This window comes from Schistocerca serialis, chromosome 3, assembly GCF_023864345.2.
Source record: "Schistocerca serialis cubense isolate TAMUIC-IGC-003099 chromosome 3, iqSchSeri2.2, whole genome shotgun sequence".
In the NCBI taxonomy this organism is placed as follows: domain Eukaryota; kingdom Metazoa; phylum Arthropoda; class Insecta; order Orthoptera; family Acrididae; genus Schistocerca; species Schistocerca serialis.
The window spans coordinates 1,009,564,738-1,009,853,095 of NC_064640.1; the positions used below are offsets into that span (position 1 = coordinate 1,009,564,738).

The window sequence follows — 288,358 nt, forward strand, 5'->3', positions numbered from 1 at the left end:
GGCCTTTTAGTCAGCTTCTTTGTTTGTTTGTTTATAAGTAGTCCTGTTTTCGAAAATATTGTTTCACTGGGAACAGAAGTTGCAGGTATTGCAAGATTTTTTTTTTTTTTTTTGCCACGACAGCTAGACCTGGGTAACTGTTTTCACTTTTTTTCCAGTAGTGTAAAGGATTATCCGTGCGTTGTAGGTACGGTTCTTTCAAATATCGTTGTACTTCCAGGTCTATGCTATCACAACAGCTTTTCATTAGATTTGTATTGGAAACCTCTTCATCGAAAGAAGCCCATAAGGAATTACTGGCGTTTTGTACGAGATGGTACTTGTGGTTAGTGTCGTTAATAGCCGAATGAGTAGATCGTACGGTCTCACCACGTTTGTGCACTCTGCAATTAGGCTTGCAACGGCATGTTTTGAATGAATGGGATTCGTAAATGGCAACGTTTTGAATCTTGGGTCGATAACTGGCCAAAGAAATTCTCCAGGTGATAAAGACAGCAGGAGTGGATGCCTATGTAAAAATAGCACTACCTGCAACAGGTTTTCTGCCAATGACAACAGGAAAGAAAAGTGCAGCAACAGCATATGAGGAAGAAACATCTGCAGATACACTCTACGATGAAAAAATTACAACTGTGCAAACATGTAAAGCATCACAGTCACCAGTGGCATTATTAGTAGCAGCAGTGGAAAAGGAAGTAACAGTAGCAGTACAGCAGAAGTTTCACCAGCAACAGTAACTACAGTGCCTCTAAAAGGAGAAATGAGAATTGCAGCAGGAGAAGCAAGTGTTACGGGTAGACGGAAAACAGCACCACCTGTCCATCTAAATGATTTTTTAGTGGAAGGCAGCAAGATGAAGAAGCCCACGAGGTAAGTGGTGTAACAAATTTCATAACACCTCACCAAAATGTTCAGTCTAAAATAAACAACAATTATGATCTTAAAATTTGCTATCTGAATGTTCAAGGACTAATAGATAAAGAATTTATTGTAAACAGTTTTGGACTAGATAACAAATTTGATATTTTCTCTCTGAGTGAACATTGGGTTACTGAGAGTGTACGTCCAGTTGTCAAACTTGATAACTATAACGTAGCAAATAGTTACTGTAGAAAATTGCATATAAGAGGTGCTGTGGCAATATATATTAATCAGTCATTCAGCTGCTCCATTGTTAAGTTGGACCTAGATTATTTATGTGAGGAACAGAACTTTGAAGCCACTGGTATAGTTATGGACAGTCTTAAGTTAGTAATAGTATCCCTTTACAGGTCACCTGAGGGTATCATCAATGTATTTCTAGAAAAATTGGACATGCTGTTAGATGTACTAAGAGGGACCAGATGGTTGCATTATGACATAGTAATTGGTGGAGATCTGAATGCAGAGTTTGGTCTAACAACACACAAACATACCGTGACCGAGTTGAAAAACCTTCTAAGACAGTGCGATTTGCAGTCAATTAATAACAGGACCACAAGAGATAAAGCATGTCTTGACAATATTTTTGTCAACTTTAAAACTACAGAAGAATCATGTGATGTTACAGCGTTTCCATTTTCATATCATGACTCTGTATCTTTAAACTATACAAGTAGGTTCTGTATTGATAATAGTAATATTCCTAAGCCTGTCCCAAAAGTTATAATCACCAGACCTGTCACAGATGACAAAATTGTTGAGCTCTGTAAGTCCCTCGCTGAGAGAGACTGGTTCAGCCAACGTCATGGTGACACAAGTTATAGTCTTAGTGCTGATTCGTCAGGGAAACTATTATTTCAGAGATTTTTTAAAACATTTCTGACACAATTTAATGACAATATCCCCATAAAGAAATGCAAATTAACTGACAAAGGCTTTACAGACAGGGCTACAGACAGACAAAATTCATGGTTCACTAAACAATTATTAAATATGAAAAACCAAGTTATGGTGTTGCACAATATATGTAGCAATCAGAAAACAGAACATACCAGATTAGCCTATATAAAATGCAGGAATGAGTATAAAAAAGCCATAGTGGAAGCCAAAAAAGCACATAATTTCAATACCATTGATAATTCCACAAATAAGTGCAAAGCTGCATGGAAATTAATAAATGGTGTTGCTAAAGATGTAAGAAGCAAAAAAATTAATATAAGTCCCCGAAAGCTCAATGATTTCTTTATTAAATCTGTTGAAGATGTAGGAAATACTATAATCAAACCTGATATCAATTCATCAGAGTTACTTTCTAAAAATGTTTGCAGAACACCAACAGACACAGGTACGTTTATGTTCTCCGAGGTCTCACCTAGTCATGTCCTAAGCATTGTAAAATGGATGAAATCTTCAGACAGTGTAGATATATATATGACATATCCTGTAATTTACTAAAGAAAGTAATAGACTATATTATGTACCCCTTAACATTCTGTATAAATAAATGCATATCTGATGGATATTTTCCCGAAGAACTCAAAGTGGCTAGGGTAGTTCCAATATATAAAAAGGGAGATATGGACTCACCTTCCAGTTACAGACCAATCTCCATAGTTCCAGTTGTTTTCTAAAATACTGGAATGCGTAACTTACCAACAGCTATCTGTCTATTTTAAAAAATTAGGAATAATTAGTGAATCTCAGTATGATTTTAGGAAAAAGTTGTCTACTGTGGATGCTATAGACTTTGTATTCAAATATTTACATTAAGTGTTTGAGGATAAGGGCTATGCTTAACTCACATTTTGTGATCCAAGCAAAGCTTTTGACTGTGCAAAGCATAAGCCACTCCTAGGAATTCTATGGAATTAGACATAAGAGCCTTAAATTAATAAAATCATATCTTCAGAATCGTAAGCAAGTTGTTTGTGTAGGGAGAGAAATGTCGAGTATAGAACAAGTCAAGGTAGGTGTTCCGCAGAGATCTTGTGCTGGGCCCCTTTTTGTTCCTGATAATGATAAATGATCTGCCGTCATTTATCAAGTCCACCACTGTGTTGTATGCAGATGATACAACATTTCTTCATGCTAGTGATTTCAATAGCCTTAAAACTTGTGCAGCAAAGACAATTGACCAACCATCCTATTGGTTCAAGGCAAATGGATTCCTGCTGAATGAAAACAAAATACAGCAGATGGTCTGTAGTCTTACAGACAAGCTTCTGTCAGATGATCCAAGTTATGTCAAATTTTTGGGGGTATACATTGATGATAAATTATCTTGGGTCAACATGTACAATATATTAGTGGTAAATTGTTAAGAGTTATTTACCTGTTAAGGCGACTTATGGATTGTGTTCCTGAAAAATATGTTAGAACATCCTATTTTTCATTCTTTCAAAGTAATAACATATGGAATTATTTTGTGGGGGAACTCTAGCTGTGTACATGACATATTAATACTGCAAAAAAAAAAAAAAAAAAAAAAAAAAAAAAAAAAAAAAAAAAAAAAAAAAAAAAGCTATTAGGATAATTACTGGTTCTGCATATAAGGCACACTGCAAACCATTGTTCTGTGAACAGAAAATTGTGACTGTTATAAACTTGTACATATACTATGTTCTAATTTATACGAAGAAGAAATTACCAGAAACAAAAACCAGAGAAAATCTACATAGCCACAATACAAGAAGGAATAGGTGCCTCTATGTTCCTTACCACAGATTGTCAAAGTCACTCAACAGCTACGAAATCATGGGGTACAAATTATTTAATAATCTTCCTCAATCTGTTCAAGAATTACCTGAACAATTATTCAAACAAACAATTCATGACTGGCTAGTCCTCCACCCATTCTATGATATAAGAGAATTTACAACTGTAATATAATACTATAATGTTAACAACAAACCTGTTGTTTCTTTCAAACTATTAATTGTATTTTAGTATGTATATGACGTTGTCTATTGCTGTAATGGCCGAACGACAATAAAATTATTATTATTATTATTATTATTAATATTATTATTATTGTGGCAATGGTATGTACTTTGTTTCTATTAATCCCAGCCAGGCTATTAGTGAGTTGTGCACATGTTGCTGTAGCTCTTGCGCTGTCGTGGTAGTCCACTTCCCATTGCATATGGTTACGATTAGCTGTCTGATTATCGGAATAGCTTTCGAAAGAGAGGTATAGTTTTCAGTTGAGATTTGACTTGTTACCACTTCAAATCGCTCCAGTACACATAAACATTCGCTCAAAATACGCCACTCGTCAGCTGTGAGGTTCTCTACACCTGGATACAAAGATGATAAACAGGCTGCAATGCATTCCTTTTGCTCCACTAGACGTTGTAGCATATAAAACGTACTGTTCCATCGGGTTATGGTTTCCTGAATCAATTTATGAACAGGTTTTTTCATTAGAACCTGGATCCCATGGAGTTTTTCATTAGCATTGCAACTTTTTTAAAATAGCTAACAATTTTTCTGGCCTTTTCCCGCATTATGCAGAGCTCACCATTGCTCTTCAAAGAATTTTTCACAACTAAATTGATGGTGTGTGCTAAACAAGGCACATGTTGCATTTCTATGTTGCCACTGTGAATAAGTTGTACGGCTGCCGTCATGTTAATGGCGTTGTCAGTTGTGATGCTTACAACATTGTTTTCAATGTTCCATTTTGAAATCACGTTATCTAACGCCTCACTAATATTTAGCGCTGTATGCCTCTCCGGGAAACGGAATGTCTCGAGAGCTAAAGCTTTCAGGCACCAATTAGTGTTAATGAAATGACCAGTTACAGCAATATATGCGTCACTATTGAGGTCCAAATATCGGTCGCTAGAGAAACACAAGTAGAGTCGACCACTGCCAAGTTTACAGCCTCTTTCTGTTTATGGTAATCGTCCTCAATCATGAGGTGCAACTTTTTTCGATTTGGTTTCGAGTATTGTGGGTCCAACAGTGAAACAAAATGTCGAAAACCAGTGTCCTCGACGGTCGAAAATCGTCCGTTATCATGGGCACTAGTGCTTGATCTAGCTGTTGTTGCCGTTTACTTCCCTCTATGAAAAACGTAAGATTTAGATCAGAGCTCCAGCAAGGGGATACATTATGCTCGACAACTAGTCCAATAAAATTTCATATCGTATCGTGCTAAAGCTAGGATAGTATAGATTTGATTTTGGGGTATGTTGTATGTTATCGGAGTACGATTAAAATAAATCAATGTTTTTTTAAGCGTGCCGGACCGCTTCGGACACTATCCGAACTTTTGCACGGAATTCACCTTTTGTACCATACATACGTGGGTATTTTGTCTGCCTCGCACTATTGGAAGAATGAGCCTCTGTATCCACGGACGTCGCTGTTTTATTGCTCGGTAAATTGTGCAGTTTAAGATGTGTAATCATGCCCGTTGTATTTTTTGATACATTGCGGACATTTCTACGACAAATGTTGCAAGTAACGTTATCTCCATCCTCTGTAAAGTATTGCCAGCACCATGATGTTCGTTTTCGAGTGTCCATATTGATTTGAATAACAACTTTACTCGAATGAAACCTGAAACATACTAGTTACGAGCACAGCGAGCAGCGAGCGTGTTTGTCTAGCGGCGGCATTCAATTCATAAAACAACAGCGGCGCGGCGTATGTTGTCGCAGCCAACTGGCGTGCAGCGGCACACGCCGCCGAGCCGTTTCTCGTGAGCTTCTCGAGAATTGCTTGATAACTAGAGCAGGGCTTTTTTTCTTTATTGTTATTTTAAAACCTGCACAACAGGCAGGCTGTCAGCAGCATTCTACACTGCTCTTCAGCCATAGAATAGACAATGAGAAAACAACAGAAAGAATACACATAACGGTGGGTAATAAAACAGTAGACACATAAAGACAAACACGGAGCCGTTCACACTCGACGATAATCCACACTACAAACTGTTGTCACGACGCACTAACACTGAAGATGGTGATGGCACAGGTGAACGATGGAGTGTGACGGTGAACACTGAACGCTAAACACAACGGCACACACGAGACACTGATGGCGATGATCTCCGGCGCGCGAATGTCCACTTAGCGTGTGCGAGTCCGGGGACCTGCCAAGAGCGGAAGAAGGGGGAGGTGGGGGAGAGGGGAGAACAAAGATGCCAATTGCTGAGGAGATGGGGCCAGGAGGAGAGGGACAGGGAGGGGAAGCCCGGGGGAGGAGTGGGGAGAAAAGGGGGGAGGGAAGAGGGAGAGAAGGGTGGGAGGGTGCCCAAAGGAGCAAAAACAGGAAGAGGGAGGGAGGATCAAAGTTGGTAGGAGGGGTAGAGGGAGGGGAGAAGGGCATCATCAGGGAGAGGGAGCTGGCGGAAGCCACCTTGGGAGAGGGTAAGCAGGGCTTAACAACTGTCCGGTTTTGAGCGCAAGTACTCGCGTCTGCTCAGGCACCTCCTCGCGAGCAGGTGCAAGGTCGCGGAGTAGGGACGGAGGGGAAATGCGCACGCACGTTTGAATAGGGCCGCAGCTTGCCTATTGAAATCGCGACGACTGTGTAACGTTTAAACTAGTACTACGATCAGCTCTAACAGTCACTTCGCTGGTTAAGAATCATGTCAAGTCGCCGTTGTGTAACCCCAACCATGCTTTTGCAGTTGGGAGGAATTGTCTCTGTTTACAGAAAAAGATGGTGTTGCAAAATGTTTAGTTATGTCACTAAACGCTGAATTCTTTTAGGAAATTTAATTTGCAGCGACATTATATGTCGTACCACGCGAAAGACTACGGAAGTGGAAAATATGATGGACCACATCGTGCACAGGAAGTTATTAAACTTAAAAGAAAGCTATCCGAAGAAGATCTGGACGACGAAGAAAAATAAACTGAGGCAGCTCTCAGAGTGAGTTACAAAATTGCTTTGCTTTTAGCAAAATCCCTGCGCCCCTTCACTGATGGCGATTTAATAAAAGGATGTTTGGTAGTTGCAGCGGAACATTTGTGTCCATCTCAAGTTGAACAGTTTCGAATTGTGCCATTATCTAACACGACCATTATGCGTCGCATACAGAACATGGCAGACGACGTCCAGAGCAAGCTTGCAAGTGTCTGTAAAGATTTTATGACTTATTCTCTAGCTCTGGACGAAAGTGTTGATATCACTGGAACAGCGCAGCTTGCCATATTTATTAGAGGTGTTAAAAGAGATCTTCTGGTGAGGGAGGAGCTCCTCGATGTAGTAGCCATGAAGAACACTACAACCGGAGGTGATATTTTATGTAGTGTTCAAGAAAGTGTTGAAAACATAGGATTGTTGTGGAATTCTTTAGTTTCAGTGTCTACAGACGGTGCACCAGCGATGACAGGGAAATAATCAGGTTTCGTTGCGCTGTTGAAGGAGAAAATACAAAAACTGACCGTGCCGAATGAAATATGGGGCGTTTACTGTGTGATCCACCAGGAAAACTTATGTGCAAAGAGTATCACTCTAAAAAATGTAATGAGTGTTGTTGTTCGTGTGGTGTCACCGCCAGACACCACACTTGCTAGGTGGTAGCTTAAATCGGCCGCGGTCCATTTAGTACATGTCGGACCCGCGTGTCGCCACTGTGTAATCGCAGACCTAGCGCCACCACCAAGGCAGGTCTCGTGATACGAGAGAGCACTCGCCCCAGTTGTACGAGAACCTAGCTACCGACCAGATGTACGAAGCCTTTTCTCTCTCATTAGCCGAGAGACAGAATAGCCATCAGCTAAGTTAATGGCTACGAACTAGCAAGGCGCCATTTGTATCAGTGCCTATAGCTTACGAGTATTCAAGAGAGATGTATTCCAAGGACTAATAAAAAGATAAGTAATAAGCATCTACATACTTTTCTTCTTATTCATTTATAAGTTCTCATGTTCCAGACTTCACGCCCGTCTGCGTTAGCCTTGCGTGCCCTATCGGCTACAGCGTTAGTCTAGCTTGCCTTTTCAGCCATCTCAACTTCACGGTGTCGGCCCAGATACCGACACAACATTGGCGACGAATTAAAGTTTTCTTTCTGATTGCTTACATTTAATTGTGTCATGGCTTCGCCACATTCTCCAGATGTACTGTCCGAATTTTATCGCTTGCAGAATCAGCAGACGCAGGCGTTACTGGATGCCCTTGGACAGCTCGTCCAGGGTCAACGTACCATTCAAACCGATGCGGCCGCCGCCGCTTCTTCACTACCGCTGCCGCTAAACGCTGTTGCACCTCCCTTTCGACCATACGTGGCAGCCGATGAGACCTGGCACGAGTGGTCTCGCCAGTTCAACTTTCATCTAGCAGCCTACAGAATTCAAGGTAAAGAGCGGCAGCCGTTTTTGCTTTTTTGTGTCGGTGTGTCCACATACCGTGTGATAGTGAAATTGTTTCCCCGACGCGACGTAGCAACTCTGTCCTACGAGGAAATTTTGTCTGCTTTAGATGCCTATTTCAAAGAAACAGTTAATGTTGTTGCAAAACGGTATACGTTCTTTCGTACAAAACGTACGGCCGGTCAAACTAATAGGGAGTGGTTAGCAACATTGCAAGGACTTACTAGGGACTGTGCCTTTGAATGTGACTGTGGTCTTTCTTATTCCGATACAATGGTGCGTGATGCAATTGCACAGAACGTTTCTGATGTTCGCATACGGGAGCAAATTTTGAAATTAGTTAATCCCTCCCTTCATCAAGTGATAGACATATTGGATAGACAGGACACACTTGACTGTGCTCAGGAATCTTTTGAAACTTCGCCAGCCGTGTGTAACATTAACCGGCCCGCTGGACGCGCTGCGCGGCCCGGTAACCGGGCCTCGCGCACGTCCGCACAACTGCCATCGCACAAACAAAACGCAGCTGCCGCCGCGCGCTAAGCCACGTGTGCCGCGCCAGCCCACAAATGTAGTGAAATCATGCCCGCGGTGTGCTACTAGACATTCGCGTGAACATTGCCCGTCACGCCAAGCTATTTGCTTTTTCTGCAATAAGAAAGGACATGTTCAAAGTGTTTGCCAGAAAAAGCTCAGATCAGACAATCACAATCATTCCAGGCCCTCTGCTTCGCGCCGGAATCGAACCAAGGACACTCAGGCTCGTGGACCTTCGCCTATGGACATTCATGTCGTTAATTCCGCTTCGTCCAGTGACACTTTCACTAACAGTAACTGTGTTCGTCCCACAAAAACTGTGCGTCGACGTCGCCGGAAATCACGTCAATTAGCAAGTGATTCTGTACCAGTGTCTGTTCCAATTGCACAAAACAGTCGCTCTTGTCGTCAGCAGGACAATAAACTTTTTGTGGACTTAGACTTTGCAGGCAAAGTGATACCATTCCAGCTCGATACCGGAGCTGCAGTTTCATTGCTCAATCACGACACGTACAAACAACTGGGCAAACCTCCGTTGCGTTCCGCAAATGTTAAGCTAACTACATATTCCGGACAGACAATTCCTGTGTTAGGACAGTGCAGCCTTCTTGCAACATACAAGGGACAAACAAAACTTGTGTCATTTTACGTTCTTCGTTCTTCTTCTGCAGTGAACTTGTTTGGTCTAGATTTATTGCAGTTGTTTAACATGTCTATTGTAAATCAGGTCCTATCAGTGAATCAGACTGTGCCTCCAGACAGTGTTTCTCGGCTGTGTGACGAATTTGCAGACAATTTTGCACCGGGCTTAGGTTGCGCTAAAAACTATGAAGCACATTTGGAACTGGAAGGAAACGCGCAACCGAAATTTTTCAGAGGGCGCAATGTTCCCCACGCATTGCGTCAGGAGGTCGCAAGAACATTGAACAATGTAGAATCACAAGGTGTGAGTGCATGTGCGCAATGCCTCTTCTCTTTCAGCTCCGCTTCATCGCTTGCGCCGTACAGGTGTTCCGTTTCTCTGGACGACGGAATGCGAACGCGCCTTTCGCCAGTTGAAATCGGCGTTGCTTTCTAATACTTGCCTTACGCCATTCGATCCCCAGAAACCCCTTTTGTTGATGGTAGATGCCTCGGATTTCGGGATCGGTGCTGTGCTTGCGCACAAAGTTGGCTCCCATGATCGCCCTATTGCCTTTGCGTCCAAATTGCTCTCGTCTGCGCAAAGAAATTATTCACAGATAGAGAAAGAAGCTTTGGCTCTCGTGTTTGGTGTTACTAAGTTCCATGATTTCTTGTATGGTCGTCACTTTACCATCTTCACAGACCACAAACCTTTGACATCGCTTTTTCATCCGACCAAGCCTGTACCTCCACGTACAGCGCAGAAATTCATTCGCTGGTCTATTTTCCTCTCGCAGTACCGCTACGATATCTTGTATCGGTCCACTGCTAAGCACGGAAACGCCGATGCGTTGTCCCGTTTGCCTGTTGCTGAGGATAAAGCATTCGATTCTTCCGAACTTGCTTGCATGTTCATTGATTCGGAAACCGATGAAGTGGTCGAATCGTTTCCGATTGATTTTCGTCGTGTCGCTACAGCCACAGCTGCTGACCCTGTCCTTGCTACTGTTTTACGTTTTGTTGCTACGCAATGGCCTTTGTCAAAGTCTCGGATCGAGGATCCGTTGGTTCGCCGATTTTTCGCTCACAAGGAGAGACTTTTTGTTCGACGTGGTGTTTTGTTGTTGCGTTCTGATAATGATCAGTCCAGAGTCGTGGTCCCACGTTCGTTACAGTCCTCTGTTTTACGGCTTCTTCACCAAGGACATTGGGGTATAGTGCGAACGAAACAACTTGCTCGTCAGCACTGTACTTGGTTCGGAATCGATGCTGCGATTACGAATATGTGTTCTTCGTGCCCGGCGTGTGCCGAACAACAGTCCGCACCGCCGCGGAAAGTCTTTGCATGGCCAAAAGCCACTTCCCCTTGGCAACGCTTGCACATTGATTTTGCTGGTCCATTCTGGAATGCTCGATGGTTGGTTCTGGTCGACGCCTTCAGTAATTTTCCTTTTGTTGTCCGGATGTCTTCCACGACGTCCTCTGCCACCATCCAAGCGTTGTCTGCTATCTTTTGCATTGAAGGTCTTCCGCAGACTATTGTTTCCGACAATGGCCCACAATTCATGTCCGCAGAATTTCAGTCATTCTGCCAGGCCAATGGTATTCAACATCTGACATCCGCGCCGTTTTCGCCTCAGTCCAACGGTGCCGCTGAACGATTGGTCCGGACTTTCAAGTCACAGATGTTGAAATTGAAAGAGTCGCATTCTCGGGAGGACGCATTGTTGCTCTTTTTGTCTTCGTATCGCTCTCAGCCCCGAGATGGTCGCTCGCCGGCTGAGTTGCTCCACGGTCGTCCTCATCGCACCTTGATGTCTTTGCTGCATCCGCCGCATCAGGTTCCTGTGCAGCGACAGACTCCTGCTTTTGCTCCAGGCGACGGTGTATTTTATCGCAACTATCGAGGTTCACGGCGTTGGCTCGCAGGGCGCATTCTTCGCTGCCTCGGCCGCGCGATGTATTTGGTTTTGGGGGCCTCTGGTGAGGTGCGTCGGCATCTCAATCAGCTGCGCCTCTGTCGTCGCTCGGGTTCTGCCGCTCCCCGTCTGCTTTCAGCGACGGTGCCGTCCGGTCAGCGCCCTGGGGACCCATCTACTGGCTCGCCTCATCCCCAGGTGTTACCGACGATGCCTTCCATTTTGCCCCATGGCGACGCGCCGCCGCCGCAGCAGCAGCAGCCGCCGCCGCCGCCGCCCGCATTCGACGCTTCGTTGCAGCCGCCAAGCGCCTCCCAGGGTCACGCGCCGCCGATCGCTTCCCGTGACCAGCTGTCCTCCGCCATGGAACTCCCGCCCGCTCCGGACCACATGACGTCATCGCGCGTCGGCTACCCCGACGCAATGGAGGTTGATCCTTCGGTCACTCCTGTCTCTTTACGGGCGCATACACCGCATGTTGACGTGCACCCTGGACTAGTTTTTCAGGCGTTTCCTAGCTCCCCTCGGACCGAATGGCCGGGTGCGGGTGGCACAGCCTCGCCTGTTGTTAGGCTCCCCACCTCATCGCATACGTCAACATGTGGTCCTCCCCACGGCGGGCGGAAGCCTTATCACACGACCGTTCGCCGATTTGCGGGGGAGGAATGTGGTGTCACCGCCAGACACCACACTTGCTAGGTGGTAGCTTAAATCGGCCGCGGTCCATTTAGTACATGTCGGACCCGCGTGTCGCCACTGTGTAATCGCAGACCTAGCGCCACCACCAAGGCAGGTCTCGTGATACGAGAGAGCACTCGCCCCAGTTGTACGAGAACCTAGCTACCGACCAGATGTACGAAGCCTTTTCTCTCTCATTAGCCGAGAGACAGAATAGCCATCAGCTAAGTTAATGGCTACGAACTAGCAAGGCGCCATTTGTATCAGTGCCTATAGCTTACGAGTATTCAAGAGAGATGTATTCCAAGGACTAATAAAAAGATAAGTAATAAGCATCTACATACTTTTCTTCTTATTCATTTATAAGTTCTCATGTTCCAGACTTCACGCCCGTCTGCGTTAGCCTTGCGTGCCCTATCGGCTACAGCGTTAGTCTAGCTTGCCTTTTCAGCCATCTCAACTTCACGGTGTCGGCCCAGATACCGACACAACAGTTCGTACAACCAATTATATAAGGAAGCATGGGCTACAACACAGGCAATTTAAAAGCTTTCTTGAGGATGTAGAAAGCCAGTGTGGCAGCCTGCCTTATTACAGCGAGGTCCGCTGGCTTAGTCGTGGCGAATTATTAAATCGATTTTTTTGCCTATTAGTTGAGATAAATATGTTCATGGAAATAAATAACATGTGTGTTCCTGAATTGAAAGAGCCTTCATGGAAATGTGATCTCGCGTTCTTAGCAGATTTAACTAGCCATCTGAATGCTTTGAACATTTCACTACAAGGTAATGATCTGCTAATTACTCATTTCATAGATCGAATACAAGCTTTTAAAAGTAATTTGACACTTTGGGTGAGTCAGCTGGAAACAGGAAATCCAGCTCATTTTCCTAAATTATCATCCATGCAAGATGTTCACAAAGACTGAACGTTATTCCCATAGTTTAGTTGCCCTTAAGGAAGAATTTGATCAACGCTTTCAAGATCTGACAGCACTAGACAGTGATTTTGATCTATTCTACTCTCCATATTCAGTGAATATTGAAGAGATTTGTCCTGAGCTGCAACTAGAAATTATTGACCTGCAGTGTGACAGAGAATACAGAAATTTCAGAACAAGAAAAACATTTTGGAATTCTACAGACACTTTCCTTAGGATAGATTTCCTCGTTTGCACAAACTGGCGGCTATAATAATATCAATGTTCGGTTCCACGTGTTTGTGAACAACTGTTCTCTGCAATGAAATGTAACAAGACGCGCCTGAGAAACGCATTGCCTGATCAAAATTTAAACTGCACGCTGCGCCTACGATGCACAAGAACAATTACTCCGAACATAGATGCAATTGTAAAGGGCAAAAAGTACAAGATAACAGAGAATCCCACACTTTAGTGACACCTTTTATTGTGTAATAGTTCACAAATTAATACGAATGTAGAAGCACACACTAAGCTAATAAAATTATGTGGCACGTGTACATTCTCGTTTATTTGTTTCAATCGTCGCAGTAATAATTCGTGAGTGATATCCCTGCAGGTGGCTGCGGATTTACATTGACTGGCGACTAGTGATGGGGAGCTCGTGAATGAGTCATTCAAATGAACGCTTCACTCCAGTGAAGTGTGAACTAACCACTCAATTTCAATGAACTGGTACTTCAAACTCTTCACAGATAGCACACTCCACACTTTTTTCTAGTTCACTCACTCTCTTCCCCTCTCCCACTACATCGGCGCTACGTTAATCATCCTCCCTTCACTTGAGTCCTCCCTCTACTGCCTGTCGACGAATCGCGCGGTGTTTGTGGTGAGCGATAGGTTTAGGAGGGGTTGGGGAGGTGAGGGGTGAGGGGTGAGGGGAAGGCAGCGTCAGCTGCTTCCTGCAGTGCTGGCATCATTACCCGTGACTGTTTGTGCAGTTAAAATTCGCGTCCACGGGTAGCTTGCCGTTGGCAGCGCTTGCAGACAAATGAATATTAAAGATACAAACGAAGAGGCTGGCTGTATGAGCACGCACAGTTAACATGAAAATAAAAGGTTTGTTAATAACACTGAAAGGGGGATTTTACTTGAAATCGTACCAATGACTACAGGTGACAGTTTACGTTTTGAATGTGGAGGGTTATTATTCTCAACAAAAATAAAATGTACAGGAAAACTTCTGAACAATTACTTAACGTAGGTGTATAGACTTTGTGACAGTGGTAAACATACTCATTCTATTTTGGATTAAATTTTAAAAGGAAAATAAAATTGGACTGCATTTCGTTGGAAGCCCTAGTTCTCAGTCCATGAATACAACAAATAATGTTTCACTTGGCAGATAAAGATTTTTTTGGGCGCTTCATGAAAAAATGTCGAGCAAGATTCAATGTATCACCTTCTTTATATGTGACAGGCTTCTCTGTTTATCTTTCCTTTGTCCCCTTCGACCATGTTCTATTTAACTCAGACGCTGTAAGAGCGTAAAACGTTGCGTGCACGTTACTGCATAGTTCGGCCATCTGTTGGTAAAATTATGAAGTATTACGAAGCTTTATTGTACGAGCGAGGCGAAGCGAGCGTAGCCGCGGCTGAGCGGAGAACTGGGCAACTTCGCCAGGCTTCCGTACTTCATGAATGAACTACTTCATTTGAACGCTTCGCGGCAAAGAGTGAAACGAATGAAGTAGTTCACGGGAATGAACGAGTTCGACCCATCTCTACTGGCGACAGCTGTTGTGTGCCCCACGTGACTCTCCCCACTCTCAGCTCTGGTCCAGTAGTGGGGGTAGCGTGCTCGCGCCTTGCTGCTCACAGCTTGCTCCGCGAGCACATATGTTGTGAAGCCCTGGTTTACTGCTTCACATCTAGTCCCAGAATCAATTATGTATCTGTAAAAACCTGAAGGCACACAATCTCTCTAGTTAGTATCTTAATACTTCTTAAAAAGTGGAATAAACATGCACTCTCTTCTTTTCTTAACAGAAATTCCTTCCACTATGTTATCTGAATGCATGTGACTGATATTTAACATTTTACTATACTCTTCAATGTATTATTTTCCACTATGTAGAATGATTCTCCTTGAACTAGAACTTTCATCCCAACTTGTTCCAGATAAATTGTTCTACTAATTTTCAGCATATGAAATTCCAGTTATTGAATGCCTCTCTCAGATTTTCTCTAGATCTTCACATCCTTCATGTTCCTCTTTTCACCTTAACGTGTTTACTGATGAAGTATGGTCGCAGGTTCGAATCCTGCCTCGGGCATAGATGTGTGTGATGTCCTTAGGTTAGTCAGGTTTAATTAGTTCTAAGTTCTAGGCGACTGATGACCTCATAAGTTAAGTCGCATAGTGCTCAGAGCCATTTGAACCATTTTTGAACTGATGAAGCAAATAATGTGCAGATTGATTATAAAATAATCTTTCCTCATTGGTTTCACTCAAGATTGTGCTCAGTAACTGAAGAGATTAGCTGCACATCTTTTTACTTTATTTGGAGCCTCTTCTGAGATATATATAACACAAATGAGATGTTTATTTAGAATTGTTTCTGGAATATATGTATTTTTAAGGAATGAGGTATGCAAGAAACTAACTTTATTTAGCCTCTCGAGTTTTAAGGTTGTGCAATTGTAAGATACTGTACTCATACTGAGGTAGGCGGTGGTTCAAATCCTCACGTGATCAATCCTTGTTTGTCTAACATAGGATATTACATAAAGAAGTTGATGGTTTTAAAACAGTGTCACTTTTAATTATTTCGATGGAATCTAGAAACATTAAGGTTTAACTTGCAGTAGACCATGTCATAAGTATCTGAGCACAAACTCTGATTTGCGAAGCATAAGCAAAGGAATAGGCTTTCTCTCGTTCAAGAAAAAAAACTCAGTATTTTTTGCCTCACGTGATCTAAGGAAACAGTTCTTCCAAATGTGAGTGTATTAACCACTGTGCCACCTTGCTCAGTTTAAATTACTTGGGATAATAAGTAGGCAGACTTCATAAACATTAAGTGCTCAATACAGTATTATCCATTTTGGAGTAGGAACTTGCACTTAACTCTTCACTTTTGCAGAACTGAATTCATGCTATTTTTGCCTTTCCACTTATCTGAAAAAAGAAGGGCACTAGTGCAGAAGTATTCCTCATTTTAAATGATTTTCAGCATACAAATACATACCTGAGAGATTCATGTGTAATGCCTGTTGGTTTGTCTCAGGATCTTTGGCCAACATTTGTTTACTGATTTTTATGATGATTCGCCACCATTCTCAGGTTTACCCTCCATTGCTAGTGGCAGACCAGAGAGAATTTTTGCGAATGTCAGTCACGTGTGTTTACAAAATATCCAGAAATCGAAGCCAACAGGCTATACATCAAGTGGCCACAAAAACTTCAACAACACTGTAAAGACGTAAAAGTCCAGTTTTTGCAATTTCAGCATAAGACCATATTTGTAATCTTCACACACAGCTTCACTTATCAAAGAAAGGCAGCAGTCATTCCCCTGCTCATGCAGTGTTAAAAGGATGCATATTCATATGACACAGCCTAGATCAGGCATGGGCTGGAGCAAGACTGGAACCTTCTTCCACAAATGAAGCAATGTCTGGCAATCATAAATCTAGTCTTAGGTCAACATTTCAGAAATTCAAGTTAAACTCAGTTATCTCTGAGGGATGTAAATACTAGTCCCCCTTAAACATCCCAACAACCCCCCCCCCCCCCCCCCCCACCACCCAATGTAAATACCATATACTTTTGCGTTTTAGTGATTTAAATAACTAAGATAACACTTCCATGCCTGAAATTACAGAGTAGAAAATTGAAAATAGTTAATTATACAATGGAAGGCAAAAATAATAATAAAAAAATGTATATCCAACAAAAGTATTGTCAAACTGTTGTGAGTTACAAAGGTTCTCCAGTTGCAGAGTTTAGAAAGCTCAGGCAAACAATCTGTTCAATATATTTTATTTATTGCATATCGTTCTACTTATAAAATGGATTTTACTGTTCTTCAGCAGGCTACATACTCTTAGATGCCATTCTCCTTCAATTGAACTATTTCTCTATGTGTAATGACCTTGCCAATATATTTAACCACATAATGTATTCAAATCCAATATCCCCCCCCCCCCCTCCCCCACTATCTCTCTCTCTCTCTCTCTCTCACACACACACACACACACACACACACACACACACACACACACACACACACACACACACACACACACACAATACAAGCAAGACTACAGTAATGTTCAGAACATTTTTATTAAAATGTGGGTAAATTTGTTCACATACAACAAAATATATACAACATATTACTCTACAACAAATATAATTCACAATATAATTTCTGTACAGTATGTTTAAAATAACAAAAGTAAGATCACATTTAAAATGCAAATCATTCTAATGAAGATTACATAAGGAACTGAATTACTGCTAGAATAAGTTAATTTGTCAGAACAAACAATATACAATTTCTACGGAAAATACTGATGTTAATAAATATTGCTCCAAGGCAGTATTTTTTGTGTTTGCAAGAAAGAAGAAATATTTAATTGACTTGGCATCCATAATTTTTGTTTAGGGAAGAGGAGGGAATGAATACTAACAGCATTTAATTCTTTAATTAATTAATCAGATCTCCAACCCATGGTAGCTACTATGCATCACAAGGATTCTCAAGTGACCTATAAATGTCTAGGTAGCAAAATCATAATGCAATTTTTAAAAGCACTGCATGTGCTGCAAATGCAGCCTATAAGAGACTGGAGATGATGGTATAACAAACCCAGCTGCCTTGCACCAGAAACTTTAATATAAAATTTCTGAGAGGTGCAAATTCATTTCCTCAGTGTTGTGAAATGAAACAAAATATGGCGCTAATCCACTGAAATACAACAACAAAGGTCTTTATTATATATTTTGAAAGTTAATATTTGTTACATGTCCAAATATGTTATTGAATCAACTTATTTGACTGTTAGCAAGGTACTTTGTATTTTCTGTTCTCATTTCAAAAGTACAAGAACTGTCATTCATTGGATATAACCACTTTCCAAAACACTCCAGGTCAGACTAAAACTTTGGTCATTTTGTAATTCAGTGCCACCACCACCCATCCTGAAAAATACAAAGGCCTGGATGACATATAACTTCAAAAATAATTTATCTTTTGCCCTTTTAAGTTGCTCAAATTCAGTACCTTAGAGTTACTGCTGACTCACATGTTGGGACCAGCTGGTCTTCATCTCAGCCAGAAGTGTTCCAATTTGTCAGTAAACATTCCTGTGCAGGTATCAGATTGGCATTTGAAATTTTATCACGAACTGATCAAAAATGAACATTGCATCATCATCAGCAGCAGCTCCCCTTCTCAAGTTCTCTACTTGGGCAGCAGGGAATGCTACTCTCTTGTGTTACATAATTAAAGCTGTGAAGATCAGAAATGATTCATTCTTGGATGGATGGCTGCGTGTAAGAGCATCACCCTTGAAAAGCAATGGTCTGGGTTTAAGTCCCACAACACACAATATTTCTCTCTTGGGAAATTTGTAATCTTGATAGTCTGTTCCTTTTCTGCACCAATTTGTTCATATTTCCTTGTATTATGTTGCCACTGCTATATAATTATGGTATTCTCGGTCACATATGTTTCCCCTAGAGTGTCTATCAGCAGATTACACAAGGATCTGAGGCCCAAAAACAGTTCTTTTTCCGTTACTGAGTCTTATTGGTGAGTGGGCCTTTTTCCCACTTCTTTTCCAGACATTGCACACACTAGTATTCTTACCACTTACAAAAATATTAAGCTGCCATCAGTACAGGAACAAATATTTCATATCTTACACTTGTAAAGTCTGGCAAAACATCAATGTAATGGCATGCATTCATATTCTCTCTCTCTCTCTCTCTCTCTCTCTCTCTCTCTATGCACTTTATACAGATGAATGATTAACAGCTTTATTGGCAGACGTACAGCCCAGAAAATCTTGTGACTCTTGAATGGAAACATTTTCCTTTCACTCTTAGTTAGCACCAAACTACATAGCAGGCAGAATATCACAGATACGGCTTCATTTGTATGGGAGAAAACAACTAAGAGTTTATAGCATATGCCCAAACAGATGCTATTCAAATAAAGTAAAATAATTAGGTTTTGCTCCAAAAAACATTACATGCATTCAGCGCATTAAAATACAACATTATTACAAAAGCAGAGAATTGTGATATAGCTGAAACCACAGAAGCACACAAAATGAGCAGTTAAAATTATTAATAACTGAATATTCTGGTCAGTTAAATGCATACAATAATGAAATGATATGTGGTTCTTAGCTGCACATAGTCTGTTTGGCTTTGGCACTTACAAAAACAGTTGCAGTGTTTCACACAGACTACAGTCTGCACATAATTAACAAAATGAATACAGTATACAGAAAGAAACTGACTGCTGTCATCATACAAAATTTAATTACTGTAATCATCGTATTTAGCAAGGTAATTTGCTGGTACATATCCCTTGTTCCCAAACCTGTCAACTACTAGCCACCATTCGGAATTTCCTTGGGCATCTTCATGTTGGAGAACACTAACAACTTGCCCAGCCTTTATAGCCAATGTAGTAGGTCCCTGGCCTTCAAAGCTGTAGACAGCATAGTAGAACTGCAAGTAAACAAACACTATCAATTACAGAATGTGATGGCATAAAGGAACAGCAACTATATATATTTTTTATTGATTCAATTTCTTACCCCATTAGCATACATATTACTTAATGATGGCTAGTTTTGAATGAGTCCACTCATTTTCAAACCATTGCTCGTATCTTCATCATTTGATTGTAAAATAATTCCAGTGTTTCATGTAAAAGTGTTGGTCGGTTCTTAAAGTATGTATACCTTTGAACTGTCTGTCCTTGGCACAACTAACTTCCATATACTACATTTTTGCTAAGCTGACCTAACGTTAGGAAGTCAATTTGCCAATGACAGACTAAAACTTTTATAAATTTCACTGGAATTATTTTACAATCACATAATAAAGACACAAGCAATGGTTTGAAAATCAAAGAACTTGTCCAAAACTAGTCTCTAGTAAGGAATATGTATGCAACTGTGGCAGGAAACATAAATTAATAACTGTTATGTTTTTCACATTAATAACACTGCTAATTTTTGTGTGTGTAAAGGTATACAACACTTCATACAATGATTTAGGTAAATCATGGATGGGAGGGAGAGGAGACAAAACATTTGGAATGTGGTACACTTCAAAAATATTGTTAAAATTAAACACAGACATAACATATGAAATGAAGAGATATAATAAGGAATACACAAGGGGGAAAAGTCAATAACAAAACCTGTAGACTGGATAGCTTAATTATACATTTTCGAAGACGTTGGCATAGTTAATATGCCATTGGAAAGCAACTATGGAGGTGAGTTTAATACAGCTGCTTAGATGGCAATATTAGTTTATTTCTATTCTCAGCCTAATATAACTTAAAATGTGCGTAGAGTTTCAGAATTTTAAATTGATAGAATAGAGTTTAATAATAATAAATGATAATTTCTACTGATAACATTTCCATAGAAAACATAGATGGTGTTGCTGCATTGTGTCTGCAGAGTGATGGTGAGGGAAGGGGTGGACAAAATAGGTGGTATGGAGTGATGTTGGAGCTGGAACAGAGAGGAGTTGGAATGTAAAGAGAGAGAGTAGAGGCTCTTGGGTCTATAGCTGGTAGGATGGGAAGAAGTCAGCATGGAGTTCTGGATCAGGAAGGGGGAGCAGGTTATAATTTACTTTGGAGGTACTCTCTAACCTATACAGTTCTTTCTAATTTGGTTCAAATGAATAATCAGCCTCAAGTGACATATCCAGCACCATTAAGGCGGGTAGGACGTCAAACGGGCCGTCTTGGAGCAGGAGAGACACCACAGGACATTTCAATTTCCACTGTCTATATTTTTATGAATAAATTCATAAAACTTTGTCAGCATGACCAGGAAGGATTCAGGATTCACAATTATAGCAGTGGAAGTTCAAAAAAAATAACAAAATAATTTTTTTGTACATGTGAAAGGTCATCATTTTTTCACTTCTATTGGCTGCGTTTGTTGCTATAGGTACACGTTTCTTCATAAGTAAGAGAGATTCCTCGATGAATTTTGCACAGCATACAAACCATACTTACAGGTGTATGAAACTCTAGAAATTATTTAATTTATGAAAAAATAAATGTGCTGTTACATTTTAAACTTTATGTTTAGAAAAAACTCAAATATTATAGTTAATTATCTCAATTTTTACCACAGTTTTTAATATATTTGGAAAATTCTTGAGTTTCATACAACTGTAAGTATGGTTTGTATGCTGTGCAAAATTAATCTAAGAATCTCCCTTACTTATGAAGAAAAGTGTACCTATAGCAATAAATGCAGCCAATGGTTTGTGAAAAAAAGGTGAAATACAAATGTAAAAAAATAAATTATTTTCTTATATTTTTGAGCTTCCACCACTATAAGTGCAAATCCTGAATACTTTCTGGTCATTCTGACAAAGTTTTATGAATTTATTTGTAAAAGTATAGGCAGTGGATGTTAAAAATTCTTGTGGTGTCTCTCCTGCTTTAAGTCGTCCCGTTTGACGTCCTACCCCCCCTTAATTAATTAGGAATGTAGTACCAGATTTCAGGATCGCCATAAGTTTCCCTAGGTGAAATTCCCTGATTTCAGACAAGTTTTAACATTTTTCCCTGACAAAATTTGAGATCTCAAGGGTAAGTAAAGACATAAGTTGACAAAAAGAAGTAAGGACTTCTGTATTTCTCCCCTGTGTGAGCGAAATCTTAAGTACTATCATCATCTTTTGTAATGAACTGTTTTTAGATGGAGAAAGCAAGCCAAATGGTATGTGTTTCATTAGGATCACTTGTTGTTTTATTTCAATAAAACAAAACACATTTGGTGACAAAAATACCCATTTCTGTGGAGTCGCAAGACAGATTTAAAATACCTTCACTGATTTCAGAAATAACCCTAGAAAAAAGTAGGCCTTTTGAAAGAAGTGTATAAGGCAGGGAAGAGTTGTGTAAACCAACACTGTAGGTGACCACCAATAAAATGTTGGTTCTACAATGTTCGTTATTGATGACTACCTTATGTCTATTATTTAACAGGTATTGTGTGATTTTTATTTCAGGAAATACACGAGTACATAATATACGAACTGCCAGTGACTGCCACAATTTTCTTCTTCTTATTGTCAATACTTTCTAATATATAAATTATTTTTGAAGTGTGAAAATGTACTAGAATAAATAAAATGTCCATAAAATGCCGCGCTGTACAACGTACTTGCAGTGAGGCAGTCACAGTTCACGAACTCCATCACTCGTGGCCTCTGGCCTGCCAAGGAGCACTGCAGTCCTGAGTCCGTGTACGAACCGTGAAAATCCACCGCATTATGCCACACACACAAACAGAGCCGACCTGCAGGCAGATCGGTGAGACTAAATCCGATGGGATAGAGCTTGCACGTCAGTGGGAAACAACGGGCTTCAGATCGGCAGGCCCGATCCGTCAGAAATACCTGCAGAAATGGCCTCCGGCTTTGGCCCTTTGTGGAAGTCCACTCGTGTGGCCAGCTTCCGCATCTCACAGACACCGTGTTGGTGAAATGAGACCGTGGTGATCAAAATAGATAACTTGCGCAAATACTCTGAGAATCCAATACTAATGAGGAAAGGTAGCAACTCACTGTAAAGATGATCGCTGAGCTAAAGACAGGCACGTAGAAAAGACAATCGCACTCTCACAACAATTTTCGGCCATAGCTTTTGTCAGAAAATAAGAGCATACACACATTCACACAGTTACTCAGACACAACTTATGCACACATGACCACAGCCTCTGGCTGCCGAGTCAACAATCTCTGAGAATCAGATCCAAACAAACCACTCCTCGTGCCTCCCTGCCTCTCATCGGCCGCTGCTAGCTAGTGGCAGCACTGATGGCAAACCGAGGGGAATGGTAGGAAGGGGAGAAGCAGTAAGATGAGGGAGTAGGAAAGTGGCACACATACTCAGCTGTAACCAGCCAGTGACGAAGCATTACATCTCAGTAAACAAACCATTTCATCTAATGAGAAAAAAAAACGAGATTTTTCTATAGGATTTTTTTTTTTTTTTTTTTTTTCCCTTCAAATTTCCCTTATATGTTTGAAATTCCCTGATTTCCAGCTCTGGTGGTAACCCTGGATTTTTATGACTGCATAATTTGCTCCTTTCTTTGCCAGAGGCAAGCTGTCAACCTCATTATTCATGTTGTTTTCAAATCCTAAACGGTTGGTAATAACAAACCTCAAAATCTACTAATGTACTTTGTTTGTTGAACCCTCTGCCAGGCACTTAAATGTGATTTTCAGATTAGCTGCCACGTAACCAGGAGATCCCGGGTTCGAGTCCCGTTCGGGGCACACATTTTCAGCTGTCTACATCGAGGTATATCAACAACACCTGTCGGCAGCTGAGGGTTTCAGTTAGTCATCATTTATTCCAGGGAAAAGCTGCACGGTCATCAACAGTATTCTGTTCTTTCGATAACAGTTACTGTCTTCATATATACAATATGTGTTAGATGACTATGTACCAAGCAAGATTGTAAGAGATGTAAAAGAGTCACCGTGGTACAACAACTGAGTTAGAAAACTACTGCGGAAGCAAAGGGAACTTCACAGCAAACATAAACATAGCCAAAGCCTTGCAGACAAACAAAAATTACGCAAAGCAAAATGTAGTGTGAGGAGGGCTATGCGAGAGGCGTTCAATGAGTTAGAAAGTGAAGTTCTATGTACTGACTTGGCAGAAAATCCTAAGAAATTTTGGTCTTATGTCGAAGTGGTAGGTGGATCAAAACAAAATGTCCAGACACTCTGTGACCAAAATGGTACTGAAACAGAGGATGACAGACTAAAGGCCGAAATACTAAATGTCTTTTTCCAAAGCTGTTTCACAGAGGAAGACTGCACTGTAGTTCCTTCTCTAGATTGTCGCACAGATGACAAAATGGTAGATATCGAAATAGATGACAGAGGGATAGAGAAACAATTAAAATCGCTCAAAAGAGGAAAGGCCGCTGGACCTGATGGGATACCAGTTCAATTTTACACAGAGTACGGGAAGGAACTTGCCCCCCTTCTTGCAGCGGTGTACTGTAGGTCTCTAGAAGAGTGTAGTGTTCCAAAGGATTGGAAAAGGGCACAGGTCATCCCCGTTTTCAAGAAGGGACGTCGTACAGATGTGCAGAACTATAGACCTATATCTCTAACGGCGATCAGTTGTAGAATTTTGGAACACGTATTATGTTCGAGTATAATGACTTTTCTGGAGACTAGAAATCTACTCTGTAGGAATCAGCATGGGTTTCAAAAAAGACGATCGTGTGAAACCCAGCTCGCGCTATATGTCCACGAGACTCAGAGGGCCATACACACGGGTTCCCAGGTAGATGCCGTCTTTCTTGACTTCCGCAAGGCGTTCGATACAGTTCCCCACAGTCGTTTAATGAACAAAGTAAGAGCATATGGACTATCACACCAATTGTGTGACTGGATTGAAGAGTTCCTAGATAACAGAATGCAGCATGTCATTCTCAATGGAAAGAAGTCTTCCAAAGTAAGAGTGATTTCGGGTGTGCCGCAGGGGAGTGTCGTGAGACCATTGCTATTCACAATATACATAAATGACCTTGTGGATGACATCGGAAGTTCACTGAGGCTTTTTGCGGATGATGCTGTGGTATATCGAGAGGTTGTAACAATGGAAAATTGTACTGAAATGCAGGAGGATCTGCAGCGAATTGACGCATGGTGCAGGGAATGGCAATTGAATCTCAATGTAGACAAGTGTAATGTGCTGTGAATACGCAGAAAGAAAGATCCCTTATCATTTAGCTACAATATAGCAGGTCAGTAACTGGAAGCATTTAATTCCATAAATTATTTGGGAGTACGCATTAGGAGTGATTTAAAATGGAATGATCATATAAAGTTGATCGTCGGTAAAGCAGATGCCAGACTGAGATTCATTGGAAGAATCCTAAGGAAATGCAATCCGAAATCAAAGGAAGTAGGTTACAGTACGCTTGTTCGCCCAGTGCTTGAATACTACTCAGCAGTGTGGGATGCGTACCAGATAGGGTTGATAGAAGAGATAAAGAAGATCCAACAGAGAGCAGCGCGCTTCGTTACAGGATCATTTAGTAATCGCAAAAGCATTACGGAGATGATAGATAAACTCCAGTGGAAGACTCTGCAGGAGAGACGCTCAGTAGCTCGGTACGGGCTTTTGTTAAAGTTTCGAGAACATATCTTCACCGAAGAATCAAGCAGTATATTGCTCTCTCCTACGTATATCTCGCGAAGAGACCATGAGAATAAAATCAGAGAGATTAGAGCCCACACAGAGGCATACCGACAATCCTTCTTTCCATGAACATTACGAGACTGGAATAGAAGGGAGAACCGATAGAGGTACTCAAGGTACCCTCCGCCACACACAGTCAGGTGGCTTGCGGAGTATGGATGTAGATGTAGATGTAGAACTGCCCAAAAACCACATCCAGGCTGGTCGGCACACCAATCCTCAACGTTAATCCACCATGTAGGTTCAATCTGGAGCTGGCACAACTCCCTGTCCCAGAAGTGGCACAAACACATGCAGCTATCCAGGTGGGCGACTCAAGATGGTGTAATGTAACACCGAAATCAATTTTAAATGCAATACGATCTACAAATACAGCTGAAGGTGACATGATTACTACACAAAGATATAGCAACAGCTGTCATCCCACAATCCATTGGAAGATGGATGGATGGAAATCCTGCACTTGGAAAGAGAACTTGATGCCACTGATCCAGGGTACACTCCAAGTGTTCCCTTGCCCACCTCCTGCATACACCATGGTGCTATGGGGTGTGTAATGGAAGCCTAGAGGCCAAACTGATTGTGTGAAGACAGTTACTACTGTCTGCATTGACAGAGCCTTCCCAATTGCCTCCTTGAAAGCATTATGCATTTCTTTTGCATTCTTCTCAGGGTACCTACAAGCCATAATTTTGTATGTATTGTTCATCAGCTGGTGCTGTTAAGTGACCACTCTGAGGCATATCGTCACCATTATGTTTCTCACAATAGTGGCTATTTGTTCAAATGATATCACTGTGGTGTATGTCAGTTCCCAGGCAACTTCCCATGTTGATGACCCTTCTTGCCTTAGTCACAATAAAAGCAAGCTTGAAATGACTCTGATCACTGTCCTATTCTGGAGACAAGGCAAACATTACTAAACTGCACTGATAATGATGGTTTCCTTACACCTCTATTATACCAGAAGCTATTCACAGCAATTTCCTGTGGTCAAAAATGTTTGAGAAAGAGGTTTCCATTACATAACACAAACTATGCAAATCATGAGAGCGGGCCAAAACTTTTTTTATGCAGTGAACATGTTTCAACAATTTCCTTATTTGTCCACACAAAGCCACCTACCTCGATAGATTCAGTATTTTTGAGGTGGAAACTTGATCACCAGCAAATGCTCTTCACCTCGTGTTTCCCTTCACTTGCTCTTAATTTACACTGCACTTTCACCGATTATTCAACACTGTATGTATCCACCGCCCACAAATTCTCATTTCAATACCTAATGCTATGTCCCATTTTTATTCATTCTTGTAAATAATGGGACCAATCACGGTGTAGAAATAGTAAGACACTGGACTTCGATTGAAGAGGATGGCGATGCAAACACTCTTCTGACCATCCAGATATAGGTTTTCAATGGTTTCTTTAAATAAGTCAAATAAGAGGAGGGTTTCTCTAAAACTGACACAGCTAATTTCCTTACCCCGTCAAAGCTCATTTTCCATCTCATGACCTTGTACACACCAGAACAGTGAAGCCTACTCTTCCAGCCTTCTCCCCCTTTTTTGATATGATATGATTTTTGATCCTCTGATCACTTCCAGATATTTTCCTTATCTTCATTCAGGACTTTCATACAATTTGATCAAATGATATTTACATCTATAACTTTTGCTCTAGCCACCAAAGTATGTCTCACTTGTGATTTGAGTACTCTTGTTGTTAAGTGTTATCCTGCTCGTACGAGATTTCAGTCTCCTCTGTCTGTATTTCATAAATTATGTCTAGCTCTTTTCTTATTCCTTCGTCTTATGACTGTAATTCTCACTTCATCTCTGGTCTTCCTTATATTTCAATTTGGTTCCCAAAGACACAAACTATGGTTGAGTATTATGGTATCCTTGTCAGTGAAATGATGATGCTCTCATTATATTGAAAGAAAAGCACTGTTGTGTACATATTGAAGCTGTCCTCAAGAGCAACGTTTACTCATCAGAAGCCTCCACAGTTAGTGTATTTGATTTATATTCATTAATTCTGCACAGTTTTTGGAAGTAATCATTTTTACAAATGGCTATATTAACTACACTGAGTTTTCTGGTACTATTAGTAATTTAGCACTCACTCTATTTCAAAGGAAAGATCAATTGTACTTGTGTGCCTAGGCGAGGTTTCCCGAAACCTCATGGAATATTCAGTACTCCGGGAAAACTTCAAGAATCACATCAGATACCTCCTTGTGGAGGCGATGGCATTACAAATCCAGAGGTTGGACAAGCTATGCACTAAGTGAGTGAAATTGTTAAGCTGTCTGTGTTTTTCACTGAAGTATCAGGACAATGGCCTTATTCCGAAGTTTTCCAGAGTGAGACATTTCATCCAGAGGGCTGCTGCAAAATTCATTACATGAAAGGCAAGCCTAGCACTAGAGGAGGAGAGGATCCATTTTACTGCCCATGAACTGGATGCTATATTAAAACAGCTGTTTCATCTGCATATGGAGATTGCATTCAGCCTGTCATCACTTTCATGGGCATGGGTTGACAGCACGACCTGGGCAAAATCGGACTGGGTCCATAAGGAGTCTACAACTAGACAGTTTTCAAAGTTCGCCGGCTGTCTGCAACATTACTGCATGAAGATACTTTTCGACGCTCCATGGTCAATTTAACGGATAAGCTTTTGGACAACATAACACTGTCTGTGCTTGGGAAAGGGTTGAACTTCGCCCCTAAGCTGAGAACCCTGCCTTTGACTGATTTTATTAGCACTGTTAACGAAGCTGTTAGGCCTCTTCCTAGTGATGCTGCAGAAGAAATAAGACGTGAAACATGTCATGCACTCACGAAAGCTCCACCTCGGAATAGCAACATTTCTGCAATGGAAAGGGCCGCACTCCGAAAGCTATGAGAAGATCCTCCCACGGTGGTCTTACCAGTGGACAAGGGAAACACCACCATGCTGTTGCCACTTGAGGTTTATGAACAGAAGATTTATAAATTGCTGAGTGAACCAATGTATTGGAAGATTGACAAATACCCCAAAGGGAAAGTGGATAGGAAAACATCAGCACTGCTGAATTCTTCTTCTATTCTGCAAGAAGTGGTCAAAAAACTGAGACCTCATAGGTCTGTGCCACCCACCAGGTTATATGGTCTTCTGAAGATTCATAAAAAGGAGGTTCTGTTATGAATGATCGTCAGTAATATAGATGCCCTTCATGTACTGAGACCTTTTGTGGGGAAGTGCACACATCATGTTTGCAACTCAGCTGACTTTATCAATAGACTGAAGTCACTTTAACTCAGTGAAACTGACTTACTAGGGAACTTCGATGTCATCTCACTTTTCACTAAGGTTCCTCCTATGGACACATTTTGTCACTCATCAGCAACAAGTTCACGGCCGATATAACATCACTTTTTCATCATGTCCTTTCCCCAATATAATTTTTATTTAACAACAAATATTTTGAGCAGACTGATGGTGTTGCCTTGGGCAGTCCTCTCTACCCATTGGCAACAAACTTTTAATGGAAGGCTTTGAAGAAAGGGCTCTTGATTCAGCAGAACTCAAACCAAGAGTCCTCTGGTGATATGTCGATGACACTTTTGTAGTGTTGCCCCATGGCAAAGGAGAACTGTCAGGCTTCTTGCAACATCTGAACTCAGTCCGCAAGAATATCCAATTTACGACAAATACAGAAGGATGGTTACTTCCGTTTTTGGACATCTTGGTTACTAGGAAAGTGGATGGGTCATTAGAGCACTCTGTCTACCATAAGCCCACACATATTGACCCTTATCTCCAAGTGTCGAGCTGCCATCACCCTTCACAAACTGCTGGCATCCTTAGAATGTTGGTTCTACATCTACATCTACATTTATACTCCGCAAGCCACCCAACGGTGTGTGGCGGAGGGCACTTTACGTGCCACTGTCATTACCTCCCTTTCCTGTTCCAGTCGCGTATGGTTCGCGGGAAGAACGACTGTCTGAAAGCCTCCGTGCGCGCTCTAATCTCTCTAATTTTACATTCGTGATCTCCTCGGCAGGTATAAGTAGGGGGAAGCAATATATTTGATACCTCATCCAGAAACGCACCCTCTCGAAACCTGGCGAGCAAGCTACACCGCGATGCAGAGCGCCTCTCTTGCAGAGTCTGCCACTTCAGTTTGTTAAACATCTCCGTAACGCTATCACGGTTACCAAATAACCCTGTGACGAAACGCGCCACTCTTCTTTGGATCTTCTCTATCTCCTCCGTCAACCCGATCTGGTACGGATCCCACAATGATGAGCAATACTCAAGTATAGGTCGAACGAGTGTTTTGTAAGCCACCTCCTTTGTTGATGGACTACATTTTCTAAGCACTCTCCCAATGAATCTCAACCTGGTACCCGCCTTACCAACAATTAATTTTATATGATCATTCCACTTCAAATCGTTCCGCACGCATACTCCCAGATATTTTACAGAAGTAACTGCTACCAGTGCTTGTTCCGCTATCATATAATCATACAATAAAGGATCCTTCTTTCTATGTATTCGCAATACATTACATTTGTCTATGTTAAGGGTCAGTTGCCACTCCCTGCACCAAGTGCCTATCCGCTGCAGATCTTCCTGCATTTCGCTACAATTTTCTAATGCTGCAACTTCTCTGTATACTACAGCATCATCCGCGAAAAGCCGCATGGGACTTCCGACACTATCTACTAGGTCATTTATATATATTGTGAAAAGTAATGGTCCCATAACACTCCCCTGTGGCACGCCAGAGGTTACTTTAACGTCTGTAGACGTCTCTCCATTGATAACAACATGCTGTGTTCTATTTGCTAAAAACTCTTCAATCCAGCCACACAGCTGGTCTGATATTCCGTAGGCTCTTACTTTGTTTATCAGGCGATAGTGCGGAACTGTATTGAACGCCTTCCGGAAGTCAAGAAAAATAGCATCTACCTGGGAGCCTGCATCTAATATTTTCTGGGTCTCATGAACAAATAAAGCGAGTTGGGTCTCACACGATCGCTGTTTCCGGAATCCATGTTGATTCCTACATAGTAGATTCTGGGTTTCCAAAAACGACATGATACTCGAGCAAAAAACATGTTCTAAAATTCTACAACAGATCAACGTCAGAGATATAGGTCTATAGTTTTGCGCATCTGCTCGATGACCCTTCTTGAAGACTGGGACTACCTGTGCTCTTTTCCAATCATTTGGAACCTTCCATTCCTCTAGAGACTTGCGGTACACAGCTGTTAGAAGGGGGGCAAGTTCTTTCGCGTACTCTGTGTAGAATCGAATCGGTATCCCGTCAGGTCCAGTGGACTTTCCTCTGTTGAGTGATTCCAGTTGCTTTTCTATTCCTTGGGCACTTACTTCGATGTCAGCCATTTTTTCGTTTGTGCGAGGATTTAGAGAAGGAACTGCAGTGCGGTCTTCCTCTGTGAAACAGCTTTGGAAAAAGGTGTTTATTATTTCAGCTTTATGCGTGTCATCCTCTGTTTCAATGCCATCATCATTCCGGAGTGTCTGGATATGCTGTTTCGAGCCACTTACTGATTTAACGTAAGACCAGAACTTCCTAGGATTTTCTGTTTTTCCCGTCCCTCACAGTTTTACTCGGCATGTACCTGTCTAAAACGCATTTTACAATTGCCTTGAACTTTTTCCATAAACACTCAACATTGTCAGTGTCGGAACAGAAATTTTCGTTTTGATCTATTAGGTAGTCTGAAATCTGCCTTCTATTACTCTTGCTAAACAGATAAACCTTCCTCCCTTTTTTTTTTCCTACTAACTTCCATATTCAGGGATGCTGCAACGGCCTTATGATCACTAATTCCCTGTTCTGTACATACAGAGTCGAAAAGTTCGGGTCTGTTTGTTATCAGTAGGTCCAAGATGTTATCTCCACGAGTCGGTTCTCTGTTTAATTGCTCGAGGTAATTTTCGGATAGTGCACTCAGTATAATGTCACTCGATGCTCCGTCCCTACCACTCGTCCTAAACATCTGAGTGTCCCAGTCAATATCTGGTAAATTGAAATCTCCACCTAAGACTATAACATGCTGAGAAAATTTATGTGAAATGTATTCCAAATTTTCTCTCAGTTGTTCTGCCACTAATGCTGCTGAGTCGGGAGGTCGGTAAAAGGAGCCAATTATTAACCTAGCTCAGTTGTTGAGTGTAACCTCCACCCATAATAATTCACAGGAACTATCCACTTCTATTTCACTACAGGATAAACTACTACTAACAGCGACGAACACTCCACCACCGGTTGCTTGCAATCTATCCTTTCTAAACACCATCTGTACCTTTGTAAAAATTTCGGCGGAATTTATCTCTGGCTTCAACCAGCTTTCTGTACCTATAACGATTTCAGCTTCGGTGCTTTCTATCAGCGCTTGAAGTTCTGGTACTTTACCAACGCAGCTTCGACAGTTTACAATTACAATACTGATTGCTGCTTGGTCCTCGCATGTCCTGACTTTGCCCTGCACCCGTTGAGGCTGTTGCCCTTTCTGTACTTGCCCAAGGCCATCTAACCTAAAAAAAAAAAAAAAAAAAAAACGCCCAGCCCACGCCACACAACCCCTGCTACCCGTGTAGCCGCTTGTTGCGTGTAGTGGACTCCTGACCTACCCTGCGGATCCCGAAACCCCACCACCCTATGGCGCAAGTCGAGGAATCTGCAACCCACACGGTCGCAGAACCGTCTCAGCCTCTGATTCAGACCCTCCACTCGGCTCTGTAAAAAAGGTCCGCAGTCAGTCCTATTGACGATGCTGCAGATGGTGAGCTCTGCTTTCATCCCGCTAGCGAGACTGGCAGTCTTCACCAAATCAGATAGCCGCCGGAAGCCAGAGAGGATTTCCTCCGATCCATAGCGACACACTTCATTGGTGCCGACATGAGCGACCACCTGCAGATGGGTGCACCCTGCACCCTGCACCAGGCTCATGTTGTTTCTGATGGAGACAGTCTTACAAAGGAGCTAGAACATCATCAACAGTCAGTGTTCAAATATAATGGTTACTCTCCACATCAGATTAGTACAGTGCTAAGGCAGAAGAAACATGACCAGCCACCACATCAAGAAGATAAGGAGCTGTTCAAGTCCAGGGTGTTCCTTCCGTACGTTGGCAACCTTTCGTCTAAAGTAGGCAGGATTCTAAGGAAACATCAAGTTAAAGTAATCTTCCAGCTACTGGCGAAGATTAGTGCCCTTCTCAGTTCGGTAAAAGACGATCTGGGTCTGCGGGAGGCCAGGATTTACAAAATTCCTTTCCAGTGTGGCAAAGCTTACATAGGTCAGACGATACACACAGTACACAAAAGATGTATACAACATGAGCACCACACTTGCCTTTCACAGCCCAGTAAGTTGTCCATAGCTGAGCACTGTATTTCCACAGGACACCCTATGGATTATTCTGCCACAAAAATCTTGGCTCCAGTGAGAACTTTTTGGGATTCAGTAATTAAAGAATCTGTGGAAATATGTCTAGCACAAAATATTATAAATTCTGATGGGGCTTTCAACTGGTCAAGGCTTGGGACCCGGTGATTTTTCTAATTTCTTCTGAGAGAAAACAGTTTATTCATAATGACACGTCTGGCGACATCTGACATCTGGGTTTGGTGACACGAGCATGCATTCCGACAGAGGGCGGACATGTAGTTACATCTTTACACATGTGTCTGCACTCAGCAGATATAACAGTATTTGCAGAGGGCACGGATTTCGATAGAGGATGCTCCTATGATGGCTGCCAATGTGCATGCTTGCATTTCCTTGCCAATTTTTGCTATAAATCCAACGCCAGGAACTTGTAGTCTCCAGTGGTGGACACTCATCTGAAGATGGCTGGATAGTTGCCAGCCAAAATATTTTGGCAAAAAGTCAACATGATCTCGCTGCAATTCCAAAACCTCATAGAATATTCAGTACACTGGAAAAACTTCAAGAATCACATCAAGTCAGATGATGGAATATTCAATATGTCAGAAAAAGTTACAGAACCACATAGAGAAGGATATGATCTATTTTAAATGAATAATTAAGAATATGAAAGCAAGTACAGCATTTCTTGATTGCTGACAAAGTCAAAAGTGAAAATTAATTTAAGAGCGATCTTGGGATTGCTTTAACAGAATTCAGTTGGTTGGTTCATTTGGGGGAGGGGACCAAACAGCGAGATCATCGGTCCCATTGGTTTAGGGAAGGAAGTCGGCCATGCCCTTTCAAAGCAACCATCCTGGCATTTGCCTGAAGTGATTTAGGGAAATCGCAGTAAACCTAAATCAGGACGGCCAGACGTGGGTTTGGACTGTTGTCTTCCTGAATGTGTGTCCAGTGTGCTAACTACTGCACCATCTCACTCAGTTTTAACAGACTTCAACTGATTTTGTGTGTCAGTTTGTAACTATGCACGATATGAGGAGCGATCAAAAATTTCTGAGAATTTCAATATTGTACCCAAACAAACTTCTGCCACTAGGTACCTCCAGTTGTGTGTTTCAACTGTCAGTCTGCCATGTGTAAACACTGTTGTTGATTTCTTCACATTGTGTTCTACTGTGTCTGCGAATTTTGAAATGGCTGACTTGAAGCACAATGGATCTGCTGTAAGTTTTAAGCTCCATGAAATGACACCTGAAACCCACCACTTAACGACCAAGCTTTTGGTAAGCATGCTTTGAGCCAAGCATAAAATATTTGACTGGTTTAAGCAACTGAAAGATGACCAGGAGTCTGTGGAGGGTGAAAAATGCTCAAGCTGAGGATCAACATGCACAACTACAGAAACAATTGTGAAGGTGCATGAAGTGATCCCCAAGGACAAAAGGCAGACAATCTTTGATGTTTGTGAAATTGTTGGAATTTTGTGAAAATGCATTCTAGTCGATGAACTGAATGAGAGAAATTGCAGCACGGTTTGTTCCTTGTCTTTTTAATGCCGGCCAGAGACAGGTTAAGGTGGGCACTGCACCTCAAACAACAGTTAAAGATGACCCAAATTTTCTGTCCAAGGTCATAACTGCCTATGAATCATGGATGTACGATTATGGAATGGAAACAAGACAGCAGTACTAAAAATGGAAGACTCCAACAACTCCACAGCTCAAAAAAGCAAGTTCACACAAGCAAGTCAATGCTATTACTACTACTACTACTACTACTACTACTACTACTACAACATTCATGGAATTGTCCATAAGGAATTTCTTCCATATGGTCAGACAGTCACAGGGCAGTTCTACTGCACTGTTTTAAAAAGACTGGGAGAAGGTAATGGGTACAAAAAGCTCAAGAGATGGAGGAACAAAGGCTGGAAAAACATGCACATCCAAAACAAAACAGCAATCAGAGCAGTGGGATAGAGTTGATGCCATTTGCCAGAAATGTTATGGTCAATATTTCCTGGGATGCAGTGGTTCTTCTTCTTGATTAAAGTTACATACATGGTTAATACTATGCAAATCTACTGAATCAATTGCCTAACAAAAGTAAAAATCAAGTTCCATGAAGAAAATTTACATGCTTGCAAAGGTGCTTTGACAGTGTGAAGACTAGGGCTTTTGTGTGTGACTTGTTGGAGCATCCATCTGCTTCATTAGTGGTTTTTTTTTTTTTTTTTTTTTTTTTTTTGAAAGTAGACTAATGTGTGGTCATATAAAAAATTCAAAGAAGTGATTGCATGTGTGACAAAAAATATGCGATAAATGACTCGGACAAAAGTTGGTGAAAATGTCAACTACAGTGAGTCATGGCCACCAGTACAGTGCTAAGAATGAATTGACTGGTTTATTACTTCACTAGTATAGTTGAAAACTTGCTCATGACTCCCCAAATGAAACTATGAGTTCCTATCTTATTATGAAAACATTGGTTCCCATCAAATATGAAATAGCATTCCCTTTCACACAAATGTATACAAAACCATTTTTATTAAAAATCTGTACCACTTTTAAAAGATCACAGAAAGCTATCAGTATTTTGTGGCTCCACTGAACAGTCTGTAGCTGCAAGAAGACTAATGCAGTACTGTTCAAAGAAAAAGAACCATGAAGATAAGATCAGAGAGACTAAGCCTCTTAATAAGGCATATAGAAAGTCATTTTTCCCTCGCTCTTTTTTTGGCGAGTAGAACAGAAAAGGAAATGACTAGTAGTGGTACACAGTACCCTCCACCATGCACCATAATGGTAGCTTGTGGAGTACATATGTAGATGTAGATGCAGACGCAAGGCTCTAAACTACAGCCCCTGAAAGTGATTTTTTGAATTTGTAAATGTTATAAGAAGAGCAACAGGAATAATGTCAGAGAGATTAAAACTGGAAATAGAAGACAATGTTTACTAATGTTACACCTGATTACTAAGAATTTTGACAATGAATAATTACCTAAAAGAGATAACACAATTTAGTTATAGAAAAATATGTAGTATTTAAAGAAACCAAAACATTTTCAGAGAAAGAGAGAAGAAGAGGAGAAGGAGAGCACATAATTTCAACAAGCACACCTATTTGAAGATGATAAACATAAATAAAATTAATGCTACACAAATAAACAGCAGAAAATCATAAACTGGTTGAGTCGAATTTCACAGCAGGTATGTAACATGGCTGTCTCTGGATGTATAACTGACAATTTCACGAGTCACACAGTTTGGAAGAATGACTTGCAAACTGTACTTATCGAAGTAAAAATACCAGCTCAATGGAGACTGTACAAGTAATAAGTGGTGAGCCATCATGTTGCAAGAACAGGAATTAGCCACCCCATGAGTCACAAAGACAGAAACTGCATTACCCATGGAAGATTGTTGGGACACAACAAACTGGTTTTAGTTATCACCAGATAGCCACACATATGGGTCTATTTATCAATACCTTAATGCAGATACTGCTAAGTTAAGGATTATACCATAAACAATGTAAATATGGTAATGAAAAATCACACTTGTCAAATAGCTGATATGTCTAATGGTTGATATGTGCATAAACAAGACTGAAAACATAACTGAGCCTTTGGACGAGTTGTCCTCCATAGCTAACACATTACACATACGCAAGCATAGTTCCATTGTCCCACTTGACTCTGCTGTACTGGCACTATAGCTAGACTTGGGAGACGAATTGTACTGGGTGCAGTAGGTGAGGGTAGAAAGGAGACACACAGCAGGAGGGAGCATTGGATAGGTGAGACGGTGAGGCAACAAGCACACAGGATACGACTGTGCACTGGTTAGCTTACTCATTCAGCCACAAGCAAGAGGTGTCGTTTGTGGTGCACAGTGTCATGGAGGAAGTAAGAGGGATACTGTAAAGAAAAGGGCATGAGTTTAAAATGAGTGAAGTGGGGGCCATGGGGACAGAGGCTAGCAGGCATTGAGGCCTGAAGGACTGACATCTAAGGACAAGTTGTCACGCCAATTTTCATTTGTATAGTTCAGGGAAGAGAGGGGTTCCAGATGGCATGGATTGTGAAGCAACCATTGAAGTTGAGCATTTTGTGCTTGGCACCAAGTGTGACCAGTGGTTAGTCAACCCTGATATTGGTCACAATTTTACGACGGCCTTTCATTCGGGTAGTCACATTGTTAGTCGTTGTTCCCATACAAAAGACTGTGTGTAAGTTAAAGCAGAGCTGGAACAAGATATAACTGCTTTCACAGGTAGCCCTGCCTCTGATAGCACAGGATAAGAACAGGATATGATACAATAGATATGGCTGTGACAGGACTGTAACAGAATGTGCTGTGGATGAGTCTATAGGACATGTCTTGTAGTTGGGTCTACAACAGTGATACAACACAGGGAGAGATTTTGGTGAGGATGGGATAACAACTACCAAGATGGAGGCACTGTTGGTGGTTAGTGGATTTCACATATGCATATGTTTTTGTGGACCCATCAGAGACGTGGAGATCAAAGTGCAGGAAGGTGGCACACTGGGCTAAGGAGTACTAGCTGAAGTAGATGGGACAGAAGTTGTTGATAATGTGGAGGGATAAGGGTAGTGTTTTGGTTGTGGGTCCAGATCATTAAGGTACCATCATTGAACCTGAACCAGACATGGTTTGAGACTGTAAGTGGCTAGGAAGGTTTCTCTTGGATGGCCCATAAACAGGTTGACACAGGAGAGTGCAATTCAGGTTCACCTCTATCTCTCCAATGGATCCAAAAAAAACCCTCACTTCATATCTGGCTCCTCCATTTCCCTCATGGGATAATGCCTTGAAGTCATTTCAGTTCATAGTGGGGGGCTGGGGGGGCTTGTGTGCTCCAAAGAAGCTGGGGACAATGCCTGCAGTAGAGTAGCTGATTACTAGGTCACACTGCCTTCAGTGTGGCCCACAATACAGACTTTGTCATCAACTCACGGGTGCAGCTAACCCTGAATGGAAGCCTTGTCTTGCAGGTTGGGAGTTCAGCACATTGTTAATATCCCTGGCTTGTAAAAGCCTGTCATCACAAACAGCCCTTAAGAAGAGAAACTATGCCAAGAAACATGGATGTGAATATAACCATACCTAAATTTGGAATATGTGGATGGTTATTGCAGATAGGAGTCACAGACAGTGTTGCTGAAGAGACACTTGGGTATGGAATGGGAGTTGTTGCACTTTGAGAATTTAGTTGGAAAGGAAGTACAGAGATACATACATAGAAATTCTCTCTGTATTACCCAGGAAAAGAGAGTTTGGGATTGGGTTTATAGTGTACAAAGACAGTTATAGATCTGTTGTAGCTTTTACTCCATGTAATGGAGAATGATGTATTGTATGTATCAAAGGGAAACTTCATAATGTGACCTTCATGGATACATATGCCTCAACAGAAGATTCATATGATGATGTGGAAGATTGTTTTCATGATTGACAGCAGGACATTTGTGATAAAATACCTAGATATGACCTCAAAGCACTCTTTGGTGTCTGTAATACCAAACTGAGGAAGGAAGAGGCGTTTAGAAGTGTGTTCTGAGAGGAAAGTCTGCACAATTAAACCAGTAATAATGCTCTGAGGGTTTCCCAGTACATGAATTAAACAAACCAAATAGATCATGTGTTGGAATCAAAAAGATGGGCACCTAGTATGGAAAATGTGCGCACTTTCAGGGGAGTGTAACGCCGCTACCCTTTGGACGCAAAAATGAAAACTATAAATCTACTCCTCACACCCCAATACAAGCCCCAAGCCCAAGATCCAAATTTCATAAAAAGAAAAACAAAGTCCCTCTGTACTAACACTGCATGACTAGTAGCAAGTAGACTGAAAAGAAAGTAATATAAAAAGAAATAGAAAGAAACCTTGGTAGCAAATTAACTTAATGTTTTGAAAAAGAATAAAAAAGAAACAGAATCCATTCGTTTCAAGAAAAAATAATAGTAGATCACAAAGTAGCAGAATTTTAGATCATGGAGTATAACCAGTGACCTCAAAGAATACTCCTTGTGAGTGCTCTTTGAGGACACTGCAAAATATAGAAGCTAAAGTTGTAAAGGCGCTTGCCTTGTCGTGTCGTAACTGAACTTGTGCATTCAGACGTAATACTGGTAGACGATACGAGATGGTTTGTTACATTTTGAAGATTTGCAATCTGCTAGAAGTGATTAAAAACTGAAAGAGATAAATCAGCAACTTTGAAAATATCTTTGAAGTAATTCAAGCTAGGAAAATAACTGAATATATTGTCTTCATTTGATTTTTATCAACAAAAGACTGAACACAACAATGCAATAGACAATTAACAGTTCAACTGATAGGAAGTTATGAACAGTGCAAACTGTGAGGAATATACCTAAACTGCGTTAAAGTAAATAGTGTGATCTGGATATTGCTGTAAACTCTTTGGCTGAATTCACATAACTAATTCCACCCATCAGAAAGAAAGGTTACTTCTTTAAGACAATTACAGGGTGTGCACAGACTAGAATAAACCAACATAAAGTGAATTTACAGTGTTTGACATTTCTTTCAACCCATTTAATATTACGTGCTCATGAAACATTTATCTGTGCGACAACATAGATTATCAACAGAGCGCAGCATTCATAGATATCCTTTGGCGCTCTAGAAAGTTATCGTACTGATTCAGACTATTTAGCTCATGCGAATTGTAAACTTTCACAGATAAAGTGTGGGTGTATATAGGTTGTAATCATGATTAGGACAATAATCTCAGTTTGTATGCATTTGTGTGTAACTAGGCTCGTACACGTTGGGGAGCAAAAATTCATCTGAGTAAGCCGGTAAACCAACACACACTCGGTGTAAATACAGTGCAGCAAGACAATTATTTTTGTGACTTTCCTCACAAACATTCTACCGCGAGCTAACTGGAGCCTAGATTGATTAACAATCAATCAATATAAAAGGGGAAGTTACAGGAGCTAATAATGATTATTATGTATTTTTGGGAAAAGGGAAGGGCTTGCAATCATGAGGAAGAAACTTACCGTGACCACCAAAGGAAATAATCCTAGAGGAAAGAAATGTAACATAACACACCTGAAAGCCAGATCTATAGTCCGAGAGCATCGGAGCAGACTGAGACACAGACTACATAGACAGAAAATATTACTTCATTAAAAATGCTGTTCTAATAATGGCACATGAAATAATGGTGGAATTGAAAAGACATAAATGAAGAATGGTAGAATGACCAATAAAGACAGACACTTAAACAGAAAAAGGAAGAAAACTGAAATGCTTGCAACAAACAAGATTTTATCACACAACATACAATAAAAAGTTAAAGGTATCATGAGTGTGCAGGGGGGGGAAAAAAAAAAAAAAAAAGAGAGAGAGAGAGAGAGAGAGAGAGAGAGAGGCTATGAGGAGAAAGATACAGGAGGTGGAAAAACATTATGATACAAATGGAAGCAGGTAATTTTATGACAAAATCAAAGAAGGAACTCTGGAATACAGACCTACATAACATTGTATATGGATAAAGAGGGAGATGTTCTTGACAGAGGGAGATTATTTTAATGGAATTTTGGAAGACAGTCATACTACAAGTGAGCAGCTACCATACTATGAGACATATCTCAGCTTTGATTCTCATTTAGGAAAAATAAAGTTAAGTAATAACTATTTTGCTTGTTTGCAGGAATGTGTCTGCAGTGCTGGTAACATCCTCACACCACAATCCAATAGTGACAGTGGAAAAAGTGAAAATTAGTCACAGATCAGGTTTCAATATCTTGTAGGACATCCTGAAGACTGAAAAGGTTGCTGGCCACTGGATTCTGTTAGTGCTCACGTCCACTCAAAAAGCCTACCAAAGCGATAGAGTAGTTGAAATGTTGCAGTTGTGTCAAACCAATCCAGATAACTTCTTTAGCCATCTTGTCACCATGGATGAGTGCTGTGTGCATCACTGTGACACCGACACAAAGGAACAAATTGAGCAGTGGAAAAGTGAGTTTCACGACCACTAGGCAAGATGGTGCTGGTGTGGTGCCAACAGATTATGGTCATAATGGGCAAACTACCACAGGATCATGCAACTGAACTCTCTTGACAAAGCAACGGGAGGCATTGCAAACAAAGTGTTACAGGAAGTTGCCCAAGGGGGATGGTCCATATTATTCATCACAGGGCTCAATCACACATGTTACTTCTTTGGGTTATCAAAATTTTGCCTCTCCACATTTATTCTTCTGACATAGCACCCAATGATTCTTCCTCTTTCCTCAGACACAAAAACCACTGCATAACAGGCATTTACAGCATGACAATGAAGAGACTTTTGAAGTGGAACATTTCATGAACAGTCACAATGCATATGTTTCCAAATGAGGTCTCGGCCAGGTCATATATAATTGGAAAATGTGTCTAACTGAAGGATGATTATGTAGAGAAGGACCCAACACCATCACAAAGTTTCATGGTCACTGCTAGATATATTCAAGGTGATAATTAAAACTTTGACTATGCCCTGTATCCTGCAAACCCGAAGATAGAAGAGCCCATCTTAGCAGCAGTACTGAAATTAGAGAATGGCCTAAAAAGCACCAGGAACTGATAGAACAACTGCAGAATTGTATTTTTTAAAAGGGGGGGGGGGGGGGCAGTCAATCTTGTTAAGCGAATCCATTAATTTATCAAGTTGACATGGAAGCGAAGAAAGAATCCCACAAGAATGTATACTAGGCATGATTTAATCAATACATAACGAAGTGGGCAAGCCTTGCTGTTCTTATTACTGAGGACTTACCCTGTTCAATGTACCCCATAACACTTTGTCTAATATTATCTACAATAGGCCACTCTATATGCAAAATAGATTTTGAGAGAATGGCTCCTTGCCTAATAGGTCACCAACAGATCGGATATTCCCCTGAGGCAAATACATGAAATGGCATATGAATATAATAATGAACTTCATAACCTTTATGTAGACTGTAAGTAAACTTTTGATGGTCTTAGCCTGACAAAAATGCCAAATGATATGTTATTACTGAGTACATAGCATTTAAGTATGTCTCACTCATTCAAGCAACCCTGGCTGGTTCCAGGGTGGCAGTGCAACTGGATGCTGAATGAAGTACTTGGTTTGACATCAGTACCAGAATAAGGCTGGAGGACACCATTTCTACCACTATTTTCAACCTGACACTGGAGGCAGCTATTTGGGAACTCCAAATATCTAATTATATAGTTACAAAGCCTACTCAGATATTTCCATGCACCTGTGATGTGGCGATTATTATAGAAGAGGCTCATCAGAGAGAACAATGGATGAGCTGAAGGGATCCTTACAACTATGAGGCTTTGTAGTCATGAAATGCAGACCAAGTACATAATGTTCACCGTGAAGGAAAATGACAATCTGAATAAGTTATCAGCAGCACGCTTCAGGATTGAACATGTACAGAACTTTGAATGTCTGGGATCTAATATTAATAGGATTAATTCCATGTCAACTGAAATAAAATCTTGCATCTTAAGTAGTAATCGAAGTTTCCACATGTTTAAGAAGTTATTGGCCTCCAGGATATTACATAGACAGATTAAACGACAAGTATACAAGGTCATGATCAAGTCAGTCAGAACCTATAAATGTGAAATATGTACACAAAAAAGTCACAGTGGAATTAATGACATGAGCTGATAGTGGGCACTGATTTAAATTAGTTGACACTGATTTAAAGCAACGAGGAAAGTTGAAAATTTGTGCTGGCCCGGGCTTCAAACCCTGGTCTCCTGCTGAATATGCAGATGCGCTGACCACTCTGACATCTGGACACAGTGGTCATTGCAAATGCAAAGACTACCCTAGCACACATCCCGTCAGACCCAAATTATCAACTTATCCATGTACTATAGATGTAGTGCTCCTTGCCCATTATCCTCATTAATTATGACATTTTGCCGTTTCCCACAAGAGTTCAAGAGATGTGTACATCTGCACTGAAGTGATCAATTGGTGATCCTCACCTTAATTAAACACAATGTGATCAAAAGTATCTGGACACCCCAAAAACATAAGTTTTTCATATTATGTGTACTGTGCTGCTACTACTGCCAGATACTCCATATCAGTGACCTCAGTTGTCATTAGACATCATGAGAGAGCAGAATGGGGCACTCGACGGAATTCACAGACTTAGAACATGGCCAGGTGATAGGGTGTTCTTGTGCCATATGTCTGTACGCGAGATTTCTACACTCCTAAACATCCCTAGGTCCACTGTTTCTAATGTGATAGTGAAGTGGAAACATGAAGGGACATGTACAGCACAAAAGCATACAGGCCAACCTCGTCTCTTGACTGACACACATTGCTGACAGTTGAAGAGGGTCGTAATGTGTAATAGGCAGACATCTACCCAGATCATCACACAGGAATTCCAAACTGCATCAGGATCCACTGCAAGTACTATGACAGTTAGGTGGGCGGTCAGAAAACTTGGATTTCATAGTTGAGCGGCTGCTCATAAGCCACACGTCACACTGGTAAATGCCAAACGACACCTATCTAGGTGTAAGGAGTGTAAAGATTGGACAATTGAACAGTGGTAAAACGTTGTGTGGAGTGACGAATCATGGTACACAATGTGGCGATCCGATGGCAGACTGTGGGTTTGGCGAATGCCTGGTGAACATCATCTGCCAGTGTGTTTAATGCCAACAGTAAAATTCAGAGGTGGTGGTGTTAGGTGTGGCCGTGTTTTTCACGGAGGGGGCTAGCACCCCTTGTTGTTTTGCGTGGCACTATCACAGCATATGCCTACATTGATGTTTTAAGCACCAATGCTTCCCACTGTTGAAGAGCAATTCGGAGATGGCAATTTTATCTTTCAAGGCAATCGAGCACCATTTCATAATGCACGACCTGTGGCGGAGTGGTGACATGACAATAACATCCCTGTAATGGACTGACCTGACATGAATCCTATAGAACACCTTTGGGACGTTTTGGAACACAGACTTCATGCCAGGCCTCACCGACTGATATTGATACCTCTCCTCAGTGCAGCACTCCGTGAAGAATGGGCTGCCATTCCCCAGGAAACCTTCCAGCACCTGATTGAACATATGCCTGCAAGAGTGGAAGCTGTCATCAAGTTTAAGGGTGGTGCAACACCATATTGAATTCCAGCATTACCGACGGAGGGTGCCACGAACTTATAAGTCATTTTCAGCCAAGTGTCCGGATACTTTTGATCACATAGTGTATATGTGGTATCAGCCCTTTTGGACATATATGATAGAACAGACAAATTTTGATACTGCAGCCATTGTGAATCCAGACACAAAGGAATTCACGATGTTAGCTGCATGTGGGCACTGATTTAAATAAGTGGGGAAATCTGAAAATTTGTGCGGGATAGGGATTCGAACCCAGGTCTCCTGCTGACTAGGCTGATGCACTGAGCCTTCTGGATACAGTGGTCATCGCAACTGCACGGACTACCATAGCATGCTGTGAGTAATGAGGATAATGCATAAGGGGCACTACATCTGAAGTATGTGGATAAGCAGAGAATTTGGGTCTGATGGGAGGTGTGCTAGGTAGTCTTTGCAGCTGCAATGACCACCATGTCCCGGTGGTGCAGTGATCAGTGCATCATCTAATAAGCAGGAAACCCGGGTTCGAATCCTGGTCCGGGACAAATTTTCAACTTTCCTCATTGATTTAAATCAATGCCCACCAGCAGCTAATGTTAATAATTCCTTTCTGTGTTGATTCACAATTACCATAGAATCAAAATGTATCTGTTCTTTTGGACATGACTGAAAAACAGACACAACACACAAAAAAGTACTGATGAGCAGCAGCTCAGAATATTTGAACACAAGGTGCCATGCAAGATCCATGGAGCAGTTCAGATCAATAACAGTACATCCACGTCTTGAACAAATGTTAATACAAGAAGCTGACACTATAAAACACAGGAAAATGGCCTGGCTTGGACATTTTCTTGGGAAGAATGCTGAAAGAACAACAAATTTTTTTTATGAATGGAGGCCAGCTGAGACAAAACAATGAGGAAGCCCCAGAAAATGGTGGACAAATAATGTGAAAGAGGATATAAAATCTCTCAGAGGATGTTGCAGAGTTGCACTGGTGGAGGGGGGGTCAGAATGGAGGAAATTTTTTTGAAGAAGCTAAGACCCATGCAGGATTTTCCTGAGGACGAGGATGAGGATGAGGATGAGGAGGAGGAGGAGGAGGAGAAAAAAAATGAAGCCCAGTAATTACCAACCGTACATTCATGCCACACCAATAAGTCTCTCCCATACAATCTGGCAACCTGTGTATGGTACGTCTACAGGAATGAGGAATCCTTTGCTCTGTATGCTGAAGAGTTAACTACCACATTCACCGACAGGCTTAACCCTCAAAATCTAGTCTGGAAACAGAATTCATGTGCCATATCCTCATACACACCCCTAATCCTCCAACCACCCTCAGGAATGAGCTGCAAAGGAGCACCCTCCTCATCACGCAATACCATCCTGAACAGAAATAAATCAAGTGTATCCTTCAACAGTGCTTTGACTATTTATTATTGCACTTAGAAATGAGAAACATCCTTCCCACCTCACTCCAGTGCCCATCCAATATATGAAATATAGTGTTCCATCCTTACGTCACATCTATTTCCAATCCTCTTGTCACATGGGTCATGTCCCTGTGGAAGACCAAGATGCAAGACATGTCTATGTAGCCACCCAGCATATCCTATTGCAGTCACTTTCCTATCCTGTGCACTTGCTGCCTCAAAATTTGCTTATCTGTCAGTAAATGCCAATGACAATTGACTGCTGAACCACATATTCACAACTGAATCACAAACTCAAAGAGTACTTAAATAGTTGGAAATAAATCAAACTTTAGTTTGTGTACAGCATGTTTGATGACATCCTTGTGAATGAACCTGATGCACGCGTGCAGAGAGGCTAGTCAGTCTGAGAATATTTGGGAACTCAGTGAAAAAAAAATTTATTTCAAAGGCCTCAACCAAGTCTTTACAAATACTCTCCCAATACAGCCTCAGTCAGTCCCTGCCTGCCTTTCAGGAAAGGACTGATTGAATCCAGAATAAGTTGTTGAACTGGACATCACATCACTTTTCCGGCATCTCCGCTGAATGAACTGGAGATTCCGTGCCACCATTTAGCCAACACGGACCGTGGGAGATGGATCACTTGTGTGGTTGCTAGAGGGTCCCGCAGCACAGAGGACAGTTGTGACTTACTCTTCAGTTCCTGTGGTTGAACAGAGCAAACTCTCTTCTGCTCAAGTCTCTGTACAGGGCAGATGGCTCCTGCCGTCTACCCCTGGCTCTGTTCACCAGGACCAGCAACCAACCTCATGAATGTGAATCAACACCTCTTTTGCTCCCTTTCTCCAAGTAGTTAGGCCAAACTCATAAACTGGCAATCACCCTCTGATCTCTGCCCCCACAGCAACCCCTTTCTGTATACTGTCACTGACCATATATTCATAGTTTTCTTTAAGTAACTCTTAATTTGCCAAATCTCTCAACACCCACCTATTCCACTCTGTACCTTGTACAAATTGGTGTCAGAAGTGGCATCCTAACCCACATTTTGGTCTGAAAGGAGGTTGTAAAATTTCCAGTTCATGTTAAATGTTGTGTGGTGGGGTGGGTGGTGTGATTTAGGGGAGGGGACCAAACAGCGAGGTCATCAGCCCCATCAGGTTAGGGAAGGATGGGGAAGGAAGTCAACTGTGTCCTTTCAAAGGGATCATTCCAGCATTTGCCTGAAGCAATTTAGGGAAATCACGCAAAAACTAAATCAGGATGGCAGGATGCAGGGTTGAACTGTCGTCCTCACGAATGTGAGTCCAATGTGCTAAACACTGCGCCACCTCACTTGGTTGTTGTGTGGCCCATCAGAAATATCCACCATTGTTATTTCATCATGACCCAAGGCACTGCAGAGTAATCCAAAGTGAGTCACATCAGCACATTCCCACCATTCCTGGAGCAAAGTGTAGCATGCTGCCCACAGCCTTTTTGCCAGCCAGTGCAGCCACATGCAGGTGTTCCAGCTTGCACCATGTCAGGTGCATTTGACTGCTGCAAAACTGTGCACTGTGCTGTCACCAAACCATCCACATGCATGGGACGTGCAAAACCACACAGTGCATTTGTGCCACTCCTGAGGCCTCGCCAAGCACACAGACGCTATCTACGGTTGGTGCGGCTCACCTGCCGCTGCTGCTGCCACTGCTGCCCAAAGGCATTGCCCATCAGTGGAGTGGCACATCGCTGACCACACTGCCTTCCCACTGTGCTTCCTGCCAGCCCTGACTGAGAGCATCGCTGGAGCCACATCGCGCCACAGCTGGGTCTGTCAGCCAAGCTGCGAGACTGTGTGCCAGGCTGTTCACCGTTGGTTATGCCGTGGCACCCATAAAGATCAGCATTGTGTCGCCATCACATCAGCAGCACTGTTCTGCTGCTTTCTGTGTCCACATGGCCTGCCTGCTACCCATTCATCGAAGCAGCCCATCTGCACAGCCTGAGGTCTATCTCAGACACCGGTGGCTCCATCTTTGTCATCGTGCAGCCAGCCGTCCCCACCGCCTGTGCAGCTACCACACGAGTACCGTGTGTGTATGGCCCACAGCCACACCCACCTACCACTGCCCTCTTCGCATCAGAGGTATGGTAAGTATTGCTATGTACTAGGGCACTGTAATGTTGAGAGTGAACAGGGACTCTCAGACCCTGAAATTATAGTTTTAAATGGACAATCATATTGTATAGTGTTAAATTTTGCATGTTACTCGGTTATTACATTTGTGTTTGGAGGTGTTTTTACTTAGTGGAACGATTTGAAATTTAAACTTTTGTTTCAGTGTAGTTACAATGAGGTATGATGAATGCATATTTGTTTCCAGATAAGCACTTCAGATGTATATTGGTGTGACGATTAATGCCTGTGTAATTTATGCAAATACTTCCATTTAAACAGTGTGCTGCAGTCAGTTTCTTATCGCAGTTTTAAGCATCATTGTTGTTGGAGTATTACATTTATGTTGATTTCTGATGTCCACTTTTCATGTTTAGTTGATGGTTGAGATATGGAAATACGATGAGAAGTTTGTAGATGCATATTTTTGAATGTTATGTGCTAAGATAACTCCAGGGTAGAGTTTTCTGCTCATAGCTCTTCATGACATTTCTTTCTGTTTCATTTTTGTGTCGCGATACATGCTACTTCTTTCCTCTTTCCTATCAACACTCCCTACAGTCGATGGAACTAGTGTGCTGTGTTGTGGGCACCTTGATGTTACCAGGCGTAAGAGCTTTAGAGACCGTGCAAACCTCTTTTACGCAAAAAAACTGCATCTACATTGGTGCACCACAGAAAGAGATAAACCATAAGGCTTGATGGTAGAAAGTTGTTACTGCACAACCAGACACAGATTCAAAACCCAACTCGATTCTGACAATCTTGGTAGTGTTTATCACGTTACTTGTGGGACTAGGCAACTTTAGGCCACAATTACATACAGAGTTGTATTTACACTATAATCACTTGTGTTGCTGAAACCACTAGGATGCTGTGCATTATGCTGGATAGCAGAACAAAAGAACTTGCTTTTTTCCCACTCCACTTTCCTTGATTTTCCTCATACCTTCCTTTTCATTATGAGGATTATTGTAACTGGTGAACTGAATGCTTGCAGTTATACTGTATCTTATAGAAGATTAATTATTGATGTGTACTGAGATTGCTGTAGGTAAGAGTCGAAGTTGCCACATGATGAGTCAGAGTACTGCTTGTATGGCAGAAAACGTTGTGCTGATTGCTACCTGAGCCACATCAGAAGCTAATTCTGAGCCTCCAAAGCAAGAAGCAGCTCTGAACATTATACAGAAATATATGTTTAGTTGGAATACAGTATTTGCTGAGGACCATGCCTCCATTACCATATGTTAAGGTGATGTGTAATTATGTAGTCTATGAGAGATGTAAATGCTCTTGTGCTGAATATTATTAAGTGAATTGTTTTCTACTGTTATTGACAAAAAACAGTCAAGGTTAGATGAGTAACTTGTTAATTCTGCATTAGCAAGACTCCAGCCTAACAATAAGAATTTATTTTTGATGTTAACTAAAACAATTACTTACTTTGTAAATTTGATTACTGATTACATACTGGAACTTCTACCTCGTATTCCATTACGTTTGAGGCGTTTGAGGCATTTTTTGGTGTGTGCGTGTGTGTGTGTGTGTGGGGGGGGGGGGGGGGGGGGAGCAGGACTAGATCAATCAGAAATAGGTCCTCTGGGAAAATTTCAAAAAAAGATTTCTTGTTTAAAATGTTCTCTGGGATGTCTACTTCATTGTGGTATTCATCTCAAGTTTGCCAGAAACTCCTTTATCAAGTTACTAGATGATTTGTGAAAAAGTGTCTCCAAAAACTATTCACAGTGGGGAAAAAAAGAGTGTCAACATAATGGCCAATGTGGCACCATGCAATTTCAATGATGGCCTAAAATACATTGCGGAAATTTTGAAAGTGCATCAATTTGAGATTGGACCAACCTGTCACAACTTCTGCACAAAAGCACGCAAAAAGTGTGCAAAGCGAGCAGAGCAATGGATGACAAACTACTACAGTGGCCCACAGGACCACCATGGCCAAGAAGAAGATGGAGGAGGACCACCACCTTTTGAATCTGAAGGATTGCTGTATGGTCCAGGAATCGAAATGTGTTTTTCTTGAAACAATATTTTTCAAATTGGTGTGAAACATAACTTTAGGATGGTAAATATGATTTTATTGGAATTTGATGTCTGCATTTTAACTGAATTCTCTATCCGCATGTGGCCACTTTGTGATATCCTCAAAAGTATATTTTCAGTGCACATTTTTGTTTCAACTTTTTTGGCAAAAACAAAGTCTTTTTTAAACACATTATCATTTTGTTAGAACACAATATTTTCAAATTACCTTATATGTGCTGACAGAAAATATATTTACAATGTGTTATGCCAAATTACTTTGTTACAGGTCCAATAGGAGGGCTTTGTGAATTCTGACAGATGGCTGGTGTACCGGCTGCATGAGGTCATTCCACCTGGTGCAGCGGTTACAGGGAGCATCCAATGTGAACAAAAAGACGATTCCTTAAAGACAAAAATGTAAGGAATAAAACTATATAATCAGATTTAGCAATAATTCTTATTTTACTTGGGGAAAAATTATGAAAAGCACCTATTCTTTTGATTCTGAATCAATATTGTCACATGAACAAGTAAAACTATTATATACATGGCAAAATATGTTTACAGCTTCTCTTAAGCACAAGGCACCATAAACTGCTTCTAATTGTATGGGACCATTTAAAAATTTGCTGTCCTATTTATTAGCTTACAAGAAAGAAGTACTAGAATATTTACAATATAAAAATTTCTGACATCTTTCAGTGATTTCAGCGACTGCTAAAAGCATGAATTTCTATGGAGTAATGAATGAAAGTACACTGCCATACCAAAAAATGGAAGCACCCAAGAGATATTATCAGATGTTAATGTAACTTTGTACATGTACACACAATTGGTGGGTCTCTAAATGATCATAAAGAGTAGCAATTCTCTGTGCAAGGTACAATGATCATCAGAGTGTATTAGGGCTGCTCATGTTTCACATTGTTATCAGGCCTAGTAGGGTATAAAACAGGCATGGACAGCATCAGATATTGAGTGATCACTGGGAAGGTCACAGAGGTGCTGCGTACTCATGTGAGACATCTTTATCAGCGCAAGACAGACTTTGAAAGGGGCTTTATTACAGGTCTGCATTTGGCCAGCTGGTCAAACTGTGTAATATCCACATTTGTAAGGCATTCAGATGCGACAGTGGCCCAATGTCGAACTGGGTGTGAACATGAAGGCAGACATACTCGCCGTCAAGTTTCCGGTTGAGCACATCGTAACGCATTTGCAATGTTGCGTGTCGTCCGAGAACAAGTAGTGGACACTCCGCAACATTCTATGATACCTTACACCCTTACTTGGAGACTAGCTGTAGCTGGACTATGAAATTACCGTCCCCTGATAGGCTGCTGTTAACAACAGAAACATCTGTGTTTGGTATGGTGCTGTGTTCATTGAATGAATCACAGTTCTGTATTGCCCCAGATGACCACCATTGATGAGTACGGTGGTGGTTTGGGAAGAGATGACATTCTTCTGATGTTTCAGAGAGGCAACAGTGGTGTTACTGCTAGTTCATGGTGTGGGGAGCCATTGGGTATGACTTCAAGACACGGTTGGTAGTGACGGCAGGAACTATGATGGCACAATGATATGTCACACATGTTTTGCATCCTCTTGCATTACTTCATGTGACAGTACCATGGTGTCACTTTTCAACAGTATAATACTTGTCCATGCACAGCATGTGTGTCTATGAACTGTCTGCATCTTGCTGATGTACACCCATGGCCAGCAAGCTCTGCAGATATATTCCTGATAGAACATATATGGGAACTACCCAGATGTCAACCCTGTTCCAGTGTCAGTGTCCATGATATCAAGGACCAGTCCCAACAGTTGCGAGCCAATTTACCTCAGGAGAGGACACAACGGCTTTATGACATTTTGTTACTACATCTACATTTTGGTTTCCAGCTTGGTAAAATGTTTCTCCTTAACCTTTTTACTAGATGTGACAATACTAATTCTTATTGTTTATGGTACCACAAAGTTCTTAAAGTCCACCACGATGCCCACTAGTCTCACGACTCGGAGCATCCACAGAAGAGTAATTCTTAAATTTCAAATGCTTTTCACACATGTTAAAATTTACAGTTCTTCAGATGATGCCATAGTCAACATAATGCCATAACTTTTGCACAAAAAATAAAGGAGAGTTTAATAGAAGCATAATAATCGTGAAACACACACACACACACACACACACACACACACACACACTAAATATGTCACTGGTTTGTTTGTATTCCCCCCCCCCCCCCCCTAAAGTGTGTTCTTACCTCTCTTGTTCTCTGGTCTGGCTCAAATACAAGCTCTGAATACAGATGCTGCTGCTGTGAAAAACAAAATAGCTTTATTACAACTGGACAAAATTATTAAAAGGAATTTAAATTATTAAAGAAGAAAACTATGTATTCATGCAGCATTCTTAAATCAACTATACTCCAGAGGAATTCTAAATACACTTAATCTGAAGACTGAATCACGTTGCTGACACATTCTGGTCAGATGCTATCCCTTGAGTATACACCTTGCTTTACTGGATAAAAGGATTTTCATACTGTATCATAGGATGTCCCCGATTTCAAGCCATATGATAGGTAATGAAAGACCTGATGAAGGATGTGGTTCACTTGTTCCAGTATGGGGCAGTGAGAGGACTGGGGCATGTGGGGAAATGGAAAAGAAGACCTGTTTGGGGACTAGGTTGGGGAATAGTGTCTGGCTGTGAACACGATGGTGAGACAACCTTGAGCATACTGGGCAAGGCACTACAGACACACCATCCCTGGGTGGCCACACTGTATGGAAGGGATTTTTTTGGATGGAAGGAATGGTAGCTGTCGAAATGCAGGTACTGTTGGTGGCTGATGAGTTTAATGTGGTCAGAGGTGTCATTGGAGCCTTCAGAAAAGAGGGGGTCAACATCCAGGATGGTGGCTTGCTTGATTGAGAAGGACCAGGTGAAGCAGATGGGAGAGAAGGTGTCAAGATTGTGATGGAATGGTGAGAGGGAGTCTTGGCCTGAGTCCAGATCATGAAGATATTATCAATGAACCTGAATCATATCAGGGGTTTGAGGTTTTGGGCTACAAGGAATGTTTCCTCTAGATGGCCCATAAACAGTTTGGCATAAGAGGGTTCCATGTAAGTGCCTATGACTGTGCTGCGGCTTCGTTTGTATACCTTTCCTTCAAAGAAGAAGTAGTTGTATGTTAGAATAAAGTTAGTGAGTTGGAAAAGACCATGGGCATGAGGGATGTTGATGTATAAGCACGTGGCAGCAACAGCGATGAGTAGGGATCCAGGACGTAAAGGGGTGGAGATGGCGGAGAGTCAGTAAAAGAAGTAGTTGATATCATTGACATGGGAGGCTAGATTCTGGCAATTGGTTAGAGGTATTGGTAAATGAGAGCTGAAATTCTACCAGTGGTGGCCCAATAAACAGCTTCAATGAGATGTCCAGTTTCTGTGGATTTTGGAGAGCATGTAGAAGGTGGGTGTGCAAGGTGTCATAGGACTGAGGAGGTAAATGGATTCAGGTGAGAAGTTCTGGGAAGGGCCTGAGGTTTTAAGCAGTGATTCGAGGTTATGTTGGAATTCTGGGATGGGATCACTCTGGCAGAGTTTCTAGGTGGAGGAGTCACATAATTGGCAGAAGCCTTCTGCTCGGTAGTCACTGCAATTCATAACAAAGTGGTGAAACCTTTGTCGCAGGTAGGATAATCAGGTCAGGATTTGTTTTGAGGTGGTTTATGGCTGTCCTTATCTACTGAAAAGTTGATGTTCTTAGGAAGGTACACAGGGAGGATGATGAGGCCAAGTTGGACTTAAGGAATCCTGGAAGGTAACCAGGTGGTGATTAGATGGGAGAAGGGTGAGGATCACTGTTGGATGGTGGTATGAACTGAACTGGGAGAGGCAGCATTCAATGTTGGGATTAGGTTCGCTTTGGTTGGAGGGATCGATAGCACAGAAGTGTTTTCATTGCAGGAATCAGAGCAAGGGGAGTTGGTGGATGGAATAAGTTGGATAATGGTTCCCCAAGGGAGCAGTAGGATATCAGCACATAGGATAACTTCTGTAGCTGGTCGCTGGAATACTCCTCCAGGTGCTAGAGAGGAAGGGATTCAATTTCAGAGATGTGTTGTAAGTAGTAGGGGTTGTACAGTAGCAGTATCTTGTGGAAGGAGCAGAGGTTGCAGTACCAGGTTTCTAAGGGCCAGGGACTTGTGGAATCTGTAAAGGTGAAGGTCATTGTGAAAGGAGAGATGTGACTCAGAGAAAGGAATTTTTATGGTTAGACTGTTTCTTTTCTTTGGGGGGGGGGGGGGGGGAGGGGATTTAATGGTTCAGATAATATTTAAGAACAGGAAGTAGGACTGAGTTTTAACCAGGGAAAGGGATACTGAACCGGTGCAGAAAGATGGAGCAGGAGTCCACTGTGACAGGGATGGCGTTTGGAAAACAGAAATGATTTGGAAATAGGCAAATGACGGTGTTAGATGGTTATTCCAGACACCATATCCATACGTTATCCAACCTGCTGATGTCAACCTCATACCATCAAGACCCTGCCTACCTGACCTTTTCAGCCTACCACATTCCCAAAAGTTACCAGAGCCGAAAGATTCCCAGAACACTGTTGTTAACCTCTCCACCAAAACCAAAGGCCTCATCTTTAGCCATACACCCAAATTTAACTATGTTTAACTTGGCAAAGATCTACTCTCCTTCCCCCAATTCCTGCAATGGAAACATTTCTTTGCCACCAATCCCTCCAACCAAAGCTAACCTAATCCAAAAATTGAGAGCTCCCTCTCCCAGTTCACACCATCATCTAACCATGTGCCCCCCCCCCCTTCCTCCCCCCAGTTACCTTCCAGGAATCCCTTACCTCCATTTGGCCACACCATCCTTCCCCAGGTCTCTTACTAATACCATCAACCTTTCAGTATAAGGAAGAACAGCCATAGACAACATCAAAACAAATTCTGACCTGATAATTCTACCTGCAGATAAAAATTCCACCACTTATTTTATGAATTGCAGTGACTGCCTGGCAAAAGGCCTCTGCCAATTATCTGACTCCTCCACCTATGAACTCAGCCATAGTGATCCCATTCCAGAAGCCCAACATAACCTCCAATCCCAGCTTAAAGCCTTTGGCCCTTCCCAGAACGTCCCCCCTGAAAATATTTCCTTTCTCACCCCTATGACACACCATACCCTACCTGCTACATGCTCCCCAAAATCTACAAACCCAGCAATCCTGGAGACACCATTGAAGCTGGTTATTGTGCCACCACTGAAAGAATTTCAGCTGCCAGTGGCCAACATCTCCAACCAATTGCCCAAAACCTAACTTCCCACGATGATACCAACCACACCCTACATCGAATCTCCATCATCCCCACTCCTTTACCTCGTGAACCCTACTCATCACTGTTGATGCCAGATCATTGAAACACCAACATCCCTCATGCCCATGGTCTTGCTGCTATTGAACATTATCTTTCCCAACGTCCTTCACACTTTAAACCCACTACCTCATTCATCATACACTTCACTAACTTTATCCTGACATGCAACTACTTCTCCTTTGAAGGGAAGGTATACAAACAAATCCAGGGCACAGCCATGGGCACTGGCACAGCACTCTCCTATGCCAAACTGTTTATGAGCCATCTAGAGAAACATTTATAGCCTTCCAAAACCCCAAACCCCTAATCTGGTTTAGATTTGTTGATATCTCCATGAGGTGGACTCAGGGCAAAGACAGTCTATCCTAGTTCATTTACAACATCAAACCTTCTCTCCCACCCACTTCACCTGGTTCTCCTCAACCCAGCAGGCTGCCTTCCTGGATGTTGACCTCCTAGTACCTGATACCTCCATCTTTACCTCTGTCCACATTAAAACCACCAACAGTACCTACATTTCGACGGCTGTCAGTCCTTTCACACCAAAAAATCCCTCCATACGGATTGGCCATCTGGGTATGGCATATCTGCAGTGACAAGAACCCCCTTGTCCAATATGCTGAAGGTCTCACCAAGGCCTTCACACACAGGCACTATTCCGCAGACCTACATCACAAACACATCTCTTACACCATTTCCCCCACACATCCCAATCCTCCCGCCACCCCCAAAAATCAGCTACAAAAGAGTGCCCCTTCATCAACCGAAACTGCCCTCGACTGGAACAATCGAACACATCCTTCGTCAGGACTTTGATTACCCATCATCATGTCTTGAAATGAGGGACATACTTCCCAAGACCCTTCCCACACCTCCTAATTCGGTGTTCTGTTGCCTAGTCAACTTCCACAACATCCTAGTCCACCCTCATGCCACTCCCAATCCCAACCCCAACACCTTTCAACAGGGACCATATCTCTGTGGAAGACCCAGTTGCAAGGCCTGCCCAATCCACCCACAGCTTATCCTACCCCATCAAAGTGTCATATACCAACTCCGTGGCAAACATTGCACAAACTTTTATGTTGGTATGACTACCAACCTGCTGTTGTCAAGAACAAAGTTAACCATCCAGTGGCACAACATGCGGCTGAGCATAACATGCTCAATTTCAATGGCTGCTTCATGAACTGAGTCATCTGGATCCTTCCCTCCACCACCAACTTCTCTGAACTACACAGATAGGCGTTATCCTTACGAGACATCTTCCTCTCCCATAATTGTCCTGGCCTCAACATCAGGAAACCACTGTCTCTTCATTCTCCACCCAAATGGTTTCATATTCCTCTGCCCTGTCACCACCTGCCAATTCATGTCTCCATGTCACCTTCAGTGTGTGCCAGTTCCCACCAGCTGCTACAAATATATCTGCCAATTCATGTCTCCATGTCACCTTCAGTATGTGCCAGTTCCCACCAGCTGCTACAAATATATCTTGGCATTTAAGAGCATCCTAGATGACTAACTGTAAAGATGATTTGCTTTTTTAGTACTGTCCTCAGCCAGACCACATGTGAGATGTATGCCTGCAGAGTTCTCAATTGATAATTGTTTTATAATATGCATATCTTGCATTCTGTAAGAAACAACAGTGATGTCCTTCTCACAGTGTTTTCCCGCGAACTGACATGTGGTGCTACTGCTGAATGGCAGGCACAAGGTGATGGTATGGGTGGTGTTTCTGTCATTCAACAGCAGCACTGTGCATGTCAATTTCTTGGAAAATATTGTAAACAAAGTTATGACACACCACTGCATCTTTCACAACTGAAACTTACTTGCATTTTGTGACCAACATTCTTCATTTGAGATTTTAACAAAACACTCCCTTTACTCAGTTATAATGTCATCACTTTTCATACAAATATACTATTTTTATCTTTTTTTCAAATTGTGGTTTGTTGGATTTGGGCATGTCAGTAAGTAAGTGAAAAATGGGTCACATCTTTTTAATTTCTGTTAGTGTTATGTTATACATGATCTTACTTTCTGTATATGTTGCAATGGCACATTGTACAGACAGTAAGTTTTTATTGATGGTTTCATCATGGTAAAACCATGATAGCCATAAAGCAAATCTTATACATCAAAGGATGGATCAAACATGAACCCACTTTAACATTTACTACATACAGTGGATTAGAATGAGTGTTCAGCTTCTTGGGTAGATATAACAACCATTCAACACTTAATAGCACTGTGGGAGTAAACGTATGACAATTGTTTGAGTATAGTATGTTCTCTTTGGTCGATAAAGCAGATTGCTGTTTAGTTCCTCTCTGGTACTACTTGAATCACTCATGTTATATAGGCACATCAATGCTGTGTAATTATTTGGAAGATGTAAATAAATTGAGTCTTTACTTAGCAATTGTGAGTTAACACTATTTATTGTGGTTAACTTCAAGACACAATGATGACACTGAGAATAAAAATGGATACTAAAGAACAAGAAATTAAAAGTGAACCAACAATGCCTCCAATGACTGACGCAGGCAACATTTAAAGTAACACCGCTTCAGGTAACATTTAAAGTAACTTCTAATGGTGAAGGCCCAATTTCTGCAAAGTTTTGGATTTCCCATAGCATTCTACCTATCGCTGCAATGTTCCAACAATGCTGTGAAGTGAAAAGGAAATTCCATGATATTTACCACAGCAACCATAATTATTGTTTTGTATGCTGGAGATTTTATGTGCTGCATATGGTGTTTAAAGTGATGAATTGCAATTTATACTGACAGTCTTCAACTCTCAGAAATTGCTTCTAGTGTCAGATGTTATTAAAACCATGTCATAGCAAAACAAATGATGCTCAGCTTTCCAACACATCCTGGACACACTCAAATAACAGATTGCTGAGAAGCAAGATGAGACAACTCTGTACTAAACAAGCAGACATTACCATTCTACAATTCCACTGCTCCATACCTTGCAATGATAAAAAAAAAAGAACGGTAAGTGAAGCAATGCTCACCCGAATGATGGTTTCACACCACTTCACGTGCACAGGATGCGAAGTACATTGCACCTTGCATTTATCCAAAAGCAAACAATGACCTATTATTAGGTGCATCAGGCTGCAAGAATATTTATAAGCACCTGTCTGTCAATGACCACAACACTGCCAAATTCGCCACACACCAACATACCTCTGCACCAGCTGCCAAAACAAAGTGGCACCCACATGACAGTTTCTTGACAAGTGGCTGCTATCAAACAACTAGAAACAATGGCATTGTGGCCATGAACCCATACAGACCAGGCAAATGTTTTTAATGAATACTAATGAATGTACATAACAGACAAGCAACAGTCTCATACATACCTGGTGGACTCTGGGTCTGACATGAGCACCTTAATGGCAATGCTGCATCTAAAGAGAAAGTCTCACACACGTGTACAGCTTACTGAAGCTAATAGTTAACCTGTTTTGACTTAAAATGAATTCAAAACTATGGTGGAATGGAATTCTGTGCTGGCTGATGTATCTGAGTTTATGTTAAGTGCCAGTTTCCTACACTGTTACAGGTTGGAAATCACCCTATGCGCAACATGGCTTCAAATGGTGACAGAAATGGTTACACAGAAATTAGGCAAGGCTTCCAGAAATAGTAGCATTTTCCACACAAACTCACACTCTAGACTGAGCACACATTTGCAAGATATTGCACCACACTGGGATCACACCTTGTCTACCAATTGGCCAGAAACTTTGATGATTAGCTCCAGTAAAATATGCCACAACAAAAACAGCAATCAAAGAACTGCTTCAAGCAGGAATAATCTGCAGATCGAACAGATCCTGGACGTTTCTACTGCATCTCAATAAAAGGAAAGATGTAACATGGAGGCTGTGCACGATTACCATGCACTAAATGTTTGCACCTTACCAGACTGCTACCCTGTTCCCCATATTAAAAACTTTAAAAGTGCACTACCTGGAGCAACCATATTCAGTGTTATAGACTTCAGAAATGCTTACAACCAAATTCTGGTGGCATGACAGGATGTTCTGAAGACAGCAATAAAGTCTTTCAGTCTGTTTGAATATTTACAAGTGCCTTTTTGGCTGAAACATGCTGCACAGTCCTGGAGACAATTTGCAGACAAAGTGTTGCATGAACTACTTTTCTGTATCATCTACCTTAACGATGTACTACACGTACGAACATCAGCTGAACATGATAACCATTTACAAATTGTATTTAATAGGCTAGCAGACAACGGTTTGATATTGAATGACAACAACAAGTTTGTGCTCTGGAAATAACATGTGCAATTCTTAGGTCACAGTTTCTGCAGTAGGCATCTGTTCCCTTAAGGAGAAAATCGATGTCATACAATACATGCCCTGTCTCAGAGACTTCCAACAGCTGCAAATATTTTTAGGAATGGTCAGTTTTTATCGATGACACATGCCAAGAACAGCTGCAATGCAGGCACCCCTGACAGTAGCTTTGATGGGCCACAACACCACTGGTTGCCACCCACTGATTTGGACCATGGAAATGCAATGCACCTTCAAACAGGTAAAGGTCAGCCTTGCTGTAAGTGTGGATGCTAGTCAGCTGGCAATTAGCATGGCACTCCAGCAATAAGTTAATGGAGTATGGCACCCCTGGATTTTTTTTTCTGGCTTACGCTTCAGACCAGGTGGAGTGCTTATGATCATAAGTTGCTTGCAATATATGAGGCTATTCGGCACTTCCACTTGTACATGGAAGCACGGGGGTGTTTGCAATAGACACGGACCACAAACTCATCACTTTTGCCTTAAAAAAATTTAAGTAAATGTTTCCCCACAGCAAATAGATTTTATCACTTACTTTACTACAGATCTAAGACATGTAAAAGGGGCAGGTAATACTGTTTCAGACTATTTTCTGAGGCTAAACACAATTTCACATACTACTGATTTTGATAAATTAACTGCAACACAAGTAGCTGATACACAGCTACAAAAACTTGTGCAAGACAAGGATATGCAGCTTAAAAAAGTGCCTCTTGTGGGATTTTAAAAAAAAAATCCCCTGTTGCACTATGTCTCTAAGCATGCTCTTAAGCCATTCATATCTGCTGTTTTTCACAAGCAAGTGTCTGACCCAGTAACCAAAAGGCCAGTTTTTTAAAATAACACACCAATTTTCTGAAATGACACATTATTTCTCACACATCCACAATGACCTGGTAGGTCCATTGCCTCCATCTGAAGGACTGAAATATAATCTTACAGCACTGAGAAGTACACTAGAAGCTAGTCCTATCATAGACTTTTCTGCAGAAACAACAAACAGGACATTCCTCACAGCAAGAACTGACTAGTTTGGCTGCTCAGTACATGTCGCAACATACTGAAGGCACCAGTTCCAATTTGCCCTACTTCTTGAACTCACTAAACACTACTAGTTACCACCCACATAGCAATGGGATGGTAGAGTGCTGGCACATGACACTCAAAGCCGTACCTATTTTCTGTGATATGGCCTGGACAGCAGCATTACTGCTAGTGCTACTGGGCCTCTACACTGCTATCAAGCAAGACATCAGCATGTCAGTAGCTGAAATCCTCTATGGAGAGACACTGCAATTTCCATCAGGGTTTTCCATATCACAACAGTCCCTCTCCACACACAAATCACCATTCCTACTGTAACAACAGACAAATTTAAATGCTTTTCCCTACACCAGCATCCCACCATGGAAACACAAACATTTTCATTCTTAAGGATTTGAAGAAGTGTGTGTACATTATGTTGAGAACAGAAGTTGCCCACTTGCCAGTACAACCTCCTTATTCTGGGCCTTACAAAGTTCTGAAGTGTAACAAAAATACTATGCAAATAAACTGCATTCTTGCTCAGTTATTAGAGCTCTTATTATTTACTGTGATTAACTAACTCACAACACTAAAACAACACCACCAGATAATCTGCAAAGTCAAACTAGAGTGTATTCTTAAGTAAAAAATCTAAGTCTACATTATCCCCTTTTTACACCTCTCTCAAAAATAAAATCATCACATGACAGCATAAATGTCTCTGTAACTATAAAAAGCCTGCTACTTGGCTCATTATAAACAGGACTGATTTATGCATTTATTAAATTATCAGTCATATAAAAGTTATTTAAAATTAAGCTGCTCTTACACTCTGATCAGAAATTTCTTCATAGTTCTCTTCTTTGAGATCTTCAGCTTCTAGGACAGGAGTCTGACTGTTTGTAATATCAGACTGCTTAGGGATCTGTATGGATGTAGCCAAGGCATCATTATATGATGGTGGAGACGGAAACTGTTTAGTTGAATCAGTGATGTCTTGTTGCTGACTTCGTTTTGATTTTGTACCTGGTTCTGTATCCATAACTGGCGATTCACCTCTGTTTGGAATTAAGATGCTACTTGGAAGAAAACCTTGATTGGCTGCAACAGAATGCAAAGTTGTTAAATAATGGAAATATGAACTTTTTAAATGGTCTTAAAACATTACTACCTGATGACAGGCAACTCTAATTTTTTATTCTGTCGCTTTACCTACTATCCTTCAAAAATGGTTAGCCAAATTTATACAATTTCTATACAAATTTCTTTATTGTAATTTAAAATAAGACTTTTACAAATGCGAAAAAATGTAACTTACCTCCATCATCTACAAACCACACTGAACTATCTCCCATGGGATTTTGTTTCTTTATAACTGCTACTAAATGCCCAGTGGAAACTGACAATTCTAATGGCTGTATACTTGTGTATGATTTGGTTGTATAAAATAGTGTATCAACTCCATAACGATTTTTCAGATATGTCTTCTGACTGTCACTCTGAGTCAAAGCAACCTGAAAGCACGGGAACAAAATCAAATATACATACATATATTTGCAAATATTTTTAAAATTCTTACATATAGAGCTTAAGCTTATTCAAAATAGAAAATACACAACAATCCCAACCAACCAAAAAAAAAAAACTATTAGGAGACTCTTATGATACACATGACAAACTATTAAACATGTGATTTTGAGTGAAAAAATAAAGCTGTAATTGCTATGAAACTAACTGTCAAAATGAGCTAATTATTTTCTATGTCTTTAGTAAATACAATTATTACAATACAATAATTTTGAAATTTTGTAACTTCACTCGATGCCCTGAAGAGTCCTTGTAGAATTTCTCAGTATCGCTTGGTGTTACAACTGTTTGAGTACCTGAGGAACATGATCATCCCCAGTATATTTTATCACAAAAGTACTTTAAGAAAGGCAGGTCTACAAGCCTCCACCATGCTTTCTAAAGGATGTTCGACAATGAATTGAAGAACATAGGATCTGTTATCTCTGAAGTCATCATCTTTTATTACACCAGTGTTCACAGAGATCAGGAGAGGGGCTTGCAGAGTTTCACTAGACCTCTATGAGACTGACACTTGGAGTGCACGTTCAAAAACAGCACTTGCTAATAACATCTACATCTACATCTACATTTATACTCCGCAAGCCACCCAACGGTGTGTGGCGGAGGGCACTTTACGTGCCACTGTCATTACCTCCCTTTCCTGTTCCAGTCGCGTATGGTTCGCGGGAAGAACGACTGTCTGAAAGCGTCCGTGCGCGCTCTAATCTCTCTAATTTTACATTCGTGATCTCCTCGGCAGGTATAAGTAGGGAGAAGCAATATATTCGATACCTCATCCAGAAACGCACCCTCTCGAAACCTGGTGAGCAAGCTACACCGCGATGCAGAGCGCCTCTCTTGCAGAGTCTGCCACTTGAGTTTATTAAACATCTCCGTAATGCTATCACGGTTACCAAATAACCCTGTGACGAAACGCACCGCTCTTCTTTGGATCTTCTCTTTCTCCTCCGTCAGACCAATCTGGTACGGATCCCACACTGATGAGCAATACTCAAGTATAGGTCGAACGAGTGTTTTGTAAGCCACCTCCTTTGTTGATGGACTACATTTTCTAAGCACTCTCCCAAGGAATCTCAACCTGGTACCCGCCTTACCAACAATTAATTTTATATGATCATTCCACTTCAAATCGTTCCGCACGCATACTCCCAGATATTTTACAGAAGTAACTGCTACCAGTGTTTGTTCCGCTATCATATAATCATACAATAAAGGATCCTTCTTTCTATGTATCCGCAATACATTACATTTGTCTATGTTAAGGGTCAGTTGCCACTCCCTGCACCAAGTGCCCATCCGCTGCAATTCTCCTTCATGCATTTCGCTACAATTTTCTAATGCTGCAACTTCTCTGTATACTACAGCATCATCCGCGAAAAGCCGCATGGAACTTCCGACACTATCTACCAGGTTACTCAGCACCAAATAAGCAATAAAAAAGAAAATAACAGTGATATTTTCTTTACAAATCACTTACAGAGTGAAATGTAATGGGATATAGTCCAGCAAGCGTAGTGACTATGTCACAGATCCACTCACTCAATCTAACAATCAGGAAATGTCTCATCACAAAAGGTGTGCACTATGCTGGTGTAATGTGCAAGGACACATCCTGCAAAAGGATAGTTGTCAATAGAGACTGTGGAATCACAAAGGGCATTATCTTCCAGCATATCTGGTTAAGAGGTACAGGTCATAGAAATCTGATGATGATGAAAAGTGCAATGACATCAGATTTCATGGAGTAGTATTACACATTCAACACCTCACTAACTGAAATCCTGGCCTGCAACATCTATAAGAGCAATCCAGGCACCACCTCCATAAATTATTATCTGACTTATTAATATTCTACTCCCACCTCATCACACTACTATCCATTTACACTATCTTCTCCCAGCAAACCCCCTCATCAATCCACCATAGCACCCAGACCCTGCCACGCTGATCTTTTTTGTTTGCCACTGCCTCTAAAACTTCCTCCCAACATTCATGAAACCCAGAACATTAACAAACCCAAAACACTGTTGTCAGCCCATCCACCAAAAAACACAATTTTATAGAAGTTTCAGTCCCATCGTAAGGTCTCACCTACAGCACCACATTCGAGGTCAACCACGATGGGCTTGTCAGAGATCTACTCTTTCTCTTGGGAGCCTTACAGAGGGAACACTTCTTTCCTACCAATCCCTCCAACTAAAGTCAACTTAATCCCAACAGTGAACCTTGCCCATCCCAGTTTAAACCAATATCCAACAGGAATCCTCCTCCCCCTCCCACCTAACTACCAACTGGTTGCCTTCCACAGGAATTCCTTAACCGCCAATTGGCCTCATCATCCTTGCCCACGTGCCTTCCCAAGCACAAAAATCTCTAAACAGAAGAAAGAACAGCCATTCACAACCTCCAGACAGACCCTGATTTAATCATCCTCTCTCCAGACAAAGGGTCCACCACTGCCTTGATGAACTGCTCTATCTAAAAGAATGCTTCTGCCAACTGTTTTCACCCCCCCCCCCCCCCCCCCCTACAAGCTCTACCATAGTGATCCAATCCCAGAAATCCAACACAACTTCCAGTCACTACTCACATATTTAGGCCTATCCTAGAATCTATCTCCCTCCTCACACCAATGTACCATCAATCATTCACCTTCTACATGTTTCCCATAATCCATGAACCCAACACTCCTGGATCCTCCATTGTGGCTGGTTACCATGCTTCAACTGAAAGAATCTCAGCTCTTGTCGACCAATACCTGCAACCAGTTGCCCACAGCTTAGTCTGTCATATGAAAAACACAAATCACTTCGTTTTCCGAATTGTGATCATCCCCACCCCATTACCACCTGAATCCCTATGCATTACTGTTGATAGCACCTCCCTTACACCAACATCCCTCATGCCCATGGCCTTGATACTACGTAAGACTACCTTCCCCAATGTTGTTCTGACTCCAAACCCACAACTTCATGACTTATACTGCTTACCAATGGCAGCCTCGCACACAAATACTACTTCTTTGAGGGGAAGACACATAAACAAACCTACGGCACAGTCATGGGCACCCGTATGGCACCCTCCTAAGCCAACCTGTTTATGGATCATATACAGGAAACCTTTCTAGCCTCCCAAACACCTTACCTGGTTCATATTCATAGACGATATCTTCATTATCTGGACCCAGGGCCAATACTTGAGCTTTCTAATGGTTCCATCCATATCAAACCCACTAACCACCAACACTACCTTCATTTAGGCAGATGTTATATCTTCTACACCAGAAAAATCATTCCCATTAACCTGACCATCTATGGACTGTGTGTCTGCAGTGACACTGCGAGTTAATGTGGGCAGAGGTTATACTCAACAAAGTGAATAAATTAATAACTGGCTCCTTTTATCAACACTCCCATTCAGATGATATAGTTGCTGCGGGTTCAAGGAAAAACTGAGTCATTTCCAATAGGTACTTGACTCACGCAATTCTAGTTATAGGTAACTTCACTCTGCCTTTGACATGTTTAAAGTCAGTGGTAGGCATAAAACACCATTTGAAACTGTACTAAATGCACTCCCTGAAAATTATTACCGGAGCCCACACAAATTGTAAATGGTTGCGATGACATACTACACCTCTTACAACAAACCATCCTGAGCAAATAGAGAGCATCGTGATGGATACCATCATGAAATGGTTGTGATAACATACTACACCTCTCACAACAAACGATCCTGAGCAAAAAGAGAGCATCATGATGGATACCATGAGGTGATTGTAGCGAGACTGAATACCATAACACCCAAAGCCACCAAAAATAAATGCAGAATATATCTACTTACAAAAGCAGATAAAAATTCACTTCATGATTTCCTGAGAGACAATCACCATTTCTTCCAAACTAACTATGTATGTGAAAACCAAATGTAGCTTCAATTCGTAGAAATAGTATTGTGGGCAACAGAGAGGTAAACCAAAATGGAACACATCCCTCATCATACACAAAACAGGTCAGGATACTACTGCAAATATAACAAAAGAAGTGTGCCAGATTTTAAAAAAATACACCACCTCCAAGATTGGCAATGTTTTAAAGAAACTTGAAATTTAGCATGGACTTTAATGTGAGATGTTTTTAACAGTTTCTACAGTGATACTCTGACTGAAAATCCAGAGATAGCCAACATGAGTAACTTAGAAGTAGATACCTTCGGTGAATCAAAGCAACTTGTTACTTGATAGAGCCAAGTCTTCTGGTCCAGATTGTATACCAATTAGATTCCTTTCAGAGTATGTTGATGTAATAACTCCATATTTAAAGATCATATATAATTACTCGCTTGACAAAATATCCATACCTAAGGACTGGAAAGTTGCACAGTCACACTAATACACAAGGAAGTTAATCGAAGTAATCCATGGAATTACAGACCAATATCACTGACATGAATTTTCAGTATGATTTTGGAGCATATACTGCATTTGAATGTTATGAAACACTGAAGAAAATGATCTATTGACACACTGTCAGAATGGATTCAGAAAATATCGCTCTTGCGAAACGCAACTGACACTTTGTTCACTCAAAGTAATGAGTGGTATAGACAGGGGATCTCAAGCTGATTCCATATTTCTGGATTTCCAGATGGCTCTTGACACTATTCCTCACAACCAGTTACTAATCAAATTGTGTGTCTATGGAGTAACATCTCAGTTGTGTAATTGGATTCATGATTTCCTGTCAGAAAGGACACAATTCTTAGTAACTGATGGGAAGTCATCAAGCAAAACTGAAATGATGTCTGACATTTCCCAAGGAAGTGTTACAGGTTCTCCGCTGTTTCTAATCTATATAAACCATTTGGACGACAATGTGAACAGCCCTCTTAGCTTGCTTGCTGATACCATATAGTAAAGTCATCATCAGGAGATCAATATGTTAGAAAAATATCTGTGTGGTGCAAAAAGTGGCAACTGACCCTGAACAGTAAAAAGTGTAAGGTCCTCCATATGAGTACTAAAAAGACTCCTTTAAACAACAAAAAGGTGGTGAGGGTAGGAGCAAAGGAAGGACATCTGAGGGGAGTGTTTGCATTAAGAACAGAGCTCTGTTAAATAAAATCTCAACTATATTTCAAGTTCAGGTTACACAGGGTGAACATGGGGAAACTTCCAATTGATTGAAGGGGCCATTATGTCTACGTTATGGAGTGGAACAGGAGAGTGCAGGGAGAAGGTGTATTGTCAGTTTGGGAGAATGTCACAAAGAGCAAGTCTCTTCTGGACCCACCATTCTGCTCTCATCTACTGTGACCCCATGTAACCATTTTCCCACATTTTCTAATTACCAAGGGCTGTAGGTGATGTTCGCAAGGCGTCTCTCATCAAGAGTCCTCAATGGTGTGAACTATGCTTGCCCATAAACATGGGCCGGTTATGGAGAGAGAGCCACGAAAGCAGTTCATTCGCAACAACAACAACTCTTGGCTGGAGAGAGAAAAATTTCCAGCCCAAAATTTGCAATAAAATATTTCTGAATTCCTTCAAGCACGTGGCCATCTCCACAATAATACAAATTTAAAGATCATGTTACGCAACTTTTCAGTCTCCCCAAGTCTTCTACTATGCTTGCTCATTTTTACCATATATATGATACATGGCTATGTCGGAAAAGGTTATAATACACAAGTAATTTTTGGAACATAGCAGCAACCTTTTTGCATTCGGGGATCATCTGATAGAAAACCACAAAACAGCCACTTGATCAGTTTTAGGGCATCCAACACTGTGGTTATCATCATTCTGCTTATTCCACAAGCAAACTTAGAATTTATACAAAGAATTGCATTGAAACTGATGAAATCATAGTGATAATCACTTAAAAATTTTTTATCAAATAAATATGCAAAAATAACTTAACAACAGTTCATCAGATTCATATGGCTGCACAATTACTGTTATAAAAAAGGGAGAAGAACTAGCCAGTCATTTAGAAGTTACATTACACTAATTTAATTGTCACCTACAATAGAGATTGCATCTAGCCAAGCCACTCAATGCCACATACAAACAACATTCTGATAAAATATGGTGCTTTGTTATGGTAATACCACGTGTGTCACACGCTAGATGTGAATAATGCAGTAGGGAAACACTGGTTTAAGAGCGATTTCCTAGACAAAGACAAGCTAGAATAACCTCATTGTGTTTCACATGACTACAAATGGTCAGTTGAATCATTCAGAGTTTATTCTCATTCTTATCCAGCCAATCCCTTCCCCATGTAACTGTAACTGTCTTTCTCACCAATTACATCACTGACTCCATGGAATTGTTGCACAATGTCACTGTGCTTTCTTCAGAAAACTTGTTTGGCTACTCCTATAGTTTTTGATATGGGTTCTGATATGCCTCAGTATGCAACAGAATTTCATTACTTCACTCTGTATTTGAAGACAGAGGAGGATGTCCTGGACATGCATCTCTACTGGACACATTCTCCTGATCATCTGCAGAGCAATCTATGAGTTGTAGCAGCTGAGGAAAGTAACTGCATTGATGTATCTCATCTGGTTTAGAGACGTTAGGATAGGAAAAAAACCAAAGATGTTTACTTCAGCCGTAGGTGGATTATCAGCATACTGTATCTGAAAACAAGAGAATAGTCAACTAAATCTGCTAGCTTGGAACCATAAGTGTACACTATACTGTCTACGTAGTGTTTGTTTGTAATGCATTGTAATGTATGCTTATTGTAATAGCCTAAGCCACAGCCACCAGCAATACCATATCTGGACTGCCAGAAGCCACAGTCAACATCCAATTGACAAAAGCATCTCTCCCCGTGTGCCTACTTCCATACCACCACATGTGCCTGCTTCCATACCCCAACTTTCACATGTCAATGAACAGGAACATCAGGAAGCTTCTGCAGGTTGGTACAATGCTGCCTGACAACAGACAGATGCCATTCACCGATCCAACTCCAGGCCTTTTCACGGTGACATACAAACACCACATTTGTGTGAAGTCAGTGTCAAGTGGCTGCATTTAAACCTGTGTGTAGGCAGCCCAATATGTGTGACCCGCTGGGCAATGTAGCTGCACCCAAACTATGTCAGCCACAGGCTTGGAGTCTTTGCCGTAACCATGTCGCTCTCTGCCACTGCCGGGCCATGGTGCTTGACTGCCTTGGATTGGCACCCAATACCTTACCACAACCACTACAGAGCCTCTCGCCATCTCCAGAGTCCCCCAGCCAGCCACCCACTGCCAGCCAATTGTTCAGAGTTTGACTCTGGGCAGCAATGAAACCTACCACAACGGCAGAAGGTGCTGCTGGATGCCCCATGCTGCGCTGCACCACAGTCGTGTGCAGTACTATGGATGCCGCTGTCAACTCAACTCCAGGCTGCCCATGACACCAAGTTATACGCCACCACCCAAGCAGCGCAGAATGTCCATGTACCGTGTCTTCCTTGCCTGCTGCTACCACTCCGAAATATTATGAGAGAATTCCATACTGCACCGAAGAGGAGGGCACACTCCAAAGACTGTGTAAGTCGAATAAATTCATAAATAATTGTTTTATGATCACTGCTGGTTTATCTGAAACTTCCCCACATGTCACAACTGTCTCCCAAACTATCTACGATCCCTACAACACCCAAGGTGGATTCGAGCACGTCCTGACGAGCAAGAACTGGTCTACGTGTCACTCTTGTTTCTCCACAGCCACCTGAAAATCTTGCTTCTTCTGCACAATCAAATTTTGCTGACAGGGACAGGATGGTTTGAGACTGATGGATCAATGACAGCAAAGAAGGTACACAGTTCTGATGACAGAAGACTGCAAGTGGTGATTCAACTGGGACGGCAACATATGAGAGTAGTGGCACAGACTTTTATTTTTACTCATGGGATCTGTATATTCTGTTATCTTTGTATCCTTGAAGCCCTGTATCTCATTTCTGTGTTATTCAGTATGAACAGCATAACTTGAGTCACATTTGGCAAAGGCCTGAGGGTCGAATCCCTAATGTCAGTGATGTGAACACAACATAATTTACAAAGGCATTCAGCCCTATGCACCAAGTCAGATGAACAGGTTTGTTATGTTTGCCAGAGGATCATTACACAAGCCACTGTTGTGAGTGCACCTAGCTTAAAAATGGGAAATCGTGGGTGCTGAGAGGATTCAGAAAAAGGCCAAAGCAGCCATAAGTTTTTCTTGAAAATACAAATTTTGTACAGCAGAATGAGAAGTGTAAATAGTTAAAGGTTAGGTGACAGGTTAGAGGAGCTTTTAGGTTAGACTTATATTATGTGGAATATTCGAATTTGGAACCTAGCATGTTTAATGATAAGAGACATAACCAGAGGTAGATCAGCACTGACCAACTAGAGCATGATCCAATAGCCACACTGGAATCACACGGTTCAGATTTCATGTCTTTACATTGTACATGAATAGCACAAAGCAGCAATATGCTGAGACATCACATAGATGCAAAATGATTGTTAGACATCAGAACATCACATAAACCACAGAAGTAAATTTGCCAATGGTGTCTGTATAATTCATTATTATGGGAGAACACGACGAGAAAGTTTTATGTACTTTTTATGAGGTTTATTATGGTCAGGAGGGTAGCCCAGGAAATAGTCTCTCTGGGAAAAGAGGTAAGAAAGAATTAGATGATCGTAGGGCAGCTGGTAAGCGACTGTGACACAGGAAGTAGATCTGGTGGTATCGGAGAGCTCAAAGTGGGGACCAGTGAACTACTTGTACTCTCTTGGAATGAGAGAGATCTGTGTGTCGAGATATGCGGTTCATTATGAAGACACACGAGGAATATGACGAGAAAGTGTTACACGTGTATTGTGAGGATGAAATCCGTGAATTGTGTTCATCGTAAAGAGTCCTTCTTGGTCAATACAATTAATAACGTGATAATGTAAATGTTACCCACGAGTCCTTCCCTTTGTAAATAGTTTTCACTATTTGTTTAGATCATAGTGATAAGGCAACAGGATAGTATAAATATGCATCAATGTAAACGAGTTATACAGATCGAGGGATTGCTCCCCTTTTTTTTGTATCAGCACCAGAATGAGAAAGGTATTGTTTGTGTTGACACGGGACATATCTTAATGTGACATATGACAATCTTCGAAGTTTTTCTTGTAGTTACTAGACATATTTGGTGCATGTAATGGGATGATGTGGGAGATGCACATTTTAGCACGTAAATATTAAATGGGAAGACTAGCCGATAGGGTACCTGCCTGCACACCAGTCCTTCCCCACAAAATGAAATGCTGTAGCAGCTAGCAGGGCTAAAAGCGATTTGAAGAGAAGAGAGAGTAAATGAGAACATACTCACTAGTGAGATAAAGGCTAGTGTGGTTGAAAGGGAAAGAAGTGTAAATAATGTAAAGGACCAAGTGTTAGCATGACTGAAGCCAAAAAGATACAGAATAAATACCTGTAAATAAATTAGTGTCTATGTCACAACAAAATTTTCAACTGAAATCTGAGGGCGGATTTTTTTAGGAGAGAGGAGTTGAAACACAGCCAGTGCCAGTGCTGTATCTGGAGCACCAACAGCCGCAGTCAACATTCTGCTGACAGAGGCACCTATCGCCGTGTCACTGCTTCTGTTCTACCACTTCTGCATGTCAATGATTTGGGGATCAAGAAACTTCTGTAGTTTGAGACACTGCTGCTTGACAACAGATGGATGCTTGTTGCCAACCCTGTTCCAGAACTTTCAGTAGTGACATACAAATACCGCACTTCTGCAAAGTCAGTGTAGAGTGGCTCCATTTAAACCTGTACGTAGCCAACCCCCTGTGTGTTACCGGCTGGGCAACATAGCTGTGCCCAGCCTGTGTCAGCCACAGACTCGGAGTTTTCACTGTAACTACGTCACTGTCGTCACTGGTACTGTGGGGCTGCAATATAAGATCCAGTGCCCGACTGCCCGGAACCTGGTGCCCAACACACTGCTGCCGCTTCTACGTGGCTGTCTGCCATTGCCGGAATGCACCAGCCACCGAGTCCCACTATCCAGACATTGTTCAGAGTTAAGACTCTGGGCAGTATCGAGATCGGCTGCGGCCAGAAGATGCTGCTGGCTGCCCGTGCCATGCTGTGGCACAGTTGAGCCGAGTGCAGTGCTAGAGTCGGCATGGCCCCACATCCCTGTCGGTACCATCCAGAAACTCACCGACTCTCTTCCTGCACGTCCACACTGCAAATGGTGCTTATTCACAGTAATCTGACTTGACTGTGTACAATATTCACATTGAAAAAGTGGTAGTTATATTTTTTCTACACTGTTTCAACTAAAATCCAACAGTCTCATTTGTAAAACCTCTTTCCAACCTACACACATATGGTTGTAGCTGCCATTTGATATTATTTTATTAAAATTACAGTCACTGTTTGTCCTTTGCCAGGTGGAGGAAGAAGAAGAAGAAGAAGAAGAAAGGAGAGAGAGAGAGAGAGAGAGAGAGAGAGAGAGAGAGAGAGAGAGAAAGGGTCCCGTTTTTCATTATAACATGGATAAGTGCTCATTTGTTCTCACCTGAGATCTCTCTGATTGACTCAGAATTTTTGTGGTTGATGTGGAATAATTGGCAGAATTCAAACATACATGCCACACCCTCCTTTTGCCATCACAATCCAAAAGACTTCTATATTCTCCTCCAATGGTCTGGACTTGCACACTTGCCATGATCTCCCACTGTCCCTGATTGCATAGACCCATTTAGTTTTACACAAGGGAGCAAGCATCAACTTAAGATATTCCAAATTCTTTAGCAGCACAGTGAATTATGCTTGTAATTTGATTTACCAAGTCCCTGATGCTGTCTTGATATTCAAATCAAGGTTTCTGGCTCTAAAATGTCTCTTTGCTTATCATCCATTAAGCTGGTTTTCTTTTCATGTCTCTTCTATCAGGAAAGTGCACCCAGATAGTGCATCATAGCCACTTTCCACCAGCAATATATGAGAATAGACAAACAGACAGAAAAGTCAATGGTTGAGAACAAACTCATGGCTTGAAATATGATCAGAAAATATACATCTTTCATCACAACAACTAGCATCACTGTACCTTAGCAAAAGGTCTGGCCAAGATCCCATGAAAATTCTGGTCCTACGTAAAATTGCTAAGTGGGTCTAAGGCCTTCACCCAGTCACTTTTTGACCAGTCTGGTGTGGCATTATAAGATAGCAAAACAAAAGCTGAGGTTTTAAATTTTGTGTTTAAGAAATGGGTCATGGAGGAGAATCAAACAATCATATTGTCATTGGACCATCACATAGAGTCCCATAAGGATGACATAGTAACAAGCATCCCTGGCACAGAGAAACAACTGAAAGAAATAAAAACATGTAAGTCTGCACATTTGGATGGAATCCCAATTCAGTTTTACAAAGAGAACTCTACAGCACTGGCCCCTTACTTAGCTTGCATATATCACAAATCTCTAACCCAGCACCAAGTCCCAAGTGACTGGAAAAAACACAAGTGACTTCTGTATCTGAGAAAGGTTAAAGAATGGACTTGCAAATTTACAGACCAATATATCGATTTGCTCCAGAGTTCCTGAAGATATTCTGACTTCGAATAAAATAAACTTCCTCACGGCCAAAAAGCTTAAGTCCATGAATCAGCACAGTTTTAAAAAGCATTGCTCATTTGAAACTCTGCTTGCCTTTCCTCCCTTGATATACTGTGAACTATAAACGAAGGGTGACAGGCAGGTTCCATATTTCTAGATTTCCAAAAAGCATTTGACATGGTGCCATACTGCACACTGTTAATTAAGATCTGAGCACATGGTATAGGTTCCAGGCTATGTCAGCGGCTCTAAGACTTCTTAATTAATAGAATCCAGTACGCTGTCCCCAATAGTGAGACTTCAGCAAGGGTATCATCAGGAGTGCCCCAGGGAAGTTTGATAGGACAGCTGTCATTTTCTATATACATAAATGATCAGGCAGACAGAGAGGCAGCAATCTGTGGTTATTTGCTGATGATGCTATGGTGTACAGGAAGGTGTCAAAGTTGAGTGACTGTACGAGGATACAAATTTCTAGTTGGTGTGAGGAATGACATCTAGCTCTAAATGTTAAAAAAATGTAAGTTAATGTGGATGACAAGGAACAACAAACCTGTAATGTTCATATACAGCATTAGTAGTGTCCTACTTGACATGATCACCTCGTTTAAGTATCTCGAACACTGCAAAGCAATATGAAATGGAATGAGCCGTGAGGACAGTAGTCAAGAAGGTGAATGGCCAACTTCAATCTATTGGCAGACATTTGGGAAACTGGTTCACCTGTAAAGGAGACCACATACAGGACACTAGTGTGACCTATTCTTGAGTACTGCTCTAGTGTTTGGGATCCGCACCAGGTGGATTAAAGGAAGACACTGAAGCATTTCAGAAGCAGGCTGCTTGATTTGTTACAGGTAGGTTCAAACAACATGCAATTATTTTGATGATGCTTTGGGAACTCAAATGGGAATCCCTGGAAGGAAAGTGACATTCTTTTCCAGGAACAGTACTGAGAAAATTTAGGGAACTGGTATTTGAAGCAGACTGTGGAACGATTCTATTGCCACAAACATAAAATATCGTAAGGGTCACACCACGCATCATCCCCCCCACCCCCCCCCCACCCCCCACCTCCCTGCCTCTTTTCCCCTCCACACGAAACAGTTGTTCTTTGTACCCCCATAGAACCACACATTTTGTACAACTGCATGAATGGTAGATTTTGGCATATTCAGTTGAACAGTAACTTAATTTTGGCAAGTCACGATATCCACAAAACTTGTGTTTGGTGGAAAATATTTTTGCTCTCCATCTGCTCCTACTCAGCTAGAAATAACTGCTATCTTTCTTGTTATTCTTTCACAAATATGAGTACACTGTATCAATGCAATCCGATACCAAAACTTTAATGTTCCTCTTTTCAATTACCGTATTTACTTGAATCTAAGCCACACTCGAATCTAAGGTGCGCCTGAAAAATGAGACTCGAAATCAAGGAAAAAAATTTTCCCGAATCTAAGCCGCACCTGAAATTTGAGACTCGAAATTCAAGGGGAGAGAAAAGTTTTAGGCCGCACCTCCAAATCGAAACAAAGTTGGTCCATTGTAATATGAGACACAATTTAGGCCGAATGAATGACGATACAGCTACAGTAGTTTGGTTCGAGACGTAAGCTTAGCAGTTAAGCTTTACCAGGTAGCCATTGCTATGTGTCCATCCATATTTATATGGGTACCCTTCCTTTTTCACGTGCTTTGTCTGGTTTGAATTGATTGCTTATTTTTCTTTGATCTGATAAGTGTTGTTCTCTTTGTTATAGGTATTTACGTCACTCTAACGTCTCATAAGCGAAACAATGGCAAGAGACTGCTATTTGTTGTTACTTACACTGCTGCTTTCTTTGATAATGATCAACAAGAACCAAATAATAGACTGTGTATGATAGAAGATGTTCTGAACGAGAGTTTCGCGAAAATTTTTCTCCATTTGAAGATCTTTGCAGACGCCTCTTTAGTACATTACATTCTGCACAGAAATTAGAGTCATCGTAGATTTAAAAATCTAGTCAATTGCCGTGCTTCATTTATGACTGTATCACTATTACGCATAAGAATAATACGAATATAAACATGACACGATATGTATATTCTTCCGCGTTTGCTGTTAGTCACTCTAGTTTCGTAGTTTATTAGGCAGACAGAATTTAAATGAGATAGCAGCAAACACGAAAGAATACGTGACAAAATGTTTATATTCATATTATTCTTATGGTGAAGAGAATACTGCATGTGATTCACAATTCATAAAAGTTCCTATTAGCAACCATCTCTTCTCACAGGTAGGAAAAAATTCAGAACGTAGAGTTGGCCATATTGACAAATATCCCTAACAGTCTTGCCAGTCGGATTTTCGTAGTACATTGAAACGCTGCAACATTCGAAGATGAATAATATGGAATTTGTATTTACTTCGATGGATAACGTATGAAAATGCAGTGATCGAAACTCGTGGCGGAGGGAAAAAAAGCTCGTCTTCCACCCTTTGTTTGTTTGTTTGTTTTTTTTTTTAATTTATTTTAAATTTATTTACCACAGAGGTTTTGGTGCCAGTATTTATCTTTGTGCCTGCAAAGCATGCCTGTGTAGCGCTACATATATTCGACGGCAGAAGTTAGTTGTGGCGCCACCTACCAACATTTTTCAGAACTTCCGCTTACTTTGCACTCGATTCTAAGCCGCAGGTGGTTTTTTGCATTACAAAAACCGGAAAAAAAGTGCGGCTTAGATTTGAGTAAATACGGTACGTAAATTCCAATACCATTTCACAGATCTTGTGGAATCAGAATGCAGAGGAAGAAGAGCTATCAGGGTTCAGAGTTAGTAGAACTTGTACTGACAATGTGTTTTATTAGAAAGAAGTAATAGAAAAAAGGTCAAACACCAACCAAGAAATCCATCTTATGTTTGTAGATCTTCATGAGGCATACGATACTGTACGGAGGTTGTGGAAAGTATTGTAGGATTCAAACATCAATTGAACTTTAACAATGACTCTCCAAAATTTGTATAATGGTCCAACATCAAGAATAAAACTTGGTAATAGACTATCTCAAAGGTTTTCTGTCAAAAAGGATTTCCATCAAGACTGGTATATATCACCTACCCTGTTTAAAACATACATAGCAAAAGCTGTAAATCAATGAAAACAGAAATGCAGAGGAATGGGTGTAGACGTGGGTTAGGCCTACTCATATACACTGCAACATGTACACAATTAGGTCCTACTTGCCAAGAAAAAAGATGATCTGGAATGTACGAGGTGTCATCAAAAAGTAATAGGAATTTTTTAATTTTGCAGGCTTTATATATCCAATTTTCAATTCTTTTATCTTGTTGGTATGCATGTTCCTGATGTATGTTTGCATTTTCAGCTGTTTTGAATGTTTAGTTTATTACTGAGAGTTGAAAAGGTTGTGTTTGTTTCTGAGCAGTTGGCAAATTTTTATTTTTGGAAAAGATAGACCAAAGAATTTGCATTAAATTTTGGTTGAAAATGGAATTAAGTGCAGCACCGCATTCAAAATATTGACTGTGGCTTCTGGATAATCTATAATGAGTAAGATATGAGTTTATGAGTGGTATAAACATTTCAAAGAGTGTTGAGAAGATGAAGAAGGCGACAGCCACACTGGATGTCCTAGCACATCAATTACTGATGATAATGTGGAAGAAGTAAAGAACATGGTTCTGGAAAATCACTGAATTACCATCAGAAAGGTTGCTAATGATGTCGGCATATCATGTGGCTCACGCCAAGCAATTTTTTCAGATGTGTTGGCAGGAACATGTAGCAGCAAAGTTTGTTCCAAAAGTGTTTGATTTTTATCAAAAACGAGATCGTGTAGGCATCACTGAAGAACTTCTAAAGAAGGTTATAATTGGTGACAAAACGTGGGTATATGGGTATGACATCACAACCAAGGCCCGATAATCCCAATGCAAACTGCCTAAAGAGCCAAGACAAAAAAATTGACACGTTCAATCACACATGAAGGTTCTTCTCTGTTTTCTTGATTACAATGTGATAATACACCACAAGTTCCTGACTTATGGTCATATACTGTCAATATGGAAACTATCTGGAAGTTATGTCCTGTTTGCCTGAAGCAATTGGAAGAAAACAATCAGAACTGTGGCAAAACAACTCATGGAAACTGCATCATGATAATGCTCCCGCTCACACCTCAACGGTTGTTGATGATTGTTTAGGCAAAAAACAAAACTGTGATGTTGACTCAGCCACCATATTCACTTGACATGGCCCCCTACACCAACTTTCCACTCCTGAAGCTGAAGATAACCGTGACAGGATGATGTTCTGTCACCAGTGAGGAGATAAAACAGAATTGTTGAAGGAGCTGAACACCATAATGAAAAATGAGTTCCAGAAGAGCTTCCACGACTGGAAAAAGTGCTGGCACAGGTGCATTATATCTGAGGGGATTACTATGCAGGGGAAAAAGTTGATGTTGAGGAATAAAGAAACAGTCTTTAAGAAAAACAAAAATTGCCATTACTTTTTTATCACACCTCTTATGGCACTACTACAAGAAGAGTATAAATGGTGAGATTTAGAACTTAACACCCAGAAAACAAAATATCTTACAACAGGAACAGAACTATCAAGCATCCATCATGATATGGAGGAAATTGCAGCTTGCAGTAGTTACACATATCTAGGAATAAAATCATATAAAGATGATCAAGAAATTACAAAACAAGTACCTCAGACTAGAAGATCGACTTCTTTTTTTTTAAATGGAATCCCTTGGGGTAGCAAAATAGAAAGGAAACTGAAATACATTATCTATGAAATTAATTAAAGGTTCTTTGTTGTATATGGTGGAGACACGGAGAGTTACAGAGAACAAAAAGAGAAAGTTCGACACCACTGAAACAGATATGTTCGGACAGTCATTGGGAATAAGCAGAAGATAGAAAACACGTAATGAAGAGGTTCAATTACAAATGGGTGCAACAACTGATATCAAATGGAAACAGTTAATATGGCATGGTAATGCCCAATGGACAGATGAATCCAGGTTACCCAAGGAGACTATGCTGTGGATACATTTGTATGACAGAAAATGTGGAAGACTAAGGAAGATTTGGAAAGAGGGAATTGTAAAAGTAATGAGATCAAGAGATTTAAGAAAAGATCATTGAGACAGCAGAGTGTCAGAGAGATTGGTCATCGGACAATGTTAGAAGGTGTTTTAGAACCGACATTAGGAAAAAAGAAAATCCGACACAGCAACAAAGCTGTGTCAAATGTATGAGTCCTTGTTTTGCATGTTTTGATTCCTGAACATTCTGTATATTGCTAGGAAATGCTGTTGTTAATAAAAGGTTTGATCAAAGCACGCTCATTAATAACAAGGAAAAAGTCATATCAAAGAGCTCATGAAATATTCATGAATACTTGCCACAATAGCTATCTCTTATGCAGTACTTAACAATGCAGATGTACTACTGTTTCTGTACTTTACTCTTCGATCCTTTCCTTGTGAGGTTTACAATGATAGTACTATATATGTTGTGAACATAAAGGGCTACAGGAAATGATCTAACAGGTTCAATGGCGCATATGAACAACTTGTGAAATTACATACATCATTCTGTAATTGGCAAAGCATCAGTAAAATAGAAGAGAGCATTATTCAGTGATATACATTTTTTTATCATTTGAGTTATGGTAAGAACTATCCAAAGCAAAAAATTCCTCGCTAACTTCTGAATGAGTTCAGTCTTCAATGCAGTGCTCATTATTTTGCCTTTTTTAAGGTTTCCTTGGTGTAACTGACAGTTGATATTTGGAAATTAGAATTTTTATCTGTCTAGCGTAAGAGGTTTGACATTCTAAATCACTCCGGTTTGTTTGACATAAACTGCAGAAACTTTAATGTTCTTGTCCTCAGCTTCACCCTTTTGATACGAGAAGTATTTTGTTGTAGCTACAAATACTCAAAGATATTGCAGAGAATACAGAAATTTCAGTCAAAGAATTAAATTCATGTGTGCTTTGTGTCCATGATAGTAGACAGCAGTTGTTAAAAGGATAGTGCAAAATCAACATCAGTGTATACCATTATCTGGAATGTTTCATTCATAGAATTTTTGGTTACCTTCTCATATCAGATTCCTCTGCTGTGCTTAGTGTCATTATGTTCATATTGTATATATTTTTCTATTTATTTAGTCTATCAAAATATACACTCTCAAGTCAGATCATTATGATACCTGTACTATGTTCTGTATATCACAGAATATGCCATATGATGTGCTCTAACAAAGTACGTACATAAGGAGACGGGGTGCCTGTTGCATTTCTTTCCCCGATTCATGGGTAAATGAAGCAAGTTTTCAATTTTGCTAAATGGGATGAACACTGACATTCAAATCAACTGAGTAATTCCCATTTTTTTACACTGCTGAAGTGAAATTGGATAGACCAGACAAACATGTGGTTCCTGAAGGTGGTCCGCAGCCTTTCCACTAGTTGCACAGGCAACAGTATGGATGATTGACGATCTGGCCTTATAAAATCAGCCAAGTACTTGCTGTACTGGTTTTGCAAACAGCTGAAGCCAAGGGGAAACTACAGCAATTACTTTTCTCAAGGACATGCAACTCTACTGTATGGTTAAATAATGATGGCATCTTCTTGGGTATAATATTCTCGAGGTAAAATAGAGTCCCATGCAAGGTCTCTGGGTGGTGACTACTCAGGAGGATGTTATCAGGAAAACAAAATTGGCATTCTGTGATCATGCATTGAATGTAAGATCCCTTAATTCGGTGGGTAGATTAGAAAATTTGAAAAGGGAAATGGATCGGTTGAAGTCAGATTTAGTGGGAATGAGTGAAGTTTGATAGCAGGGTGAGCAGAATTTCGGGCCAGGTGAGTACATGGTTATAAATATAAAATCAAATATAGGTACTACAGGAGTAGGTCTAATAATGAATACGAAACTAGGAATGCAAGTAAGCTACTATGGGTAACATAGTGAATGCATTACCATAGCCAAGATAGACACAAACGCAACACCCACTGCAATAGTACAAGTTTATATGCCAACTAGCTCTGCAGATGAAGAGATTGAAAGAATGTATGATGAGATAAAAGAAATTATTCAGATAGCTAAGGGAGAGGAAAACTTTACTATGATGGGTGACTGGAATTCATTAGTAGGAAGAGGAAAAGAAGGAAAAAATGGTAGGAGGACATGGATTGGGGGAAATAAATAAAAGAGGAAGCCACTTGGTAGAATTTTGCACAGTGCATAACTTAAATCGTCACTAACACTCTGTTTAAGAATCTTGAAAGAAGGTTGTATATGTGGAAGAAACCTGGAGACAATGAAAGGTTTCAGACTGTTATATAATGGTAATGCAGAGATTCAGGAACAAGATTTTACACTTTAAGACATTTCTAGGACAGGATCATAATTTATTAGTTATGAGGTGTAGATTAAAACTAAAAAAATTGCAAAAGATAAGAAATTATGGAGATGGGACCTGGCTAAGTTGAAAGGACCAGAGCTGGTTGCATGTTTCAATGGGAGCATTAGGCAATGATTCATGGAATCTTGGGGAAGGAATAGAGTTGAAGACGAATGGGTAGCTTTGAGAGATGAGACAGTGAAGGCAGCAGATGATCAAATAGGTCAAAAGACAAGGCCTAGCAGAAATCCTTGGATATCACAAGAGATACTGAACTTAATTGACGAAAGGAGAAAATATAAAAGAGTAGCACACGAAGCAGGTGCATGGGAATGCAGATGTCTAAAAAATGAGATTGACACGAAGTGCAAAAAGGCTAAGCATGAGCAGCTTGAGGACAAACGCAGGTCTCTAGAAGTGCGTATAATTAGGGGACAGGTAGAAACTGCATACAGGAATGTTAGAGATGCCTTTGGAGAAAAGTGAACCAGCTGTATGATTATCAGGAGTGCAGATGGAAAACCAGTTTTAAGCAAAGAAGGGAAAGGTGAGGTGGAAGGAATGTACAGAGGGGCTATACAAGGGAAACGAACTTGAAGGCAATATTACAAACAGGGAAGGGAAAATATGAAGTCATGGTGAAAAGTAATGCCTACAAATTTTTTACGTGAAAACTCAAAGCTTTTTAAATAAAACAAATGCCATTAACATTCTGCATCTTTATTCTTCATGTCTACATATTTGCAGCCCTCTGCCACCCAAGGCTCCGAATGGTGTGGAACACAGCACTGTGAATTATAACTATGTCAGTACATAATAAACAGTGTGCTGTAACTGAGTTTCAAATTCGAAGAGTTTGTACATACATGGAGCACCCCTCCTTCAGCACAACAATGCCAGAACACATGAGTTCTGCAACCTCTGCAACTATCCAATGTCTTGGGTTCACTGTCATCAATCATGCTCCATACAGTCCAAGCTTGGCCCCATACGAGTTTCACCTGTTGCCAAAACTTTTCACGCAGAGATGAGGTTGTGGCTCCATCAATAAAGTCAAACACTCTGGAGTGACAGTATCAACAATTTGGTCTCTTGGGAGAAATATGTTTGTTGTCAGGGTGGCTACATTGAGAAATAATTGAGAAACAAGTATGTAGAAATGAAGAATAAAGATGTAGAATGCAAATAACATTTGTTTTACTTAAAAAGCTTTAAGCCTTTTCACATTAAAAATTCAGAAGCATTACACTCTCACAAATGAAGACAAGAATGGAAATTGATACTGTGAGAAGAATTTGACAGAGCACTGAAATGGCTAACCGAAAGAAGGCCCCTGGAGTAGACGACATCCCCTCAGGACTGCTAATATCCTTGGGAGAGCCAGCCATGTGTAAGCTATTTCACCTGGTGTGGTAGATGCATGAGATGTGGGAAATATCTCAGACTTTAAGAAGAATGTTGTAATTCCAATCCCAAAGAAGGCAGGTGATGATAGGTGTAAATAGTACTGAATTATCAGTTTAATAAATCTTGGTTGGTGAATACTGACAAATTATTTACAGGAGAATGGAAAAACTGGTAGAAGCCAACCTTGGGAAGGATCAGCTTGCATTCTGGAGAAAGATTGGAACACACAAGGCAATACTAACACTATGCAGGGTTTATACATGGACGAGGAAAAAAAAAAATCCCGGATTTCCCGGTTAAAAATACACTTTCTCCCAGATGAAAATACACTTCTTCTGTGTTAAGTAAGAGTATACTTTTCCTCGAAACTGTAAAACTTATCAATCCTTTCTCCCAGATGAAAATACACTTTTTCCGTGTTAAGTAACAGTATATTTTTCCTCGGAACTGTAAAACTTATCAATCATTTCATGGTTGTGGTTTTATACACCGGCGTAGAATTTCCCAGCACTTTAGAAAACGAAACTCAGGGGAAAAAACATGTTTTGGAAAGATGTCTGATGTGCAGCAACATGTACACTGGATATTTTCATATTATGAAAATATAAATTTGAATTCCACCAAACACCGCATGCTACTTTCTGACAGATTGAAATCGAGATTGCGATGCGCTTTAGTAAGCCAGTCGTAGCTCATGTCAAGCAATCTCGCCAGCTCATGCCAGCAGATATTCAGATCATAGGACACGTGATGTAGTCAGCCAATAGCAACATCACTGTCATGTAGCACGAACACACACATAGGGAAAGATAATGGTTTAAATTAATATACATAGTGTTGCTACAAGAAAAGAAAAGAAAAGCTTTCACGTATATTATTGGTCTCTAAGATTAATAAGCTGCAAGACAAGCTAAGCTTCCACATATAGTGTTGATTTTTTTGCACGTGTTACACTTTAAGATACATCACACAAATGTGCCAGTAAAATTTTTAACAACGACATAAATGTCTGATCTTCTGGGCTCGAAAATATTCTAAATGGTAGTCCTCAAAGATTTGATTTTTGAATGAGAGTCAAACACTCTGTGATTTAAGTAATTCATCAGACATTCACGCACAGAGTTCATCTTGTGTAAAAGGAAATTTACTTTGAAAGTAACGCTTTTCAAACAACCATTTGGAACATTTTCCCGCGACCTGTTAGAAATAGATTTGTTTCAGCAGTTGCTAGAGAGCGCCAGAGAACAGGCGTCGCCATGCTTGTGCAGCTACAATCATGCAGGAACCCCGTATGTTCGTACGTGTAAAACATTAAAAGAACTTACATTATGTCATAAAAGGAACAAGACATTAGAGGATACTCCAAGAGCATGGGAATTTTGTGAAACATACTAAAATGCATAATTCGGCTTAAAGTGCACATTCTATGTCCAGATTAAGATGTAAATTTTCTTGGAGTACCAGTACTGTATTATCTCCATGTTTGGTTCTTTATTCTGGAATAATGCCAGACAGATGATAACGTGAACTTGAAATACATCGGACAGTCGACACTAGCCAATAGTGCGGAATTAAACACTTTTTTCAAATAAATTGACTGCCTCAGCATAAAAGATTAATAAAAGTCAAATTTCTTTAAAAAACTGACAAAAATAACTTCATTGTTCTGCAAGGTGATTAATGCTTGAGTGTCAGAAAGATGGAAACAAAATAAAATCTGAAACTAACATATTTTGATGATGATGATGATGAGGTCCCATACTTCGAGGAGAGTAGAGGACGATGCGGGAGAGCCTTCCGTAATTATGTGAATGTATTTTAATTCACTTGGTAGCTCCCAGCCACAGAAATCAGTTTTGTTTTCATTTGACGTGAGAGCAACAAATAAAGAGGAAACAGCAAAATCACTTAATGTAAACTACAACTCAGAATGCTCTGCGCTTCAGGTCTGGATCTACGATATTTCCGAACTGCAGCAATATTAGATAGTGGCACTCCCCCTCCCTTGAGCGTTTGAGGTAGGATGCCAAAAATAAAAAAAAAAATGACGTTTCAAAAATATATTCATTTTTTAGTGCACATCTTTCTTAAGAGTCTGATACATAAAAGATATATGTTCGAGGCAATGAAAGACATGTTATTTGGTCTTAAGTGTGCCAAAGTGCAATGCCACACCTCTTCACACACCATTCTTCCACCGCACGTCTCTGTATTTCGCTCTGTGGAACTCAAACGTGTAATTGTAATGGGTGCCATCAAACTATATTCAGGCCAGTGGAAATTAAAATCTCCTGTAGTGCCTCTCCTGCTCCCAATCGGGTGGTTTGACATCCTGTCCCTCTTTAAAAAAATCTCGCAACTAATACTGGATGGGATTATTTGTATCCGGCAGAACAAGAAGTCTTCAGAAAATTTACAGTATTTACTGCCTATTAGCTAATAACTTGCTGTTTTGTGTGACATAAAATTAAACAAGGGATACATAAAATGAGTAAAGACAAGAGACAAGCAAGACAGTACTTGTTTCTTCAATCCGTAAGTCCTATCTTTTTTTTCCTCTCTAATCTTGCCACAAGCTTTATATGGCATACTTTCCTTTCTGGGAAAGAATCTATTACCTCATCAAAGTTCATCAACGTTTTGCTACATGAAAAAACGAAATGTCGTTGTCTAATACTAGAAAAGCTGTTAATACAAACAGTACCCAAGACTGGTGTGGTTTCTTGATCTGATTACGTGTATTTTGTCACTGTCTGCAAGATAAAACAAAATAGGCCTGCCTAATATTGCAGCAATTGTTACACACACCAAATAAACGAGACTGTTTTGGCACAAATGGTCATTTTTATAACACGGCAGAATATATTTCACGAAGTACCAGTATCAAATGCCTAATAGGCCTACTAAAAGCAAAAAGTTTTATGTTAGGAAATAGTTTCACGTTTCATTCATACTCTGTAGCTTCTGAAGCATGAGATCAAAAAGTAGTAGTACAAAATTTTTATACAAATTTGGAATCATCATATTCTTCCGTAATTTGTGAGAGTCCGCATTTCTTCTCCATTCTCGTTCTAACAAACAATCTTGTCATCACTAATTCTGTAACTATTCCTGCCAGTGTCAAAACTTATTCTCTGGTTAACTTAACTAACCCTGCCACAATCCCGCATTTATTCACTGGTTAGGCGTTATTACCTGTTCGTACAACACGTTTTCTGCACTACTCCCAGAATAGAACTTTAGTGGCTGCTAGCTGGGGGCTGTGTAACTGGCCCTTAGTAGTGTAGCGGTCTGGCCAAAAATTTTCTGTCAAAATTTCATTTTCTTGGATACACGGAGAAGACAATACGTACTCTTTGTTGCCTGTTATTCCCGTTAGTCGTTTATTTCCACTCTGGTAGTCTAAATCTGTGGAATTCGCTAGTAATTATAGCAATGCTGATCATTTGCAAACCCAGTCAACCACATAAACAATGATTGGCATTCAACCGTTCAGCTTTATTCTGCTCAGCTCATATAGACCCGTCCCCTTTTGTCTGGAGGTCTGCAGGAAAGTTTATTTCTAGATGCGACGGGGATTCCCCTGGCAGAGACATCACATACACTATGCATGTATTCAAAAATCAACTTAGAATTTGTTAAAGAGTGTTCAAAAACCAACAGGGATGCATTCAAAATCATACGAGTAATCGATAGACCAACGTGTGCTGGATGCTAGGTGATTTGTAAAAAAAGGTCTTTTCCTCAATAATATGAATGAATTTACATCATTACACTCTACAAACATTCAACAAAATCATTGCCTATGAAAAGTTACACTCCAGAGACAATACTCAAACTATCCATCAACAGACGGCAATTTTGAGGACAAAAAGCCATTCAATTTGTGTAGATGTGTTCTACTCAAGATCTCTCACACAATAAGTCAGACCTTGTGTAACAGTATAATGAGCAGCAAGCTTGTCAAAATACATCACTTTGTATTTCACTGCAGTCCATACCTGATCAGATGCTTCCACATGGGACACTCTTGGTGATGGTGTAGGAGATGATTTTGCAGGCTTTTTCACAGTTACATCCAGTCTTGTATTCTTCATGAGACATGTTAAACGTGCCAGTTGATTTAGGACAAGGCTATGTTTAACAGCAAAGTTTTCCAAAGCATCAGCTTGAGCAGACTGCATTAGAGGAAGCTGTAAAACAAGATTTTACATTGCTGTAAAGTCTTGAGAGATATTCTTTTATAATCTTTTCTGAAGATAATTCAGAAATAAGTCAGAAGACTACAGCAGACTTCTGCCATTCTTCAACGAACAGTAATGCAATCCCAGATACCACTCAAAAATTGCTGGTGGGTGGAATCAAAAACTAACTATAACTTACTGTACGACTTTTCCTTCTGATACTTGACCGAAGTCTGTATAGCAAATGGGATAGGTCACAAAAATTAATAAGCTACTCTCATATTATGATACAAGTATGACTAAAGAATTGAAAATATGTTGCCACAATATATTTATCCAGAGTTAAGCAGTGTACACTACTTGTGGAAGTCACAACAGCAAAAAGGATAGATGTGACTGAAATGCATTTCATAAAAACTAGAGACACCACCATACACAAACAATTTGGATTATAGACCTGTATACGATATGTGATTGAGAAATCAGTAGACTGTTCAGTACATCCAACATCAATTTTGTGAACTTTTTTGGTGCTTCCATCTGCACTATTTTAGGACATATTACATGTTGATTATCTTCCAGGGAATTAATATGTTCAGTTTCATCAGGATTCTTACTTAGTGCGAGATTTGTAATGTTCACAGGCTTATGTGTAATGTCATTTTTCAGCAGCATGTATCACTTATTGCTAATAGAGCTTTCTACAATTTTTACAAATTTGGGACATTCTTTCTGAATGCCGTAACTTCAGATGCATGTAAATAAAAGAAATGTGCAGGGACAAGGGTAAACATTTTACATACTATAATCACAGGCAATAAGCCGATACTCAGGTTAAAATTGTGCATGAAGATTATAGACATCAACCGTGGAATTTTGTACAGCCACTTTAGTTAAAATTATCTACAAAGAAAAGACTTAAATAAAGGGAATCACAAATAGACAAGAATTATTCTTACAGTTAATATTCTCGCAGTGATCTTATTACAGACAGAGAACCATGAAAATCACACACTATCTGCTCACAACCCATTTCACTTACAACGCAAATATACAGAGATTTACTTACGTCCATCAAAGAAAGGTACTGTTTTGTAATCTTTCCTGAAAACAACTTTCTTGCTGTTACAAATGCTGTTAAGCATTCCAGAAAGAGATCTAAAGCAGTCCTAATTAAGGTTGGGAGTTCATCAAGTAGATGTGAGTTTAATGCTTCATAATTGTTTTTTGCTGCCAACAGTTCTTCTTGCACCTGAAACCCAAGAACGGCTTCACAAAATTTGTTACAAAGTATCACAAGTCTTGAAAATTTCTGAATGACACAATTAATATTGTTTTCCTCCCATGAGAAAGAATCCAATTACAAAACACAAACCAAAGAGTTGAGCTTTACATTCCATCAATAGTAAAGCACTAGGGATGGAACACAAGTTTGGATTGGAACAAGTATGCAGCTGTGGCCTTGTCAAAGGAAACACATGGCATTTGCTTTCTGTGCAAATGACACATGCTTTTAGAATCTCACCAAAAAATTGTTTCATTGCTAAGCAAGGTACAGGTAATGATACTTTAGAAACTTAAAATACCAAATAGTAGCAAAAACAAAACAAATTACAATTCATGCCAGTCTCCAGTTAGACACCTGTCCAGGTAAGAAATAGATAGGGGAATCCTCATCATGTGTGGTGGGTAGTGAGGAAATAAAATATTTTGGATAAATCAAAACTGATAATCACAGATCACATCTGTATTTCATTTCAGCGACTGAGTTTAATAGGGTCTGTACCATCTCTTAGTGGTGTGTGAATAAGAAGTTCGGGGGTTATGAAACTTGGTTCTAGCCTTTGAAGTTATACCAGTGTCTTCTCAGTAATCTTTACACTTGAAACAAATGCCACAGTGTCTCTTCGAGAAGGTAGTAGTACCCTATGTAGTAAACTACAAGGTGAAACTGTTGTCACAAGTAACACACATGGGTCTTTGCATTCTGCGAAGCCTAAACATACACTCAGTGACAAGTGGGAGCAGCTCATACACCAAACCTTAAAATCCAAACTCAAATGAAAGTACTGACTTGGAACAAAGTATAAAATGATAAAAATTGGCAAACCCAATCTAAGAGAAACACTCCATTCACAGCAAATTAAAATGATTGTATTACAAGGAACCAAGTTCACAGATGAAAAACTGAACTCAGAATATAAAGGCAAACCAGAAAGTGTAGAAAAGTTTTGGAAACCAGAGGAAGAGGACGTGAGGATCCTGTATTTCCTCCCACGTTGGTACATTTGTCATTCTTTGTGACTTCTGGTCGTAACCTTATCGATCTACTTCAATGCAGAGTGCCACTCAAATTATGACTTGTACAAACTTTTCAGCTCCTTTTATGATTATGTATATGGATTTTACATTTCATTAGCCAAATGTTTTTAGAATTTCCATACATCAATTGACACAAGCCTGTTTCTTAGCTTCAGGGAAACCATCAGGAACAGATCTCTTTAGTTAAATATTCATGCGTTCTTCGATATGCTCAAGGTTGCCTCTGCCTCGCGGCCAGTCACATACCCAACCTCTTCAGTCTCAGTGTGCAGAGAATAATGGTGTCTTTTTTTTTTTTTTTTTTTTTTTGGAAACAACAATTGATCTTGGTTGATGTTCATGAAATTGATCCCTGACAGATGCACAACCACAATGAAATTCTGTAAAACAATTGCAAACAGCCTTTTGTAAAAGTGGTAGATGACCAAAAGCTGAACAAAGTGCTCGAGGTACGATTGTCGAGTTGGGCCATTATGAAAATCAAAAAAACCATCCAATGAAAACTTGCATGAAATTTCCATATTTTCGTGACACTGTTTGCTTAAATGCTCACTGTAAGCAAACTACATGGCCAGTTCCTGAGCTGACATTATTTTAGCAACAACGAACAACAAATGAAAAGCAACAGTAATGTTGTCACATCTCATCAGCACCATCTCGTACTTCTTGGCTACCCTCATACATCGAGGATAACTATGAACAGCATTTATATGCATGGAGATCATTTGTCTCACCTCAGCTACGCTCGAAAATGTATGAAAAATTTAGCTTTGTTAATGAACCCTCCTGCATTGGCTTTTGACAAAATGTTTTTGTTTTTCAGTTTGAATTACCACAAGTGGAACTGTGTCATTACTGTGACACAAGAATTTAAAATTTTTCCAGATACTTAGGAATCCAGGAGAGTCATTTTGAGCCCAATCACTGACCTGGATATGTGAAGTCATATGCACATTTTCAAATGTGTACATCCTATATATCAATTGTCCTACCCACAGTCTTTCGTGTGTGACATAGGTGTCTGTACATCTCCTGACAGAAGGCCGATTGCACCAAACTCAATTAAAAGTTAACTATGGTAAAATCAGAACTTAACTCCATTCTGCATAAAATTCTGGTGCACCGACACTGATCAACGTTAAATGAGGACGTTGACTGTAGCTCAAGCCCAGTTTTTGCAGGATGACTACAGTTTTATAAGCATACAGTATTAAGATGGCGATGCATTTTGATGGCCTGAGACAGGCTCAAGGCATCATATTTCATACCCTATACATGAAATGAGACCAGAAAGTGTATTAATTTATAAATGAAACTTACCAGGAGTGTGCCTTCACATATGACCATATTGCCTGTTTTGCTCTGTCAAGGAGACTAAATGACAATCTGATTTTTGTAATTTTTTATATTTATTGTACATGAAGTTCAAAACTCAAATATAACTCTTCCAAATCAGTTCGATGCAACTCTCAAAAATTCTTGAGAAAATCAATTTCTAAGTTTTCTGATCACATTTAATGTACTAACATAGGCAGTGTGGCCATGTGAGCATGCTCGCTAGCTCACTGTGTGTGTGTGTGTGTGTGTGTGTGTGTGTGTGTGTGTGTGTGTGTGTGTGTGTCGGCGGGGGGGGGGGGGGGGGGTGGGTTCAGTTTCTGGTGGGTTCAAATTTTTAATCAAAGGCACATGTTCAATGAGCTTTCATGAAGCAGAAAATACAATAAGATGGAAAAAAATTTAATTTGTAATTTTTTAACTAGACAATCTTCATTAACAATCATTCATAAAAAGATCAGTAACTACGAATTTTTGTTTGCAATGAAAATTGAATTTTTGCATGCAGTATACTGTAAAAAATAAGACAACATGCATTTTTCATAAAAATGACAATTGAATGTGTTAATTAGCATATATTTAATGAATTTTATGTTGAAGTTATGTAGGTACTTAAACTGAACAGAAAAAAATGAAAAAAAAAATAGTGACCAGAAAGAAACACTGTACATTTCTTCTTTTATACTGCAGCCGTCAGTTCTTTTATTTTCAAGAACTGATGCATTCACACAGACTAATTCAAGATATCCATCTCATACTTCACAAAATTTGGTGGTGTTATTTTGTCTTCCATTTCACCAAATGTATATGAACAGACTAGTAGCGAGGTATAAAAACACTTCTGCTTGTTGATGAGAGTGAGAGCATATGACAATGACATCACTCACCATGACTATGTAGAAAACTTCTTTGCATCTATAGGCCACCTTCCATGGCAATACACAGAGTTAACCGCACTCCAATGCACTATTGGCTGACAATAGTTTTCTGACCAGAGAATGACATTCGTGTACAGCAGACATGCTTTAAATATTTAACAAAGAAATTTGCCAAACAGCCATGCAGATTAAGAAGTCATTTTATTTTATTTTATCTACCAGTTTTGGCAATTCAATACACCATCTTCAGGCCCTGTATGCAGCTCTAAAAAATCATCAATATTGGCCTACGGGGGCATCTGTTTCCGGAGATGGCATCTCCACCTGACGATGGCCTAATCTGGTTGACACCAGTTATTACAGTTGAATAAAAATGATATATAAACCATTTTGTTCACCAAATAAAGTTGGAAAATCCAAAGAAAAAGATTTTGCTCAAATACCCCACAATTACAGATATTATTACAGAAGGAACATGTGACAGTAGGAATTTGGTCACCTTTAAGATAGCAATGCTGTTTTGAGGCCATCACATAACATTATTCATGGTTCTCATAACCTGGGCTGTCAGTATGGACATTTCTGTTGCCATAAGTTGTTGATCGGCAGAGAAAATATAGCTATATGAACGACACAACTACAGGATCAATGGTATTGTCTTCCAGCAGACTTACCCTTTTGAATGCTGGCACAACAGCAGGTTTTACTCAAATTGACTCTTGCTTTTTAAATCAACAAATACAGGAGATAGTCATAAATAAATGAATCATGATACATTTACTAAGTGGTCCATAGGCTCTTTAATACCAAATATGGGAAAACTGTCAATAATTGTTTTCGATAATACTCTCATTCTGTTATTGTTGAGAAGGTGCCTACTCTGGCATAGCAAAAGGAGGTGATGACTGATTGCATTCAGCTTTACATCATTAAAATAAGTGGTAATCTTAACAAGGTACAGCTTACAGCACTAATCTCTTTACATGACCCACAGTTCCCCAGATACAAAATCATGGCAGAATGAAGATTTCCAAAAATTAAGTGGGGAAACTTATCATTTAATTAATAATGACAGTGACAGTGGCATTTCAAGCATCTGAGATAGTGATGAGGGTCATGTCAGAGGAATTTTTCACTGTCACTGCAGAAATGATACAATAGTGATGTCAGCTGAATATTTGAAGTGTGATGTTTACAATGGTAAGTAGCTGACTAGCATATTTATAATTTAACAAGTTTTGACATTTTAATAGGAAGGCTATTGTCAGCAACCGAGACCAAATGAAGTTCACCTCAGAAATCTTGATCTTACCCAACAAAAGAAATAGCCCTCACTGTGTGCAGTATTATTGCTTCAATACTGAGGTAGTTTAATTACATATCATGTCTTCTTCCTCCCAGTACTGCCAGGCTTATTTAAGATAAGTTTTCTCACACTGATTAACATGCATAATTTTAATTTTCCTTTGTTATGATAGAAATGTACAGGCTGATCAGAAAATATAATAATAGGTTAATTATAAACCTAGCAATCTATACCTCATATTGAAACCAAATCGGTAATAGCTTAGCTGTTGACATGGAAGCAGAGCATTAGATGTCTCATTTAAATTAAATCATCGTGTGGTACACACCTCTAACAGAGTTCCAGCTTTGAACAGATTAAAATTGGATTAATTCTTAAGATTTACTCTGTGTGACATGTTCACCTTAATTCAGTAAGTTTCCCCACATGTCAAAAATTCAGTGATGCCATTAGGAAATGCGGTTTCACATGCTTTCTGTATACAGTCATTTTTTAAATTCTAAATAAAATTAAAATCAAAACACACTACAGCTCTTCCAGAACACAATTATGCCAGTTCAATCTTTGCACACTGAATAGTGGAGTTTGAGAGAGTTAAACAAAATGTAAGACTTTGTCTGTGTCCCATGTGGTATGTGATAACTCTGCTCCTCGCCTCCATGTGCTCCTATTGAAGTGTCAATCCTAAAGCTATTTTGGACAGAGTATAATGTTTATTTGGAATGTAATAGAGTCATCATGTCAACTGAATGCCAGGAAAGGAGAAGTAATTTTGAGCTTAGTAACATCAGCACATGGCCTGATGTAGAAATCAGGCATATATTTGACCGAACTCAGCATGAGACCTGTACTGTCATCACTTACATTTAGAAATAATATAGATAAGGGAGGGGGGAGGGGGGGAGAGAGAGGGAGAGAGGGGGGGAGAGAGAGAGAGAGAGAGAGAGAGAGAGAGAGAGAGAGAGAGAGAGAGAGAGAGAGAGAGAGGGGGGGGGGGGGGAACAAGTCTCAGATAAGAAATCACAATCTTAAGAGAAATGTATAGTTACAAAACACATCTACTTTGAGATGGCTATTAAAATGAAATAAAGTATCTTCAAGACCTTTGTTTGAGAATTTAATTTTAAATTTCTTCATAAATACAGCTCCATATTTCTGTTTTATACTTACCAATCGTGAGTCTTTATATTTTTCAGCCTTTGCTGAACATGCTGCATAGTCAAGAAACTTATCATTGCACTTCTGTATCAATATTGATGGTCCTTCGAATAATTCCAAGAGTGAACTGAGGGGCATAAATATTTGTCTTTGTATCATACTTTCCTGGAAATAAATGAAACAAAAACTTTATAATAATATACACCTATAACTACTGTCTTCTCATATTGTCAACTCAGATAGAGTTTGTTACTAGCTAATACAAAAAGCTCTTAAACAATTACCTTTCGATACAAACAGAAATTATTTTTGCTGATTAAAATATGCCTTTTTCAGATAGCTGTTCTTACCACATATTATGGCAACTGAAACGGGTGATGGTGTTTATATCAAGAATAACTTCAGATACATAAAGTACCCTTTGGCCATGTGATGGACATATGAAAGTATGTTATGAATCAATCATTTATAACCATTTAAATATTTAAATGACAATGATAAAGGTATTGGATAATTAATACAATTAATATGAGCACTCTCTACACCTACATTCACTCTAGATCTACATGATTTCTCGGCAACTTACATTTAGATGTTAGTCCTACTTCTCAACCATTCCACTCTTGAATAGCCTGTGGGAAAAATGAACACCTAAATCTTTCCTTACGAACACTGATTTTTCTTATTTTATCACAATGGTCATTTCTCTCTATGAGGTTTGAATCAAGGAAATATTTCAACATCTGTAAGAGGAAGATGGTGATTGACATTTATTGAAAAGATCTCATCACAATCAGAAAGCCTTTGTTTTAATGATTGCCACACCAAACTGATCATTATAATCATGACGCTCTCTCTCTTATTTTGTAGTAATACAAAATGAGCTGCCCTTCTTTGAACATTTCATTGTGCTCTGTCAATACTATTTGGTAAGGATCCCATACTGTAAAATAATATTCCAGAAGAGGACAGACAAGTGTAGTGTAGACAGTCTCTTTAGTAGATTTAATGCACCTTCTAAGTGTTCTGCCAATAAAATACTGTTTTTGGTTTGCTGTCCTCAGAACATTTTATATGTGATGGTTACAATTTAAGTTGTTTGTAATTCTAAATATATAGTTTAATCGACAACTTTAAATTTGTGTGCTTTATTATGTAATCAAAATGTAATGGATTTTTTTTAGTACTTATATGGAGGACCACACACTTTTTATTGTACAGGGTCAACTGCCACTTTTTGCACCAAGCATCATTTTGTAAACAAGAGCATTGCCTTCACACAATCTAAGGGACATCATGAGATCGACCTCTAACCATTTATTTACATCACGAACAGCAGAGAGCCTATAATGCTTCCATGAGGACCCAGGTAAACTTTTCGTTTCAGTAGATGACTTCTCATTAGTTACTATGAACTGTACCTTTCTGATAGAATATAAAGAATCAAGTCACACAGCTGAGACAATACTCCATGGGTCTGCAATCTGATTAGAAGCCAGAAAGAATTTTCTCTCTGCAGGAGAGTATACACTGACTTTAAACTTCTTGGAAGATTAAAACAGAGGGCCAAATCGGGACTCAAAACTGGGTCCACTGCCTTTTGTGAGCAAGTGCTAAAATGACCGAGCTAGCCAAGCACGACTCAAAGTTTGTCTTCATAGATCTACTTCCACCAGTACATCATCTTTTATCTTCAAAACTCCCCACAAGTTCTCCGCATATCTTACAGATCTAGCAATCCTGAAAGAAAGGATAATAGCCATATCCCCACAGTGTCCTTTCCCTCAGGAGTGCTACTCCCACAAGCTACGCATGAGAACTTCCATGAAATTTGGATGGCAGAAGATGAAGTACTGGTGCAAGTAAAGTTAAAAGGGTGGGGTCTTGAGTTGTGCTTGTATAGCTGAGTCATTAGAGCATTTTCCCATGAAGAGCAAAGGTCCCAGTTTCAAGTCCTGGTCCAGCACACAGTTTTAATTGGCCAGGAAGCTTCTAAATAGAAGGCGCTTGTGAGGAATGGTGTCAAAAGCCAAATGAAAATCTAACTTGAGGTCCCCTGTTGATACCACTCATTATTTTGAATAAAGAGACAGCTGTATATCATAAGAACAATATTTTCCAAATCCATGGTGGTTGTGTGTCAACAGATTGTTTTCTTTTGGGTATTTCACTATGTTGGGGCACACTACATGATCCAAAATTCTACTCATTTTTGGTGAAAGTGTAGCTTAAAGTCCAACTTAAAGATATCACTGTAGGTGTTCGAAATGGTCACCATTAACATCAACACACAAACAATGCCACCGAACTGCAGCACGAACTACTGACAGCAATGTGTTCAGTTGGCTATTTTCAGATGAATGTACGATGGATTCTCAAAGTTCATCCAATGTGCATGGCTTTTGTCGATAAATGACATCCTTTAGTGTTCCCCACAGGTAAAAGTCCAGAGGAGTTAGGTCTGGGGAACGTGGTGGATACTCCACAGCACCTCTACGGCACCTTCCTGGTAGATTTTCGTCGAGATACGCCCTAACACGATTTTGGTAGTGGGCTGGGGCACCATATTTTTGAAAGTAAACTTTTCCGTCTCCATACAAGTCTCAGATGGCAGGTAAAATGGGTGTCTGAAGCTTCTGAAGGTACACCCAACCGGTAACAGTGCCATCCAAGAAGAATGGCCAATCAAGCCCCGGTAAGATAACCCACACCACACATTTACTCCTGGCAAATTCACGGCTTTGTCTACATGGACGTTCAGATTTTTGGTGGCCCAGTAGATGCAATTATGGTGATTTACTGTACCACTGAGTTTGAACTGTGCCTCATCAGACCACTCAATCATCTCTGCAAACTCTTCATCGTTGCGCACCACGTTAGTAAACCATTCGCAGTACTCCATTCTATGATCTGGATCGTCCTCGTTCATTGCGTGTAGCAATCGTGGGATGTAGCACTTCCTTTTTGCCGTCTTCAAAATTCGCTGAACACTTGAGCGAATCACTCCAGTTTCACGGGCACACTGTCTCACAGACTTCTGTTGTGAGCGAGTGAATTGTTGTAACACACGACGGGAGTTAGCTGTTAGCTGGACTTGTTACTGTTACAGGTCGCCCAGATCGTCGTTCGTGTACATCTTTAACAGAGTCTTCAGCTTCAAATTTGTCTTGAATGCAACAAATTGTTAAACATGTCGGTGGGTCTGTTTGATACTCATTTTGCCATTGCTGTTGGACCTCATTACTGTTTTCATACTTAAAATACGATTTCAAAAATGACTTCCTTTCATCGAATGTAAGCCTTGCGCCAGCCATGTTTACTCGAGTAACTAGGTGCAACTAAGAACAAAACACTGACTATCTGGCAACTGTCATCTAACAAAACAAAACAACGCAATACAATGCTTGTGTGGTGATTACCGGAACTACAACTATTACACTACCAAAGATGAGACAACTCCGTCAATTAGTTTGCCAGTTATGGACTTTTAAACAGTGGATACATTTTTTTTTGGACCCCTCTGTATTAAAACCAATATAATATGGGTCTATAACTTGGCAAATCAGTTTTACTTCCTTTCCTTCACACTGATGTGACATGTGCAACTTTTGAGTCTTTAGGTATTGATCTTCCTTTGGTTGTATATGATTGATGAAAATGGAATTATTTTCCAAAGGAACATGATTGACATACAATCTGGACCAGAAGACTTGCCTTTATTAAGTGGCATAAGTTGCTTCACTACACTTAGGGTACCTAAGGTATCTACCTCCAGGTTACTCTTCTTGATTCAAATTATGAAACATTTACTGCATCTTCTTTGGTGAAAGAATTACAGAAAATCATGTTTTGTAATTCTGTGTTTAGTGACTTGGCTTTTAGTAACACTAAGAGGTTTATAATTGAAACAGTAACCAGCCAGAAGTACAGTTTAATAAGGTTTATTTGAATAAACCATGACTAATTTCGGACTTCCTACATGATTGTTACATATTTCGTTGTTTTCTTGCTGGGACTTGTTTGTATTCATTATGGGTTTCCTGCACTAGGATAGACAAAGTTTTTTGTTCACTGTCTAGTAAAGTTTAGAAGTGATTTAGTTTTTATGACCTCTACCAAAGCATTTATGAAAAGGTTTGAAAGTCATTAAAACCTGCAATGTGATGAACATGCTGTATGATTCTTTGTGACAAAATCACCCTCTGTTTATGTTGTGAATTTTAAAATCAACATATTTGTGGACGTGCACTATGCGACTGCTGTTCAATTCACTGAAACCATACTCACGGCCAGTTGCTGTTTCCATTATAAACCTTATAGTACTACAGCCACAGTTCTCAAAATGTCAATTTTCAACAAAATAGTGTTTACTAGCACTGTTGTCCCTGATATGCAGTGAAGGTACTGATTGCATCTAGACACTAGTTTATTTTACATAGCATCAAAACCTCTTTGGCTTTTCTGTCACATTTTAAAAAAGAGTTTTTACTGTGGAAACTATTAAGAGTACCTTGCATTGAAGCTCAAACCAAGTTTTCAGCTTCTGTAAACAGCCCAAATTTTTCGTTTTTTAAAATCTGGTAGGCTTTTTGCACTGCTGCTGCAACGTTGTCCTAACCTGTTGTGAGTACCATCTGTTTCATCTCATATTAATGTACTTGGTATAAACCTCTGAACTGCTGTTAACATTGTTTCTTTTGATCTGAGCCACCTTTTTTTCGATGCTTATATAGTTGGTATGAAAAGAGTGGAGATTGTTTCTTACAGGTGTGAAGTGAATTTTTATCTGCCTTTTTAAATAGATACATTTTAGCATTTATTTTAAATAGATGCAGATATTAGGTATTCACTCTTGCTATAGCAAATTTGAAGTCACTACTTGTTGTAGCCATCATGAGACACACTATTTGTTCAGAATTATTTGTTGCTAAAACTTCATGTGCTCCTGAACTAACTGATCAAAATAATTTTCACAGAAAGCATTTACTACAATTTTGGACAAAGTTTTATGCCTACCACAAAATCTGAACATTTATTTTCGTTATCATTTCGAGGATAGATTGACATCATAATCAACTATGAGTTGGGTACCTATTCATTAGGAGACTCCAGTTGCCCTTGACCCTTTCAGCAACTATCTCATCTAAGTTAAAGGGAGAAGGGGGAGAACGGTGGGAGGAGGGGAAGGGAAAGGGGGAGAGAGAGGGGTGGGGGCGGCAGAGAGGGGGGGGGGGGAGAGAGAGAGAGAGAGAGAGAGAGAGAGAGAGAGAGAGAGAACCAGTTATTAATGTACTTCTAATAGTAGCTCACAACAACATATACTTCAATTTCACTGAACGACAAACCACTTCTAACAGCAACAAACATACCACCACCAACTAAATTTCATCTATCACTTCTAAACACCATTAGATCTTGTTAAGAACTTCAGTTGAAGTTATCTTCAGCTTTAGCCAGATTTCAGTCATACTTATTGGCACATATGTTGCAGGGCAGCCTACATGTCAGGGGTTGGAAAATTGTTTCTGCTGCTGACATGTAGGCTGCCCTGCAAAATAGGTTGATCTGGCAGGCCAATAGTGTTCCCACACAACATTCCTGTCATGCATGGCAACCTATATGCCAGGGGCTGAAAAAAACAGGTTTTTGTCTGTATCTTCTGTCCTATTGTAGCTAGGAGCTTACAAATCCCACAGCACTGATACTTGTGAGGCCTGCTTTCTTTTTACCAAAGCTGGTTGAAATCGATCCAGGTGTTAGGGAGCAGGTCCTGGACAATATAGGCATACACTCTGCTTTATATACACCTCCTCCTCTCCCATCTCTGTATCCACCTCTTCCTCCCCCCATCTCTCAGTCCACCGCATCCTCCCACCTCTATCTGTCCATCTCCTGTCTATCCACTCCTCCTCCTCATCTTTAGGTCCTCCTCCTCCTTCCTCTCTCTTGGAACATATTGTCCTACCTCTCCTCCTGTTCATATCCTAAACCACTCTCTCTGTCCATCACCTCCTCCCTCTCTTCCTTTTCCATCTGCCCCCTACCTCTCTACATCCCTGCCCCCTGCATCACTCCTTACTCCTTCTTCTCCCTGTCCATCTCCTCCTCCACATATTCTCTCTCTCTCTCTCTCTCTCTCTCTCTCTCTCTCTCTCTCTTTCTCTTTCTCTTTCTCTCTCTGTCAGTCTCCTCCTGCCTCAATCTCTATCTCCTGTTGGCCCCCTAGCAATCTACTCCAGCCTCTTCTTCCTGCATCTCTCCTCCCCAACCCACCCTTCTTATCTCTTCATTCCCCTCTCAGCTTTTTGTCTCTGTTGTGTAGGCTCTCCTGCATAGCAAGTCGGGAAGGCAGGTTGATATGACAATACAGTATGCCTATCTCACATGTAGCCTGCAAGTCAGAGGTTGGAAAAACATTTCTTGTCCCTGACATGCAGGATGGCTTGCAAAGTAGGGCAGTAATGCAACCAATTCTACCCCCATACAATCTGCCTGTTGCGCAAGGCAGCCTATATGGCAGGGGCCCGAAGAAATACATTTTTGACCACATCTCTGTTCCTATTGGCGCTAAAAGATTGATACTTGAGAGGCCTGCTGTTTCTGTGCCAAATTTTGTTGAAATCAATCAGGAGCTTTTGGAGGAGATCCTGGACATACATACATTCACTCTGATTTATATATATATATATGATAGTCATAAACAGACTGGAAAGATTATACGAGTGTTTAGTATAAACTTGATATGTTGTGGCATTTCCGAGTTAATCAGTGTGGTGTCACCGCCAGACACCACACTTGCTAGGTGGTAGCTTAAATCGGCCGCGGTCCATTTAGCACATGTCGGACCCGCGTGTCACCACTGTGTGATCGCAGACCGAGCGCCACCACAAGGCAGGTCTCGAGATACGGAATAGCTCTCGACCCAGTTGTACGACGACTTTGCTAGCGACTACACTTACGAAGCCTTTCTCTCATTTGCCGAGAGACAGTTAGAATAGCCTTCAACTAAGTCCATGGCTACGACCTAGCAAGGCGCCATTAGCCTTACATAGTTTGATAGCTATCGTATGAAATGTCTCATCAAGAATGCTGTATTCACATCAAAGAATAAAAGATAAATATTCAAGGAGATGCATACTTTTCTTATTAGAATTCACTACTTATACTGTTCCAGAATTCACGCCCGTCTGCGTTAGATAGCTTCCATTTAGGCCGCCTCTATCTACAAGGTGTTGGCACATTAACCAACACATCAATCAGCATTGATGTTAACCAATCAGGTCATTGCATGCACAAATTTAAGCAGCCCACCAGATATAATTGGTGTCAGTTGTTCTTACAGCACAGATGAAAGCACATGAGACTGCCCAGCCTTTGGCTTGGCTTCAATCATCACAACCATCCCAAATCCAATTTTTGTACTGCTTTCTTGTTCAGTTTTAGGTTGTTTGTGGGCTGGGTTCTCTTCTGAAGATGAGAGATGTGGACAGCAGCAGAGGTGGATCCGTGTGAGGATAAAATACATCTTTACAGCTTCTTTAAAAGTTCACAATGTTTGGATTCCACCGTGTTACTGGTCAGAAGTGGCCATGGGCAAGCATGAGAAGGAATACAACAAGTCTTTAATTATTCCATCCTATTAGTACAGTCAGTGAAGTGCATTTTCTTCTTCACATAATCTTCAGCATTGTAGTGGCTGGCAAGGTAACAGCCAGAGGTGCAGACACAATGGAGCATTAACACGGCATACTAATTTTGAAATGGTGTGGACACTGCATGTGGCTTGGCTGCAGTGCAGAGCAGGCAATGAGTGATGTTGGCCAGTCTTGTGGAAGATCACGTTGCTGCTCAGAACCTGACTGCAAACTGCTGCCTGGACTCTGGCGAGGAAGAGTGATCCTGAGACGGCGGCAGCTGGAGTGTCGCTGGCTGCCCAGGCAAGGCAGATAGGCAGGGGTCTCTCCATCACTGCCCAGTGGAGGCAGTGTTACAGTGGTGCAGGAGGACACAAACTGAGCATCCCCTTCCATGGGTTAAGAGGGGCAATGTTTTGTTGTCACTCAGAACCATCTGGAATAGGGCAATGGATGGGGCTGGCATAATCAGCAGTATGAATCAATGACATGGAAATAAGCCAAGCCTGAGTGGCTTGAAGACTGGTACCAGGGCACTGACACCTGTAATGTTGTCACAGAAGTCTTGCTGCTGCTGCTGAGTGGTGCTGATCAGGCGTGGGCAATGGCCAGCTGTGGCTGATGTCCACGCCTTGTGGCCTGATGATACAGGAACTATTCATGCTGCTTTCTGGATGTGGCCTCATTGCAGTCCTGGGCTACGACTTCCATTCCAAGTTCTCCTATAGCTTTAGTGCACAGACGCACACACCCACAAGCCCCAAATTATGCATGTACACACACACACACACACACACACACACACACACACACACACACCACTCCACAGCCCATGTAGTGTAATGGACTACCGGTCAATTAAGTCGATCCCAACATCTCTACACTCTATGAAACAAAACAAAGCATCCTCACGAAGTTGAAGAATCGGCTGAGCCTCTGATTCAGACCTCTACTCAACTCTGTACCAAAGATTCACATTTGATCCTCTCAACAATGCTGCAATTTGTAAGCTCTGCCTTTATCTTGCAGGCAAGACTGGCTGTCTTTACCGCCACCTCCGATAGCTGCCAGAATGGAGAAAGAATCTAGTCTGATCTGAAATGAAACACATCCTTGGTGCCACGAGCCACCACCTGCAGTTGGCTGCACCCTGTGCTCTTCATGTCATCCGGAAGGACCCATTCCACATCTTCTGTGATGCCGTCGCCCCCCCCCCCCCCCTCCAGAGGCACATAAAGTGCACACTCAGTTTTTATCACACTTGTCAGCCATATCCATAATGGGCTGCATCACTTGCCTAACAATGGAGCTCCCGACCAATAACAATTGCACCCTCTGTGAATACCTGGACCCTGCAGGCTGAAACAGGGCACACGATGACAGATGGCTCAGGATCTTTATCAGCCATAAACAGTGACTGAAACCTGTTTGTCAGACAAATTGGGGTAGCACTTCAATCGTTTTCCTAACCTCAATGCAGGCAGCAGCTTCAGCAATCTCTGGACCAATTGAGGGTCCTGAATATAGCTTGGATCCCTACATACAGCCACCCCATAGTGATGCCCATTTGCACAATACTCAAGCTATTTTGTAAAATTGTTTACAGAATATGACAGTGTACATGTGTTGTGTTACAACAGTGAAAGAAACCTGTGACCACTGGAGGCAGTGCCACAAGTTCCTCAAAAAAATCTTAACACAACACACACAAATGTCATACTAACAAATGCAAATCCACCTGGTGATGAAGGTTTAAATTTTTGAAACGTGTTGTGGTGATAAATAAACAGTGACTGGTAAAAGTAAACTTGTTGTTAGATTTAATAAAATATTTTCACATTTGGAGGAGAAAGTTGGTGATTGAAATTTCGTGAGAAGATTCTGCCACAACAAAAAATGCCTTTGTTTTAATGATGTCCACCCCAGATCCTGTACCATTTCAGTGATACTCTCTCTCCTATTTCGTGATAATACAAAATGTGCTACCTTTCTTTGAACTTTTTTGATGTACTCCATCAATCGTATCTGGTAAGGGTCCTACACCACGCAGCAGTATTCTAAAAGAGGATGGTCAAGTGTAATGTAGGCAGTCTCCTTAGTAGATCTGTTACATTTCCTAAGTGTCCTGCCAGTAAAATGCAGTCTTTGGTTAGGCTTCCCCAAAACATTTTCTGTGTGTTCCTTCCAATTTAAGTTGTTCGTAATTGTAATTCCTAGTTATTTAGTTGAATTTACAGCCTTTAGATTTGACTGATTTATCGTGTAACCAAAGTTGAACGGATTCCTTTTAGCACTCATGTGAATGACCTCACACTTTTCGTTATTTAGGGTCAATTGGCAACTTTTGCACCATACAGATATCTTTTCAAATCATTTTACAATTTCCAGAATGAAATTTTCACCCTGTAGCGAAGTGTGCACTGGTATGAAACTTCCTGGCAGATTAAAACTGTGTTAGAGCACTTGCTTGCAAAAGACAAAGGTCCTGAGTTCGAGTCTCGGTCCGGCACATAGTTTTAATCTGCCAGGAAGTTTCGATTTGCAATTTGTTTTGATGTTCCAACGACTTTATTAGTCGATAAATAGCAGCGTTATCTGCAAACAACCTAAGACGCCTCCTCAGATTGTCTCCAAAATTGTTTATATAGATAAGGAACAGCGATGGGCCTACAACACTACCTTGAGGAACACCAGAAATCACTTCCGTTTTACTCGATGACTTTCCGTCAGTTACTATGAACTGTGACCTCTCTGACAGGAACTCATGAATCCAGTCACATAACTGAGACAATAGTCCATAAGCACGGAATTTCACTACAAGCCGCTTGTGTGGTATTGTGTCAAAAGCCTTCTGGAAATCCAGAAATATGGAATCAATGTGAAATCCCGTGTCAGTAGTACTCAATGCTTCATGTGAGTAAAAAGCTAGTTGTCTTTAACAAGAACGATGTTTTCTACATCCGTGTTGACTGTGTGTCAATACACGATTTTCTTCGAGGTAATTCATAATGTTCAAACACAATATATGTTACAAAATCCTGCTGCATATTAGTGTTAATAATTTGGGCATGTAATTTGGTGGATTGCTCCTACTACCTTTCTTGAATATTGGTGTGACCTGTGCAACTTTCCTGTCTTTCGGTACGGATCTTTTGTCAAGCAAATGGTTGTATATGATTGTTAAGTATGGAGTTATTGCATCAGCATACTCTGAAAGGAACCTAACTGGTATACAGTGTGGACTAGAAGACTTGCTTTTATTAAGTGATTTAAGTTGCTTCACTACTCCAATAATTTACTTCGTCTTCTTTTGTGAAGACATTTCAGAAGGCTGTGTTTAGGAACTTTGCTTTGGCAGCACTGTCTTTGATAGTATCTCCATTGCTATCGCACAGAGAAGGCATTGATTGATTTAAAATGTTATTTTAATGCAGCAGACACTTATATGTGCTTTTGCACCTAACATCCTCTCATGTGCAGACATATTTCAAGATTTTGTTTGAGTATCATTTTGGTTTGTAAGTCACATTTATATGTTTCCATCTCATGGATTTGAGGGTCATACCGATATCTACGCAAACATGTCTACTATATTATTTACAATAGCTTAATCCAACTACTGAAACTCCACTTTCACATAACATTTTAAAATGAGATTGAACACACACACACACACACACACACAATGGTTTTAAACGGCACAAATAAAATGTAACAACTTAGAGAAATAATAATACTCACAAACTCCTTCCAGAACTGCCGACTTATAAGCCTTTGAATTCGGCTGAAGTCTTCAACTTCTGAATGTCTTTCTTGATAGAAGTAACTTACTGATTCACCCAAATTGCTATGGGCTGTTACCATTTCATGAATATGATTCATAAAAATCTCTACATTTTTCATAAACAGTCGAATAGTTTTTTCCAGTAGATGGAATTGTGTTTCATATTCTTGAAAAATAGGATCTTTTGTCTGTGAAAATAAAATTAATAATGTCAGGCATGGAACAAAGATGGGTGAAGTGAGAAAATTTACTGCAGCACAGAACATGAGGCAGTAAGCAAGAAGGCTAGTATGTACCAGATAAAGTTGTACACAAGTAACAAACTGTTTCAAAACCTTTTCAGGCTTCTGAGCTATTCTGTGTTCTCCTAGTCTCACCTTGAATATACGGCACAAATGTTGCTAAGAATCTATTATATTTAGATAAAGTTTATTTGTTACATTAGAAACCAATGTTGTTATCCCTGTCCTGGTCATAGCCAGTCTAACAATTATCTAAAATTTCTCTTTAAAATATATTCCTATATTGTTCAAGTATAATTCATTGTGATTTACTTGTCAAGTAAAATTATCACTTCAGCAGAGGTTGCTTGTTTCCCTGAAACATGAACTGTTGACAATATGCCCTTTGATTCACAGCAGACTAGGCTAAATCATCATCAGCAAAGCTACTCTGCTAATTAAATCATGCCACAGGTTCACTGTACTTCTGAGATGGAGGGCTCTTGGAACCGTGGCTACAAAATGGAGCTCTCTTGTGTTGTGAGTCGCCACCATGAGCACACACTAAATGGCTTAGTCTTCTTTACCTTTTCACTTCCCTTCTCCTCCAAGATGGGTCTATGGGTCTGCAGGTACAAGAGTTACAACCCCCCCCCCCCCCCCCCCCACCCGCCGACGGGCCTTAACATTGTAATAAGAAAATAAAGAGATACTGTTTCTTTTACTGAACATGTGTATGTTATTTGTAAGCCCACTCTGTTTTAAAATCCTGCCTATATCGCTTCCCAATAAGTGGGTAATTTACAAAACTAGTCAAGTTCAGTTGTCAATGTATACGGTAAACTTGACACTGAACATCCAAAGCTACTGAAAACCTACAGCCATTGTACAAGGAGTAATGAAAATGTTTTAATAGATGGGACTCCACATGAGAAGTCACAACCTCGTCCTGTGTTTGTTTAATCCTGCCGATAACTACACTGTTATCAAGTGACGTTGATCACTTAAGATCACATGATCATCCAATTTAAATAAAGAAGAGCAGTGAACAGTTAAGAAATACAATTTTTCAGAGGGACAGCCATTGAATTACTTTAAAGTTCAGAAGCTAGTGTAGATGATGACCAGTGGGTGTCATACTGTAAGGCAGATAATTCTTTGGGGCTGCCTGTACCTGAAATCCATTCCACTGCCTGTACCTGAAATCCATTACACTCTGAAAAACTACATGGCAGCAAAGCTGCTACACCGCCTTACAGAAAAACAAAATCAGCACAGTGCATCATGATGTAAAGAAAAGTTTTAAAGTTTGACATCCTGGCATTTGATTAGGTCTATTAAAAGCCAAGGAAACTAGGTTTATTGCTATGAAATTCCTAAGAAGTTGTAAAACATACTGCAAATGTTTAAATGTCTGTGAACAAACCTGGGTGCAAAAGACCTCTATATTGTGTGCCCAGACAATACTGTCAGCACCAAATATCCCAAGTGGTGTAGCTGGCAATTAGGTCCCTTGAGTCTGAGGGACCTGTGTGCCTGCTACACCCATGGGTATTTGGATCTTCCTACCTGAGTAATTGTTTTCCTGAACTCCAGAGAGGAGAACTTGCTTTCTAACATGTTCCTGCATCCAACCAGAATCCTGGGCTTAACTTCTGGTAACATACATCCCCCACCCATCTTTTATTATTATTATTATTATTATTATTATTATTATTATTATTATTTCTTTACTTTCTCAGACGTTAAGTCTGGTTAAAAATGGAAAGTGACGCGGACCTTGATCAAGCGTGACTTCCTTTTAACTGTACAGTATATGTTACATTGTATTTAGGAACTTTCGGGTTATTGAACACGTATCAATAATTCCGGATTTCTGTAGTTGTATATATATGTTTGGATGTAGCTGTATTGCGTTGATGTACTGGTGGATATTGTGTGGTATGACTCCTGTAGTTGATAGTATAATCGGTATAATGTCAACTTTATCCTGATGCCACACGTCCTTGACTTCCTCAGCCAGTTGGATGTATTTTTCAGTTTTTTCTCCTGTTTTCTTCTGTATATTTGTTGTATTGGGTATGGATATTTCGATTAGTTGTGTTAATTTCTTCTTTTTATTGGTGAGTATGATGTCAGGTTTGTTATGTGGTGTTGTTTTATCTGTTATAATGGTTCTGTTCCAGTGTAATTTGTATTCATCATTCTCCAGTACATTTTGTGGTGCATACTTGTATGTGGGAACGTGTTGTTTTATTAGTTTATTTTTTATGGCAAGTTGTTGATGTATTATTTTTGCTACATTGTCATGTCTTCTGGGGTATTCTGTATTTGCTAGTATTGTACATCCACTTGTGATGTGATCTACTGTTTCTATTTGTTGTTTGCAAAGTCTGCATTTATCTGTTGTGGTATTGGGATCTTTAATAATATGCTTGCTGTAATATCTGGTGTTTATTGTTTGATCCTGTATTGCAGTCATGAATCCTTCCGTCTCACTGTATATATTGCCTTTTCTTAGCCATATGTTGGATGCGTCTTGATCGATGTGTGGCTGTGTTAGATGATACGGGTGCTTGCCATGTAGTGTTTTCTTTTTCCAATTTACTTTCTTCATATCTGTTGATGTTATGTGATCTAAAGGGTTGTAGAAGTGGTTATGAAATTGCAGTGGTGTAGCCAATGTATTTATATGAGTGATTGCTTTGTGTATTTTGCTAGTTTCTGCTCGTTCTAGAAAGAATTTTCTTAAATTGTCTACCTGTCCATAATGTAGGTTTTTTATGTCGATGAATTCCCTTCCTCCTTCCTTTCTGCTTAATGTGAATCTTTCTGTTGCTGAATGTATGTGATGTATTCTATATTTGTGGCATTGTGATCGTGTAAGTGTATTGAGTGCTTCTAGGTCTGTGTTAGTCCATTTCACTACTCCAAATGAGTAGGTCAATATTGGTATAGCACAAGTATTTATAGCTTTTGTCTTGTTTCTTGCTGTCATTTCTGTTTTCAGTATTTTTGTTAGTCTTTGTCTATATTTTTCTTTTAGTTCTTCTTTAATATTTGTATTATCTATTCCTATTTTTTGTCTGTATCCTAGATATTTATAGGCATCTGTTTTTTCCATCGCTTCTATGGAGTCGCTGTGGTTATCCAATATGTAATCTTCTTGTTTAGTGTGTTTTCCCTTGACTATGCTATTTTTCTTACATTTGTCTGCTCTAAAAGCCATATTTATATCATTGCTGAATACTTCTGTTATCTTTAGTTGAGTTGTTGATTGGTTGCTGCTAGTAGTTTTAGATCATCCATGTATAGCAAATGTGTGATTTTGTGTGGGTATGTTCCAGTAATATTATATCCATAATTTGTATTATTTAGCATGTTGGATAGTGGGTTCAGAGCAAGACAGAACCAGAAAGGACTTAATGGGTCTCCTTGGTATATTCCACGCTTAATCTGTATTGGCTGTGATGTGATATTATCTGAATTTGTTTGGATATTAAGTGTGGTTTTCCAGTTTTTCATTACTATGTTTAGGAACTGTATCAATTTAGGATCTACTTTGTATATTTCCAATATGTGTAGTAACCATGAGTGGGGTACACTATCAAAAGCTTTTTGGTAATCAATGTATGCGTAGTGTAGCGACCTTTGTTTAGTTTTAGCTTGATATGTCACCTCTGTATCTATTATCAGTTGCTCTTTACATCCTCGTGCTCCTTTGCAGCAGCCTTTTTGTTCTTCATTTATAATTTTGTTCTGTGTCGTATGTGTCATTAATTTCTGTGTAATGACTGAAGTTAATATTTTGTAGATTGTTGGTAGGCATGTTATGGGGCGATATTTAGCTGGGTTTGCTGTGTCTGCTTGATCTTTAGGTTTCAGATAGGTTATTCCATGTGTAAGTGTATCAGGGAATGTGTATGGGTCTGCAATGTAACTGTTAAATAATTTAGTTAGATGTGAATGTGTTGAGGTGAATTTCTTTAGCCAGAAATTTGCTATTTTATCATTTCCAGGGGCTTTCCAATTGTGTGTAGAATTAATTGCTCGGGTGACTTCATGTTGCAAAATGATCACTTCAGGCATTTGTGGTATCATCTTGTATGAGTCTGTTCCTGCTTGTATCCACCGTGCATGTCTGTTATGTTGTACCGGGTTTGACCATATGTTGCTCCAGAAGTGTTCCATGTCTGTTATGTTTGGTGGATTGTCTATTTTAATGTGTGTGTTAGCTATTGTCTGGTAAAATTTCTTTTGGTTTGTGTTGAATGTTTGGTTTTGTTTCCTTCTATTTTCACTTTTTTTGTATCTTCTAAGTCGTTTGGCCAATGCTTGTAATTTCTGCTTCTTTTCATCTAATTGCTCTAATGCTTCTTGTTGTGAGATTTTACCTAACGTTTTTTGTTTTTTGTCTGATATTTCATTTCTTATAAATTGTGTTAGCTGTCCGATGTCTTTTCTCAGTTTTTCTATTCTGATCTGTAGCCTGTGTTGCCATGCTGGTTTTGTAGGTTTCTTCTGTGTGTTGGTTGGTTCTGATCTCTGCCTAGTGTGTATATTTAGTGTAGTGAGTGCTCCTATATAAACCAGTAGTTGTAACTCTTCCATAGTTGTGTTTGATTGTGTTGATAGTTTTTATTGTTGTTTCGACTTGTGGGTTATTTGGCGGTCTATGCAAGAATGGTCTAATGTCTGTATTTGTGTCTTTGTATTCTATATATGTCAGCTGAAATTTTTCTTCTATATCTAACATGTGTGTCACTTCGTGTTCTATTTGCGCTTGTTCTGGTGGCTGTCTTAAGATTTCATTTTCCTCTGATTGTTTAATTGATGCGTGTTGTCCTTTGTTTGTTTGCTCTGGGATGTTTGAGTCCATTACTGTATTTTCTTCTTCTTCTTCTGATTGCACATTATTTTGTTCCAGTATTTGTTGTACTTGTTCTTTGATGTTTTCTAATTCTGACTGGGGTATCCTGTTATCATCATCATCATCATCATCATCATCATCATTATTATTATTATTATTATTATTATTATTATTATTTTATATATACAGGAAGTATGTACATAAAGTCCAGGAATACTTTCAATTATTTATTGCACACGAACTAAACATTGTACAGATGTCATACATATTGCACTTTGAAGAGAAACTCTGAAAGTTTTTTGCAAACATTCAATATGCGAACCATGAGTGACCCGGCAGATGTCAATATGGTAATTGAATTCTTGCCATACCCATCCCAGCATGACATGATCGATTGTGGCAGTCACTTCCCGTATTCTCTCCCGGAGCTCTGCTACATCACGTGGTAGATGTGGTACATACATGAGATCTTTAATGTGTCCCCACAGAAAAAAGTCCCACACAGTGAGGTCTGGTGATCGGGGAGGCCATTTCATGAAACAGCTGTCACTTTCTGTAGCACGGCTGATTCATCGATGTGGCAGCTCCGTGCTCAGGTACAAGCGAACTTCACGATGAAAATGGGGTGGAGCCCCATCCTGCTAAAAGATGAACGGAGAGTTCGATCGCATTTGAGGCATCAGCAATTGCTGCAACATGTCCAAGTAGGAATATCCAGTGACAGTGCTCTCGGCGAAGAAGAATGACGCCCATACAGTTTTCAATGTGACAAGGCACAAAAAACATTTACCTTTGGGGAATCATGCTCAAATTCAATGCATTTGTGTGGATGCTTTGTACCCCAGATTCAACAATTATGCCTGTTCACTTTCCCATTAGTGTGAAAAGTGGCTTCGTCGCCAAAAATTAAGCGATCAACAATGCCACCACCATCCTCATTCAATTGTTGCAACTGCAAACAAAACTCAAGACACTTGTCTTTGTCATTGTCATTGAGCTTCTGCACTGGCCCAATTTGAATGGTTTCATTGACAGCTTCTGTTGCAGGACTTTCCACACTGTCATTGGAGCCATTTCGAGTTCACTGGATGCACGACACACCGATTTCTTTGGACTCCTTATGAATGTGTCTTATACGCGCTCCACACTCACTTCACTCACACTGGGACATCTGCTTCTCTTTGCCGGGCCCAAGCAACCTGTCACAACAAATTTGTTGTGCCAGTGGTAAATGGCCTTCTTTGTTGGTGGTTTCTTACTGTACTTAGTTCCTTAGTTCTAAACATCCGCTGAACAGCTGTAGTGCACTTGTTTTTGTTGAATTCCAACACACAGAAAGCTCACTCCATACCTGAACTCGCCGTGTTTGTGATTAGGTCTGACTATTGGCAAAATTACTAAACCACGCTGTGGCGGTATACATAAAAAAAACTGTTAGGGTTTCTCTTCAAAATGACACATGTATGATATCTGCACAATGTTTGGTTCTTGTGCAATAAATAACTGAAAGTGTTCCCATACTTTATGTACACCCTGTATTATTTATTTACTCAGTTATTTTTAATAATTTTTTGTCCCAATCACCCCCCCCCCCCCCCCTCTCTCTGTTTTCCTCCCCATCTCCTTTTCAGTTTTTAGTTTCACTCTTTGTTTCACTTCTTGCTTCTCTTCCTCTATCTCTTTTTATTTCTTACTCTGCCCCTATATCATCTTTGGACTGATGCTGGCTCAGTGCTTACCAATATACTCCCTTGTGCTTCTTACTCTCTCAGACACCTCCTCCTTCCATCCTCACAACAGGTGGGTCCTTTTCATCTTGAGGTTGAGGATTTTACCCTCACCTTAATCTGCAATCTCTCTCTCTTTTCTCCCTGAATAGTTCCGAAGGCTTGGAATACTAACCTCCCACCCCCTTCAACAATACCTAAATATGCTTATCAATGGTACTGGAATTTCGCACACTGAAGGTAAGAACTGGAGAGCCACTCAGTCTCTCTGTAACTTTATAGTTACATTCAAGATATTTCATGACTTTCTACCCTGCCATCATACAGCCCACAAGTTGATCACTTCATGGTATTCACAAATGACACACGAGATAAGCCTCTTCTCAAGAAGTTCATTAGCAGAAACATTTTCACAGCAACTTTCAGTTTAGGAAATAACCAATGGAAACCTTATTCCTCTAGCACCATTAGAGCTTTCGGTAAACTTCTGAGATATTCTGATGATAAATTAGCACTATCAACTGAATAAGTACACACATTTGAATAACATTATGCATGCATATTAGCACAAGAGAGACCAGCACATATGGCAAATAGGTGATATGACGGTGAATCATTTAAGTGATGGTAGTACTAGACAGGAATCTGTTTCTCACAGATGTCGAGTCGTGCACGACTTGTGATTCACATGGTGAATGTGATGACCTAGGTAATTGTACAGAAGCTGAATTGTTGCAAAATTAACTGAATTTGGGGATCATGGAAGTGCTTCAAGTATTGACCCTGCTATAAGAGACATTTTTGGACACTTCTGTGTGTATAGAAAGATTTCACTCTCAGGAGTGTCCCCTATTGGAAGAAATGGTCCCAAAAAACATTTGATGAACATTGCCTAGATTATAATTTTGCTCTTACTGCCTTGTGTTCCTCCAGCAATGCATGTAGGTGTTGGTTCTCCGACTGGGCACAGTGCTGTTAACCCATATTATAAAGCAGTAAATGCTACTGCTGGAAAATGTGTAGTGTACAGACATAATCACTAGCATGGCAAATACACTGCCTGACAAAAAAGTGAAGCACCCAGAGTACATGATTGGATGCTATGGAACAGTGAGCTGGGACCACCACACCTACTTTCCTAGCAGTCATTAATTTTTTTCTGCTCATTTTCCACTTCAAATATAGTATTTTACGTACTGTGTATGTAACATACATTTGAATCCTTCAGAACATTAATCAGATGGTGCTTCATGTAAATTCATTACTCAGACTACAATTATTTACATGCTGATTACAATTTAAAGTGAGCTGGTCAACCATGTTGAACATATTGATGCATATCACCACAAATCTATGACCCCTGCCTTTACAGTTTTACGGTCCCAGATACACTAAACACTATGTCAGCCATCCTTGCATTTGTTCAATAATTGAAATAGGGAATGGTGCTGCAGTCCTCTACTGTAAATGAGTTTTTGAAAGCTAGGTTTAGAATTTCAGCGTTCTCCTTATCATCATCCGTTACATTACCCGTACTGTCAGCAAGCGAAGGTATTGAATTATTTGTAGCGTTCATAGATTTTACGTACGACCAACATTTTTTGGGGTTGTTTTTAGAATCTGCAGATAAAATATTGCTTTCAAATTTATTAAAAGAATCTCTCATTGACCTTTTGACAGATGCTTTCATTTCGCATAATTTCTGTTTGTCAGCAGGGCAGTGACTACGTTTAAAACGACTTTGCAAAATTCTCTGCTTTCTCAGTAACTTCCTAATATGTTTGTTGAATCAAGGAGGATCCTTTCCCTCCCCTATATTCTCCAGAATGCGGTGGACAATACCTTTAAATTCCAACCAAAGATGCTCAGTACCTTTGTGTCCCGTAGTGAATACTTGGAGCTGACTATGAAGATATTCATTAATGACACTTTTATTTGCTTTCCCAAACAAGAAAACTGTACGCTTTTTTTTTTTCTTTTTTTTTTCCTTTCTTCTTCCACTGGCATAGAAGCCACAGTGACATTATGGTCACTAATAACTCCTTCTAGATTAACTTCCTCAAAAAGATCAGGTCTGTTTGTCACCAAGATATCTAATATGTTGCCATCTTGAGTTGGTTTTCTAACCAATTGCTCAAGGTTGTATGTTGAGAGCGCTCCTGGAATAACTTCACACGAGTCTTTGCTTCTGCCCTTGTGATAAATGTGTAATTTTCCCAGTCAATGGACACCAGCTTAAACTCTCCACCTATAACTAATGGATAATTTGGATATTTATTTCCTATGTACTCAAGACTTTCCCTGAAACATTCTGCAACATTTGTTGCAGATGCTGGTGGTCTATAAAAACATCCTAACACAATGGACACTCCTTCTCTGATTGACAGCTTTATCCAGACTATTTCACAGTCCGGTCCAGTATTGATCTCAACTGCGTTTAAACAGCTTTTAACTGCAATGAACACACCACTTCCCATAGCATCAGTTCTATCCTTCCTAAACATGGTCCAATCTGAGTTCAAAATTACACTGCTACCTATGTCTGGTTTCCACCAGCTTTCGGTACCTAATACAATATTGGCATTACTACTGTTTATTTCGGAGAGCAACTCAGGGATCTTGCTACAGACACTTCGACAATTTACTAACATGAGATTAAGCATATTTAAATTCTTTGGAATGACATGTTAAGGCAAACTAGCAATTTTTACAGTTGGCACACCCACATCATTGTCACGAACTGGTAATTTTTTCAGGCTAATGGTTTGTTTCCTGTGGGGAGGAACCTAATCTAAAAAAAACCTATGTGCATGCCACAATTACTGTGCTACCCATGTAGCTGCTTCCTATGTGTAGTCCACCACTGATCTATCAAGGGGCATCTTACGACCCCATAGTGTAGGTTGAGGAATCTACAACCATTTTCGTCACAGTCGACATAGCCTCTGGTTTAGATTCTCCACTAGAATCCAAACCAGAGGACCCCGGTCCACCCTGGGTACGATGCTGGAAATCGTCAGCTTGGCTTCCACTCCTCGAGAGATGGAGGTCGTCTACGCCAATTTAGCCAGCTGTCGAAAGGACCCAAGGATTTCCTTGGAACACTGACGATTGGCATCGTTGGTGCCAACATGTGCAACAATCTGCAGCTGGCTGCAACCTGCACACTCGATAGCCACCGGAAGAGCTTTTTCCACATCTTGGACAAGGCCCCCCAGCAAGCACACAGAGTGAACTTTGGACTTCTTCCCCACCCTAGCCATTATGTTCCCGAGGGGCTCCATGACCTGCCTAACATTGGAGCTCCCAATAACTAACAAATCCCTATCCCACATACCTGTCCCGAACTTGCTAAAGGAGTGGCCACTATCCTGGCAGAAGGTGCATTCTCAACCAGCTCAGCCTCAGCCCCACCCCCTGAACAGATTGCGCACTGAATCTATTAGCAAAGTGCATGGGATTTGGCAGGAACCTGCGTCCCCCATGCAGCCTTTGCCTTGAGGCTCGAGACCTCGACATAGTCCGCCACCCACACTGAGGTGAGAGTGGGCTGGACGGCTCAGTCGCACCTGAGGTCGGCTCAGTCGCACCTGATGTCGGCTCAGTGACAGAGCTGTGATATGCCCCCTGCACATCTAGTACAGCAGAGGCTGCCCCAGGCACCCCATACCCACCACACATCAAGATGGCACTCTGGAGCCTGTTGACTGTGGCCAACAAAGCTTACAGCTGTGTTTCGACTGTGTTTAACTCCTCCTTCAGCCGCACACAACAGACACAGTCCGTATCCATCTAGCTAATATGTAATTTACTATAAGAAACTTAAGGAAACCTACTGCCACACAAGGTTAATGACTACACTCTAGTTGGCAAAAAGGACACTCAACAATGAAAAACAATAAAAATGTATGTTGGAATATTATTAAAGAATTAAACAGTAACCTACTGTAAGCTACACCTACTGATTATCCCCCATATTTATAATATAAGCAAACATTTACGTACACGTGAAAATGACCTAATAAAACTATAAAAATCGCTATCTTCAATGTATCAAGTCTAAATAACACTAATAAATGTAAATACTGAGTATTGTACACTGACTTAATTGATAATCCCACATATTAAACGTCGGTTAAAAATGTAAACAAACATTTGTGCAGTCTACATATACACTATGTGATCAAAAGTATTCAGACACCTGGCTGAAAATGACTTACAAGTTCATGGCACCCTCCTTTGGTAATGCTGGAATTCGATATGGTGTTGACCCACCCTTAGCCTTGATGACAGCTTCCACTCTCGTAGGCATATGTTCAGTCAGGTGCTGGAAGATTTCTTAGGGGATTGGCAGCCCATTCGTCACAGAGTGTTACTCCTCATATCACTGTGCGGGTATCCATCAGGTATGACTTCAGTTTATGGCTGGTAGTGACAGAGGGAGCTCTGATGCACTATAGTACATCAGGGACATCCAGCATCCTCAAGCAGGAGAGACATCAATGTCAGTCAGTGAGGCCTGGCATGGAGTCGACATTCCAAAACATCCCAAACGTGTTCTATAGGATTCAGGTCAGGACTCTGTGCAGGCCAGTCCATTACAGGGATGTTATTGTCATGCAACCACTCCACCACAGGCTGTGCATTACGAACAGGTGCTTAGTCATGTTGAAAGATGCAATCGCCATCCTTGAATTGCTCTTCAGCAGTGGGAAGCAAGAAAGTGCTTAAAACATCAATGTAGTCCTGTGCTGTGATAGTGCCATGCAAAACAACAAGGGGTGCAGCAAGCCCCCTCCATGAAAAACACAACCACACCATAACACCACCGCCTACGAATTTTACTGTTGGCACTACGCCCGCTGGCAGATGACGTTCACCGGGCATTCACCAGACCCACACCCTGCCATTGGATTGCCACATTGTGTACCATGATTCGTCACTCCACCCAACGTTTTTCCACTGTTCAATCATTCAATGTTTACACTCTTGAAACCAAGCGAAGCATTGTTTGGCATTTACTGGCGTGATGTGTGGCTTATGAGCAGCCACTCAACCATGAAATCCAAGTTTTCTCACCTCCCCCCTCACTGTCCTGGTACTCGCAGTGGATCCTGATGCAATTTGGAATTTCTGTGTGATGGTCTGAATAGATGTCTGCCTATTACACATTATGACCCTCTTCAACAGTCGGCGGTCTCTGTCAGTCAACAGACGAGGTCGGCCTGTACGCTTTTGTGCTGTATGAGTCCCTTTATGTTTCCACTTCACTATCACATCGGAAACAGTGGACCTAGGGATGTTTAGGAGTGCAGAAATCTCACATACTAACGTATGATACAAGAGACATCCAGTCACCTGACCATGTTCGAAGTACATGAGTTCCACAGAGTGCCCCATTCTGCTCTCTCATGATGTCTAATGACTACTGAGGTCACTGATATGGAGTACATGGCAGTAGGTGGCAGCACAATGCACCCTATATGAAAAACTTATGTTTTGGGGTGTGTCCAGATGGTTTCGATCACATAGTGTAAATGTGACTCACTCAGTCTGTTAATTGAAAACAGTGACTTGTATTATATTTCAGGAATACTCATTGTAAATATTATAATTGATCACATCTGACCACCACATGGGAGCATCACCGTATTTTCCACCAAGTACATCGTAATCCATTCACATCTCTGCCTGCTATTTGAGAACAAGTAATAGATGCCTTGCAACATTGTGTGTCAGCCTGCACCACTGGTTGGAGACTAGCAGCAGCTGGACTTGAGAATTATCACTTGTGCATACGCTGCTGTTAACACCATATCGCAAATGGCTGTATCCGTAGTGGTTCCGTGACTGAGAAGCTGGGACTGCCAATGAATGGCATCACATCGTGTTTAGTGATGAACCCGAGCTCTGCACTACCCCAGATCACCAGCACTGGCGAGCATGGTGGCGATATGGGGAGAGGTCCCTTGCTTCCAATGTTTTGAAGGGGCACATAGGTGTTACTCCTCATATCACTGTGCAGGTATCTATCATGTATGACTTCAGTTTATGGCTGGTAGTGACTGAGGAAGCTCTGATGCACAATAGTACATCAGGGACATCCAGCATCCTCAAGCATTACCTCTCAAACCACAGAATTGTGGTGTCATTTTTCAACAGGAAACATGTCTCTATGAACTGTCTGCATGATGTTGAGGTACTCCCACAGCTTGAAAGATCCCCAGATCTATCCCTGAAAGAACATATGTAGTACCAGTTTGGACATCAACTCCACCTCAGTGCCTGTATCCACGATATAAAGGAACAATTACAACAGTTGTGAGCCAGCTTTCCTTGGAAGAGGATAGAATAGCTTTATGACACCCTTGCTAAAAAAATCTGTGCAAGCATCCAGACCAAAGAGGGTGTAGTCTCACACTAACAAATGCGCCAAGTTCTTTGTAAATTTGACTCAGAATCATAAGCACTGAAATATGACATCACACATCCCCTCAACCCTTGAAGTTTGATTTTGTTTTCTCTCCCCTTCTAGGTGATTCACTTTCTTTGTCAGGCAGTTTATGTAGTTAACTTCTTCCAGCATTAATAGCCTCATCTAGACAAAAGTACTTTGGAGAGGAATGTAGAAACATTTCTTACCGCAGAGCTGAGTCCTAAGCTTGATGTAAACATTGCTCCCAATCGTGAAGACTTCTTTGCTACTGAATGTAAAGATAATCTGGCCATCTTTTGTGATATGGTAGAATTGCCATCTTCCAGATATTTCAGCACTAATGGAATTTGAAACGTACATAATGAAAAGTTAAAAAGGAACAACTGATTTATATTATGTTATCAATGACAGACTGTAAGAGCAAAGAGATGTGCCTTTATTCATCTCATTATTGAAAAACCAAGATAATCACTTTTGACACATTCTTCACATTTTATCAATGTTCACCTTCAATTCAATCTCCCATTTGTTTTTCAAATTGCAATATATGTTTCACATCTCTTTGCTCAATTTTAATTTAGAAGTCATGAAAATAATTTTACCGCTAAAATACAAAATTTCTGAAATAAAGTATCTTTGTAGCTATGTAACAAATCATGTTAAATTTTTTAATGAATTTTGTACTAGAGAAATGAAGTAAAGCAGTTCCTAAACATAAAGGTAAGCTACTGCATAGAACTGCTGAAATCATCAGCAAAGGAAGAATGGCAAATTTCATAAAGAATCATAAGATCCTAAGTTCTGTGCAACAAATTTTCATATGGGGTTACATCAATAGAGATTGTCCAACAATTTCAAGGCACCAAAGAATGATATTTGATAATGTTTGGTATTAATAGTGCTACTTTTTTATTATATATATGGCATTATACCATGACCGAGTAATGTGGCTGCCTGAGAGGGCAATGATGCACTGAGGAACTACTTGAAATGCTGTATAATGTGAGCAACTTTGTTCCTTATTCTTTTGTAATTCTTCTCTTGGGACAGGAATACAACAGGCTGTAAAAGGAGGGATGCGAAAAAAAGCTATCAAGCAGATATGACTTAAATTTGTGTTTACAGTTAATTTTGTTAGCTATTTAATTCCTCACAACACTGTGGAGGAGGTCAAAGATTTTTTTGGCTGAATAGCTATCTCGCTTCCTTTGTTCCAGACTAAAACTGAATGATGGTTAGTGTAAATCATTTCTCCTTCTGCAACTTGGGTTTTGTCTAGAAAGTTAAATTGACTGTTATATGTATTTTTGTTACACATTGTGCAAATCATGAATTTTTGCACATTTTCATAAACATAGGCTGTAATATTTAAGTAGTTGTAAATGGGTAGAATTTGTCCTTATATCAGTTTTCTTTCACTTTTCATGTATAAATATTCCAACATAAATATTAAGGCAATGAGTGATCAGATGATGAAAATGAGTGAATCATCCATTACGTATATTTATTTATTATTGTGAGGTGACACAACTTTACCAATATCTTTCCTCCTCTTGTATTCATTGATGTATGTTGCCACATCTGTTATTGTTCTTACAGCATCCAGGAGAGCAGGTTTGTCCTTGTGATCATCCTCTGTGCACTGGAAATAACTTACAAATGCCAGAATTACACTACACAGATCTCACTTCAGAAAGCAAAATAATATATATAAAAATTTCATGAACTGGCAAAAAGTTTGATTAGATGGCATTATATAATATTAACCAACATTTAAAATAACAGTATTACCATGTTTTGAATTACAGTAGATTTTGCATTTCTCTTATTATAGTTTCATGATTTGGTGAATTAATTACTTAAACATCAGGAAAGAACTCCTTTTTACATTTGCACTGAATCTTAGTGGATGCAGGGGGTGTGGGAAAGAGGGGGGGGGAGGGGGGGGAGGAGTGTTCTTTTGAAGACTAGGCATGAGCTGCTCTCCACCTCTCTGCACACAGATTGTAAATAAGTCCATTATGAATACAATTATCTATTCATCTTTTCACCCATTTGAGAAGCTGGAGCATCTCATCTTTTACACTATTTTAAAAATTAATGGCCAGTGAAAGTTGTATTGTGGAATATTATCACCCTCAGTACTAACATAACTTAAGCCTGTAAGTATTATTATTTTTGCTGCTGCTCACAAATGCTACAAATGAGATGTAACATATTGTCACTAGAAAAATTAATGAAAATGCACTGAAAGTTTATGATAAGCTAAGTAAACACTGCTACACTTGAATATATGAAAATTTATGAATATCACTAAAAACAATTAACAACTGTGTCAGTATTTTATTAAAATAAGAAATTTGTAAAATCTCCACATTATTATGAAAAATCATGTTGTCAACTTTTGAAGATAAGTTTCAAAATAACCATATTACCTTTATAAGTTCATTGAGAATAAGAGGATACTTCAATATCCTCTGAACAGGTTTGATCAGAATTGATCCCATATCAAAACATGCAATTTGGTATCGTAGTGTCTCCAAGCCTTTGTTAAAGATCTTCTGTATACCTTCATCTGATTCATACTGTAAATATGAACAAGAATTTCAAATTAACAAAGGAATACTGAACAATAATTATAAACTGAAACTAAATGAATCACATAAAGAATAGATTGTGACTGCAGTAACAACTGATCAAGAAGAACTTCATGTTATCTTTTTTATGCACAATATCTGTGACACCCTTGGATCTTATCACAATTGCAAAACTGCAGATCTTCATGGCCATTGTCATTGAAGGTAGGATCTTCTAGGTTGTTAGGCTTCATCTAGGTACTCTTCAATTTTTTCTACATGACTGACACTAGGACCCCTCTGCTGTGATCTTCTTCAGGATCTTCTGGTGCTTATGTTTAACTAAACCCTGTCAAAAAATAGTGTCCTGTTCACTTATAGAAAGGAGTTTTCCCACACTTATTCTGAAGAAGTGGAGTTATTGGGTAAAATTCTTCCAGCTACTGTTGGTGAGCTATCGTCGCCGGAAAGAAAGTGAAACAATCAGAGCAAGAGAGGAGACATGTTTATCAAAGTATTATTATCGTGCTGCAGAGGCAGCTTCCTGTTTGTTTGTGCTCATCATGATGGTGGTGGTGTATTTACTTCTTTCATGGCAGGAAGCTATGAAGCTGGAAGCCTATGGCTGCCTTCTCTACTGAAGTTACCTTTTTCCTAGGAAATATCAACTGCTTCTCAGACTTTCTTTCAATAAATGTTGGTTTTCTTGGCCAGCACACACAAGTTGTTGACATCAATGTCTTGCCCACAGTTCACGATGTTCTGCTTCTGCAGATTTCATACTTCCAACGGCAGGTGAGGTGGTTGTTATGTCCTTCCCATTTTACCTATACATACTACGTCACAGCGACACATGGCTTCATAGACTACCACAGTGCGGAGGTAATCAGGTGCAGTCACTTTGTTTCAGAAAAAGTCTTTTATTTTGTTCTGATTGAAAAATGTTGTCTGTATGCCATTTTTCCATAGAATTTTGCTGATGCACTCAGTAACTCTAGAAACTAATGGTTGCCTAACAGACAATGGAAAATCCAGGATGGAATGTAACAATACGAGAGAAGGAAAGTTGCTACTCAACATATAGCAGAGATGTTGAGTCACAATAGGCACAATAAAAATATTCACAAAATCATAGCTTTCAGCCATTAAGGCCTTTGTCAGTACTAGACGTGCACACGCGCGCGCACGCACACACACACACACACACACACACACACACACACACACAGGTGCGTGTGCAAATGGCCGAAAGCTATGATTGTGTGAATATTTTTATTGTGCCTATTGCGACTCAACATCTCCACTATATGGTGAGTAGCAACTTTCCTTCTCTTGTATTGTTAGGTTCCATAACAGTGTGAGATGATGATTCCTTGTCCTCCTTTTTAGCATAACTAATAATATTTTGTTTGAAAAATCTGTGAATAAGCCGCATAGTCTTGTCTTCTTTATTAAATCCATCTCTGATTCCAAGCCATTCACCAATGTGAAAGGCACATGAAGACAGTGTGTTGAGCACTGCTTGCTTCTGGGATGGGCAGTGGTGCACAAGGGAATTTAGATACCCATTTGTGTTTGTAGACTTTCTATACAAAAGTGTTGTCAGATCTTCTATAGATTGACACATATTTCTATCCAATGAAAATGGCCTGCCAATAGTTACTGGAAGAGTTTTACCGAATAACCTCACTTCTTTAGAATATATGGGGGAAAGCTCCCGTTTATACGTGAACATGTCATTGGTTTTTGACAGCACTCAGCTAAACATGAACATGAGAAAATCTCAGAAGAGTGTTCAAAACTTTAATTGTGTAGACATAATTGAAGAGGAACATGACACGACATAACAACCTAGAGATTTTACTTTCAATGTTGTCTGTCTGCCTATTTTGATGCCCAATATATGGTCCTCCTTTACATTATTGGCACTACTGAATTTATCATGTAACACATTCATAAGTAGGAATCAGCCGAATTTCAAGGATTTTTTTTTTTTTTTCCTGCAACTGCAGGAGGTTTCAACATATAGTATGTCACTATATTTCCAAATAAAGTGTTCACAATAAATCAACAATTTTTTGCCTGTTTTTCTTAAAGGAGTGAACCCCATGTTAATTATTCAGTATGCAACAATTATTTGCAATGAAACATTAACTTTTCTTAGTAGTGATAAGGTAACATCCTCTTCTCTTATGTGAAAACACAGTTTTCACTATACAATTGTTTCAAAAAGGTAAAATGTTTGCCTTGTATTTTAATGCCATACTTAGGCTACAAACACAAGTACACAATGACTGAATGTCTCAGTATTTACAATCTGTCCTGATAACAACTCAAAGTCCTCATTTCCCTTCACAAGCAATCAGCTTGCACAATCTAATTTGGATACTACAGTGCTGATGTCATTCAATTAAGACACTGTGAAAGAGACCACAAAGAGACATGGCTTCCAAAATACACATCCATTTGTCTCTGCTTTTCTGCTTTCAACCTTTTATGCAAACCAAACAGAGAATGTAATTATTTTAAAAGTTGTATATTACAAATGCTGAAATGTTTGTGCTTCAAAGCAGTTAAAACTAGCAAACAACTCTAGGATTGTATAAAATTATTCTTTTCCGTTTTCACATGTAACAAATGCATGGCTGCCAACTTTCAGACCAGTCTGTTGGCAATCACATGGCAAACATGGAAGCAGGTTTCGGGAGGGGGCTTTCCCAGAAATTTTAGAAGTTAGAAGCTTGAGTTGGGCCTTTAAATTCTATTTTTCAGACACTCTGCAATTGTAAATGTTGTTGTTGTTGTTGTTGTTGTGGTCTTCAGTCCTGAGACTGGTTTGATGCAGCTCTCCATGCTACTCTATCCTGTGCAAGCTTTTTCATCTCCCAGTACCTACTGCAACCTACATCCTTCTGAATCTGCTTAGTGTATTCATCTCTTGGTCTCCCTCTACGATTTTTACCCTCCACACTGCCCTCCAATACTAAATTGGTGATCCCTTGATGCCTCAGAACATGTCCTACCAACCGATCCCTTCTTCTGGTCAAGTTGCGCCACAAACTTCTCTTCTCCCCAATCCTATTCAATACTTCCTCATTAGTTATGTGATCTACCCATCTAATCTTCAGCATTCTTCTGTAGCACCACATTTCGAAAGCTTCTATTCTCTTCTTGTCCAAACTATTTATCGTCCATGTTTCACTTCCATACATGGCTACACTCCATACAAATACTTTCAGAAATGACTTCCTGACACTTAAATCAATACTGGATGTTAACAAATTTCTCTTCTTCAGAAACGCTTTCCTTGCCATTGCCAGCCTACATTTTATATCCTCTCTACTTCGACCATCATCAGTTATTTTGCTCCCCAAATAGCAAAACTCCTTTACTACTTTAAGTGTCTCATTTCCTAATCTAATTCCCTCAGCATCACCCGATTTAATTAGACTACATTCCATTATCCTTGTTTTGCTTTTGTTGATGTTCATCTTATATCCTCCTCTCAAGACACTGTCCATTCCATTCAACTGCTCTTCCAAGTCCTTTGCTGTCTCTGACAGAATTACAATGTCATCGGCAAACCTCAAAGTTTTTATTTCTTCTCCATGAATTTTAATACCTACTCCGAATTTTTCTTTTGTTTCCTTTACTGCTTGCTCAATATACAGATTGAACAACATCGGGGAGAGGCTACAACCCTGTCTTACTCCCTTCCCAACCACTGCTTCCCTTTCATGTCCCTCGACTCTTATAACTGCCATCTGGTTTCTGTACAAATTGTAAATAGCCTTTCGCTCCCTGTATTTTACCCCTGCCACCTTCAGAATTTGGAAGAGAGTATTCCAGTCAACATTGTCAAAAGCTTTCTCTAAGTCTACAAATGCTAGAAACGTAGGTTTGCCTTTCCTTAATCTTTCTTCTAAGATAAGTCGTAAGGTCAGTATTGCCTCACGTGTTCCAGTGTTTCTACGGAATCCAAACTGATCTTCCCCGAGGTAAATGAAAAAAAAAAAAATCAGGTTAAAAGTGGAAAATCACCAAACTGGTATCTTGAAAAATTGAAGTTCTACTGTGTTTTTTTCATATCCACTCAGGACATCAGAAAATGGCTCATTCAACTTTACTAATATTTTTAAGAAGTCATCATCTAATGGAAATTTTTCTCTCATGTAACTACATGAGTTGACAAAAAACTTCTGATATCTTCATAAAATTTTATAGCAAAAGATTTTTCAAACCTCACATGATGAATGTAGCTTCTAACGTCGACACCAATGACAATATCTTCATCTCCTTTGTGTGAGTGTGTATGTGCATTTCAGTTCTTGCAGACAGCCGGTTTAATAAATCTTACAATCACTTCTGTAAATAAGGTATTTAGGATGCTACGAAATTTATGAATTACTGGCTCTTGTTTCTGAAGGAATACATCTGCTTTGGTAAGTAACAAAAGCGTATTATGCAAAAAAGAAGATATAGATTCACAACTGGATCATTCATAATAGAGTGTATTCAACTTAACTGAGGATTGTTTATATTTTTTGAAGCTTCATCACTGAAAGATTTTACCTAAGGTTGCCACTGTTCAATTATTCTTTGTATTGATTGGAGCAAAGAGAGCCATCTTGTGCAGATGTACTTCAGTACTTTATGGGGTTTAGGGACATATATATTTTGACAAAGCTTAAAAGTAGACTATCTGTTTCAACTTTTAGGAGAATGTAATGAAGATCGATTAGAAAATCTTCAGTACCAAAATATTTGAGGCTTTTCACACCTCTTTGTTCAGCTAAATGAAGCAAGTGGCAGAAATAAGTTTGTATTCTTATGTGCAGTTGAACTTTCTTTAAAAAAAGCAGCAACTCCTTTTATATGACCCCCAGTGTATTTGCATCATCATATGCAAATGAAATGCGGTTTTTCCAGGGAATTCCTTTTCTTAGAAGCTCTTCACTCAACAGATTACAAATATTACCTGGTTACAAAAGCCACAACAGCTGACAGATGAATGCCTTGAAGCTTGTGACGTAGCCTGGTATGAAAGCAGTTTCATTCCTACCCTTTAACCTGACGCAGGGAAGAAAAATTTTTTGGTGTCACCTATCTCAGTAAGTTGTGGTGACAAAATTATTCATAGATAGGCTTCCTAAGTACTCATGAAGGAAACCTTTACAACATTTTAATAGTAGTAGTAGTAGTAGTAGTAGTAGTACATGATTAGCAAAATGTACACAGCACCTTTTCCAACTTTTTTTTTTAAAAACATCAAATTGTAAAATGTTTGTTTCCATAATTTTTAGTAACATCCCATAATTCTCTAAGTAGGGTGATAAATCCATAACAATAATGGACAATCTGTAATAATTGACAGCCATGCAAATGGCATGACATAACCACCACTTTATGTAACTTCACATATGCTTCTTTGAAAATGTAATTTAGAGGTAGAAATGTCTTACATGGATTTCATTGTGAGGCATGATTTTTTTTACTGGTCAATAATACATCCAAAAAGCCTTAAATGATTACCACAAATGGCATTAGCATTAGTAGTCATGACTTTAAACTGGATTCCCCATGCCCATAAAATGCTTGAAGGAAGTACCTGTAGGGTAACTGATGGAAGTACACTCCTGGAAATGGAAAAAAGAACACATTGACACTGGTGTGTCAGACCCACCATACTTGCTCCGGACACTGCGAGAGGGCTGTACAAGCAATGATCACACGTACGGCACAGCAGACACACCAGGAACCGCGGTGTTGGCCGTCGAATGGCGCTAGCTGCGCAGCATTTGTGCACCGCCGCCGTCAGTGTCAGCCAGTTTGCCGTGGCATATGGAGCTCCATCGCAGTCTTTAGCACTGGTAGCATGCCGCGACAGCGTGGACGTGAACCGTATGTGCAGTTGACGGACTTTGAGTGAGGGCGTATAGTGGGCATGCGGGAGGCCGGGTGGATGTACCACCGAATTGTTCAACACGTGGGGCATGAGGTCTCCACAGTACATCGATGTTGTCGCCAGTGGTCGGCGGAAGGTGCACGTGTCCGTCGACCTGGGACCGGACCGCAGCGACGCACGGATGCACGCCAAGACCGTAGGATCCTACGCAGTGCCGTAGGGGACCGCACCGCCACTTCCCAGCAAATTAGGGACACTGTTGCTCCTGGGGTATCGGCGAGGACCATTCGCAACCGTCTCCATGAAGCTGGGCAACGGTCCCGCACACCGTTAGGCCGTCTTCCGCTCACGCCCCAACATCGTGCAGCCCGCCTCCAGTGGTGTCGCGACAGGCGTGAATGGAGGGACGAATGGAGACGTGTCGTCTTCAGCGATGAGAGTCGCTTCTGCCTTGGTGCCAATGATGGTCGTATGCGTGTTTGGCGCCGTGCAGGTGAGCGCCACAATCAGGACTGCATACGACCCAGGCACACAGGGCCAACACCCGGCATCATGGTGTGGGGAGCGATCTCCTACACTGGCCGTACACCACTGGTGATCGTCGAGGGGACACTGAATAGTGCACGGTACATCCAAACCGTCATCGAACCCGCCGTTCTACCATTCCTAGACCGGCAAGGGAACTTGCTGTTCCAACAGGACAATGCACGTCCGCATGTATCCCGTGCCACCCAACGTGCTCTAGAAGGTGTAAGTCAACTACCCTGGCCAGCAAGATCTCCGGATCTGTCCCCCATTGAGCATGTTTGGGACTGGATGAAGCGTCGTCTCACGCGGTCTGCACGTCCAGCACGAACGCTGGTCCAACTGAGGCGCCAGGTGGAAATGGCATGGCAAGCCGTTCCACAGGACTACATCCAGCATCTCTACGATCGTCTCCATGGGAGAATAGCAGCCTGCATTGTTGCGAAAGGTGGATATACACTGTACTAGTGCCGACATTGTGCATGCTCTGTTGCCTGTGTCTATGTGCCTGTGGTTCTGTCAGTGTGATCATGTGATGTATCTGACCCCAGGAATGTGTCAATAAAGTTTCCCCTTCCTGGGGCAATGAATTCACGGTGTTCTTATTTCAATTTCCAGGAGTGTATTTTCGACAGACAGAGGATGACAAACTAAAGGCCAAAATACCAAATGTCTTTTTCCAAAGCTATTTCACAGAGGAAGACTGCACTGTAGTTCCTTCTCTAGATTGTCACACAGATGACAAAATGGTAGATATCGAAATAGATGACAGAAGGATAGAAAAACAATTAAAATTGCTCAAAAGAGGAAAGGCCGCTGGAGCTGATGGGATACCAGTTCGATTTTACACAGAGTACGCGAAGGAACTTGCCCCCCTTCTTGCAGTGGTGTACCGTAGGTCTCTAGAAGAGTGTAGCATTCCAAAGGATTGGAAAAGGCCACAGGTCATCCCAGTTTTCAAGAAGGAACGTCGAACAGATGTGCAGAACTATAGGCCAATATCTCAAACGTCGATCAGTTGTAGAATTTTGGAACACGTATTATGTTCGAGTATAATGACTTTTCTGGAGACTAGAAATCTACTCTGCAGGAATCAGCATGGGTTTCGAAAAAGACGATCGTGTGAAACCCAGCTCGTGCTATTCGTCCACGTGACTCAGAGGGCCATAGACACGGGTTCCCAGGTAGATGCCGTGTTTCTTGACTTCCTCAAGGTGTTCAATACAGTTCCCCACAGTCATTTAATGAACAAAGTAAGAGCATATGGACTATCAGACAAACTGTGTGATTGGATTGAACAGTTCCTAGATAACAGAACGCAGCATGTCATTCTCAATGGAGAGAAGTGTTCCGAAGTAAGAGTGATTTCAGGTGTGCCGCAGGGGACTGTTGTAGGACCGCTGCTATTCACAATATACATAAATGACCTTGTGGATAACATCAGAAGATCACTGAGGCTTTTTGCGGATGATGCTGTAGTATATCGAGGGGTTGTAACAATGGAAAATTTTACAGAAATGCAGGAGGATCTGCAATAAATTGACGCTTGGTGCAGGGAATGGCAATTGAATCTCAATGTAGACAAGTGTAATGTGCTGCGAATACACAGAAAGAAAGATCCCTTATCATTTAGCTACAACGTAGCAGGTCAGCAACTGGAAGAAGTTAATTCCATAAATTATCTGGGAGTAGGCATTAGGAGTGATTTAAAATGGAATGATCATATAAAGTTGATCGTCGGTAAAGCAGGTGCCAGACTGAGATTCATTGGAAGAATCCTAAGGAAATGAAATCTGAAAACAAAGGAAGTAGGTTACAGTACACTTGTTCGCCCACTGCTTGAATATTGCTCACCAGTGTGGGATCCGTACCAGATAGGGTTGATAGAAGAGATAGAGAAGATCCAACGGAGAGCAGTGCACTTCGTTACAGGATCATTCAGTAATCGTGAAAGTGTTACGGAGATGATAAATAAACTCCAGTGGAAGACTCTGCAGGAGAGACGCTCAGTAGCTCGGTACGGGCTTTTGTTGAAGTTTCGAGAACATACCTTCACTGAGGAGTCAAGCAGTATATTGCTCCCTCCTACGTATATCTCGCGAAGAGACCATGAGGATAAAATCAGAGAGATTAGAGCCCACACAGAGGCATACCGACAATCTTTCTTTCTACGAACAATATGAGACTGGAATAGAAGGGGGAACCGATAGAGGTACTCAAAGTACCCTCCGCCACACACCGTCAGGCGGCTTGCGGAGTATGGATGTAGATGTAGACGTAGATGTAGATTTCCTTACGGTGTGTTTACAGTGTCTTGGCACAGCAGTGGTTTTAAAAATATTGCTTCTGATTTTGGCCATACTGAACATTTTTATAAATAGTACCCAAACTTTTCCCTCATTTCAATTCAATCAATCAATCACTATATAACCTCTGGCATTGGCAATGGGAAACAACAAGTTTTCAGACTTCTGTTACACGTCAACACAACTGAACTGTGCCCATACAGCAACCAGTATGGGAAGACTCCCAGGTCAACAGTCAACATCAGAGGGAAAAGATAGCAAATTAATGACAGATCAATGGGAAGAAAAATATTTGTGATAACTAATTGCATTAATAGTTATAGGTACTGATAATTTGCTTAAGCATGAGTGAAGAACACAATGCACATTATCTTAGGTTGTGATAAGTGAGAGGAAACAATATCAATAGAGAATAGGTAATGCATGAAACATGATGTTTTTGCCAATATGCACCAGCAAAAAACGTACTTTCATGATTACAGTGACTTTGCAAAGCTTAAAGTTATTGAAACTGTTCAACAGATCTTTCAGTTAGGATCATGCTGTAGAGCAACAATACAGGCAGAGAAGTACTTTTAGTAATTTAAGAACCTAAATCAATTGCAAATGAAGATGCTCCTCATTATCAGTCTGCATTTACCATGAATCTTCCAGTACCAAGATAGCACAAAAGAACACGTGTCAGTTCCAGTAATAAGACAGAATAAATAACATATATAGAACATTGTAGAGCAATATCTGTCACAGGGTCCAGAAACAAACCACACGTTCAAACATGATGAGCCCTGACAAAGAAAATCTCCCCAAAAACACGGGTGGCTTTAGAAGTCATTATTTAGGTGAAAATACGGCTCAAAGCCTTTGCAAGATATATTTTGCAAATCACAGAGGTAAGTAAACAGTCAATTCTCATCCATCTAGAATTCTCGAGACAATTTGCTGATATGAGCAATTTCTTTTTATGTGATGGTGCTTGTTCTGCACAACATTCTTTGAATGTGTAAATAGTATGGCTGACATAATTGCTTCAGTCCTAGGGTACAGAGAACACATCGCAAATGGCATGCTGTGCACCATCTTTGGGAAGCAAATGATTTCACATATCAAGGATGTTGGTAACCCTGCATTATGTAATTAATGTAAATTTTTTTGTCATAATTGATAAGAAATGAAAATCTAATTTGTAACATCTCCTGGTGTTACACATATAATTAAGTGTGTGTACCTTCATCTGGGGGAGGGGGGGGGGGGGGCACTGTTACACTAAGGTTTCTTCTTCACTTTTTCCCATTTCTCTATGGTATCAGCATTGTTATATGAGTTGTGGGAACATAAGCGGTAACTGGCGGTTGTATGCCCATCTTGACACCACCTCTCCTGCCAGGATGGAACTCATATACCACATCTGTCTGTGTCTACAGTAAATCTCTTGTTCAAGTTTGAGAATGTTTCTTCTAAATGTTTGTGTAGCATGTATCTGACATGTGTAACACCAGGAGATTCTTCAAATTAGATTTTCATTTCTTATCAGATACACATTTATGACAAAAAAAATTACTCTAATTACATCTCTGTTCATCTCCTCCTTCCCCCTCTCTATGTCAATATCCTCCCTCCCCCTCTCTGTTTATCTACTCCTCTCCCTCCCTCTGATCTTGAGCCTTGTTTATTATTATTGCAAATTCAGACTCTGTAGTAGTATTGTAATCATAAGCTGATAAGCCACAAATACAACTTTTCTGTTTTCTGTGGAAACAGACTGCAATGGAGAAAACAAAATGGCACATTGCTGTATACACAGTTTCTGTTTAAAAATATATTTAATGAGAAATAGTATGTATGGGAGAAACAATTTTTCTAATGGTTTAAATACTCAACCATCAGAGTCATGAGAAAGAAAACAAAACCACACTAATTCAAACCACTGAAAAGCACAGTAGCCTCTTTCTTGCAAGGTTTTAACAGAAAACCCATACATTGTTGTTTAAAAATGTATAATCTGTATCCATATGAATATTCTTTACAGTATCACGCAAAAACATGATTTGTGTGTATATAGCAAGTATACAGGGTGGTCCATTGATAGTGACCGGGCCAATATATCAAGAAATGAGTATCAAACGAAAAAACTGCAAAGAACGAAACTAGTCTAGCTTGAAGGGGGAAACCAGATGGCACTATGGTTGGGCCGCTAGATGGCGCTGCCACAGGTCAAACGGATATCAAATGTTTTTTTTTTTTTTTAAATAGGAACCCCCATTTTTTATTACATATTCGTGTAGAACCTAAAGAAATATGAATGTTTTAGTTGAACCACTTTTTTTGCTTTGTGATAGATGGCGCTGTAATAGTCACAAATGTATAAGTATGTGGTATAACGTAACATTCCACCAGTGCGGATGGTATTTGCTTCGTGATACATTACCCTTGTTAAAATGGACCGTTTACCAATTGCGGAAAAGGTCGATATCGTATTGATGTACGGCTATTGTGATCAAAATGCCCAATGGGCATGTGCTATGTTTGCTGCTCGGTATCCTGGATGACATCATCCAAGTGTTTGGACCATTCGCCAGATAGTTACGTTATTTAAGGAAACGGGAAGTGTTCAGCCACATGTGAAACATCAACCACAACCTGCAACAAATGATGATGCCCAGGTACGTGTTTTAGCTGCTGTCATGGCTAATCCGCACATCAGTAGCAGACAAATTGCGCGAGAATTGGGAATCTCAAAAACATCGGTGTTGAGAATGCTACATCAACATCGATTGCACCCGTACTATATATTTATGTACCAGGAATTGCATGGCGATGACTTTGAATGTCGTGTACAGTTCTGCCACTGGGCACAAGAAAAATTACGGGATGATGACAGATTTTTTGCACGGGTTCTATTTAGTGACGAAGCGTCATTCACCAACAGCGGTAACGTAAACCGGCATAATATGCACTATTGGGCAACGGAAAATCCACGATAGCTGCGACAAGTGGAACATCAATGATCTTGGCGGGTTAATGTATGGTGAGGCATTATGGGAGGAAGGATAATTGGCCCCCATTTTATCGACGGCAATCTAAATGGTGCAATGTATGCTGATTTCCTACGTAATGTTCTACCGATGTTACTACAAGGTGTTTCACTGCATGACAGAATGGCGATGTACTTCCAACATGATGGCTACCTGGCACATAGCTCGCGTGTGGTTGAAGCGGTACTGAACAGCATATTTCATGACACGTGAATTGGTTGTTGAAGCACCATACCATGGCCCGCACCTTCACCGGATCTGACGTCCCCATATTTGAAACTTCCTGGCAGATTAAAACTGTGTGCCCGACCGAGACTCGAACTCGGGACCTTTGCCTTTCGCGGACAAGTGCTCTACCATCTGAGCTACCGAAGCACGACTCACGCCCAGTCCTCATAGCTTTACTTCTGCCAGTATCTCGTCTCCTACCTTCCAAACTTTACAGAAGCTCTCCTGCGAACCTTCGCAGGAGAGCTTCTGTAAAGTTTGGAAGGTAGGAGACGAGATACTGGCAGAAGTAAAGCTGTGAGGACCGGGCATGAGTCGTGCTTCGGTAGCTCAGATGGTAGAGCACTTGCCCGCGAAAGGCAAAGGTCCCGAGTTCGAGTCTCGGTCGGGCACACAGTCTTAATCTGCCAGGAAGTTTCATATCAGCGCACACTCCGCTGCAGACTGAAAATATCATTTTGGTCCCCATATTTCTTTCTGTGGGGAAAGTTGAAGGATATTTGCTATCGTGATCCACCGACAATGCCTGAAAACATGCGTCAGCGCATCGTCAATGCATGTGCGAACATTATGGAAGGCGAACTCCTCGCTGTTGAGAGGAATTTCGTTGCATGTACTGCCAAATGCATTGAGGCTGACTGACTTCATTTTGAGCATTTCCTGCATTAATGTGGTATTTACAGGTAATCACGCTGTAACAGCATGCGTTCTCGTAAATGATAAGTTCACAAAGGAACGTGTATCACATTGGAATAACCAAAATAAAATGTTCAAACATACCTATGTTCTGTATTTTAATTTAGAAAACCTACTTGTTACCAACTGTTCGTCTAAAATTGTGAGCCATATGTTTGTGACTATTACAGCGCCATCTATCACAAAGCGAAAAAAGTGGTCCAACTAAAACATTCATATTTATTTACGTACTACAAGAATATGTAATAAAAAATGGGGGTTCCTATTTAAAAAAAAACACAGATGATATCCATTTAACCTATGGCAGGGCCATCTAGTGGGCCAAGCATAGCGCCATCTGGTTTCCCCCTTAAAGCTAGACAAGTTTCGTTCTTTGTAGTTTTTTCGTTTGACGCTTATTTTGTGAGATATTTAGCCCAGTCACGATCAATGGACCACCCTGTATAAAAAACACACACTGTTATTTGAATGAAATGTGTCAAAATTCAAAGCAATTGGTGAAGAATTTTCAGGTATATAAGATTTTGGACAGACGAATGTTTACATTTTTAATTTACACAAATTTCTTAAAGTATTTATTGATCCTTTCCAGAAGTTTTCATCACAACTGCTTTTACTCATCAGTTGAGGATGGAGTCAAATCTATGCTGCAAATTTTAGTGGTTGTTTCTTCTTGGATTTCGGAAGTTCATTTTTTGTGGATTGCATGTTATTTCTCTGGACATTTCATTTTTTTTTTAAATTTGAAATCTCTATATTACCCAGAACTCATGAAATTCATCTGTGGCTTGTTGTGATTTCCACTCAATGCTCTGTTGTTACTCATTTGATTTTGTTTTGTTTACTGGGTACTGCCAACGCCTTGTACACTACCTGATCAGAAGTATCTGGACACCTGTTAGTGGACATTAATAAGGGGGTATCAACCCTTCACCTTTATGATGGCTCGAACTGTGCTGGAGACACTTTCAATGAGGTGTCTGAATGTCTTTGGAGGAATGGGTGCCCATTCTTCCTCAAGAGCTGGGACCAGTGGTGGTGGTGATGATGTCGGACACTTAAGTCTGGAGCGAAACTGACATCCTAACTCATCCCGAAGGTGTTCCATTGTGTTCCTCCACACCACAGCACCACCTCCAACTGTATTTCACTACTGGCATGACACACGATGGTAGGTAACATCCTCCACACCACAGCACCACCTCCAACTGTATTTCACTATTGGCATGACACACGATGGTAGGTAACATTCTCCAGACATTTGCCAAACCCAAACCCTTCCATTGGATTGCCACAGACAGTGGCACGATTCTTCACAAATTGCTCAGCCACTGCCCAGATGCATCGCTCTTTACACCACCTTGAGCATCACTTAGCACTGATTACAGAAATGTATGGCTTACAAGGAGTTGCTCAATCACTGTACCCCAAATTTTTTTAACTCCCTATGCACAGCCATTGTCCTAGCTGCACTGCCGGTAGCACTTTGAAACTCACAAGTACTTCTTTCCACCGATTCTGTGCACATTTTTACAACCTCCCTATACAATAGTTGACAGTCCCTGTTTGTCAGTACATGTGGTCTACCTGGTCTTGGTTCAGCTGTGCCTGTTCCTTTGCATTTCCACATCATAATCACATCACCAACGGCTGACTTGCGCAGCTTTAGAACAGCTCAAATGACCGATGGATTTGTTACTAAAGTGACATCCAATGGCTAGTCCATGTTCAAAGTCACTGAGTTCCGAAAAACCTATTCCACTTTTACTGCTTCTCTACCGACAACACAATACTCTCCACACTCCTTTTATACTGGCATGTCTGCCTCTCTTGACATCTAGTGGTCAGTTCCACATTGCACAGGGTGTCTGGGTCCTTTTGATCAGACAGTGCATGTACTACTTATATGTCCACTGTGTGTGTGTGTGTGTGTGTGTGTGTGTGTGTGTGTGTGTGTGTGTGTGTGAGGGGGGGGGGGGGGTGAGTGGGCACGCGCACACACGGAAGAGTCACCTCCACTCCTCTCCCTCTTCGTAATGGGTTATGAGATAGGAAAAATAAGAGGTTGGGCATGGGAGAGGAAAGAAAGAGAGGATAAATGCAGGACAGAAGAGTACACTCCAGCGTTACATTTGATTTTATACTGTATGCTCTAATAATTTTGAAAATATATTGTCTGCCATACACTTCTTAACATTTACTGTTTCTGTTTTGTTTCCCTCTTACAAATATGATAATTTTCTTGGAGGGTGAAGAGGTGAAAAACTGTTTCTAGATGTACATCATTATGCTTTCCATGCCTACATTTCCTGTCGTCAGTTCCTAGTTGCCTTGGCAAAATATTTCCAAGCTCTTGTGGGCTTTTTATATCTGATGTTCCATCTTCTCTTAATTTGTCCCCCATATCTCCTGCCATGTGTGCTGTACATAACTGCTTAATTCCTGCTTTCTGGTGCATACAAGGGGCATAAAATAGGTCTCACTAAGTTTTTCTCTACTATAACAAAACATGGGGTGACAGATTCTTATTACTGTATTTATGCTGTAGCAGACAATCTGAAAATCAATACAGAAGGTCTTCAAAGGGCTTTCCTTCTGCAGCAATGTGTGAGTAGAGCCTCGAACTAAATTCTGTGATGACTCTCTGAAGAACATTATTTTAGACTGCATCAATCTTTTTTGACACTGCAGAACCAACATCTCTGAGTGTTGTAGCTGCATCTTTGATGATTGTCATTCATATAACCCCATTAAAAATAATTACATAAGTTGAGATCAGGACCAAAGGAGGCCACTCCAGTGAATGCTAAGGTGTCCTGGGCAATGATCTGATCCTTGACTCTACAAGAAATCTGACACATCTGCTTTACAGCTTGGATGTGTTCCATCCTGCATAAACCATTAGTTTTGGAGGATTTGGTTGTGTTGTGCAGCTGGTACAAATTTATGTTCCAGTACCTGTCTGTATTTGTCTTCTGTGACAGGTCCATCAATAAAAATGGACACAATAATACACTGTGTACTGGTTGTGCACCAAATAGTGACTTTTTGTTGATGACGTAGAGTAGCAGTTTGAAGATGTGGCTTGCAACAGCCCAGTAGTGCCAGTTCTATTTGTTGATGAACCCATGGAGATGGAAGCATTCCTCATCACTACAACAGATATGACCTGTATCAACTGTCCCATTTTCAAAGGCCTGAATCATCTCATTTCCGAAAGAGTATCAAAGCTCCATATCCCTGTCCTTCAAAGATTGGTCCCATTGAATTTTGTTAGGGGAAAGATAAAGTTTCCTTTTCATTATCCTCTGGAGAGACTGTTGTGAAAACTTGAGTTGCTGGACTGCATGTCTTGTTGATACAGTGGGCTCCTCATTGAATAAGGTTTGCACTAGTTCTACACCCCCCACTGCTAAAACCGAGGATGGTCATCCTGAATGACCCTTCCTGGAATAATGTGGGAGTCCGGTCTTTTCAAAACAATTTATCAACCTGTTAAAAGAACAGGGAAGATATACAAAATCTGTATTGGAGGATGCTTAAATTTTTTCATCACAATCTTACTTCCATTCTTTACTGTAATCTCACTGAGCAGTGGTCATTTCGGGTGGGGTTGTTCTTGGAGCAATGTGCTCTTGAACGCATGTCTCACCACACTGATTAGTCAGGATTTGTGTAAAATGTCTCTACGATCAACACGCACTATTCCAATGTTACTAATTCCAGTCTAAAATGTGAACTGAGATATTGGTGAGTGAGCTATAGAATTTTCAGAGCTGCAATACAACTATATCATGAGGAGAATCATTTATGGCCTACAATTAAACCACAGTACACAAATAATTTCTAAAACCTATTTTGTACCACTCTACATGTGGTTTTCTGTTATTTTAGGGAACCACTTTGGAATGAAATTGTTGATCTGCTGAGCAATTTTAAGCTTTATCTACTGAAAATGTGTTGTCATTTATGCGTATTTGTGACTGTAACTCATGGCATATCACCTCTTATCTCATTTTCAGTCTGTGTTATTCTTTTTCTCATTCTTGATGTTACAGTGTAAAGTCAGCGCCAGCATGCCAGTTGGGAATGACAGAGAAGAGAAGACCATGAAAAGAGGTCAGTCATGCGCATGCTGACTGACCTCCCTCCAGGACGACAACGTGACAGCAGCAGATCCTAGGTGAAGACAACATAAGCGCCACGCCCGCCTGGTGGTAGCCACTTCAATAGCAGCTTCAATGTTAGCCACTTCATTAGGCAACACATTGTAGCCTCTTCATTAGCATTCTCTCTGTAGCACAGTTAGAGATCAGCAGTCACTGCAGTTCAGTTGACAGACTCTTGCTTCCGGCACATCTGTGTAATTTCACTTGTGGATGATGATGTATAAAGGACAAGAAGAATTCTCAGATCTAAGTTAAGTATTTGTACTTGTCTTGTTGTAATAAAACTCATTAATATGAGTTGTTTGATTGATTGTCCAGTGAACTGAGTATGCAGGATTCCTAGCCACAACAACATGGCAACGAGATGTACAAATAACATGACATTGACGATACAGGAGGAATAACATAGCGACAACCTGTTAGGAAAGTTTCGAACCCAGAGAAACAGTGGCCACAGATTGTCTCTGTTTTGTTTTGTCATGGGCTTGTGTGTTTTGCTGGTGCCTTAATTCTACCTTGTCTTTTCTTTGTAAGGGTGTGTTTACATGTTTTAACAGTGACTCTTATAGTGTTTTTTCTATTCAATGTTCTCAGGTGGGCACTGAAGACATTTTCTTCTTGTGTGTTTATTTTTATTGCTTGTATTGTCTACTCCAAAATGTGCAACCCACCTCTCCCACCTGCTGCTCAGGCACCTGAACTGCAAATGATAGATGCAGTGCAGCTAACACAGATGTTTCAGTTTCACACGCAGAAGATTGCAACCCTTCTAAACACAGTACAGCAGTTATTGGACAACCAAACAACAAATGCAATGCGACCACCTTTTCACCAGTTTAGCAAAAAATAAGAGGAATGGCTTGAGTGGTTGCAACAGTCTGAAGCCCACATCATTGCTCACAAAGTATCAGTTACTGTGAAACTACATTACTTTTTGTCAACAGTAGGAAGAGCAATCTTCTGTCTCATTCAGAAATTGTTCCCAAATGCCACTCTGAGTGAACTTTCCTATGTTCTGGTTGTAGGTTCTCTAACTATTATGACCAAAAAGTGAATCTGGTGGCAGCTAGATACCAATTCTTTCATTGGAAGAGAAAAAAAAATGGTTCAAATGGCTCTGAGCACTATGGGACTTAACATCTGAGGGCATCAGTCCCCTAGAACTTAGAAATACTTAAACCTAACTAACCTAAGGACATCACATACATCCATGCCAGAGGCAGGATTCGAACCTGCGACCGCAGCGGTTGCATGGTTCCAAACTGAAGCGCCTAGAACCGCTCAGCCACACCGGCCAGCTTGGAAGAGAAGGTCAGAACAAACTTATCATGAGTGGGTAACAGATTTGCGTGGTATGATGACATAATGCAAATGCAAATGTGCTTGCGGTTCTTTATATTCAGAAGGTATGTTGCGTTATGTGATTGTGTACAATGTAACCGATGTCAAACTTAGAGAACAGATTTTGAAACAGTCAGATTCATCATTTTATCATGTAGTGCAAATTCTAAATCAGTATGATTCAGATGCTGTACGGCCAATAAATTTGAGGAGCCACCAATTTGTCAGGTTGAGTCATCCTTTGCTCACAACTGGCCCAGTAAGCAGCAACAGCACGCACACCCAAAGCCACGTAAACAGTTATCTAAACAGGCACCTCCATCAGTGAATAGAATTAAGTCATGCCCTAGGTGTTATTCATGGCATGAACACCAAGATTGCCCGTCTAGACAAGCACAGTGTTACGCTTGTGGCAAGAACGGTCACGTACAATCCATATGTTTGCAACGGAACAAACATAACAATTCTGACCACTCACAAAAATCTAGTCACAAGGTCCATGTAATCAACGCAGTGTATTCAAAGCCTGCTGCAGGCATTAGCAAAACTAGCAAGCAAAATGTTTCTTCAGTGCTATGCCAGTCCAACAAACTTTTGTTCATTTGCATCTAGCTGGAAGACGTGTGAAATCTCAGTTGCCATTGTTACACTGCTGAATAGTTACACATATGAATTGTTAGGCTCCCCATGCCTGTCTAAAACTAGCAAGCACCTGATGGCTTATAATGGCCAAGACATTCCCGTTCTTGGAAAATGTATTTTGCCAGCCATGTATCGCTCACATATGCGAACCGTGACTTTCACCATGCTACAATCCATGACTGTAGAACATATTTGATTCATTTTATTTGTTTGGCTTTAAAATTCAGCATAATTTGTTGTTAGTGACTGCATTCAGTGCCAAAGAGAGTGTAGCTAGCTTGCTGAAAGAATTCCCTGAACTCTTTTCTGAAGGTTTAAGCAAGGCTAAAAATTTTGTTGCACATCTTATGCTGAAAGACAATGCTCAAACAAAATTTTGCCGGGCCAGAACTGTTCCCATTGCATTATGGGACAAAGTAGCTGCTGAACATAAAGAATTGAAAGATAGTGGAGCTATTGTGCCCATACTAGCTAGTCAATGGTTAAGTCCACTGGTTTTGCTCCCCAAACCTTCAGGTCGCATTCGCCTCTGTGTTGACTAAGTCTACAATCAACCCACAAACTGTGATTTATACTTATCCAGTGCCACGCCCAGAGGATCTCAAGGACAGATTAGGCACTAGTCACTACTTTTCAAAAACTGGCTTGTGCGACACATATCTTCAAATACCATTAGATGAAGTATCTCAAACTGTGTGTGTTGTGAACACTGATTTGGGCTTGTTTAAACATTTGTGCTTGCCTTTCTGTAGTGCTTCTGCACCTGCCATTTTCTGATGGTATTTGGAACAGCTGACTGCTCAAGTACCAAAGTGTTCAAATTATTTGGACGATATTGTCATAGCAGGTCGTACACCTGAAGAACACATTTCAAATTTTTGTGCTTTGTTTTGTGTGTTTCTAATGCAGTACTAAAGTGTAGTTTGGACAAGGGTGATTTTCTTAAACCTGAGTTGCAGTATCTTGGTCATGTCATGAATAGTCAGGATGTACATCCTCTTCAGTCACATTTACTAGCCATATGTGACCTGCCAGTTCCTTGCAATGTCACAGAACTGCAGTCGGTCTTATGGAAAAATGAACTATTATACTCATACCGAATGCTGCACATCGCAGCTCCATTGCATCACTTGTGTCGCAAGAACGTCTCCTTTGTTTGGATAGATGAGTGCCAAGAAGCTTTTGAAATACTTAAAGATGCATTGAACCAATGCTTGGTTCACTTTGATCATGACAAACCAGTTGTGTTTCAAGTTGACGCTACCTCTTTCGGAATCAGTGCAGTGCTTTTGCACAGATTTGGTGATAAAGACAGGCCTACTGCTTTCACATCAAAAGTGTTGTCCAAAGCTCAGTGTAACTATTCACAAATATAGAAAGAGGCATTGGCTATTAAGTATGGTGTCACCAAATTCCACCACTATTTGTATGGCAGAAAATTCTATTTAGTAACAGATCACAAGCCATTGCAGTCCTCGTTTCATCTGATGAAGACGGTTCCTGTACAAACTGCCCAAAAATTGCAAAGATGGGCTTTGTTGTTGTCTCAATACCAATACGAGATTGTATATCGTCCGACAGCTCAATATGGTAATGTGAACGCACTTTCACATCTTCTGACTGGCCCTGATACAGACTTCTTGTCACATCGATGCTCACGATTTTGAATTGCTTCAATCCTTTCCTCTGAACTATAGGAAAATTCCACAGGCCACAGAAGCTGATTCAGATTTGAACATTTTGCTAAAATACTTTTGCACATCTTGGACTTACTCATTGCTTAGCATGAAGAACTCTGTAGTGCACTGATACTTTGCACATTGGCATAGCCTCGCTATACAGCAAGGTGTGATTCTTGTTCAAAATGACAGTGGACAGTCACGTGTGTTGATCCCCAAAGATTTGCAAAAAGCAGTGTTGCACTTACTTCACCAAGGACACTTGGGGATTGTTAGTATAAAACCGTTAGCGCACCGACACTGTAACTGGTAGGGCATGGACACCCAAATAGAACAGATGATGTCACAGTGTCATGCATGAGTGGAAAATCAGTCCACTCCGCAACAGAAATTCTCTGCTTGGCCTAAGTCGCAGTCACCATGGCAACATGTGCACAGACTTTGTGGGTTCTTTTTGGAACATTTGTTGGTTTATTGTGTAGACTCTTACGGCAAGTTTCCTTTTGTTCTGCCAATGAACTCGACAATGTCACTTAGCACAGTTCAGGTGTTGTCCTCTGTTTTTTACCTCAAAGGTTGACCTGAAGTCATAAGGTCAGACAACGGCCCTCAGTTCATGTCAAATGAATCTGAAACAATCCGTGAGCGCAATGGCATACAGCACCTAACTTGTGCTCCGTTCCATCCCCAGTCAAATGGCAAAGCAGAATGTTTTGTCAGAACCTTCAAGCAGCAGATGGCCAAACTTCACACTGCACACACTAGGGATCAAGCATTGCACCTGTTTGTCACTTCATATTGTTCGCATCCATGAGATGGACTATCGCCAACTGCATTGCTTTACCACCGCCGCCTTCGGACACTGCTCCACTTGCTCCATTCTCCCCCACATCCAGCGCCGAAGGAAGGCCACAAGTATCGCTTTACACCACATGATATTGTGTTTTTCAGGGTTTTTAGTGGCAGCAGATGGTGGGCACAAGGCAAGATCCTTCGTCAACTTGGCACGTGTATGTATCTCATTTCAGGCCCAGACGGATTGCAGCGCCGACATCACAATCAAATTTGTCACTGTTATGTGCACAGTGATTCTTCTGTATCTCTTCCCCCAGATTCACGGATCCTGAGGACAGCACGGCCACAGCAGCCACCAGAGGGTGTCATCATGACGCCACGGGATGATAACATGGAGATGGAGCCTTCGCCTCCTCTGTATCCTCTCATCCTACCGATGGAGCTGGACCCACCCACACCGCAGCGGCCATGGCTTCTACATCTCGGTATGGTCCTCAGGATGTGGACGCGTACTCTTCTGGGGATTTTCCGCCGGATGGTTACACCAGAGCGAAGGCCGCATGGCAGCGTATGACCGAAAGTCTGACGTCCCCTGCAGCCACAGCTTCTGGTCTATCAGAGCATCCACACTCCTGCCTTCCTCCCCTGTTGTTGTGCTCCATACACAACGACAGTCCATCACTTTGGAGTTGCGGGGGGGGGGGGGGGGGTAGGAATGTTATGGCATAAAGTCAGTGCTGGCATGCCAGTCAGAAACGACGGAGAAGAGAAAGCTGTGAAAGGAGGTCAGCCAATCGCACACTGACCAACGTCCCTCCAGGACAACAATGTGACAGCAGTGGTGTCCCACACCATTACAGAGCCTCCACCAGCTTTAACAGTCTCCTGCTGACATGCAGGGTTCATGGATAATTAGGTTGTCTCCATACCCGTACACGTCCATCCGCTTGATACAATCTGAAACAAGATGCGTCCGATCAGGAAACATGTTTCCAGTCATCAAGAGTCCAATGTCGGTGTTGACAGGTCTGGGCGAGGCGTAAAGCTTTGTGTCTTACAGTCATCAAGGTTACACAAGTGGGCCTTCGGCTCTGAAAGCCGATATCAATGAGGTTTCATTGAATGGTTCGTACGCTGACACTTGTTGATGGCCCAGCATTGAAATGTGCAGCAATTTGTGGAAGGGTTGCACTTCTGCCATGTCAAACAATTCTCTTCAGTCATCATTGGTCGCACTCTTGCAGGATCTTTTCCTGGCCGCAGTGATGTCGGAGATTTGACGTTTAACCGGATTCCTGATATTCACGGTACACTCATGAAATGGTGAATCAGGAAAATCCCCACTTCATCGCTACCTCAGAAATTCTGTGTCCCACCACTTATGCACCAACTATAACATCACATTCAAACTCACTTAAATCTGGATAACATGCCATTATAGCAGCAGTAACCAATCGAACAAACTGTGCCAGACACATGTTGTCTTATATAGGCTTTGCTGACAGCAGCACTGTATTCTGCCTGTTTACGTATCTCTGTATTTGAATACATATGTCTATACCAGTTTATTTGTCCCTTCAGTGCATAACAGGTTCCAGGTCAGTCAGTCAGTCAATCAGTCATCCTCTGTAAGGTCATCTAGATATACAATATAGTTTCAGTTTCTGACTTTTGGAAGTAAGATGTACTGCAACTCTGTTAGTGTTAAGGTTGAAATGTAGCACTGTAGGAACATGAAATTGTGCCTCAAACCAGGGAAAATTAGACAGAAATATTATATACTGCAATGTGTGTGTGCGACGGGAGGGGGGGGGGGGGTGTACAAAGTGAATCAGTGACACAAAAGCTTCCATCCATGATGTTTAGTGCAGGTCTGCAGCTGACATTCAAATGCTGGATGTGCAGAGTCTTTACTCACACAGTGGATAATGGCCCTATCTTCCTTGTAAAAATTGTTGTGAGCAACAAGTTGTGGTGTCTGAGGTACATTACAGAATGGAAGAGGTTCTGTATAGAACTGCAGAGTAAGTCACCTAAACCCAGAAATATAAGACACTGTTGATTACCGTCTTTCATGCTGAAGCGATCATTCATAGACAATAACTACCAAAATGCAAACCACTTCATGCAGTCATCTACGTTAACACGCTTGATCACCTCCTGAAAGTCAGACATGTGGACCCACACTATTGGCAAATGGATCTTTGTGTCTGTTGCATGATAATGACCCATACAATCATAACTGTGTATCAGTTTCTATTCACTAAACCTTGCCCTTGCCAATTATTTCTTTTTCCTCATCTTAAAGGAACACTTTAAAGAATGAATTTCAGACACTGTTAACATTCGATGCACAGTGGATGCTGAAAATCATGTCCCACAGGCTACCCACACCCAAAGTATGAGACACATCTATCTGTATTGTCATAAATAAATAACCTTGGGACATGATTTTTCTGAAGGGCAATAAGCCTGAATCTTTGCATGCATGTACCATCTTTCCTGCCAACAAAGAAAGGCTGAGCAAGATTAAATGAGAAGTTAATAGCAATATTGTCATCAGTCTTCTCAAAAATCTTTGGAAGGACAGCATACAATGACACACACCATGTGTTAAACAAGCAATGACAGTGTATTTTATTTTGATCACCAGGAATTTGGTGGACAAATTTATTGGTTTGGACAAGTGCTGAGGGATGTGAAGCATGCTGTAAAACTAGAGTAATCTCAAAGCTTTCTCACAGTGAAGATCGCTATTTAAATAATGGGCTATTTCAGTGTGAAATTGCAATGCACTATTTACCGGTGTTATATGATGTCTTACATGGAATTTGGAATAATTGCCACATAAATATATGAAATGTTATAGCAAGCCCTGAACAAAGTAAGATCTCCCACTTGCTCTAGTTTTGCATTGGTATAATGTCTTCAAGAATGGATGAGAACAAATTGAAGACTAACAACAATCTGCATAAATCTCAAAATAGTCATTGGTCCTATGAATATGACAAGTAAAAGATGTGTAATTTGATCAATTTGAGGATGATTGTTACTATTGTTGAACTGCCTGTGACTATTGTGTGTTGCATTATATCTGAACATCTGCACCTGAAAAATAATTGTGAAATGCTTTTTTCCAAAGTTTCAACTACTGATTAGAAGAACATGCATATCCGAGTTGTCATGCAAACTGAACACACATTACATAAACAAACACAATTTTCTTCAATTAGTAAAAATTGATGATAAAAACTGAAATGAGGGAAGGCAGAGTTCTGAGATGCGCACTTCAGTTCTGCTGCAACTCAACAGACGTGAATGAACAAATCACAAGTAAAAAACTATTTTTTTTTTAATTTTTATTTATTTATTTATTTTTTTTTTTTTTTTACTATGCTGAACTCATTAACAGAGTCTGTTCAGAGCAGACAACCAGTAAACATAGCTTTCTATGTCCAGGTAGCTGTACAATCAAAACAAAAAATCGTTTGTGTCCACCCAGAAATGGATAATGCTTGTATCCATCATCACAATGCACAAAGCATCAGTCCACACTACATTAATGTGAAGGAAGGTTTTAATTGTTAAGAACCCTGCAAAACTTTTTCAGTCACCTCAGGCCTGGTATGACTCAAGTCTTGGAGTTGTAAGCTAGCTTACAAAAATGACATAAATCAACATATTATAAATTAAACTCCCTCACTGGATTTTTGTGTCTATATATTATGACCAATCTCAGGAATTACTGTACATAAATAGTTGTGCAAAGACATAAATTATGTGTGTAGTGAGCTCACTTAATTGTCTTTTTTGTTTCATCATCTAAAACAATATGTAAAAACTATTTTATTCTCAACATTGATCATCTTATGAAATTTTAATAAAAAGAGACTGGTTCCATCCTTGTATGGACATCTTCAGATCAGGGAGGAAAATAGAATGTAAATACTAAGGAGAATTGCATAATGTGTTTTGAGTATATGAAATTTACTAATACACCTGTTTAAAGTTAGAATGTAATTCAAAGTTGCTCCATAAATCACTTTGTCAGTGTAAGACATGCAGAGATGAAGACCAGGGGGTTATTTATGGAAGCAACGTGTTGCATGGTGCAGAAAGGGAATCATGATCATTTCTGAAAGAATGTTGGAACACACTCAAATTGGCATATTACTGCCACATTAACAACTTTTTGATGTAATTATGTAACAACAAATTCAGGCATTGTCTGTGGGGGATACAGTATTTTGTGACATCATTACAAATACAAGGAACAACGAGAGCTCAGGACAATCATATTTGTGCACCACAACACAACAAAACTGGAGGAATGAGTGTAGACAGACTGCACTGGACAATTTGCTGGTGGAAAAAAATATCAAGATAAAATTGCTTCTTCCCAATCTTTCAGTGTGTGGAAACAGACCAACTTGGAAAAATGGGTGGTGAATAATTCCTTGCCCATACCTTCAACTCAAACTTCTTTTTTAGGGCAAACTGTATAACTGCTTCTGCAAAACAAAAACTTCAAATTTATCACCAAAACATTAGACACATCTGCAGTAAGATCAATGAAATTATAGTCAATGTCCATGAGCCACAAAGTGTAGACTATGCCCATGTTCTGTGCTTCAGTGAGCACGATAGTAATTCGAGTAGAGAAAAACTTGTGATAAATAATTATTACTTAGCAATGTACAAAACATAAAGAAAAAGGTGATGTTGCCATCTATGTTAAAAACAATGTCATATGTAGAGCAATTGATGTGCAGAATTATTGTTTAAAATGACATCTGGAAGTGTGAGAGATGGAATTGTCTTTAAATAATTCTCATACATCAGTAGTAGCAGCATACACAGCACCTTCAGTGAACTCTAGTCTCTTTTTCAAGCAGTTAAATGCTCTCCTAATATACATATTCGAATAGAGAAGGCATGTGGCAGTGCTTGGGGATTTCAGAGCAAACCTAACACATTCCAGAGACAGAGAAGACCTAGACAATTTGATGTCCACATATAATCTTGCTTCTGTAGTTAGTTTCCCTACTAGAATAACATCATTTACAAGCACACTAATTGATGATATATTCATAAATCAGACCATAATAGGTGATACCAGACAAGTCCTGAATGGTCTCTCTGACTATGATGAACAAAGACTCACTATTAACAATGCAAATAGCCACAAGAATGAAAGTGGCCCCACTGGAAAATAGCTAGGATAATTATTGATTAAACTATCCAAATTTTTACATCACATCTCCAAGACTTAGACCGGAGATCTGTGTATAATTTAGATAATGTCAGTTCCAAGTACAATCTTTTCAGTAATGAAGTGGCACTAATGTTTGTAAGTAGCTTCCCAAAAAGGATATGTAAGACCAAAGCCCAGAAACTCACCAAAAATCCCTGGATAACCACTGGTATTAAGATTTCATGTGAAAAGAAATGAGAACTGTAAATTGCATCAAAAAATTCAGACAATCCCAACCAATTAATTCACTACAAAAACATTGCAAAATATTAAGTGAAGTTATTCAAAAGTCAAAAAGTTTATATCTAAGCTCCAAAATTAATAAATCTAGTAAAAAAATCAAAACTGTATGGGAAGTGATTAGGGGTGCAACTGCCCCAATATGACCAAAACATTGTTCGCAACAATGGAGGTAGACAGGTACAAGAACAAGAATGTGGCAAAACATTTTAATGAGCACTGTAAGTGCTGCTGAAAAAACACGACATAATGCCTCCTTATAACATGTCATAAGAACCCTGAAAGATAATTCCCCAAATTCTTTAGAGGAGATAGGTATAACAGTACAGGAAGTAAGAAAAAACATAAGTTCTTTAAGAAGTAAAAATTTGACTGGTGTCGACAATATTTCCAGCAAATTGCTAAAAGCTTGAAGTAATCAGTTCAGTAAAGTCCTAGCTCATATATTCAATGGCTCTCTCAAACAAGGTATCTTCCCCGACAGGATGAAATATGCCATTTTAAAGATCCTCAACAACAAAAATGATGCCTCGGATGTTACACACTATTGTCCCCTCCCCTCCCTTCCCCCCCCCCCCCCCCCCTCTCTCTCTCTCTCTCTCTCTCTCTCTCTCTCTCTCTCTCTCTCTCTCTCTCTCTCTCTCTCTCTCTGCCCCCCCCCCTTCTTCCACTACTACTACTACTACTACTACTACTACTACATTTTCTAAAGTCCTCAAAAAATTAATATGAGCCAGGACTGTCACTGTCAACTTTGCAATAATTAGTAAAACCCAGTTTTGATTCAGAGGAAAGTATCTGCACAACCAAAGCTATATTTTCATTTATCAATAATGTTCTGGAATGCCCTGACAAGAAAACATGGCCTGCTGGCATATTTTGTAACCTGTCTAAGGCCTTCGACTGTGTCACTTATAGAATACTTACAGAAAAAAACATGCCACTACAGCATCCAAGGGCAAATGGACAACTGGCTCAAATTCTATGGACAACAGAAAATAGTGTTAGATGGTAACACATGCAGGTAGGAGGGGCAGAGTCCAACAGGGGAACAGTACATTATGGACTTCCAGGAGGTTTTGTCCTCAGTTCCCTGCTATTTCTCATATGTATTAATGACCTACTTCTGTTCTCAGACAAAGTACCTAACTCTACAATGTTTGCAGATGACATAAGTATTGTACGAGGGTAAGTCAATTATTATCCGCAATTTAGTTATATTTTTGTTTATTTTGGTAGTACTGTCATTTTACGTTGATGATGCATGCTTTGTTTATTTGTTGTTCTTTCTTTGCAATTTTCAAGCTGCTAGGTTAGTTTCGTTATCACTGCCATGCTGTTAATCATGGCTGCTCCACTGTCTATTTGCTCCAAAGAAGAGCAACATTCAGTGATATGTTTTTTTGTGGTCAGAACACACATCAGGGGCCGAAACTCATCGAAGACTTTTGGTACAGTACGGGAACAGTGTTTTGCCACAACGGAGTGTTTACAAATGGCTTGTAAATTATGAAATGGTCGCACAAGTGTTAGCACAATGAAAGAGCTGGACAACCTTTTACCACCACAAATGAAGAAACCATTGAGCGTTCACGTGAAATGATTCTCTTAGACAGATGATTAACTATTGACAAAGTGGCACATTGTCTGCAAATCAGTCATGGTTCTGCCTACAAAGTCATCCACAACAGACTTGGATTTAATAAAGTTTGTGCAAGATGGGTCCCAAATCAACTCACAAAGTTGCATAAACAAACACGCTTGGAGATCTGCAAAAAAACATTTGGATTGCTATGGTAATGAAGGGGACAACTACTTAGACAGGATCATTACTGGTGATGAAACATGGATCCATCACGAGCTGGAGAGTAAAGAGCACAGTATGGAATGGAAACATCAAAATTCGCCATGCAAGAAAAAGTTCAAGACCCAAGTGTCCGCAGGAAAACTGATGCTTACGGTTTTTTGGGTTGCACTAGGTCCAGTACCAGAAAATTATGGGGAAAGGGGGCACAACAATAAACACTCTACATTACAGTGAGATGCTTACTGCCAGGCTAAAGCCTGCAATTCGAAGCAAACGCCAAGGATTGCTGTCCAAAGGTGTGGTGTTGTTGCACGACAATGCCCGTCCCCATACTGCTGCCCACACTGCTGAAATGCTCCAGAAACTCAAATTTGAAGTACTGGATCATCCTCCATACAATCCCGATCTTGCCCCTTTTATCACTTGTTCGGTCCATGCAAACAGACATTAAGGGGCCGTCGATTTGCCTCTGATGAAGCAGTGAAAGAAGTGGTGCATTCCTGGCTCGCAGCTCAACAGAGAACCTTCTTTTATGAGGGCATCAGGAAGCTTGTACAACGATGGACCAAGCGCGTTGAAATGCAAGGAGACTATGTCAAAAAATGATGTTCTTTTAAGGTTCCTATTTGATTACAATAAAATTTTGTAACTACTTTGTGAATAATAATTGACTTAACACTTTTAATATACTTCCACTGACCTAGAGTTAAATGCCAACCACTTATTTGTAAATGTTCTGAAACGGTTCGTAGTAAATTCTGTATCAATAAATCTCAGGAAAACCAATTATATTCATTTCCATTCTGAGTACTAAAGCCCACAGGAAATAAACACTGCACATGAGAGCCAACAGATACAGGGGGTACATTGTTTGAAATATGGACAGTTTCGAATTTATCCTGGGTTGCAGGATCCTTATAGGGTTTCATTCGAAGGACATGGACCGCATCTCTATCTTTCATTGTGTCGGAGTCGAAATCTTCAACTTCATAAGTAACATCAGACAACTGTTTTACAACCTTATAAGGTCCAAAGTAGCACCTGAGGAGCTTCTCAGAGAGACCAACCTTCCAAACAGGAGTGAAGATCCAGACGAGGTCATCAGGCTGATAGACAACAGGGCGGTGGCTCAAGTCATACCTTCGGCGATCGTTTTCTTGAGCCTGCAGCGTGTGGAGTTGAGCTAACTGCCGAGCTTCCTCAGCTCTGGTTAACACCTGGCCAATGTAGTCATCGTTCATGTCATCAGGATGTAATGGAAAAACAGTGTCCATCGTCTTAGTTGCCTCACATAAATGCACCAGGAAAAATGGGGTAAATCCCGTGATGTCTTGTTTGGCGGTGCTGTAGGCGAACGTCACGAAGGGTAGCACCTCATCCCAGTTGCTCTGTATTCAGTAAGCCCGTTAGTTTGTGGATGGTAGGCAGTCTTTATGTGATGAGTAATTGAGTAATGGTGCATCGACGGTTTACCTCTGTCACAAGATTCGAATGAAAAACTTTCCCTTGATCCATAATTAATGACCTTGGGGCACATTGTTTTAATACAATGTCTTCCACAATGAATTTGATGACCTCGAATGCTTTAGCTGTTTTCATTGTTTTTGTAATGACATAGCATGTCAGAAAATCAGTGCAAACAATAATCCATCTATTGCCACTAGCAGACATTGGAAATCGTCCGAGGAGATCAATCCCAACACGCTGGAAAGGCGTTTCGGCTGGTGGAATTGGTATGAGTCGGCCAGGTGATTTCTGAGGAACTGCCTTTCTCCTCTGGCACTCTCAACAGTGCAACACATAGTGACGGACAGTCCTAAATAAACCTGGCCAGAAAAATCTCTTGTGGATCCTACCATACATCTTAATAAATTCTCAGATGTGTCATGGAATTTCTGATGAACATTTAAGCGCATGTGTTTAGGAATCACCGGTAGCCACCTCTTTCCAAAAGGATCAAAGTTTTTCGTGCACAGTAATCCATTAACTACCTTAAATTGTCCTTTCACATCCTCTGACCGATTTAAGGCGAGCATAATTTGAGATATCTTGGTGTCCTCCTCCTGCTCAGCAGAGGGATCCTGGAGTGCAGCGAGACAGTCACTATCTTCATCAAAGTCTTGATGGTCTTGCACAGGGTTTCTTGAGAGACAGGCGGCATCTTGGTGTTTTCTTCCACTTTTGTACATTATGGTAATTTCATACCCATGAAGATGTAGTGCCCACCTGGTGAGTTGTCCTGTTGGATCCTTAAAACCTGTCAACCAACAAAGTGAATGATTGTCTGTAACAACTTTGAATGGCCTTCCTTAGAGATACTGTCGAAATTTGCACATGGCCCAGATCACAGCAAGACATTCTCTTTCTGTAGTTGAGTAGTTTCTCTCGGCTTTTGTAAGTGTCCTAGAAGCACAGGCTATAACCTTCTCTTTTCCAGCTGAAATTTTCACCAGAGCAGCACCGATCCCATACCCACTGGCATCTGTGTGTAGTTCTATAGGTGCTCTCTCATCATACAGACCAAGTACAGGGTCAGTCGTCTGAGCCTTTTGCAGTACGTCGAAAGAATCTTGTTGAGCACCACCCCAGATAAAATTAGCATCGGATTTTAACAACCTTGGAGTGGCCTGGCTTTGATACAAAGTCTTTGATTAAACGGCTGTAATAAGAACATAATCTGGGGGAGCTTCTCATACCTCTAATACTTTTAGGAATAGGAAATTCCATTATAGATCTCACATTTTATGGGTCTGGCCACACACCTTCATTTGACATGAGGTGTCCAAGTATTTTGATTTCTTTTGCTCCAAAGAGGCACTTTCTTGGATTAAGTTTCAGTCCACCTTGTTGGAGATGCTTAAGAACAGCCCTCAGTCTTTTTACATATTCATCAAATGTCTCTGAGAACACTGTAATGTCATCTAAATAACAAAGACACATCATCTACTTTAGGTGACTTAGAAGATTATCCATCATCCATTCAAAAGTTGCTGGTGCATTACACAAACCAAACAGCATTACCTTAAACTCAAACAGGCCCTCAGGCGTGATGAATGCAGTTTTCTCACAATCAGCCTCATCTACTTCAATTTGCCAGTATCCCGAGTACATGTCCATGGTTGAGAAAAACTTAGCCCCCTTCAGACAATCTAGTGTATTGTCAATTCGTGGAAGTGGGTAAACGTCCTTTTTAGTTATCTTATTAAGCTTCCTGTATCAACACAAAAGCGCCAACTGCCATCCTTCTTCCTGACGAGAACCACAGGTGACGACCATGTGCTCTGCGAAGGCTGAATGATGTCATTCTTCATCATTTTCTCTACTTCGTTGCGAATTATTCGACGTTCCATTACTGACACACGGTATGCTCTCTGGCTTATTGGTTGATGGTCTCCAGTGCTAATCCGGTGCTTCACTGTCAATTTGTCTAATTTGCTCTTCACCTGTGGATTGAAGCAATCAGAGAACTCTTGAAGAATGGCAAGTAGCTTCTTCTGTTGTTTCTTAGTGAGCTCTGGTGATAGTCGAGCTAGAAGATCTTGTCTCGTAGTGGTAGTGCCAATTTCGCCCACAGACTCGGCATGGGAGGTTTCTATTATGCTCAGCTGTTTGGCAATTAACAGCTCAGCATTTGCTACGCACATGCATCTTGGAAGGATCTGCGGTTCTCGGCGACAGTTAACTATCCACAATTCATCGAATCCATTCTTAAACGAGACAACAGAGGCTGGGATGACCAAGTTATTTTTCAGTGGTATGCTTCTCTTACATTCCACTACAAGATCCATGGGTTCAGGCATGGCACCATGGAGACTGTGCTACTCAGCTTCTTCTGCGACAATATCCTTGTGGAAGAGCCAGGTGCAAAACATGCCCAATCCACCCACCCAGCACTTCCTATTACTGTCCTGTCACAGGTTTATTGTGCTCCATCAGAGGCCGGGCCACCTGTGAAACCAAATATGTCATTTACCAGCTCTGCTGCAATCATTTTTATATTGGTATGTCTACCAACCAGCTGTCCACCAGCATGAAGGGTCACTGCCAAACTCAATCCCAGAGCAAAGAAGCCCACCCTGTGGCACAACATGCAGCTGACCACAACACACTTGATTTCAATGGCTGCTTCACTACCTGAGCCATCTGGATCCTCCCCTCCACCATCAGCTTTTCTGAACTGCGCAGGTGGAAGTTATCCTCTCAACACAGTCTCTGCTCCCGTAAATATCCCGGCTTCAACCTACAGTAACACACTGTCCCCACACTCTCCACCCAACAGTTTACACCCTCTCTGTACTATCATCTCCTTCTCATATTCACCTCCCACCCTGTTGTTTATGTCCAGCCCTCTACCAATGCATCCACACATCTTTCCCTGCTCCTATCCTGTTTTGCTCCTTTTTCACTCACCTCCCTGCCCCACAACCTCCTGACGCTGCACCTTTTGGCATTCTAATACCTGCACACTCCACCAGACAGTGTTTGTCTCTCTCCCCACTCGTACGCCATCCTTTCACCTTCCTTGCCCCCTCCAGATTGCTGCTTGCATCCCACATGATGTTACATGCCAGCCCGAGATGCTGGAGTTGGCTGCCGTGTGTGCGTAAGGTGTGCTTGCTTGTGTGTGAATGGTGTGTGTGTCTGTTTTATGGATGAAGGCTGTGGCTGAGAACACAAATTAATGTAATTAAAGCAGCAAGATACAGTAAAGCCTGAATACACAGAAATACATGGGAAATTATCTTTTCCACCTCTGCTAAAGTATTCATCTAGAGAATATAAACTTTTTTCAAGCAAGAATTCCTTTAGCTTAGCTTTAAATGGTATATTATTATGTCGTAGACACTTAATATTAATTGGAAATCTGTTGCAGATTTTTGTGCATGTGTATTTTATGCCTTTTTGCACCAGAGACAAATTTTTAAGGTCACAGTGTGTCGTGTTCCCTTCTTGTGTTGTAATGATGGTTTGATTCATTTGTTTCATATTGAGAAGGATTGTGAAGCATGAATGTCATGATTGAAAATACATGTTGTGAAGGAGTGGTTACTATCCCTATTTGCTTAAACAAATTATGACATAGGTTCTTGGAGACATTCCATACAAAATTCAGACAACCTTTTTCTGTCTTGCAAAGACTGTTTCCAACAGTGGTGAACTGCCCAGAAGATTATGCCATACCACTATACTCTAGTGTGGTATTTTGAACACGATGCTGTTGCCTTTACTACACTCAGGCTTGGTCACTAAAGTGTTAACTGTCAGGAATTAACACTCACACAGCTTTATAAACCTGGCAATAAAACAAATCAATATCAGACTACATTCACATAATGAGAATGTTAAGTCCTATTCACACTTTTACAAACTGAATGTTCCTAAGGGACTTCTACTACTACACATGACAATGCAAATTTCTGTACTGCCTTATCAATCTGAAACTATCTGTGAGGCAGGGGGAAATATATATATATGTCTCCAAGAACCTATGTTCTGGATGCACTATGATTTCTAAATCATTTGTCCTGTTTGCAGCAAACAACTAGCTCTTTGGATGTGTATGTGATATTTCTTTAACAGTAGATGAAACTTAATAATGAGAAGAAATGGGTCCTATCTGTTGGTGATAAAATTATTTCTCAGTGTATTTATCCATAATTGTGATGTACATGTACCAGATGTAAGTGGAAAAATATCAGAATTTGTCTAAATGGAAACAAAAATACTTACAAAACATCAACGTACAGGCATGACCCATCTCTATCCATTATCATCTTTATTGGAGGTAAGGTATATTTTAATCAATTCTGCATTAACAAGACTTAACAGAAAGTAACTGATCATCCAGGTTCTACTAATATGACAAACTGATATATTTCCACAGTGCTCTTCTAAGAGATAGTTTCCATGACAACAGTAAAAAAATTTTGTTTTAAATACAACCAACATAAACTGCTCACCTTTTCTAGTAACAGAAGAGCTTCATCATGGTTCATGCAGTACTGACCATACACTGTCTTCATTCTTTCAGCGAGCTCTAAAAAGCATGGGCCAACACACTGCTCATCGTCATTTTTACCCTTCATTGCCAGCTGAAGTTTGTCCAGCAAGTCTTCAGCCAGATGCATTACCTACACAGTTGTTGAATAAAAACACACTTATTTATCACTCAATGTTAACAAATGTATGCTAGGAAATATTACAGTAATTAAATAAACAAGGCCGCAAAATCATTTCTATCAGCTAACAACCGGTAGGGGGAAAAACACAGAAACAAAGAAAGAATAAAAAAATAAATAACAAGAAAGATGCTGGAATGATTGAAGCAGCAGCTTAATACTCAATAAAGCATACATGATACTGTATTTAAAAAAACATAAGAAGGCAACAAGTCAAACAAAAAAATCCATTGAACAAGGGGCTCTCCTCCTCTGTTGCCCTTAATCATTATAACCCACAGTTGTTCATTACCATAACCATCTTAAAACATTAGAAGCACACTATAATCTAAATGCTATGATCTTTGCAAATGTGACCATTAGAATGGGTTGTAGGATACAAATATGAATACTGGTAAAAAAGACTGCTTTCAATCCAAAGGAAAAGTGTGTCCTTGCATATATTACCACTGAAACTTTTCTTGTCTTCATTTTAGCTGAAGGCATTGAAATACTTTGAAAACTACACACTGGATCAAAAAAAGTTGTTATTCTAATTTTTAGGTCTCAAAGTGGGACACCCAACGATGTCATAGTTGTCCCCCCCACAACCCCGTGCATGAGTGGCGGAGGAAACTTTGAAATCTTCAATGGGAACTCCCATTTCTTATTGCAGATTACGATTCTATTGCAAAACCTACATACGTTTCGTCTAAAGCATTTTCTTCACCACAGGTTGCACTGTAATCAGAGGAACAGAAATGGATACACAATTATAATTTAAATTATGCTACTCAATGGTCCTTGAATATCCAGTGGCACGAGACCCTCACCTCCACACTGCGAGGGTAGGACAGGCCATTATTTCTTAACTTCTAATTGGAAACCCCATTCGCAAGGTTGTATTCCTGACATATTGAACATGGATGACTTAACGTACCTTTTATACCGGAGCCAAAGTAGCCCCTGAGGGCCGGCAACCCACATAACACCACAGAGGATGAGGTTGTCTATGCCCAAGGCATACCCAAAAGCACCATGGTAAACATTGGTTATTTATAAAAAAAGATAATTGAAACAGACATTCAGAGCACTACATGCTGCAGGGGGAGCCCGAGCCACGGCCTTTAGGAAGTATCACTACACCAAAACCTGATTAGCTGGAGACAGCTATTTAGGGCCTAGAACCAGGCCTGAAGTTCAGTTCACACCGGATGTTGACCTCATGTACTGCGAGCATTTAAGATTACATCTTCGTCTCGGAATTGGACTTTACTAGTGTGTGTGTGTGTGTGTGTGTGTGTGTGTGTGTGTGGTTTACCACGAACCTTTGTGAAAAATTAGAAGTGAGCTTTTGTTTGCCTCAATCAGATTTTTTTTCCCATTATTATTACCTTTTCTTGGTATGTTCAGTGATCAACCTTGTGAACTTACATGAATAAAAGTTGTGTTTGTGAAAAATTGCAAACTGTCGGTCACAACAGTACCACTGTGGGCACGGCTCATGGTAAATGCTACTCTACATTTCCAATTAGGGTAAGTGTTCAAATGTAGTACCACCAACTTCAATACCCTTAGTGACTTGCTTTCCAAATGACCATACACAGGACAGAAGCATATCTGCGGGGATGTCAGCACAGGCCTTTCTGATGCAGTCGACCATGTCTTAACGGCCTGTTGGCACTTGCTGGTCCACATTTTCTTTTAAATACCCCACAGGCCAATTAATAGGGCCAGTTCTGGTGATTCACCAACCAGTGTAAATATGGTCTAATACCTCTTGTGTTTCGATTTTTTTAAAATTGTGAATTGTGGTTTATTAGTTTCATAACATACATAATCAAAATAATTTGATTCAGGTACAGGGGACACATCAAAAGTTTGGTAAAATTTACTGTAAACGTAGAAAGCTGATGTTTACATACAGAATAATAATAATACAAGAAGTATCATTTCTCCCCCAAAATCTGACGTAGCCTTATTTTTAGGATCTCTGGGTTAACATTAAATATATTTTTGCCCATTAATTTGTTATATATTGTCATCCCCATATACTGTTGTGCTCGTTCATATAATTTCAATTTTTGTGTGGGAAGCATAAAATTATTTTTATTTCTTGTTTTGTATATGTGGTTAAAATTATTTTCCTCAAATAATTTTTGCCTGCTGTGTAGGAATATAATAATTTCATAAATGTATATGGAGGGTACAGTTAGGATTTGCAGTTGTCAAAATAATGGGCAACAAGATTCTGTTTCCTGTGCAATACACATGTATCTGATAAGTTTTTTCTGAAGTTTCATTATAAAAGATAATCTACTTGAACTTCACCAGAAAATTATACCATACCTAATGACAGATTCAAAATAACTATTGGATGCTATTTTTCGTGTTCTCATGTCGGTAGAATTTTCAAGTATTTGCATTGCAAATGCAAAACTGCTTAGTTTATTAGATAAGGAGTCAATATGTTTGTTCCATTTCAAGTTCTTGTCCACATTTAGTCCTAGGAATTTGACAGTGTCAACTTCTTCCATAAGTTGATTATTGTATCATATTTTAAGCTCTGCACATTTTGAGTGTTTGGTTTGGAAGTGTACCATATGGGTTTTTGCAATGTTTAGTTTCAACCCATTTAACTGAAACCAGTTTTCTAGGGTATCCAGTGTGCTCACAATGAAGCTTGGAATTTTTTCTGCATCATCATCTTCAATTAAAACAGAAGTATCATCTGGAAACAGAACTGATGGGGAATTGATATTTGTAGGTAAGTCATTTACGTAGAATAGGAACAAGATTGGCCCCAAAATGGAGCCTTGAGGCACACCCTGTGATACAGTACTCCACATCGAAAAATAATTCACCACATTTGAAGTGATAGTTATCCTTTGTTTTCTGTTCTGCAGGTACAATGTAAGCCATTTGAGAGTATTGCCCTTAATCCCATATTTATCTAATTTGTAGATAAGCAAGGCATGGTTAACAGAGTCGAAAATACCAGCAACTTTACTCCTCTGCTTTGCATATCTTTTCAATAAAGTTATTTACTACATCCAGGGTGTTTTTTCCGGGTTGGAATGCAAATTATTTATAATACTATCATTTTTTACAATAGAATTTTTTATCTGGTTTGCAGCTACTTTTTCAAACACTTTCAACAAGATTGGAAGAATAGAAATAAGGTGATAGTTTCCCATGTCTTCCCTCGACCCTTTCTTGAACAGAGATCTGACTTCAGCATACTTCAGCACATCAGGAAAGCATCCCTGTTCAAAAAATTTATTAATTATTTTAATTAGTGGAGGTGCTATTATGTGATAGACTGCTTTAAGCACTTTAGTCAGTATCCTGTCCCACCCAGCTGAGTTTTTATTTTTTAATGATAATATAATATTTTCCACATGCTTTATTGCGATTTTTTAAAAATCTGTGAGATACTCAGCTCCTTGCTGGACTCCAAAGGGGTTCACTTTACTCTGATACTCTACTATATCAACATCTGACTTTGCCACATTTATGAAGAATTCATTTAAACACTCCAATATTTGAGCTGGGTTTACAATAAGGCTATCATTTACTTTAATCCTAGATATTTCCATTTCTATTAATTCTAACACCTAACTCTCATTTGACAACAGATCACACTGCCTTTGTTTTACTTTATGTTGTGAAATGAACTTATTGTTTGCCATTTGTTTGGCTGCTTTCACAACTTTTTTGAAGGTAGCTTTATAACGTCTAACATATTCAGTAAAATACCTGTTTTTATTATATTTCAGTTCATTATGTAGCTGCCTCTTCCTAGCACTAGAAATTTTTATACCCAGAGTTATCCATTTAACTTTACCAGTGATTTTGTTACATGTGGTCCTAAGTAGAAAAGTTTCATTATACACCACAAGAAAACTGCTTTAATCACAATTGCATAATGTGTTGGGCAACCGTCATGCTGAAACCACATACATTGTTGACATCCTGCATTAGTACCAGTAGTTCCTGTTCCAAAAATGTTTAATATTTGCATACATTTAATGTGCCGTCAACAAAATACAGACCAATGAGTTTGTTCCCCAATGATGCAACACTATACGTTAACCGATCAAGGACGCTGATGGTCAACTTGCTGTAACCAGTGGGGATTGTCTACATTCCAGTACCGCATGTTATATCAATTAACTCCGCCATGGTTTGTGAATGTAGATTCATCAGAAAATAGTACCTTGGCAAAGAACATGTGGGTCGTTTGCATTTGTTGATGTGCCTACACACAAAACACTATCCGGTTATGGAAATCGGTGCCATGAAGTTCTTGATGCAGTGACACGTGGTATGAATGATGCTTATGACAATGTGGTATTGTAACAATACTATCTACAGACATACTGGAATCGTGGCTTAGTTGCCAGGTGCTTATCCATAGGTTGTAGTGCACTGCTGCTAGTACAGCATTTCATTAGCTTCTCCTGTAACACATTTGCTCAATTTCCTTTTGCCAGTCTGTACGTTGCCATCAGATATAAAGGCATTCACAACCTTGTAAAATAATGAACGAGTGTGATCTTTCTCTGGAAAATGCTCGGCATACAAGGCCTTGACATTTCTCCTACATTCTCCATAAATCAGTATCATTTCATTTTTTTCTTCTGTAGTTGCAACATTCATCATGCACATGCACATCTGTTCTCAGAATGGTATGAAGGTGTGAAGGAGATAAACACTGTGCAAATATTGCAATGTTTAGAGCTTCTATCTGTTCTATGTCTGCGCGGTACATGAGCTCAAAACACAGTGTACTACCTGTTTGATATGTCTCAGTTTGCTACACGGCCATAGTGCACGTCAAGTAGGCCCCTGTTCAATATGTCGGAGGAATACAACATTGCGAATGCAGTTTCCAGTTAGAAGTTGTGAAATATTAGCCTGCCCTATCCTTGCAGCATGGAGGTGGGATCCCATGTGGCATTGGATATTCCTGGGCCACTGAGTAGCATGTCGTAAATTATGATTAAGTACCATTTCTATTCCTCCAATCTGTGGCGAAAAAAATCTGCAGTAAAAAAAGGGGGGTTACCATTGAAGATTTCAAAGTTCCTCCCCTCTGCCCCCTGCCTGCCACCCATGCACAGGGTGGGGTGGGAGATTGAGTGTGCTTTTGTTGGTTGTCCCCCAGAGTCAAACAAATTGGAATTACAGTATAACCCCACTTTTATGTTTTCCCACTGTTTACGACTTTTTTTTATCATTTCCATCAAATTTCCTATGTCCATAGTGTTAATTTGCATCCGATTTTGCGTCAACACATTTATAATTTTCCTGCGATTTACGCATTACAAAAAAATGTTTGTGGAGAAAAAAAATGACGCTGACATGATGTTGGCCATCCAGTAGTGTTTACACATATTATACAAATAGTATGTGGTTAAGTTTCTTGATACCAGGGCACTCTACTCAGTGGATCTAAACCGGTAAAGTGTAAAAGTTGGAACAGTTCGTGCCGTATTCCTGCTGCTGCCAAGCTCTAATTGGCATGGTGACTGATGGGAGTAACTAGGTTCATTCGAATAAAGATTCCATGACCAATCACAACCAGCCAACTCTCTCTACTGCACAAACGCAGTTTCGTAATTGCTGTGATCATTGCGACACCTTTATCGAACCAGATTTAGCATGTTTCAGCGTTTGGCCACTTGTAGTGCTACTTGACACCATCATTCACGTTGAATTGCTCAAATGTTTTTAGTTTAAACACAGTGCCATTTACTCCCCCCCCCCCCCCCCCCTCCTCCCCATTCAAGCTGTGCAAAACGTGTTTCGAGAATTTATTCTCGTTGTCAAGTGCAGTATTTACGTATGTATTTTTTGTGATTATACACAAACAAACAATGTTACTGATAGTTTGCATGTGTGTGGTTTTACACATGACTGAGGAGGCACAGTACCTGATAACTTCAAAAAGATGACTACAATGCAAGAGACGCAGAACAACACACATTCACACTCAAAATACCTATGTATATATTTGCACTCGACAACGAGAAAAAATTCTCAAAATGCACTATGCTAAGCATGAAAAGTACATAACTAGTGTGGTATTTAATTATTTAAATAATGAATGACAGCGCAGGCTTTCAAAAATATCAATTATGATGTATGAAATTGAGTCAAACATTCCGACTTCCCAGACAATTATCAGTTCCAGTTACATCAGTGGTTTTTATTAGATAATAGACGTTTATTAGAAAATAAACAAGTCCCTGAGAAGCCTTTTGATGCCTGTTATATTCATTCATCATACATAAATTGCGAAAATGCAAGGGGGTATCCTATATGTAACTTTTACAGCTTAACACATTATTTCCCACATTTTACATTTTCCCCCCTTTTACACCATTATTTTCAAGTCCCTTGGAAAGTGTAAAAGCGGGGTTTCACTGTATAACCTTTTTTTTAAAAAAAAATCCAATGTGTAGTTTTCGAGATATCTCAATGTATTCAGTTAAAATGAACATCTTGCATGGTGTGGTACCATCTTCATTTCGCAATACCTGGACAGAATACACGGGTGGGACAAAAATACGTGAACACTACGAAAATGCATGCTTGAACATAAAGGCAAATGTTAGCAAAGCCTGCAGGTTGTGCTATTATATTTGACAACAAAGGGAACCTGTGCAGTGCCCTCAATACATTGCAAGTTTCAGTCATGGTCAGAACTGTGTTCTGTGTAGCTGTGAGCGCATGACATCGGAACTAAGTGAATTAGAATATGGGTAAATGTTTGGTGCCTGTAAGGTGGGTGCTCCTGTAGCCAAAGAAGTTGAAGTGTTTGGTGTTCCAAGAGGTAAAACGCTGAAGATTTATATCACATACAGAGGAAGCAGAAAAATATCATTTGTTAAGTCACAACGTAGGTAAAAGTGTGTGCAGAGTCACTGAGACAGACAACCCCAGAAGAGAACTGTGACGAAAAATAAGAGGACAACAGCTGCAAAAGTCACTGTAGAACTGAATGTCACTCTTGCAAATCCTGTCAGTACCAAAACAACATGAAGTGAGTTCCTCAAGTAAGGAATTGCAAGGCAAGCCCATAACACAAAAATGTGGTGCCAAAGCCATAAAACCTGGATTGCAGAGCAAAAGAAGAATGTCATTTGGTCAGATGAGCCTTGTTCCATACTGTTTCCAAGCTCTGGGTGAGTTCACATCCCAAGGGGGGGAACACGGCACGGGTTTAGTGACGATACAGGCAGCCATATCATGTATTCCACGGTTACTCTGCAAGGTCACATTACTACCATTGATTATGTGACCTTTTGGCTGACAAAGTCCACCTACGATACAATGTTTGTTCCGAATGGTGGTAGTGGTGTGTTCCAAGAAGACAGGGCCCCAGTGCACAAAGCTAGTATGATCCGGGACTGGTTTTATGAGCATGTCAGCACGGGGATAAATTTTTGCATCTCCCCAGGCCACCAGTCACCAGATCTCAGTATTATTGAGCCTTTGTGGCCTACTTTGGAGAGAAGGGTGCATGATCACTATCTGCCTCCACTTGACACTATTTTGCAGGAAGAATGGTATAAAATTCCCCTGAAAACCAAACAGGATATGTACTTATCCATCTTATCCATTCCGAGATGAGAATGTCAACAGTTTTCCTATATCACATTACGTAGGTAGAATATAATAATTCCAATCCCAAAGAAAGCAGGTGTTGACAGATGTGAAAATTACTGAACTATCAGTTTAATAAGTCACAGCTGCAAAATACTAATGCGAATTCTTTATAGACGAATGGAAAAACTGGTAGAAGCCGACCTCGGGGAAGATCAGTTTGGATTCCGTAGAAATATGGGAACACGTGAGGCAATACTGACCTTACGACTTATCTTAGAAGAAAGATTACGGAAAGGCAAACGTATGTTTCTAGCATTTGTAGACATAGAGAAAGCTTTTGACAATGTTGACTGGAATACTCTCTTTCAAATTCTAAAGGTGGCTGGGGTAAAATACAGGGAGCGAAAGGCTATTTACAATTTGTACTGAAACCAGATGGCAGTTATAAGAGTCGAGGGGCATGAAAGGGAAGCAGTGGTTGGGAAGGGAGTGAGACAGGGTTGTAGCCTCTCCTCGATGTTATTCAATCTGTATATTGAGCAAGCAGTAAAGGAAGGGGGGGGGGGGGGGGGAAATTCGGAGCAGGTATTGGTATTAAAATCCATGGAGAAGAAATAAAAACTTTGAGGTTCACCAATGACGTTGTAATTCTACCAGAGACAGCAAAGGACTTGGAAGAGCAGATGAACGGAATGGACAGTGTCTTGAAAGGAGGATATAAGATGAACATCAACAAAAGCAAAACGAGGATAATGGAATGTAGTTGAATTAAGTCGGGTGATGCTGAGGGAATTAGATTAGGAAATGAGACACTTAAAGTAGTAAAGGAGTTTTGCTATTTGGGGAGCAAAATAACTGATGATGGTCAAAGTAGAGAAGATATAAAATGTAGACTGGCAATGGCAAGGATAGTGTTTCTGAAGAAGAGAATTTGTTAACATCGAGTATAGATTTAAGTGTCAGGAAGTCATTTCTGAAAGTATTTGTATGGAGTGTAGCTATGTATGGAAGTGAAACATGGACGATAAATAGTTTGGACAAGAAGAGAATAGAAACTCTCAAAATGTGGTGCTACAGAAGAATGCTGAAGATTAGATGGGTAGATCACATAACTAATGATGAAGTATTGAATAGAACTGGGGAGAAGAGGAGTATGTGGCACAACTAGACAAAAAGAAGGGACCGGTTAGTAGGACATGTTCTGAGGCATCAAGAGATCACAAATTTAGCATTGGAGGGCAGCGTGGAGGGTAAAAATCGTAGAGGAGACCAAGAGATGAATACACTAAGTAGATTCAGAAGGATGTGAGTTGCAGTAAGTACTGGGAGATGAAGAAGCTTGCACAGGATAGGGTAGCGTGGAGAGCTGCATCAAACCAGTCTCAGGACTGAAGACCACAACAACAACAGGGTAGTGCATTGGGTTTTCAGTATGTCCACATTTTTGATCACTTTCTGCATTTTCTTCATTGTCTAATAAAGTCAGCTAAAGGGCACTGAAGTTTTTCATGGTGGTTTTTCAACTTGGCTGTAAAAGAACATTGTATAAAAACTCTCTCTCTCTCTCTCTCTCTCTCTCTCTCTCTCTCTCTCTCTCTCTGCCCCCCTTTTTTGTACAAAAACTTAAGCCTATAGTAGCTGTTCAAAGTGATGGTAGTTATTCTCAATGCAAGTATTACAATGGACATGAAATTTTGCCATACTCTCTCAAATATCCCGGCGGTCTGTTTTACAAAGAGACAGACATCTATGACACTATCAGCAAGCTTATACGGCAGACACCACTGACTTCGTATAATTGCACAGGATAAAATACACAGGATGAAATCCAGCAATGGCACTGGCCATGGGACATGAACTCCCCTTCCAATTCAATTATGGCAGTATTTATTGTTTAGCTGTTCATGGGAAAAAATGTTGAAGTAGGTTATTAAAAATCTTGTTCACCCACATGCTCTCGTGAACAACAAGAGATAAAATCTCCAACAACAACAGTAACACATCTTGAATGAAATTATTTTGGATAATTAGGCTTATTATGACTCAACAAAACAGAATAAAATTGATAACACAAAACATTTACACCATAGGGAAAACATTTACTATCTCCATCTTTCATTACATTTTCACACATAATCAAATTCATTATTCTAAATAAAATGAGAAAAGTATCTTTGGCACTGGAACTCTTCACTTCTGTTCATCATGACTGACATACCATGCAATATTTTGTGCATCAAGTGATCTAAGCTCCTTTTCGTAATCCCAACAGCTATTACGCCATCAAGTATCTTACTAGGCGTGTTTTTTAAGTAAGTACCATTCTGAAATTAAAAAAAGACGTGCTAAGATATCTCAATAATTTTATTTTTACATTAAAGCCTGTATCTTAATCTACTTTTCTACATAATTTCCATCAATATTGAGGCACTTGTCATAACATTGTACTAGGTTTTGAATGTTGTTGTTGTTGTGGTCTTCAGTCCTGAGACTGGTTTGATGCAGCTCTCCGTGCTACTCTATCCTGTGCAAGCTTCTTCATCTCCCAGTACCTACTGCAACCTACATCCTTCTGAATCTGCTTAGTGTATTCATCTCTTGGTCTCCCCCTATGATTTTTACCCTCCACACTGCCCTCCAATACTAAATTGGTGATCCCTTGATGCCTCAGAACATGTCCTACCAACCGATCCCTTCTTCTGGTCAAGTTGTGCCACAAACTTCTCTTCTCCCCAATCTTATTCAATACTTCCTCATTAGTTATGTGATCTACCCATCTAATCTTCAGCATTCTTCTGTAGCACCACATTTCAAAAGCTTCTATTCTCTTCTTGTCCAAACTATTTACCGTCCATGTTTCACTTCCATACATGGCTACACTCCATACAAATACTTTCAGAAATAACTTCCTGACACTTAAATCTATACTCGATGTTAACAAATTTCTCTTCTTCAGAAACGCTTTCCTTGCCATTGCCAGTCTACATTTTATATCCTCTCTACTTCGTCCATCATCAGTTATTTTGCTCCCCAAATAGCAAAACTCCTTTACTACTTTAAGTGTCTCATTTCCTAATCTAATACCCTCAGCATCACTCAGGTTTTGAATACCCTTCTCATAGAAGTCTGCCGCCTGACTTGTTAACCACAGCATTACCACTGTTTTGACTTCATCGTCGTCTTGAAGACACTGACCGCCCAGGTGTTTCTTAAAGTGCAGGAACAGATGGTAGTCACTGGGGGCAAGATCGGGGCTGTATGGAGGATGATCTAGAGTTTCCGATCGAAGAGATGTGGAGATCTTTTGTTTGCTTTGCCACATGCGGACGGGCATGGTCTTGCAGCAAAACGATGCCCTTGCTCAACTTCCATGGACTGCTGCTTTGATTCTGATGTGTTGTAGGTCACCCATGGTTCATTGCTCATAACAATTTGGCTTAAGAAATCATCACTGTCATTGTTGTGACAGTGCCATGACATTTAACAGTGCTGCCACAACAGTACGCGCAAACAGCGTTAGAGGCGCTCCGCAACTCGGCTGAGCGCGGGAGCGCCACCTAGCTACGAACGGCGCCGCCGGCCGCATGTCACGGCACGGCAGTCGAATGAGAGATACTGAGTTGTTATCATGTAACCAGCTATTGCTTCTAAGTGAGTGTGTTTGAATATCCACACAATTATTGGTGATTAAAGGTTATAACACTTTTTGGTGACGAGGTCGGATATTTTCACTGCGTTGTGGATTTGTGTGTTCGTGACGGGGCAGACATAGAACAGCTCATGCAAGCGCTCACTGAACAACAAACACAGCTGACGGTTGCTATTCAGGCACAACAAACACAGCTGATGGCTGCTATTCAGGCGTTGTCGACGTTGCTTACTCATCGTCTGTCTTCCTCTTCTCCGCCTCCATTCCCTCCTTACGACGAGGCCGCTGAAGACTGGGAGGATTATGAGAAGCGTTTGCGGCAACACTTCTTGGCTTTCAGCATTGTCGACGCTCCTATGTGTAAGTCGTTATTTCTATCTTGGTTTTCCCCACGGATCTATCAGCTGCAATCTCAGTTAGCCCCTCTGCGGGAACCTGCCTCCCTGTCCTTCCAAGAAATGTGTGACTTATTGTCTAACTATTACCGCAAAAACACCCACGTCGTTGCCGCCCGCGTGGTGTTCTACCGGTGTCGCAAACAGCCCCATCAATCTTACCGGGCTTGGGCGGCGGAACTACATGGTCTGAGTAGGAAATGTCAGTTTGTCGCGGACACTCATCATGAGTCTTATGCTGATTCAATGGTTAGGGATGCTATTCTACGGCTTGCTCCTGATGAAGTTCGGCAACGTGCCCTACAACTGCCAAACCCGTTGTTGTCGGAAGTTCTAAGCATCGCTCAATCCTTTGAAGTGTCTCACGCTGCTGGCGTGCAAACAGACACGTGGTGTGATGTAGGCGCTGTACAGTCAACTTTCGACACAGACAATTTGCCTGTTTCACAGGAGAACGAAGATGTGGCGGCGGTTCACTCATGTAAACAACGTCGCGTTGGGCTGCAACGCTCGCAGCGAAAACAGCAACCACAGAAGCAGGTTTGTTCCGCACTTCCTTCTTGTCCACGTTGTTTCGTACAGCATGACAGGACCGCATGTCCAAAATGTTGGGCCACATGTAATTCATGTAGGAAAAAAGGCCACATTGCTTCTGTATGTCAGTCCCCTAAAGTTCCTGTCGACGAGGACGAGGCATCGGACATGGATGTTAACTGTGTGCTTTCTCAAACAAATAAGTTGTTTGTTACTGTATGTGTTCTGGATAAAGACAATCGCATGCAAGTGGATACTGGCTCTGCAGTAACTCTCATTAATTCTCGCACGTATTTGGAGTTGGGCTCCCCTCCCTTGTCTCCACTTACACGAAATCTGAGAACTTATAATAAACAGAAAATTCCTATCATTGGCCAGTTTGATGCTTCCACTGCCTACAAGTCTGTTGTTAGGCCCCTCACATTTTATGTGGTCGATCATGCGGGCACTGAAAACCTGTTCGGTTTTGATGCTTTCCAGTTGTTCGGGTTCTTCATTGATGATGATGTGCACCTCATATCTGAGGATATTCCGTATCAACAGCTGGATGGATTGTGTTCTGAATTTTCGTCCGTGTTCTCTGCTGGTCTAGGTCGTGCCAAGGATTTTGAAGCCCACATTACTCTTAAACCTACAGCTCGCCCCAAGTTTTTCCAGGTACACCCTATTCTGGTGGCGTTGCGTGCACCTGTCAAGGCTGAGATAGACAGGTTAACAGCTTCAGGGATTCTCCTTCCTGTTACCTCCAGTGAATGGGCATCGCCAATCGTGGTGGTTTCTAAACCAAATGGGAGTCTGCGATTGTGTGGTGATTTTAAACCCACCGTCAATGCTCAGAGCCTCATTGACACTTATCCTCTTCCCCGTCCTGAGGAATTATTTACAAAGCTCGCTGGGGGCCAGTTCTTTTCCAAACTTGGCTTATCGGAGGCGTACCATTCCGTTGGATGCTTCTTCCAAGGAATTTCTCGTCATCAACACTCCTCGTGGATTGTATCAGTACCAGTGGTTACCATTTGGCGTCGCTAGCACGCCGGCCATTTTTCAGCGGTTTTTGGAACAGCTCAAGGCTTCCATTCCCAGCTGCATAAACTATCTGGATGACATTGTTGTCACGGGGGCCTCCACTGAGGAGCACCTTCGCAATTTGCGTTCACTGTTTTGGGTTTTGCATTCGGCTGGGTTGAAGTGCAATCTGGACAAGTCAAAGTTCTTCCAACCCTCCATTGTGTATCTTGGTTTCCACTTGTCCCGAGAGGGTATACGTCCTCTACATCAGCATGTTGCGGCCATTAACGCTCTACCCCGGCCGTCTATGGTCAAAGAACTTGAGGGGTTTCTAGGCAAGATTGCTTATTATCACAAATTCATTTCATCCGCGGCGGCGGTAGCTCATCCTCTGCAACAGCTGTTACGCAAAAACGTCCCTTTCTGTTGGTCCGACGAGTGTGAGCAGGCTTTTGTCCACCTGAAGGCTCATTTGCAGTCGGCGCTTTGTCTTGCCACATTCCGTCCGGGTCAGGACTTGGTTCTGGAGACTGACGCGTCACAGTATGGCCTAGGGGCTGTTCTCGCCCATCGGTATGAGGATGGGTCAGAAAGACCCATCGCCTATGCTTCCAAGACCCTCAACGATGCGCAATGGCAGTACTCTCAAATCGAAAAGGAGGCACTCGCTATCACTTATTCTCTACAAAAGTTCAGCGTTTTTTTGTATGGTTCTAAGTTTCACCTCATCGCCGACCACATGCCGCTGGTCTCTCTGTTCAGCCCATCGGCGTCGCTTCTGGATAAGGCAGCTCACCGCCTGCAACGTTGGGTCTTATACTTGTCTCGTTTTCACTATGAGATTCACTATCGCCCCACGGCCCAGCACGCCAACGCTGACGCATTGTCGCGATTGCCGATGGGCCCCGACCCGGTTTTCGATCGTGATGAACTACTCTATTTCCACATTGATGAGGAAGAACGTCGTGCGGTCGAGGGTTTCCCACTAACGGGTTTGCAGGTCACATCGGCTACTGCGCGGGACCCGGTCCTGCGTCAGGTGATCGGTTTTGTTCAACGGGGTTGGCCGGACAGGACCAAGGGCCGGGCATCGGATCCCCTTCGCAACTACCATGCCTTGCACCTTCGTCTGTCTGTACATGATGGTGTTGTTCTTCTGGCCAAGGATGGCGCATCTCCATGTGTCGTGGTGCCAGCCTCTCTTCGCAAAGATGTTCTCAAACTGTTGCATGAAGGCCATTGGGGGATTTCTCGGACTAAGTCCCTGGCCCGCAGGCACGTTTATTGGCCCGGTATTGATTCGGACATCGCCCACATGGTTGCTGCGTGTGGTCAGTGTGCTCAACAACTGGCTGCACCTTGTACAATGCCCTCTCCGTGGCCTGATCCGGCACAGCCATGGGAATGGGTGCACGCTGACTTTGCCGGCCCCTTCCTCGGTACTTATTGGCTACTGTTGATTGACGCCTTCTTGAAGTTTCTGTTTGTTGTTCGATGTCCGTCGCCCACCACTGTGGCGACGATGCTGGCTTTGTCTAAAATCTTTGCGCTAGAAGGTCTTCCATCCACGATCGTCACGGACAATGGCCCTCAGTTCTCTTCGCAGGCCTTCCGTGATTTTTGTACTGGACAAGGGATTCATCATGTTACAGCACCGCCCTTCCATCCGCTACCGAATGGGGAGGTCGAGCGCCTTGTCCACACTTTCAAAAGCCAGATGAAAAAATTCCTTAGTGATTTTTCCACAGATGATGCTCTGTTGCAATTTCTGAGTTCTTATCGCTTCACGCCTCTGGGTGATCGCAGCCCTGCTGAACTCTTGCATGGCCGCCAACCGCGCACTCTACTGCACCTGCTTCACCCTGTCACGCCTTGTGCTGTGTCCCCTAGTGTGGGAAAATACTTGGTGGGCGCCGACGTGTGGGCACGAGGGTATAGATCTCGCCCTAAATGGATTCCAGGGGTGGTCAAGGCTCTTCGCGGCCGCCGGCTTTGTGAAATACGTACAGACGACGGCATGGTTGTTCGCCATTATGACCAGATGTGCCCAAGAGTGCTGGCTACGCAGGTGCCACCGCCCCTTCATTCGCCTCCACCAGCCCGAGAAGCCAGTCCTGTCACTGCTGCCAATCTACCATACATGTTGATGCAGCCGACGTCGCTACCGCTTCCGAGTACGCCGGTACCAGCCCCAGTCGCGACGCCGCCTTCTCCGGGACCCATCTCGCTGGAGCACACCCCCAGGTCCACGACACCGATGGATGCTGCTCCGGAGTTTTCACCCATCATCTCGTCCAGGAGGCACGTTCCACGCACGAGCTTCCGTCCTGGACATTTTCGACCATACTCTCAGGTCTCTCAGCGGGATCTTCTCGGGGCCTCACAAGAGGCCATGGATGTCTCCGCACTGTCCATGTCTCCAAGGGAGTGAGTGTTTTTTTTTTTTTTAAGGGGGGAAAAGTGTTGTGACAGTGCCACGACATTTAACAGTGCCGCCACGACAGTATGCGCAAACGGTGATAGAGGCGCTCCGCAACTTGGCTGAGCGCGGGAGTGCCACCAAGCTATGAACGGCGCCGGCCCCATGTCACAGCACGGCAGTCGAATGAGAGATACTGAGTTGTTATCATGTAACCAGCTATTGTTTCTAAGTGAGTGTGTTTGAATATCCATGCAATTATTGGTGATTAAAGGTTATAACAGTCATTGTGGTACCACTCAAGGAAAGTCGATGCACTGTCTAAACGTGTGGTTTTGTGCACACCCGTCAACATTTTCAGTACCAAACTTGCGCACAACTTTTGGTAATTCAAGTGCTCGGTCACAACCCCATACAAAACACTACGAGAAACATTAGGAAAGTCATCCCACAAGGAGGAAATCGTAAAGCATCTGTTTTCTCTCACCTTATTGTCCACTTCCTGCACCAAACTTTCATTAACGACCGAAGGTGCCCACTCCTTTGTTCATTGTTGTGCGGCCATCTTTAAATGATCTCACCCACTTTCTTACCATTCCATCACTCATAATGTTTTCTTCGTAAACTGCAAAGATCTCATGATGAATATTGATTGCTTTTAGTCCTTTAGCACTATGAAATCTTATAACAGCCCATACTTCACAGTCGGCGGGATTCATGATTATCAGGAGCATCTTAAACACTCAGTACACAACGTAAACAAGGAAGAATCAGACTGTAATGGCATCAGTGAGTAATTAAGGTACAGGCTTTCATGTAAAAATAAAATTATTGAGATATCTTAGCACGTCTTTTTTTAATTTCAAAACGGTACTTAAAAAAATATGCCTTGTACATACTACTGGACTGGTGAGTGAAATGGTGGTTTCAGCACATGATTTGAAAATAGCTTACAAAATGAAAAACACAACTCCAGAAGAGCATTACCAAAGCAATATAATTAGAGCAAAGTTGACTCTCACCATTATTTTCTCTCAGTTGCCTACAACTTTTTCTCTTTTACATAACTGCACATAATGTTCTAAACACCTTTACAAGCCACAATATTACTTTTGGTGCACTTGTAGCATTTACGATGCCTACATTAAGTGCTACCTGTCTCAGTGCTATCCCAGTCTTGTTACAACTGGTTTTTACGTGCATGAAGTTATCTGGTCAACCATAATGAAGGTGGAAAAATAAGAGTAGCAATTTTACTCATTCTGTTAATGGAGTTCCACCAACAGGATAAAAAATTACACACATTTTAACTGCATTAAATTCAATGACAGATTAGAGACAGAACTTCAAGTTATTCTTCCACTCCAATACAGCTGTCTTCATCTGACATTCTCAATTCATCAGCTCCTACTCATGTTAGGTTCCCCTACTGTTTTGGCTTGGTATTTTCCCCACAATCATTTCACATCCTCTCTCATTGCTACAAATACCTACATACAAATATGCATATTTTTCCCCCCATCTATGTAGCTTTAATGCAGTTTTAGAATCTGCTGATTTTCTACATTTCTCAATTTTAAACTCTATGTCAACTTGACCAACTGTTGTAAGAATTAACCCTATCATCAGCAGTGGCATATACCTAGAAGGATTAACACTATTTATCTCACCAAAAGCAATTCCATTCATTACCTACAGGTAACAAGAGTTCTCAATTTTGCTGATTTGTTCAACACAGTTTTTTGATTATCCATTGAGTGCAAAAGAAACAATTATCCACGGTTTGCTCAATACAAAAGTAGTTTGGGGAACTTTTAATTACTTTTTGGCCTTTCCTAGAGTTATATATGATATAAAGCTAACACAATACACTGTGAGCACAACAAAATAAAATATAGCCACACATGATTAAGTAATAGGTGGCTGGCAATATTCAAAATTCATCTTATAAAAGTGTAGGTTTTATGTTACACAGAACCGAGAAGTTACTTACATCCAGTATGTTCCCAAAAACAATTTCAACATTAATGCCCCTGTTCTCAAGAAATTCAGGGTTGTGCAGATTGAAAGTTTCATAGGTAATTTTCAGGTCACGGACAAATTCTTTCTCTGTGAAGACAAGTTCTGATATTACATTTTGTCTCTGTTCCTGTTTCTTCTTCCTAGAATTCAAAATTAAATTTCATTGATGACTGAACATGCAAGGCAGGGCCTAAAGCTGTATTAGATAGTTAGTGTTCATGGCATGCAATCTGACTGTCTAAATTTTTTCACTTTCACGCTACAGTAGAACTGTGCATTTTCAATTAAAATTCTTAGATTTTTAACTTTACTTTTTGTAGGATCAGTTTGTTAAGTGACCTTACAACAGGTAATACTATATAAGAGCAGTGAAATGGTCATTTATAAACAAAAGACACGAGACATCTGCTAAATAAAGGGCAAGTAGAAACTATTCATTTATCAACAGTAACAGAGGAAACACTGCTCCACATACACAACTGACCTAGGCTCAATTTTAATGTCCCCTAACATAAAAAATACAAGTCCGCAGAGAACAGTAACAATTACAAACACTAAAATACTAAATGATACAAACAATAGAATATTGTCAACTTTCACAACTTTTTTTAACATTTAGAATCCTGCAAATGATTAGTCCATATTTCTGTAACAGACAGTTTATAATGCTTTCTGGTTTATATATGACTAATCATATTCAATAACCTCCATGTGTGGTTCTGACAATAACAGGTAATGTGAAAAGCACCGTGCTTCTGATGTGTCTAACCAGTTAGAATGAGGTATGATCATGCGAACCTTACATAGATAGCATGAATGTGTACATTCTGAACGGTTGTAACTCCCAGCAGCGAATTCATAATCTCATTTTGTTATGGAATGGCACCACAAATTGGTGGTTCATTCTCATTTGTAGAATGTTTAGGAAACTAGAGAAGACATGCCCAGTCAGACTGGCACTGTTTCCCAAACAACTATTCAGTAATACATAAGTAAACTTCATCTGTCATCATTGTTCTGATACCAATTCAACAATGGCAGATCTTGTCAAGCAAATAGTCAGCAGTACTTTTGTAACCCCTGATTTCAACATGCAGGCTAGTAAGCTGCACTTGTTCTAGTTTTGTAACCCCACAAGTAATGTCCATCAGTGCTTGCTTCTAAATTCTCTTGCAATATTTCAAAAATAATCTGAATGCTGTTTAGTCTTACAATATACTGCCTTTCAAGCTTAGCTTAACATTTTTCCTTAGCTGGAGCTTTTGTAGTAATCAGTGTAGTAACAAATTCAAACATCACACCTGTAATTCAAATACGTGCATGTGATTTGGGCCCACTAAATGAGCATCATTATTTTTAAAAATCTCTTAAAATATATGCTGTCTACTTCTGCCTAAATTCATTTACTGTGAATCATAGGTTATACAGTAAAGGTTTTTATGCAAGTCATTCGGAAAGTTTTGAAAATCACTAGTTTACATTTCTGTTGCAAGACAAATATGCAATGCCATTTTCAAATATAAAAAATGTTGCAGCTTCAGAGAATTGGTAAGTACTGGTAGTGCTGAAAAGGTTTCCATTATAATGTTCCACATAATATTCAGTCACGATCAGGCACAACATTGAAAAGCAACAGACTTTGGAATCCAAAATTTTTCTAACTATTCTTCTTTCTTTCTTTCTTCTCTACATTATTTGACTGTTTGGATCTCTTTATGGAGAGGCATCCTGGGGTGTACAGATACCTGGTTTTAATCATCACATCGGAATGCCTCAATCTTGCATTAATAGATAAGAATTTTTTGTATACATTCTTTGTTATGATTTTTTGTGGCTCTCTTTATGTTAGTTGCTTTGTCCAGAGCATTGCCTGGATTATTTTTCTCAAGTATTTGAATTCTGAAACTTGCTTTATTTTTCCATATTTTGATTCCACCTATTTGGGGGCATCTTTAATACTAGTCATCTATATAATTTTTTCATACTAAATTTGTATTTCAGTTTTGTTTGCTACTGCTTCGAGACAGTTTTGTCTTTTTCAATGCATCTTCCTGTTTCTTTGCTAAGACTGCTAAAACAACAAAAGCTAAGCAGTCAGTTTCAAGATTTTCTCTCATTCTTCAAAGTTTCATTTTATTTATCTCGACGTTTTTACTTTGTCATCATTCTTGCACCACTTTCTCCAAAACATTTAAATAATAATGAGTCATTCTATCCCTGTGCCTCATGCCTGTTATTATTGTTATTGTTGTTATTATTATTATTATTATAAAATTTACAAGTCAATTTCGGAGTGAACTGGCACCCACAAAAATTTAAGTTTGGCATTTGTGTATTATTTACCATTACCTTGGTGCTTCAATTATCCCGAATGGGGCAATCATGCAATTTCTTTAAAGCAAATGAAGCTACCTGCATCATCATTTGGGTCCCCAGAAGAGGCTGTATTGACTTAAAAATCAGTCTTGAGTAAGCACAAAGGAGTTAGTGGTTTGTAAGGATCACATCTACAACGCTCAAAAATGAATCAAATTGTGCACTTACTCTGAACTAGAATAAATAGTCATTGTGGACACAGATTAATAATCACACTTGATTAAAAAAAGGTAGATGAGTGATTGCAGACTGCTATGCTACATCACACGTTCCTTCACATCTTGAAAGCATCAAAATGAGATGACCACAGGAAAGTCTGCAAGGACTCTTGTGCCACTGTACCAACTATTCAGTCAGAATACAAGCATTTCTTGAGGAGCCCAAAGTCCAGATATTTTTTCACTCACACTTGAGTCTAAATCTGGGTTAATGTGAAAGTTTAATGCACTGGAAAGAGACTTTCGCTAAGCATTATCCTGGGTCCTTATTAGCAGCTGTATTCATAAGAAGTATTCATGAAAAATCTTCAAGAGCCATAGCATGGAATTTTCACAAAGAGCTTTGAGAGGCTGCATTGCTTCACACATAAAAAAGATTTAAAGATAATTTTTAATAACTTAAAGAATTTGCATTACTTTCTTAAGACTTTCATAGTGGTCTTCCCATAAAGTCTCAACAATATCTGATCTTCTGAACATCATACAGCTTAACAATAAATTAAATTGAAAGACATGTCTAGAAGATGGCCAGGAAATGAGATAAGAATCTTAAGAGGACCACCTTGCCCACCCCTCCACCAAGAAACAACATTAGAGCACCTTAATACTTCCTCTGCCTTTGTTACCACACAGATTTTCATACAAGGTAATTTTGTTTTTTGATCTTTTCCTTATAAGTTTTTATTTACTTGTCTCTTCCCATTTTCTCTGCAAATCTTTTCTGATTTCTCTTCATTACACATCGTTTATGTTAGTCTGGGACTCTCTGCCACAATACTTCCCTTACAAGAAAAACCAGCCACAGAGATCCCACACAAAAATCCTGAACATCACATGCATGAGTAAACTATGTAATATTGAAGAAAAACACAAGAACTATACTAAAGGGGGGGGGGGGGGGGGGGGCAGATACAGCTTATAACAGCAAAAATTTGACAACATCCAATAATTTTCTTCCTACAACAGTAAACTTACAAGAATAAAAGTAGACACACTCAAACAACTCGTCTTCTTACACAGGATGAAAATAAAAATAATCTGTCATAAAGAAACTATTTTTACTACCTTTTAAATTGTTTCAAAATGGCAGCTGTTCAACAGTAATACTACAGCATATCCCTCATATTTTGAGTAGTTTTAAGCTTTTTAATGTTGCGTTTAGTTTACTTTATTGGCAAGATACATATTTACAAAACAGAGATCTTTTAGTTACACACCACAATAAATAACAGTTTTAATTAGGTTTCAAATTACGACTTCACTTTTTTAAACTTTTTGAACATATTAATATATGTTTAATGGAGAAGCTATTCAATACACTGACCTGATTTTGCTTCATCATGTCGATATTATAAAGCTACATATACTCAAAAAGCTTTAGTCAAAGCTTTATGTTATTTAGTTTTTGAGTTACGAGTGAAAATCATCAAGAAAACATGAAATGTGGGAAGTGAGTGTTCAACGTAGCTAATGCATTTTTCGAACATTTGTTTTCTAATGGTGACTGGTGGCCTATCTTCTCCAATCTGAGCTTGCTCTTTCTTTTTACTGCTTCTTTTCTTGTTTCTAGCTTTCTTTCTCTGCTGACTTTATTTGCACTATACCCACATCATCCAGTGCAAATTTATAAAACTTTCTAGGCACAGCCAGCCGCGATGGCCATGCGGTTCCAGGTGCTTCTGCTACGGTCACAGGTTCGAATCCTGCCTCGGGCATGGATGTGTGTGATGTCCTTAGGTTAGTTAGGTTTAAGTAGTTCTAAGTTCTAGGGGACTGATGACCTCAGATGTTAAGTCCCATAGGGCTCAGAGCCATTTGAACCATTTCTAGGCTCAATTCCTAATTGATTAATTACTTCCAGCCTACCTTTCATGCCTTCATTGAACGTAATCAATGTATAATTTGTTGCAATTTTAATAATAATTTTTCCGCAAAATCCAGTATTGTGACAAACTTTCCAAGTTTTGCTGTTCAGTGATTCATTAATATTTCATGTGTTAGATTCAACACATCTTGTTAAGAGTTCTTTGGTAACTAAGTTTTTAAACAGATGGTAAAGTATTTTTTGTGCCTACAGCTATTAACTGTTTCTTCAGAGACTGCACATTGGTATGGATAACATGATTCATTTCCCTTGGGGCAAAAATTATGCATCAGGTTGGAATCAGAAGAGCATTTATATCATATAGCTGCTGTTATGTTAATAACAGAGAATTTTCTCCAATTGCATTTCCATAATATGAGGTTACTGCATTTATGACAGCATTTGTCAATCTCTTTTTACCATACAGAGATTTAGTGATAGGGTTATTAAGTTCATATGGCTTTAATTCTGAAACAGCCTTGAAGGATCTGGTATCACCATCACCAATGTAATTAACTTACTGTGCACTAAGTCTAATCTCGCCCAGCCGGTTAGCCATGCGGTCTAACACACTGCTTTCCGGGCGGATAAGTGTGCCGGTCCCCGGCTCGAATGCGCCCGGCTAATTAGTGTCAAGGGTCGGTGTGCCGGCCAGTCTGTGGATGGTTTTTAAGGCAGTTTTCCATCTGCCTAAGTGAATGCAGGCTGGTTCCCCTTATTCCGCCACAGTTACACTATGTTGGTGATTGCTGCGCAAACGCTGACTCCACGTACACGTACACCATAATTACTCGACCACGCAAACTTTTGGGGCTACACTCATCTGGAGCGAGATGTTCCCGGAGGGGGAGGGGGGGTCCAACTGCACAATAACCCTGGGTTCGGTGTGGTGCGGCAGTGGCGTGAGTGGACTACTGTAGCCTGTTGTGGGGTTGTGAACCACTGAGGGCTATGGTGGCGACGAAGCCTCTCCGTCGTCTCTAGGTCCCCAGATCCATACAATACAATACAATACAAGTCTAATCTCTGACTGCAGAAAAGCTTTCTTTGTCCTTCAATTCCCATGGTACCTGCTGTACCCCTATGATTAACTGAACCATTTGGATCACAACTTTCCATCCATTCTGCATGAGTCAATGAGTCATATTCTTTTTATTATCTTTCCACCCTTTGCTATCCTTACAATAAGAAATGGACACTTTGGTATTCAAAACATTCCACAATTTCCTTGCTACTACTGTGCATACCCCATATAATGATGAATGTCCCCTCGTAAGCCACGTATCACCACATGAAACCAAACTTGGTGCTTTTGTAGAGTCTAAACTTCTGCTGCAGCTTTACTGGCACATAATTTCTTCATACTCTTTGACACAATGTTGATTTAACTGCTGATAAGGTTATATGTAGTTTTCCTAACTTTTGGCCTCATATTCATTGTCCCACAAAATATTTTGAGACTTGTCAGAACCGTCCTACACATTTCATTCCATACTCCGCCCTTCTATTAATAGAGTAGACATTTATAGTTTTCTCTGACATTGGGCAGTTATAAAATGAGCTTACATTGCAGAGTTAGCACATGTTATAACAATTTTGCAACCTAGCCCTGACATATTGTTTATATTAAAATTTATATGTCCACCAAATATGCAGTGGAGGCATCTGTAATTTCAGCAGACATTGTGTTTATGCACACAATAACATTGCATGGAGCATCAGTAATGTCTGACACATGTCTGTTAGAACTGTCACTTGTTTAAGAAATTCTTTGTTTTCATAGATTTCTTTGGCTGAGTGTGTATTCTTATATTGATTCCCATTTAAAGGCAAGTTCTTCACCTTATAGCATACTTTCTTCTTCCCCCTGATCATTCATAAAATGCTTAGAATAAAGTTAACACATGATCTGTTTAAAAATCGTAATCAAATGTTTAATTTACTTCACAAAAGATGACTGCAAGTAGGAGAAATTTAACTTCTGGACTGATCATTACAAGTATGACAAATTTAATTTTGAAACTGTATATAAACAATATGATAAATTTTGCAAAATGCTACATTAGACTCAAGGAAAATTAAAAGTTACTCTCAGGGAGCATGGCTTTCAAGGAATAGATCAGAGGGTATTGCTTTAGTATTTAATTGATAACTCGGAAACTATTAGAGCTATTACAATAATTTTTTGAGCAAAATGTTTCTATCATTTGGAGCATAAGAAAAAAATAATTTTGAGAAAGCAGTTTTATGAAGGTACCTGACCCCCTTAAATGAAATACAATGTTGTATGAGAAATGTCAAACTGTATTAGCAATACTCCTTTTACACTGGGCAGGAAACTGTCAATCAGAACAACTACTTTAAAAAAACAAAAGTTTCTGAATGTAACCTTAGGTCCTCTTCTGTAACAGATGTAGTCTGCATAACTTCAAGGTTAGTATTCATTTCCTGGCCACTGGAGTTTACATCACTAGGTGGTTTCTGCTGCAGCACACAGTCTTGTTTGTTCAAATCATCCACACTATTTTGTGACCCATTTCCTGCAAAAAAATAGAAATACAAAAATATTGTGCTGTTTTACTCTCAGAGTGTATGGAAGTTTATGCAAAGAGCATTTATAAGTTTCGCACCACCACACAGTAACTATTTCACCTTGTATACGATTTAAATCAGCTTCAATGAAGAGAATCTTTTCTTCACACTCCCTTATCCTGTATTTCATTTCTTGCACACTGTCTTCATTCTCGTGTGGATTGTTGCTGAGCTTGTTTTCAATTTCCTTTTTTTCTTTCTTTATTTCCTAAGAAGAAGAAAGATCAAATTGCTCAATGTAAGACTTCAATGACTCCTGAGTAAACTGAAAGCACAATAAAATACAATATTACACTAAAATATGATAAAGTGGCAGTAAACAACTTGCTGCCTAAAATGTTACTCAACCTAACATAACATCATTAATCCACATTTAATAATATACTTCATCTGAAACCTCCCACAAAGTACATAAAAAAATTGAATCGGCTAACATATTCAATAATTTATGAAAACTCCATTTATAAACATGTAAACTGCAACAAAGGTAGTTACCCTTCTTCTGAAGACCTGGCTTACATACATGATGGATAAATTTACACCTCACTCAATGATGTTCGAATTTGTCAGTTGATATAAGAAAATTAATTCAGTCAACACAATTTTGGCTTATTAGGCCAAATTTTCTGCCTGTAGAAGATTAGATACAAATTACTAAGCACTCAGTTAGCAAATGATGACATGAGAGAGTGAGGAATGCAGCAAATAGGCTGGTTGAACTTTTTATTTTTCCATCTTGATTACAGGATGGGCAAGAAGCAGTATAGTGTGTTCTTGTAGTTACCTTCATTGCTGACATGAAACTTCAAATTTTGGTAGGCAGTTTCCCAGCTATTGTGTCGGACCTCGTGCTTTTTCCAAATAAATCGTTACTTCTTGTGCAGATAGTGTGGCACTTTGTCACACAATTTACACACCCACAAATTGTAGAAGAAAGCTGTAATCTTTATGTGGTACAATGCAGTTTGCTTCCAGTTGGCTCACAGGAGTAATACACGAGTCAATAAATTTCTTCCATAAACAAGCTGATGATGAATGCCTTTTCTGGCTACAACTGTTAACTTCTCATAAAAATGAGACTATTGGGGTGGTCCAGCTTGTGTTGTAAAATGGAACATCTCAGCTCACTATGACCCCCTCCACCTACCTTGGGATCACGATCTGTCATGTCACCCTACCTCTGTGATCTGCAACATGGGAATGTCTTCAGTTAAGGAGACTGAAGTAAAAGAACATTGGGTAATGAGTGTATTTATCATGCAGAAGTAATATTTTGCAAAGTTGATGGTTTCATTTTTATGGATTTACCAATTTTGAGGGCACAAGGGCACTCCTTCTCTTATCCTACTGACTCTAGTTTTCACAATTTCATTTTCATACAGAATGGAAACAAAGCAGAAGCTAGTCTTAGAAAAGTTTATATATATATATATATATAAAAAAAAAAACAAAGATGAGGTGACTTACCGAACGAAAGCGCTGGCAGGTCGATAGACACACAAACATACACACAAAATTCAAGCTTTCGCAACAAACTGTTGCCTCATCAGGAAAGAGGGAAGGAGAGGGAAAGACGAAAGGAAGTGGGTTTTAAGGGAGAGGGTAAGGAGTCATTCCAATCCCGGGAGTGGAAAGAGGTAAGTCTTTCCGCTCCCAGGACTGGAATGGCTCCTTACCCTCTCCCTTAAAACCCACTTCCTTTCGTCTTTCCCTCTCCTTCCCTCTTTCCTGATGAGGCAACAGTTTGTTGCGAAAGCTTGAATTTTGTGTGTATGTTTGTGTGTCTATCGACCTGCCAGCGCTTTCGTTCGGTAAGTCACCTCATCTTTGTTTTTATATATATTTTTTCCCATGTGGAATGTTCCCCCCCCCCCCCCCCTCTCTCTCTCTCTCTCTCTCTCTCTCTCTCTCTCTATATATATATATATATATATATATATATATATATATATATATATATATATATAAAAAACTGGTAGACAGAATGTAGTTTCATCTGTAGATACGAAAAAATGACAGTTTGCCCTTGACTATCAATGGAAACAAGAGCTAGGTGCCATATTGTCTTTAACATGAATGACCTATCACTGCTTTATCTTCCAATCACTATTAGTGACAACATGTGCCTTTAGGTATCCTCTAATAATACCCAAGACAATCATCTTTAATGAAGTTCTTCCAGAAAATTCAGTTAGCTTGACATCCAGAAATACAACATGCTGATGTGAGCTGTGGAAACTCTGATTCTCATTAACACAAGTGACAAAAGCAGCACTGTCACTGTCACCAAATTCATGTATACATGACAAAGCTGCTCCCTTTGATATTAAATTTAAAGTCCACATCAGAATCTACAGGCTGTTAACAGTGTCCATGGCTCAACAGTGGTATTATCAATTGCAATCATCATCTCACACATCTCTTGTGCCCTATGTCAATTCTTGGCGTTCTACTTTGGCTTTTCTCATTGCCCAGTAAGTTAGTCTCATTGAAAGGAAGTGGACTTTGTATTAGACCATATATCAACAAAATGAGCATCAAAAGGTGCTTCATACACTGCAAAGCTGCATGATCTGTGTATATGCAAACACACCACCATCACTATAATTAAATGCCATGATGAGGACACTAAACCAGAGAGCATAATAGAGTTAGCCTTAAACAACAAAACAATTCAATTAACACAGGTACAATTAATGAGAATTCTGTGACTCAGTTACTGAAACTTTTTACACTTATCATCCTTTTAAATCATACATTAAACTCAAAATCGCTATGTCAGCAATAGGCATTATACAAACCATGTAAAAATACATAGAAAATATCAATGGTGCACACCTTCACGAAAGCAACAAATTGAAATCTATGAAAAACTTTTGCATTTACTGATACAGTATAGTTTATCCTTACATGTAGTTGTTTTTCTTTTGCACTGATGAGAGATCCCAGTTTACCAAGATGGACACCTGAAAAACAAATAAATATGCATTTAAAAGATATTTTCAAGAAATATGACACTGTTCTCATACATTCTGGATATCACTGACTCAGCTTTTACTTCTATGTACTGTCCATCTCTATGATTTATATAAAAGACTTAAATTTAGCTAGAGGATCCCCCCCCCCCCCCCAACCCTTCAACCCAAAGACCCGAAGGATTCCCAGTGGCAAATATTTTTTTTTTTTTGTGCACTTCTCTCACAACTGTGCTGCATTGGGATCTGTTCCTGGTTTATTATCCCGCAGGCTGCTGTTGGAGCACTCGTACAACAGATAAAGCTGTAAAATTAAAATGTGAATGTAAATTCTCCAAAAGCAGCCCGTAGTATATAAAAAGAATTCAATGCAGCACAGGCATGTCAAAGAGTCACACAAAGTTAATGCTGATTATGCATAAAACACATTATGTAAAACATGTGGCTAACATAACTGTCTTATTCATCACCGAAATAGGATTCACATAAAAGGCAAATTGATTCTCACAACTGAGGAAGTGGTAGATGTTGGTTGGTTGGTTGGTTGGTTCGACCAGACAGCGAGGTCATCGGTCTCATTGGATTAGGGAAGGACGGGGAAGGAAGTCGGCCGTGCCCTTTGAAAGGAACCATCCCAGCATTTGCCTGGAGCGATTTAGGGAAATCACGGAAAACCTAAATCAGGAGGGCCGGACGCGGGATTGAACCGTCGTCCTCCCGAATGCGAGTGCAGTGTCTTAAGCACTGTGCCACCTCGCTCGGTGGTAGATGTAAAAGGAGATATGACCAAGTATTTAACTAAATACAGTGAAGAGCAATAAACAAATACAATGTGATTAGATCATGTTATGTCAGTAGCAACAGAAACATACTACAAAGTGCTGAAAAACCAACCACAAATCAAGACTGAGAAAAGAAGAAAAACATTTTACCCCTGACAAAGCAAGACCACTGAATGGTCAGTGTGCTTATGTTTACAATAACACAGAGAATGAAGAAGCATCAAAAGCTGGTAGGAAAAGACAACATAAAGATACAAGTGACATTAATCAATCAGTTCACCAGACTCTCAAATTCTAAGCAAGGAGTCACAGTAATTAGACATTGGGCCTAAATTTTGGAACCTACCTACATTCCAATTTCAAACTGTGTTAGTAGCACATTAGTACACATGAACTAAAGCTGAAGGAAGGTTTTAAATCAAGGGACTCTTTTACCTGACAAATTATAGGGAAGGAATAGATTATATAAGAATATTCAAGTCTCAAGGAAAACTCAAACCTGGGACCTTTGCCTTGGAAGGTAGGAGATGAGGTACTGATGGAAGTAAAGCTGTGAGGGAGAGGCGGGAGTCATGATTGGATAGCTCAGTTCGTAGAGCTTACTAAAGGCAAAGATTCCAGGGTTGAATCCCAGTCCAACAAACAGTTTCACAATACCAGGAACTTCATGAAAAATTTGTTTTTGCACAACGCTATTACAACTAAATGTAACTATTCCAGTTTGAGAATTTACCAAGACATGTAATTATGCCCTATGATTAGTCTCATTTATTACGATAATGTGTTGCATCTCCAGCAGATGCAGAGTGTGTTGAGCACTCAATGGCATGACTCTTGGTGTCCATATTAAAACAGTCCACAATGAATGTGGTTAAAGGCATAACATATTAACTCAGGTAAAATTTCAGTTACTCTCTCTCTCTCTCTCTCTCTCTCTCTCTCTCTCTCTCTCTCTCTCTCTCTGTTGTGAATTCGCACTATTCCGTAAGCTGTAGAAATTTTAAACACAGTGACTATTTATCATCAAACAATGGAAACTGCAGTAAGAATATCTCAACGATGTAGAAAAAAAAACAAATTGCCACTTACCACAAAAGAGACACATCAAGTTGCAGACAGGCACAAGTAAAAGACATTTACATAAAGCTTTTGACCACCACCTTCAGCAGTAAAAGAGAGACACACACCATTCACACACACAAGCAAGCACACCTCATGCACACACAGCTGCCAACTCCAGCATCTTGGGCCAGAATGTCACATCACATGGGATGCAAGCAGCAATCTGTAGGGGGCAGGGAACGGGAAGGGGTGGTGTATGGGTGGGGAGGGAGATGAACCTGTCTGGTGGAATGTGCAGGGACTAGGATGCCTGGGCTCGAGACACTGGACTTGGTGGTTGTGTGTGCACAAGATGTGCTTTCTTGTGTGTGTGAATGGTGTGTCTCTCTTTTATTGCTGAAAGCGGTGGCCGAAAGCTTTATGTAAGTGTCTTTAATTGTGCCAGTCTGCAAATTGATGTGTCTCCTTTATGTTAAGTATCGGACTGTCTTTTCCTACATTGTTGACTATTTATCATAAATATTAATGGTCTTGATCACAACATAAAACAATAATAACTAGATGATAATTGGTTTTGGTTGATTAGCATCCATCATCAGGTCTATAGAAACAAACCAAAAAATGGACTTTCAGTTAATGTGTAAAACTCCTTTCAACTTTTAAAAAAATGTAGTTTTTATAAAGCATTAAAACATTGAAAACAGTAAAAACCTACCTTGCTTACACTGTAACTGGTACCTAAATAAAGTTTTAACCACAGTAACATTGTTACTTGGAGTAACTTGTCAATTCCCAAAAGTTTGTCGGAGCATGAATGTTAGCATATAAAACCCGTAAGAGTTTAATCACTGTGTGTTCTTACGCACCACCACCACCACCACCACCATCACCACCACGATTTGTCGGTTATAACTGACAGGTACCATACAAGGACACACAGTTACAATACAACAATAAAAATCAATCAATCAATCACTTATAAAGTTATGAATACCAGTATAAAAACATACATAAAACTGGTAATCCCAATATCAATATAAAATTCACAAAAACTGTGTCAAGGTTACTTAAGAACAGAACTCGTTATCAGGCTGCAGCCATTTAAAACAAAGGGTAAATCAAGAAATGCAATATCTATATTTTGTATAAATGTAAACTGATAGGGACAGCGTCTCAATCTAACATTAAAATTAGTGATAATTGCCAAAAGTCATCCACTGTGGCTAAGGCACCACATGTATGCAGCTGTGCTTAGCATAGCTGACAATGAAACACATTTGCAGTACGCTATGGGGAAAGAAGATGGTCAGTCTGTGTTGGCAGTCTTCCATGTAGAGCACTTTCAAGATGGGGATTTTATTGTCTATCAGCATGTTAATGATATTAAAACACTAAATTTGCACTACTTAAAGTAGATCAAACATACTACAGTAACAGTTCTGCTTGAACTCTCTTTGAGTATTACCTTGGGAGAATTCATCAGGCAACCTATCCTTGAGTGTGGTGTGCAATACCTCCATATTGTTGTTTATCTGTTGTACAGAATGCTTTTCTGCAGTGACATGCACCCCAAAAGCTGTCTTATTCTGGGAAGATGTCTGCTCCATAAATTGCGTTAAAAAAGAGCATCCCTTCTGACTAATGTAATACCAGTCATAGTCATTGCAACTTACTTTATATACTGTGGTATTGAAATTTCTGGCAGAATGTAAGTACTTTATAAGCAATGAAGACCACTCACCAAACAGCAGAAGCGTTAAGTCACTGACAGGCACACGAAAATGAATGATAACTTTGTTGGCTTTAGAAAAAAAAAGAAAATCTTTCACTGGCTAATGACATGCATGCATGTGCATGCATGCACACATGTGCGCACGTGCACGCATGCGCGCGCACACACACACACACACACACACACACACACACTTATATTATATTGATCAAGACCACTGTAATTTATAATAGATAGCACAGATCACTTCGTCTCCCTCAACATATGATGCCAGGTCTCAGGTCTCACAAGCAGTCATTATTCTAAAATCATCTTGAAATGAGGACAGAAAGAAAGAATTAATGCTAAAATGACTTAAGAATGTTTGGCTGCTTGGTCACTTAGGGCCACATGAGCCAGCAACCTTCACCAGACATTAAAAACTTATAATTTAGGGAGCTGCTCAGACATTTCACAAATTCTTAATCATTGTACAACATTTGTCTGATACAATCGAGGGCAGAGGGCTAGTGTCTTTTCTAAGTATAAAATACAATCAATGAAAATTTAGCGTATCAAAATTTGTACATATCAAGCACTGTACTTTGGAGGTACAACCAGGCCCCAGACATGAGTAATCTTTATTATTTAAACTTTACAAAGAGGTTGCCTTTTCATCCATCACCTTCCAGCTGATACGACAACAATCAACAAGCTCACACCAGAACAGAGCAAATCGTCATCACCAAAGCTGCCCTGTCAATTAAACCACACTGCAGGATCACCTGACTGACATACTGAGGGCTCTTGGAGCCACAGCTGAAAAACGTCTCTCTCTTCTGTTTCCAGTTGCCTCCTACAGCAGACACTAAATGGCTCAGTTTCTTTACCTTTACATTTTCCCTCGTCCTCCGAGGTGGGTCTAGGGTTATTGGAGTTATCTTCTTGTCCCCCTGGCAACCCCCACCATGTACTCCGCATGAGTAAACTTGAGTACCTTATATTAATTACAAGCCCACACTGCTTTCCATTCCTGGCTACATCCCTGAAAGAGAGTACAAACTGGTTTCAGAATAGGGATGCTGAATTTGTTTTGTTTTCAGCTTTGATGCGCCACATACAAATTACTAAGCCATGAGTGAATGTGTGAAACTATCATTCAGCTTTGTACTGTGATGTAATGGCCAAGTGCTTAGCACAGTCCATTCGAGTTGCCCACTGCAGTCTACCCAGAGCTGCAGCCATCGGTGCTGCCGCTGCGCGACACCTTGTGACCTAGACCATCTCCTCTACTGCCTCTGCACAAGCCAGCTCTTGGGTACAATAACTCACTGCCATCCTGACACTGTGCTCCACCACACCACAGCTCAACAGTTCCGTGCTGTTCGTCAACTGACAGATGCGAGATGTCAGTTTGGTTGTTTGGGAGACGACACTGCTGGAGTTTGATGCTGGTAGAGATGTCACTGAGAGCTGCTGCTGAAGACCAAAGATTGTTGTTGCCCCAGCATTAATGTGGATAATCGAGGGTTACCATGGAAATGGCATCCTGTTCCGCTGTGGACATTAGTGGTGCTGTCAGAGATTGTACTATGGAGAGATACGTTGTATGTTACTGTTATTCTCACTGCAACAATCTATGGTGCTGTAACACTGTAGATTGTCGCAGTGAGTATAAGATGCTATTTCTATAACAACTGCTGATATATCTATGCAAACACTGTTTTCGTGGTCGAAATGTCAACCCTTGAGATATCTTTCGCAGTGCACAATAATCTCTGATCATCTGATGCCTGCCTCACCGGGCCAGGATGCCGTTTCTACGGCAACTATCGATGCACTTTAGTAACATTGTTCCGCTGTTATTACAGAAATATTAGTGTGGTTCCATCATAGTACAGTTATTTTCATTGCGCTGAAATCAGAAGAGAGCAAAATTAACTGAATTTCTGTGGCACATAACCGTAACATACGACGTATCTCCACCTAGTACAATCTTTGACAGCACCACTAACGTCCACAGCGGAACAGGACGCCATTTCCATTGTAACCCTCAATTATCCACGTAAACGTTGGGGCAACGACAATCTTTGGTGCAGACTGTAGTTCTGAGTTTAGAGGGTAGCATACTCTAAGCTTTATTTCATACTAATGAACCATTTTAATAGTATAATTTGTATTCATTGAAGAATAATGATCAATATTTGACATTATGATGTATTCCAACAGTAACTGTTCCTTCATAGTTATGTATTAAGTTATCTAATCATGAACATGTTTTCTGATTGGCTACTTATGATGTCATACTCAGAACGGTGGGTGTGTCCAGCCCCATTAATACCCGTTACCTCCATGCACAGTCAGCAGTTACACGAGCGTCGACTAAACTCATCTGGCAGTGTCCATCCACCACTCTGGGTATAATTTGTTACTATTTATCTTATTTTTATATATTTGATATATATTTTTATATGCTTATTATAATGTCTACACTACTTTGGCAATATATCTTTACTGAGTCTGAAGATGACTCTATGAAAGAGTCAAAAGCAGTCACTCACTCCAATAAAAAAATATTTTAACAAGATTGCGATCAAGACTGTTTTAAATTTTAATTTTAACAAATTTTAAGATCGCTAACTATGTTTTCAAAAATTTCAAAAATTTTATCTTCTCACTGTCTTCCTTTCAAATGTTAAGTACTCTTGTGTCTTCCTTTTAGGGGGTGTCCAGCTTTCTGAACTGTAGAGGACAATGAGATGTATAACAATCGACATATTTGCAAAATGTGACTTGGTTTCAGAAAACATCTCTCTGAGGGTATATAGACATCTGGAGCCACCAGATATTCTTTCATTTACATCCACAGGTATTTGATTACAACTGTACAGCCATCCCAGTTACCAGAACTAATCATCAGACTTGAACTTGTCTCTGTAAACTGTGAAGTGCTATTGCGCATATTAGTTCTGTGTACTTGCATATGTTCTGTTTTTGGTTATTCAACGTTCTTTCAGTCCCTGGGCTTCACCCACAATGTTAGCCCCCAAAAAAATCAGTAATGGAAAAAAGGCTTATCACAATTGTGTAAATATGAGAGCAGTAAATAAGGTCTCAGAAACAGGTACTTATCCCCTTCCAAGGATTGATGACACTTTGGATCACCTTGGCAAATGGAAATTCGTCACCATGTTAAGATATTCTTTTCAGCTGCTATCAAATTCTTATCATTACCAAAGATCTGGAAAAGACAGCCCTCTGGGCATTATAAATGCCTAAGGATGCCCTTTGGCCTCCTGAACACTCCTGCTACATTTCAACATTTTTGGATTTACTTTTACAAAGTTTAAAGCCAAACATGTGTCTAGCACACCAGGATGACATAATTATCTTTGCAAGTATGATGAGAAAGTATGCAACATGACTAAGAAACATACTAACTTGTGTTAGTGGTGCTAATCTAAATTTGAAATTAGAAATGTGCAGTATAGCGCAACTGCAGGTGCACTATCTAGGCCACATAATTTCGGCAGATGGTGTAAGACCAGACTCGTGATTACAGGACACCATGTACAATTTTCCAGCACTGAGGAACATTAAAAATTGCAAATCATTTCCCAGTTTAAGAAATTACTATCATTGTTTCATAGAGAACAATGCAGCCACCCTGAAACCTTTCACAAAATTACTGAAGAAGGGAACTCCTCTCATCTGGACAGAAAACTGAGAGAGTGACAAGTTAAAACTGAAAAAATTCTTACAAGTTTACCAGTCTTTGCTTATCTGGATTTTGCACTAACTTTTATCTTGTTGTGTGATGCTAGCAACGTCGCTGTCAGTTGTATTTTGAGTCATTATTTTGAGCCATTGGCAGCTGTGGAGGCAGCCAAAAACATTTGTGTCACGTATGGGGATAATGACATTGAGCACAGCACAAGAAGAAAATGGTTTTCGCGTCTTAAGGAGGAACATTTTGACATTAGTGACTCTCCGTGTTCTGGAAGACCTTTGAGATTTAATGAAGATTGTTCAAACACATTAATCCACAACGATCCAAATCAGTGTAATTGAGAACTGGTAAATGTGATGAACTCTCTTGGTGGTCATCAGTTGGCTCACAAACAACACCACCCCTTCTTATCATGTATCTTTACTGGTGATGAGGAATGGTGTTTTTATGCTAACATAAAGAAAAGAAAGGGATGATTGAGCCCAAACAATGCAGCAACTCCCTCTACAAAGACCCTGTGCACTTCCACAACAGATAATGTTTTGCATCTGGTGGAACAGCATGGTGTGGCGTAGTATGAACTGCTTCTCTGCGGTGTAACCATCACTGCTGACATTTAATGTTAATACCTGAGACATCTTGCAGACGCATTCCATGAACAACTGGGAAGACTGCATGAAGTGATGCTACTCCACAATAATGTCAGTCGCCATTCTACTAGACACAGAAAACTCTATACAGGCGTTGTTGGATTGAGAAGTCATTCCACACCCACCTCATTCACCTGATCTTGAACCCACAGATTTTCATCTTTTCAACTCTCTAGCGAATCTTCAAGGAATTTTCTTTTCAGATGAAAATGTGCTCCAAACATGGCTCGAGACTTTTTGCCTCAAAACCATACGATTTCTACAGCTGCGTAACCATAAAGTTACCCCAGCATTGGCAGTCTGCTGTAAATAGTGAAGGAGAATATACTATTGATGACTAAAGTCTCTGTTACATGTATCTGTTGTGTTTATTAGACTTGCGGAAAAATGCTACAAAATTATGTCCCAATCTAATAGCAGACTTCTATTCAATACATCCTATTGCAACATCCTGGGACCTGAATTTTGGTTCCACACGCAACTGAAAGAAACTCTGAATGCTACTATTGAACCATTCCTGTTATTGAGTCCAGAATTTAAGTTCCCTCTCAGAATACATCCTACCTTACCAGTTCTTCCTGACAGTAACAACAACGAATTGTTCAAGTTCTCAGATTAGGTTATGACACAGGAGCAGCAACATACCACTAGACAGTGTTGCCACCTATTTTACAGCATTCCACTGGCCCACTATTTTACTTAACATAATTGTTCCCGCAGTGACTTCCGTGCTGCTTGCTGTTCTGAGACTAGAGCTAGACTATATTCAGCTGTTTCACATGCAAGTTATGTAGTAGGATGTGTACAGCCATCCCAGCTGATCACATGCCTTGGTCAAGTTACAGTGGATTGTGATGTGAAATGTAAAAGTTAATGATGACTTCTATTTCTCTGCAGTCATTGACTGTAATTTTGTAATCTCACCTAGGATTGTTTTCTTAAATTAAACTACTATTTTGCATCTGCCTATTGAAAAGCTTACTTTCGTTACTGTGCTTACCATTAACTGTTGCTTTTATTTGTTCATTTGATACTGTTTTATTGTCATGACTTATTTTTACAATCTTTCTGTTGAGTTTAACTGAACTTACTTATCTTGGTTTTGCAATCACATACATTTGGGTTCAAGGAATCACCCTTGAGGTGTTTATTGCAAATGATTTATTATTTATTTATAAGACATGCAAATGCAATGAGAAGCATCATGCATTGCTGTTGTAATTTTATGCTTTTGTTAGTTGAAGCTATTTAATTTCATATGTTATTCTGGTTGATGCTCAGAAAGTGGTTGACTTGGTGCCTTCTGCTCATTAATATATTTTCAGTCTTACAACTTTTCTTTGGTCAATTACATAGTTACAACATTGCTCATAGGACATAACCAGTGGTGGTAATGAACTCTAAATAAATTTTACTTACAATGCTTCCACCATCCTTGATTACAGTTAAAACAAACTGTTGTGTTTTAAAATTATGTTCCATGATTTTGACCTATCTTACAATTGCATTTTTTCTGGCAATGTATATTACTAAAGCTACAGCATCTCTTACATAAACTAACAAGAACGGTGCTGTATAAAATTTTTATGTTGAATTGTCTTTTCTAAGTCATTCACCCTTTTCTCAGTCTCAGAAGTGGTTTCTTTAATTTCTTCCACTTCTGCCTCATTCTTGAAGCTTCATTTCTGGAAAAACTGAGCACAATAACTGTTTATTTCAGCTTTCCCCTGTTTACACTCAACAGCTTGGGCTTTAATGTTTATATCCAAGCACCCTACCTTTTCATTTATGGCATTTCTATAATTTTCCTTGTTTTACAGGTATTTCAAGTTTAACTTCTTTGACTATTTGCGAAACTTTATTTTTTAATTTCCAAAAATCTTTATTTACCTCCAACTTCATCTCAGATATTTTTCTAACTCAGTTTCCCAGTCCTGTTTAAATTCTTCCCATTTTTGTTCTATCTTTCTGCCCACTTCTTTTTGTGATTCTCTTACAGTTTTTACTGCTTTCTTCTCCCCTCACTCCATTTCATTAATAGTAACTCAAACAAACCTCCTGCTCCCCTTTTTGGACTATTTCTTTTTTAATACCTAGTTCTGATTTAATAACTAGCCCTCTTTCCATAGTTCTCATAATAGGGTCCATTTCTTTTTCTCCCACTTGTTTGCTTCCCCATTTTTGGAAACTTGCCACATGTTCGTCCTCTGTAGTTGTGATATTTCTGATCCAAAACAGACAAAAATAAAGTATACCACCCACTAAAGTTCAAAATTAGACGCAAAACAATGCAAGATTTCAGCAAGCCAGCACTGAATAGACTACTGTCCTGTTATGGTCACCATATGTAACAGAGCCAACTCTGAAAAGATTTAACTATCAAATTTTGACCACAAATGTGCCTAAATATTTCTCTCACAAATGTACAGAAATAAACTTTAATGATTTTAGACCTGGAAGAATTTAGTAAACCAAACTCTGAGAGTTCCAGAATGTAAACATAGGTTCCTGTCATTGTACAGCTGCAAAATTTCAAATTTCCACTGTCTTTATAGCTTGCTCAATGAGATATAATCTGCCTTACTCTGACTGGTTGGAGGTTGTAAACTAATGGTAGATGTGACAGCTAACACATTTTACCAAATACAACATAAAAAAGTCACTGCTCACCCACACATACATCTAAGCACATCCCCCAAAAGATAAATGTGAAGACACATACCACAGCAACCAAAATATAAAAAAGAGGCAAAGTAAGCAAACAGTAGTGGTAGGGAAATAATAGTATGGCAGCAAATGACAACATGAAACTCCGAATCCACACACTATAAAACTATGTCTACTCAAAGAAACACTCATTTCATGAAGTTCATCATAAATGAAATTACATTAACATGATTACACTGCTTTCTAAGTATTTATGGAGAGACATGTTTCTGGCAGTGTATGTTGCTTATATGTGTGAGAGAAGTGAACTGCAATGTTGTCAGTAGCTAGGCGTTGCCAGCAACAAAATCATAGCAGGCCCATCTGTGGTAAAATGCAACTCTTACAGTCTCTCATCTGGTGCATGATCCATTTGGCAGTTGTATTATTCCTCTGTCGCATTCATTTGGGTGCAGGCTGGTCACAAGCAAATGTTACTATGCAAATTGAAGGTTTTATATGTAAATATACATTTTCACAGTTAAATACGTTGGTCTTGAAAGAGTGCAATATTGAGCTCAGCTCACAGATCACCTAGTTACAGTTTTTCTGCATTGCCACATGTGCCACATTCGCAAATTCACAGTGTGACAAATAACTTTCATCTGTGGGGACATTCTTAGCTGTTTTTATAGCAACTGTTAATGATTTAATGTGTGTGAAAGCTCATTAAGTTGCAAACAAAAAATCTTGGAACACATTAGTTTCTGCAAGTCACACCACAGACACCAATCTAGTCCAACATACAAAAATTACTGCTCACTCAAATGTGCATTGTCAATTCAGTTTGCAGTACTGCATGAGACTCGTACCATGCAAAACAGTTTAACACTTTCTTTTCACAATGCCTGTGTCAATATTATGATCATGCCATTTTTAGAACATAAATGTTTAGCAGTATCTGGCATACGTTTCTATCCAATAGGAACCTGACCTGTTACTGCATACATGAGCACTCACACCCGCACTGTCTTTCACTATTGAAGTCTCTCAGTACTGATATGGCACTCAATCTCCCTGTTCTTATTGCTGTTTCCTTTTGCACATTACATTTTTAAATACACAGTTTTTCATAAAATTAAAATTATTGCATACCCAAAAAATAAAAACCTCATGTCAGTAAGAAAGATATGTATAAAGTGAAAAGAAGAGAAAAAATAACACTTACAATTAGCAGTGCCTTCACAGGTCCTAGAACACTGTGGACCCCAGTAGCATCACAAGCCTTTTTATATATAATGTAATTTCTGTGGGAGAGCCTCTAGTATAGGGCCCTGAGCAGCATCAGATTGTCAACAGAGTATCACTACCTAGAGAACCTGCACTGAGATCGCCTGGGAAGTTTCCTCGTCTATAATAACCACACTAGGTGGTGGACCATTCACGGCTTTTTCTACACAGCTTGTTAAGATCATCCTTCTGAAACTACTAGGTCTTGTTTGATTCTTCCCTGGTTTGAGGTATAGATGCAGTATCACAAGCCCTAGATGTTGCTGAATCCAGTGCCCACTAGGAGAAGGGGCAGTTGTAGGACTCGCATTGTTGGGTCTTAAATGTAACTTACCTTTCTCCAGATGATGTTTGGAGATACCAATCTATCAGCATGGCTTTTATACATGGCTGACTATAGTTACCAGAAATTCACTTGATGGTTTTTTTATACTCGTAAAAAAATAAATTGAACAGCTGATAGAGTCAAGGAACACTCAACAGAACTTTTTGCTGCTCTCTTTGATCATTCACTGTGCTTTTTGCCTTCGCAGTTCAAAAGGTTGCAAAGTTTCCTTCAGTGGGTCAGCATTTAAACTGTCTCCGAGTCACACACCTGAACTAGGTTGTGGAGCAGCACTCTTAGTTCTACCAAGGAATATGTTGCCTCGTAAGTGACCTGAGGTCTCTGAGATGAATCAATCTGCAGCATGGTGCATCACACTTCGATGTGTCCACCCAGTCCTGGAAGTTATCTGTATGTTCAAGAACAGCAAGCTGGCAATACAAAGTCCAGACCACTTTCCTGATTGTCAATCTTAGCGGCTTTCTTTCAAATACTACTCCATCTGGTAGAGGGATATAGGACAGGAAGTGATCACTGGAATGAAGGTCCTCAGCAACTTACAACCAAGCAGACTGGCAAAGGCTGGAGTCTATGGTTGAGGATGACCCTGTAACAATACTGAGATGGGTGTGACAAACATCATAAGGCTCTCTACAGCATGGTCCCTGGAGTAGGTCAATGATGAACCTCATAGCACACTGTGTACATCTGCATCATCAAGCAAGAGGAATGGACAGAGCAAGTGTTATAATAGCAATATGGGAAAAATAGTATAAAGTCTCTTGCAGTGGTACTGTACACAGAAAGAGAATACAATTTTCCTCTATGGAATGTGGACTGTAGGAACAATTGCTTCAAGATCTGTAACAAAAGAGCACCAGAAGGGGCGTTTCTGTTAGTTACAAAGATTGCCACACCATACCCTTCTGGCCCTGCCCCAGTATGAGCAGACAACACACACTGTCAGATACAGGAAAAATTAGGGCGATTCTGTAGTCTGATGAGAATGAGTGCATGTATGCTACTAATCCTACACGATGCATGTCTCCTTTCTACAGAAATAATTAATTATGATTATTATTTTAACTACAGGGGAGAGAAAGTTAGAGCATTACTTACAGCAAAACACATGGCAATAAAATATAGTTTTAATCAGTGCTTAAAACAGCTAATGATGAATAAATGCATTCAATTATGAAATGACTAAGTCCTTTGATAACTGAAGCTGTAAAATTTCATTAACTTTTTGTACATGAGGTTCATAGTTATGTAAAATTTTGCAAATGATATCACAGTTGCCTTTCACTGTAAATTATTTTATTTGTATAACTCACTATTGCAATTTCATCCATGTGGACATTATCAAGGGGTACACTGCACAACACAAAAACATAAAGCAATCTTCTCTAGCATTACATTCACAAGCTTGATTATGTCACGCACATTGATCACATTTTCACCGTGCCATTCTTGTTTTAACACAATAATGTAAACTTCCTGTGTGTCACGACATGAAATGTTTAAAATTGTGTCACATATAAAATGGACAATTCCTCAAACTGTCTTCCACTCTGTTTATGAGGATAAACATATTCTGTATACCACGTGTTCTGTTACTCAAGTTTTCTTTTAGAGACTTTAAAGCTAGATCCAGTCCTCTTAACTTTGTGGGTGGTGGTCTTCTCTGGCAGCTCATACAAACTGTTTTTCCACAACCAACATCCACTCCCTCAGCAATATAGTATATCTTATGGTAATGAAGCCTTTTTGGTTTTGGTTTTATGGAGTTTGAACAATCTTTGGGATCTGGAAAGTTAATTTAAGACTCTAAATTTTCTGTAACACACAACATTTCAACAGTCACTGAAATAATTCCATGGTTTACAGTTATAGAGGACAGGTGGCTCTACCCAGTCCTCAGACTGGGAACCTTGGATTTATCAAACTCAGCCAGTGAAGACAGATCCCTGAGATGTTCAGTATTTAACACCACCCAGGCAATTTTTGTCACTCAGTTCACTACCATTTGCAGGTTAGAGAAAGTTATTTGCTTACACCAGCAAAATAAAATTTGCTTTTTTACAATGCTGACTGTTCTGAAACCTAGCAAATGACTTTTTGATAGTCAAGAGAGACAAATTTCAGGATGATCTACAGCATATTCATCTGATCAAATCACTCAGTTGTGTGTTTCTCCTAGATTTATCTAGCATATGTGTGGTTCCTATTTTCTCCTGGATTTGGAGTCGACATTCATTTCTACCTTGAGCAATAAATGTTCTCTTCCATACCACACAATATATTTTTCAGCCATACAAATCTGCAGCTCTACAAAAAGTGTATTATGAAAATACCATCTATGAAATATTAAAAACAATCTGAGAACAGCAGAGATGAATCTAGGTGGTGACAATTTTTTTTGATAAACCGAATACCTCTCAAGCCCCTAGTCTGTGTTACAACAATTAGGTACAACAACACAAGCACATTTGTCATGCAACAACAAATGTTTGGAATTCAAAAGTGAGTGCCTGTTTTGGACTTGAAACTGTATCCTTGCCAATTTGCAGACAACATTCTTACCAAATGAGCAATCCAGATGCAAATTGTGATCTGTCTCATAGTTTCTATGTGACAGAACATTTCTCTGATCTTACAAACTTCACAAAAGCACACACTTTAAATTGTCAATACTTTTCATAACAGTGTACACTCCATACAGCACAAATTCCATTCTGATAACACATTTGTACAATAGCTACATTAGACTAAAATATAACTTACAAAATTCAGTTTCATTACAAGAGAGGCAACCTGAGACTACAATGAGTAATTTACAAAAAATTGAAGGGAACAAACTGCGCAGACCAAATTTATAAGTAATGACTCAAACAAGGGACTTTTTTCATACTGTACTGTGATCCTAACAGGTATTCATACAGGGTGATACTTATTGAACAATACTAAATAAAATCATATCTTCTGAACAATTTGAGTTAGAACATTCAAACTGCATGGTTGGCCATGGGGCATGATTGGAATTAGTATGTGCATGTACGGTTTGGTTTAGCAATGAAGCCCACTTTCATTTGGATAGGTTCGTCAATAAGCAAAACTGGCACATTTGGGGGACTGAGAATCCACATTTCGTGATTGAGAATTCTCTTCACCCTCAATGGGTGACTGTGTGATGTGCAATGTCCACTCACAGAATAATTGGCGTGATATTTCTTGATGGCTACCGAATGGTACGTAAAGGTTTTGGAAGATGATTTCATTCCCATTATCCAAAGTGACACTGATTTCGACAAGATGTGGTTCATGCGAGACGGAGCTCGATCCCATCGAAGCATGAGAATGTTTGACGTCCTGGAGGAGCACTTTGGGGGCCCCATTCTGGCTCTGGGGTACCAAGAGGCCACGAGCACAGACCTCGATCAGCCACCATATTCTCCGGATCTGAACACACGCAACTCCTTTTTATGGGGCTATGTTAAAGACAAGGTGTAAAGCAATAACCCCAAAACCATCACTGAGCTGAAAACAGCCATTCATGAACATATCGACAGCATCAGTGTTCTGACATTCAGCCCGTCATGCAGAATTTCGCTATTTGTCTGCACAACATCATCGCCAATAATGGCAGACATACTGAACATGTCATACCTAAATCAGAATATCTGTAGTGACGTTTACATGTCGAATAAAGTGTGTGCACACGATAGTTTGTAACTTATTTACATTTTCTTTATATAGTTCAACAATTGTCTCCTGAACAAAAGCAATCAATAGCGAGATGTTATGAACTGCCTGACAAAAATGTGAAGCACCCAGAAGGCAAGGAAGAAACGAAATGAAATTTCATGGAATGGTTTGAGAGAGTATGTGATGTTATTTCACTTATTACAAAACTGAGTCAAATTTACAAAGAAGTTGGCAGTGTGAACACACTTATCAATATGATGTTGCATGCCCTCTGGCCTGGACACATGCAATGATTCATTTGGGAAGGGTGTCATAATGCTGTTGTAGCATCTCCTGAGGCAAGCTGGTAAACAACTGTTGCAACTGGTCCTAGATACCCTGGATACTGGCACTGGGACAGAGTTGACATCCAGCTGATCCTACGTATCCTCTACTGGAAACAGTTCTGGGCATCTTACAAGCCACAGAGGTAACACACAAGGACACAAGATGTCCATGATGTACTGTTGTGCCATCAGAGTTCCCTCAATCACGACCAGCCACAACCTGAAGTCATACCCGATGGTTCCTCACATTGTGTGTCTACAAAATATTGGAAGCACGGGATCTCTCCCCAGGTCACTGCCATTCTCACCAATGACGCTCACCCGGGGTAATATAGATCCACAATTCAGTGCTGAACACAATACCACTCATCAGTAGTATATGCTTCCCAGTCATGGCACCACTCCAAACACAGGCATTTAAGTTAACGGTAGCCTACACACAGGACAATAATTCCATAGTCCGGCTGCTGCTAGTCTCCAATCAACGGTGTGAGATAATATATGGGAGGCACAGATGTGAAGGGTTTACAATGTTCTCGGTGCACAATACGGTGTTCTTTCCTGGTGGCGGTCAGACACGGTTGACTGGGACCTTGATGACAAATATGCCTGCCATCACACTCCAATGCAGTGCAACACTGGGCCACTGTCATGTCCAAATCCATCACAAATTTGGATATTGCACAATTCTACCAGCTGAGTAAATGGTGACATATACTGACGCCCCATTCAAACTTTGTCAAGTGCTGGTAATGCCATCTCACATGAGTACATGGCATCTCCATATCCTTCACAGTGATCACTCAACATCTGATGCTGTTCACACCCCCTTATATACCCTATCAGGCCTGGTAATGACACTAAAGACACAACACTAATGCCCTCTGGTGACCATTCTGTCTGTAACAGAGAATTTAACCTCTAATTATTTAGATACCCTCCAATGGTGTATATGTGTACAAAGCCATACTGACATCCAATCAATTCTTCAGAGTGCTTCACTTGTTTGTCAGGCATCATATAACCAAGTCCGTGCACATTTCTGTTAATAGTGAACTTCCAGTCAAAGAAATTAAATACAATATTGAAAAGGCGTCTTACTTTTCTTGTTTGGTTTTCTTATTGAACGATGGACAGGTTTGTGGCCAGGCAGTGGCACTGGTGGAGCTGGCCTGTGGGGCACTCTGTCAGAAGCTTGCCTCTTCAGCACAGGTGATACACGGCACTCATTGTTTACTGTTTAATACAAATAGCAAATATTAGAATCAAGATCTAGAAATCAGTAAGGAACAAAAAAAAAAAAAGATACTGTCCTAATGAAAGAACATGCAAAAGTATATCCACATTACAAAGGACTGTAGTTTTAAAACTTCCTGTACAATTAAAACTGTTTGTCAGACCAGTACTTTTGTGGGTAAGTGCTTTACAGACTAAGCTATCCGAGCACAAACCACAAACTGCTGGGTCACAAGTCACACTCGGATAGCTCAGTCCACAGAGCACTTGCCAATAAAAGGCAAAGGTCCCAGGTTTTAGTCCTGATCTGGCACAGTTTTAATCTACCAGGAAGTTTCAAATCAGTGCACACACTGCTGCAATGTGACAGCTCCTTCTGGATACTGCAGTTTCGTCTACAACAGATTACATCAAATAAAGTGTTAACCTTACGTGGTACAACAGAAAAATACTTGAAGTTACAGACTAGAGTCTTATTTGATTTACGGTCGCCCTTGAACTATGTTGAGATTTTATATCAATTTTAAATATTTTCTGTAGTGAGATGAATAAATATTTTTCCTGAAGAAAATCACATTGTCGTGTAAGAAAGTTGGTAACAAACTCTAAAATTAACATTGTCTTGCAGATGTAAATAAATAATTAAATAATAATTTGCCTCTTTTCAACTAAGCACAAAATGGTGCTTAGTTGATAAGGTGATAAGAGCAGATGCCTACAGGTAGAAAAGCTGGTCAAAAACTTATCAACTTCAACATCTTATAAGCTGCTGAAAACAACATTGTTCTCTTGGCATTCACACAAATTTCTGTTAGGAAACCAAAGAAAGCTCTAACTCCACCCCAGGTTCAAATTAAGTTCCATACCTATAAAGAAAGAATAGCTAAACGAAAACAAAATGACCATAAGAACAGGTGATTTAATATTGTAAACACCTTACCATTTTCCACACTTCCAAATGGCAACCTGCCAAACTGATACAAGATCATATTTCTCATAGTGGTCGTGTGGACTATGTACAGTACAGTGAAAACAGTAAGTTGGTCACCCTGACACCCAATAAAGTCCATATTGTACCCCTGTGTTTAAAGGTCTCAAAACCACCGACAGAAAGGGTCAAGCCTGATCCCTGGGGTTGTAAAATATTAAATGCTTGCAATCTATACTGAAAACTATACACAATAAATGCTTTGTTACCACTGCTCCCACATCAGAGGATCCATAAAAAATTTTTATGTGAAATAAGGGGTGAAAGTTGGAATACTGATTTGAGAAACTCACACACAAAATTAGACACATCATTATTGCTGCATTTGGCCATAAACAGAAAGAAACACAAGAAAAAGAATAACACAAACTCAAATTTCATGAATAATATAAAAATAAGAGTAATGAAATCAATGCTTCAATCTTAGGACTGTTGTGAGGCCCTTCTACTGCAGGGGAGTGATGTGATACACCAAGAATAAAAAGAAAGGCTACACCTTTTTTTTTTAACTCACCACATTTTGTACTGAAATGTCCTCTTTTGAAAACTAAAAAAATGAAAGAGATAAACAAAACATTATTAAATGCAGAATTGGTTGGTATTTGTGCTACAAACATCTATACTTTTGTATTGTGTACTCCTCTTACTAAGATTATCAATTAATAAGAACTTCTTAGGTATATCACCACTGCTATCAATCACAATAAGTTTTCAGAGGGTACACACGAGTTCACTTGCCTCAGTTCTTGCATTCATGGAACACATTAATTATACACTATGTGATCAAAAGTGTCCAGACACCTGGCTGAAAATGACTTACAAGTATGTGGCGCCCTCCATCAGTAATGCTGGAATGCAATATAGTGTTGGCCTTGATGACAGCTTCCACTCTTGCAGGTGAATGTTCAATCAGGTGCTGGAAAGTTTCTTGGGGAATGGCAGCCCATTCTTCATGGAGTGCTGTAGTGAGGAGAGGTATTTATGTTGGTCGGTGAGGCCTGGCACAAAGTCAGCATTCCAAAACATCCCAAAGGTGTTCTATAGGAGTCAGGTCATGACTCTGTGCAGGCCATTCCATTACAGGGATGCTACTGTCGTGTAACCACTCTGCCACAGTCCGTACATTACGAACAGGTGCTTGATCGTGTTAAAAGATGCAATCACCATCCCCAAATTCCTCTTCAACAGTGGGAAGCAAGGAGCAGCTTAAAACATCAATGTAGGCTGGTGCTGTGATAGTGCCATGCAAAACAACAAGGGTGCAAGCCCCCTTCATGAAAAACATGAACTCACCATAACACCACCTCCGAATTTTACTGTTGGCACTACACACGCTGGCAGATGACGTTCACTGAGCATTCACCATACCCACACCCTGCCATCGGATCGCCACATTGTGTACCGTGATTCGTCACTCCACACAACATTTTTCCACTGTTCAATCATCGAATCTTTACGCTCCTAACACAAAGAGATGTGTCGTTTGGCATTTACCTGCGTGACGTGTGGCTTATGAGCAGCCACTCGACCATGCCAATACCTGCAGTGGATCCCGACGCATTTTGGAATTCCTGTATGATGGTCTGTATAGATGTCTGCCTGTTACACATTACGACCCTCTTCAACTGTCAGTGTTCTCTGTCAGTCAACAGACAAGGTCAGCCCGCACAATTTTGTGCTGTACGTGTCCCTTCAAGTTTCCACTTCACTGTCACATTGGAAACAATGGACCTAGGAATGTTTAGGAGTGTGGAAATCTCATGTACAGACTTGCGACACCCAATCACCAGATCACGTTCGAAGTTCATGAGTTCTGCAGAGCGCCCCATTCTGCTCTCTCACAATGTCTAATGACTACTGAGGTTGCTGATATGGAGTACCTGGCAGTAGGTGGCAGCACAATGCACCTAATATGACAACTGTATGTTTTTGGGGGTGTCCGGATACCTTTGATCACATAGTGTATAAGCTTTGGTTAGGAGGAAAGCCACAACTGAACTTCACCAACCGATTCAGTTGTAAATAGTTTCACTGGTTCAGAGTCACAACAGGTTTCAGGCAATTGTAAGCTCATCTTCAGATGTACAAGAACCATGAGGCGTGTGGCTGCCACACACTGATAACACTAGGCTGCGGGCAGCACACATAAAGCAGAGATACATGAATTCCGTATCTTGCCTTCATGTGCAGCGGTCACCTGCCCCCAGCCTATTGTTCAAACTGTGCAGTCGCCACATGCCTCACTATTCTTGTACACCTGCAGATGGGCTTATAACTGTTTAAAACCAGTCGTGATTATACTATTTATACATCATTATTTGACTATCATTAACTACAGTTGCATCATCACATATTGTTAAATTAAATACATACTGGGCAAGATTCTACACAACCAAACTTACCATTCCTTCAATGTTGCCAGTCAGTAAAGAAGACACATTGTTTTTGATGTATTTTAAATCCTGTGCTATTGTCAATAACCTTAATGAAGAAAGTGGAGTATATAAATCCTTCTGTCATTACTCAATGAAGGTTTATCAGTAACAAGACTTGTATATCAACAAGAGCAGATTATTATTTGGAACCTTTATGTACACATGCAGTTCAACATTCTACACCAAGATGATTGCCATGTTATCACTTCTCAATAAATCTGTATGCAATGACCTGATCTGTATGCATAGTTTGTCCCTCAAACATATTAAACCTTAAATGTCGGTCATCTGTTCTACCTGCATTGACAACTCAGCTTGTATTTTGAAAGTATGGAGCATTAGTATTTCATGTCTACATCAAAACATTCTGTCAAGATAAGCAGCATTAAATTTTCGTGCAGCTTGATGGACTGACTGCACAGTGTTAATCCCTAAAGTTTTCTGTGGGCTAGCCATTTCCTGATATGAATGGGAATGAGTTGAGAATCTGGGGTAACCTTGGCTCAGCATTGTGTAGATCTAGCCCACTCTGACCCTGGGTTTGTACACTCTGTGGGTGTGCTTCACTAGTATCACTATCTGACCCCTTAGCTAAATGGTTAGTGTATCTGACTGCCATGCAGCAGGCCCGGGTTCGATTCCCAGCTGGGTGAGAGATTTTCTCCGCTCACAGTTTGGGTGTTAAGTTGTCAAATGGTTCAAATGGCTCTGAGCACTATGGGACTTAACATCTGAGGTCATCAGTCCTCTAGAACTTAGAACTACTTAAACCTAACTAACCTAAGGACATCACAAACATCCATGCCCAAGGCAGGATTCGAACCTGCGACCGTAGCAGTCGCATGGTTCTGGACTGAAGTGCCTAGAACTGCTTGGCCACCGTGGCTGGCGTTAAGTTGTCATCATAATTTCATCATCATTTACACGCAAGTCGCCCAACTGACATCAATTGAAAAGGCTTGCCACTCGGCAGCCAAACTTTCCTGGTGGAGATTCCAGGCCATCAGTGCCATATGATCATTTCATTTCAGTAGCATCACCTCCACGTTTCCTTGTGTATACTGGTCAGCAGCTCTATTACGGACGGGCAGCAGTTGAAACTGCTCTTTTTCGAAGGGTCTAGCGGTGGCTACCTAAAGGATACTGCTGATGCACAAAGACTGACCACCAACAAGTGACAAATTTTTTTCACTACAAGCTGTTTAGCTTCTAGGTACAAGTTGGGCAGATGGCAAATGGTCACCATGATCCATGATGAGCTGATTTTAAAAATACACTTATGGTTAACCAACTGTCTGCTTAACTGTTGCCTACTCAATCACAGAGATTACACTTACCTCATGACTATGGTCTTTTTCTGAACCATAAGTATTTATGGGTGACCATTTGTATTACGAAAGGTGCATCGTTATCTCTAATGGTTCATCTAATAGCATCATTCTGTGAAAGAATGTGTGAAGACTGACTGTCACTTTTGGTGGTACCACAGTCAGTCAAGGAAAGAATGAACATACTGTAGTGAGCTTAGACTCTGGTTTACTACAGGTGCAAGATGTACAACCAAACCTTATTACTACATATGAATACACCTCCAGAAAACAAGAAATAGTTACAGAAATAATCATAAACCTTACCACTCCAGGCAAATGCCAGAATAGTAACTTAAAGAATAGTGGGCCGATTCCCTTCCCCATCCTTTCAAAACCTGAGCTTGTGCTCTGTATCTAATGACCATGGGGAATTAAACTATACTCTTCCTTCCTTTTTATTAATGAAATAAACACATATGTCTTCTTTTGGGTTGTTACTTTAGCTGCTTTGAAATCTAGATTTTACATAATATTACAGACAGTATTTGTCAAAGCTGGTCTTTTACCACATTATCAACCAAATAAATTTAACTGATTGTGTCGTTGTGAAGTGCTCTCCCTAATAATTAATAATTTTTCATTTGGGAGTTTATCTACATCATATGCAAATTTTTGCTGAAGTAATTTCTGTTCCTGATGCTGAGCTCTCAGCTAGAACTATGGCTTTATCTGTTCACATGATTTATGGGTTCTGAAAACATGTTACCCCTTTTGTCTTTTACTTATATTGAGAAACCAAAGGCAAATGTTAGTGCCCTTTTCCATGTAATCAAAAATATTGGTAAGCACACTGTAGGCAAAGGTTTTTGAATGTTTCATAATAAATCACTTGTCTAAAAACATAATATTCAGAAAGACATTCTCATTGCATCTAGTTAACTTCAGGGAAAAGCCAATTTGAGTAACACTGCAAGATCATTTTAAAGGGTAATTTTGTGCAACTTTTTCACATAAATTATGTTAGTACTGCATAATGCCACAACCCGTAAATATAAATAATGTAACAAACAATATCAGAACTCACCATCATTGTACGTGTTCCAAGTAACTTCTCTTCTTGCATCAAATCGAGAATCGCTTTGCTCTTGGAGCATGGTAGTTTGCGTTTCTGATGGTTCTTCAGCTAAATACACTGGACTGTGCCTTATGGCCTCATCCTGAGCTACTACAATATTCTCAGTTGTCGGGCACTCAGAATCTGCAACACTTCTATTACTATAATTCATTTTTGAACTCCATGTGTATGAATTCTGAAGAGTTTCCAGATTTTTGGAAATTAGATCATCAATGCTGTTATTCTTCCACTTATCATGATAACCAAAACTTTCAAGTGTTCTCCTCTTATTTAAGTCTGTTTTGTCAGGAAATGGCACATCAGTTAAGTTTTTTCTGAAGCCAGCATCACCTGCAACTGACAATCTACGATTACTGCCATCTGTGAATTTATTTGGCACTGTGTATGACGCTAAATAAGTACGTGGGCAAAGGCCTGAACTTCCATAACAATTTTTTACTTCACACCAGTCTTGATTAGGTTGCTGAAGAACACAAACAACTTCACCTTGCTTTACAGTCAGATCACTATCCATCTGTGCATCAAAATTAAACAATACCACAGCAAATGAATTTGGTGGAAGTATGTCATGTTTCTTCCTCACTTCCACATTTTCAACTTCATGAAGTGCACTTCTGTCATTACTCACTGAAAATTCAGACTGGGGCTGACAATCTACAATGATATTCACATAACTGGATGGAAATATCCCCTTTCTGCCATCAATTTTTCCTTCTATCCAATCTTTGCTCACATGTCTGACAAGACTCACTATTTCACCTTCATGAAAACTTAGTTCATTGTCAAATTGGGCATAAAAGGGGTACAGTGTTACACCATAAGGACAAATATCAACTTCCATGTGTTGAACATCACGTGTTGATGACACTTCTGAACTATACGTATGAGTAACTGGAGCACTGTTGCTGGTAAATACAGATGGCATATTTTTCCTAAAATAATCGTCATCTAAAATGTTCATCACATCCAAGTTGTCTAGGTCTGCTTTGACACATTCTGTGCTAGTTACATATTCATTCTGTGATCCTTCATTTGATGATTGCCCTCCAAGAGTGTTAACAGCTGGCTTTCTAATATCCGTGCAATTAAATGTGGCACTATTAACAATAAGGGATTGGTTCTGAATGTTTGCATGTTCACCATCCATCACATCAGTGGAGTCTTGTAGTAAAGTGACGTAAGCTGCGGGAAAAATTCCAATTCTGTCCCCGCAGCAACCCCTAAAATGAAATTTAAAAAATACATAGTATGAATGAATAAACTCTTTGAGACTTCAAATCTTACAGGTAAAATGACAACAGTATCATCAGAAAACTGTAATAGGATAACAGAAACATTTACTAATAAAAAATGAATGCTTGTCTTTCAGAACCAAACATTATTTTCATAAAATTTCATAGGCAATAAAAGGAAAGATGAGGGTTTGCACTACAATAATTGAGAGAAACTTTTAATTCAACTAAATGCAAAAAGACAGAATATAAAGATGTAATTATAGACCATAGCCCATTTACATTTTTGTTTCCAATCTGCTCAGTGTTTCTATCCCAGACTGATAGTTATGAATTACGTGTTCTTTTTCCCTCTGAAGTTTCTTTTGTATTAAACACAAAGAAGAAATATGTCATGCTGATTACTCATGATCCAGTGTTTCAATTTATGTGTTATTAGTGACTTCTTTTTGATGAGAAGCTTTTGTTTATTTTGTTTGTGCTACAGCATTTAAAAATTTTGGTCTACTAAATTTCATGAGAAAATAGTACATTATCTCAAGTGTGTCACCATATGTCTCACAGACAGCATGCATGATGTTTCTGTTTGTTTCTTTCAGTTATAACTGCCATTGTGGTGTTCATTTACATTATATCTAGTTCTAGTACGTGCCACAGTGGAAGTTTTTGATTTTTGTGGTTGCTTGATATCTGATTTGTCATATGTGTTAGTTTTGTATATATTGGCATATGGTATTTGTTAGGAATTACTGTCATTGTGGAGACTGTTCCTATTATTGGTGGAGTTTGTCATGCCTGTTCCCCTTCCTCATAAACACATTCAGAGAAAGAGGAAAATGTTGGGATCCAATCTCAATTAATATTGTTTCACTGTTGAATTTACGTAGTGACAAAAGACAATCAATATATTTTTTTGAAATGACATAGGCTCATTGGGGAAAGGCGAGGCGAGGTAAATGCAGCTATTTAATGGACTATCACCTGTGACCACCACTATAACTAGGGATGTGTTTATGTGGCATTGTCCGCCCCGATAGCCGAGTGGTCAGCGCGGTGGTCAGTCATGCCAAGGGGCCCGGGTTCAATTCCCGGCTGGGTCAGAGATTTTCTTCGCTCAGTGACTGGGTGTTGTGTTGTCCTCATTATCATTTCATCATCACAAGTGGAAGGAAACGGGAAACTATCCCTGGAATAACTTCCCTAGACGCTCACGTGGTGGACCTCTCTGACGAGGCTTCTCCCATAACAGGACACAAAGTTTTTTATGTGGCATTGCCAGGGCAATCACTTGTGATGATCAATTAGAAAAGGTACATTGTTTGATAAAATTTTATATTTGTGTTATTCATTTTGTTTACTGCAGAGTTTATGGTTTACATCTCATGACATGAGTATCAGTACCAAGTCTGTAAGTGACTGGTTTTCTTTTTGTGTGGAGGTTTGTAGTGCTGTAATTGCAGTAATAATAGGGGCACGATTATGGGGGGGGGGGGGGGGGGGGGAGATAGCAGAAGTTGATTAGTCTTGTTTTGATCAGCCTAAATATCATACTGGTAAACTTGCAGTTGGGTTTGGATTTTTGCTTTCATTGCTTCTGGTAACAGTCAAGGGGCCATGGTGTTAAAACTCAAGGTGGAAAGTGATGTTGCCATTCCATAAGACATTATTAACGAATACATAGAGGAGGGAAAGAACATTCATTCTTTAGGTTTGTTTTGGTTTTTAGGATGCAAGAACAACTAGCGTCATACATGCCCATGTCAGAACCTTAGAACATGAAGGAAAAAAAGAAGTTCAAAATGACTACATGTTAAGCCTGGCCGATGGAAGGAAAGACAGCTAAAAACAAGGACTTGAAGAAAGGTCCATAAAATACACAACAGAGAAATGGAGGTCCTGAACTAAGGATTAAATGTCCTTCGCCATATTGCTATGATGGATCAAAAGTAAAACATGGTTGACAGCCCGCATGTCATTCACTAACACGGCTGATAACTTAGACAGCAAATACAAACAAGAATGTAAGTGGTTAAAAAAAGGGAATTCCATCAGGAAATGGCAGACCATCAAAGGTTGAGCACAATGAGCACAAAGTGGTGAGGGAGCACCACTTAAACGACGATGGCTAAACAGACAGTGTCCGATAACCAACCTAGCTAACATGATCTCATGGTGAGAGGGCCGAGAGGAGGTTGTCCATGCTGTTGGGAGAGGCTTAATAACCCAGAGCTTGTTCCCATGAAGGGAGGACCAGTGGTGATGCCAAAGTGAGAACACCTGCCGACAGACAGCAACACGGAGATCATCACAGGGAATGGAAGAACTAGCGGGCTGAAGTACGAGGACTGCAGCCTTGGCAGCAGCGTCAATGGCCTTATTTCCTGTCAGACTGATGTGACCAGGAACCCACGTAAACATCACAGTGGCTCCAACAAGAGTGAGCAAGTGACAGCTTTCCTGGACCCGTTGCACTAAGGGATGGATGGTGTACAGCACACGGAGGCTCTGAAGTACACAGAGTGTCAGAGCAGATGACGCAATTGAAAAGCCTGTGTCGCCAGATGTAATGCGTGGCCTGATACAGGGTGAAAAGGCCTGCTACAAATACTGAGCAGTGTTCCAAAAGCTGAAACTCAGCTTACCCTTTTCCCACATATATACTGAGAACTATGGGTGCAGGGCAACAGGCATATCCCATATTTCCAGATTTCTGGAAAGCATTTAACATGGTGCCCACTTGCAGGCTGTTGACAAAGATACAAGCATATGAAAAAAGTCCTCAGCTATGTGAGTGGCTCGAACACTTCTTAAATAATAAAACCCAGTGTGGTGTCCTCAACAGCAAGTGTTCATCAGACAAGGGTATCATCAGGTGTGAACCAGGGAAGTGTGATTGGACCATTGTTGTTCTCTATATACATGACTGATTTGGCAGACAGGATGTGCAGCAGTCTGCGGTTGTTTCCTGATGATGCCATGGTGTACAGTAAGATGTCGAAGTTGAGTAACGGTTGGAAGATACAAGACGACTTCAACAAAATTTCCAGTTGGTGTGATGAATGGCAGCTAGCCCTAAATGTGGAAAAAATGTATGTTAATGCAGATGAGTAGGAATAACAAACCTGTAATGTTCGGATACAGTATTACTAGTGTCCAGCTTGACACAGCCAAGTCATTTACATATCTAGGCATAACACTGCACAGCGATAGGAGGTGAAACGAGCATGTGAAAACTGTGGTAGGGAAGGAAAATGTCAACTCTGGTTTATTGGTAGAATTTTAGGAAAGAGTGGTTCACCTGTGAAGGAGACTGCATATAGGATGCTGGAGCGATCTATTCTTGAGTACTGCTCGAGTGTTTGGGACCAGTAACAGGTGGGATTCAAGGAAGACATCGAAGCAATTCAGAGGCGGTCCACTAGATTTGTTACTGGTAGGTTCGAACAACATGTACGTGTTATGGAGATGCTTTGGGAACTCAAATGGGAATTCCTGGAGGGAAGGCGGTGTTCTTTTTGGGAAACACTAATGAGAAAATTTAGAGAACTGGCATTTGAAACTGACTGTTGAACGATTCTACTGCCGCCAACATACATCACACTTAAGGACCATGAAGATAAGACACAAGAAATTACGGCTCATACAGAGGCCTAGAGACAGTCGTTTTTCCCTCGCTCTATTTGCGAGTGGAACAGGAGGAGAAATGACAAGTAGTGATACAGGGTACCCTCCATCACACACCTTTTGGTGGCTTGTGGAGTATCTATGTAGATGTACGAAAAGGCAGGCAGCATGAAGTTCAGCCACCAGAGCAAGAGCCGAAAATGAACTCCAGGAGGTAATAGAAGAGGGATGTGCCCCATACTGGTGATCAAATGAGTCATCGAAGAAGGAGGCATAGGATGAGTGGCCAGGCTTAGCAGACAAATGGCATACGTATTTGCTGAGGAGAAAGTCACAGTGGTGTCACAGTGATAGTTCGGCAGGTTGTGCATACAGACTATCAACTGAGCTAGTGTAAAAGGCGCCAGTGGCCAAACAGATGCCACAATAAAGGATAGCATTGAGATGGCATAAGAGGGGCGGAAATACAGACGCATAAACGGAACATCCTCAGTCTAGTTTCGAATGGACAAGGGACTGATACAAATGGATAAGGGTGGTCCGATCCGCTCCCCGGGAAGTACCACTGAGGGACCGCTTACAGCAGGCGGCCAGGTAAGGCATGTGGGAAGACCAAGAAAGTTTCAAATTGAGTATAAGCCACAGGAATTTTGTAGTTTCAACAGACAGAAGAGCAGTAGGCCCAAGATGTAAACATGGCAGAAGAAACGAATTGCACCACTAGAAATTCATACAAATGGTTTTGTCAGTGGAAAAGCAAAAGCCATTGCCAATGCTCCTTGAGTAAAAATGAATGAGACATTGCTGAAGATGCTGCTGAAGGAGACAAATCCATGAACAACTGCAATAGATCGCAAAATCATTAACGAAAAGGGAGCCGGAGACGCCCGGTGAGATACAGGCCATTATAGGGTTAATGGTGATAACAAATAGGATGACGCTCACGATGGAACCCTGAGGCTCACCATTTTCCTGAATAAAAGTGTTCGACAAGGCAGAACCCACACGTACCTTGAAAACTCAGCCTTTTAAAAATTCCTGAAGGAAATGGGGTATGCGGCCAAGGAAACCCCACACGTAGAGAGTACAGAGGATACTAGTCCTCCAGCAGGTGTCGTAGGCTTCCTCCAAATCGAAAAAACATGGCCACAGTCTGGTATTTCCACAGGAAACCATTCATGACAAGGGTAGACAAAATTATGAGCTGGCCAACTGCAGAACGGGGCATTTGAAATCCACACTGTGCAGTGGCTAGTAAATTGTGAGACTCAAGCCACCATACCAGCTGGACATGAATCTTACTTTGCATGAATATTGATTTTGATTGGAAGGCTGCTTATGGGGGATTGGAGGGTATAAATTATTATCTTGTTGTTGTTATTAATCATGTGGTGTTTAAGAATTTCAAAACTGACGTACGCACAAAAACAGCAGTACATATATCACAGCTGTAGAAATATACCACTACTGTACCATCTAATGCTTTGGTACAGCCAAAATTAGAGCAACGAAATAAATCATTCATTCAAAAAGTGTGTCTGGTTGCAGTTTATTCTTTAGTAATATCATATATCTCAGTAAGTTTTAATCTGGTCACTGGTGCATCAGTTTTTCTCAAAAACATCGGAAAGTATTTTCAACTAGACTCTCCACCTATGCTTCCAGCTCATAGAAGGTAGTTAATTATGCCAATAAGAAATTCCCAGGTACGTAGTCCTAACAGCAACATAAATGGAAGTGAGGAAGATTATAACTTTCCTAGTATTAGCATCACACATAATGGACAACATACCATTTTACCTGATAAAAAGATGAGATTTTTCCCCAAATTCCTCATTCAAAATATACAGTGTCACCTTACATTCACACGTGGAAATCTTGCTGCTGAGGTCAAAGCTTTTATATTGTGTAATAGATTAACATAGGGGTCATCTTACATTTACAGTTGAAGCCCCACTCCAATTATTTTCCTCTAGAATGAAGCAGCAACAAGCATTGGAACAGCTACACAGTTATGCCATTAGACCTTCTCCTTCTCCTTCTTCCTGGCCTTGTCCCATGCCCTCAAGAGGGTTGGCATGTTATCTTTGGATTTGGCAGTGTTACTGGTAGAGGGTGGCCAGATGTCCTTCCTTCCTCCACCCCTTCCCCTTCTCCTCCCCCCTCCATGGGACAGAATTTTTGAACCCCCATGTGTCTGTATCTAATGTTATCCACCTACGAAATTGTGATTATGTTTGCTAAACGTCTGTGAATCGTATAACTAAGGTCGGATGTGAATATCAGCCCTGTCTTCATCTAGTCAGATGTGGGAAACTGCCTAAAAACCAAATCTAGGCCGGCCAGGACACCAGCCGTCATCGTTAATCTGCTGGGCAAATTCGATCAGGAGCCAGTGCGTCTCCCTGAATCCCAAAAGCAGTATGCTAACATGACTATCCAGGCGGGTTAGTGGCACCACTAGACCATTTCTGGGAAATAACTGGCTTACAGTTGTAGATATCTAATTTCCCTTTTGTGGTCTACATGGTATTAACAACAGCCACAACTGTAATCAGAGCCCTAACAAAAATGTATTCTATAGTCATTGCAGTGTGGTTATCAACAAGCCACACTTAGGTCCATCACATTATCAGAGTTCTGCAACTGGAACTGGAATGGCAAGTGGCATCCTACTTCAGCATCATGACACACACACACACACACACACACACACACACACACACACACACACACACACACAAACCTCTAGCCATGTAGCCATGTTTCAAGTCAGGGACAAAGTTATGGGCATCCACTATGCCAGCATTGGAAGCAAAGGCCAGATCAGAAATTCCTCATGGTCAAGGCTGTGGGAAATCAACAGATATTGCAACAGAAACAGTTGCTGCCATGTCAGCACACCGGTGAGTGCTCACAGCCACATCCACAACTATAAATATTGAAGGTAGGGTGATAACTACTGCAGCACCTGTTTACAACAGTGGCAAACTCCTACAGGTTATCCTTTGGCAGCACCTGTCCCAGACCTAGATCTCTCTGACACTGCCAACTATCCAGGAGGAACTGAAGCCCCCTACTAACAACCACCAAGGCCTCTCACATACAACTCAGCATGACTCAGCGAGAGCAGCCATAGGTTTGCAAGAAGACATTAATGAGACATTCATTCTAGCAAATACCTTCCTATCCCACTGATCCAAAAACAGATCAACTCTTTCCTTCTTACTTCCATATATTTTCACAATTCTACAGACTCATTTTTTCCACTGATTTAGCTTCCACTTGTGCCTTGTAATTTCTTTTCTTTTTACCTGACACATATGCACCAAGCCCCTCCCCCCTTTTTTTGTATTTCCTGCTTCTTGCTTTCTCCCAAAGTGGAAGCTTTTAAAAACTGTGGATGCTACAGTTCCACAAGGGTTTTCTAGTCCCACTAATTTGTTTAGTCTCAATATTGTAAAGATGAATATTTCTATGCTGTTACATTTTGTTCTACAAAACATATGATTTATCTATGCCATAAATATATTCAATCACTCTTTTCTAATCTAAATTATTTTATTTCCCTCTATGTGTGTTCAGCTTTGAATCGAGTCTTCAGGAAAATAATACCTTGGCAAAGAGGTGGCAAGGTTGCCAAATGACTTATCTACCAGCTTAGCTGTAAAGGTATATTAACATTTTCCCTTTAGAGATTTGGACACATCATGGAAAACCAAGAACATGGCTCCATATTCTCAATTCTACCATAATTACACTAAACAGTGTGATGTATTCTCATCTGAGAATTACTGACTATTTTGATTTTATACTTACCTATACCAGTCCTTATCAATAACTTCAGTAACAGTCAATATTTCTCCTTCGTACAAATCTATCTCCTCCTCTAGCTGAGCTTTCATACTCATCTTCACTTTTGCTGTCATATTTAAAACTTTAGGTTTACATTTCACCTAGAAAAAAAGTGACAGCTTCTGAAATATTCATAACAACAACTTACATAAAATATGGATATGTTTTACTTGGTGTGTGCACACACACACACACTCACACACACACACTCACACACACACACTCACACACACACACACACACACACACACACACAATTTCAGCTCTTTCTTCTTTTGCCCATTATTTTGGTGATCTCAGTGTGCTTAAGAGTATTAGGTCATGGCAGGATAAAATTGTCTTGTTAAAAGTGATTGAACTGTGTGGTTCATTATCACACCTCAATATATAAGAGCTTTTGAGTTCAGAGTAATACCTACTTGGTAGATTGTAATTTTTCCTCCAAAAATGTGACTTTCATAGAGATTTATGGGTTCTTGTAAATCCAACAATTTGTTCTAAAGGTTTTTAAATATAATAGAAGGAAAATCTTCAGATCTACCTTCCTACCATCTGATAACCAGGACACATTTTCATACATGAATTGTTAACTGTTATTTGCAGTACAGTCACAGAGCTCAAGTCTCTCCTAGAAAGCAAAGTGGAACATATATCAGAAAGTCAGGTCTGACTTTCCAGGAGAAGGAGAGTTTATAGTGATGAGCAGAAGCATTAGGTCTAGCATTAGGTCTGGATGCTTCTGTTGACCATGAGATTCAGACATATCAGTTACAAGAGTTATTCAAAGATAGCCTAAAGTAAATAGCACAGAAATACAACAAACAAGCACATGGTAGAAGTAGGTGGTGACTAAGTTGCCCACTATCAACTAGGAAAACTATGCAAACATTATCTGAAGTTAAGAAAGTCTTACAAATTAATACTGAAAAATGTTGCCTTGAACAACTAGTCTGAAAATCTATGCGCAAAAGACAAATTCTAGATCTCCTAGCTAAAATCAGACCCGATCTCTTCAAGAATGTCACCAATGAGAGAGGCATCAGAGACCATGATGCTATTACAAGAACAGTGGTCATCAAAGGAATCATCAATAAAGCTAGGAGAGTATTTGTATTTGGTCAAACTGATAGTCACTATCAATACCATTCTGAGAGAAAAAAGAAAGTTTACTAAAAAAGAGGTTACTACACTCTAGCTACTACAGCAACTCCAGGGAATCTACAGATAAAAGTTAACAACAATTTGTATCTGTAAGACAGGCACTGTATAAAGTCAACAATAATTTTTGAGCCTGGTAATAGATCTATCTGAAAATTCTAGGAAGTTCTGGTCATACGTAAAGTCAATGAATCTGTCCAAATCTCCCAGTTAACCGCTTGTGATGTTTAAACTGAAGACACCAGACAGAAGCACAAATATGAATTTTGAATCTGAAAATGTGTTCATGCAAGAGGATACTACCATAGCGACATTTGACCACCAAAAAATTCACAAATGAGACAGACTAATGTTACCACCCCCACTACTGAAAAATAATTAAGACTACTCGAACCAAACAAGGTAGCAGGCCTTGACTGAATTCCAATTAGATTTTCCCAATTAACATAGATTTTTCAGAACAAGCTACACAACTGACTTCTTCATTGCTCACATTTATTAGGACTCTGTTGTGCTGCAAATATTCCTGTGCGACTGGAAAAAGAGTGCAGGTCACTGTCATTTACAAAAAGGGTAAAAGATCACGGGCACAGAATTTCAGGCCAATATTGACTGATGAAAGAAGGCACAGCAGTCAGTCACCTCTTACATTTTTTGTAGCAGATCTAGATTTCAATCACTGAGTGACCACCTTCAATGCAGCAGATAAACTGACAGTCTGAATTCTTGTCATGTATAGCAGAAGAAGGACTATGGCAAATAACAGCTGAAATGTATTAACTTTATCTGCTGCATTGAATACAGCCGCTCAGAGATCAAATTCTAGATCTGCTACAATACATACACACTGCAACTAAATGCTGTGGCCTCTTTCACCAATGTAAATAAGTAGGGTCACTGAGCACTTATGGGTTCCAGATGGGGTCAAATTTAAAAAAGACCAATATCAATCATGAAGGATCCTAGAGCTCAAACATTTTTGCATTCTTGGAACAAAAATAAAATTCCCTTAAAAAATCGAGATGGATTCAGGAAAAACCACTTGTGTGAAACACAGCTTGCTTTACTGATACATGACAGATTGCAAAAACGAGACGAAGGTGAAGAGGTTGATTCCACCTTCCCAGATTTCTGACTAACTTTTGACACTCTACTACACTGTTATTTACAAACCAAGATATGATCATAAAGAGTATCTTTGTACATGTGTAATAGGATGGAGCAATATTTGACTAATATAACCCAGTACACCATACAGGAAATGCTGCACTGAAACAGAAGGATCACCATGTGGACCCCAAGGAAGAGTAGTAGGGTCTCCAATGTTATCACCATATATAAACGATATTGTTCACTGTTCATGCTGTTATCTAAAGGAGACTGCTGTCACTGGATGAATGTATGGGAAGGCTTGTACAAAATTTCCATTTGGTGTAATGAATGATTCCTCTCATTAAATTTGGCTAAATGTAAGACAATGCCTATAACAAAGAGAATGAATCCCACAGTATTAGATTACTAAATTAGGGGCGAACATATTGAGTGTGTCACACTGTATTGTACTCATAAATGTGACATACTCCAGATGTTCACCACTAATTTTGGGATCAATACTAATTTTAGCGTCAATACCAAGAAGTGATATGAAATGGCACAATCATGTAAAATAAGTATTAGGGAAGGCAACTGGAAGGCTTATATTTGTTCAAATGGTATTGGAAAAACGAAATTTATGTGAAGAAGGAATTGCAAACACAGTTAGTGTGGCCAAATCTATAGTACTGTGCCACTGTTTGGAATCCTTGTCAAGTAGGAAGGGCAACACACATCGAGAAAATTCAGAGATTAGTACTGTGCCAGGTCTGTATAGTATACTTCAGTTGCAACAAAAATGTACAAGGATGTGAAACGAGAATCTTTGGAAGGAAGACTACTTCGGCCTCATGAATCCTTGTTGAGTAAATATAGTGAACTTGATAGGAATAACATAAGAGAAATCACTGTGCATCCAGAAGCATATAGACAGTCATTTTCTTTTGCTCATTATGCAATCAGAAAAAGGGGGGGAAAACTGATAACAATGGTACAATGTACCCTCTGCTATGCTCTTTACAGTGGTTTGTGGACTGTATGCACTATCCAATCAAAAGTATCGCAGTGCCCCTACGTAATACAGAACTGAGCACTAAGTATCATGACAGGCGGATCCATCAGTATGAAAGGAGGCATGGAGTATTGAATGGTAAAGCAGCTCCTGACACCCCAAACATTTCTGTAGTCAATCCTACAAGATGGCAAAAAGAGCGACCTCACTGGACAGTGGATGACAAACGAGTAATTTCGAGTGATGAATCACGCAACACCATGTGACAATCTGATGTAAGAGTCTAGGTTTGGTGAATGTCTGGAAAATGTCACCTGCCATCATGTGTAGTGTCAACAATGAAGTACACAGGAGGTGGTATTATGGTATGAGGGTGTTTTTGGTGGTTAGGTTGTGGTCCCCTTAATGCGCTTAAGAAAACTCTGAAGTATTGAAGGATTTGAACACATTTTATAGCAATGCATACTGCATACAGTAGAGGTACAGTTTAGAGATGATGACTGACTTATAAGCATGACAATGCACTCTATCGTAAAGCAGCACCTGTGAAACAATGATTTGTGGAAAACAACATTCCTGAAATGGACTGGCCTGCTCAGAGTCTCAACCTACACCCACTGGAGCACCTTTGGGCTGAGTTACAACATAAACTCCGCTCCAGACTCCAACATCAAAAACCAGTACTGTCTTTTTTGGCTCTTGAGAAAGAATGGGCTGCCATTCATCCACAGATATTCAGACACCTCACTGGAAGTGTCCTCAGCAGAGTTCAAGCTGTCATAAGGGTGAAGGGTGGACACACCCCATATTAATGTTCACTAATATGGTGTCTAGATACTTTTGATAAGATAGTGTACATAGGTGTAGATACTGCTTACAATTTCTGTTTAGATGAAACTTCACAAGGAGGACTTGCCACCTACACTATCTTCTTCATATAGGTCTTAGTTTATAAAAGTGGTCCATCCACAATGCACATGGTTAAACCAGGACTACCATATTTTTAATGCATCACACTTAATGGTGGTTACTGTAGTGAACACAGGTTCTACAGTAATGGGGCACTGGTGGCCATTATCAGCCCCCAATCCTGAATTCTGGATTCCTCATGCCAATTCTGACTGTGTCCTCTGGAAGGATGTATGTTTCAAACCAAAGTCAGGTCTTATGAAGAACTCATATAAAATAAACATTAGCATTAATTTAATACTGATACAGAAATAAAAATATCTTAACTAATTAAATTCAAAATTTCACTCCAACCAGAATGCTACAATTTTTTGTCCTAAGAGACCTAGTTAATTTCAGTGAAACATAATACATACGGGCTAGAAGTATTGAAATTTACGATATCATTCGCCTAAGCAAAAGTCTAAAAATCAAAGTAGCACTATCATAGTCCGATTCACAAACGATGGCAGTTCTTTCAGGTCGAAGCATGGATGGGTACTGCAGAGTTCCTCCAAGTGACAGTTGCAGTACACACATACACGTGCTTTGTGCTTGAAGAAATGGAATGTGTTGCGTACCATCACATTCAGAGGTTACAACTCTCAACAAACGGAATAAAAATTCATTAAATAATTTGTTATGATTATGTTTAATGCTCACATTGGCTACAATATTCACAGCAGAGCACTCAGAGCAGTGCTGAACATTCATCGGCTGTTGGAGAATGCGTGATATATAGGTGTGCAGAACAAGCCTAAACTCTACCGCCATCATTCATGACTCCAGCTATAAAGGAACATAATATCTTTCACTTCCGCTACTTTTTCTCTCTTTCCCCAACAATATACCATACTTTCAAGGGTAGACTAATACCTGTAAACTAAGTAAGTAGTATTTTAATTAAATTCTGTGTTGAATCAATAGTAGAAATACCTTTATGTAAGATGAGTCCAGCTTCCATGTGTATGTTGTAGGGAACATACCCTTCCTACTTCCAATACTTCCCTCCCACCAATTATCATCAATCTTTTTTATGCCAATAATCAGCTCACCTGAAAAATTAAAAAACCACATTTCTCCTCAATTTTCCCCTCTTTGTTTACAATATCCATTGAATATGCTAAGTGTGTTTTATTAAAATCTTAGACACAATTATTTCACAAAAATTGTAACAAAGTTACCTTCAAAACTACTAAGACATTCTGAATTGAATGAAAGATTTATATTATTGCATATAGGTGGACTGGATACCAATTTTAAAAAAGGGAGGGGTGGGTGGGGGGGTGGGGGGTGGGAGGGGGGGAGAGAGAGAGAGAGAGAGAGAGAGAGAGAGAGAGAGAGAGAGAGAGAGAGAGAGAGAGAGAGTGGAGGGGGGGGGGGGGGGGGGGGCAGGCACAGAGTAGTGAGAGAAGGGAAGATTATTTAGCATTAGTTTATTACATAAATTAAACACAGATGCAACACAAAGTGATTTGTTTTTATATTACTGAAAATGTGACACACATACATAGAAAATATAAATCACTTTCTCTAGAATGAAAATGAACCAACCTTTCCTGAATGAAAGATCACCAGGTTGTTGTCCAGGAAAATCAGCAATTGTGGCAAAGAGTTCATAATCATTTTGCAGATCAGGTGGGTCCACTTCTATCAAGTAGTTCAATGGCACTTTTCCACATGTACCATTAACAATACCATTACACCAGTGACGATCTATTTTCTCCAGAATCTGGAAATTACATTTGCTACATTCAAATCTGTTTATTGCACACTGAAGTGTATACCAAAACACAAATGTGATGGAGAGGAGGGGGGGGGGGGGGGGGGGGGGGGGGGACTACATGACAGAACAACAAAGAATGGACACACTGTAAATATAATGATCTCACACAATCAGATTGAAATTTTTCATGATCATTGTTTTATGTGGCGTATTTTATGTGAAGATTCATAGCAGTGAAACTGTTACTTTAGTGGCTATCTGGGAAAAAAAGTTTAAGATTTCACTGTTAAGTGGCAGCTAAACACATGCTCAGGTTCTTCAGACTGCAGACATCTTATAGTGGGCTTTGCAGGATGAGATTATCCATTTTTACAGGGAGGACCATCATGGGTCTGCCGCTGATGATATTATTTCATGAAACAAAGCGTCCACAGCCACAGTTAAATTCTTTATTCATTTATTCTGTCATAATGAACTTCAAAGCTATAGCTTCCACAGAATAATAATAATAATAATAATAATAATAATAATAATAACATAGCCTTAACAATTGTAAACAGTCCACAAAAATTGGAAAGGAAGGCCAAAATTACATATTTTTGTTGAAATCATACCATATGCTGCCCCATATTCATAATGAGACTTCAACCTCAAACCCAGTTACGACAGAATACCTAAATACATAAATTAACTGTAGATGTGGAGGATTTATTTCCTGCAAGAACTCTATATGAGTTTCACCAATGAATAGTGGATACTCGTAAAAAATTAGACGGGACACAAGAAACTTACAGAAATAAAAAGGAAGACCATGAAGTAATTAGAGATGGAACATACTTTTAGAAATATATTTGATTCGAGCTCAAGAGTATACTGCTCAGAATTCTCTCCACCTAAGTAACATCTTCAATCGCTTACAGTACATGCTTTGGTTTGTCAAGACAAAGGCCTCTCCTTTGTTTTTCTGGCTTTCATATATCTCCATCTACGCTTGTGAAGTGCTTGACAGACGGTATGTTCCACTGTACCAGTCATTGGAGCGTTTCCCCATTCTATTCATGTATGGAGCATGGGAAAAATGATTGTTTAAGTGCCTCTGTGTGTGCTGTAATTAATATGATCTTATTCTCACAATCCCTGTGGGAGCAACATGTATGGGGATGCATTACATTCTTAGAGTCATCATTTGAGGCTGGTTATTGAAATTTTGTCAACAGACTTTCTTGGGAAAGTTTTCTTCTATCTTCAAGAGACTGCCAGTTCAGTTCTTTCAACATCTCAGTGACACTCTCCCACAGGTCAGACAAACCTGTGACCATTCATGCTGCCCTTCTCTGTATATGGTTCAATACCCCTGCTAGTCCTATTTGACATGGGTCCCAAGTACTTGAGCAATACTCTAGGATGAGTCACATGAGTGATTTATAAGCAATCTCCTTTGTAAATTGATTGCATTTCCTAGTATTCTACAAGGAAATTGAAGTCTGCTTCTTGCTTTACCCATGACTGAGCCTATGTGATCACTCCTCTTCATCGCCACTAAGCGTTACAACCAAGTATTTGTGTGAGTTTACAGATCTCAACTGTGACTGACTAATATTATATTCATAGGATGCTACGCTTTTTTGTGAAGTGCACAATTTTATGTTTTTCATCATTTGAAACAAGTTGCCAATCACTGCACAGCTTTGAAATCTTATCAAGGTCGTTCAGACTATACTTCTTTGTAGATAACTGCATCATCTTTGAAAAGTCTGAGCTTACTATTAATATTGTCTGCAAGATCATTAATATACAACAGCAAGGGACCCAACATACTTCACTGGGGCACACCTGAAGTTACTTCTACATCTGTCGATGACTCATCATCTAAGATAACATGCTGCATCCTCCCTAGAACGAAATTCTCAATCCATTCAGATATTGTGTCTTATACTCCATATGATCATACTTTTGATAATAAGCGTAAGTGTGCTAATGACTCAAATGATTTTCACACATCAAGAAATACTGCATCTTCCTAATAGCCTTGATCCATGGCTTTCAGAATGTCCTGTGAGAACAGTGTGAGTTGGTTTTCAAATTATCTATGTTTTTGAAATTCATGCTGGTTGGCATGGAGGAGGTCTTAGTGTTCAAGATACCTTATTATGTTTGAGCTAAAAAAAATGTTCTCTAAACAAATCAATACCAAGGATGATGATGTCCCATACTCCGAGGAGCGTAGGGGACGATGCAGGAGACCCGCACCACTGTACTAGGCAAGGTCCTAGTGGAGGTGGTTTGCCATTGCCTTCCTCCGATCGTAACGGGGATCGATGATGATGAAGATGACACAACACCCAGTCATCTTGAGGCACAAAAAATCTCTGACTCCGCTGGGAATCGAACCCGGGACCCTGTGCGCAGGAAGCGAGAACGCTACCGCAAGACCACGAGCTGCAGACAGTACCAAGGATACTGGACAATAGTTTTGTGGACACATCTGTTTCCCTTCTTGTAGACAGGTGTAACCTTTGCTTTCTTCCAGCTACTAGGCACAGTTTTTTTGTTTGAGGGATCTAGGATACATTATAGTTAACAGAGGGGCTAACTCAGCCATGAATTCAGTATACAGGGTGTTACAAAAAGGTACGGCCAAACTTTCAGGAAATATTTCTCACACACAAAGAAAGAAAATATGTTATGTGGACATGTGTCCAGAAACACTTACTTTCCATGTTAGAGCTCATTTTATTAATTCTCTTCAAATCACATTAATCATGGAATGGAAACACACAGTAACAGAACGTACCAGCGTGACTTCAAACACTTTGTTACAGGAAATGTTCAAAATGTCCTCCGTTAGCGAGGATACATGCATCCACCCTCCGTCGCATGGAATCCCTGATGCGCTGATGCAGCCCTGGAGAATGGCGTATTGTATCACAGCTATCCACAATACGAGCACGAAGAGTCTCTACATTTGATACCGGGGTTGCGTAGACAAGAGCTTTCAAATGCCCCCATAAATGAAAGTTAAGAGGGTTGAGGTCAGGAGAGCGTGGAGGCCATGGAATTGGTCCACCTCTACCAATCCATTGGTCACCGAATCTGTTGTTGAGGAGCGTACGAACACTTCGACTGAAATGTGCAGGAGCTCCATCGTGCATGAACCATATGTTGTGTCGCACTTGTAAAGGCACATGTTCTAGCAGCACAGGTAGAGTATCCCGTATGAAATCACGATAATGTGCTCCATTGAGCGTAGGTGGAAGAACATGGGGCCCAATCAAGACATCACCAACAATGCCTGCCCAAACATTCATAGAAAATCTGTGTCGATGACGTGATTGCACAATTGCGTGCGGATTCTCGTCAGCCCACACATGTTGATTGTGAAAATTTACAATTTGATCACGTTGGAATGAAGCCTCATCCGTAACTAAAATGAGATCTAACATGGAAATTAAGCATTTCTGGACACATGTCCACACAACATCTATTCTTTATTTGTGTGTGAGGAATGTTTCCTGAAAGTTTGGCCGTACCTTTTTGTAACACCCTGTAAAGTCTTGTAGAGATTCCATGAGGCCCTGGGACTTTGTTCAGTTTTAACAATTTCACCTGTTCTCAATTCCATTGACACTAATATCTATTTCACTCATCTTTTCAGTGGTACAAGAATTAAATTGTGGCAATACTCCTGGATTTTCCACAGTAAAGGAACATTTGAAAATAGAGTTAAACATTTCTGCTTTAGCTTTGCTAGTCTCAGTTTCAATTCCTGACTCGTCCATGAGTGGCTGGACACTAACTTTGTGCCACTAACACCTTTACAAATGATCAGGATTTCTTTGGGTTATATTCATGCAATTGCACCAGTAAAGTATTCTTAAATGATTATTGTGAATTATGTTGAGGAGGAGAAGCTTCATCGATACTGAGTCACAAATATTTTGTGTACATACAAGGACTCCACGAGTATAGGGAAAGAGAAAGAGAGAAAGAGAGAGAGAGAGAGAGAGGGGGGGGGTGCGGGGGGGGGGGTGGGGGGGGGGAGATTCTAATCATACCAATAAATACAACTAGATGTTTGCATGGAATGTGTTCTGTTAAACTATAGGCATTACAAGAATGGGGACAGGAGGAACTTTTTGTTTTGTCTTACTGTTTCCACAGGCTCTACAGTGTAAGATATTGCTTTTATAAAAGCTGCAAATTACAAGTTTTTGCTCATATGGCATCTAACTGAACTTGATGGTTGCCTCCAGCTGGCAACAAACTTACATCAACTTACTCTAAAATTATTTTTCTACATCAAGTTTTAGTTTAATAATTAAAAGCAAGTGCTCAAAACTTTTTCTGCAGGCAGTGTTCCACAGCTGTTAAATGATTCAGAAAAAAAAGTTGTTCTTATGGGGCAGCAACAACTGCACAAGTCCATTTTGTAATATGGTGAACTTGCGCATCAGGTGCTTAATCCACAATCTCTTATTGTGTACACAACCAGTATTGGAAATTTAAGATTCCACCATCTTGTGTACAAAATAAAATCACTTAACCATCTGCGGTCATTTTCACCCCACTGTTGTCATGGAACAAAGATTCCTCATCAAAGGGATAAAAGGATCACAAATCCCATAAAAATTATTCTACCATGCTGTGCAACCAGGGACACTAACAGGAAAACTACATAATCATTACACAGTGTTATGTTTGTGTTCCCGCTTGCACAGCACAGGACGGGGGGTACCATTTTTAATAAATCTGTGGTCCTTTTGACATGGAATCTTTGTTCTATGACAATAATGGGGTGATGCTGACCTCAGATGGTCAAGTGATTTTATTTTATATACCAGATAATGGAATTTTAAGTGTTCTGAAACCAATCATGTACAAAATAAAGGATTGTGGGTTAAGCAAATGTCATTCGATTTCTTCATTTTTCAAAATGGGTTCAGAAAAGATGTCTTAAGACCCCTAAAAGCAGTTATATTAATAATTTTTATTATTTTCAAATAGTTCTGATCTTAAATCATTATCAGGTTGACAAATATTATCAACATCAGATGGGACAATAGCTCACTGGGCGTCAGTGCGTGACGGGAGCAGGCAAAAGAGAGGCTGAAGTTTTGGTAAGAGTTACACACAGCCCCACACACTGTGTATTTTGTAGTTGATATGCTATATATTTACATTATATACATCAAATTACTCATATCATATTTGTTTGCTGTATAATACAGCTTTTATGAAATTATCTTGCAGTTTGTTATTGATACAAAAAACCACATTAAAAACACAGTGAATGCATATCTTCAGACATAGCATAGGTCCATCGGTTAAAACCCTTATTCCACATTAACATTTGGGGTCAAAGGAAGCATCAGATTCCACCCATCTGCTTTGACCCCTGACGTAAGTGTGTTGTGTTGTGCAATGTCACTGTGGCACACTGTTTCCAAGTCGGGTCACGTTTTCAGATGGAGCGTTGTTGTATTTGGAAGTGTAGCCTCATGGTGGATGTTCAAATTTGAAGATGTTTGTGTTATGTGTGGTATTGGGTCATTTGACTTTGTGTAATCATTCTGTGAAGTAGTTGGGGGTCGGCCAAAGCGTCCGATCCCACCCGTGTGTGTAAGGCTGTTGTGGTGTGTGACGTCACGACGACGCGGGATTTAGTTTGTGAGAGTGGCGTGTTTGTAGGTGTCGTTTTGATGCGATCGGTGGTGCTCTCTGGTGGTGTGTTAGGTGATGGTTTTGGTTTAGTTTGCGAGTGTGGCGTCGTGTGTGAATTTTGGTAATTTTTTTTTTTATGTCTTTGGTAGATATGGATATGACTGACAGGGTCAACAGTTTTCGGTTGGCAGCTATGATGGCGGACAGTGTATTGTCTCTAATAAAATTCGGATTTTTGGATGAAGTCGTGAAGTGTTCAGTATGTCGTGAAGAAATGAGGCCTACTTAAAGTTCCAGCGTCTCGGACCAGGGTCGGCTGTATGTGGAGATGTCATAAGGATAACAGGTCAAGGGAAGTGTTTGATCCCAATTTATGAGATCAGGAGCTGCTGTTGAGCAGGGAAGTGTTCAATCCCAATTTATGGGATCAGGAGCTGCTGTTGAGCTATATAGGTCAAAGGAAGTGTCCGATTCCAGATGATATTGTGTTTAGTGGTATTTGAGGAGTTTTGTGATGTCTGTCTGTTTCGTCGTTTTGCGTGGTTTTGTATGGGGGTGGGTGTCTAAATTTGTTTATATTTAGTTCGTCCCCACCCAAAAAACCCCCTATTTCCCGTGCTTGTCCCGTTAGCGTCATTAGGCTTTTTGTGGAACGTGTGTGTGTTTGTTTTCCAATGTATTTTCGTCCTCATAATGTGTACGTAACAACTTTATATGCGCCATATTGGAATCATGGTTTATGGTCATTTCCGCCATATTTGTGACGTCATGGGTCAAAGCAGACGGGCAGGATCGGACACTTCCGTATTTCCGTAGTTGGAAAAGTGAGCTGTGTCACTAACAAGTTACAATGATTTAGGCCTACTGTTTTGGGGGTTTGTGCATATGTGTTTGTGACAGTATGATTAGTGCTGTATGTTTTTTACAGACCACAATGTAATAGTTTTTTCTTGTTTTTTGTTAGAGATCGATATGATAAAAAAATTTAATAGTTATTCATTCCAGGTTGCGATGGGCAATGACATGACAACAACCATAAGGCTTTTACAGTAGTTCGGCTTGATTGCTAATTATGTGAGGTGTCGCGTGTAATGACAGCATGAAGTTGATTAGTCCCATCTTCTTGGACCGGGGACCTATATATGTGGCTGTGTAGCCATGAAAATATTTAGTGATCTATCCGACAGGGACTTCATTCAAGAGAACTTGGTTGGCCACACTGAAGATGGTTTTACTTACATATTAATCTTGTTATTGTTCATCTTTACATCTTTGAGGATTCATTTTCTTTTGTTTTTTTTTTCTTTTAATTTCTTTGTGCGTGTTGTGTTTAGGAGTGGTATTAGGTGGGATGGGGTTGGTTAAAATCGGGGTTAAGAGGTTGGGCTTGTTTGGATGTTGGCTTTGTTTGAGCTATATAGATTACAAGAATTTGGCGATACTACATATTGGACTTGCATGTGTTGGTTTCTTGATATCAAAGGTTCTGTTTGAGGTATATAGGTCACATGAAATGTAAAATTCCTGTGTTTTTCATGTTTGTAGTGTTATGTCATATGTTGAGAATTTTGTGTGTTTGTTTTGTGGGAAATATTTGTTTTGGGATGGTGCTGTTTTTCATATTGTCATGCGTATAGCCTGTCCCCATCTTAAAGTTCCCACTTCCCACTGTTGTCCCATTAGTTTCATTTTATTGCTGCAGTGAAATATTCTGGCATCATTTTTATATTTGTTTGCCTGTGCATGTAGTGACATAATGGTCAACATATTGTACATGTTGGAAGTAGTGGTGTCCGTCATCTTGATGACGTCATGGGTCAAAGCAGATGAGTGAAATACAACGCTTCTGTAATGCCCACATTTGTTGGCTATCACAACTTACTACCAAACTGTTACATTCCAATCTATCATAGACACTGTGCTATTCTACAGATCAGTCTGTCACCATAACTGAGATTTTATAGGGTGTGGGGGGAGGGAGACTAAAACAAACAAGCCTAATTTCAACTTTACTTTCTATTAGATAATATCGACAAGTCAGTGGGGAGTCACAGTCATAATAAAGCATGATTCTCAATATCACTCACAGCAGTGATGTTCATAGCATGACATGGTGGGACAGCAAGGGGAAGATATTTTAATATGTACTTAAGACAGCATATGTATCACATATGATTCAGATACTGTACAAATTAGTGGGTTATAAATGTCAAAATTAATGTGGCAAGGCCATACAGTTCCCAAAGATCTGCATGCTTGTTAAGAAGCCACTTACAATCAAGAGTACAGAATGACAGGTGAATGAAAACGTTAAACAACCAATCACTATGAACCACAGTGGTGGATACAAGATTCTACCACGTCTGCCTGCAAAAAATGGCCTACAGGCTCAAAGCAAATGTGCCTGCTCTACCAATAATGACCACACAATACAGTTGACACATTTTTAAGCGATGACTTCCATTTTTTCTGTCAACAGCACCAAATAAAAACCAAATCAATAGTTTTTTCAAAGAAAATTCCGCACTGGCTGTATCAATGATTTTTATTAAATCTGCGACCGGTTCCGCACCACTTATCGGTGCATCCTCAGGCAATATACGCTATTTATAACATGGTAACATTGAACATTGCCCCGTAGCCACTCCCCACCATTCACATCCAATACACCGTCATCTGGTGAGAGCGGTAGTTGAAATTTAAAAATCTTTTGTAAAATTTTTTTTAAAATGATGGGAGCGGCAATGACCATGCAAGTTTGCATGGTCATTGCCGCTCCCATCATTTAAAAATTGTTTGTAACAACTGTTTAGAATGTCAGTGCTGTGTAATGCCTCTTGTCTGTTATCTTAGTTTTAGAAGTGGTTTTGATATATAGTCCCTACGATGCGATGTAATCTGTCTGACCATGCCCAGTGAACAATGTTGACTTATTAATAGCAATTTGTTCTAGTACTGACCCTCGTATTATTTTGTTTTACAGTATTCATTTTAGTACGACTGTTCAAATTTCAATATTGCATTCATATACTATATATATTTTACAATCAATAAAGAATCTCAGTTTCCTTGCTCCCAGCATGAGGCTTTTATGCCTCTGTCATATGTACAAAAGTTAATAATATATATCTGTGAATGAAATCATTTGTTTGTAAAAGTCTAACACAGCCCATAATTGAAGCCAGTGCATGCTGTTCTGTCTCACTACTCACTATAGTATTTCATGGTTAACTTTAAACGAAAAACATTAGGCCTATTAACATTCAGAAACAGTCTATAATTATGAACACTTTTGATCTGGCAAAGCAGTCGCCTCTGCTAAAAGTGGCGAAATTCGTAAAGTACATCTGTCTGTGACCTATAATTACCTGTACAATGTCTCCTTTACACAGTGAAAGTTCTCCTGCAGTCGTCGTGAGAAAGTCATTTATCACCTTCGCGACTGTCCCCTTTTCCATGTTGTCAGCTCATTTCAAAACAGTATGCCACCCAGCTAGCGTAGACAACAAATGTCTATAAACTTTGGGCACTGACAATGCTGTCAAAACTATCCATCAACACCACCGTCACGCGAAGTATATAATCACATTGCATAACCTCACACATCTACCATTGCTTGTTGTTTTCATTTGCTATTTAGGACTGTCATAATGCCAACATTACGACGATGAGCAAAATTGTCAAAAATTGACGTTTATTGCAACACGAAAATAGTGGTACGATGCTTTCTATTTTTACAAAATCGAAAAGATATTTCTGCTTTATTTTCTCCTGCTATAGACTGAAACAAGCTATTTATATATTTTCTGGCTTTGAGTTCATCAGTTTTAATAGCAAGATGTAACCTTGCTTGACGCAGGCACCTGTCTCCTGTCTAGAACATACAGTCACACAATTCAACTTTTAACCGCACTAACAAAGAGAGAGATATCTCTTTATGCACTAATGAACATTCACGATAGTTGATAATTGTGTACATTGAAGCTAGGACCATTCCGCGCATTTTATGGGCAGTGATTAAAGAGCGCAAATTCCTGAACACAGCGCGCTAACTACAAATGGAATACGAATTTTAACTTCTCCCTATAGCGTGCATTCTACTACGATGTTAAGAGATTATATTCCATATTTGCAGGTTACATTCAGAATTGTTGTTGCAAATCTTTATTTCATAACATACTTGTTCTTGACTGCATCTTTGCTGAGTTACTTCGTAACGAATAAGAAAAGTTTAATTGCTTACTGCAGTTTCCTTAATGTTTTACATGTTCGAAAACATTGTTATTAACTAAAACGATCGATTTGCTACTAGCACAGTCGAAGGCTATGTTAAATGTATAGTAGCATCCTCGCAGATAAGAAGGAAATACAAAAAAAATTCTTTTGTAGTGTAGTGCCCTACACAATCCCTTCGAAGATTCGACGTAGTGCCTGCCTCACATAATCAGTTTAACGATCCGACTCTTCTCCTCATGAAGCGTTATTAGATTGAATAAATATTTTTTCTAGAACAATATTTTTTTTACTTAAAGGAAATATGTAGTTATTCTAGGACAGTGTTTGTTGATTTATTGTAGTTCACGTGCAGGGCCTGATTAAAGACCGATCCATATATAACGATCTGTCTGAGCACATTACATCTACGCAGATTGTTGCATGTGGACTAACTTGCAACTGGACCGGAAACTTGGGTAGATATGAGATGTGCGCAAACGTGGAAGTTGGAACTGGTGGTTTGAGCAAGGTTGTTCGAATCTGTGGACACAGACAATTCGTAGCGTGTAGACTGAAAATCATCACAACTCTGACTCGCGCAATCTGTTTGTTCAGTGTCGTGTTTGACGTCTTTGCGTGCACACCGAATTCTAAAATGACTGATACGTGTGGGTTTAGCGAACCACGAAAGGAAACTCGCGTTCCCTGCGTGTAGAACGGAAGGCTTTCGTTTACTATTTTGTCTAATGTCTACGTTCGTCGATGACACGACTTGCGTGAGCGGCGGAGTGATCCAAAGAGAACGTAAAGTTCCGAAAGATGTGCGGTATTATAGACATCATACGTGCTTCTGGGATTCAAATTACCCACAGCACAAATGCCGAACGAAAAGAAATATGATTATTATAAAACTGCCGAAGCAATCGAAGGTCGTACTGGGCGCGCGAGGAAGACAATAAATTTATTAGATACTTGCGTCAGGTGGGAGCGAAGTGAATAAACAAAAGCTTTGTAATTTTTTTTGTTAAGAAGGAAAAGCACAGTTAATTTCCTTGAAAGTATACAAGTGCGAATGTGTATTCATTACGCTCATTAAAATTAAATATATACGAAAGACTTGATCATTATCGTTGCTTACGTACATGGTATCTTCAATTATATGGCCGATGTACAACTGTTGTCAGAGATTTTCTATAATAAACAAGAATGGCTCGGGATCACGCTATCTCTCCTCTAATGAACTATATAGTAGATTTTAACAAGTAGTCTATTTGATATGTCGAATGTATTTCACTAATCAAATTTTATTCACATCTTCCTTTATATACTTAAATAAAATTCTTGAAGAGCTTAACATATATCAGTACAGAAATCAGTAACTGTCTGATATATAGCAGCTGCTGAAACGTGAAATAATCACTAAAGTAAATACAAAATCTCCGGTTGCTAATAACTAGAGTGTAAATGCTATCCTTTCTTCAGATTATGTAGGCCATCAGTACATAATGTTCTCCATTTAAATTTTCTTTTTAATTAAAATAGAACCCAACGAAAAGTTTTGGACTAATGCTGCAAGGAAAGCTGGAGCTGTAATTCAGTATTAAGTGCACTACTTTCACGCGTTTCACGTTTAAGTACAAGTTGGGACATACAAATTCACCCTTTCCTATTCCATTTTGCTTACTTCGCCAAAAACGGCACGCTCGCCATGTAAAATAATCCTTTCTGAACATCAAAGTTTAGTATCGTGGCTGGAACTATACATGGTGGTCAAAAAACAATCTGAAAGGCTAGTAAGGGTGTTGCAGGTTAGGTTGTGCTGGGAAGTAATTGTCACGAAAAAAATTCGACACGCTGCGTAGCTTCCGAGTTAATTCACTACTGGCCATTAAAATTGCTACGCCACGAAGATGACGTGCTGCAGACGCGAAATTTAACCGACAGGGAGAAAATGCTGTGATATGCGAATGATTAGCTTTTCAGAGCATTCACACAAGGTTGGCGCCGGTGGCGACACCTACAACGTGCTGACATGAGGAAAGTTTCCAACCCAGTTCTCATACACAAACAGCAGTTGACCGGCGTTGCTTGGTGAAACGTTATTGTGATGTCTCGTGTAAGGAGGAGAAATGCGTACCATCACGTTTCCGATTTTGATATTGGTCGGATTGTAGCCTATCGCGATTGCGGTTTAACGTATCACGACATTGCTGCTGGCGTTGGTCGAGATCCAATGACTGTTAGCAGAATATGGAATCGGTGGGTTCAGGAGAGTAATTGGAACGCCGTGCTGGATCCCAACGGCCTCGTATCACTGGCAGTCGAGATGACAGGCATCTTATCCGTATGGCTGTAACGGATCGTGCAACCATGTATCGATCCCTGAGTCAACCCATGGGGACGTCTGCAAGACAACCATCTGCACGAACAGTTCGATGACGTTTGCAGCAGCATGGACTGTCAGCTCGGAGACCATGGCTGCGGTTACCCTTGACGCTGCATCACAGACATGAGCGCCTGCGATGGTGTACTCAACGACGAACCTGGGTGCACGAATGGCAAAACGTCATTTTTTCGGATGAATCCAGGTTCTGTTTACAGCATCATGATGGTCGCATCCGTGTTTGGCGACATCGCGGTGATTGCACATTGGAAGCGTGTATTCGTCATCGTCACACTGGGGTATCACCCGGCATGATGGTATGGAGTGCCATTAGTTACACGTCTCGGTCACCTCTTGTTTGCATTGACGGCACTTTGAACAGTGGACGTTACATTTCAGATGTGTTACGACCCGTGGCTCTACCCTTCATTCGATCCCTGCGAAACCCTACATTTCAGCAGGATAATGCACGACCGCATTTGCATGTCCTGTACGGACCTTTCTGGATACAGAAAATGTTCGACTGCTGCTCTGGCCAGCACATTCTCCAGATCTCTCACCAATTGAAATCGTCTGGTCAATGGTGGCCGAGCAACTGGCTCGTCACAATACGCCAGTCACTATTCTTGATGAACTGTGGTATCGTGTTGAAGCTGCATGGGCAGCTGTACCTGTACACGTCATCCAAGCTCTGTTTGACTGAATGCCCTGGCGTATCAAGGCCGTTATTACGGCCAGAGGTGGTTGTTCTGGGTACTGATTTCTCAGGATCTATGCACCCAAATGGCGTGAAAATGTAATGACATGTCAGTTCTAGTATAATATATTTGTCCAATGAATACCCGTTCAGCATCTGCATTTCTTCTTGGTGTAGCAATTTTAATGGCCACTAGTGTAGCATTGAAGTCAGACAAGCGTGCAAATTCAAGTGGCCAGGTAAATGTAATTAGGATTAGTTGTTGTCTCAGCGTGAATGACAGCGCACGAAAGTACTCAGCTTTTGGTTTGGGTTCGATCCTTATTGCCGTCCACGCCCAATTTGTGTATCGCTCTCTTGTTCGGCTTTGGGAAACCAAGCACCCATTCAAGATGGCGTCAGCTGCGGAAGTTTTGAATGTATAGGTCCTCGAAAATAATGTTATGACGTGTCAATATTGCAAAAAGTGCGCGAAAATTATGAAAAGTGGCTTCGTCGGTCTTCAGTGTAATCAAAAATTTCATTTTCGCTGCGGAAAGATTGACCCCTCAGTGAGAAGTGACGATAACTACGCGACCACGTGCAAATGTGTAGACTGTAAACAAAAAACAGCAACCGTTAATGTTCAAGAAACGTGTACTTGTGAGGCAGCAAGGACGATCGAAGGTATCAAAAAGGAAAACCTTTCGTATGTTGCAATTATTGGACTCTTGCAGGATGAAGTGAAAAAACTGCACGCGAAATACGGAATAAATCCGTGTAAGTCGGACACCCGTTATTCTTGTATTGTGAAAGCAGAAAATTTAGTTGTTTCTAACTGTTCCGGTACTTCTGATTGGTCTGTACAGCAATGGCGGGGCAAGACAATGTGCAAAGATGTGAAAAACGGTGCTTCCTCCTCAATGTCATTGCACATCAACAAATTCGCCGACCTATCTAATAACTACGCCCAAAATGGCAAACAGACTCACTTTGCAAATAACCAAATTGCTCCCAAGCCATATGCACATTCTCGTTTAAGAAACGTAAGTGAAGTGCCTAATGTAATTAGTGATTGTAAATGAAATAAAGTGATTAGAAGGAAAATCAAAATCTTTGGTGATAGCCACAGCAAGGGACTAGCCCAAGAATTACTGAAAATAAATCCGACACACAATGTAATGGGTGTTGCGGGGTCAGCGAGTCGAACCCGAGACTCCAGTTGGCAGAGCTCAAGCCCGGACCCAACGCTCCGTATTTTTTCAGGAGTTAAGAGCATCGAGGGGTAGTGCAGAGTGATACAGCGTGCTGTCCCGCGAGTCCAGCCGGCTCATCAACTCCTGGTATGCCAACGCTGCTGCTGCCATCATCAACGTCGCCCGCCAATGGATGTCGGCCGCCCTATCCCGGTCGCCGGGCGTTGCGACCGACGCCGCTCTGCTGCCCGCCATTCTGAAGACTGCTACAGTCCCTGGACATCGCCACCCTCCACCACGTTTGGCCTACTCTGTCCGACCATGGGACGAAGGTGGGTGTACTGGTCACCCGTGGGTTGGCGCCGTCACTGCTCCTTGGATAGGACAGGACTCGAACCCGCACCTTCCTGGATGAAGTGCCGCAACTTGCCGATAGTGCTGCTTGCCAGATGGCAACACCCGCCACCATCGCTGTCACTGTCGCTGCGCTACTGCGCCTCCCGCAGGGTACGCCTCGCCCGGAGCCCGGTGGAAAGCGAACGTAGCCCGTAGACTCTAGTGGAACCGAGCCCCTGCTGGGCCCGCTGCAGACCGCTGTCACTGCCCTCCTTCAGGCAGACCGTGCAATCTCCAAGTTCCAGGCTGCCGTTCCGTCCTGCCCCAGTGTTGTGTCCCCAGAGGCGGAATATAGCCTGAACAAATACATAGAAACAAAGTACACGTTTTTGCAGAATACTTATAACATTGCTGCCAGATTGGCCCCTATAAGCATAGACCAGCACAGGTCTGTCCCAATGCTCAACTGACCTGGCACACTCTGTCCCAAGCTAAAATTGCCCGTCTATTTATATTGGTTTCTCCCTCGCTTCTGATGTAGTGTCAGAGAGAGACAGGAACTATGGCAGGGATAAATTTCCACACGCCAGCCACTTACAAATCGCCACTCTTGGCTCTGGCCTAGTGTCTCCCTCATACATCGCAATAACTTAAAGCAACGCTGCAGTTTCCTGCCACATTGTTGCTCCACTCAAAACAAATCGTGCGTGCAATACCGCCGTCGCAGCTCTGCGCCCGTGAGTGCCATGTTTACCTTGCCTGGCCCGCTGGCTGTCGACTGTTACCGCACTCTGCCAGCGGCCCCACATTTCATCGCCCAATCGCGCCTTCATTGAATTTTGATAAAATTTACCTTTCACTCGACAGACACTAGTGCAGCATGGGCATCGTAAAACCTGGTGCACATTTCAAGGACGTTACTGAACCTGTCGTCCGCCCCGGTAGCTGCGTGGTCAGTGCGACGGACTGTCCATCCTAAGGGCCCGGTTTCGATTCCCGGCTGGGTCGAAGATTTTTCCCGCTCAGGGACTGGGTGTTGTATTGTTCTAATCATCATCATTTCATCCCCATCGGCGCGCAAGTCGCCGAAGTGGCGTCAAATCGAAAGACTTGCACCAGGTGAACGGTCTACCCGACGGGAGGCCGTCGTCACACAACATTTTTTTTTTTTTTTACTGAACCTGTCGTAAGTAATAAACATGTTAGAAATGATTCAGTTGTGATTTGTGCTGGATCTAACGACATATACTGCAATAATGCAGTCACAATGTTAAAGAATTATCTAAGAGTTTTACTTCTTCTAATCAGCACAAATGTTATTGTAATTAATTATAGCAAGAGACACGATTTAAAAAGTTTTTGTATAAATTTCCCTAATGTTAAATTAGTTGCTGTAAGCATGTTTGATAGGTCATGTTTTACAACCCAAGGTCTTCACATGGACAAAAAGGGAAGATCCAAATTAGCACACCTAGTAAATGAACAAATTAGCCCTCAGTCTCACACTTCAGCCAAAGAACTAGTATGGAACGAAAGGAATAATGTGCTTGTTACTGAAGACAAGGTTTTTCGCGAGAGCGAAGCTGGTCGGTACAATATAGTAGTGTAGCAGATAGGAAACGCCCTGAAACCAATACACATAACTATTCAGTACCTCAGAAATAAACTAGACGTTCTACAAGTTTTTGTGGCAGAACATGGCCCCCATGTCATTGTGATTACTGATCATGGTCTTAAAGCCGAGGAATTAATATTTTGCAAATTACAGGGTTATATTCTCGCTAACAGCTACTGTAGACAGCTACATAAAGGTGGTGGGATGGCTATTTTTGTCCAAGAAACATTAATTACTAGTAAAATGTCATTCCTGGATAAACACAGTAGTGAAATAAATCCAGAAATTACTCGACTTACTCTTAAATTGAAGGGAGAGTGTAGTAATTATACAAAGCGCAAAGTAGTAGGTATGTATAATCCACCAAATGCAGATGTGTCTCACTTTTTTAATAGTTTCAGACCAGTAATTAGTTTAAGTGGCCCTAGTAATCTTACTATACTTGGGGATTTGAATATTAATGCAAACTCTCACGACATGCCTAGTTTGAGGCTAACAGATATACTGAATTTATATAACCTTGTAAACATAATAGACACTGATACAAGTCTGACAAACTACACTTCCAGCAGAAGAGATTATGTGATAATCAGTAAACTTGCTACTAACAGTGTTAGTCACAGAAATATAGAATTTCACTACTCTGACCACTATTGTCAGTCTGTTGAGTACACGGGTGTAAAAGCAGCAGAAGCAACAAATGTCACTGAACAGAAACGAATCTTGAACGAACACAATACAACTCGCCTTAAACATAAACTAGCCCAGGAATGGAACTGTGTTTATGAGGTAAAAGGCTCAAACAAGAAATGGGGTCAATTCTATAAAACAATTTTGAGACATGTTAATCATTGTTGCTCATTTAATGATGTAAAAAGGACTCTAATACATAGAAAGAAACCAAAGCTGAAACTACCAAGTATTTTGATTAAACTCAAGCAGGATGTTCATGACCTCTTCTTTCTTTATAAATCAAGAGAGGATATCATCCTTAAGGAAAAGTATTGTAAAGCCAAGAAAATGTTTAAGGCAGAGCTTTTGAATTTCAGGAAAAAGGTGCACAGTGATACAATCATTTAATCTGACGATGTGAGTAAAGCATCTTGGAAGCTCATCAGTCAACGCCGGAAAGCAACATCAAATGTGAATACAAAAGATACAAGCTTATTGCATGAGGGAAAATTAATAGAAGATCCAAGAATAACCTGTGACCTTTTTAATAAATATTTCATCACTCCATGTAGCATTCCAACTCAACCTGTTGACCAAAATAGCAAGATAACATTTGCTCACCCCTATTTACAAACTTTGAATTCAGAACTGTGAGTGAACATGAAATAAATCGAATAATCTGCACATTAAAGACCAAGCACTCAGCTGTATGGGATGAGATATCTAGTGCCCTAGTTAAAATGTGCCACAAAAAGAATTAGTTGAACCTATTACCAATCTCATTAACTGCTGTATTATGGAAAACACCTACCCAGACTCATTAAAAATGAGTGTAGTAAAACCAGTATACAAGAAAGGATCTAAAAAACAGGTTGAAAACTTTAGGCCAATATCATTAATCCCCATATTTAGTAAAATCGTTGAATATGCTTTGCTTTCACAACTCGGTGACTACTTCACAACAAATAACCTACTCAATGAAACACAACATGATTTCAGGAAAAACTACAGCACCATCACAGCAATCTCTGAATTTTTACATTATGTATATAGTGCACTAGATGTAGGAAATTTGACAACAGCCATATTCCTTGATCTTATCAAGGCATTTGGTTCAGTTAAACATGATCTATTAATAAAGAAACTCCAGGCATATGGCTTAAAAGATTCAGCAATACTGCTGCTAACTTACTACTTGACAAACCAGAAGCAGTGCACAAAGCTAACATACCAAATTAATGACCAAGTTTCAATCGCCCAGTCGTCTAATGAAACTGTCAAACAAGGAGTCCCCCAGGTATCTATTCTTGGTCACTTTCTCCTTTTAGTCTATGTGAATGATGTCGCCCAGCCACAAAACTCCATAATAGTGAGCTAAGCAGATGACACATCTCTGTTGTTTTTTGGCAGAAATACCTGTGAACTTACATGTTCTGCAACAGATGGAGTAATAACTGCAATAAAAAATATATATGGAATTGAGGTAGCAGACACTAATAGCTGCAAATTCTTGGGCCTATACTTAGACAAATACTTGCGGTGGTAAAAGCATATTAACTTTGTGTGTGGAAAGATTAGTAGCGGATTATATCTACTCAGTCATCTTGCAAAATAGTTACAAACTCTACTATTCAAACTGTTTACTATGGAACAATATATCCTTTCCTAAATTATGGTATTGAACTTCGGGGATGTGCTGCTGATACATATCTCAATAGATTAATGTTGATGCAGAAGGAGGCAATTAGAATAATGCATGATCTGGGTCATAACGATTCTGTTAGAGAGATTTTTGTGCAACATAAGTACCTTACAGTGTATTCCCTGTATTTATATAAGGTAATTTTATTTTTTGTAAATCATCTAAAAGAATCAAGAAGATGCAATGACATACACGACCATAACACTAGAAATAAAAATAGTTACTCTAGGCAAAGAACAAAGTTGAAAATAACAGATTGCAGCCCATACATCAGTGGTCAAATCTGGTTTAACAAATTTCCAAAAGACTTATGACCCTATGATGGCAAAGAAATGTTTGTACTCTCTGTCTGAATTCTAAGTTGAAAACACGTGATCTTATAGTTTGTATTAGAAATTAGAAATATTTTAGTTGAATACCTACTTCTGTGACACCACATTCCCTATGTGTGCTTGTTTTATAGTCTTTCTAATTTATGTCAACTATTTGTTTTGTTTGTATTTTAACATCTTCATAATTATGTAAACAACACCGACGTTTGCAATAGTCAACATTTTTGTTGACTCTATGCAAAAAAATTAAATAAATAAACAAATAAACAAGCATTTCATACTGTTTTCGACCACACTGTCTGACAACTGTTGGCTAACTGAAGAGCGAGAAGGCAAGTCCTCACTCTTCCAACCCAGCTACGTCACAAGAAGCAAGTCAGTCCGGGGCAACTACAAGACTGTCCTGCAGCACGTGTTTTAAACGAATGGTAAAGCAGTACTCAGCCACGTCTGAAAGTTACTTAGTTTCAAATTCCATGGATCATTTACGTGATAAATCATTTTACATTCACATTCCAAATTAATTTGCAAATATGGCTACATGCTGAACCTTTATCAGTTTTTTTATGTTAAATACACAGATGTGAGTTAGTAACTCCTATTCAGCCTGCCTGGTTAGCCGTGCGATCTAACACACTGCTTTCTGAGTGGGAAGGCGTGCCAGTATCTGGCACGAATGTGGCCGGTGGATTAGTGTCGTGGTCCAGTGTGCCAGCCCGTCTGAGTACTGTTTTTAAGGCGGTTTTCCATCAACCTCGGCGAATGCGGGCTGATTCCCCTTATTCCGCCTCAGTTAAACTATGTTCGCGATTGCTGTGCAAACACTTTCTCCACGTACGCGTACACCATAACTACTCTACCACGCAAACATTGGGGCTACACTCGGCTGGTGTGAGACGTTCCCGGGGGGTCCACTGGGGGCCGAACCGCACAATAACGCTGGTTTCGGTGTGGGGCGGCGGTGTGGTGAGTGGACTGCCGTAGCCTGTTGTAGGGTTGTGAACCACTGTGGGCTACGGCGGGGACGAACCCTCTCCGTCATTTCTAGGTCCCTAGTTCCATGCAATACAATACCCCTTTTTGTGCTAAAGGCAACATTAATATGGAATAATGAATGCCTTTTTACCCTCTGGTATTGTAATTATGTATATCATTGTTCCTTTTGAACTGCTGTGGATTATTTTCAACAAACTTCATGAGGGAATTAGTATACTGTAAAGCAGTGATCGTGGGTGAGTACCACATATTATTCTTGCAGAACATGTTTGAGCGATGAAGTCTATCTTTCTTGAAGGTGATTACCTGTGAACATTATTCTATATGAGATTATTGATTGAAAATATGCAAAATACATTAACTTATTGATTTGTCTCTCCCTCAAGTTTGCAACGATTCTAAGTGTTAATGTGGCTGGAGTAACAATTCGACATGTCGAAATGTAACCTGAAATTTTTATGCGCTAAGAATACGTTGAAAGTAATGCACTGTCAACATTTTAGCTGTTAAGGCGCTCTGCAAGTATTTTTTAATGTTAAAGATACTCTTTTTTTGCCACATGAAGAACTGCTTATAAAAGCGGTTTGTACAGCCCATCCTCTATGGCCCGAGATCCGCGAATAATCAGAAAACCTAGCGCCCCGTTGCGGGAAGTCTAAGGTGCACACACGCGAACTTTAAGCACTTAAACCATATCGAAAATGTCTCAGCCTCTTAGTTTTTTGCCCATCTTGCAGTTCATATCGTCAGATAAGCTGTTGCAGATGTAACTGTTACACAAGTGACGAGCAGAGGAAAGAAAAGCAAGGCAGTATATGATGCTACAATACAGAGGACTTCCACCATAATATGTTGATATGAAATATTTTATTATAATTTCTGTGTCACACTTCTTATAATAATTTTTGTATAATGCATATCTTACTAACAATGAAACAGTTCCTTGATTATTTCCAGTAGTCATTACCAAAATGCGAAGTGTCTGTGGATGACGAAAACAAACATTTTGTTTAAACCAGCACAGGTCATAAAACTTTTAGCGTTTAGGCACGTCCCAATAAGTAATAGTTTTATTTAGACAGAACTGGGATGGAGTAAGAAATGGCTGTGGCTGTTGTTCTGCACGTAGTGTTGCGCACTAAGCATATAAGATCAATGTCGTAAAATATGGTGATGAAAACTGACATTGCACAAACGACTGAAGTTTAACAATACAATTCCGGTGGTAAACCTGAAACGACAAAGAGCTATCAGAAATCATATTCTCCAACAATTTCCTGAAAAATGTTTCATAGTGTCGAAAAATTTCTTCATCGAGAGGCTGTACCTTTTCCTCGTCCTCCTAAAAACAGACATGATGTTAAGCCCAGACCAAGAGTCCAACAAATGAAGTGAATTATTTGCTGTAACAGATGAGAAGACGTTTTGGATGTAATATTGCAAATTATTCTCTCGCATTTTACCAGGTTTTGCTACGTCACTTACAAGATTTTGCAACTAAACAGTCCTTATTTTCATTTTTGGTTCTAATTTCCTTTGAGGTCCCTGAAGACAGGTATAGAGCTGAGAAAACAGTAATCCACTGATACTTCTCAGTAGTATTGTCATATACAAATGTGTCCTGGTATTCACCAACTGCACAAAGGGCTATGTCTTTCTATTTGCCCGAAATGATAAAAAGCGCTTTGCATGAAGTTCTTGCACGAAACCTGACTTATTGGCTTCATACACGGCAGTTTAGGGGATAACAAGAAGCTTCGTGGTCACCACAGCTACGGATTTTTCTGTAGTATTACGTATTAATCACCTCTCATTTACAAGTTTACTTGAAGTAAACTCCGTTATTTTTCGACTTACTTTTCTGTGTAATTTCCCGAATCTGTTTAACTAGGTCGAATAAACGTGGAAATCTGTAATGTTAATCTCACTTGCAATTCAGAGGGCACAGTTACGTAGATCTCCATGAGTAACGATGCACTAACTCTCACGAGCAGTCCTAAGGCTTTCGAGTAGTTTTTCTTTCACAGTTTTACGAGTTTCATTTTGTCATGTGTTTCGTACTTTGTGTAAATCTTTGTTCCATTTATAAATTCAATCTCAGAGTTTAAGAAATGTAACCGGCTTTGCACATTGCTTCACCTCAAGCGCTTCCTCCCTCCTTAATTTAACCAAAAAATTAACAGGTTTTTCTTCGACACTGAAAGTTATTACCGTGCAAATATTCTTCAGGCTAGGAAGGTATTGTGTTTTTGTTCGGGACTTTAATTAGCAGAACAATCATCGTTCGAACAACAGGTCACAGAATCGTCAGTTATTTCCTACTGCTTCTAATGTTTCCACTACATCTAACGAAATGTCAACATTAGAATGAACGTCCAAGAAATTAACTAATAAATAATGCATATGTAGGTCTTCAGAAGAAAAAGATGATTTCGACTGCTTACCGCTTTCTTGATATTTCATCTTTGGAAGGTTGAAAACATTAACTGGGCGAAACTGCGGAATCTGCGCATAGGCAAATGCTGTTAGCCAGCATACACGAAGAGAACACAAAGAAAATTAATTCAGTTTTATCTCCATTTTAACACTTAGCTGTACCGCAAAGGCAACTGCAAGTGGTACTGGATATTAAATGAGTTGAAAATTTAAACGAAAAGTAACTGCCAAAGACTGTGTCAGAGAAACTATCAACAGAAACTAAAATTTGCTTTACAAATTACGATCCTGTAGTGGCATTTTATCTGTTTATTAATTTTCTGTCAGGCATGGCTATGCACCTGCCGTATTGTGCATACTCGTACACTGTCTGTCCGCAGCTGCGGCCAGAGTATACATTTTCCTAGCTGCCTGTCGAGCTACGAATTTGGCAATTTTCAACTTTTTTTTAAAAATAATATTTACATTGAGTCGTAGAAGCTAAATTTTTTATATTATGTTTCTTTCAATGCATTCATCCCATATAAAAATTTAAAGACAGGTTTCTATATGTCAGATTGGATAATTCTTTTGTCCTGTGACCCTGCACAGTGTTGGATTGAACACATATTCAACTGCAGGCTGAGCAGAGGGAGGGCAGTAGCCGTGAATACATTTGGCATCACGTTTTCTACATCTACATCTACATCTACATGATTACTCTGCAATTCACATTTAAGTGCTTGGCAGAGGATTCATCGAACCACAATCATACTATCTCTCTACCATTGCACTCCCGAACAGCGCGCGGGAAAAACGAACACCTAAACCTTTCTGTTAGAGCTCTGATTTCTCTTATTTTATCTTGATGATCATTCGTACCTATCTAGGTTGGGCTCAACAAAGTATTTTCGCATTCGGAAGAGAAAGTTGGTGACTGAAATTTCGTAAATAGATCTCGCCGCGACGAAAAACGTCTTTGCTTTAATTACTTCCATCCCAACTCGCGTGTCATATCTGCCACACTCTCTCCCCTATTACGTGACAATACAAAACGAGCTGCCCTTTTTTGTACCCTTTCGATGTTCTCCGTCAATCCCACCTGGTAAGGATCCCACACCGCGCAGCAATATTCTAACAGGGGACGAACGAGTGCAGTGTAAGCTGTCTCTTTAGTGGACTTGTTGCATCTTCTAAGTGTCCTGCCAATGAAACGCAACCTTTGGCTAGCCTTCCCCACAATATTATCTATGTGGTCTTTCCAACTGAAGTTGTTCGTAATTTTAACACCCAGGTGCTTAGTTGAATTGGCAGCCTTGAGAATTGTACTATTTATCGAGTAATCGAATTCCAACGATTGTCTTTTGGAACTCATGTGGATCACCTCACACTTTTCGTTATCTAGCGTCAACTGCCATCTGCCACACCATAGCAATCTGTTTTAAATCGCGTTGCAGCTGATACTGGTCTTCGGATGACCTTACTAGACGGTAAATTACAGCATCATCTGTGAAAAACCGAAGAGAACTGCTCAGATTGTCACCCAGGTCATTTATACAGATCAGGAACAGCAGAGGTCCCAGGACGCTTCCCTCGGGAACACCTGATATCACTTCAGTTTTACTCGATGATATGCCGTCTATTACTACGAACTGCGAACTTCCTGACAGGAAATCACGAATCCAGTCGCACAACTGACACGATACCCCTTAGGCCCGCAGCTTGATTAGAAGTCGCTTGTGAGAAACGGTGTCAAAAGCTTTTCGGAAATCTAGAAATACGGAATCAACTTGAGATCCCCTGTCGATAGCGGCCATTACTTCGTGCGAATAAAGAGCTAGCTGCGTTGCACAAGAACGATGTTTTCTGAAACCGTGCTGATTACGTATCAATAGATCGTTCCCTTCGAAGTGATTCATAATGTTTGAATACAGTATATGCTCCAAAACTCTACTGAAAACAGACATCAATGATATAGGTCTGTAGTTCGATGGATTACTCCTACTACCCTTCTTAAACACTGGTGCGACCCGCGCAATTTTCCAATCTGTAGGTACAGATCTATCGGTGAGCGAGTGGTTGTATATGATTGCTAAGTAGGGAGCTATTGTATCAGCGTAATCTGAAAGGAGCCTAATCGGTATACAATCTGGATCTGAAGACTTGCCCGTATCAAGCGATTTGTGTTGCTTCGCAACCCCTAAGGTATCTACTTCTAAGAAACTCATGATAGCAGCTGTTCGTGTTTCAAATTCTGGAATATTCCATTCTTCTTCCCTAGTGAAGGAATTTCGAAAAACTGCGTTCAATAACTCCGCTTTAGCGGCACAGTCGTCGGTAACAGTACCATCGGCACTGCGCAGCGAAGGTATTGACTGCGTCTTGCCGCTTGTGTACTTTACATACGACCAGAATTTCTTCGGCTTTTCTACCAAATTTCGAGACAATGTTTCGTTGTGGAACCTACTAAAGGCACCTCGCATTGAAGTCCGTGCCAAATTTCGCGCGTCTGTAAATTTTAGCCAATCTTCGGGATTTCGCGTTCTTCTGAACTTCGCATGCTTTTTCCGTTGCTTCTGCAACAGCGTTCGGACCTGTTTTGTGTGCCATGGGGGATCAGTTCCATCTCTTACCAATTTATGAGGTATGAATCTCTCAATTGCTGTTGCTACTATATCTTTGAATTTGAGCCACATCTCGTGTACATTTGCATAGTCAGTTCAGAAGGAATGGAGATTGTCTCTTAGGAAGGCTTCTAATGACACTTTATCCGCTTTTTTAAATAAAATTATTTTGCGTTTGTTTCTGGTGAATTTGGAAGAAACGGTATTGAGCCTAGCTACAACGACCTTGTGATCACTAATCCCTGTATCAGTCATGATGGTCTCTATTAGCTCTGGATTGTTTGTGGCTAAGAGGTCAAGTGTGTTTTCGCAACCATTTACAATTCGCGTGGGTTCGTGGACTAACTGCTCGAAATAGTTTTCGGAGAAAGCATTTAGAACAATCTCGGAAGATGTTTTCTACCTACCACCTGTTTTGAACAAGTATTTTTGCCAACATATCGGGGGAAGGTTGAAGTCCCCACCAACTATAACCATATGAGTGGGGTATTTATTTGTTACGAGACTCAAATTTTCTCTGAACTGTTCAGCAACTATATCGTCGGAGTCTGGGGGTCGGTAGAAGGAGCCAATTATTAACTTAGTTCGGCTGTTAAGTATTAACCTCCACCCATACCAGTTCGCACGGAGTATCTACTTCGACTTCACTTCAAGATAAACCACTACTGACAGACACAAACACTCCACCACCAATTCTGCCTAATCTATCTTTTCTGAACACCGTCTGAGGCTTCGTAAAAATTTCTGCAGAACTTATTTCAGGCTTTAGGCAGCTTTCTGTACCTATAACGATTTCAGCATCTGTGCTTTCCATTAGCGCTTGAAGCTCAGGGACTTTCCCAGCACAACTACAACAATTTAAAACTATAATTCCTACTATTCTTTCATCCAAACACGTCCTGTATTTGCCATGCACCCTTTGAGATTGCAGCCCACCCCGTACTTTCCCGAGGCCTTCTAACCAAAAAACCGCCCAGTCCACGCCACACAGCCTCCGCTACCCGTGTAGCCGCCAGCTGAGTGTAGTGAACTCCTGACCTATTCAGCGGAACCCGAAACTATACCACCTGATGGCGCAAGTCAAAGACTCTGCTGCCAACACGGTCGCAAAACCGTCTGAGCCTCTGATTCAGACCCTCCACCCGGCTCTGCACCAAAGGTCCGCAGTCGGTTCTGTCAACGATGCTGCAGATGGTGAGCTCTGCCTTCATCTCGTAAGCAAGACCGGCAGCCTTCACCAAATCAGACAGCTGCTGGAATCCAGAGAGAATTTCCTCAGATCCAAAGTGACACACGTCATTAGTGCCGACATGTGCCACCACCTGCAGCTGGCTGCACCCTGTGCTCTTCATGGCATCCGGAAGGACCCTTTCCACATCAGGAATGACTCCACCTGGATTGCACACGGAGTGCACACTGGATTTCTTCCCCTCTTTAGCCGCCATATCCCTAAGGGGCCGCATTACACGCCTAACATTGGAGCTCCCAATTACCAATAAGCCCACCCTCTGTGATTGCCCGGACCTTGAAGGCTGAGAATCATCCTCTGAAACAGGGCAGGCAGCTGCATCTGGCTCAGCCAGAGACAGTACCTGAAACCTGTTTGTCAGACGCACCAGGGAGGCTTTCTGATCAGCCTCCGGGGACGTCTTTCGCTGCCTGCCACGCCTTGGAATGACCTCCCAATCAACCACAGGCGAGGGCTCAGCCCCACTGTGGGCAGCAACCAGGACAACCACAACGGCAGACCGATCTGGGGACAGATGGGACGAGGTAGACATCCCCGTGATACCCAAGTCCGGCTCCCCACAGTGGCGCCCATTGGCAACAGCCTCAAGCTGCGCGACCGAAGTCAGCGCCGCCTGCAGCTGTAAGTGAAGGGATGCCAACTCAGCCCTCATCCGAACACAGCAATTACAGTCCCTGTCCATTCTAATCGAAGTTGAACAACAGTTACTGAAACATGAGTCCATGCCTAGATAACGCAAGGGAAACACACAAAGAGTGTATGAACTAACCTGTACAAATGCCTAACGACTGCGCTAGAATCTGCCTGAATTTACGATTACAGTAACTAAAACTCGAAATTACACCTCCTATACGAAACTCACACGCAATTTAAGTAAGAATCTACGAAGTAAACACAGAAAAGAAGCTATATACGTATCTTTCTGCGCTGTCGATGTGCGCCAACTGGGAGCTCAGGCCAAACTGGACTCCGAGAGCCTACTAGACAGACAAGTGCCACTGACGTACCAAAACAAAACAAATGCCTAACGACTGCGCTACAACCTGCCTGAATTTACGATTACAGTAACTAAAACTCGAAATTACACCTCCTATGCGAAACTCACACGCAATTTAAGTAAGAATCTACGAAGTAAACACAGAAAAGAAGCTATATACGTATCTTTCTGCGCTGTCGATGTGCACCAACTGGGAGCTCCCGAAAGCGAATGTTACGTAATGTTGACAAATGTGTAGCTGTTGTGCAACTTTATAACTTGTATTTATGCTGTGGCATCGTAGCTATCTGCACAATTTACTACATCGAAGCCAATGTTTGAGATACCTGTACACACAAGGGAAACACTGCATGAAGAGAATGAACATGGAAATTTGGTTTCTGATACTGGCAGCAAGGCAACCAGAACAAGTCAACATTTTTGTCTTTGAGGGCTGGTCCACGAAAATCTTCCAAGAAATGTATAGGAATTGGACAAGAAGTTGCTGAATATTTTAGCTCTTCTGATGGGTAGGACACCTGGCAAGACGATTTCTGATAAGCCTAACATATCTACGAACTTAATGCCATGTTTCTGCCTACTGTACTGACAAACTGATATTTTGTTAATTTTAAATCTATGTTTTAAATTATTTGCTGTTGTCAAGGAATTGATTGCATTTGTTCTTCCCATTTTGAATGTACCTCTCTGAATGTGATTCCATTTAATGCAAGCTCGTGCTAGTTGGTACAATATCTAGCATTTGAGGAGGTCACTGTTTTCTGATAATGTTGTCCTTCGCTGTTAAATGTAGTTTAATGTAGATTAATGTATGATTTAACCTGAATGCAGGGCAATCGCAGTATTTTAGATACTATAATTAAAGTTTCCAATACTGTAATCGTGCTCCCTGGCTTAACCATAAATGGCACTCAAATTTTCGTTATAGCTCCAATAGCTGCTGGAGTTTAGCAGGTTAGCTAGAATATGAGGACATACTTTAGCTTAGTATGAAGCCATCGTTACCAAGCACTTGTGGCTACTATCGATAGCAACGAAGTGATGGTCGATTGGTGAACTGTGTTGCTCTAGTTTACATGAACAATGTGTCTGATGTGTCCTGGGTGGATGGTATGCATGCTTGTTATTGTTTGTGTTAACGACATACAGGGTGTACATAAAGTACAGGAACACTTTCAATTATTTATTGCATAAGACCCAAACATTGTACAGATATCATACATATGTCATTTTGAAGAGAAACCCTGAAAGAGTTTTTTCATGTATACCGCCACAGCATAGTTTGTTAATCTGCCAATAGTCAGCACTAGTAGCAAACATGGAGAGTTCAGGTGTGAGAGCACTGTCACTGGATGTTCCTACTTGGGCATGTTGCAGCAATGGCTGATGCCTCAAATGCAATCGGACTCTCCATTCATCATTCAGCAGGATGGGGCTCCTCCCCATTTTCATCGTGATGTTCTTGGGTACCTGAACACGGAGCTGCCGCATCGATGGATCGGCCGTGCTACAGAAGGGGACAGCTGTTTCATGAAATGGCCTCTCCAATCACTAGATCTCACTCCGTGTGACATTTTTCTGTGGGGACACATTAAAGATCTGGTGTATGTACCGCCTCTGCAACATGATGTAGCAGAGCTCCAGAGAGAATACGGGAAACGACTGCCACGGTCGACAATGCCATGCTGGGATGGGTATGGCAAGAATTCGATTACCATATTAACGTCTGCTGGGTCACTCATGGTTCGCATATCGAATGTTTGTAAAAAAAACTTTGAGAGTTTCTCTTCAAAATGCAATATGTATGACATCTGTACAATGTTTAGTTCTTGTGCAATACATAATTGTAAGTGTCCTGGACTTTATGTACACCCTGTAGTTCGGTGATTAAAGTCGGTTGTAATCAAGTGTTGGACTATTCCTCTTTGTTCTTTTACTGTTAGGATAGTGAATTTCCACAGTGAAGACCCCGAGTCAAGTTTATTGCACGTATTTACACTGTGTGTGGTTATCGTGCAACATAGGTTTTGTATCCCACCTGGAAGGTAGTGCGTGGGTTTGCTCCTGAAAACTGAAAGGTTGCCCGAACGAAGGAAGTGAGTAGGAGCAGGAAAATGTAATACAAGTTGGTACTGCGAGTGAGTAAAAGTGGTTTTTTGGTGCACGAACATTTACAGAGGCATACATAACTTAGTACGTAGGTGCGAAGCTGAAGCGAAGTATCCCGGCCGTCTGCCCTTGATCAAATGGGCAGAATCTGGAGCGGAGCTTGTAGAGCTCTCCTACTCCGGCTGGAGTGCACTGTCGTCGTTGTCCGTCGTAGTGCCAACTTTAGAACTTGTATTTACGCCGTGGCATCGTAGCTATCGATACGACATCCCTCCCCCCCTGAAACGACGCACCGTCGTTGAGTAGGGTTTCCGACGGCGGGTGGAGGGACCCAGGGGCGGCGCAGCTGAGGGGGTGGACAGCAGAACTGTCGGCGGCGCTCTCCACCAAAGTAAAGTACAGTGTAAATCTGTAGCGTCATCCCACGCCACCTAGGAACAAGGCCTCACATCGTGAGTCTAAGGAGCCTGTGACGTCACGGGTAGGGGTCTGAGAAGCTAGGTACCGACACATGTGATTCGTAGCGTTTCCATTTTGTACTTTGTGCTGTTCGTGAGTGGTTATTTGATCTATACTCAGTTACGATGCCCCGAAGGTGTTGTATGCCGAATTGCAGGGGCAATTACGATAATGGACCTAAAGTCAGTGTATTTTATTTTCCATCTGACGAGAATTTAAGACGAAAATGGTTATCGGCTGTTCACAGACAATACTGGACACCGAGTAAGCACTCTGTTGTAAGTATCAGTGTATTTGTTTGGTTAGTGTGTCGTAGTTATTTGAAATGTTGTACAGCTGAACAAAATATAGTAAACAGAAGAATGTATTTATAATCTCATACCTCATTAATTTTCGTTATATGTTTTAAAGAGAACTGTATGCTTGTTTTTAGATATGTGAACTGCATTTCAACAAGGACGATATTTTAAGCAGTACCAGCATGTATGACCCGAAAACTGGTATACTCTTGACAGCACCGTTGGATCGTCGACGCTTGAGAAAAGGTGAGTTACGAAACACGCTCTTAGTAAAGTACAGTGGCATAAGAACTATCTTTATTTCACTTATATGCTGTGAGATCGGTTTCATACTTCGTTATTAATTTTTCAGATGCTATCCCATCGAAGTTGCCTGGATGCCCATCTTACTTGTAGAGTCATCAAACTGCAGTACGAGAGGACCCAGAAATTCGTAGGGGGCGTTTAGAAAATCGTGCTCTTCAAATTGAAGGGCTCGGAGAGATATAGTCGTAAGCCACAACTTTCACGAAATTGAGTTTTTCATGTTGCGGCATTCTTAACAATGTCTTCTTCACAATGAGCTCAAAACTTTCCGTGTTACTGCAACAGATGGCAGGCTATGACGGAGTGCAGTTCTATGCTGTGCCCAACGAGTTAAAATTTCATAGAGTGGCTGAGATACTAGTTACAGCGCTCCTAGCGGCAACCAACGCTAACTCGGCCGCCATGTTCTCCTTAGTCAAAACATTAGGAAAGCGTTTGTGTTGGAAGTGTGTCAGCTGTTGTGATATTATTGCAATATTTAACTTTTCTAGTTGACTTTTTTGTTACAAAATATAAAGTCAACATGCCTGCAGTGTGTTCAGCGTTCGACTGCACAAATCGCAGCGATAAAACAACAAATATTTCATATTATAAGTAAGTATATTAGTACCGAAATACGACACACGTTTTTTAATGTTTATTAAAGAGTCATTTGCATTGGAACTGTAATTATGCTTTAGACAAATGCAGGAAAGTAATTTATTTATCGTTGATTACAGATTTCCTTTAAAAGATAAGGAAATTACAAAAAGATGGGTTATAAATATGAAGCGAGAAAACTGGTTTCCTACTACAGCCAGTTACCTCTGTTCAGCTCATTTTGAAGAGAAATATATGTACCACACAAATGTCCAGAGGCGCCTTTTGTCAAAAGCAGGACCTACTATCTTTAACTTTCCACCACATTTACAAAAGCAAGATAAAGTATTACGACCACAACACAGAAAGCGATCTTTCGACAATTTGCAAGATAGTGCTGTTACAGTGACATCATTAGCACAAAGTAAGTCAATAATTTAATTTTACTCCGTGTTCTTATTACTTTGAATTACATACTTTCTATTATAATCTTATGGTATAACTCTGTTATAAACTTATGATGTAACTACATTCTTTCAGTGCCTGTCGGACCCACATCTGTTTTTGCTGACCACAATTACTGTCTACCAAGCCCTAAGAAGTTGAAAACACAATATAACAGAGTACAAGCAGAGAATGTGCGACTAAAGAAGCGGATAAAGCAAATGAAGCAACTTAGTGTACGACACAAAAGAAGAATTGTGCAGTTACAGACTTTAGTTGCTGGTTTGAGAAGAAGGCTATGTAGTTCAGTTTCTGATATGTTAAACAGTGAACATGTAGTTGGTTTGTTGAAGGAGCTATTGGAACTTCAGTGCAGTGCTAAAGTATGCCATTATTCTCAGCAAATAAGGAAATTTGCCCTGACCCTACACTTTTATTCTGCCAAGGCATAGCGACAAAAATATCGCATTTCTGCGCCCGTTACTGTTTCTAATAGTTAACCACAGCATGTTTAGAAGTTTCACCGTAATATTCTGGTGGTACCTGCTCTAATTGCATTAATTTATGGGTAACAAGTAACGTTATAGTGGATGGACAGACTTATTTGAGTTGTCTTGTAATGTTATCTACATCGAAAAGTTTAGCCATATTTCGACAAAAACATCCCTTTTTGCTGTCAGTGTACACTGAAATCACTGCTGTCTATTGCTTGTTTTAGAAAAAATAAAGCTAGTATGGGCTATTTCAAGTAAGTCAAACGCAGTTACAAGGGGGCGGGACACAGCAGACGAATGCCTTGACTAAAGAAAACATGGCGGCCAGAACTTCAATTTGCTTCAATCATGGCGGACTTATAGCCACTCTATGAAATTTTAACTCTTTGGCTGTGCCATATGGTGGTAGTTTCAGAAGATACATAGTCGCAAGCCACGGCAAAATGGCAGGTTGGTCAGCAACGTCTGAAGCGTCTTTGGGTCTTCAACACATATTTGACACAGACAGTAGTGGAAGTGAAGAGCTTTACCCTTTGGATCCTGACAGGGATGAATCTTGGCATCCATCGACCAGCAGTTCCAGCTCAGATGATGTTTCGGGAAGTATACAAAACGGTTTATTTCTGGTGATTAATTTCCTGTGGCTTGTGACTTTGTTTCTCTCAACATTGCCAACGCATTTGACATCCATCCTGTGTATTAATGATGAAACTTGATGGGCACATTTATATTACTGCTTAATGATGCAATAATGTAGTTTCAAAGACAAAAGATGTGTAAAAAATATTTTCTCATTAATGTGATTTTAGCGAAATTTAATGTTTTGTGTGGCTTATGACTATATCTCACACAAATTCTTAGACTATTTTGCTCTTCATATTATAGTTTGAAATAAGTAGAATAAATGAAGAATCACCCGAAAAACCAAAGCCTTCACGGAAAAGAAAGCGAAATATTGATCAGTGGAAGAAAAATAAAGCAAAACGTCGACGAAATGCTGGTCAGCAGTATAAGTCTTTAAGAACCACAAGGTTGTTCAGGCTGCTACTATAGGACGTCCCTTTTCTGGTTTAAATAAATGTTTCACAAAACTGCTTGGAGAGGAAGAAAACATTTTTCATTCATTTTGGGACATAGGAAACTTTAATGCCCAGAATACTTACATGATGATCTGTATGAAAATGGAACCGAAAAAGCGGAGGTTTGTTCACTATTTAAATACAAATGGTTTAATATTTTGTATATTTATTTCACTTTGTTATATTTTTCATAATTTCTTTCAAAGCTATCCAAAAAAGATTTCCAAGAAAATATCATCCAGGGATGTTACATTTTCTTATAATGTGAGGGTATGCGGAATAGAAGTCATGATCTGCAAGGAAGCTTTCCTAAGGGTTCATGGCTTACAGATACATGCATGAAGAGTGAGGAAATTGCAACATCAAATTAAGCTGGGATTTGCAGTGTCAAAAGAAGATGGAAGAGGTTTGTATGTTACTCTGTGCTATAAGTTAGGGATGTACTCAAACTGAGTACTATACAAATATTTCTATTAGGAATTGGATATAAGCCCATCTTTTTTTCTTTCAGGAAAATATGTAAACTACCCATATAAATTTCAAGACGAAGCTGTACAAAGTGTTAGAGAATTTCTCAACGCCATACCGAAATATAAAAGTCATTACAGTGGGCAACAGAACCCCAATAAAGTGTATTTGGATTGTGATCTCATAATTGCTTGCTTATACTCAGAATACTGCAAGGAAAAGCAGGATCCTGCAGTATCTGAAAGTAAATTCAGAGAAATTTTCGCATCTGAATTTAACATAGGCTTCAAACTACCAAAAAGTGACACCTGTTCAAAATGTGATGGATTTCTAATTGCAATAAATAACCCAGAATTATGTGCAGAAGAAGTCACGGAAAAGAAACAACAATATGAACTGCATCTCAAAAAGGCTGACCGAGGACAAAATATGATTGCGTATTTAACTGCTCTGGCTAAAGCAAATTCGAAAGAGTATCATGTGATAGCAATGGACATGCAGCAAACGTTTCCCACACATAAACTAACAGTTGACCCAGCATTTTACAAGAGGAAAATATGGACATACAACTATGGCATCCACATCTGTGGATCAAATAAGGGTTATATTTTTCTGTGGAGCGAGAAAGATGGAGGACGGGGTTCAGATGAGGTTGGGAGCTGCTTACTGAAGTACTTGGAGATAACTATTCCTCAGACAAAACATCTCCACATAATCACAGACAACTGCAAGGGTCAAGCAAAGAGTTGGACTATTATTGCTTTGGAAAGGTCCCTTGTTGATACCAAAAGATTTGATTCTGTCCAGCATTACTTCCCTGTGGTAGGTCACACCATGCTACCTTGCGATCGTGATTTTGGTCTCATTGAACGGCATACAAGAAACAGACGTCCAATAGCGTACACTCCAAATGAATGGACAGAAATAATAAAATCTGCGAGTCCAAAACATTTCATTGTAACTAAAATGGAAAGGGAAGACTTCAGAAGTTTGGAAAGCCTGAAGACATTGATCTCAAAACGTACAGAATCCACTCTGGAGATCCCCACTATTTCAGTGAAGCTACTCAATTTAAGTTTGAGTCTGAAGATCCCTTCAAGCTCAGTGTAAAGCACTCTTATTCAGACATAGGAGCTTTCATGTCAGTGGATATTCATGTCAAAAAGAAAGGAAGGCTAGTTGAACCAAATCTATATCAGCTGCCAATAAAGAACAGAAAGCCAATACCAATTAACCAGAAATAAATTGATGATTATGCCATACATACCTGCAGCAAATCAAGATTTCTTTCGGTCATGTACTGGAAATAACGTGTACAATGATGAGGTAGAGCAACTTCCTTGATGTAACTGTATCAATGAAAAAGTAATTTATACATCCCCAAGGATATGGTATCTATTCTGCCAGTTCATACTATTCAGGGTGATGTTCTGTTCTCTTACATTAAAGCAGTGATGCATATATTAATGTGTAAAAATTATATATTCTGCTTGCTGTGTAAGAGTATCTCAAAACTAGTTCGATGTGGCTTATGACTATATCTCTCCGGCCCCTTCAATTGCTATCCAAGAAAGTGTGGACACACATGCGAAAATGATTGATGCAATATCGTTCGATAGTTTACAACAAATGAAAACAAAGTTGAGTGAATGTGAAAAGCACAGTGACTGGGTAGTGATAAACAAATCTGACAGTGTGAACCTAGTGTTACTAAAGCATAATCCTTATCCAAGAATTTTTTGCCACGTAGTTATAAGCAGTGGTTTATTACTCAGTGTCTTCAATAATGATATTGAAGTGAAATGTATTGGAAACATGAAATTTCCCATGAAAGTAAACAACATACAGGTGGTAAGTGATGTTCTTAAGAACATTTATCTTCTGTATAACAGTTCTGAGGCTCCTGTAGATAACATTTTGTCTTTAATTGATCAGTTATTGCAAAATTTATTAGAAAAGTTGCCAGGAAACGAAACTAAAATTACATTTTTGAAGGAACAGATTTCATTTTGGAAGTGCAGAAGTTCAACTGAAGTTATTTATGATACTAACTCTATGATAATGTGGTCATTAGTACATTCTATAAGCCGACATGCTTACAAATTTTAGAGGAACACTGACAGTTTTTCTATGCCTAGTCCTAACACCCTTTAAAGGCTTTGTAGTAAACTCTCAACAAATCCTGTCATTGAGCAACAGGGTCATCAGTTTATGAGCCACATCACAAATAAAGTAGGTACTTTATCCTCAGATGATAAAACTGTGCTCCTGTTGATGGATGAAATTCATCCGAAGTCTCAGCTTGATTACAAAGCTGGAAATGTTATGGGATGTGCCTTTAACACTGAAAAATTTTTGTGTGCAACCAGCGCCTATGTTTTTATGGTTCAGAGCATGGAATCACCTTACAAGGATATGGTATCTATTCTGCCAGTTCATACTATTCAGGGTGATGTTGTGTTCTCTTACATTAAAGCAGTGATTGTTAAATTAGAAGCAGTTGGATTTGAGGTGGTTGGTATAGTAGTAGACAATAATGCAATTAATAAGAAAGCAATGTCTAAGTTTTCTACTCCTCCAGATGTGAAAATAAAGTATGATCACCCTGTACAGTCTTCTCCAAATCGCCCATTGTATTATTTTGTGGATACTGTCCATATTTTGAAGTGTATCTGCAATAACTGGTTTAACCAAAATGAGCAGATCTTGTGTTTTCCTGACTTCAGTGACAGTTTGAAGGGAGGTTTGTCTTCTGTTGGAGCACTGAAAGAATTGCACTTGATAGAAAAAGATGAACTATTGCAAATGGCAGTTCCTTAACTTTGAAGTCTCTATTTCCTAACTCATTTGAGCGCCAAAATGTCAAGTTAGTGTTGCGTATTTTCAGTGATACGATAGTTGTTGCTTTGGAAACATTTGGTTCAAAGAAAGCAATTAGCGACTGGGAAAGTACTGCAACATTCATAAAAATAATAAATCGTTGGTGGGATATTGTAAATGTAAAAACATTACTCAAGGGACAGAGGTTAAGAAATATTTTCCAAGAACCTGTGACTAGTAGATCCCATCACATACAAGAATTCTTACAGTGCTTCATCTCATGGTTATGTTCTTGGGAAGAGTGTAGTGATGAAAGAAAACTTACTCGAGAGACACATAGCGCTTTGAAACACACAACTGCTGCTTTGATCGACTTCAATGACTACTGGCTTTCTGAGAAAAACAGATCATATTCGCTGTTAGGAAAAGTACAGACAGACAGTTTAGAAGACAGGTTCGGCAAATACCGCCAGCTATGTGGGGGAAATTATCATGTTTCTCTAAGACAAGTTTTTGAAACTAAACAAAAACTAAGAGCACAGTCTATGTTTTCCCTTGTGCTTCGGTCGAAAGTAGTTGGGGATGTTGTTATTAAAACCACTGATATTTTTTCTACTCATACTGAAATTCAGAGATTAAAAGAAACATCAATACCAGAATTTTTAAATGTAGCAGTAGATGAAAATGATGTTGATGGAATAGATGAGAATACTTGGCCACTGTTGCATTACATAGCAGGTTACTGCTCACACCAAACTATTAAAAAAACCCATTGTGAATATAGTAAGGTATTCCTTACTACAGATGAAATGAAGCAGGTTGGTGATGATTTGATTATGAAAAAAAAGAGGAGGGTTGACATATCCTGTAGATGATGTAGTAGTGTGTGTGACATATGTCTATTTAACTCTACAGAAAATTCTGAAAGACCAGGAAATTTTATTTTTAGAACAGGCAAATCAGAGAAATGTACTTGTGAAGGTAGCATCCCACAACATTCCCAGCAATCTTTTTTATGGGTTTCACTATAAAAATACACACTCAATTGATTCAGTCATGAATTGCATACTGTTTTGCTGTGCAAATATTTTGCTAAATAATTACACCAAGAGGAGAAATGATGAAACTATTGTTAAAAAAATAACTGTGTACAAAAGATTGAAAAAATGTTAAATTATACTGTTTGAGGTTTGGGAAGATGATGTGAAATAAATGTTTATTTCTATTTTCTGTTTTTATTTCATGCACAGTATCCCATACATCTTGTTGGTAAATGATATGTATTGGACCCCTTCTGCTCTCTTCGATATGGTGCAGCTGTAAACATGAGGCTTTGCTACAGATTAATTTGTTACCACAAATTCTCTGTGAAACCCCAATCTCATAGAATTAGGGGAATAGTCTTTTCTGTTCATCAGTAAATATATAATTAATGCTGCTCCTGCTCTGCGGTTGACAAGTTTTTGTATATATTTTTGTCCAGTCAGTAAATTAATTATTCTCACAAGGAGAACAATTCATTGCTAGTATTAGCATGTTAGTCTGCCATCATCATAAGTAAAAATTAATCTGCAGAACAGGTCCAGTCTGTCAATACAACCAGTATTTCGGGGAGGAGGGGGGGGGGGGGGAGGACAATACATAACTTAAGCCATTCTTCATTTGAGAGAAATTGATAATGTTTTTGGAGTTTGGAATAGCAGTGCTTTTTTCCTCTGGGACAACATTAAATAGTGAATAGTAAAAGAATTTAATTGTCATTTAGCTATTGCAGCAAAAGACAGTCAAATTACAAATGTTTAAAAAGTATACAGCATGTATACAAAAATTACTTTACACAAATTAAAAAAAATGTTACAACAGATTTTCCATAAAGTAAAATATTCAAGCTAAAACGATTTGTGTAGTACATCTTACATTGAAATCATTAAGGAAATTATGGTACACTCACCGAGCAGTTATCGCTGTGATATTTACACCCATACATTCAAGTGAGTTTGGAGGATTTACCGATAACCAACTGTACTACTTGTGCTTGAATAAATCAAATAAAGCTTCTACCCATTCTAGAGGCAGTTTGTTAAACAGCTTCATACACACTACATTGCTGTTCTATGATTTAGATAATCTGCAGTCAAGTATGTGAAGATGCCTACTATTTCTAGTTCTGGCATTACTGAAGATTGGGATACCACTCATCTGCTTTCACAAATGGCCCTATAGATGACATTTTAAATTTTTACAACGCTGTAATACCCATTGCCAATGATCAGTGTATCAAATGACAAGTATTTTAATTAAAAGATGGGGATCAGTATGTGGATGGGTGAATATAAATGGATCAGTTTGTACAGTAAAAAGTAATAACAGGTTCTTAAGATATGTCATTACATGAAGCTGATGGGTGGTGTCCCATTCTTCAGTTAAACCCCAGTTCCATGAGAGTGTAAATCCTGCCTAAGCTGGTATTCTGTTAAGTTAGTCTTTGCATACAGTAGAACAGTGTAAATGTGCAAGTTTATAACAGTTAATATTTTCAAGCTGATAAACAATGGCTTACAGTGGGAAAGTTTGTCAGAGTTTGTAATAATTCTAATGTGTGGTTCCCATGTCAATTTATAATACCTAATAACTTAACACTACCTAGTCTTCTACTGGCAAATCTCTTAAACTAAGTAGTATGTAGAAGGTTCAGTGAAGTTTGGACAAGTTTCTGTACCGTAATGTTTTCTTAAGTATAAAACTGTAGATGACTGCCAAATGAGGTATCTGTCATACGAAACTAGAATTTGACATAGAGACAAGTCTCAGAGTACCTGCTTCGATTCATTGTCAGTCTTTCCAATTACGGTACCTCATTTTCAATTAAATTATGCAAGGTGACTTACACGGTGAAAATAGTGCTGCCAGAGTTATGGAATTAGAAATTCGCATTTTCAAAACGCGAGTGACGGAAATTACGAAAAAGTATTTTCACCTTTGGAGCTATAGTTTACGAAATTTGAACAATTTAGTTCTCCAGTGAGAAGGATTAGCGTTTGTTTACAGATCTATGTATAAAACACTATGAGTAGTCTACCAGGAAACTGTTTAATGTTTTCATATACGTGGCGCAGAGCCTAACAAGCCGCTCGGTATTTCAGACCCCTAGTCGTGACGTCACGAGTCGCGCTGTGAGGCCTTGTTCCTAGTGTCCACCCGCGACCCCGAATTGCTCGCAAGGGGCAAAGAAAACGCCCCGTGGAAAACCTGCCCAAGCCGCGCACCGCCACTGGGTATGCTCGGATGAGGAGGTGGACCAAGACCAACAACATCAATGAGCTACGGCGGCGGTGGCGGCGTGACGGCAGCCTCAGCGTCCATCGGTTCCGTACCGCGGAGGAACACGGCGGCAGCGGCAGCAGCGGCCAGAGGTGGGGCCGTGGCGGCGGCGAGAGGCGTCCGTCCAGTGCAGGGGACCGGACCGGCGGGGGCGACGACGGGAGGCGCGCTCTCGGAGTGAGCGGTGGGGTCGCCATCGGTGGAGTCATAGGCTGAGGCGACCGAGGCCGCGAAGTCTCCAATTCTGCCGGAAAACAACCAGCGGCAGAAAACCGAGGACGGCACAAACGGATCTGGTTCCGGTGTCGTTTGACAGTGCTGGAGGGACCAGAAATGAGAAAAAAGCCACGGCCAAGTCGGCGAAGAATGCGCTCCTGCTCCCAGTGCTGCCTGCCAGAGAAAACGCGATAGAACACCAAATCGTGCGGCGCCAAGCCAGAACGATGCGAAGCAGCAGGAGCGCGCGGCGGCAGGTGCAAAAGCTGCCGGAGCGACCGATGGGTGCGGCCATGTAGCAATTCCGCTGGGGAACGGGTGCCACGCGGCTGGGAGCTATATGAAGCAAGGAAGGTCCATAGCGCGCGCTCGCGAGAGTGCGTGGCGCACAACTTGCTCATCTGCGACTTAAACGTACGCACAAAGCATTCAGCCTCGCCGTTTGACTGGGGTGGAACGGGGCTGAGGTCAGATGGCGAATGCCATTTGCAGTACAGAACGCTGCAAACTCTGAGGACACGAATTGGGGGCCATTATCAGAGACAATAACTTCAGGAAGGCCCTCAATGCAAAAAATAGATGTCAAAGCCCGAATAGTGCTGGTAGATGTTGTAGAAGACATAGGGACAACAAAAGGGAAGTTACTGTACACATCAATAACTATCAACCAGCGGCTGTCCCAGAAAGGACGCGCATAATCAATATGAACGCGCTGCCAAGGTGCAGTAGGAGTTGGCCAGGGAAAGAAGCGTTGGCGGGGAGCAGATTGATGCTCCGCGGAAGGACGACAGTTAGCAAGCAAATTCTCAATATGTTTATCGATGCCAACCCAAGTGCAGTGACGTCGCGCTAATTGCTTCATGCGCACTATACCCCAATGAGCAGCATGCAATAATTGGAGGATTTCCGACTGCAACGAACGAGGTACAGCCACACGAGACTGATCACAGTCAGTTCGTAACAAGATCACACTGTGGTGTACTGACAAGTTGTGATATTGCGCAAAGTAACGTCGAACAAGTGGATCACGAATCTGCGTAGCAGATTGAGGCCATTGAGTGCGAAGATACCGCAAAAGAATCTGCAAAGAAGAATTGGCGGCTGTAGCGGAAGCAATGCGACGAAAATCCACTGGAAAACCATCAGCTAATTCCTTATCCTACGAATCAATGAACATGCATGACAATTCAGAAGAATCAAACATTTCGTCAGCCGAGACAAAGCATCAGCATTGCCATGCTGGGCCATAGGCCGAAACAAGGTTTCGCAATTGTAATTAGACAAAAACAAAGACCAACGTTGCAACTTTTGTGCAGTATGGGCCGGAAGTGGCTTTGACGGGTGGAACGACGACGTCAAAGGCTTGTAATTGGTGACCAAATAGAACTTGCGACCGTACAAATAACCATGAAACTTTGTCACTCCATAGACAATAGCTAAAGCTTCTTTCTCGATTTGAGAATAGTTTTCCTGGGCAGAACTGAGCAACTTAGACGCAAAAGCGATCGGGCGATCGACAGAATTAATGCGGTGCGAGAGAACCGCTCCGATGCCGTGAGAAGATGCATCGACAGCCAAAACAACTGGTTTGGAGGGATCGAAAGGAATCAAACAGCGGTCACTCAACAAAGCAGATTTGAGCTTGTGGAAAGCAGTGTCACATTCCGAAGACCAAACAAAAAGAACGTTCTTAGGCTGAAGACGTTGCAAAGGCGCTGCAATCTGCGCTGCATTTGGTATAAACCGAATATAATAAGTGATTTTGCCCAACATAGACTGAAGTTCTTTCAAATTCCTGGGCGCCGGCAAGTCTCTGATCACACTGAGATGTGACGGCGAGGGGTAGCTACCCTGTCCGTTAATCGTATGTCCTAAATACTGAATCTCAGTTTGAAAAAATTTGCACTTCTCTCTGTTACATTTTAGCCCTGTCTGCAAAAGTACAGTAAATAAAGCACGCAAATTCTGCAAATGTTCGTCAGGTGTGAGACCTGATACAGTTATATCGTCCAGATAATTGGAACAACCAGGGACAGTGGCACACAACTGCTGCAAATAAGACTGAAAAATAGTAGGAGCCGAAGCGCAATCGAACGGAAGGCGGCAAAACTTGAACAATCCAAGGTGGGTGTTTATCGCAAAATAGCGCTGCGACTGTTCGTCGAGCGGAATCTGAAAGTATGCGTCCCGTAAGTCAATCGCCCTACCCCCATGAACCATGGATAATGCCGTAGGTGGGGAGGCTTGCGTGCCTCAGCGATTCAGATGGCCGTACCGTAGGTGCAACCACAACGGAGGGGTATCTGTTGAGAGGCCACACAAACGTGTGGTTCCTGAAGAGGGGCAGCAGCCTTTTCAGTAGTTGCAGGGGCAACAGTCTGGATGATTGACTGATCTGGCCTTGCAACACTAACCAAAACGGCCTTGCTGTGCTGGTACTGCGAACGGCTGAAAGCGAGGGGAAACTACAGCCGTAATTTTTCCCGAGGGCATGCAGCTTTACTGTATGGTTAAATGATGATGGCGTCCTCTTGGGTAAAACATTCCGGAGGTAAAATAGTCCCTCATTCGGATCTCCGGGCGGGGACTACTCAAGAGGACGTCGCTATCAGGAGAAAGAAAACTGGCATTCTACGGATCGGAGCGTGGAATGTCAGATCCCTTAATCGGGCAGGTAGGTTTGAAAATTTAAAAAGGGAAATGCATAGGTTAAAGTTAGATATAGTGGGAATTAGTGAAGTTCCGTGGCAGGAGGAACAAGACTTTTGGTCAGGTGAATACAGGGTTATAAATACAAAATCAAATAGGGGTAATGCAGGAGTAGGTTTAATAATGAATAAAAAAATAGGAGTGCGGGTAAGCTACTACCAACAGCATAGTGAACGCAATATTGTGGCCAAGATAGACACGAAACCCATGCCCACTACAGCAGTACAAGTTTATATGCCAACTTGCTCTGCAGATGATGAAGAAATTGATGAAATGTATGATGAGATAAAAGAAATTATTCAGGTAGTGAAGGGAGACGAAAATTTAATAGTCATGGGTGACTGGAATTCGAGAGCAGGAAAAGGGAGAGAAGCAAATATAGTGGGTGAATATGGATTGGGGGGGAGAAATGAAAGAGAAAGCCGCCTGGAAGAATTTTGCACAGAGCATAACTTAATCATAGCTAACACTTGGTTCAAGAATCATAAAAGAAGGTTGTATACATGGAAGAATCCTGGAGATACTAGAAGGTATCAGATAGATTATATAATGGTAAGACAGAGATTTAGGAACCAAGTTTTAAATTGTAAGACATTTCCAGGAGCAGATGTGGACTCTGACCACAATCTATTGGTTATGAACTATAGATTAAAACTGAAGAAACTGCAAAAAGGTGGGAATTTAAGGAGATGGGACCTGGATAAACTGACTAAACCAGAAGTTGTACAGAGTTTCAGGGAGAGCATAAGGGAACAATTGACAGGAATGGGGGAAAGAAATACAGTAGAAGAAGAATGGGTAGCTCTGAGGGATGAAGTAGTGAAGGCAGCAGAGCATTAAGTAGGTAAAAAGACGAGGGCAAGTAGAAATCGTTGGGTAACAAAAGAAATATTGAATTTATTTGATGAAAGGAGAAAATATAAATACGCAGTAAATGAAGCAGGCAAAAGGGAATACAAACGTCTCAAAAATGAGATCGACAGGAAGTGCAAAATGGCTAAGCAGGGATGGCTAGAGGACAAATGTAAGGATGTGGAGGCTTATCTCACAATGGGTAAGATAGATACTGCCTACAGGAAAATTAAAGAGACCTTTGGAGAAAAGAGAGCCACTTGTGTGAATATCAAGAGCTCAGATGGAAACCCTGTTCTAAGCAAAGAAGGGAAAGCAGAAAGGTGAAAGGAGTATATAGAGGGTCTATACAAGGGCTATGTACTTGAGGACAACATTATGGAAATGGAAGAGGATGTAGATGAAGATGAAATGGGAGATACGATACTACGTGAAGAGTTTGACAGAGCACTGAAAGACCTGAGTCGAAACAAGGCCCCGGGAGTAGACAACATTCCATTAGAACTACTGACAGCCTTGGGAGAGCCAGCCCTGAAAAAACTCTACCATCTGGTGAACAAGATGTATGAGACAGGCGAAATACCCTCAGACTTGAAGAAGAATGTAATAATACCAATCCCAAAGAAAGCAGGAGTTGACAGATGTGAAAATTACCGAACTATCAGTTTAATAAGTCACAGCTGCAAAATACTAACGCGAATTCTTTACAGACGAATGGAAAAATTGGTAGAAGCCGACCTCGGCGAAGATCAGATTGGATTCCACAGAAATGTTGGAACACGTGAGGGAATACTGACCCTACGACTTATCTTAGAAAATAGATTAAGGAAAGGCAAACCTACATTTCTAGCATTTGTAGACTTAGAGAAACCTTTTGACAATGTTGACTGGAATACACTGTTTCAAATTCTAAAGGTGGCAGGGGTGAAATACAGGGAGCGAAAGGCTATTTACAATTTGTACAGAAACCAGATGGTAGTTATAAGAATCGAGGAACATGAAAGGGAAGCAGTGGTTGTGAAGGGAGTGGGACAGGGTTGTAGCCTGTCCCCGATGTTATTCAATCTTTATATTGAGCAAGCAGTAAAGGAAACGAAAGAAAAATTCGGAGTAGGTATTAAAGTCCATGGAGAAGAAATAAAAACGTTGAGATTCGCCGATGACATTGTAATTCTGTCAGAGACAGCAAAGGACTTGGAAGAGCAGTTGAACGGAATGGACAGTGTCTTGAAAGGAGGATATAAGATGAACATCAACAAAAGCAAAACGAGGATAATGGAATGTAGTCAAATTAAGTCAGGTGATGCTGAGGGAATTAGATTAGGAAATGAGACACTTAAAGTAGTAAAGGAGTTTTGCTATTTGGGGAGCAAAATAACTGATGATGGTCGAAGTAGAGAGAATATAAAATGTAGACTGGCAATGGCAAGGAAAGCGTTTCTTAAGAAGAGAAATTTGTTAACATCGAGTATAGATTTAAGTGTCAGGAAGTCGTTTCTGAAAGTATTTGTATGGAGTGTAGCCATGTATGGAAGTGAAACATGGACGATAAATAGTTTGGACAAGAAGAGAATAGAAGCTTTCGAAATGTGGTGCTACAGAAGAATGCTGAAGATTAGATGGGTAGATCACATAACTTATGAGGAGGTATTGAATAGAATTGGAGAGAAGAGGAGTTCGTGGTACAACTTGACAAGTAGAAGGGACCGGTTGGTAGGACATGTTCTGAGGCATCAAGGGATCACAAATTTAGCATTGGAGGGCAGCGTGGAGGGTAAAATTCGTAGAGGGAGACCAAGAGATGAATACACTAAGCAGATTCAGAAGGATGTAGATTGCAGTAGGTACTGGGAGATGAAGAAGCTTGCACAGGATAGAGTAGCATGGAGAGCTGCATCAAACCAGTCTCAGGACTGAAGACAACAACAACAACGTGAAACAAAGATCAGGGTACTTAGTAAGACAACAGAATATCAGGTTTTGTACATACAGAGAGCAGTTACGTTTTATGCATGCATATGTCATAACATACACATGTTACAAATATCAGTGTTCTTAGGAAACAAGACAACTGGATGTTACATCATAATTATTACAAATAATCAGGACTTAATACGAAAATATACTAAGATTTTAATTTAGTTTCGTATTAAGATTCATGCGAAGAGTATAGTCATATATTAATAAAAAGGATTTAAGTTTTGTTATGGATACTTTCCCTTTGTTATTCCTTATAGAGTTCAGCAGTTTATCATACCATATCTGGCCATCAGTGAATGGACTAAGGTCTACTGTTTTTATTTTAGTTCTCTGTTTATAGTAGCAATATTTCTTTCTTGTATTACAGACGTGTAGCAGAGAACTTTAATGATTTGCTTTGTTGTGTCGCAAAAATGTAGTTAATTTGTAGAGACACAGTGAGTAGACAATGATGTATTTAAGGTGTACAAAGATTTCTGTGAAGGAATCTCTGTAAGCGATTACATGGATAATCCAGATTGCTCTTTATTGCTGTGTTAATATTCTGTTCATATGTATGTTAGCAGCACAGCCCCATATCTCTAGCCCATAATCAATCTGTGCATATGTGTTTAATGTCTGATTGGAAATGACTTTTGATACCTGGGTAATTAGATGTAACGAAATACATAATAAATAATATGTTATAAAATCGTTATGGTTTACCTATTGTAGATTTTCATATAGGTAAATACCTAGAAATCTACAATCTTCTGTGTCTACTGCTTCAATTCCAGCTAGATTATTAGCGGCAGTTTGGAGTGAATTTGCAAGTTTAAATGGCAGTAACCATGATTTGCTGATATTAACCTTCAAAACACTATCCTGCAAATAAGTAGTTACTTTAGATAGGCCCTCAACTGCAACCAGTGTTAACTCATCATTTTGTTTGGCAATAAATAACAGTGAGGTATCATCTGCAAAGGTTACCCACTGCAAGACGAGTGTTGGCTCAATACAGTGTCTCTCGTAATAGTCATCAGACGGGCAATCAGAAGGCGAGATATAGATACAGAAAAACAGAGCAAGCGCTCTCCGAATATGGAGGTGACTGGATACGTCTTGGTTACATTTAGAGGAAATTTTAGAACACAGAACGATAACTTATGTCACGGTCGCATGGATGGATCTGACATAAAATCGAAAGAAATGCGAAAACTGATTAGCGCATAGATATAAACTAACCTAATATACACCGAAATGCGGTGAAAATGAGAACGTACTTGTTTATCTTCTGGTTCGCAGGGGGGAATTTGTACATGGAGTCAAGTATGCGGCAACAAGAGGAATGCAGGAAAACGATGACATTGAAGCGAGCGGAATAAGGAAGGCAGTCAATTTTTTCTCGTTGAGTTCGTATTATAGTGTATGTCTACTGAGGTAGCAGTGATACAAGCGAGTTGAATACTGTATTTGATGCTTTTCAGGAGGACCGAGAATCATTCACGTCTAAACTTACTCACATCTGTGTTAAATGATACCAGAGGGTGTACAGGATGATCGATTGAGACAGAGCTGCGAATAGGTACGATTCAAACATTGACTCATTTATTCTAGAGAAGGACAAGTTGCTGAAGGTAGATTTTTTTTCAGTATGCTATTTGGATGCTTTAGTCACGTGATATAGCCAGCGTTATAGTCGTATGCGGCTATGTGTTCGGTATGTGGTTTAAAGCACTGTCTACTTGCGATCGTTAACAGTGAACCCGTCGGTCATCAGAGGACTTACATCTCATGTGTGATGAAATTTGACACATTCCTCTAAACGCACTTTGATTTACGCGATCCCCACCCTGTCGCATGCTTGGTGTAAAATCGAGACTTCAGCGTCATAACTAAGTTAGCTGTGGGTATTTGTGAGGGGCTGTAATCATTGTGTACACACTTACCCGACAGACGGGTGTTTACAGATTTGGTGACGGGGTGACTTGTAATTTTCACATGTTGGACGCTGCTTTTATGCGTATCTGTTTGCTTGTAGGATGTACCGGCTGATAATAACTATAATTTTTATATAGACCTGATGGAGTAATAGTATTATTTCTGACTCATGATCTGGTGTGATCATTGGGCACTAGACGTATCTGCAGGGCTATATTGGGCTCGTATCATAGAAAGGAAAAGTTTTACGATTGGGCTAGAGATAGCTCAGCGTAGGGTGACCGGGGACAAGGATGTACGTCTGACAGGACGGAAAAAGTAAGCGATCTAAGATTATTGGCCGTTTTTAAGTGCTGAACGTTCTAGTCTTAGGAGTGTGTGCGTGTTTATGTTCTCTCTCTCTCTCTCTCTCTCTCTCTCTCCCTCTCTCTCTCCTACCGGAACCTTCGATGCACCGATCATGGACTCTAGAACAATACTTTACACATGATAGATTGGATGATTTACTTACAAATGTATCGAACTACGTTGTGTATAAATATCGCTCCGTTCTTGTTCTTCTTAACTGTATGCTATTAAATTAAGGCACCTTCAGATCTGTTACTATAGATCGATATGGTGTGCTAAGTTCCAAGATTGGCTACATTTCGAGAAATGTGATGCACTTGGATGAGGGGTTAGGACTAAGAAAGCTCTATTCAGTCAAGAGAGGTGGAGTGTAGCTGTATTCGTATTCTCGGTTGAGGAATAACTGGGTAGCGATGTTGCGGGGTAGGTTGGTCAATGCTGAGGTAAGGATGGTCTTGTAACGTAAGAGGACTAGATAGCTCTGTGACCGCCATACGCAGAGAGATTGATTGAGTACAATGCACGAGGTCTTAGAAATATGTATAGCGTTGTCTGGTATAATTTGATCGTCTTTATGTGTTCGAGAATTAAGTGTGAATGGACGTGCTGAGCAGTCATCTATGAATGTTCGCAATGATACTTGCAACGTAGAGGATGTATGGTTTAGTTATGATACTGAAATTGCCCGCATCTCGTGGTCGTGCGGTAGCGTTCTCGCTTCCCACGCCCGGGTTCCCGGGTTCGATTCCCGGCGGGGTCAGGGATTTTCTCTGCCTCGTGATGGCTGGGTGTTGTGTGCTGTCCTTAGGTTAGTTAGGTTTAAGTAGTTCTAAGTTCTAGGGGACTTATGACGACAGCAGTTGAGTCCCATAGTGCTCAGAGCCATTTGAGCCATTTGATACTGAAATTAAGAAAACAAGTTGTCACATGATCGGCCAGTGTTGGACTAAATGTAAAATTTTTCGCGATATCAGCTGTGATGGATAATATTACAGTAGATCGGTGGTGTCTTATCCATCGCATCTGTGCATTGGGTACGACATAATCATTGACCGACAATACTTGCTTGAGTTGGGGGACAAATTTTGGTTGATGGACTGCAACTTCCGGGGTTTCTAGCACCAAAAACGGTGATACCGTACTTGTGTGCAAAAATGACCAATCACTAGAAATGGAATGCAGGGTTATAAACTATTTGGTCACTGTGACATATGAGTTTAAATGTAGAGGTGGTCAATCACTTTCGAGGGAAGTCGCTACAATGCCAGCAGGGTCTTCTAGTTTCCTTGTGTTGTGGCTGTCCTTTATTTAAAATCATTCAATGTTATGCTATCGACTGTAAGAATATGATTTACAAGGTGCAAGGTACAGTTTCCTGTGAGAGGCCATGCATCAGTCCGTGTTAATGTCTGTTTAGAATCAGACAATGACATCGAAGTCGCAGCAGAAAGACGAAATGCTTGGCAGTGTGCAAAAGCGTGTTAGAAAACACTGTTTAAGCAAGGGCCAAAGGCAGCTTCTCATTCACTTAGAGTATGGGTGATCAAACATTAAAGGGGTATCTGCAGCGTGTTTTAATATGATCTTGTTCATATAGTCATCTGTAGTTTGAGGTGTCGGACTTGGCGAGCTGTTAGGAATTCTTGGATGGCCACTCTCTGAGTTATTCGGGGGGAGTATTGTGAATTCCGTTTGTATGCGCTGGAGGTGGATCACATTGGTGCCTTCGTGACTTTTTCACTGTTTGATGGTAGAGGATAAAGGTGACAGGGTGTTGAGGATTCCGGCAAATGGTCAAAAACAAGGTCCTGTTGTAGTAACTGAGATCGTTCTGTTTATAGACAGGTTGCAGAAGGTAATAGATATGTCTTTCTCCGACTTAAATTGCAGAGATCAGATGGGTGAAGATAAATGCATACTCATCTATGCTTAGAAAGCGAGAATGCTTTTTTATTATTAAGTGAGTTTTGGCAGGAGTGAATATGGTTTTATATATGCGAGTGGAAATTGTCAGCAAAGTGTGAATGACGTCGGGTTCACTGGCTGGGGGAGACACTGTTTACATGTCCTGCTGGAAATGCAAGGGGGAGATAGAGATCTGCGCTATTCAGGAATCCATTTGTGCACTGTATGTTGTCAGACAATAGCTGGAGAGCAGGTATAGGGAGAGCCCACTTCAGCATTCTGGTCCTGGGGCTGAGTGGACAGCTCTTTAGATGGACAGCTATGTGGCTTTGACATGCCGCTGGCGGCGTTCGGACACTCTCTTTGTAAGGCGCTATGGGATTAGTTTGAGCATTTAGTACTTGTTTCGGTGGTTATTGGATTAAGAACTGTAATATTGAAGGTCATGTCCTCAGCGGGACCGCTTTGTAATTGAGTAAGTGTGTTTACGTATTTGGAGATATGTTTCGCAAATGGTGATGTTAAGTTGATGGCGCAGTTTAGCTACCACTGTAAAGAAAAAAATAGCTGTCTGCTGCTGAAAGAAAGAAAGAAAGGGGCAACCTTGCCCCCAGACCTGATGGATAAGTTATTAGTTAAGAGCAAGTGATAGTTGAATGATGCTATGTGTTCGGATATAGGAGTCTCTAAACGGCGAGGCGAGATTTTTTTATGTGGAAATTTATGCAATCTATAGATAGTGGTATTCGACCGCTAGTGACAACAGTTAAGAGCGGAAAACTAGGTACAAATCTAGCGCTGGAAGAATGTTCCGGCAATGGCAATACAATTTAGTTCAAGGTGGAGGTGGTAAATATGGACCAGGCTTTGAATATTGGTGTGAGTGTCGTATGTGCTTGATGCTCTGTATAAAAGTTTGACTCTTTAATTGCGTTTGGTATTTCTGTGTGTCTGTAAAATTAATTTTACTGTTGAAAGTGCGAGAAAGATGAGTTGATTGGTGTTTAGATAGAGGCTACGTTTGTAATTCGAAAAGAGGGGATGAGAATGGTAAATTGATTGATGGGCATGATTTGTGGGGTGATATATGAGTGTCAAGATAGGGTTGAAGACGTTTGCGTATGTTGATGGTGGGATGTGTGTGAGGTTAGGTGCGGTGGGACGTGTAAATTAGATCTTATTTTTTTAAAAAAATGTTGTAAAGTAAGAATAATATTGAGAAGGTTTTAGATGGCTGGTCAAGCGACGAGGTGAGAGCAGGGACGTGTAGTTATGTTTAGTTAAACGGCCATGTAATGTCGTGTGAGGAGCAATGCGCAGTGTGCTACAGTGTCATAGGAGGTAAAGACATGAGCTGCTACAATGTGTCTAGCGTATGGAGGCTGCGCTTTGGAATTATGATACGTTGATATAAAGTTGACTTTCGCCCGCGTTCGGTGGTCGCGGCTCGGGATTGTGAAGGATTACGGTCCTGGATGGACGTATGTGTGTGCTTTGACCGCTGACGAGCGCGTTGACCGCGCCAACTCACGCTTGCGGAAGTCGAGCAGGGGCTGTGCGAGGTCTGATATCAGACGGATGGGTGGCTTCACGATCCTGTGGGCAGAGTGCGGAGTGGGGGCTACCTGCGCACGTCTGCTGAGTTATTTTGCGAGCAGCTCTGCAGGCTCTGCCATGCGTTATTAGAATAGTTTACGAGTACTGAGCGTAGCTACACATCTGTGTGAGGTATTATTTAGTAGCAGTTTGCCATAGTGTGTACTGAAATTATGATTGGGTGCGTGTCTGTGGGCTGTGCAACATGGCCAAGGGCACATCTGGGACTGATGTTTTGTGATAGCTTGATAGATACACTGTATGGTTAAATAAGTTGTTCGAAAAAGTAAATATAGTATTCTCAATGATTACACGCGCCTGCAGCGCAGATCAGAGTCACTGGTTTTCCGTCACCATCTCGGTTGCATGCGAGTAGTAAATGTTTTCCCGGCCGCGTTAATCGTGTGTGTCAACGAGCTATGAGCTACTCTGACAATAGACATGAAGGCAGGTCCAGACCTGAGACGCTGGCGGTATACACGAGAAGAACAATGCAGCTTTCACATGTGTCGGCTGTCACGAGCGCTCGGAAGCTGAACTTGGCTGGAGACTCTGGAACACCCTTCCCTGCCGACCGCACGCGCGCGGGGCCTGCCTTGGAGCGTAATCTAGGCGCATAGGCGATATCAGTTTCTCCGGTGTTAGGCGCGAATGCGACTGTGTTGAAGTCATGTTTGGGGGGGAGGCCGAGCAGAGACTTTTGGTCGGTTTGGCTGCTGTGGGTGTTTAGGCGCGTCTGTTGCACTATTTTGAGAGCATGTCTGTGCACTGTGCTGTGCTTTATTTGGAGAATTTAAGAGTACAGAGCTCGTCTGCTGATATTGTGTAATGCATTATTTAAAAGCTGTTTGCTATTTTGTGGTGAAATTAGGAGCTGCTTACGTGTTTGTGGGCTGTGTTAGATGACCACTGTCGGATCAGTGTGGGTGTTTTGCAACAAATATACTCCTCTACTAAATAAAAGGGCTTGAAATAAATAGAGTGCAGTCCTTCCTTACTTCCCCGAACAGCACAGCGCAGTCTGAGCTGTTTTAGCGCAATAACGGTAATCTAGTCAGACTGTGAGTGAGTCGACAAATAACTGGTCAAATTTATCTGTAGAGGACTTACAGGTCTGGATTGGAATGAATATCTTGATGGGTGTGGTTGTGTTGCCAAGTGTAGTGCACTACTGGAGTTCAGAAACTGCCTTATGTCAGCCTTACATATCGAAACCTATGAGAAGTAAAAGTTTCAAAAAGATATGTTGCAAATAAATAAAGTACACTCGTTCCTCCTTCCATCTGCCTATGCACTGAAATTATTTCCGAAAATTAGCAGTTGTTTGGCTATTTGGACGTAAATGTTGTGTATTATTTACGAGCGGTTCCCATGTCTGTAAGCTGTGCTATGAGTTATTTTTAACTGTTTACAATTAGCAAGCGTGTGTCTAGAACATTATAAATGAGTTATGTAGGAGTGTTTTGCAGATCTGTATGGTGTGGAACATGTTGGTGTGATACATATACTCCATTCCTAAATAAAGTAAATTATTTCCTCCATCCATGGGCCTAGTGCAGGGTGAGTCCGTTTACCCGAAGTGTGTACGAAGAGGTTGAGTGCTGGTGGCTTAGTTTAGCGGTGATGAGCTTGGTTTGCAACAATTTTCTTAGGTTGGTGGCGGAAGCGCCAGTGAGCTTTGTTTAATGGCAGATTTCAAACTTGGTGCTGGTTCCTAGGAGGACGTGGCGGTCGGGTTGCTGAGGTTAGTACAAGTGCCCTTTATTTACAACAATTTTGTTAGGTTGGTAGAGAAAGCAGAAGTGACCTTTCTTTACTGCCAGAATTCAAACTCGGCGCTGGTTCCTAGGAAGAGGTGGCCGTCTGGTCCTCGAAAATTAGTTGAAATTAGGTAGTTGAACACCTTTGCATACGTATATGAAATTGAAAATCGCATTATCTAATATGATTAAAATCGAAATGGTATTAAGTGCTTAGGTATTTACAGAAGACTATGTCCGTTCGCGTGTATGGAGCGTGTGTGACGTAAGCGGGGCGGCGGCGCAGCGATTGTACAGTTATTACGCGCGCGCGAGTCAATTAGCGAGCGTTCTAGTGCGGACCAAACGCGCTGTTATATAGTCATGGCGGATTCCAGTATAGAGCAAACTTTGCCACCAAAAGTGTAGCCTGCGTTCTCACTCGCACAAGGACACGTGGTGGACGGTGAGTGGTCGGCATCAACAGTTCTGAACGTGCCCAGGAAAACAACTTTGGCGCCAAAAGTGTGGCAGGGAACGGTCGACCGTTGTGTGATTCAGTTCTGAAGCAAACAATTTTGTCGGGAAACGTGCAGAGGAGACGAATACACGTGGTGAAAGGACAAGGGACCGCTGTGACGTCAAACTCGGCAAGTTCCAGCGTGTCCAGCGAAGACATGTTTACGACGTGGGAGCGATCGCTGGGCTTGTACCCCAGCGTACCGGCAGTCCAGCGCGGGCGGCCGCCTCACGTGACAGGCGTCGGCAGTGTCTGCGCGCTGGCCAGGGGGTGGCGAGGATTTGAACTAATTCAGTTGGAGCGCGGACGTCGTGGTGACTGCACTGCGATATCAAAGACGTGTGTGCTTACTGTGTTGGAGAACAAGTGATGACCGTACTGCTTGAAATAAAGTCTTCAGTCCCTTCCCCCATGCAAAATCAAAGGACGTGACTTACGTTACTATAAGTGCAGTTTATTATTTGACGCAATTATGATGGGCTACCAGTGAAAAAAGATAAGTGACGGAGAAAGCTCGTACGTGTGATCAATTATGGTGTTGGGATTTGAACTTGTGATAGATTTTTGTTATGGATGTAAGGAAAACGGCTTTCTCGCCGAGAAAATCGGACATCTTGAATAAATAATAAATGATAATAATAAATAGAAGTACAGTTTTCGAGACAATATCGTGTTGGAATCTGAATTTGCCACAATTTTCTAGTGGAGGTAGGCCTATAATAAATAATAATAATAATAATAATAATAAATGATAATGAATGATAATAAATGACAATGAATGATAATGAATGTTAATAAATGATAATGAATAATAATAAAGACAAGTACGGTCTTTGCATGCATTATGCTGTTGGAATTCAAACTTCCCGCCATTTTTTTTTCTGGAGGCTTAGGTTAGTGGATGTAGCACAATTGGCCTATTTTCCCACCAAAATTCAAACTTCCCGCCATTTTTTCTTGAGGTTAGGTTAGTGGACGTAGCACAATTGGCCTATTTTCCTGCCAAAATCCGCCATCTTGGATGATGTCATGGGATGTTGCCAAGTCTACATGCCGCCATCTTGGATGACGTCATCGCCACCATCTTGAATAAATTTGGCAACAATGTAGAGTGTGCTGGCATGAACCTTGCCCTACTACTAGTGTACTGATGTCTGCTTCCTGAATTGTGCGGGCACACCAGGGAATGAGCAGGGACTGAACACTCCAAAGCGCTGAGTTACAGGCACCAGACATTTTGTCAATGTGAAAGTCCGTATAACACTTAGCCTTTTGTTTTAAAGTGAAGTGAAAGTAAATTAAACCAAATTAAAAAGAAAATTAAATTTAGCATACATATATTTTACAATAATTCGTTATTGAATGGCATCGGAAGATGAATTTGTAAGCTGGTCAGTTGTATAAGTTTTCTCCTTTGATGTGTAGGTCATGGTTGAGCTATCATCCATCTCCATAGCTGCGGTGGTCTTGGGCTCCTGATAACTGTCTCCGTCACTACTTCTCGAACCAATTTATTTCTCTTCCCTCAGTCTCCTATTCCATGAAAGCATCATAGCACTGGTATTCTTTCTAGGTATATTTAACCTTTGCACATTCATTCATGATTCATATGATTCATGTGTTAGTTCTTTCAAAGCCACAATGGAAAACAGGAGACATAGATAACAACTATTTTTTGTTTTATTACATTAAAAATAATGTTTATTGTAATATAATAAGGTGTATCATAATAGCTATTACTAGTTTTCTTAAATAACAGAGGGCATGAAAGTAAACATTTTTCTTAATAAAGCAATGTCTAGTAATGCATTGTTTTGAATTTGCAGTGGGATGAAGGAAACTCTGTGTTGTAATAAAAATGAAGGCTGGACTGCATAGCAAATGTGTGTGAAATATGGGGCATGATCTCAGCAAAGGCACATCATGCACATGTGTTCCAGCTGTTTTCTTTCTATAAAATTATTATAATTAAATACAATGAAAATTGTATTATTTAAATTCGTAGCTACAGCAATCTACTCTGAAAATGTGTGTGAAAATCAGAATTGAGAATGCAGAAAGTGAGCTCAGAAAAAATTGTGTATTGGAAGCTGTAAATTTACTTATCAGTCAGTTCTGTATTAATGAGCCTGTCGTTCCCCACTTTCGTAGAAAAACGATATGAATATGTCCCTCTTTAAAAGACTGATAGAAAAGCGGGGAACAAGCTGCTACAGTCCTCTTTCCACTTTCTTCACCAAAATTTTGCCCTTGCCAACATATTTGTGCTTTTTTTAACACAAGACATTCTAAATACTTTTATCCAGTCTCTCTTTGTTGCAAAGCCTTCAAACTCAGCATCTCCGTCTCATGTCCACTGTCTATGTCTCTCTCCCACTGTCTCTTATTCCTCCTATTGATACCATTGATAAACAGTATGCCTCACTGCCACTGTCTCCACTCTCCCTTAGAGTCTCCCATTTTGTCTTTCTTAGCCACTAACACTGTCTGCACCATACCTCGGCAGCTCGAAAATTAGGACAGGGGTCCAAGTAAATATTACCCCTACTCCCACATGTTTAAAATTTAGATACAAAATTTACCCTCCCCTATAGTAAATGTTTAAAGTTCAACAGTCTTGGACAGCCTAGAACACCCTCCCCCCAGAAGCCTATGTATGATGTCCAGTCATCTCTGTTTAATTTCCACTGTCTCCTCTCTCTTTTCCTGCCACTGCTTGAATCTTCATCTTTTACTGGTACTGTCTCTCACTGACCATATGTACCTCCTAGTAGGCCGACAAGGGCGGTGCTGGTGCATTTTGTTAGTGTGGGGTGTCTACATCAGGGGCAAGCATACATTTGGGGGCAAAGATATTGTTCTCTTTTTATTGACAGGTCTTTAATCTATGGTTCTGCTACATGGATTATGACCACCTGGAAATAATCTTTCCTTTTGATTGACAGCTTCTTAACCTATTGTCCCCCCACCCCTCCCTCTCCCCCACCTCCACCCAACTCCTCAGGAAACTTCCAACCCTAACCCCTCCCTCACGCTGATATAGGTACGCTTTCAGATCTGAGTTACTGAACAGCCCACTCTCACTCTGTGAATTTGATGGACTACTTAACTAAATTGATCAATTAATTAACCCCTTCCCCTCTGGTAAACACCCCAATCGCCTCCCTCCCCTTCACCCCTTCCCATGCCTCGAAACTGACAACTCTGTGGTACAGAGGAAGCATTTGAAGGGAGGAAATTCAATTATGAAGCAGAGGGTATATTGTTTATGTGTAAAAAATTCAGTTTGCAGGGATTGGATCTCTCTTTTCATCATTCTCCACTGTTTGAGAAGATGCAGGTCTTGAAAATATATTGAAAAGAGGTAATTAAACCGATTACTTTTCTTTTCATCCTGATCGTGCAAGGAATACCTTCATGAAACACCCATCACAAATAATTACATTGTTAAAAATCGGTCGATAGCGAAGCATGCACCATCCGACTTTCCTGTCCATTGGGCCACGCCCAATGCTGGCTCATGCCACAGCACATGCAGCTTATTTGGGGGTCTGCAAAACGACACGACAGATGTAGGTGTTTGCTTGGCCAGGCGACTGACAGACCGGATGTAACGCTAATCCGCGAATAAAAACATCCAAGAAATTCCTGTTGAAACACATGCTCTTTCTCTGTTTCTCCTTGTGTCCTGCTGGCTCTGCATGTGCCCTTGTTCACAGTCGGACCAAACCGCAAACGAAGCAGCTTTTATCTGGTAAGTAGCTGTGGAATACTGACACATGCGAAAACACTGTCCTTCCAGGGCAAATTCCTGACTGAGAATGGATTCCGCCATGAGCTCTAAGCTGCTGTCTGTGCTGGAGAGAAGGGATCTCACAACAAGAAATTCAATTATATAGCATAGGATATACTGTCTATTTATAAAATTCAATTTCCAGGGGCTGGATCTCACTTTTATTTGTTAGGGGAAGCTCACATCAAGCAGCTACATGTCCTAATTATGTAATTACACCATGGCAGACTGAAGGTGTCGTCTTATTGGAAAATTTTCCTGTGTGCAGTCACCTTGACACACAGGGATCGACTGAGATAGTGCACAGTGCCACCACCAGAGGATGTTCCATCCCCCCCCCCCCTACCCTTCGCCAGTCCCTCCCCATCAGTTCCAGAAAAAAATTGGTAGGAAAAAGACTCACTCCATTAATAAATGTGTGTGAAATCTTGTGGGACTTAACTGCTAAGGTCATCAGTCCCTAAGCTTACGCACTACTTAACCTAAATGACCCTAAGGACAAACACACACACCCATGCCCGAGAGAGGACTCGAACCTCCACGGGGTCCAGCCACACAGTCCACGACTGCAGTGCCTTAGACCGCTGCGGCAGACTCACTCTGTGCTGGAGAAGAAGGATATCGTGACACGAAATTCAAATAAAAGTCAATAATATATTGATACATATTCTTTATTTAATCACTTCGCGGGAGTCTCCCCCACTTGGACCAATATCGTGACTAGTGACTGGACAGCCCTCCCCTCCCCTTCCACACTCTTGCACAGTAGCCACCGGTTGGGCTCTCCTGAGTGTGTGTCTATCGTCAGGGTGCTGCCACGAAAGTCAAAACAGCCCAACGTCCTAATTACAGATCAGGTTACTAAATTCTACCGACCACGGATTGGGTACCGGCCTCCTGTGATCCCCTGCCCCCAAACAAAGCATCAAGTGGTAACATTCTGTTGAAGGGAAAATTCTTGACTCGCTTCCTGTGTCTGTCGCTCCCAAAAAGCCACTCCATGCTTGTTTGTGTGAACCAACATCTCCAAACACAAAGATGGAGGTTATCATATCTGCGCAAATTATTGTTTTCAATTGGCTAATGCAGGAGACAAAGGGAAAGCTAACACAATTCCGATATCAAAAATAGAGTGAAATAATTCATTTCCAACTACCTGTCAAATTAATTGTTTAAAAATTTATCAGAGTCAAATAGATCGCTTAAAACACTCACTTCCAATGATTCTTCTTCGTAATAAAACATATTTTCCACGTTTGAGTCTCACACTCTAACATTATGCAAATCAAGCAATGAAATTTCCGTCGCGCATAGGTTGTAGCACTAAATACATCCAAGGTCTTGTACGCGTCCTCCTCCACCACGACGTTTCCACTATACATATCTGATGAAAAAAATCCTGACTATCACACAAGCTAGCGATCGAGAGGCGCGCGCCATCAGCCGTCTGCAGGGTAGCCCCTTCAGCTTCGGGTGGGAGAGAGAGAGACGCACACTGCACTGGCTGTGCCTGCCCGCACCAAACGCAATGCGTGCACACAGTACAACAATAGGAAACAATAAATTAATCGATCAATAATTGTGACGTCGCGATTTAGTTTTTGAAATTATTATAGACTTCCTAAACTGATTCTCTCCGCTACATTCGGAACGAGGGGGAAGGTTCTTGCGTGATGGAGACAAGAGCAAATACCACTGCAAGACAGAGTCCACTGCGATGTTCTGAGAAGCACTAAACACGATTCGTTTAAACCACCATCCAGTCCGTTGCAATAAGCTGTCAGGGCTAGATATCGGAGACAGCTGGAAACATTCGCGCATCCCCGCGCGTTCCTGTACCGAGGCGCCCTCCGTCATCATATACACAGCCAGCGCCGACGTAAAGAGGTCAGTGAAAAGTTCCGCTGCCGCCGCAGTCGCAGTCGTGGACGCGTGTGTATGCCAGAGTGCATGGAGGGTGTGGTGTCACCGCCAGACACCACACTTGCTAGGTGGTAGCTTTAAATCGGCCGCGGTCCATTTGTACATGTCGGACCCGCGTGTCGCCACTGTCAGTGATAGCAGACCGAGCGCCACCACACGGCAGGTCTCGAGAGACTTACTAGCACTCGTCCCAGTTGTACAGCCGACTTTGCTAGGAAAGGTTCACTGAGAAATACGCTCTCATTTGCCGAGACGATAGTTAGCATAGCCTTCAGCTAAGTCAATTGCTACGGCCTAGCAAGGCGCTATTGATCCTTTGCTATGTATCTAATGAAGCATGTACAGTAACAAGACCAATGTTCACCAATTGTGGATTAAAGTTAAGTATTCCAGAAGCTACGTACTTTTCTTTATAGCATTCATTACGTATCCTGTTTCAGAGCTCACGCCATCCTGCGTGAGCTTATAGCGTGCATTTCGGCTTCCTCAAACAACACGGTGTTGGCACTTCTGCCGACACTTCATATTGGCGACCAGTAAAACAGGGTCTTGTTCTTTATACTTGCTTAGGTTCCTTGTGTCATGGCTTCGCCACAATCTCCAGATGTACTGTCCGAATTTTATCGCTTGCAGAATCAGCAGACGCAGGTGTTAGTGGATGCCCTTGGACAGCTCGTCCAGGGTGAACGTGCAATGCAAAACGATGCGGCCGTCGCCGCTCCACCGCTACCGCACCCACAACATGCAGTTGCACCACCGTTTCGACACTTCAATGAGGCGATGGAAAGCTGGACGGAGTGGTCACGCCAATTTGGATTTCATCTCGCCGCCTACATAATTCAAGGTAACGAGCGGCAGCCTCATTTATTGGCGTGTGTAGGGGTGCAAACGTACCGTGTGATAGTGAAATTATTTCCCCGACGCGACGTAGCAACTCTGTCCTACGAAGAAATTTTGTCTGCCTTGGATGCATATTTCAAGGAATCAGTCAATGTACACTCCTGGAAATTGAAATAAGAACACCGTGAATTCATTGTCCCAGGAAGGGGAAACTTTATTGACACATTCCTGGGGTCAGATACATCACATGATCACACTGACAGAACCACAGGCACATAGACACAGGCAACAGAGCATGCACAATGTCGGCACTAGTACAGTGTATATCCACCTTTCGCCGCAATGCAGGCTGCTATTCTCCCATGGAGACGATCGTAGAGATGCTGGATGTAGTCCTGTGGAACGGCTTGCCATGCCATTTCCACCTGGCGCCTCAGTTGGACCAGCGTTCGTGCTGGACGTGCAGACCGCGTGAGACGACGCTTCATCCAGTCCCAAACATGCTCAATGGGGGACAGATCCGGAGATCTTGCTGGCCAGGGTAGTTGACTTACACCTTCTAGAGCACGTTGGGTGGCGCGGGATACATGCGGACGTGCATTGTCCTGTTGGAACAGCAAGTTCCCTTGCCGGTTTAGGAATGGTAGAACGATGGGTTCGATGACGGTTTGGATGTACCGTGCACTATTCAGTGTCCCCTCGACGATCACCAGTGGTGTACAGCCAGTGTAGGAGATCGCTCCCCACACCATGATGCCGGGTGTTGGCCCTGTGTGCCTCGGTCGTATGCGGTCCTGATTGTGGCGCTCACCTGCACGGCGCCAAACACGCATACGACCATCATTGGCACGAAGGCAGAAGCGACTCTCATCGCTGAAGACGACACGTCTCCATTCGTCCCTCCATTCACGCCTGTCGCGACACCACTGGAGGCGGGCTGCACGATGTTGGGGCGTGAGCGGAAGACGGCCTAACGGTGTGCGGGACCGTAGCCCAGCTTCATGGAGACGGTTGCGAATGGTCCTCGCCGATACCCCAGGAGCAACAGTGTCCCTAATTTGCTGGGAAGTGGCGGTGCGGTCCCCTACAGCACTGCGTAGGATCCTACGGTCTTGGCGTGCATCCGTGCGTCGCTGCGGTCCGGTCCCAGGTCGACGGGCACGTGCACCTTCCGCCGACCACTGGCGACAACATCGATGTACTTGGAGACCTCACGCCCCACGTGTTGAGCAATTCGGCGGTACGTCCACCCGGCCTCCCGCATGCCCACTATACGCCCTCGCTCAAAGTCCGTCAACTGCACACACGGTTCACGTCCACGCTGTCGCGGCATGCTACCAGTGTTAAAGACTGCGATGGAGCTCCGTATGCCACGGCAAACTGGCTCACACTGACGGCGGCGGTGCACAAATGCTGCGCAGCTAGCGCCATTCGACGGCCAACACCGCGGTTCCTGGTGTGTCCGCTGTGCCGTGCGTGTGATCATTGCTTGTACAGCCCTCTCGCAGTGTCCGGAGCAAGTATGGTGGGTCTGACACACCGGTGTCAATGTGTTCTTTTTTCCATTTCCAGGAGTGTAGTTGCAAAACGGTATACGTTCTTTCGTACAAAACGTACGGCCGGTCAAACTAATCGGGAGTGGGTTGCAACTTTGCAAGGCCTTACGAGGGATTGTGCTTTTGAGTGTGAATGTGGACTCCCTTATTCAGATACTATGGTACGTGATGCAATTGCACAGAACGTTTCTGATGTTCGTATACGGGAGCAAATTTTGAAACTAGTCAATCCCTCCCTTCAACAAGTAATAGACATATTGGATAGGCAAGACACACTTGACTTTGCTCAGGAATCATTTGAAACTTCGCCAGCTGTGTGTCACATTAACCGGCCTGCCGGGCGAGCTGCACGGAACTGTAAACAGCCCTCGCGCACGTCCGCGAGCCACGTGTCCCGCGCCAGCATGCAAATGCAGTGAAGTCATGCCTGCGGTGTGCTACTAGACATTCGCGTGAGAATTGCCCGTCACGCCAAGCTATTTGCTTTTTCTGTATTAAAAAAGGACATGTTCAGAGTGTTTGCCAGAAAAAGCTCAGATCGGACACTAAAAACCATTCCAGGCCCTTTGCTTCACGTCGGAATCGAACCAAGTATACTCAGGCTCGTGAACCTTCGCCCATGGACATTCATGTAGTTCATTCCACTCTGCCCAGTGCCACTTTCTCTAACAGTGACTGTGTTCGTCCCACAAAAAGTGTGCGTCGACATCGACGGAAATCACGTCAAGTCGCAAGTGATTCTGTACCAGTGTCTGTTCACATTGCACAAAACAGTCGCTCTAGTCGTCAGCAGGACAATAAACTTTTTGTAGACTTGGACATTAATGGCAACGTGATCCCATTCCAGCTCGATACCGGAGCTGCAGTTTCACTGCTCAATAAAGACACGTACAAACAACTGGGCACACCTCCGTTGCATGCCGCAAATGTTAAGTTACATAGTTATTCCAGACAGCTTATCCCTGTGTTAGGACAGTGTAACCTTCTGGCAACATACAAGGGACAAACAAAACTTGTGTCATTTTACGTACTTCGTTCTTCTTCTGCAGTGAACTTGTTTGGTTTAGATTTATTTCAGTTGTTTAACTTGTCTATAGTCAATCAGGTCCTATCAGTGAACCAGACTGTGCCTTCAGCCAGTGTTTCTCGTCTATGTGAAGAATTTGCAGACATTTTTGCACCGGGCCTTGCTTGCGCTAAGAACTATGAAGCACATTTGGAACTGAAAGTAAACGCGCAACCGAAATTTTTCAGAGCGCGCAATGTTCCCCACGCATTGCGTGATGAGGTCGCAAAAACATTACAAGATTTAGAATCACAAGGTGTAATTGAACGTGTGCAGGCTTCTCTCTGGGCTTCACCCTTAGTAATTTTGCCTAAACCTTCCGGAAAATTGAGACTTTGTGTGGACTTCAAGGCAACAGTGAATCCACAACTAGTGATCTTATCCTTTACCCCGCCCGGAAGATCTTTTTGACAAACTGTGGCCGGGTAAATATTTTTCTAAGTTGGACCTAGCAGATGCGTACTTGCAAATACCGGTGGACGACGAATCCCATCGCGTATTGGTGGTTAACACGCATCTTGGTTTGTATCGCTTCAAAAGACTGCCATTCGGGTGTGCATCCGTCCCTGCATTGTTCCAGCAATATTTACAAACTGTTTGTGCCTCGGTCCCTACTGCAGCAAACTATCTGGACGATATTGTGATCTCCGGAAAGACAGAAGAAGAACATTTATGCAACCTCCGAACATTATGTCAGGTCTTGCGACAAAATGGTCTTCGCTTGCGGAAGGACAAATGTGTGTTTTTTGCTCGTGAGTTACCATATTTGGGACATGTAATCAATGCCCAAGGCATACATCCGAGTCCGGAGCACCTCCGTGCCATACAGGACTTGCCTTCGCCGCAGTATTTGAAGCAGCTACAGAGTGTGTTGGGAAAAATGAACTATTACAATAAATTTGTGCCGCGCGCTTCTTCCATTTCAGCTCCGCTTCATCGCTTACGCCGTAAAGGTGTTCCGTTCGTCTGGACGACGGAATGCGAACGCGCCTTTCGCCAGTTGAAATCGGCGTTGCTTTCCAATACTTGCCTTACGCCATTCGATCCCCAGAAACCCCTTTTGTTGATGGTAGATGCATCGGATTTCGGGATCGGTGCTGTGCTTGCGCACAAAGATGGTTCGCATGATCGCCCTATTGTCTTTGCGTCCAAGTTGCTCTCGTCAGCGCAAAGGAATTATTCCCAGATCGAGAAAGAAGCTTTGGCTCTAGTGTTTGGTGTTACAAAGTTTCACGATTTCTTGTATGGTCGTCACTTTACCCTCATCACAGACCACAAACCTTTGACATCGCTTTTTCATCCGAACAAGCCTGTACCTCCACGTACGGCGCAGAAATTCATTCGCTGGTCTATTTTCCTCTCGCAGTACCGCTACGATATCTTGTATCGGTCCACTGCTAAGCACGGAAACGCCGATGCGTTGTCCCGTTTGCCTGTTGCTGAGGATAGAGCATTAGATTCTTCCGAACTTGCTTGCATGTTCATTGATGCGGAGACAGATGACGTGGTCGAATCGTTTCCGATTGATTTTCGTCGTGTAGCTACAGCCACAGCTGCTGACCCTGTCCTTGCTACCGTTTTGCGTTTTGTTGCTACGCAATGGCCCTTGTCAAAGTCACCGATCGAGGATCCGTTGGTTCGCAGATTTTTTGCTCACAAGGATAGACTTTTTGTTCGACGTGGTGTTTTGTTGTTGCGTTCTGATAATGATCAGTCCAGAGTCGTGGTCCCACGTTCGTTATAGTCCTCTGTCTTACGGCTTCTTCACCAAGGAAATTGGGGTATAGTGCGAACGAAACAACTTGCTCGTCAGCACTGTACTTGGTTCGGAATCGATGCTGCGATTACGAATATGTGCTCTTCTTGCATGGCGTGTGCCGAACAACAATCCGCACCGCCGCGGAAATTCTTTGCATGGCCAAAAGCCACTTCCCCTTGGCAACGCTTACACATCGATTTTACTGGTCCATTCTGGAATGCTCGATGGTTGGTTGTGGTAGATTCATTCAGTAATTTTCCTTTTGTTGTCAGGATGTCTTCCACGACGTCTTCTGCCACAATCCAAGAGTTGTCCGCTATCTTTTGCATTGAAGGTCTTCCACAGACTATTGTTTCCGACAATGGCCCACAATTCATGTCCGCAGAATTTGTCCTTCTGCAAGGCCAATGGTATTCAACATCTGACATCCGCGCCGTTTTCGCCTCAGTCAAACGGTGCCGCTGAACGATTGGTCCGGACTTTCAAGTCACAGATGTTGAAGTTGAAAGAGTCGCATTCTCGGGAGGACGCGTTATTGCTCTTTTTGTCCTCGTATCGCTCTCAGCCCCGAGATGGTCGCTCGCCGGCTGAGTTGCTTCACGGTCGTCCTCGTCGAACCTTGATGTCTTTGTTGCATCCGCCACATCAGGTTCCTGTGCAGCGGCAGACACTTGCTTTTGCCCCTGGCGACGTTGTATACTATCGCAACTATCGCGGTTCACAGCGTTGGCTCGCAGGGCGCATTCTTCGCTGCCTCGGCCGCGCTATGTATCTGGTTTTGGGGGCCTCTGGTGAGGTGCGTCGGCATCTCAATCAGCTGCGCCTCTGTCGTCGCACGGGTTCTGCCGCTCCCCGTCTGCTTTCAGCGTCGGTGCCGTCCGGTCAGCGCCCTGGGGACCCATCTACTGGCTCGCCTCATCCCCAGGTGTTACCGACGCTGCCTTCCAATTTGCCCCATGGCGACGCGCCGCCGCCGCCGCCGCCGCCTGTTCTCCCGCTGGCGCCGCCCGCAGTGGATGCGTCGCTGCAACCGCCTGGCGCCTCCCTGGGTCACGCGCCGCCGATCGCTTCTCATGACCGGATGTCCTCCGCCATGGAACTCTTTCCCGATCCGGACCACATGACGTCTTCGCGCGTCGGGTACCCCGACGCGATGGAGGTCGACACTTCGGCCCCTCCTGTCTCTCTACGGACGCATACACCGCATGTTGGCGTGCACCCTGGACTAGGTTTTCAGGCGTTTCCTAGCTCCCCTCGGACCGAATGGCTGGGTGCGGGTGGCACAGCCTCGCCTGTTGTTAGGCTCCCCACCTCGTCGCATACGCCAACATGGGGTCCTCTCCACGGCTGGCGGAAGCCTTATACCACAACCGTCCACCGATTTGCGGGGGAGGAATGTGGTGTCACCGCCAGACACCACACTTGCTAGGTGGTAGCTTTAAATCGTCCGCGGTCCATTAGTACATGTCGGACCCGCGTGTCGCCACTGTCAGTGATAGCAGACCGAGCGCCACCACACGGCAGGTCTCGAGAGACTTACTAGCACTCGTCCCAGTTGTACAGCCGACTTTGCTAGGAAAGGTTCACTGAGAAATACGCTCTCATTTGCCGAGACGATAGTTAGCATAGCCTTCAGCTAAGTCAATTGCTACGACCTAGCAAGGCGCCATTGATCCTTTGCTATGTATCTAATGAAGCATGTACAGTAACAAGACCAATGTTCACCAATTGTGGATTAAAGTTAAGTATTCCAGAAGCTACGTACTTTTCTTTATAGCATTCATTACGTATCCTGTTTCAGAGCTCACGCCATCCTGCGTGAGCTTATAGCGTGCATTTCGGCTTCCTCAAACAACACGGTGTTGGCACTTCTGCCGACACTTCAGAGGGCATCTGGGGATAATTGGAGTGGTAGGAATTCGGTTATTATCAATACGTTAAACTTCGGTTACACGATAAATCAGCCTAATCTAAAAGCCGTAAATTCAAGTAAATACCTAGTGTGGTGTCACCGCCAGACACCACACTTGCTAGGTGGTAGGTTAAATCGGCCGCGGTCCATTTAGTACATGTCGGACCCGCGTGTCGCCACTGTGTAATCGCAGACCTAGCGCTACCACCAAGGCAGGTCTCGTGATACGAGAGAGCACTCGCCCCAGTTGTACGAGAACCTAGCTACCGACCAGATGTACGAAGCCTTTCTCTCTCATTAGCCGAGAGACAGAATAGCCATCAGCTAAGTTAATGGCTACGAACTAGCAAGGCGCCATTAGCCATACAGTGATTGTACTTAAAGTCTCCTGTGTATCGTCAAGATCGATGTACCACCATGACTGAGTAAAGTTAAGTATTAAACCTGCTCCGTACTTTTCTTCCTAACATTAATTACGTATCCTGTTCCAGTACTTCACGCCCGTCTGCGTTAGTCTAGCTTGCCTTTTCAGCCATCTCAACTTCACGGTGTCGGCCCAGATACCGACACAACACCTAGGTATTACAATTACGAACAACTTAGATTGGAAGGAACACATAGAAAATCCTTTGGGGAAGGCTAACCGAAGACTGCGTTTTGTTGGTAGGACACTTAGAAAATGTAACAGACCTACTAAGGAGACTGCCTACACTACGCTTGTCCGTCCTCTTTTAGAATACTGCTGTGAGGTGTGGGATCCTTACCAGATAGGACTGACGGAGTACACCGAAACAGTTCAAAGAAAGGCAGCATGTTTTGTATTATCACGAAATATGGGAG

General features: G+C 40.7%; 1 protein-coding gene across 3 annotated transcripts; it reads right to left on the minus strand.

Annotated features, from left to right (window-relative positions):
• Positions 1-17,282: 17,282 nt before the first annotated feature.
• On the minus strand, positions 17,283-230,726 carry LOC126471466 (dynamin-binding protein-like). 3 transcript variants are annotated; one of them, XM_050099662.1, is made up of 23 exons: positions 230,467-230,726; positions 221,266-221,443; positions 220,648-220,766; positions 215,466-215,602; positions 206,740-208,010; positions 202,425-202,457; positions 200,788-200,922; positions 183,395-183,450; positions 180,545-180,692; positions 180,282-180,432; positions 173,406-173,574; positions 155,593-155,763; positions 120,873-121,022; positions 119,974-120,079; positions 118,644-118,774; positions 105,141-105,371; positions 93,778-93,930; positions 87,836-88,018; positions 86,584-86,775; positions 61,820-62,015; positions 61,331-61,602; positions 51,978-52,028; positions 17,283-19,680 (listed from the first exon to the last, which is right to left on the minus strand). In XM_050099662.1, exons 1-23 carry the CDS (start codon positions 230,554-230,556, stop codon positions 19,486-19,488), a joined length of 4,518 nt encoding a protein of 1,505 aa, XP_049955619.1. In that variant the 5' UTR covers positions 230,557-230,726; the 3' UTR covers positions 17,283-19,485. The 3 variants fall into 3 exon arrangements, with proteins under 3 accessions (XP_049955619.1, XP_049955618.1, XP_049955620.1); XM_050099661.1 differs by having other exon boundaries at positions 17,284-19,680; positions 51,978-52,031; XM_050099663.1 differs by lacking the exon at positions 202,425-202,457 and having other exon boundaries at positions 17,284-19,680; positions 51,978-52,031.
• Between the last annotated feature and the right edge of the window lie 57,632 nt (positions 230,727-288,358).

Coding starts and splice junctions, on each gene's coding strand:
- LOC126471466 (XM_050099661.1), bottom strand. CDS start 230,556: ATGGAAAAGGGGACAGTCGCGAAGGTGATAAATGACTTTCTCACGACG. Junction 62,016..86,583: donor ATGTGGAAGCATCTGATCAG/GTATGGACTGCA, acceptor CCGTGCTTTCAG/GTTGCTTTGACTCAGAGTGA. Junction 61,603..61,819: donor GTGGTTTGTAGATGATGGAG/GTAAGTTACATT, acceptor ATTCTGTTGCAG/CCAATCAAGGTTTTCTTCCA.